Here is a 288,358-nt window from a genome sequence, read left to right on the forward strand (position 1 = left end):
CATATCCATACCCGGCCCGATCTCTTCTCCTCACATCTTCTCTTGACCTAATTTTCCTTGATGGCGGTTGCGGTGATTTTTTCACCCTTCTCTTTACTAGAAAGCCACCTCTGGTTCTAGCTCTTTTTTTTTTCTCGATCTCGCGGCGTCGCCTGGCCGCTCGCGGTGTCGCGTGGCCGGTCACGGTCGCGCCCTCGCCTGGCCGCGAGCGGCCGTGCCCTCGCCTGGCCGCGAGTGGCCACGCTTGGACACGAGCGGCTGCGCCTGGCCGCGACCGGCCGTGCCCGGTCGCGACCGGCTGCGGCCGGCATCGACCGACCGCGCCCGGCCGCGACCGGCCGCGCCCGGCCGCGACCGGCCGCGCCCGGCCGCGACCGGCCGCGCCCGGCCGCGACCGGCCGCGCGCCTGGCCTTAGCGTCGCTGCCTGGCCGCTCTCGCAGCTTCCTGGCTGCTCTCAACGGCGCCGATGTTGGCCACTAGCAGCCTCCCTGTCCACTGTCGGCATAGGATGGCTGATGGTGGCCTCACCTAGCTACTGTTTGGCGTTGGTGATCCCGCTGGCGGCGTAGGCTGGCCACTGGCGACTGATGCTGTCCGCTAGCAGCTGATAGCATTGGGTGACCTCTGTTTGTAAATCGACAGGTCATTGTTTGATGTCAACTAGTTGTTCTCGATCTTTGTTGGTCGTGGGTGTCTGTGCGTTACAGTGGCACAGCTGTCCGGGGGTCAATGTTTCACGCCCCGGGGGGTCCCTGTCCGAAAAAATTTCGACAGCACCTCCCTTGTACGACGGACAATATGAAACATTACTACATACAAAATATACATCAGGCACACTCGGCTGGAATATATATACCATAGAAAATGGAAACAACACAACCACGCAGTTTAATATACTCAGCATACTCGGCTAGACAAAAAAAATAAAATAAGCACAGCGGAAAGAAAACGAAGAGAAAACCCACAAATTGCAAAGTTATCAAAACATCAAAAATACCAAGTCCACACAACAAGTATCAAAACATAGTTCTCACAACACCAAATCCAACGAATACGAAATGCAGGTAAAGAGAAACAGAACCAAAATCAATTTTCGCATATGACGCGGGACCCAGGACTGGCAATCGGCATCTCTCCAAGCATTCATGAATAGTCTACTGCTACCTAGCGAAAGAAAACCAATTTGCGAGGTGGTGAGTATTGAAACTCAACGGGTATAGAAAGATAGTGCATGAATATAACGTACAACTAGAAAGTGAGCCAAGAGTATACAGTCTCATAAAGGAATAGCAGACACTAAAGTAAAGTCATAATAAATGCTCATACTTGAAACCATATCCTATGCTAGGTATAGTAGGTCAAAATTGGTACTAAACTGCTACAGTACTGCTCATACTACAGAGGTAATAAGCAAGGTATATACATATTTCCAATGACTAAACATCTACAATGAGAATATATCTCAACCTATGTCAGCATATCAGCATAAGTGAACAACAGCAAGAAGCAACGACAACATAAATATACCACAGCAGCATAAGTAAACAATAACAACATAAGTAAACAGCAGCAGCCAAAGCAGGCATAATAACAGCGTATGCACAGATGGTCACCCTGTATGGTCGAGAGGCCGGATCAATGACAACTGTACCACCCAAAGGCCGCCACTCCCGCGAGTGACCGGATGGACAGGTGCTGAGTAGCTAACTAGCTACACAGCGAAGGGGGTCCCTGCTGCTCGCAACTCCAACTACCACCAACTGCAAGTGGCCGAGTGCGACACGACAGGACAAGCGGCATCAACCCCAGCTACCACTCTCTCGAGTGGCCGAGGATGCGGCATGCATGCAATGACATGATGCGAACAATGCAACAGTCATCATATATATAAGCAGAAACAGGTATGCTACATGAAGCCAGCATGCTCAATATCGTACATAAATAAGCAACAGTCAAAACATACAAACATGGTATCTAGTATCTGCTACTGATCATGGACACAACAAGAGACTGTATGGATAAAAAAAATGAGTAACTCAAAGATTTTGAGTGGAAGTATCAAGCACAGGAAAATAAGAGTGGAGTCAAGGTAAACAGTCCTTATCCAAAATAATTCATGCACTAAGGTCAAAGTACTAAAAGAATCAAAGTAAGAAATACCCGCCTTATGTGTAGATCGTGCTAATTAATCCCACATCGAGATGCTCATCTCGAATCAAAATCCTGCAAATCACATGATGTACAGTTTAGTTAATCATGCTATATATCAACTAACTAAACCTAGTTCCCAAAACCGATAAGGTAACCCTCCATCACAATGATTATTAGTCAACACTAATCATCGATTTACCTCGATTAATCCAATCAATAAATCTTTAATTAGAAAATCCACACCATTCTAGAACTTCAACGGCACACAACGATCCAAAAAAAAAAAATCACCATGTAACACATCGAAAACCCTTGAATGAACCTCAAAAATCTACAGCTATATTGAAAGTCAGAGCAACATTGAATAGGACCTAGAATTTCCTCAAATTCAAACATGATCGATCACTTCACAGGGCATGGAGGAACAACAACTAGGTTTGCACAATATTACTCTGAATCGAACTAGTAATTTCCATATGACTTAGGAAGCAAAACAACTAATAACAAGGCATAAACAACCATCCAATTTGTCCACAAACCCAGCTGTCATCTTGAAGCAGAAGAGTAACATCACAGAAAATAACTTACTAATATAAATCTTGTCAATGGATCAGAAAATCACCTAGACGTAGAAACATCTCCTTAAAACCAAATGGACAGAACTCCGGGCACAACAAGGAGATCACCAATTGAAGCCTAATATATCAGAAAACCATTTCGAGATTTCGAAAACAAAAAGGAGGATCAACATTTTCATCATCTGCAGCTTACCAGAATCTGTTCGAGAATTCCAGAAACAATAGGGAAAGGAAAAAGCAACTCTAATCAGGACTTAATCCACCAACATCTACTGGTAACATTTGGAAACACTAGAAGCAAGCAAATCAACAACCAAAATCGGAGCTCAGATACTCAAGAAGAAGAACCCAAAGCTGGGGAAAAACTCCATGATGATCAAGGACACATTCGGAATTAGTTGGGACGCCTACATCTAATCCCTCCTTTGCACCCCATACCTACTTAGAAGGTTATACTTGCCTGGCCAGTTAGGGCACGGCTCGAAGTCTCGGGTGCTCGCGTGTGGAGAGGAAGATCCAACGGCTTCGGAGAGGGCTCGGGGAAGACGAGATCGCCGGCTGTGCGGTGCTCGTGCGAGGAGGAGGGAAGAAGGCTCGACTGTGGCTCGTCGCGGCGTCCCGGTGCTGGCGTGAGGAGGAGAGGACGTCGGCTGCTGCAGTGCTCAGGTGAGAGGAAGAATGAAGCCGGCGTCTGCTGTGGCTCAACGGCTGGGGTGCTCGCGTGAAGAGGAGAGCCGGCTGTGGGGCGGCCGGAACCGAGAGAGAAGGGAAAAGTCGGTGGTGTCGCGAGGTAAGAGCTTAGGGGAGTTCGGCGAGGGAAACTAAGGAGGAGAAAGGAGAAGTTAGGTTTATATAATTAAACCTAGGGTTTAATAAACTAACTTTAGGTTAATTTAATTAATCAACTCCCAATTTAATTGGAATTTTCAACGGACCTTTTCCAAAGCCTATAATTTTATCCCCTTAAAATACATCATACGAGCTCCAATTAAATCCCAAAAAATTTCTACAAATTCCTAAAAATTCCGTTAAGGTTTTTCGTCTATTAAATCTTATTAATTAATTATTATTTGTTGCCGTATTTTACACAATGCCTTACCGTTAGGGCCAAGAATATATTTGATAATTTCTAGACTTTTTTATTTTATTGTAAATTTAATATTATTGTTTGTGCAGGTTTGGATTTGACGTGACTGGGAGAGACTTTCGGTTTTATTTACCTTTGTTAGGTATATTTTTTTACACATGATATTTTAATAATGATTGCGTGTTTTTATTTTTCTCTATTATATGTTATTTGCAGTTGTATGTGAGCTAAGTAATATTGACCATTAGTATTTGTGTTCTAGGAGTTTTTATTACTATATTTTATTTGAAACAAGCAATATGCAGAATGAAAGAAGTTGGATGTATAATAAAATTTACCTGACCGTGGGGGTTTAACTGATGAGTTTATCACTGGGTTGAGACAGTTTTTAAATTTTGCATCTAGTAATGTTGAGTTTATGGATGGTAATCAGATACGATGTCCATGCAGAAAGTGTCATAATGGAAAATTTTTACCATCTAATAAAGTTTCAGAGCATCTTTGTAGATTTGGTTTTACTCCGAATTACTATAATTGGACATGTCATGGTGAACTATTCATATCTGATGAGGATTATTATGGACACAACATACAAGTCTCTAGGGATCAAAGTTATTATAATCAATTAAATCCATATCAAAGAATGATATTTGATGCAGCGGCTCCGAATTTAATTCCTGAACCACATGGTGCCAGTTCTAGCTGCCCTCCAACAGTTGAGCAAATGTTTACAACATATGCATCACCATTAGAAGAGGTACAAGTGCCAGGTGTTGATGAAATTGTGAATAATGAAACATATCTTAAATTTCAGGAAGTGTTAAGTGCTGCAGATGAACCTTTATGGACTGGTTGTGACAAGCATACTAAATTATCATTCACTGCAAGACTGTTGAATATCAAGGCAGAGTCTAATTTGTTGGAAGATAATTTCAATAAGTTTGTTCAAGCTATTGAAGAGGCATTGCCCCAAGATAATATACTGCCTAATGATTTTTACAATATGAAAAAACTTACGAAAGAATTAGGTCTTCCAGTGGAAAGAATTGACGTTTGCAAAGACGGTTGTATGCTATATTGGGGAGATGATGTAGATGCAAATGTTTGTAGATTCTATAATCAAGATAGGTACAAGATCTCTAGAAGGAGTCAACAACGACGTAAATCATACAGTCAGTTATTTTATTTGCCATTAACTCCTAGGTTACAAAGACTTTATGCATCAAAGACCACTGCTCAACACATGACTTGGCATGCAAATCATCGAACAGAGGAGGGATTAATGTGTCATCCATCAGATGCAGAGGCATGGAAAAATTTTGATAGAACATATCCTGAATTTGTGAAGGAGACTCGAAACATTTGGTTAGGTCTTTGTGCTGATGGTTTTGCTCCATTTAGTAAATCAGGAAGACAGTATTCTTGTTAGCCAGTTATATTAACTCCATATAATCTTCCACCTGGGATGTGCATGAAAACACCATATATGTTTTTAACATTAGTTGTGCCTGGCCCGTAAAATCCAAAGAAGTTAATAGATGTTTATATGCAACCACTGATTGCAGAGCTAAAACAACTATGGGATGAAGGATTTCCTACATATGACGTCCATACTAATCAGATGTTTGTTATGAAGGCTGCTCTTCTTTGGACCATTAATGACTTTCCAGCTTATGGAATGCTATCTGGTTGGAGTACTACGGGAATCTTAGGTTGTCCAATATGTATGGAGAGATCAAAGTCGATCAGATTGAAATATGGAAGAAAGTCGAGTTATTTTGATTGTCATATACAATTTTTACCATTAAATCATAATTTCAGAAGGAATAAAGATGAGTTCACTAGGAATAGAATTGAAAGAACACCTCCGCCATTAAGATTGCCAGGTCAAGATATTTGGTATAGAGTGTGTCGCTTTCCATCTGTTATTGAAGAACCACATGGTACAACATATGAATATGGAAGCACTCATAAATGGACTAAGCGGAGTATATTTTGGGATTTACCTTATTGGTATAGTAATTTAATTCATCATAATCTGGATGTAATGCATATTGAGAAAAATGTTTTTGATAATCTCATAAATACAGTGATGGATATTGCCGGAAAAACAAAAGATAATTTGAATGCAAGAAAAGATATGCGACTAATTTGTAAACGACCCGCTCTTGATGTGGATGAAAGTAGTAGGGGACCAAAGCCAAAGGTAATTTATACATTGAATAAAGAACAGAGACGTGTTGTTTGTGAATGGTTGAAATCATTGAGATTTCCTGATGGGTATGTCTCTAATCTTGGGAGATGCGTTGATATGAAGGAATTCAAATTGATTGGTTTGAAAAGTCACGATTGTCATATATTTATGGAAAGACATATTCCAATTGATTTTAAGGAACTCTTACCAAATTTTGTATGGGGTACAATTACGGAGTTAAACATTTTCCTTCATGATATTTCCTCAACAGTTTTGAGATATTCACAGATGGAGAAGTTAGAAAGAGACATTCCAATTATTTTGTGTAATTTAGAAAGAATCTTTCCACCTTCATTTTTTGATTCAATGGAACATCTTTTGGTTCACTTGCCATACGAGGCCAAAGTTGGAGGACCAGTCCATTTTCGATGGATGTATCCATTTGAAAGGTATATTTTGTTTTATCTTATATACTTCGTTATTAATGTGTTGTAAATTTATAACTTTTTTATATATATTCATCTAATACAAATTGTTATATTTCATCAGATTTTTATATCATTTGAAGAAAAAAGTAAAAAATAAGGCACATGTTGAAGCCTCTATTGTTAATGCATACATTATGGAGGAAGTAACAACTTTTGCATCGTATTATTTTGAGCCTCACATTCAGACCAAAAGACGAAGACCTGGAAGAAATGATGAAGGTCCTATTGATCCCAATACGAACATATTCTCAATTTTTAATTATCTTGGTCGACCGAATGGACAATGTAAGCAAAGATATTTAACTGATCAAGAATGGCGAGCAACCCAGACATATGTTTTACTTAATTGTCCAGAAGTATCACCATATTTCGAGTTAGTATATCTTTCCTATTTTTTTTATCGTAACTTTTTGTTATTATAATTTAATTTTTTATGATAGGATTTTTCAAAACTTGTATTATGATATGCCAACACTAGAGTTTGATCGTTTCTGCGATCAAGAATTTGCACATTGGTTCAAATCATATGTAAGTAATTTTTACCTTGTATTCTAATTTACCGTATTGGTATAGTATATTTTAACTTTTAAATGAATAACATATTCATTTGAGTTTAGGTTTATGATAATCAAGCTCATCTCGAACATCAAATGTTATTTCATCTATCTTGGGGTCCAAAAGCAATGGTACGCACTTGGCCAACATATTTCATAAATGGATATAATTTTCATACTCAAGAATATGGAAAAGGGAAGACTACAATGAATAGTGGGGTATGTGTTCAGTCATCCAATGATGGAAGTGTAAGCAATGATTTTTATGGTCTACTGGATGAAATTATAGAGATAGAATACCCTGGTCCAGAAATGCGAGTTATCTTATTTATGTGTCGCTGGTTTGATCCTATCAGAGGGATGAAGGTGCATCCATGTTATAATTTGGTTGAAATAAATCATAAAAGATTATATAAGAGATATGAACCTTTTGTTTTGGCACAACAAGCGATTCAAGTGTTCTATGCTTCATACCCTAGCTTGAAACGTGATAAAATGGATTGGTGGGCTGTTTGTAAAACTAAAGCACGGAAAAAAATAGAGGAACATTGGGAAGACATTGCATATCAACAAGAGGAGGTTGTAAATACATTTCAGACCAAGGAATATATTATTCCAACATTACGAGATCCCAGCGGAGTAGTGATAAATGTGGATGCCAGTGAATTTCATGAGGTTGATGATAATGATGATGATGATGAGGAGGAGGAGGAGGAGGACGAGGAAGAGGACGAGGACGAGGACGAGGACGAGGACGAGGAGGACAACGACAACTTTGATTTTTAACATGTACGATAAGTTTTTTTATATTTAATTTTAATTTGTAAATTTATAAAATTCATAGTTTAATTAATTGCCTACATAATATCTCATTGTTAAATTTATATATGTTATATGTGTGCTATTTTTTGTTCTATAGGTCATTAGAGGTGAGACATTATCACTGCAGATTCTCGCTCTCTGACTTTTATATTATGGATATTGTAAGTTTTTCATATTTCTTCAGCAAGCATTAAGTTGTTTATTTCTTTTATTCTAATTTTGATTTTTGGTTGACAGTTTCGACGGGCACGCCATAGACGACACCATTCAAGCATTAGCCAGACTGATTCACCATCTGATAGGATGGTACCTATGCCCTCCCCTCAGGCAGGACCTTCACATGGCCAGTCGCCATCAGGACCTTCTCGTGGGCAGTCGCCAGCAGAACCTTCTCATGGCCAGTCGTCGGCAGGACCCTCACGTGGACCGTCCCCGGCAGGACCTTCACGTGGCCAGTCACCGGTAGGACCTTCATGTGGCCAGTCATCGGCAGGACCTTCACATGGCCATTCACCTTCCCCACTTGAGTTGTCGATACCTGCCAGACACTCAACCATTGATATTGTCGACGCTCGACTGCATATAGTCCCTCTTGGAGACTCGTAAGTATTAAAATTATTATATTTTAACTATCTTAATTATTTAACGTTGTTTATTGTAATTTTATGATAGATTTGAAAATTCAGTAATTGTTGTTCGTGAGATTAATCAAATTGTGAATAACTTTTGGAAAGGAGACTCAATGTCATACTCAAGCACTCCAGCACCCACAAAAGAACTCTGGTGGTGCGAGTTTAAGGTATAGCTAATTTATTTTATATATAAAACAATTACATTCATGTATAATCTATTGTTTTTTTCATTTCAGCGATTCTTTAGTTGGGACCCTTATTTTGAGATGGAAGTTAAAAGAATTTTCAAAAAGAAATGTGGTGATCACATTCGGCATGTATTAAACCATGCCAAAAGTATTGGAAAAAAGCCTCCCTTTATCACGACGAATAATTGAGTTAGGATCTGCAATTTTTGGCAAACTGATGAGTGCAAAGAAAGGAGTTTGCGGAATAAAATAAATCAAGCTTATAATTCTGGAGACTCACGTGCAATATATGCAGGAGGATCTATAAATATTGAGGAGCATTCACGTAGATTGGTAAATTTTCAACTCTACAATTAGATTTTTAATATATTTGATGTTATTATATTATTTCTAACTGTATTATTTTTAGTCTAGGGATTTGGGAAAGAGCCCGATTTTATAGACACTTTTGTCCGCACTTTTCAAAAAAAAGACAAGACTTGGAGTGGAGATAGAGCTAGAATAATTAAGGTTTGATTTAATCTTTAATCTTAATTTTAACTTAGATTTTATTACTTATCTATTTGCTCTAATTAAGGTTTTAATTTTTCATAGGAGAGATATGATGAGCTATCATTATCACAAAGAAGTTCAGGTGATGGTGATAATATTGAGGGATCTGAGCCATCTGTTACTAATAATTTAGATTTATGGTTAGAGGCCAGTGGGGGAGTCAAAGGGGGAAGGATAATAGGTATGAGTTCTATGAGTAGAATCCATAATGTTCCTCAAAGATCTTTATCTTCTTCTACCCCACCCGCAGTAACATCACAGATTCATAGCTTAACTGAAGAGGTTGACAATTTGAAAGGCATAATATCTCAAAGGGATCAGCAAATTTTAGAAATTCAAAAACAAAATTCACAAAGAGATCTAGATATGGTTGAAATGTGCAAACAACAAGCCTTTCTTTTACAACAATTTCAACAATTTAGATCGGGTTCAAGCTATATTCCTCCTTGTATTGGTGATGATGCTAATGACGATGATGATGTCAATGATGATGCCGCCGATGATGTTGATGATGATGCATGAGTGTTTGTAATTAGAATTTTTGACTTCTTTTATTTTATCGATTTTATAAATTCTTAATTTTTGTATTTTGATTAGTATTGTTATTTTTGTTTCAAACAGGGTTGGTAGGTGAAGATGATGGTGGTATTGATGTAAAAATATGTAAGTCTTTACCTATTTACTTTTGTGTTGGTTTATAAGATTTTCTTTTTCTTTGTTTATCTTTTGATGTAGGTAGAAGAAGGATTTGGACTGAGAAGGATCTTCATAAGATTATCTTCAACTCTATCTTTTTCATGTTCTTGTATGATATTGGAATTTGGATACTATGACATGTTTGTTGTAACTTTATTGTAGTGTTTGGTTTAGGGTGTTAGTTGTAGTTGTATATTGTTGTAGTTTGTATTGTTGGATGATGATGTGTTGTATTGTTAGTTTTATTCTCTTAGTTTAGGTTGTATATGGAACAACATGTTTTAATGGTGCATGTGTTTGGGTTTATATTATTGATGTTTGTATTTATTTTGTTGTACACTAATATGTTAGTTGATTTTTGATTTATATTTGTGTTATTGTGTTTAGTGGTGAATATGTTGAATCTGTTAATGTGTTTAGTGCTCTTATATATATGTTGAATCTGTTTGAAAAAATTGTAATAGGAAAAAATATTGAAATTATATAGGGCTGGATTTTTTTTTTTTTGGCACAAATTTTGCAACAAAATTAGATTCGTTGGAAATATCGTATTTTATCATAATACTGCAACAAAAAATATAAATTTGTTGGAAATTTCCAACGAATCCATATTTTCGTTGGAAGTTTCCAACGAAATATAAATTCGTTGGAAATTTCCAACGAAATATAAATTCGTTGGAAATTTCCAACGAAAATATAAATTCGTTGGAAATTTCCAACGAATTCTAAATTCGTTGGAAATTTTCAACGACTATGAATTTTGTTGGAAATTTCCAACAAATTTAGAATTCGTTGGAAACTTCCAACGAAAATTAATTTTGTTGGAAATTGCCAACAAATTTATATTTCGTTGGCAATTTCCAACGAATATGAATTTCGTTGGAAATTTCCAATGAATATGAATTTCGTTGGAAATTTCCAACGAAAATATGAATTCGTTGGAAATTTCCAACGAATATGAATTTCATTGGAAACTTCCAACGAAAATATGAATTCATTGGAAATTTCCAACGAATATGAATTTCGTTGGAAACTTCCAACGAAAATATGAATTCGTTGGAAATTTCCAACGAAAATATGGATTCGTTGGAAATTTCCAACGAAATTGCATTGTCGTTGGCAATTGCCAACGAATGTACATTTTCGTTGGTAATATTGCATTTTGAAACTTTTCCAACAAATAATTATTCGTCGCAAATCTGTTTGCAACGAATACATTTTATAGTTGCTAATTCGCAACAAATTTAGGGTTCGTTGGAGATTTTTTCTACTGACATTTCCAATAAATATTTATTTTCGTTGCAGTTTTCCAACGAATTTTATTTTTGTTGCAAAGTTTCCAACGAATTTTGCAACGAATATGATTTTCGTTGCAAAATTTCCAACGAAATTATAATTTTTCGTCGCAAAGTTTTGGGACGGCAGATTTCCAACGAATTTGTTTTGTCGCAATTTTCGTCCCAAATCCAATTTCCAACGATTTTTTTTCTAAAATTTGTTGCAAATTTTGTCCCTAAGTGACAGTATTTTTGTAGTGGATGGAAACGCCGTAGTATGTGTTTGGTCCGCTGGTGTGAGCGAGGTTCCTTCGCTTGTGCTATAGCTCCATTGTTGTCACAATAGAGCTCAATAGGGTCAGCAATGCTAGGAACCACCCCAAGTTCAATGATGAACTTGCGAATCCAAACTGCCTCCTTTGCTGCCTCTGATGCAGCAATATACTCGACCTCTGTCGTAGAATCAGCTACTGTGTCCTGCTTCGAACTCTTCCAGCTGACAGCACCGCCATTAATGCAAAACACGAACCCCAACTGCGATCTATAGTCATCCTGGTCGGTCTGGAAGCTAGCATCACTGTAACCCTTTACAGCTAGCTCATCATTGCCTCCATATATCAAGAAATATTCTTTAGTCCTTCTTAAGTACTTAAGAATATTCTTGACCGCTATCCAATGACTTTCACCTGGATCTGACTGGTATCTGCTCGTCATGCTCAAAGCATATGAGACATCAGGTCGAGTACATAGCATGACGTACATGATAGATCTTATGCCTGAAGCATAAGGGATCTGATCTATGCGGTCTCTCTCCTCTCTAGAAGAGGGGCCCTGAGTCTTCGAAAGACTCACGCCATGTGACATCGGCAGAAACCCCTTCTTGGAGTTCTGCATGGCAAACCGAAGGAGTACCTTGTCAATGTATGTACTCTGACTTAGGCCAAGCAATCTCTTAGATCTATCTCTATAGATCTGTATCCCTAGAATGCGGGATGCTTCACCTAAGTCTTTCATTGAGAAGCAACTCCCTAGCCAGGTCTTGACAGACTGAAGCATAGGGATGTCCTTCCCAATGAGTAGTATGTCATCCACATACAATATGAGGAAGACAACTATGTCGCCTACAACCTTCTTGTAGACACAAGGTTCATCTTCATTCTTGATGAAACCAAACTGTTTGATTGCATCATCGAATCGAAGATTCCAGCTCCGAGAAGCTTGCTTTAGTCCATAAATGGACCTATGCAGCTTGCATACTCTGCTAGTATGCTTTGGATCTACAAAAGCCTCAGGTTGTGTCATGTACACATCCTCGAGTAGGTTTCCATTCAGAAACGCGGTTTTGACATCCATCTGCCAGATCTCGTAATCGTGGTAAGCTACAATAGCAAGCATGATCCGAATGGACTTAAACATCGCTACTGGAGAAAAGGTTTCATCATAGTCAATACCATGAATCTGCTTGAAACCTTTAGCTACCAAGCGACCCTTATAGATAAGTCCATCCATGTCAGTCTTTCTCTTAAAGACCCACTTACACCCTATGGGTTTACCCCTTCAGGTGAATCAACCAAACTCCATACTTGGTTGGTGTACATGGATTCCATTTCGGATCTCATGACCTCTAGCCATTTCTCAGAATTTGGTCTCATCACAGCTTCCTGATAGGTGATAGGCTCATCCCTATGAGCACAATGTCATCATGGTCAGACAAGAGAAATGAGTATCTCTCAGGCTGACGACGTACCCTATCAGACCTGCGAAGAGGTAGGTCAAATTGAACTGGTTGTTGTTCCTCTACTCTTTGTGGAACAACATCATCCACAACACTTTGTTGTTCCAGTTCAACTTCCATCGAGGCTTCAGTGCTAGGATCCACATCTTGAACTTCTTCAAGATCGAATGTACTCCCACTAGTCTTTCTAGAAACAAAGTCCCTTTCTAGAAAGTCTCCAGTCTTTGCCACAACTATCTTGTGCTGACTGGGAATGTAGAAGTAATATCCCTTAGTTTCCTTGGGATATCTTATAAAGTAGCACTTGTCAGATTTGGGTCCTAATTTATCGGAGACTTGACGTCTAACGTAAGCCTCACAACCCCAAATCCTCATGAAAGACACCTGGGCATCTCTCCTAGTCCATATCCTATATGGTGTCTTTATCACGGCTTTGGATGGAACTCGGTTGAGTATAAAAGCTGCCATGTCTAGAGCATATCCCCAAAGGTATATCGGAAGATCTGTGTGACTCATCATAGATCGTACCATATCTAATAGGGTACGATTCCTCCTTTCGGATACACCATTCCACTGCGGTGTTCCAGGAGGAGTGAGTTGGGATAGAATCTCACACTCAGCTAGATAGTCATGAAACTCATGGCTAAGGTATTCTTCACCTCGATCTGATCGAAGTATCTTAGTACTCTTGCCAAGCTGGTTCTGTACTTCATTCTTGAATTCTTTGAACTTTTCAAAGGATTCAGACTTATGTGTCATCAAGTACACATAACCATATCTACTGAAGTCATCAGTAAATGTAATGAAGTACCTATAACCACCTCTAGCAGCGACTGAGTCCTAACAAATCAGTCGCTCTCTCATTGTGCCCACTAAAGGGAGTCTTGGTCATCTTGCCTAGTAGGCATGACTCGCATGTCTCATATGATTTAAAATCAAATGAGTCCAGCAAACCATCCTTATGGAGCTGGGATAAGCGCTTGTCATTTATATGACCTAAGCGACAGTGACAGAGATAGGTTTGGTTCAGGTCATTTGACTTGAACCTCTTGGTATTTATGTTATAAATAGGGCTTTGAAGATCTAGAATATAGAGTCCGTTTATCAGAGGTGCACTACAATAGAACATATCGTTTAAATAGACGGAACAACATTTGTTCTTTATTGTAAACGAGAAACCTTTCTTGTCCAAACAAGAAACTGATATAATATTCTTAGTTAATGCAGGCACATAACAACAATCGAGTAACTCTAGTACAAGCTCAGAGGGCAGAGATAGAAAGTAAGTCCCTACAGCAACAGCAGCAACCCGTGCTCCAAAGTCCATACTTGGTTCAGCTCAGCAGTTCTCAACATGCTAAGCAGCTTAGGCAGTGGCTTGTCAATCTCATTCATGCTATAGTTTAGAACGAACTAACTATAGCTATCCAGCAAGGATTGCAAGATCAAGTCAGTGGTCAGCTCTTGGCCAAATGGGAACCCCAACCTTTGTTAGCATAACATGCAGAATTCTGATTAGCATAGTATGCAGATTTATTTCTGTTTAAACTGCAGTTTTGGAACTTCTCAAGCACAGCAGTTTCAGTTGTTATAGCATTCAATTTTAGTTTGTTTAATTATTCAATTTTGGTTTGTTAAAGTATTTGAGATCAATCTTGTATAAGACATTCTTTTAGAAGTATTAACAAGTATAAGAAAGATAAAGAAAAGAAAGAAAAAGGCCAAGGCCTTAAGTAGATCCCAAACTCAAGACTTTAGGGATTTTTGGCACACAAGGTGCTTATTAAAATGCCAAGGCATTTAAAGAAGAAGTAATTAAGATAATAAGATATTTTACTTTGAAGAGGCTAGTACTCGACTTTCGAGGTTGTCGTTAAACAAATCCAGGTGTTCAATTATGAGGTCTTGGCCCTGGTAGACCGAGGTCTGCTCTTTTAGGATTGGTGGCTCGCTACCCCAACCTATTAGGGAACGCGCATAAGATGGTACCACGCCTGGGCCCAAGAGAAGTTGATTACTATTTTGAAGTATTATAAGTATAAGTTTTTGAATAAGTAAAATAAGTTTCACATAAGTATAAAATTATTAAAGAATAAGTTTAGAACCAATGAAATAAGTTTCACTTTGTTTTAAAATCAGCAAGTTTAGCTTTCTTTTATGTTAGCATGTTATTTAGATTTGCTTACTTTTATTTGCTATTAGAAGAGCATGAGTAGCTTTACATGTTTAGCATTTCAGTATGTTTGATTCCATTACTATTAGATGAGCATGAGTAGTCTTCAGTAAGCATTCAGTTAGTTCATGTTATAGATATATGTACATGCATATCGACATTTTTGTGAGTTAGATAGCGCTTACTAAGAATTTTGCTTATAGATTGCATTTCCTCTTACTGCAGATACAGGAAAGGAAAATATTTAGCAAAGGAAGGCGACAAGGTGGCGCGGTTGGTGTGTGATGCCATGAGTATGGGAGAGACTTGGGACATTTTTAAGTTTCCGCATTTTAGTAATTAGTAAACATTTGAAGTTGTATTTTAAGTTCATGTCATTTGAGATTATTTTTGTTTTAGATTGCATGGAGATGAGTTCCGCTTTATAAGTAGATATTTTGATGTTTGTCACTTATTTAACTGCGTGAGTGTTTGATATATATTCCAGCCGCCTGTGGCTGATGTATACTATGTTTGTATCTCGGTTTATGGTCAACGGTACAGGGGAGACTCTACCGAAATTTTTCGGTAAGGACTCCTCGTGGTTTCGATCATACCTGTTAAGTAGAGTTAGTAGTTAAATAACGATCACCCTTAGAGTGTAGTATAGTAGTGAGAAGGGTGGTCTTTACAGTTGGTATCAGAGTAGTCCCCATTCTCCAGCATCACACATCAGCACCATCCTTGCCGTCATCAAGTAAGAAAGTATTTAAGTTTTCTTTTATGCTTTCTTTATTATTTGCAGTATGGAATAATTGCTTATATACGCTTTAGTAAGATAGAAGTTTTGTTTCTCTTATATTCATATACATAAGTATGTTTAGAAAGGATAGAGAAGATATCAAGCCTTTTTCTCTGCATAACTAGATGTCAAGAAGAGAACGTCCCTGTACGTTCGTACTGAGGACCGAGCACAGAAGAACAAGAAAGACCCAAGTAGGAAAATGTTCAGGTAGTTTGTGAGTATCCAGAAGTATTTTCAGAAGATTTACCCGAACTACCTCCCAACAGAGAAGTGGAGTTTGAAATTGAATTGGTTCCTAACACCAGCCCAATTTCAAAAGCTCTGTACCGAATTTCTCTAGCAGAGCTAAAAGAGTTACAAGAACAATTTCAGGAGCTACTTGACAAGGGTTTCATCCACCCTAGTCATTCACCCCGGGGAGCTCCAGTGTTGTTTGTTAAGAAGAAAGACGATCTATGCAGATGTGCATAGATTTTAAAGCGCTAAGCGAAGTAACAGTTAAGGACAAGTGCCCTCTTCCCAGAATAGATGATCTATTTGATCAGCTAAAAGGGGGCAACGGTGTTCTCTAAAATAGACCTGTGTTCTGGGAACCATCAGTTGAAAGTGAAAGGAAGTGATACACCCAGAACAGTTCCCAGGGCCAGATATGGATACTACGAATTTGTAGTCATGCCATTTGGTGTGACTAATGCACCTACGGTCTCTAGGGACTTTATAACAAGTCTTCCAAGGACCACTAATGGGTACAATGCGATATAGGTGATGATGGACAGAGAAGTTAAGAGACTAAGAAGCAAAAAAGTACCACTAGTAAAGGACAGTATAAGACAGAGATATCCAGATTTAGTCTAAGTTCGAGGACGAACTTTTTATAAGGTATTGTAACGCCCCACCCCTCCTGCTAAGGCCACGGGGGTTACTTTACCATACTTACTTACTTATTACAGTGGAAGTCTTATTCGTAACATTTTAAAACCTTTTCATGACTTTAAAATTCACCATGACTAATCATCTAATCACATAAACCACATAGCATACTTAATATTGTTTTCGAGTCATGATACTCAACACCAAGAAAAATGTCATGAAGTTATAAAGTAAATGACATAAAACTAGGCATAATTCTTATTTAGTGGAAGCAGGTATTTTCTTTATCCTTAGCCAGATCACTGCCACACATGTCCTTCTAGCCCCTCCTGCTGCTCCCCTAGTTCATCCATCCCTTGCCCTTATCTGTGGTACAAGAAAGTAAGCTGTGAGCACTCATGGCTCGGTAAGTTCCTTTCTTACTCACAAAAACCGTATAGCATATTAAAACACAAGTCATATCACATGTAGATAATTTCTTCATATCATGTAGCATATCATGGCATAATCACAACATAATCATCATACATGTCATAAGCATCATCATAAACATCATGGCATAAACATAAGGTATCATGGCATAGCATAACATAAACATCATACATGTCATAAGCATCATCATAACCATCATGGCATAAACATAAGGTATTATGGCATAATCATAAGGTATATGCAAGGTGTATTCTTAAACATGCATCATGAAAACATATGCAACATGTCTTTTGAAAACTATTAACATACATACTTAAACATAATCTCAACATAAGAGGGGATCCCGGCTTGTACCACGTACATAAATGCGCGCGTCCTAGTAGGTCCAAGGTAGCAAGTCTTGAACCCTACAAGGCATACATATACTAGGCCCGTTTCTTAGTCCATCGACCTAGGGGCACTTAGGAGCCCATCCCTAACGAGGCCCGTTTCTTAGTCCATCGACCCCGGGGCGCTTATGGAGCCCACCCTTGGTACAAGCCTTAAAAGTAAAATAGCATGTCATATCTACATAGTCCATATCACTCATGTCATATTCATGTCATGAAGAGTGCTCTTGATCCCACTTATAGGGAAGCAACTCTTTAGGCATAGCTTAAAGCATGTATATTTGAGCACACAGCATATCATGAACTTGAGCACACAGCATATCATGATCACATGCATAATTAAGCACACAACCTATCATGAATTTGAGCACACAGCATATCATGAATTTGAGCACATAGCATATCATGAGTTTAGGCACATAGCATATCATGAATTTGAGCACATAGCATATCATGAGTTTAAGCACATAGCATATCATGAATTTGAGCACACAACATATCATGAAGTTAAGCACATAGCATATCATGAAATTGAGCACACAGCATATCATGAACTTAAGCACATAGCATATCATGAAATTAAGCACACAGCATATCATGAAATTAAGCTCATAGCATATGATGAATAGGACCTAACATAAACAAATAAACATCACAACATGTCATACTCTTATCATATCATAAAGTATTGCATGTGAAGTTCATGGAAAGAACATAATTATGTCTCTAACCTTAGTAACAAGTGGTGGCCGAAACATGTAGAGATGGTTTAGGTTAGCAAGCAACAAAAGAGCATGTGAACCCTAAACATTTAACATTTCTTAGAACATAAGGAACATCTTAAGCATGTTTGGTATAGGTTCCAAGCTTTCTAGGTTCTTTTTCATATCATGGCCGAAACCCATTAAGCCTCATTTTGGGTTATAAGCAACATACAAGTATGAAAAACCCTAACAATGGTCACATCATATTTCATAAGAACAACTTGAGCATGTTTGATTTTGGTTCCAAGTTCTCTAAGCCTTTAACCCTAACATGGCCAAAACCCTAGCAACATGTTTCTAGGTTACAAGTAACATGAAAATGTTGAACTTCATACCAATATCTCAGTACATATCATGAGAAGCACCATAAGTACTCTTAGTCTAAGTTTCAAGCTTCTCAAGCCCTTTAACCTAATGTGGCCGAACCTTGTTAAGCATGGGGATTAGGTTTCTAGTGGCATAAGAGCATGAAGACCATAAGAACTTTCTTAGTATTCATTACAAGGAATAACATGGACCACTTAGTTTAGAATTTAAGCATCCTAGGTCTTAAAAGCAAGTGTGGCCGAGAGTTATAGAGCAAGAATTCAAGTTTCTATGCAACAAGCAACATAATAACATCAATTTATTTCATATCATTTCATCAAGAAGGTCATGAGTATCTTAGACTTGATTTAAACTTTCCTAGGGCTCAAGCCTCAACATGGCCGAATCATCATATGCATAAAAATATAGTTCAACTTAACATAAGATCATGACATAACATATTAGCTTCATATCTTGTCTTATGAGAATCATAGCATGCTTAGGTTTGGGTTTTAAGCCCTTCTAGGCCCTCAACTCTATCATGGCCGAATGTTCATGAAGATGGAAATCAAGTTCAAATCAACATACAAGTGGAAAGAAAACATTAATAACACCTTTTACCCTAAGGTACATATCATAAGGACAAGAGATCATGCTTGATTTAGGTTTAAAGCTCTCCTAGTTCTTTTGTTCTTGCTTGGCCAAAAATCTAAGTTCATAAACTTATGTTCTAACCAAACATTCTAGCATGAAAGTATTAGTTTAGTCCCATTACTATAAGATACATATCATAACAAACATCATGAACATACCTAGTTGGGTTTTTTTTTCAAAGTTCTTTAAACCTTTCTTTTTTTTTTGTTTTGGCCGAAACCCTCATGAAATAACATAGGTTTTTAAGCAATATATTTACATGACAATCATTTAGCTATTGTACCACAGGTGAGGGGAACTTACATCCTTTCGGTTATGGTTTTTCTTAAGGAGAAAAAAAAATATCCTAGGAGCCAAGGAAGGAGATAGCTTCTTCTTCCTGTACCTCTTCTTGTTTTTCTTGCTTGAAAAGGATAGGTCTTGTAGGTGTCCTCTCTAGATTTACTTTTCTTAAAGAGGAACTGAGCTTAGTGTTCGGATCAAGGAGATGGGGGAGTCCTTGGTCTCGGTGGAGAAAGGAAAAGGAGGAAGGAGGAGGAAGAAGGAGAAAATGAGAGATTTCCTTTCTCATTTTCCATTTATTCACCATGAGGGGAATTTATGCCTTCATTAATTCCCTCTCTTAACTCTCCCATGTCTCCTCTCTTGATTCTCATGAAAATGAGAAGAGGGAAAGGTGAGGAAGGCAACTTGCCTTCTTCTTGTTCCTTCACTTAACCAAGAGGAAGAAGAGGTAAGAAATTTGGTTTTCTCTTGCTCTTTGCTTTATTTTTATTCTCTCCTTTAACTACCATTTTTATTCCTTCCTATCCATATGTTACTCATTATCCTAGTGGTGATTATGTCATTAGTCTTCCTCCATTATTTGTGGGAGGTTCAAGGTTCAATCCTTGGCCTCCACCTCTTACCATTTATTTTTATTTTGTTTCTTAGTCTTCTTTTTCTCTTATTCTTTCTATTTATTTCCATGCTCTAATGAAAATAATACTCATGTACTTATAAAAATTCGTGGGTGTTACAGTACCCCATACCTCATAGAAAGTTCGTACTCGAACTTAGAATAGCGATGTCAAGTGGTGCCGGACTTCCTACTGAGTGCATCGGCTACCTTGTTCGCTTTTCCCGGATGATAAAAGATTTCACAATCGTAGTCCTTGACTAGCTCGAGCCATCTGCATTGTCTCATATTTAGGATTTTCTGCATGAAGAAATACTTCAGGCTCTGATGGTCTGTATAAATTTTGCACTGGGCTCCATATAAATAATGCCTCCATGTTTTTAGTGCGAAGACCACCGCTGCTAGTTCTAAATCATGAATGGGGTAATTCCTTTCATGCTCTTTGAGTTGTCTAGAGACATAGGCGATGACTTTGCCATCTTGCATGAGTACAGCTCCAAGTCCTAGTAAGGAAGCATCGCTATACATATCAAAGCCTCGGTTACTTTCCGGAAGAGTAAGGATCGGAGCACTGGTCAGTCTCAGTTTCAATTCCGTAAAACTCTTCTCGCAGTCATCTGTCCATTCGTATTTTTTGTTTTTCTTGGTAAGACCCGTCATAGGGGCTGCAATTTTTGAAAAACCCTCTACGAATTTCCTGTAGTAGTCTGCTAATCCCAGAAAACTTCTGATTTCGCTGGCATTCTTTGGTCTGTCCCAGTTACTTACGGCTTCAATCTTGCTTGGGTCTACCATGACTCCATCTTTCGAGATGACATGACCCAAGAATACTACTCGATCTAGCCAGAACTCGCACTTGGAAAATTTTGCATACAGTTGTTTTTCTCGAAGAATCTGTAGTACCATGTTCAGATGTTTAACATGTTCCTCCTGGGTTCTTGAGTAGATGAGGATATCGTCAATGAAGACTATCACGCATTTATCAAGATATGCTGCAAATACCTGATTCATCAAATCCATGAATACCGCAGGGGCATTTGTTACTCCGAAGGGCATAACTACGAACTCATAGTGTCCGTATCTTGTTCGGAAGGTTGTCTTGGGTATATCATCTTGTTTCACTTTCACTTGATGATAGCCAGACCTTAGGTCAATCTTTGAGAAGACAGTTGCTCCCTTCAATTGGTCGAACAAATCGTCGATCCGTGGAAGAGGGTATCTGTTCTTAATTGTTGCGTTGTTCAGCGCTCGATAGTCTATACACATTTGCATAGACCCATCCTTCTTTTTCACAAACAGTACCGGAGCCCCCCATGGAGAGTGACTAGGGCGAATAAGTCCCTTGTCGAGTAACTCCTGTAGCTGTTCTTGAAGTTCCTTTAATTCGGTTGGTGCCATCCGGTAAGGTGCTTTAGAGATTGGTTTAGTACCCGAAACTAGTTCAATAGCAAATTCTATTTCTCTATCGGGTGCTAATCCTGGTAGTTCATCAGGAAATACTTCCGGATAGTTGCATACTACTCTGACCTCTTCTAGCTTCTGGCTCCTGGTTTGTCTTACATCAACCACGTGTGCTAGAAATCCAGCACACCCTTCGTCTAACATTCTCTGTGCCTTTATAGCTGATAAGAATCCTTCAATTTCCTTCCCAGATTCCCCAATAAATTCAAACATTGGTTCAGCTTCAGGTCGGAAAACTACTTTCTTCTTACGACACTCGATTGAGGCACCGTACTTGCTCAGGAAATCCTTGCCTAATATAATGTCATAGTCCCGCATATCGAGTATTATCAGATTACTGTAAAGTTCCCTGTCTGCGATACGGAACCCGTTATTCTTTCCTCCTAAGATCTCTTGTTTAATCTTTTGGAGGCTTTGGCCACTGGTTTGCTTCTCTAATATATTATCGAATAGGGTGGGTGCTATGGTCAGGGTGGAGAGTTGTCCGGAGATAATCTCGACTCCATGACATGAAATATTTCTTGGTTTCCCGATAGATTCGTCCACTGGTTTGCCTTCCGTTTTGAATAAAACTTTAGCATATTGACTAGAAATAGGCGGCTGACCTGTGACGATTGTAGAGGCATTCGCCACATCTACTCCGGTGAGCGCGAAAACCCTGGCATTTGTTGTTGGCGGGGCTTCCAATCTTCCTTGGCTGATTGAAGTCCCTTCTATTGCACCTTGCATTTGATGTAGTTGTGAGGGGGCACTCTTGTTCTGGTGATACTACTGGGGTGAGGCTTGAATCCGACTGGTGCAGTCCCTGGCCAGATGTCCTTCCCCTCCGCAATTATAGCACCTCCTTGAACCCTTGTGACATACTCCGGAATGCAGCTTTCCACAAATAGTGCACTGGGGGTATTTCGGTTGCTTATTCGCTGGGCTGCCTTTAGTATTGTCCCATTGCTTCCTTTTTCCGGTAGAGGCCCCCTTCCAGTTTGTTTTGCTACCTGAGGGTCTCTGTCCTTCTGTTCGGGACTGACTCTTATTCTCGTTCATTGCATTCTGATAATGTTCTGTGATTAGGGCACTGCTGACTAGTTCCTCTGTAGTCTGCGGTCTATTAACTCCGCCGGCCACATTTAATGTTATCTCGGGTCGAAGCATTTTCAGCATCAGTCTGACCCTTTCTCTTTCTGTGCGAACCAACTCTGGACATAGGCGTGCCAAACGATTGAAGCGTTTTGCCGCCTCGTTCACTGATAGGTCACCTTGCTGGAACTCGATGAACTCATCATAGTGTCGGTTCGTCACTTGCATATGGAAGAACTCTTCAAAGAACTCTTTCTCGAAGTCCATCCATGTCATCAGATTAATCTGTCTCTTTGCCTTTACTCTTTCCCACCACATCCTTGCATCTCCGGAAAAATAGAACGATACACATTTGATCATTTCCGGCACAGGCCAGTCCAATAGCTCTACTATGCTTTCTATTGTCTTGAACCAGGCCTGGGCGTCCCATGGCTCGCAAGTACCTGAGAAATTCTCCGGCTTCAACCTTAGCCACTGGATCAAGTAAGTCTCCTGTCAGACCACCGGAATAGGGGCTATCGGTGGTACTGGTGCGGCTACTGGAATAATGGGCACTGCGTTCTGATTCACTGGCGGGGTGACAGGATTTTCTTGCTGACCCATTAAAGTCGTGATCAGCTGTTGTTGCTCCGTGATCTGACGTTGGAGGTCGGTAACTATCTGTGTCAGATCCGGTGGAGTTACTGTCTCGTCTGCTCGAGTAGTGCGTCTCCTAGCCATGCTTATCTTCATTAAACGACAATAAATTATCCTTATTTCTATCCAAGTTAACATAAGGTCGTCATCATTCTTATTCTACCATCATGCATACCTATCCTATAGTTGTGACTTATCATAATCAGACAGGATAAGTAAACATACATAATATTAAGGCATCTTAAAAAGAATTTAACTTAAACATATAAATTCTTACTTGGAGCGGCAGGATGGAGGCTTGACATGTGTGTAGTGAGAGGCTAACTTGGCTCTGATACCAAACTGTAACGCCCCGCCCCTCCTGCTAAGGCCACGGGGGTTACTTTACCATACTTACTTACTTATTACAGTGGAAGTTTTATTCGTAACATTTTAAAACCTTTTCATGACTTTAAAATTCACCATGACTAATCATCTAATCACATAAACCACATAGCATACTTAATATTGTTTTCGAGTCATGATACTCAACACCAAGAAAAATGTCATGAAGTTATAAAGTAAATGACATAAAACTAGGCATAATTCTTATTTAGTGGAAGCAGGTATTTTCTTTATCCTTAGCCAGATCACTGCCACACATGTCCTTCTAGCCCCTCCTGCTGCTCCCCTAGTTCATCCATCCCTTGCCCTTATCTGTGGTACAAGAAAGTAAGCTGTGAGTACTCATGGCTCAGTAAGTTCCTTTCCTACTCACAAAAACCGTATAGCATATTAAAACACAAGTCATATCACATGTAGATAATTTCTTCATATCATGTAGCATATCATGGCATAATCACAACATAATCATCATACATGTCGTAAGCATCATCATAAACAGCATGGCATAAACATAAGGTATCATGGCATAGCATAACATAAACATCATACATGTCATAAGCATCATCATAACCATCATGGCATAAACATAAGGTATCATGGCATAATCATAAGGTATATGCAAGGTGTATTCTTAAACATGCATCATGAAAACATATGCAACATGTCTTTTGAAAACTATTAACATACATACTTAAACATAATCTCAACATAAGAGGGGATCCCGGCTTGTACCACGTACATAAATGCGCGCGTCGTAGTAGGTCCAAGATAGCAAGTCTTGAACCCTACAAGGCATACATATACTAGGCCCGTTTCTTAGTTCATCGACCTAGGGCCACTTAGGAGCCCATCCCTAACGAGGCCCGTTTCTTAGTCCATCGACCCCGGGGCGCTTATGGAGCCCACCCTTGGTACAAGCCTTAAAAGTAAAATAGCATGTCATATCTACATAGTCCATATCACTCATGTCATATTCATGTCATGAAGAGTGCTCTTGATCCCACTTATAGGGAAGCAACTCTTTAGGCATAGCTTAAAGCATGTATATTTGAGCACACAGCATATCATGAACTTGAGCACACAGCATATCATGATCACATGCATAATTAAGCACACAACCTATCATGAATTTGAGCACACAATATATCATGAATTTGAGCACATAGCATATCATGAGTTTAGGCACATAGCATATCATGAATTTGAGCACATAGCATATCATGAGTTTAAGCACATAGCATATCATGAATTTGAGCACACAACATATCATGAAGTTAAGCACATAGCATATCATGAAATTGAGCACACAGCATATCATGAACTTAAGCACATAGCATATCATGAAATTAAGCACACAGCATATCATGAAATTAAGCTCATAGCATATGATGAATAGGACCTAACATAAACAAATAAACATCACAACATGTCATACTCTTATCATATCATAAAGTATTGCATGTGAAGTTCATGGAAAGAACATAATTATGTCTCTAACCTTAGTAACAAGTGGTGGCCGAAACATGTAGAGATGGTTTAGGTTAGCAAGCAACAAAAGAGCATGTGAACCCTAAACATTTAACATTTCTTAGAACATAAGGAACATCTTAAGCATGTTTGGTATAGGTTCCAAGCTTTCTAGGTTCTTTTTCATATCATGGCCGAAACCCATTAAGCCTCATTTTGGGTTATAAGCAACATACAAGTATGAAAAACCCTAACAATGGTCACATCATATTTCATAAGAACAACTTGAGCATGTTTGATTTTGGTTCCAAGTTCTCTAAGCCTTTAAACCTAACATGGCCGAAACCCTAGCAACATGTTTCCAGGTTACATGTAACATGAAAATGTTGAACTTCATACCAATATCTCAGTACATATCATGAGAAGCACCATAAGTACGTTTAGTCTAAGTTTCAAGCTTCTCAAGCCCTTTAACCTAATGTGGCCGAACCTTGTTAAGCATGGGGATTAGGTTTCTAGTGGCATAAGAGCATGAAGACCATAAGAACTTTCTTAGTATTCATTACAAGGAATAACATGGACCACTTAGTTTAGAATTTAAGCATCCTAGGTCTTAAAAGCAAGTGTGGCCGAGAGTTATAGAGCAAGAATTCAAGTTTCTATGCAACAAGCAACATAATAACATCAATTTATTTCATATCATTTCATCAAGAAGGTCATGAGTATCTTAGACTTGATTTAAACTTTCCTAGGGCTCAAGCCTCAACATGGCCGAATCATCATATGCATAAAAATATAGTTCAACTTAACATAAGATCATGACATAACATATTAGCTTCATATCTTGTCTTATGAGAATCATAGCATGCTTAGGTTTGGGTTTTAAGCCCTTCTAGGCCCTCAACTCTATCATGGCCGAATGTTCATGAAGATGGAAATCAAGTTCAAATCAACATACAAGTGGAAAGAAAACATTAATAACACCTTTTACCCTAAGGTACATATCATAAGGACAAGAGAGCATGCTTGATTTAGGTTTAAAGCTCTCCTAGTTCTTTTGTTCTTGCTTGGCCAAAAATCTAAGTTCATAAACTTATGTTCTAACCAAACATTCTAGCATGAAAGTATTAGTTTAGTCCCCTTACTATAAGATACATATCATAACAAACATCATGAACATACCTAGTTGGGTTTTTTTTTCAAAGTTCTTTAAACCTTTTTTTTTTTTTTGTTTTGGCCGAAACCCTCATGAAACAACATAGGTTTTTAAGCAAAATATTTACATGACAATCATTTAGCTATTGTACCACAGGTGAGGGGAACTTACATCCTTTCGCTTGTGATTTTTCTTAAGGAGAAAAAAAAAATATCCTAGGAGCCAAGGAAGGAGATAGCTTCTTCTTCCTGTACCTCTTCTTGTTTTTCTTGCATGGAAAGGATAGGTCTTTTAGGTGTCCTCTCTAGATTTACTTTTCTTAAAGAGGAACTGAGCTTAGTGTTCGGATCAAGGAGATGGGGGAGTCCTTGGTCTCGGTGGAGAAAGGAAAAGGAGGAAGGAGGAGGAAGAAGGAGAAAATGAGAGATTTCCTTTCTCATTTTCCATTTATTCACCATGAGGGGAATTTATGCCTTCATTAATTCCCTCTCTTAACTCTCCCATGTCTCCTCTCTTGATTCTCACGAAAATGAGAAGAGGGAAAGGTGAGGAAGGCAACTTGCCTTCTTCTTGTTCCTTCACTTAACCAAGAGGAAGAAGAGGTAAGAAATTTGGTTTTCTCTTGCTCTTTGCTTTATTTTTCTTCTCTCCTTTAACTACCATTTTTATTCCTTCCTATCCATATGTTACTCATTATCCTAGTGGTGATTATGTCATTAGTCTTCCTCCATTATTTGTGGGAGGTTCAAGGTTCAATCCTTGGCCTCCACCTCTTACCATTTATTTTTATTTTGTTTCTTAGTCTTCTTTTTCTCTTATTCTTTCTATTTATTTCCATGCTCTAATGAAAATAATACTCATGTACTTATAAAAATTCGTGGGTGTTACAGGTATGGGGAATTGTAACGACCCAAATTTCCTCATTTGGGGTTCTAATAGTGGTTAAAAATATTTAGAGATAATCTAGAGATTTTTAGAAATTTTTAGAGTATTTTTATACAATTTTTGGAGGTCGTTTGGTATTTTTACTAAACGAAGGAAGTTTTGACAAAAAAATGTCCAAGCCGAGATTCGAACCGGAGACCTCCGGCCTAGCCAATTCTTAAGCGAATCCGACTGACCAAGTGTTCCAGCGAGCATTGCTGATTAAAAAGGGAATGAAATTTATTTAAGTAATAGTTATAGGAAACAGAAAATAAATAGGCATAAAAAGGTTCGGATGAGTAATCGAACCCGCGACCTCTGACCCGGTCAAAGCGCGGCTAACCAGGCGACACAACGAAAGTTTCATAATAAGAGGGAAGCGAAATAATCTTAAGTCATAACCGAAATACCTTAAGTATAAAAAGGTAAGTTAAGAGAGGGGTTAAGTTAATCCCCCGATCAGAATCCTTCTCCTCTCCTTTTTCTGTGCACAGCCGACGGCGACTTCTCGGGCGGAGAACAAAGTCGCGGCTAGGGCATTATTTTCCGGCGGCCGGCCAAGGTTCATCCGAGAGCTCTTCGCCTTCACAAGATCCTCTCACCGAGGAGAAGCTATAGGCGCAAGGAGAGGCCGGAAAACTTGAGTTATCCAAACCCTAGAAGCCCTTTTCTCCTTCAGTAGAGAGTCTAAGAACGCAAGGTAAGTGCTACTCACCTATAGTAATGGTAGTTTCGAGTTTGATCTAGTGTTTCTATGGGTTTTCTTATCGATTGTTCCATGAAGTTCTTGTTCTGTGAATTTTTTTTATACGGCTTGAAGATGTAAGAGGCATAATGATGGAATTATAGTTTGTGGGCTATAGATCAACACATTGAAAGTTCCATCTGTAGGACGCTAACCTGTTGCTAGATAGAGTGATGAGCATATCTTCTTCTACTTTGTTCTTGACTGTTTTGGCTTGGTTCATCATTGCGATTTCATGTCAATTCTAGTTGCTATTCTCACAAGATCTGTATATCCATGTGTTCTAATGTAGAGAAAATGTATTAACTAGAAGTTTCAATTATCTGATTTGGTTTGATAACCTGATAAAATTTGGAATGTAGACATCAAAATGAGCACGTATGTTTCATCTAGTAGTTCTTGAGCTTAGTTGGCAATTTGATCTATGTCAGATACTCCCCTGAGATAACACTAGATATTCTCAAGTTGACTCTTGGGGTTGAGCTCCCCTCTCAATAAGCTATGGATGCCAAGTTCCTAATGCCCTAATGACGAGAACCAATTTCTACTGAGACTAATGAACTTGAAAAGCTCAACACCTTCCAGAGGCTACTAGAAATAAAATTTCCTCTACATCTTTCAACGTTGCCAAACTTTTCCAAAATTTGGGGACAACACTTGATGCTCAAGCCTTAATAAACTTTAGTAGATTTTCATTTTGTTATTAGTTGGGCACAAGCAGATTTTCTTGTTGCTATTAGATGAGTAGTTTTCTATTGCTAATAGAAGTGCAGATTTTATTAAATATTAGGGTAGATTTTATAATATGCATTGCAGATTTTTAATATGCATTATAGTGCAGATTTCTTTAGAACCTATAGTGCAGGTTTCTTTAAAGTTTATAGTACAGATTTCTTTAGAGTTTCAAGTGCAATTTCGTTAAACTTATAGTGCAGTTTTGTTTAGCACAGTATGCAGATTTCTGTTAGCTTAACATGCAGAATTCTGATTAGCATAGTATGCAGATTTATTTCTGTTTAAACTGTAGTTTTGGAACTTCTCAAGCACAGCAGTTTCAGTTGTTATAGCATTCAATTTTAGTTTGTTTAAGTATTCAATTTTGGTTTGTTAAAGTATTTGAGATCAATCTTGTATGAGACATTATTTTAGAAGTATTAACAAGTATAAGAAAGATAAAGAAAAGAAAGAAAAAGGCCAAGACCTTAAGTAGATCCCAAAGTCAAGACTTTAGGGATTTTTGGCACACAAGGTGCTTATTAAAATGCCAAGGCATTTAAAGAAGAAGTAATTAAGATAATAAGATATTTTACTTTGAAGAGGCTAGTACCCGACTTCCGAGGTTGTCGTTAAACAAATCCAGGTGTTCAATTCCGAGGTCTTGGCCCTGGTAGACCGAGGTCTGCTCTTTTAGGATTGGTGGCTCGCTACCCCAACCTATTAGGGAACGTGCATAAGATGGTACTACGCCTGGGCCCAAGAGAAGTTGATTACTATTTTGAAGTATTATAAGTATAAGTTTTCGAATAAGTAAAATAAGTTTCACATAAGTATAAAAGTATTAAAGAATAAGTTTACAACAAATGAAATAAGTTTCACTTTGTTTTAAAATCAGCAAGTTTAGCTTTCTTTTATGCTAGCATGTTATTTAGATTTGCTTACTTTTATTTGCTATTAGAAGAGCATGAGTAGCTTTACATGTTTAGCATTTCAGTATGTTTGATTCCTTTACTATTAGATGAGAATGAGTAGTTTTCAGTAAGCATTCAGTTAGTTCATGTTATAGATATATGTACATGCATATCGAGATTTTTGTGAGTTAGATAGCGCTTACTAAGCATTTTGCTTATAGATTACATTTCCTCTTATTGCAGATACAGGAAAGGAAAAGATTTACAAAGGAAGGCGACAAGGTGACGCGGATGGTGTGTGATGCCAGGACTATGGGAGAGACTTGGGACATTTTTAAGTTTCCGCATTTTAGTAATTAGTAAACATTTGAAGTTGTATTTTAAGTTCATGTCATTTGAGATTATTTTTGTTGTAGATTGAATGGATATGAGTTCTGTTTAATAAGTAGATATTTTGATGTTTGTCACTTATTTAACTTCGTGAATGTTTGATATATATTCCAGCCACCTGTGGCTGATGTATACTATGTTTGTATCTCAGTTTATGGTCACCGGTACAGGGAAGACTCTGTCGAAATTTTTCGGTAAGGACTCGTCGTGGTTTCGATCATACCTGTTAAGTAGAGTTAGTAGTTAAGTAACGGTCACCCTTAGAGAGTAGTATATTAGTGAGAAGGGTGGTCTTTACAGTGCCTCACTTCTATTTAATAGGCACTTCATGTCCTTGCTAAGGGTAAAGATCCAAGGGGCGGAAGGAGACAATCTAGGTCAAATTCTCGCATTTGGAGACATCATCTAGACGATCCAAGGTTGTTTCATTGCTCCATTCTCATCAGCATTCCAAGATCTGCATCCAAGCACTTCACTCGACATCAAAGGATAAGTTTCTACATCCCTTTCTTAGGGGTTTGGGAATTTCTATGTTTTAGAGTGCTTGGGTTGTATTTCTTCCTATTATGGAATATATTTATACTGTTCTAGGATGTAAGAAGTAATTGTGATGTGTGGATGATGCAAACTCTATGGAATTGCCAATTTCTTAGTTTGATGAAGCTTGTATACACTTGTTCTGTTTGATGAAATGCTTGCAAGAAGGCTATCTTCATGAACATGAATTTATATATCTAGATCTCATTTCTATATACGTAGATCTCATTTCTATACTAGATACATTGTTGTGTGTCTAATTCTAAACAAGAATATGAAATTTTATTGATTAGATATATATAGGTTGTTACCTCTTTTGAGTGTATGCTTTGATATAGCTCGGCATGACTTTAGGATGCTTGCTTAACGTTGAGTATCTAACGTAACTATCCTTCTATATGGAACATAACCTTCTAAGGGAGAGCAATTCTATGTATGAATGAGTCTATTACTTGACCTAATGGACTTTTCCTAATCATATGCTATGCAAGTGACCTATGTAATATAGAGATGTAAACCCAGGGGAGATCGATCTTGTGATAAGAGGTACTCTACTAAAAACCCGGACTCTTTAAGTTACTTCTTCACTTGATGGCATACTTGGTAACTAGCATAAAAAGTATTTCGATATAAAGTTGTGGGGTGACATTCGGTAATAAGTTAGACCATCCTACAAACATAGAAGTTGAGAACTAGAATTTAGTAATTCCATAGTACAACATCCACCATTACAATGAAACTGAAACTCTAGAACATCTTCTTGAATTAAGGACTTCCTCATCTATTTCACTTTTATTTTCATATTTTAGTTGAAAATCTCAAAATAAACCATTATCGATTTTGTCTAGTTAAATTCGAAGTGTTGGACTAACTGACATTTAATCTTCAATCCTCGTGGGATCGACTTTTATAAATTTTATTACTTGACGACAACCGTGCACTTGCGGTACACACATCAAGTTTTTGGCGTCATTGCCGAGGATTGAGTGCTTTAAATCTAGTTAGTTTACATTATGGTTTATCTAGACAATTCTTTAATTCCTTTATTCTTTATTCTTTATTCATTACCCTTTATTTTTTTCACTTTCATTCTATACTCCTATTTCCTTTATTCATTATTCTTTATGACTATTTCTCATATTTTGCATTTTATTTCCTTTTCTTTATGTATATCTGCTTCTAATGCATTCCCTTTCAGATAGATATGGACTCCTTGAAGGTGAAGCTGATTGATCTAATTCATAGGTTCAACCAAAATGCTAACTTGAATTCTTATATTATTTTTTGTGATATTTGTTTTACAATAGGTCATGTGTAAAATACTTGTCCATCACTATTTAACCCTTCCTTGTGGGGTTCCCATCCCAAGTACAATCAGTGGCCAGGGCAAGGTTATTGTGAGACTTATAAAGTAACAGGGCATTCCATTGCAACTTGTTCAAGGATAAATAATCTAATGCAATCATTGGAAGAGCTTGAAAGGAAGTTGAATGAAATGACCTATTCAAATTCACATTCTTAAATATCCAACCGGAGATTTTTTCAAAAATAATCAACAAAAAGGAAGGCAAAATTATTTTGGTCCAATAATAGAAGTTCAACCACCATCTCAAGAATAGATTGGAAAAGATGGTGGAAGAAATTTTGGCCAGTCAAACTCAAATGCTTGTGGATATGAAGCAAATGATTAAGACCGACAATGTTGACTCATCTTACACTGAAATGCTAACTCTACTCTCAACTTGGGAGGACCTTCAAATGGGCATTATTCATGAATATGAGCTTGAGGAATAAGATATAAAACCTTCTTCCCACACCTTGGAAGATGGATTATGGGAAATGTGGGAAAACATCAAGGCCTCCTAGGCTCAATCAACTAAGATGAATGATGATAATGTAAATGAGCTTGTGACAAATGAAATAGAGAATCTGAGAGAGGAGTGCACTGCTCTAATTCCAATACCTCCTATTATAAAAAATTAAGAGGAGCCTTCCCTTTGGCCTTCTATTGGTGAAGTTGTGGAAGGAAGTGTAGGAAGTTGTGTTGAGGAAGCAACATCTCAAGAATCACCTCCTTTGATCACACAACTAATTGATACTATGGAATTTTTAAGAATGAAATTGATTGATGATATATATGTAAAGACTTATGCAAAGATGGAAGAGTCTCAAGAATTACCACCTTTAATTACAATACCACTTGAACTAGAGCTAGAATCATCAATTGATTCAGAAGAAGTCACATCCACTTGTTTAGTACTTTCAGGTACTTCTCAACAATGTAAGGTTAATATTTCTAGTGATCTTTTTAAAAACTTCATAGACGTACCTATATTGATTTTATTGGATGTGATTCTATTTTTTATAACTGCTTAATTAAACTTGATATGGTTATAGTTCTTACATTTTTAACATGTATATGATGTAGGATCGAAAATAATTTAGATATCTCCATAATGGCATGATATTACCCACTTTGGACCTAATCTGTTAGTTAGAGCCCTAGAGTCAATCATTTGATGATTGTATGGACTCATGTATATCATATTCATGTATATATATTAAGGCATTTGGTATTTGGTTATTATGCTTATTTGTATTAGTGCCAGATAAAATAAGTATAGTAACATCCTAGAGTAGAAAGGTTCTTACCTATATCAATCGATTGGTTGAATCGATAGTGAGATGATATAGGGAACACTATTCTAAATCATTCCTAGTCGAGTATTAACATTCAGGGACAATGTTAATACAATAAGACTAGCATGTAGGTCAGCTCGATGACTTGATCTCACAAGTCATGGATATAGAGATATCAAGCTGACACATGGGTATGCATTAGAGAATGTATACTGAATGACCCGCCATGAGAAAGTATCATGGATCGTTATATGAGTGTCATATACTTTCTCATGTGGCTATTAGTATGACTATTAGCCCTTTGACCTGAAGTCACCATGGATCCCTACATAAGGAGTTATGTACTTTGGTTTCGTCAAATGTCACCCGTAACAGGGTGGACTATAAAGGCGATTACTGGGTATGTTATAAATTATGCAGAGGGATGTGAGTGATGTAGATGGGATCTATCCCTCCCATATGACGGGAGCGACATCAATATTCTTGATAGAGTTAGACCACGAAGTGCATGGCCATGCCCAAATGAGTCAACATGAGATGTTGAGCTCATTTGTTCGAGTGAGTCTACTTGGAGTTCAAGATTTAGATTGATTAGAGGATGACACGGTCTATGCCTCACATTGATCAATCTAGATGTCTAGGATAGAAGGACAATGTCATATATTTTGTGAGGAGTCACAATTGGTAGTCACAAGGTGATGTCGGATCTCGACATTCTTGTAACTTGGGTAGTAATGATGTGTTGCTAGATACCGCTCATTACTTATGCTCCTAAATGGGTTTAGGGCATTGCCAACGTTACAAGAACCTATAGGGTCACACACTAAGGATAATTAGATGGAGATTTGGTTCATGTGATGAACCAAGAGGATTAGATTCATTTGATGAATCATATTGGATTAAGAGTAATCCAAATTGGGCTAATTGAGTTGGACTCAAGTTGATTCATGTATTTAATGAGTTTAATTTAGATTATGACTCATTAAATCAACTTAATTTAATGAATTAGATTCATTATATTAAGTTGGCTTGAATCATATGGTTGGATTAGATCAACCATGAGAGAGATTTGATCAAGTTTGACTTGATTTGAGAGGAAGAGAAAAAGTCATGTTTGACTTGACTTTTTGCCACATCACTAGTGAGTTGGCAAGATGTGGACCAATAGGATTGCTCCACATCATCAATGTGTGCCACCTCATGGAGGTTACAAGCCTCCATAGCATTTAATGTGGCCGGCCCACATTAAATGAGGAGGTTACACTTGTTGCCATGTCATTTAGTGAGGTGGCAAGATGTGGACCAATAGTGTTGATCCACATCATCCTAGAGTGCCACCTCATGGGGTTACAACTCTTAATGGTCTCCACATTAATTGGAATTAATGTGGGAGTTACCAAGATGTGGCCGGCCACTCTAGTGGGGAATGAAAATATTCATTTTCATTCAAGTGTGATTAAGTCATCTTCTTCCTCTAGAGCTCTCTCTTCTCCCTCTCCTCCTCTCTTGGCCGAACAAGACAAGGTGCTAGCACACCTTTGTTTGGTCTTCTCCATCAAGGATTGTTCGTGTGGATACTTCTAGAGGACCGTACACTTGACGGTCTAGAGATCCGGCACCTTGGACGAGCGGGAACGCGAAGGGCTTCGCTACAAGGGTAATGATCTTAACTTTAGTGTAGATCTAAAGTTTTTACAAACTCGTACAAGAAAAAGGTTTTTCAAAAAGTTTTGTTTACGAATCTTTGCACGAGATCCATGGCTTTGGGTGACTCGGGGTTTCCGCGACGCGAAAAAGCGGTTTTCGCGGCCCGATGAACCCAACATAATCCCTCACGGTTTTGCTCTTGGGCTCTACCCAAAAGGCCTAATGCCAATGGAGATATCTTTTCTCTTATAAACTCATGATCTTTCCCATGTGTTTTCAATGTGGGACTATGTTTGCAATCTTGCAACCCCAACAATCTCCCTTCAAACAAAGGGTCACAGGCTTCTCACGTCCGATCCTCGACCCACCAGGTCTTCCGCCCCCTCAGTCCACCCGACCTACTAGGACTTCCTTAACTAATCGCAACTAGGGCTTCCTGCCTGGTGTATGGTCCTCTTAATCTGAACATAGGAGCCCCCATTTTCTTTGTTCGACTTCAATATTATACCCACATGGATCAATCAGACCATAGCTCTTATGCACAGTCGGTGGTTAAACCTTCTGGTAGTCTAGGCTCTAATATCGATTATAGTATCTCCACAATGACATGATATTACCCACTTTGCGCCTAATCCCTCATGGTTTTGCTCTTGGGCTCTACCCAAAAGGCTTCATGCCAATGGAGATATCTTTTTTCCTATAAACCCATGATCTTTCTCATGTGATTTCAATGTGGGACTATGTTTGCAATCTTGAAACCCCAACATATGAGAGGTATGTTTTTCTTGTGAGTGTGTAGGCTTTCAAGAGGCCAAATATTGGATGCTCACCCTAAACCATCTTTGAATGCCCGAAGGACTCTTATGGAGACGAAGATGAAGAGAGCGATGATACACTACATTGCTCTTATGGTGATAGCTCTCTCTCTTCATAATAATATGGGCCATTAGAAGAAAAATCTGAAAGTTTTTCACTCTAGCAAGATCGTAATTTCGATGAGCCAAATAAAGGCACTTCTTGGGAGGCAACCCAAGCTTAATCTTATTTTCAATTTAGTTTTAATTTCTTTCTAGTAATAACCTAAATCTTCTATTTAATTTTTGTTGTCTATCTTTTTTTATAGGTTTAAAGCTGTGGAGGAATGTGAGCATTAGATAGAAGAGTATCCTAAAGAACTTGAATGTCAACCATTTGGAGCTCATCACTTGGTAACTTCTAAAACCTCCTCAGTAATTTATTTCTAGTTTCCATTAAGGAAAATGAAAAGTTTAAGTCTGGGGGATGCATACTTAGATGCATATATGTTGGGTTATATTTTAGATTTTGATAATGAAATTTAGATTTTAATCTAGTTTGAATTTGTAGCAGTTTGCTTTTGAAATTTGCTTTTAGTTAGATTGTGGCTTGAGTTACAATATCCACACTATTACTGTAGATTTGTCCGAGAGTAAACTTCTAGCACAATCATTATCTAGAGGTCATGAGTTATACTTTTTAGTGTTAGTATATTTAGTGATCTATTTTTCTATCTATAGTGGAACAAAATGAGCATAGAATTTGTTTGATAGCAAAATTTTTTGCACGTTTATTGTTTAGATTTATTTTGTTAGGATATTAGTGCTAGTATGTTTGGTGATCTACTTTTATCAGGATATAAGCATTATTTTTCATTGAAAGGATTTGATTTTGATCTAGCTTGAGGTTCTCTTTACACTTTGCCTTATTTTGATGGTTAAATATGTTGGGTTTTTCGGGCCACAAAAACCGCTTTTTGCGTTGCGGAAACCCCGAAACCCCCGCCACCGGATCCGTGTGAAGAATAAAATTTCGTAAAACTTTGAGTATGAGTTTTCTAACCTAGATCTACACTATATCTACAAAGGAGAAGAGTTTACCCTTGATGCGAAGCCCTTCGCGTAATCCCGCTCGTCCAAGGTTCGCCGGATCTCGAGAGTATCAAAGTAGATACTCCTCTATGTGTATCCACACGAACAAATGATGGAGAAAACAACTAAAAGGTGTGCTAGCACCCTTAGAAGTTTCAGCCAAGGAGGTTGAGGAGAGGGAGAAGAAGAAGAGAACTTGAGAAAGAAGGAGTTACTCACCAAGCACACAAATGCACTAACTACCTCATCTAAAGTGGCCGGCCACTTTAAGAGAGATTGTAACCTCCATGTGATGCCAAGAGTCACAACTCTTGGTAACTCTCATGAGGTGGCATCCCACTTAAGCAACCATGATGATGTGGATCATCATTGGCCCACTCTTTGCCAACCCACCAATGAGGTGACAAATGGTCAAGTCAAACTTGACTCTTCATCTTCCTCTCAAGTCAAGTCAAACTTGACCACTTCTCTCCCTTGGTTGATCTAATCTAACCATTGGTTCAAGTCAATTTTAATTTAATGAATCTCTATTCATTGAATTATATTGATTAAATGAGTCTAAGTCCAAATTAGACTCACTTAACACATGAACCAAATTGAGTCCAACTCAATTAGCCTAATTTGGATTACTCTTAATCCAATTTGGTTCATCATATGGACCTAATCCTTTAGGTTCATCAAATGAACCTAATCTCTATCTAATTGTCCTTTGTATGTGACCCTATAGGTTCTTGTAACGTTGGCAATGGTCCTAAACCCATTTAGAAGCATAAGTAATGAACGGTATCTAGCAACACATCATTACTACCCAAGTTACAAGAATGTTGAGATCCAACATCACCTTGTGACTACTAATTGTGACTCTTCACAATATATAACACGTGCCCTTCTATCCTTGACATCTAGATTGATCAATGCGAGGCATAGACCGTGTCATTCTCTAATAAATCTAAATCTTGAGCTCCAAGTAGACTCACTCAATCAAATGAGCTCAACATCTCATATTGACTCATTTGGGCATGGCCATGCACTTAGTGGTCTCACTCTATATAGAATATCGGTGTCTCTCCCGTCATATAGGAGGGATAGATCCCATCTACATCACTCACATCCCTCCGCATAATTTGTTACATACTCAGTAATCGCCTATATAGTCCACCCAGTTACGGGTGACGTTTGACGAAGCCAAAGTACGTAACTCCTTATGTAGGGAATCATGGTGACTTCAGGTCGAAGGACTAGTAGTCATACTAATAGCCACATGAGAAAGTATATGACACTCATATAACGATCCATGATACTTTCTCATGGCGGGTCATTCAGTATACATTCTCCAATGCATACCCATGTGTCAACTTGATATCTCTATATCCATGACTTGTGAGATCAAGTCATCGAGTTGACCTACATGCTAGTCTCGTCGCATTAACATTGTCCCTGAATGTTAATACTCGACTAGGAATGATTAAGAGTAGTGTTCCCTATATCATCTCACTATCGATTCAACCAATCGATTGATATAGGTAAGAACCTTCTACTCAAGGACGCTATTATACTTAGTTATTTGGCACCAATACAAGTAAATATAATAACCAAAAATAAATGCCTTTATTTATATACAAGAACATGACACAATGAGTCCATACAACAATCATCAAATGATTGACTCTAGGGCTCTAACTAACATTCTCCTATTAGCACTAGTGTCAATCAGTGTAGGCTCTAAGGCCTAATGACCTAGTGTGACCATCATGCTTTCTCTGTGCCAAAGCCTTGGTCAAGGGATATGCGATGTTAGCCTCTGTGGGTACTTTGCAAATCTTCACATCTCCTCTCTCGATAATCTCTCGAATGAGATGGAAGCGCCGTAGTATGTGTTTGGTCCGCTGGTGTGAGCGAGGTTCCTTCGCCTGTGCGATAGCTCCATTGTTGCCACAATAGAGCTCTATCGGGTCAGCGACGCTAGGAACCACCCCAAGTTCAGTGATGAACTTGCGGATCCAAACTGCCTCCTTTGCTGCCTCTGATGCAGCAATATACTCGGTCTCTGTTGTAGAATCATTGACTGTGTCCTGCTTCGAACTCTTCCAGCTCACAACACCACCATTAATGCAAAACATGAACCCTGACTGTGATCAATAATCATCCTGGTCGGTCTGGAAGCTGGCATTACTGTAACCCTTTACAGCTAGCTTGTCATCGCCTCCATATATCAAGAAATATTCTTTAGTCCTTCTTAAGTACTTAAGAATATTCTTGACCGCTATCTAGTAACTTTCACCTGGGTCTGACTGGTATCTGCTCGTCATGCTCAAAGCATACGAGACGTCAGGACGAGTACATAACATGACGTACATGATAGATCCTATGGCTGAGGCATAAGGGATCTGATCCATACGGTCTCTCTCCTCTCTAGAAGAGGGACCTTGAGTCTTCGAAAGACTCACGCCATGTGACATCGGCAGAAATCCCTTCTTGGAGTTCTGCATGGCAAACCGTAGGAGTACCTTGTCAATATATGTACTCTGACTTAGGCCAAGCAACCTCTTAGATCTATCTCTATAGATCTGTATGCCTAGAATGCGGGATGTTTCACCTAAGTCCTTCATTGAGAAACAAGTCCCTAGCCAAGTCTTGACAGACTGTAGCAAAAGGATGTCTTTCCCAATGAGTAGTATGCCATCCATATACAATATGAGGAAGACAATTATGTCACCTACAACCTTCTTGTGGACACAAGGTTCATCTTCATTCTTGATGAAACCAAACTGTTTGATTGCTTCATCAAATCGAAGATTCCAGCTCCGAGAAGCTTGCTTTAGTCCATAAATGGGCCTATGCAGCTTGCATACTCTGCCAGTATGCTGTGAATCTACAAAACCCTCAGGTTGTGTCATGTACATATCCTCGAGTAGGTTTCCATTCAGAAACACGGTTTTGACATCCATCTGCCATATCTCATAGTCATGGTATACTGCAATAGCAAGCATGATCCGAATGGACTTAAAGATCGCTACTGGAGAATAGGTTTCATCATAGTCAATACCATGAATATGCTTGAAACCTTTAGCTACCAAGCGACCAGATAAGTCCATCCATGTCAGTCTTTCTCTTAAAGACCCACTTACACCCTATGGGTTTTACGCCCTCAGGTGGATCAACCAAAGTCCATACTTGGTTAGTGTACATGGATTCCATCTCGGATTTCATGGCCTCTAGCGATTTCTCGGAATCTGGTCTCATCACAGCTTCCTGATACGAGGTGGGCTCATCCTCTATGAGCACAACGTCATCATGGTCAGATAAGAGAAATGAGTATCTCTCAGGCTGACGACGTACCCCATCAGACTTGCGAAGAGGTATATCTACTTGAACTGGTTGTTGTTCCTCAACTCCTTGTGGAATAACATCATCCACAACACTTTGTGGTTCCAGTTCAACTTCCATCGAGGCTTTAGTGCTATTGTTCGCATCTTGAACTTTTTCAAGATCAAACGTACTCCCACTAGTCTTTCTAGAAACAAAATCCCTTTCTAGAAATACCCAGTCTTAGCCACAACTACCTTGTGTTGACTGGGAATGTAGAAGTAATATCCCTTAGTTTCCTTGGGATATCCGATAAAATAACACTTGTCGGATTTGGGTCCCAGTTTGTCTGAGACTTGACGTCTTACATAAGTCTGACAACTCCAAATCCTCATAAAAGACACTTGGGCATCTCTCCCAGTCCATATCCTATATGGTGTCTTTATCACAGCCTTGGATGGAACTCGGTTGAGAATGAAGGCTGCTGTGTCTAGAGCATAGCCCCAAAGGAATGTAGGAAAATCTGTTTGACTCATCATAGACCGTACCATATCTAATAAGGTACGATTCCTCCTTTCAGATACACCATTCCACTGTGGTGTTCCAAGAGGAATGAGTTGGGATAGAATCCCAAACTCAGCTAGATAGTCACGAAACTCATGGCTAAGGTATTCCCCACCTCGATCTGATCGAAGTATCTTAATACTCTTGTCAAGCTGGTTTTGTACTTCATTCTTGAATTCTTTGAACTCTTCAAAGGATTCAGACTTATGTGTCATCAAGTACACATAACCATATCTACTAAAGTCATCAGTAAATGTAATGAAGTACCTATAACCACCTCTAGCAGTGACATTGAAAGGGCCACATACATCACTACGTATAAGACCTAACAAGTCAGTCGCTCTCTCATTGTGTCACTAAAGGGAGTCTTGGTCATCTTGCCTAGTAGGCATGACTCGCATGTCTCATATGATTTAAAATCAAATGAGTCCAGCAAACCATCTTTATGGAGCTGGGATAAGCGCTTGTCATTTATATGACCTAAGCGACAGTGCCAGAGATAGGTTTGGTTCATGTCATTTGACTTGAACCTCTTAGTACTTATGTTATAGATAGGGCTCTCAAGGTCTAGAAAATAGAGTCCGTTCATCAGAGGTGCACTACAATAGAACATATCATTTAAATAAACTGAACAACATTTGTTTTTTATTATAAATGAAGAGATAGGTTTGGTTCATGCCATTTGACTTGAACCTCTTGGTACTTATGTTATAGATAGGGCTCTCAAGGTCTAGAAAATAGAGTCCGTTCATCAGAGGTGCACTATAATAGAACATATCATTTAAATAAACTGAACAACATTTGTACTTTATTATAAATGAAAACCCTTTCTTATCCAAACAAGAAACTGATATAATGTTCTTAGTCAAAGCAGGCACATAACAACAATCATCCAACTCTAATACAAGTCCAGAGGGCAGAGATAGAAAATAAGTCTCTACAGCAACAGCAGTAACCCGTGCTCCATTACCTACGCGTAGGTCCACCTCACCCTTCGTCAATGCCCTGCTATTTCTCAGCACCTGCACATTAGTATAAATGTGAGAAGCACATCAGGTATCTAATACCCATGATTAAGAAATAGATAGATTGACTTCTATAACATATATACCTGAAGTGGAAGTCTCACTTCTCTTCTTCTTAAGATCTTCCAGGTACGCCTTGTAGTTCCTCTTACAATGCCCGGTCTGACCACAGTGGAAGCAGGTAGCATCCTTGGCGACCCCTCCTTTAGGCTTCAGTGCCTTGCCTTTACCCTTGGCTTGGGACTTTCCCTTGCCTTTAGGCTTGCCCTTGCCCTTGTGTTTTTGAACCATCAGAATAGAGTTGGGCTTAACCTTCATAAGGTTGAGCTCAGCAGTTCGTAACATACTAAGTAGTTCGGGCAGTGGCTTGTCAATTTCGTTCATATTGTAGTTCATGACAAACTGACTGTAGCTCTCTTGCAAAGACAACAAGATCAGGTCAGTGGCCAGCTCTTGGCCAAGTGGGAATCCCAACCTCTGTAGATTCTCTATGTACCCAATCATATTGAGTACATATGGACCTACGGGAGCCCCATCTGACATCTTGCACTGAAATAGTGCCCTTGAGATCTCAAATCTCTCGTGCCGCGCTTGTCCTTGATATAGTTGACGAAGATGTTCAACCATATCATAAGCACCCATTAACTCATGTTGCTTCTGACAGAGTTCATGGTCGCGAGCATTAGACATGATACATCTAATGCGTCATTTTGATGCTTCTTGTAAGCATTTTTTCTGCTCGTGTGGCATTGGCAGGAGGAGCCTCTAGAATGGGCTGCTCTAGAACGTACAGTTTACGTTCTTGGGTGAGAACTATTCTCAGATTCCTATACTAGTCAAGGAAATTTGCTCTGTTGAGCTTGTCCTTGTCAAGGACAGAACGCAGAGAGAAGGTGTTCGTGTTTGACATCATGGTAATCTACAACAGAAAAATGTAGAAAAATAAATAAATATCATATTCCAATTAATCATCTAATTAGGCCTTTAAATAAATGATGCTCCCACTAAATTCTATAATTCATGTGGGACAAGATCCACATCATACTATGCCCTGAGTTAGCTTTGGCTAAAACACCCAAGACTTAGTATGATCGGTAGGTAACTAATTGATAGGATCCTTTCGTACGGCTAGAGAGGGGGGTGTGAATAGCCGACCCCAATTCGTTCGATTCTTTCTACAATGTCGAGTTAGCGCAGCGGAAATAAAACAATAGAAGCGACAAAGAAAGAAATCAAACCTCAAACTCGATGGATGTAACGAGGTTCGGAGATTAGGGCTCCTACTCCTCGGCGTGTCCGTAAGGTGGACGAGTCCGGTCAATCCGTCGGTGGATGAGTCCCCGGAGAACCGGCTAATATAAACTCCTTATGGGTGGAGAAACCTCGCCACACTCTTTTGCAACAGCAAACAAAGGAGTACAACAATGGAGAAAACAAACAAGAACAATAGAAATTGTAATACACTTGCTTGCCTCTTGTTGTCGACTGGAACCTTGATGAAGCAGCAGCTTCTCGGATCCAGCAGCTAGAACACCAGCAGGAAACTCACGCAGAGCTTCGACGAGTTCAACAGAACTCAGCACAATGAGAGCTCAACCAAAGCTCAGCAGGAAGCAGAAAAGATTCAGCAGAAGAAGAGCAGAAAAAAAACCTTTGGCTCGCAGCCGTAGCCCTCCTTTTATAACCTGCGAAGAAAGCGAAGAAAACACAGAAGAAATCTGGCTGGCGCTAACGGCTAGTACTGATCGGCCGGGGACCGATCAGACCTATTCGATCGGTCCCGACCGATCGCTTCTTCACGTAAAGCTGCCCACCTTCGCGGGTTCGATCGGTGCGGACCGATCGACACCGGATCGGTCCACGACCGATCCCAACCTCGCGACATCGTCTCGATCGGTCCCCGCATCGATCAGATGGCCCGATCGGCCGTGGACCGATCACCGCTCTCTTTGCCTCTGTTGGCCGATCGGTCACCGATCGACAAGAATCGAACAGAGCTTGTTCAGTATCGATCGGTCACCGACCGATCGAGCAAACAGTATCACCGATCGGTTTGGTGACCGATCCGAGCTTGGTTTGGCCCAAACCAAGTCCCAAGACTTCCAAACCAATATCCGTCAACCTTGACCTATTGGTACTTCATCCCTAACATCTGGTCACTCCCTTGACTGCTAGAACTCCTCGCCAAGTGTCCGGTCAATCCTTTGACCTACTTGGACTTTCCAACACCAGTCCGATCATCCCCGATCCATCTGGATTTTCCTTGCCGGCTTCACTCACCAGGACTTTCACCGGCTTCACTCACCAGATTTCCACATTGCCTAACATCCCGCTTAGGACTTTCCCACCGCCTCGGCTTCACTCACGGTGACTTTCCACACCGCCTGGCTTCACTCACGTGACTTTCCACACCGCCTAACATCCCGTTAGGACTTTCTCATTCACCTAGCTTCACTCACTAGGATTTTCACCGCTTCACTCACCAGATTTTCCACACCGCCTAACATCCCGCTTAGGACTTCCCATTCACCTAGCTTCACTCACTAGGATTTTCACCGGCCTCACCAGGATTTTCCCGAATGCCCGGCTTCACTCACCAGGACTTTCACCTTCACCTAGCTTCACTCACTAGGATTTTCACCGGATTCACTCACCAGATTTCCCATTGCCTCGGCTTCACTCACAGACTTTTCCCGTGCCAAACTCCTGCTTGGACTTTTCCCGCCAAGTCTCCATACTTGGACTTTTCGCGTGCCAAGCTCCCGCTTGGACTTTTCCGTGCCAAGTCCCCATACTTGGACTTTTCCAGCCAAGCTCCCTGCTTGACTTTTCCGTGCCAAGTCTCCATACTTGGACTTTTCCGAATCAGGTCAACCAGTCAACCTTGACCTACGGTTGCACCAATAATCTCCCAAACATCTATTCTTGTCCCACATCAAGAATAGAACTCTCTCACGAGTGTCAAGCATCAACATGCAACACAACTAGGTCAACCTTGACCTAAGGTTGCACCGACAATCTTCCCAAGTCAAACATCAAAATACAACTCGAGTCACGTCAACTCGAGTCGGTCAACCAGTCAACCTTGACCTAAGGTTGCACCAACAATCTCCCCCCTTTTGATGTTTGACAAAACCATAATCAAGTTAGGTTAACCCGATAACCTAACTTAGGTTTTCCAACCATCTTCCAATGTCCAATGTTCTTTCCTTGAACATTCTCTAGACATTCTCCCCTTAGGTTAACCTGATAACCTAACTTGGGTTCTCTAATAATTCTCCCCCTTTTGACACACATCAAAAGTATTCCAATGTTCTTCCTCGAACATTCCTTGACAATCTTCCCCTAGCTTAGGTTAAACCGATAACCTAACTTGGGTTCTCCAATAATTCTCCAATGAACACTCTCCCTTTTTGACACACATCAAAAGAATAAGGAGGGTATCAAGGTCAAGAGTTTCTTCCTAATGAAAGTCCCATACCTTTCATTGAAACTCTTATTTTCCCTTTGATACTAAGCTCAACAATCCACTTAGTGATAATCCCATATCACTAATCCTCAAGGAGTAAAAACTCCCCCTAAAAGTCAACTCCCCTTGACTAATAGTTAAAACTCCCCCTAAAGGCCAACTCCCCCTTGACCATTGCACCAACAATGTCTTGGAGAGTTTCAAACCTTTAGAAATCTAAAAACCAACTTTCAGCCGAAATTTCAGACATGCAGTCGAATTTCAGCACATTGGCACGCTATCAGACCTCACTGGATCGGTCACCAGACCGATCCACAGCACTCTGGATCGGTCCAGTGACCGATCCAGCCCTCCCTGGATCGGTCCAGCGACCGATCCAGACACTGATCACAGGGATTTCTGATTTTTCCTCTCCCGAAATTCAGAAACCCCTAATAAATTCCAGAAAATTCGAAAAATTGTGAAATTTTGAGGATACATTCCTCATAAGATATACTATCATGGAAAAATAGTTTTCTATGAGAATAACTTCCATTTTCAAATCTTGATACAAAATTCAAAAACTTTGAAATAGTTCAAAGTTAAGTCAACTTTGTATCACAATGTTCAATGATGAATGCTATCACTAGGAAAGCTTCATCAAGGTTTTTCAAAACAATTTTGAAATGATTTCAAACCCTTTAATTTGGGACCACAATCTTAGGGCTATATGTACATGACTTGTACACAAGCTTTCCCTATGATCCCCCATATCTTGAATTAGGCTCATCTAGGTACAAGAGCTATGCACCTTGATCCTAATTCATGATCCTAATATCTCACACACATCTAGAGTGTATCAAGCACATCCATGTCAATTTTGATGTGAGATATGGGTTTAGGTATCTTAGGCTAAGGTCTCATGCATTTTCTAAACACAAATTTGATCTCAATATCAAAATGTGTTTTTCATCCTTAAATCAATTCAATTGATTATTAATGCAAGAGATGATGACATGGCATATAATGATATCATAAGTAAAAACATGTGCCAATGTCATGATGTCATGGCATAAAGTTTGAAAACTTAAATAAAGCATGACATATAAACTAGCCTAGCACTATCATGACATTTCAAATGATGATAAAACTAAACATGATGTCATGACATGTCATATGGCAAACAACCATGGTAAGTTAACACAAATAAAATACCTAAATTCCCTATCTAAGTATCCTTAACCACTTGGCTAACTTCAAATTTAATCCTAGATTGCCCCAAAATGCCAAAATCCTAATTTTGACACTTCTTGAACTCTAGATTAATTCATGCCACTTAAAGATCAAATTTATCCTCAAAACTTGGCATGTTTCATTTTTCCTCGAGAGTTCTCTAGATTTTCCCAAATTGTGCCAATTGAGATTAAAAATGAGATTTCCAATCTTTAGGCACATTTAACTCTTCAAAGGAGTAAATGATAATTCATTTCATTTTCAAAAGTTCTCAAAACCTTGAAAATGCTCCTTGAGTGTCAATTTCCTCAAAGTTGGGTTAACTACCCTTCTTATTGGAGTTGACACTCTCTAACCCATTTATGGGGTAGAGAAGATGCTCCTAGGAACCCAATACCTATTTGAGCTCATTGGGTTCACTAAATATTCACTAGGGATAACTTCCCTAGCAACCCTCCTAATGACCCTCTTAGGCTTTAAAGCCTTGGTCATTTGGGTCTCATCAAGGTCAACTATAGGGGTGACTCCCCTTGTGACCTTGGTAATGGTCTTCCTAGCCCTAGATTTTGTTCCATAATCAAATGGAACATTGTGGTAAGTGGGCTTGACCACTTGGGACTTAGGTTTGTGACCCAAACCTTTCTTGTCCTTGGACATTGGTTTTTGACTCTTAGAGCCTAGAGATGACTTCTCCAAATTCTTAAGAGTCTTTTCCAAAGTATCAAGTCTTGACTTCAAGACTTGATTCTCCTTCTCTAATACCTCAATTTTTGATTTATCACTCTTCCTTGAGGTATTCCTAGGCATGTGTCTAATTGATTTAGGATTCCTACCTAGGTTCTCCTTAACCTTAGATGAGGTAATTCTAGGGTTGGCTTTCCTAGTGTTATCCTTATCTAGGCTCACATGTTTTGCACCTAAGCACATGTATTGATTCCTAAGGTTATCATGCTTGTTATTATCGACAAGTGCAATAAAATTCCTAGCATGCATTTTATTAGAGTTGCAAAAATGAACCTTAGAGGTTACCTTAGGGTTTGCCTTAGCTCCCCCTATCGATGTGCCCGGTCTCTTGCCCTTGTGAGGTTGCCTCCCCTGACAATGGCTCCTATAGTGTCCCCTTTGCTTGCATTGGAAGCACACGATGTGCTCCTTGCCCTTGCGTTTCGGGACTCCGGCTTCCTTGACCTTTGGCGCCGGTGGAGTCTTTCTTACCCTCTTTGGACACTTACTCTTGTAATGTCCATGTTTCCTACACTCAAAACACATTATGTGTAATTTGCTTGAAATCACAGTGTTTGAGTTACCTAGGATTGAGGATGAATGGATGTTCTCTTCTTCATCCCTCCCGGAGGTAGAAGCTTCTTCTTCGTGCTCCGATCTTGAAGAAGAACTCACTTCCTCTTCTTCCTTGGATGTTGAGTAGCCCTCAACTCCCAACTCGCTCCCTCCATGATGTGAGCTACTTGGCTCACTAGGCTCCTCTTCATGGCTTGAAGTGGAACTCTCCTCATGGTACTTGGCCAAGTTATCCCACAACTCCTTGGCATTGTTGTATTCACCTATCTTACGCAAAATATTAGTAGGTAATGAAAATTCAATTGTTTTAGTTACCTCATTGTTGATCGTTGATTGATGGACTTGTTCCTTTGTCCACTTATTCTTCTCTAGAGGCTCTCCTTCTTTATCCATTGGAGGAGTAAACCCTTCTTGTACACAAAACCAATTCCACATATTAGTCCTAAGAAAATACATCATCCTTACCTTCCAATATGCGAAGTTGTCGTTGTAGAAGGGTGGAATGGTGATGTCTTCTCCGAATTGATCCATCTCTAGCGCTTGTGCTCCCACGGGTGTGAATCCGATGAAGAGCGACCTTGCTCTGATACCACTTGATAGGATCCTTTCGTACGGCTAGAGAGGGGGGTGTGAATAGCCGACCCCAATTCGTTCGATTCTTTCTACAATGTCGAGTTAGCGCAGCGGAAATAAAACAATAGAAGCGACAAAGAAAGAAATCAAACCTCAAACTCGATGGATGTAACGAGGTTCGGAGATTAGGGCTCCTACTCCTCGGCGTGTCCGTAAGGTGGACGAGTCCGGTCAATCCGTCGGTGGATGAGTCCCCGGAGAACCGGCTAATATAAACTCCTTATGGGTGGAGAAACCTCGCCACACTCTTTTGCAACAGCAAACAAAGGAGTACAACAATGGAGAAAACAAACAAGAACAATAGAAATTGTAATACACTTGCTTGCCTCTTGTTGTCGACTGGAACCTTGATGAAGCAGCAGCTTCTCGGATCCAGCAGCTAGAACACCAGCAGGAAACTCACGCAGAGCTTCGACGAGTTCAACAGAACTCAGCACAATGAGAGCTCAACCAAAGCTCAGCAGGAAGCAGAAAAGATTCAGCAGAAGAAGAGCAGGAACCTTTGGCTCGCAGCCGTAGCCCTCCTTTTATAACCTGCGAAGAAAGCGAAGAAAACACAGAAGAAATCTAGCCGTTGCGACGCAACGGCTAGTGCCTGGATCGGTCAGGGGACCGATCAGGACCTATTCTGATCGGTCCCCAGACCGATCAGCTTTCTTCACAGAAAGCTGCCCACCTTCTGTGCGGGTTCTGATCGGTCTGTGGACCGATCAGGCCACAGCTGGATCGGTCCACAGACCGATCCCAACCTCAGCGACATCGTCTCTGATCGGTCCCCAGACCGATCAGGACATGGCCTGATCGGTCTGTGGACCGATCAGCCTGCCTCTCTTTTGCCTCTGTTCGCTTGCTGATCGGTCACCAGACCGATCAGAGCAAACATCTGTTCGGTATCTGATCGGTCACCAGACCGATCAGAGCAAACAAGTATCACTGGATCGGTTTGGTGACCGATCCAGAGCTTGGGTTTGGCCCAAACCAAGTCCCAAGACTTCCAAACCAATATCCGGTCAACCTTGACCTATTGGTACTTCATCCCTAACATCTGGTCACTCCCTTGACCTGCTAGAACTCCCTGCCAAGTGTCCGGTCAATCCCTTTGACCTACTTGGACTTTCCAACACCAGAAGTCCGATCATCCCTGATCCATCTGGATTTTCCCTTGCCTGGCTTCACTCACCAGGACTTTCACCTGGCTTCACTCACCAGGATTTCCACATTGCCTAACATCCCAGTTAGGACTTTCCCACTGCCTGGCTTCACTCACCAGGACTTTCCACACTGCCTGGCTTCACTCACCAGGACTTTCCACACTGCCTAACATCCCAGTTAGGACTTTCTCATTCACCTAGCTTCACTCACTAGGATTTTCACCTGGCTTCACTCACCAGGATTTTCCACACTGCCTAACATCCCAGTTAGGACTTCCCATTCACCTAGCTTCACTCACTAGGATTTTCACCTGGCTTCACTCACCAGGATTTTCCCGAATGCCTGGCTTCACTCACCAGGACTTTCACCTTCACCTAGCTTCACTCACTAGGATTTTCACCTGGATTCACTCACCAGGATTTCCCGACTGCCTGGCTTCACTCACCAGGACTTTTCCCCGTGCCAAACTCCCTGTTTGGACTTTCCCCGTGCCAAGTCTCCATACTTGGACTTTTCCAGTGCCAAGCTCCCTGCTTGGACTTTTCCGTGCCAAGTCCCCATACTTGGACTTTTCCAGTGCCAAGCTCCCTGCTTGGACTTTTCCGTGCCAAGTCTCCATACTTGGACTTTTCCCGAATCAGGTCAACCAGGTCAACCTTGACCTACGGTTGCACCAATAATCTCCCAAACATCTATTCTTGTCCCACATCAAGAATAGAACTCTCTCACGAGTGTCAAACATCAACATGCAACACAACTAGGTCAACCTTGACCTAAGGTTGCACCGACAATCTTCCCAAGTCAAACATCAAAATACAACTCGAGTCACGTCAACTCGAGTCGGGTCAACCAGGTCAACCTTGACCTAAGGTTGCACCAACACTAATTACCAATTACATCTCTATGCAACTCTTGTTTATAGGATCAAGATCCACATTTATATTAAAACTCGAGTTAGCTTTGGCTAATACGCCCAAGAGTTAATATAAACGTGATTTTGTCCTATCTACCAACAATTGGAAAAATGCCTACAGTTAAACTTGATTTAACTAGTTATACTCAATCTAATTGAGTTTTACTCACCCATGCATTGATAGGCTGTAACGACCCAATTTTCCCTATTTCGAGTTCCAAATGTCCATAAAAATATTTGGAAATGCTTTTAAAATATTCTAGAGATTTTTAGAAATTTTTAGAGTATTTTTACGTAATTTTTGGAGGTCGTTTAATATTTTTACAAAATAAAAAAAATTTTGACAGAAAGAGTTGAAGGCGAGGCTCGAACCCAAGACCTCCGGTCGAGCCCGACTTAACCGAACGCAGCCAACCAACCGAGCTGCAAGTGTTTTGTTAATAAGTATGAAGCGAGAAATATATATGTTATGGTTGACAAATAAAAACCCTAGTTATAAGAAGAGGACTTAAGTTTCTCCCGTGACCTAAAACTCTCGATTCATCTCCTCTTCTCACGCGACGGCGCGGCGTCTTTGCTCGGGCGAAACAAAACCGCGTTAGGGCTTTGTCTCCGGCGCCGGCGAAAGGCTCTTTCCGGCCAGTCTTCATTCGTGCGTGACCACCTCGACGAGGAGAGCTCGGAAACACAAAGAGGTTGCCGAGAAACGATGTTCTCCGAACCCTAGAAGCCTTTTCACAATGGTTTGAATTCAAGAACGCGCTGTAAGTACTACTCACCTGCGGTAGGAGTTGCTCCGAGCTTCGATTTGCTTTCTTTGCTTTCGGATGGTTGTGTACAGCATGCGTTTTTGGTTTTCTTCTTCCTAAGTGCTGTTGTAACAAGATCCTAGATCCTGTTGTGCTGTAAAGTAGAAGTATTGTAGTGTATTTTATCTTGTTTTCTGTGATTCTATGAAGGTATAGTTTGAATAAGTTACATGTGAATTGATTGTGTTATTAGGGATTAATAGAATAGATTCAAGATTGTGTTTTCCTTTCTTGCAAATCTGTGGAAGCAAGTTTAGAGATTTTTGGTTGCCTGCAAGGGTTTTAACTGTGAATCGGTGTATATAGGTCTTGCTTTAAAATTTACAGCAAGTTTAACTTGAGTTAGGTAAAGAAAAGGGGCACGGGTAGTTCTTTAGGGTTGCTGTGCTATTTGGTTATTTAGTTGACCATGAGAAAGCATCTGCTTGTTGATTGGCATGTAGTTCCCTTTATGTTGTTACCTTGTTAGAGGTTTTAAATGGATTCTTGTTAAGAATTTGTTAAGAGTTTATTAGGAGTCTCTCTTTTAATTGCTAGAGAAATTAGAGGTTTCACATGCTATTTGTGATGCTAGATTTGAGTTAGTTGCCTTTTCTTTAAGCAAGTGCAGATTCGTTTATGTTTTAATTTAGTTTTGAATAGAGGAGCATGCTGTAAGAAGTTTTAATTCTGAGCCTACAGTATCAACTTGAGCAGTATCACCCTTCAGCTTCCTTTTCGCTCCCTTGGCTTGGTTAACTTCCTTATTACTGCCGTGAGTTTGATATAGAAGAGGAGAAGGAACTTTAAGGGTTTTAGCATGTGTTTAAGTATTCCATCTTATGTTAACTTTGTAGATTTTAGTTTATGTGCAAATAACTAGACATGTACAGCATGTATTAGTAAGCTTAAAGTAGTTCTCTTTTGCTCCATTTTGTAGCATGATTAGCAAGATCAAATTAGTTTTCTTTTTGCTCTATTTTGTAGCATGATTAGTAAGATTAGTTAGCTTTCTTTTCCTTTGTTTTACAGCATGTTTAGAAAGTTCAGATTTGCTTTTCTGTTGCTTTGTTTTATAACATGCTTAGAGAGAGTTCAGATTTGCTTTCCTTTATGTTATTTTTTTATATAGCATGCTTGGTTAGTTGTAATCCTATACTTGTTAGATATATATCTAAAGGATTCTAATAAGCTCTAATAAAGGATTATGAGAAGTATGAGTAAAGAAAAAGACCAAGGTCTAATTAAAAAGAGATAACAAGTAAATTAAAGTAAGAGGCTAGTGCCCGACATCCAAGAGCTTGTCGTTAAACAAATCCAGGTGACCATTTCCGAGGTCTTGGCCCTGGTAGACCGAGGTCTGCTCTTTTAGGATTGGTGGCTCGCAACCCCAACCTATTAGGGAACGCGCATGAGTTGGTACTAAGCCTGGGCCCAAAGAAGAAAAGAAGAACAAGAAGAAGAAAGTGAAAGAGAAATTAAAAGATTAATTTCTAGTATAAGAAAAGAAAAAGAAAAGAAGAAGAAAGTAAAAGAGAAATTAAAAGATTAATTTCTGGTATAAAGATATAAGAAAATGAAATAAGTTTTATGCTTAGAATCAATAAAAGTTTAGTTCTTTAATTCTCAGCTTACAGTAGTTGTTTCATTACTTTCCTATCAGTTAGTGAGCATGTTTAGTATTCAGTTTTATTTCTGTATACCATGAGTACATGCAGCTTTGCTTTTAGCATTTCAGTTTTAGTATTGTTGCATTCTTTTTATGCACTTCGATGTTTTTGTGAGATAGATTAGTACTTACTAAGCGTTTTCTCTTATAGATCTTTTGTTTTTTTCCTCCTACCGCAGATAAAGGAAAAGCTAAGATATGAAAGGAAGGCGACAGGATGGTGGTGGTGATGAAGGTGTGTGATGTCTGGACTGTGGAGAGATCTAGAAGTAGCTGGCAAAATTGTCGAGACTTTCTTTTAGTTCTCTGTTAATGTTATATTAAACTTGGGATTGTAGTTGAGTTTATTTCCGCATGTCTAGCTAGTCTCTTTTATTATTTGTGGAGTGCTATAGTCATGGCTATTGCTAGAGTAGTTCTTTGTCTTATTGTGATTTCTATTACTGCGTGGTTGTGGAAAATATGTTCCAGCCGTCTGTGGCTGCGTATACTATGTTTGTATTATAGATTTGGTCACCGGTACAGGGGAGACTCTGCCGAAATTTTTTGGTAGGTTTTCCTCTGGGCCGTGATAAATCTAAGTGTCGCTAATAATAGCATAAGTGACACTAGTAAGTAGAGTAGTAGTTAGGTAACGGTCGCCCTTAGAGAGTAGTAGTAAGAAGGGTGGGTTGTTACATAGGCGGGACCAAGATTGTCCCTCCGTACCCTACCAAGATAATATGTGTTGCTCTGCTTTGGCAGATTCAACAACTACATGTGATTGAGGTAGTGATAGGTATCACGGCATGGTAGGCATTACGAGTTATCACGATTAAGATCTAATCTAATTGACGAGGTGTATCATATACTCGATTTAGATCTAATCTAATCGTTAGGGCGCATCATGTACGCGATTTAGATCTAATCTAATCGTCGAGGTGTATCATATACGCGATTGATCGAATCGAATCGTTAAGGCGCTAATTAATTACTTATTCTAGCATGCATCACATATACACACACAAGCAATTAATTAAATGTTTTGTGATTAGTCATGGCCCTACTACGATCTTCTCAAGCCAATGAGAAGATCGGATGGTCAACCTCAAGCTCCTCCCTTTGACCACCTTATGTTGCTCGCGCCCTCCTCGTAACTCTGTCTCGAGTGGACCTTCCACCGCTCCATTTTGTACATTACAACAGTGAAACTCGAGTTACATTCGAGTCTAAACAAATTTACAACAGGAAATATAAAATAGAGGAAGGCACGACGCACAGGTCGTGAATCAAGTACAACACGCACAAACACAAAATGGCACGCAGGCCATATTATGAATTACAACACAAATTTCCAATCTAATTGGGTCTTTTGGGCCATGACCATCACAAAATAATACATAATTCTAAATTATGCAATTTCTAGAAATTTCTGTAATTTTTATTGCAATTTATAAAATTTTTATGAGTAAAAATTTCCGACAGTCCCGTTTAGCGATTTTCGGGCGCAATCGAGGAACGAATCCCCTTGTGGGGTCAGGGGCAGCACCCCTACCCGCGATATAACCATCGCGAGTGTTCCTTAGCGATCCTACAGCACCTTAGCCCGCTGTCTCAAAATGATTTGGGGCGAAACCTTGCCGTTTCGGAAAAATCTTCTCGGTAGTCGTAGCCTACAAGTGTCTAAACACATGTGCTTCGCTTCTACGAGAAAATACCCATAAAAACTATAAAAAACATAAAATCACAGAGAGTTACAGATCTTTAATTTTCATAAAAATACAAAATAAAACTCATACTCGCTTCGCACAAGGCTATGATACCACTGTTGGGTTTTTCGAGCCGCAAAAACCACTTTTTTAGTTGCGGAAACCCCGAAACCCCCGCCACCGGATCCGTGAGAAGAATAAAATTTCGTAAAACTTTGAGTATGAGTTTTCTAACCTAGATCTACACTATATCTAAAAAGGAGAAGAGTTTATCCTTGATGCGAAGCCCTTCGCATAATCCCGCTCGTCCAAGGTTCGCCGGATCTCGAGAGTATCAAAGTAGATACTCCTCTATGTGTATCCACATGAACAAATGATGGAGAAAACAGTTAAAAGGTGTGCTAGAACCCTTAGAAGTTTCGGCCAAGGAGGTGGAGGAGAGGGAGAAGAAGATGAGAGCTTGAGAAAGAAGGAGTTACTCACCAAGCACACAAATGCACTAACTACCTCATCTAAAGTGGCCGACCACTTTAAGAGAGATTGTAACCTCCATGGGATGCCAAGAGTCACAATTCTTGGTAACTCCCATAAGGAGACATCCCACTTAAGCAACCATGATGATGTGGAGCATTATCATTGGCCCACTCTTTGCCAACTCAGCAATGAGGTGACAAATGGTCAAGTCAAACTTGACTCTTCATCTTCCTCTCAAGTCAAGTCAAACTTGACCACTTCTCTCCCTTGGTTGATCTAATCTAACCATTGGTTCAAGTCAATTTTAATTTAATGAATCTCTATTCATTGAATTAAATTGATTAAATGAGTCTAAGTCCAAATTAGACTCACTTAATACATGAACCAAATTGAATCCAACACAATTAGCCTAATTTAGATTACTCTTAATCCAATTTGGTTCATCATATGGACCTAAGCCTTTAGGTTCATCAAATGAATCTAATCTCAATCTAATTATCCTTTGTGTGTGACCCTATAGGTTCTTGTAACATTGGCAATGCTCCTAAACCCATTTAGAAGCATAAGTAATGAGCGGTATCTAGCAACACATCATTACTACCCAAGTTACAAGAATGTTGAGATCCATCATCACCTTATGACTACTAATTGTGACTCTTCACAATATATGATAAGTTCCCTTCTATCCTTGACATCTAGATTGATCAATGCGAGGCATAGACCGTGTGATCCTCTAGTCAATATAAATCTTGAGCTCCAAGTAGACTCACTCAATCAAATGAGCTCAACATCTCATATTGACTCATTTGGGCATGACCATGCACTTAGTGGTCTCACTCTATCAAGAATATCGATGTCTCTCCCGTCATATAGGAGGGATAGATCCCATCTACATCACTCACATCCCTCTGCATAATTTGTTACATACTCAGTAATCGCCTTTATAGTCCACCCAGTTACGGGTGACGTTTGACGAAGCCAAAGTACATAACTCCTTATGTAGGGAACCATGGTGACTTCAGGTCCAAGTACTAGTAGTCATACTAATAACCACATGAGAAAGTATATGACACTCATATAACGATCATTGATACTTTCTCATGGCGGGTCATTCAGTATACATTCTCCAATGCATACCCATGTGTCAACTTGATATCTCTATATCCATGACTTGTGAGATCAAGTCATCGAGTTGACCTACATGCTAATCTCGTCGCATTAACATTGTCCCTGAATGTTAATACTCGACTATGAATGATTAAGAGTAGTGTTCCCTATATCATCTCACTATCGATTCAACCAATCGATTGATATAGGTAAGAACCTTCTACACAAGGACGCTATTATACTTAGTTATTTGGCACCAATACAAGTAAGTATAATAACCAAAAACAAATGCCTTTTTTTATATACAAGAATATGATACAATGAGTCCATACAATAATCATCAAATGAATGGCTCTAGGGCTTTAACTAACAAAATATTCTTAAAATAGTCATGATTTATTAAACTTGATGAGTACTTAAATGCCCATGGTATTTCTTAACTACATCTTGGTCACTAAATTATTGCTCGAATCATTATAGCTCAATTGGAAAAATAGAAATCCCACCAGTTGCATCATTACAAATGTGCAATTGAAGAAAAATATTAAGATGAAAAAAAGAGTTTATGAAATAAGGGATTGAAAAATTTATTGTCGTGAGTGGAAATTAGTTGTTTGACCTGTTGAGACCAAGTTAGGTTACTGGGAAAACAAACACTAGATTTCTCTTGATATCAAGCACATTCTCTAGACCTTGGGTAAATTTAGGAGAGATGAACCATGTAGTGTGTTTTGCTGGGAATAAAAGGAAAAGATTGTTTAATGACACTCAACTAGGATTAGGATTTGATATTTGAGAAAATAAATACCACAATTTGCACTGAGCACGGAGAACTTATTTTTAGGCTAAGTTAAATCCGCTTATGACCATGCTCATTATTGAAATTATTTGATAGAATTAAATTGATTTATCAAACATTATGATGCATTTACTCCTACGCATGCTTCTAGACTGTAAAATTTTGTTTGATAACAATCAAGTGTTTTATTGTAGATCATCTTTAATTATGCTCATTAGTTTCACTAGTTTGATAGAAGTGAATATAATCAATAGGGATACACATTTTTAACTCATGAATCTAGATTGTAGAGTTTGCTATAGGACAAGCAAAGGTTTAAATCTGGGGTGTGATGTGTATAGATTATATATAATATTTTATACTATTTTAATGCACATCCTTCTATATTCGTTGCCTATAATCTATGTTTTTGCACTCTTTATCATGTTAGTTTTAGCATAACTGCTATCTTGCATCCAGAGATCTACTCAGTATTTTTTTCACTTTCAGGAGTAGTTTAGAGTGGAAAAGGATGCTAAAGATGCAAATGAAGATTAATTGAAGTAAGGAACAAAGTGTGCAACTCATTTCATAGGCAAATTGGACCTGACCATGCTTTAAACCATGGCCAAGAGAAGCTCCAGGAGTTGGCCATGCTAAATGGCACAACCAAGGAACAAAAAAGGACACGGGTCATGTCAAATGACACTGCCAGGAAGCAGACTCCGCACAAATGAAGACTCGATTGTACCTCAGAGCACGACTAGAAGCTGTCCGTGCCATCTTCCAGAGCCAAATTAGACTTGGTCATGCCTAGAGGCATGACCACACTTGAAGGTGCAGTTTTGAAGTGCTAGTCATGCCAATTAGCACTGCCCAGAAGAAGCAAAACAGAGTTGCTCTGCTTTGGTCATGCCTAACGGCACAGCCTGGCCGTGTGGAAAGAGCTAAACTGGCTCTGGTCGTGCCTTAAGGCATGACCAAGAAGCCAGAAGTAGGAAAGGGTCGTGCCAAATGGCACGATCAAGTATTTGTGGCCGAGACAAATTGGCTCTAGCCCTGCTATCAGAAAGGGGAATTAAGGTTGATAAAGCAAAGTTAGAAGCCATCGAAAAATTACCTCCCCTAATTAATGTAAAAGGGATCAGGAGCTTTTTAGGGCATGTTGGATTCTATCGATGATTTAAAAAAGATTTCTCAAAAATTTCCAAGTCTTTAACTAATTTGTTATTAAAGGATGCTGAGTTTTGCTTTGATCAGAAGTACTTTGAGGCATTTGAAAAGATAAAGAAAGCATTAATATCAGCTCCCATAATTCAAGCTTCAGATTGGAACCTTCCCTTTGAAGTAATGTGTGATGCAAGTGATTTTGCTATTGGAGCAGTCCTGGGATAAAGGAAAGATTAAAAGTTGCATGCCATCCACTATGTAAGCAAGACTTTAGATGATGTTGAGATCAACTATTCAACTATAGAAAAGGAGTTATTAGCAGTGGTCTTTGCATTTGATAAATTCAGATCATATCCAGTGGGTGCAAATGTAAATAGTATATAATGATCATGTAGCTGTCCAATACTTGTTGAGCAAAATGGATGCTAAACCACACTTAATCAAATGGATTTTGCTTCTCCAAGGATTTGATTTGAAAATTCATGATAAGAAAGGAGTATAAAATGTGGTGGTAGATTACTTGTCAAGAATACATCATAATAGTGAAGAAACGTTTGGAGATGATTTACCCATCAATGATTGTTTCCCGAATGAACAACTCCTGGCCATTTACCATTCTAAGATACCTTGATATGTAGATATAGTAAATTTTCTTGTTAGTGGAATCCTTCCCCTAAATATTACACCACAACAAAAGAAGAGATTTTTCATAGATGTTAAGTATTATATATGGGATGAACCACTACCGATAGGTGTCAAAGAATAGGGAACATCACAAAATGGCATGAAATGCCATTAAATTATATGCTTGAAGTTGTATTCACCGTGCGGGGGATTTATTTTATGGGACCATTTCCATCCTCCTGTGGAATAACTATATTTTAGTTGCAGTTGATTATGTGTCAAAGTAGGTGGAAGTAGTGGCTACACCTAAATGTGATTCCAGAGCAGTTATCAAAATATTCAAGAAAGTTATTTTTCCAAGATTTAGAGTTCCCAGAATTGTTATTAGTGATGGGGGTTCACATTTTATTGAAAAATAGTTTGAAGTATTTCTCAAGAAATATGGAGTAAGTCATAAAATTACAACTCCTTATCACCCGCAAGCTAGTGGGTAAGTGGAAATTTCAAATAGAGAGATCAAAATTATACTAGAAAAGACAGTATCCTCTTCAAGGAAGGATTGGTCTCTCAAGCTAGATGATGCATTTTGGGCGTATCGAACTGCTTATAAAACCCCAATTGGAATGACACCCTTTAGACTGGTTTATGGAAAATACTGTCATCTCCTAGTTGAGCTTGAGCATAAAGCATATTGGGCAATTAAACATATCAATTTTGATTTGGAAAATGCTGGAGAAAGGAGAAAGCTTTAGCTTAATGAACTTGATGAGCTCAGAATGGACGCTTATGAGCATGCTAAGTCCTATAAGGAAAGAACAAAAAGGTGGTATGACTAACACATCTAAGAAAGAGAATTTTAAGAGGGAGACTTAGTCTTGCTTTTTAATTCAAAACTTAAATTGTTTCTAGGGAAACTGAAGTCAAGATTGTTTAGACCTTTTAGAGTTCAAAAGGTTTATCTATATGGGGCTGTAGATATTTGGAAGCAAGAAATTAGAACCTTTAAAGTCAATGGGCAGAGGCTAAAAAGGTATTTCTTAAGAATGCCGGAGGAGGAAATTGAGGGCTTGAATTTTACTGAACCACATCCTCCAGATTGAGTCGTGTCAAAGGTCAAGCTTAGGACCTAGAATAAGTGTTCCTTGGGTGGCACCCCAATTGTTTTATTTTCTTTTGTTTTGTTTTCTTCTATTTTGGGGAGTTCAATACTTTTGTACTTACACTTTGTAGGTTTTGAACTTGCCCATGCCATTTGGCATTGGCCATGAAGAGTTCCCATGCCCTAAGGCACGGGTTAGGAAAACAAAACAAAGTCATTTTGGCTCTACCCGTGGCATTTGGCATGGGCACCAAGCAATAAGGAATGCTTGCTGTGCCATTTGGCACGGGCACAGTTGAGAAATAGAGCAATTTTGGCTCTGCTTGTGTTTGACACGGGGCATGAATTAATAAAAAGGGTTGTCCGTGTTGGGTTTTTCGGGCCGTGAAAACCGCGTTTTCGCGTCGCGGAAACCCCGAATCACCCTAGCCAATGGATCTCGTGCGAAGAAAAGATTTAAAACAAAATTATGAGTATGAGTTTCTCCTTAGATCTACTCCTAGATCTACATGAAAAGAGTTATACCTTTGAAGCGAAGCCCTTCGTGTTCCCGCTCGTCCAAACGGTGCCGGATCTCAAGAGTATCAAGATAGATACTCCTCTAGAAGTTTCCACACGGACAACTTAGGTGGAGAAGACCTAAACAAAGGTGTGCTAGCACCTTGATAGGTCACGGCAAGAAGAGGAGAGGGAGAGGAAGAGAGCTCCAAGAGGAAGAAGAAGGAATAATGCACTTGAATGAGGAAAATCAATTTTGATTCCCATTCAAAAGTGGCCGGCCACTTTCAAGTTGTGTAACTCCCAAAAAATTGCATTAAGTGCAATTAATGTGAAGCTATTAAAGAAAATGGCTTTGTAATCCATGAGGTGGCACCCATGATGATGTGGAGTAACATCATTGGTCCACATCAATGCCAACTCACAATGAGGTGGCATAAAGTCAAGTCAAACTTGACTTTTAATCTTCCTCTCAAGTCAAGTCAAACTTGACCAAATCTCTTCCATGGTTGATCTAATCTAACCATTTGATTCAAGCCAACTTAATATAATGAATCTAATTCATTAAATTAAATTGATTTAATGAGTCATAATCTAAATTAAACTCATTGAATACATGAATCCACTTGAGTCCAAATCAAGTTAGCCCAATTAGGATTACTCTTAATCCAATTTGATTCATCAAATGAATCTAATCCTCTTGGTTCATCATATGAACCTAATCTCCATCTAATTGTCCTTAGTGTGTGACCCTATAGGTTCTTGTAACGTTGGCAATGCCCTAAACCCATTTAGGAGCATAAGTAATGAGCGGTATCTAGCAACACATCATTACTACCCAAGTTACAAGAATGTTGAGATCCAACATCACCTTATGACTACTAATTGTGACTCCTCACAATATATGACAAGTGTCCTTCTATCCTAGACATCTAGATTGGTCAATGTGAGGCATAGATCGTGTCATCCTCTGACCAATCTAAATCTTGAACTCCAAGTAGACTCACTAAATCAAATGAGCTCAATATCCTATATTGACTCATTTGGGCATGGCCATGCACTTCGTGGTCTCACTCTATCAAGAATACCGATGTCTCTCCCGTCATATAGGAGGGAGAGATCGCATCTACATCACTCACATCCCTATGCATAATTTGTTATATACCCAGTAATCGCCTTTATAGTCCACCCAGTTACGGGTGACGTTTGATGAAACCAAAGTACATAACTCCTTATGTAGGGATCTATGGTGACTTCAGGTCTAAGGACTAGTAGTCATAATAATAGCCACATGAGAAAGTATATGACACTCATATAATGATCCATGATACATTCTCATGGCGGGTCATTCAGTATATATTCTCTAATGTATACCCATGTGTCAACTTGATATCTCTATATCCATGACTTGTGAGATCAAGTCATCGAGTTGACCTACATGCTAGTCTTATTGCATTAACATTATCCCTGAATGTTAATACTCGACTAGGAATGATTAAGAGTAGTGTTCCCTATATCATCTCACTATCAGTTCAACTAACCGATTGATATAGGGGAGAACCGTCTACTAAAGGACATTATTATACTTAGTTTATTTGACACCAATACAAGTAAGTATAATAACCAAAATCAAAATGCCTTTATTTATATAGAATATGATACAATAAGTCTAAAATACAATCATCAAATGATTGGCTCTAGGGCTCTAGCTAACAATCTCCCACTAGCACTAGTGCCAATCAGTGTAGGCTCTAAGCCCAAATGACCTAGTGTGACCATCATGCTTCTTGTGTGCCAAAGCCTTGGTCAAGGGATCTGCGATGTTAGCCTCTGTAGGTACTCTACAAATCTTCACATCTCCTCTCTCGATGATCTCTCGAATGAGATGGAAGCGCCGTAGTATGTGTTTGGTCCGTTGGTGTGAGCGAGGTTCCTTCGCCTGTGCTATAGATTTATTGTTGTCACAATAGAGCTCAATGGGGTCAGCAATGCTAGGAACCACCCCAAGTTCAGTGATGAACTTGCGGATCCAAACTGCCTCCTTTGCTGCCTCTGATGCAGCAATGTACTAGGCTTCTATTGTAGAATCAGCTACTGTATCCTGCTTCGAACTCTTCCAGCTGACAGCACCACCATTAATGCAAAATACGAACCCCGACTGCGATCTATAGTCATCCTGGTCGGTCTGGAAGCTAGCATCACTGTAACGATTTATAGCTAGCTCATCATTACCTCCATATATCAAGAAATATTCTTTAGTCCTTCTTAAGTACTTAAGAATATTCTTGACCGCTATCCAGTGACTTTCACCTGGATCTGACTGGTATCTGCTCGTCATGCTCAAAGCATACGAGCATTAGGTCGAGAACATAGCATGGCGTACATGATCGATCCTATGGCTGAAGCATAAGGGATCTGATCCATGCGGTCTCTCTCCTCTCTAGAAGAGGGACCTTGAGTCTTCGAAAGACTCACGCCATGTGACATCGGCAGAAATCCCTTCTTGGAGTTCTGCATGGAAAACCGTAGGAGTACCTTGTCAATGTATGTACTCTGACTTAGGCCAAGCAATCTATTAGATCTATCTCTATAGATCTGAATCCCTAGAATGCGGGATGTCTCACCTAAGTCCTTCATTGAGAAGCAACTCCCAAGCCAGGTCTTGACAGACTGAAGCATAGGGATGTCCTTCCCAATGAGTAATATGTCATCCACATACAATATGAGGAAGACAACTATATCCCCTACAACCTTCTTGTAGACACAAGGCTCATCTTCATTCCTGATGAAACCAAACTATTTGATTGCATCATCGAATCGAAGATTCCTGCTCCGAGAAGCTTGCTTTAGTCCATAAATGGACCTATGCAGCTTGCATACTCTGCTAGTATGCTGTGGATCTACAAAACCCTCAGGTTGTGTCATGTACACATCCTCGAGCGGGTTTCCATTCAGAAACGCAGTTTTGACATCCATCTGTCATATCTCATAGTGATGGTAGGCTGCAATAGCAAGCATGATCTGAATGGACTTAAACATCGCTACTGGAGAAAAAGTTTCATCATAGTCAATACCATGAATATGCTTGAAACCTTTAGCTATCAAGCGACCCTTATAGATAAGTCCATCCATGTCAGTCTTACTCTTAAAGACCCACTTACACCCAATGGGTTTTACCCCTTCAGGTGGATTAACCAAAGTTCATACTTGGTTGGTGTACATGGATTCCATTTCGGATCTCATGGCTTCTAGCCATTTCTCGGAATCTGGTCTCATCACAGCTTCCTGATAGGTGGTAGGCTCATCCTCTATGAGCATAACGTCATCATGGTCAGACAAGAGAAATGAGTATCTCTCAGGCTGACGACGTACCCTATCAGACCTGCGAAGAGGTATGTCTACTTGAACTGGTTGTTGTTCCTCAACTCCTTGTGGAACAACATCATCCACAACACTTTGTGGTTCCAGTTCAATTTCCATCGAGGCATCAGTGCTATTGTTTGCATCTTGAACTTCTTCAAGATCGAACGCGCTCCCACTAGTCTTTCTATAAACAAAGTCCCTTTCTAGAAAGACCCCAGTCTTTGCCACAACTACCTTGTGTTGACTGGGAATGTAGAAGTAATATCTCTTAGTTTCCTTGGGATATCCAATGAAAAAGCACTTGTTAGATTTGGGTCCTAATTTTCTGAGACTTGACGTCGAACGTAAGCCTCACAACTCCAAATTCTCTTGAAAGACACCTGGGTATCTCTCCCAGTCCATATCCTATATGGTGTCTTTATCACGGCCTTGGATGGAACTCGGTTGAGTATGAAAGCTGCCGTGTCTAGAGCATAACCCCAAAGGTATATCGAAAGATCTATGTGACTCATCATAGATCGAACCATATCTAATAGGGTACGATTCCTCCTTTCGGATACACCATTCCACTGTGGTGTTCCAGGAGGAGTGAGTTGGGATTGAATCCCACACTCAGCTAGGTAGTCACGAAACTCATGGCTAAGGTATTCTCCACCTCGATCGGATCGAAGTATCTTAATACTCTTGCCAAGCTGGTTCTGTACTTCATTCTTGAATTCTTTGAACTTTTCAAAGGATTCAGACTTATGTGTCATCAAGTACACATAACCATATCTACTGAAGTCATCAGTAAATGTGATGAAGTACCTATAACCGCCTCTAGCAGCGACATTGAAAGGGCCACATACATCTCTATGTATGAGTCCTAACAAATCAATCGCTCTCTCGCTGTGCCCACTAAAGGGAGTCTTGGTCATCATGCCTCGTAGGCATGACTCACATACCTCATATGATTCAAAATCAAATGAGTCCAGCATACCATCCTTATGGAGCTGGGATAAGCGCTTGTCATTTATATGACCTAAGCGACAATGCCAGAGGTAGGTTTGGTTCATGTCATTTGACTTGAACCTCTTGGTATTTATGTTATAGATAGGGCTCTCAAGGTCTAGAATATAGAGTCCGTTTATCAGAGGTGCACTACAATAGAACATATTGTTTAAATAGACGGAACAACATTTGTTCTTTATAGTAAATCAGAAACCTTTCTTGTCCAAACAAGAAACTGATATAATGTTCTTATTTAATGCAGGCACATAACAACAATCGACTAACTCCAGTACAAGCCCAGAGGGCAGAGATAGAAAGTAAGTCCCTACAGCAACAGCAGCAACCCGTGCTCCATTGCCTACTCGTAGGTCCACCTCGCCCTTTGTCAATGCCTTGCTATTTCTCAGCGTCTGCACATCAGTACAAATGTGAGAAGCACATCCAGTATCTAATACCCATGATGTAGAAATAGATAGATTGACTTCTATAACATATATACCTGAAGTGGAAGTCTCACTTCGCTTCTTCTTAAGATCCTCCAAGTATACCTTGCAGTTCCACTTCCAGTGCCCGGTCTGACCGCAGTGGAAGCAGGTAGCATCCTTGGCGACCCCTCCTTTAGGCTTCAGTGCCTTGCCTTTGCCCTTGGCTTGGGACTTTCCCTTGCCTTTGGGCTTGCCCTTGCCCTTTCCCTTATGTTTCTGAACCATTAGAACAGTGTTGGGCTTAGCCTTCTTAAGGTTTAGCTCAGCAGTTCTTAACATGCTAAGCAGCTCGGGCAGTGGCTTGTCAATCTCGTTCATATTGTAGTTTAGAACGAATTGACTGTAGCTATCCGGCAAGGATTGCAAGATCAGGTCAGTAGCCAGCTCTTGGCCAAAAGGGAACCCCAACCTTTGTAGGTTCTCTATGTACCCAATCATTTTGAGTATATATGGGCCTACTGGAGCCCCGTCTGACATCTTGCACTGAAACAGTGCCCTTGAGATCTCAAATCTCTCATGCCTCGCTTGACCTTGATATAGTTGACGAAGATGTTCAACCATATCGTAAGCACCTATTAACTCGTGTTGCTTCTGAAGCTCAGATTTCATGGTCGCGAGCATTAGACAAGACACATCTAATGCGTCATCTTGATGCTTCTTGAAAGCATCTCGGTCAGCTCGCGGGGCAGTGGCAGGAGGAGCCTCCGGAATGGGCTGCTCCAGAACGTACAGTTTACGTTCTTGGGTGAGAACTATTCTCAGGTTCGTGTACCAGTCCAGGAAGTTTGCTCCGTTGAGCTTGTCCTTCTCGAGGACAGATCGCAGGGAGAAGGTGTTCGTGTTCGACGTCATGGCAATTCTACAACAGAAATAAATGCAGAAATAAGTATCATATTCTTAATCATTTAATTAGGCCTTTAACTAAATGATGCTCCCACTGAATTCTATAATTCATGTGGGACAAGATCCACATCATACTAACCCTTGAGTTAGCTTTGGCTAATACGCCCAAGACTTAGTATGATCGGTAGGTAACGATTACCAATTACATCTCTATGAAACTCTTGTTTATAGGATAAAATCCGCATTTATATTAAAACTCGAGTTAGCTTTGGCTAATACGCCCGAGAGTTAATATATATGTGATTTTGACCTAACTTTCCAACCGTTGGAAGAATGCCTATAGTTATACTCGATCCAACCGAGTTAACTAGGAATACTCAATCTAATTGAGTTTGTATTCACCCATGCATTGATAGGCGGGACCAAGATTGTCCCTCCGTACCCTACCAAGATAGTATGTGTTGCTCTGCTTTGGCAGATTCAACAACAGCATGCGATCGAGGTAGTGGTAGGTATCACGGTATGGTAGGCATTACGAGTTGACGCATTTTAGATCTAATCCAAACGATGATGCGTATCATATACTCGATAGATCTAATCTAATCGAAGGGTGCATCATGTGCACGACTTATATCTAATCTAATCGTTAGGCACTAATTAATTACTTAATTAACTAGCATGCATCACATACACACAAAAGCAATTAATTAAATTAATTTGTGATTTAGTCATGGCCCTACTACGATCTTCTCAAGCCAATGAGAAGACGGATGGTCATGTTAGGATGTATACTAAAAGCCTAGCTTTTGGTATAAACATTTATCTAGAAATAAGAATCACATGTCGACATTTATAATAAATGTAGTTGCTCAATTAATTTATATTGAAGATAACATGGTGTGTGGTGTCATACACAGAAGATCATGTTATCAGTTCCTTATAAATTATAAACAGTAGCTCACGACCAAGATGGAAAGGAACAAACCATTGGAAGGTCGTAGTGTAATTAGGTATTAGTTTATCTTAACTATATAATTACACTAGTACACTTAGAGTGTATTGAGTAGGACCATTTGAGTTCATTCCTTTTATACTGACTTTATAAAGGAACAAAGACCTCAGTTATTATGGAAGTGTGTGCTCTTAATCCTAATATAATAACAAACACATATATTTGATATTTATTTCTTTAATTTATCAATGGGTGAGATTTAGTTCGATGAATCAATAAGCCCGATAAGTTGAGAAATGATATCACTTATAGTGTGTGTTGTTGATTATAGAAGAAACTGTGTCCTAGAGATACTAGGTTGAGAATGTCCCCAAGAGGAGCTCAAAAGGATTGTCATGTTAAACCCTGCAGGTGGACTTAGTCCGACATGACGATGAAGTTGAGTGGTACTACTCTTGGAGCTAGATATTAATTAAGTGAGTTGTCAGTAACTTACTTAATTAGTGGACATTTGTTATCTTAAACACAGGGAGACTAACACACTCATAATAAGAAGGAGCCCAAAAATGTAATTTGGGATTGGTGCGGTAGTTCAATAATAATTCACTAGTGGAATGAATTATTATTGATAAAATTAAGTTGTGTGTTCGGGGCGAACACGGGATGCTTAATTTTATCTGGAGACCAAAACAAATTCCTCCTCTCGGTCCCTATCGTAGCCTCTTAATTATAGAGTACTATACTCACCTATACCCACCTTCTTACCCATCCTATGGGGGCCGGCCAAGCTAGCTTGGAGACCAAGCTAGGGACGGCCATGTTTTGGTTCATGGGTGAATTCATGTGGCCAGCCCTATTAAAATAAAAAGGAATTTTATTTTTAAAATTTTTCTTATGTGGATAACATGATTTAAAAGAGAGTTTAAAAATTTAAATCTTTCCTTTTATAAGATTCTACAAAAGATTAAGAGAAGAGTTAAATCTCTTTCCTTATTTGTAGATTAAAAGGTTGATTTTAATTTTGGTAAAAACTTTCCTTTTAATCATGTTCATGATTTAAAAGAGAGTTTAAAAATTAAATATCTCTTTTATAAAGGTTCTACAAAGATTAAGAAAAGATTAGATATCTTTCCTTATTTGTAGATTGGAAGAGATTTTAATTTTTTAAAGATAACTTTCTTTTTATCCACATGTTTAAAAGATATATTTTAATTTATAAAATTTCCTTTTTATTGACCATCATGAAGGGAAAAATTATTAGAGAATTTTTTTTATAAAATTTCCGGAAATAAATTAGGAAAGTTTTAATTCTTGATTGAATTAAATTTCCTTTGCTTGGTTTAAAGTGGCCGGCCACATTGTTGATGAGAAAAAATTATTTTTAATTAAATAAATTTTCCTTATCAATGGCAAAAGAATTAAGGAAATTTTTATTTCCTTATTTGCCAAGGCCAAGGATTATAAAAGATAGGGTAGAGGTGCCTTCATGGCTAACAACTCTATTATTTTTCCTCTCTCTTTTTCTTCCTTGGTGTGGCCGGCCATCCTCTCCTCCTTTCTTCTCTTTGATGGCCGAACCTCATCCTTCTTGTGGAGACTCATATGGTGGCCGGATCAAGTTTAGAGAAGAAGAAGAAGAAGGAGAGAAAGAAAGCTTTGTTTCTAGCATCCCTTGGAGCATGGTGGTGGTGGCCGAACCTCTTCATCCTAGAAGATGTTTTGATGGCCGAAACTTGCAAGGAAGAAGAAGGTGCTTGGTGGTTCTCATCTCGGAAGATCGTTGCCCACACAACGTCCGAGGTTAGAAGAGGAATATGATAGAAGATCAAGAGGTCTTTCTAAAAGGTATAACTAGTATTTTTCCTTTCCGCATCATACTAGTTATTTTTGGAAATAATACCAAATACAAGAGGCATACGATTTTAGTGTTTCGAATTTGTTTTCGATATAGTGTTTTTTTTTCTTGTGATTTGATTGTTCTTTTCGGTTAACCTAAAGTTATTTTAGGAAATTAAATATTAGCTTTCCATAAAAGGTTTTGTCTAGTCGGTGGTGGTTGCTCCCATATCATAGAAGGTCGTGTGCCTCGCCACGTCAGTACTGGGAACCAATTATGGAAAATAATATTTAATGGAATTAATAACTTAAGGTGATTTGGGTCGAACGTGTTAAGTTCCGTAGGAGACCCAAGTCAAAACCTAAAAGAACGAATAGATTAAGTTTTGGATCAAACGTGTTAAGTTCCGCAGGCGATCCAAAATTTAATTTAAAAGAACACATGGTAGCTAGGAAAAGGTTCAGACCTTTGTACAAAATTTTTGTACAGTGGAACCTCTAGGCTTTCCGAGTAGCAACCAACAATTGGTATCAGACCTAGGGTTTTGCCTCTATGTATTTGGTATTAGTTTAATTATGCACATGTCATACATAATTTAGGCAGTATAATAGTAGGATGTGCTAACTTTGTGGATGCAGGATCCAACTATTATGGCTTATAGTTATTATGTGTGTGATTGGACCCTTGGACATGTCAAGGGCATTTTATTGTGTGTGCATGATTGTATTATAAAATACAGTAGGAGCTGTATTTAGTTTTATTAGGATTTTATTTTTTGATCTAGATACATGTACATTTCTTTTATGGAATATAAGATCGATGGATGTAAATTTTATTTTATGTTTGATCTAGTTTACATGTACATTCCTTCGAGGAATATAGGATCGAAAAATGTAAAATTCTATTTATGTCGCGGATCGAATCTTGCAAGGCGTGGAACCTTTTGAGGACCAGAGGCGCAGCGGAACAAGGAGCAAGATGGATGCGACAACTAGAACCAGTGGCGGTGGCCAAAGATGGCACCAGCTTGGGTTGGCGACACACGGAGGACAGCAATAGAAAAAAAGGCCATAATAGTTGAAAATTAGTTTTTCTATTTATTGCTTTTTATATTGTGCTGTGTGTGCATGTTAGTTTACAAGTTTAGTAGGCTAGCATAATTAAAATTTGTAAAATACGGCACCCAAATAATGTTTAAAAAAAAATAAGGTTATTTGATAAATAATTTTAGTGGAATTTTTAGAAATTTTTAGAAATTTTTCTGGATTTAATCTGAGGCCATAGGGTGTATTTTGAGGGGATGAAATTATAGGCTTTGGAAAAGGTCTGTTTGGAATACCCGGAAGTAGGAGTTGATTAAAGAATCAACTTAGGGTTTAATTGCACTAAACCTAAGTATTTGTTATAAAATCCCTCCAACCCTAATAACCTACTCGACACCTCCTTTTTCCCCCTCCAGCGCCGAGCTTCTTCTCTCGAGCCCTCACCTAACCGGCGATCTCCTCTTCTCTGCCAACCAGCAGCCAGCGAGATCCTTCTCCTCCTCACCGCCGCCCGACGCCGCTCCCTCCTCAATCGCCGGCCCCTCCATCCTTCCTCTTCTCCTCAGCCGACGACGCCCTTGCAATCTTGAAGCCGCAGCGCCGCCGACCTCCTCTCTTGGCGTTGTGCCCCGACTGATCCGGCAGGTACTCTACTATAGGATGGTATGAGATCCGTGAGATAGAGGATAGGAGCCTAGGAGAGAGTTTGATATGCTCACCGTTGATGTTCAACAGATTAAATGAGTTGTGATTTGGTATTTTCGTGCTTACTCGGTTTCATCTCATGATTTTCTTGATTTTTGCATAAGCTGAGAACATCTTTGATGAGATTTGTGTGGTACAGGCTTTCCCTTCATGGATTAAGTTCTGATTTGGGTTCTTTGGGGTTCCGATTGGATTCTATGGTGTTTGTTCTTTACTATGTTTGGCTTGTTTCAATTGGGTTTTTGTGGTTGTCAGTGCTGTAAGCTTTGATTGAAGAAGCCCTGACTTTCTAATGGTATTGGAACAACTGGTCAGATTTGAAGTAGAATGATGATGTGTCTTTTTTTTGTTGTGTACCCAGAAATTGTGGACAGATTGTTGTTTGTGTTGGATTAGGGAAGACTATGTTTTCTTATTCCTTGAGTTGCCGATTTTCTTGATTCCAGACTTCATGGTAATTACTGCTCTAGTTGCTCTTCGGGTTCCTTGACAGATTTAGGATTGTGGTTGGATTTTATAAATATTTATTTTACTCCGTGTGGATTTCGGATTTTAAAATGGAATTTGGTGATCGAGGGAAGATTTCCATTGGTGGTGTTCTAAAGTTAATTTGTGTCCAGGCTTGGTTATGATTTCGGTTTGTTTCCTTTCCGGATGGGATAAATTTAGATAGTGTGGATTTTTTTTAATTAAGGATTTATTCATTGTATTTGGGTGAATCGAGGTTCATAGTTGAATTAGGATTTTTCCCTAATTAAGTTAGGTTTCGGTTTAGCTGGTGTCGTTTATGAAATTAGCTAAATTGTACATCACATGATTTGCAGGACGTTGATTGAAGACGGTTGACACGATCTACATATAAAGGCGGGTACTTCTTGCTTTGTTTTCTTTTAGTACTTTGACCTTAGTGCATGAATTATTTTGGATAAGGACTGTTTACCTTGACTCCACTCTTATTTTTCCTTGCGCTTGATACTTCCACGCAATCTTTGAGAAATTCGTTTCTATATCCATGCAGTCTCTTCTTGTTATCCATGATTCGTAGCAGAAACTAGATATCATATTTGTATGCTTTAACTTTTGTTTGTTTATGTACGATATTGAGCATGCTGGCTCCATGTAGCATACCTATTTCTGCTTATGTATATATGATTACTGTTGCATTGTATGTATCATGTCATTGCATGCATGCCGCATCCTCGGCCACTCGAGAGAGTGGTAGCTGGAGTTGATGCTGCTTGTCCTGTCGTGCCGCACTCGGCCACTTGCAGTTGGTGGTAGCTGGAGTTGCGGGCAGCAGGGACCCCCTTCGCTGTGTAGCTAGTTAGCTACCCAGCATCTGTCCATCCGGTCACTCGTGGGAGTGGCGGCCTTTGGGTGGTACAGTTGTCATTGATCCGGCCTCTCGACCATATAGGGGTCATGGTGCAGAGCGGTGGGCGGGTGACCATCCGTGCATACGCTGTTATTATGCCTGCTTTGGCTGCTGCTGTTTACGTATGTTATTATTGCTTCCTTATGCTGATGTGGTATATATATGTTGACGTTGCTTCTTGCTGTTGTTCACTTATGCTGATATGTTGTCTTATGTTGAGATATGCTCTCGTTGTAGGTGATTAGACATTGGGTTATTTATTGGAATGTTTATGTCTTACACATTACCTCTGTAGTTATGAGCAGTACCGTAGCAGATTAGTACCATTTCTGACTTTCTATATCTAGCCTAGGATACGGTTCCAGGTATGAACCTTTAACAGGGTTTTAGTTTCGTATCTGCTATTCTCTTATGAGATTGTATTCCTGTTGGGTATTCTTTATTGGTTGATTATGTTCATGCACTATCTTTTCTTTACCCGCTGAGTTCCAATACTCACCACCCCGCAAAATGATTTTCTTTCGCCAGGTAACAGGTAGATGAGTCATGGATGCTTGGAGAGATGCCGGCTGCCAGTCCTGGGTCCCGCGTCATATTCGAAAATTGATTTTGGTTCTGTTTCTTTTTACTTGCATTTTGTATTCGTTGGATTTGGTGTTGTGGGAACTATGTTTTGATACTTATTGTGTGGACTTGGTATTTGTGATGTTTTGATGACTTTGCAATTTGTGGGTTTTCTCTTCATTTTCTTTCCGCTGTGCTTATTTTATTTTTTTTGTCCAGCCGAGTAGGCTGAGTATATTAAACTGCGTGGTTGTGTTGTTTCCATTTTCTATGATATATATATCCCAGCCGAGTGTGGCTGATGTATATTTTGTGTGTAGTAATGTTTCAGATTGTCACCCGTACAAGGGAGATGTTGTCGAAATTTTTCGGAGAGGGACCCCTCTGGGAGCGTGACAAAATTTCTCATTAATAAATAACTAAGTGGGAGAGGGATTTTTAAGTAAATCCCATGGTCTCCATTACTGGTTTGTAAGTGATGCAAACAAGTTTGCGCGTTGACTCTGAGTGCCTTCCTCCATAACGGATGAGCTTGTTTGCAGATCACTAGAACAGACTTCCATTTTTGGATGACTATAGGAAGTTAATTAAGAGCGTGTGATCTTCCCCAACGGAAGGGGAATAATCTTATTAATGGACTTAGTGTCAAGTAATGGAATACACTTAGACACATCTAATAGTATCCTCCCCATCGGAGTCACTGCTATTATTTGTGTGACCAAATGAAACCAACTATTAATTTGTCATAAAACTAGGTTGACAAGATAATAAAATTAAAGGGTTAAAACCCCTCTTACAAATGATTGATTTTGTATACGTCCACACTAACGTGGCATACGAATTTAACGGTGTTTGAGATAATTTTATTTGTCATAAAGTTACGTTGACATGATAGTTAATGAGTAAAACCCTCCTCTTACAAATGTTGATTTTGTATACGTCCACACTAACGTCGCATGCAAAATTCACGGTGTTTTGAGGTGTTGGTAAATTTAAATAGTATTGTTAGAGGAATCAATATTATTTTAAATTTAGAGTCTTGACCAAATATTTGATTAATGATAGACCAACTATTAATTTTATTCGTCATAAAGTAAGGTTGACGAGATAATAAAATTAAATGATAAAATTTCCTCTTTGAATTTGTATACGTCCACACTAACGTGACATACAAAATTCATGGGGTTTTTTAAGGAGTTGGTCTTAACCAAATATTTTTGTGATTCTTAGAATGATGGACAATTCCTAGCTGATATACTTTAGGATAGACTTAGTGGTCCCAATTATAATTGATTGGAAATAGGATTTGGACATTAAGGTTGACTGTCTTCTTAGAACTAAGAACAATATAGGTGTATTTAATTTATTAGTTGAAACATATTTAGTGGTGTTATCTACCAGAACCTGGAGTGTAGATACAGATGTCATTAATCATGTCTGCAATTTATTGCAGGGTTCCAGGAAACCCGACAACTAAATGAAAATAAAAACACCGTTCACATGGGCACTACTGCAAAAGTAGCAGCTGTTGTAGTGGGAGAGGTTTATTCTCTAATAGGAATATAATATGGATTATTAGAAATTATCTTTACGTACTAAGTTTAGAAAGAACCTGATTTCAGTTTCCAAACTATTATAGAATATATATTGTGTCTATTTTGATAAGAAAGCTGTTATCAAGAAAAATAGAGAAGTTATCTATTCTGGTATGTTGGTTGACAATTTATAATCCAATAACTCCCACGATGCAACAAATGGAAATTAGTAACACATCTTCTAACTTTAAGAGAAAGCAACCTTCGGAAATGAACCAATTATATCTTTGGCATCTAAGGCTAGGTTATATTAACTTGAGTAGGATTCATTGGTAGCTGATGAACTTTTGGGTTCATTAGTAGTGGAAATCTTTCCAACCTGCGAGTCTTACTTGGAAGGAAAAATAACCAAGAAGCTTTTAAGTCTAAGGGGTATAGAGTCAAAGATATATTGAAATTGGTTCATTCTGATTTGTGTGATCCTATGACTATCCAGACAAGAGGTAGTATTGAATATTTCGTCTATTTTATAGACAACTATTCAAGATACAAATAAATTTACTTAGTGTACCGCAAGACTAAGTACTTTGATTAGTTCAAAAAGTACAAGGCTGATGCGGAGAAATATTAAAGTAAAAGTCACTATGGTAAGATCATAGTGGCAAGTACCTCTTGGGAGAATTTAGGAGTCACTTATCAGAAGTTGGGATTCAATCCCAACTAACAACACCTGCTATACCCCAACAGAATGATGTAGAAAAAGGAAGGTATAAGACTCTTATGGAAATAAGTAGATTAATGATGAGTTATTTAGAAAATTACCAAATTCATTTTAAGGATATACTCTGGAAACGGAAGTGAACATAGTACCTTCCAAAGTCAGAACTCTCTACTCATATAGAATTGCTGAATAGGCGTAAGCCTATTTTGAAGCATATTCGGATTCGGGTAGTCCAGCACATATGCTGAAGAGAGACAATGATAAGTTGGACAGGAATTCACTTGTTTGTGAGTTATCCTAGAGAAATGAAAGTAGGTTTATAGTCTTAAAAATCAGAAGGTCATTGATAGTATCAATGACCGATTTTTAGAAAAGGACTATGTAATAAACCAAGTGCCCATAAGTAAAATTGTTCTTACGGAAATAATAAAAGACATGTCTAATCTAGTACCAACTGTACAAGATGAGATACCACAAGGAAACTGCAACACGTATCACAAATGATACACAATTGCAGAAAGTGTCTCATCGTAGTGGGAGGGTTGTTAGGCAACCTAAAAAGATTCATGTTTTGGGAGAGTTTTTGGACTCGATCCCTGGAGGACATGAACCTGATCTTCGGACATATGACAAAGCACTCCAAGATAAAAATACAGCATCTTGGCAAAGAGTAAATGAATAAAAGAATTAGAATATATGTATTCTAATAAAATATGGAAGCTTGTAGAACCACCAAAAAGGTGTAAAAGCCTTTAGGTGTAAAAAGTTCTATAATAGGAAAAGAGGGATAGACAGGAAGGTAGAAACTTTCAAAGCAAGGCTTGATGAAGAGGAAACTTTTTCACGGGTAGCCATGCATAAGTCTATTTAGATTCTTTTATCTATTTAGCAAGTGGATGTCAAGACAGCATTCCTTAATGGAAGTCTTGAAGAAAGCATCCATATAAAGCAACCAGAAGGGTTCATTGCAAAGGGCTAAGAGCATCTTGTGTGTAAGCTTAATCAGTCTATGGACTGAGGCAAAGCTTCAAGATCTTGGAACATTCGGTTTATCAAAGTAATCCAGACCTATGGATTTATTTAGTAACCGGATAAGTCTTGTGTATACAAAAGGTGTGATGGAAGCATGGTGGTATTTCTTGTACTATACGTAGAAAACATTTTTGGTAGTTGGAAACAATATCAAAATGTTGTCAGAAGTAAGGGTATGGTTGTCCAAACAATTCGATATAAAGGACTTGGGAGAATGTATATATTCTTGAGATCGAAGTAATAAGGGATCGCAAGAAAAGAATATTTTACTTATCCCAAGCTTCATACATCGGAAAAATCCTTGCTTGTTTTAAGCATGCAAAACTCCAAGAAAGGTTTCTTACCTTTATAGGATGGATAACTTTATCTAAAGATATGTCTCTGTAGACATCAAAGGAGATAAAGGAAATAAAGGCAGTTCTTTATGATTCGGCTATCGAAAGCTTAAAGTATGCTATGCACAAGATCAGAAATCTGTTTTGCCAAGGGCATAGTTAGCATATATCAAAGTAACCCTGGACAAGGACAGTAGACTGCAGTAAAGCATATATTGAAGTACCTTAGAGGCACTAGAGATTATATGCTAGCTTACAAGGCAGTTAATTTGGTCCCTGTGGGTTGCATGGATTTTGACTTCCAATCGGATAGGGACAATAATAAGTCAACCTCGGGGTTTTGTGTTTACTTTAGGAGGTAAAGTCATAACTATGGAAGAGTGATAAGCATAGGTATTTTTCTAGATTCCACCATAGAAGCTTAGTATATGGCAAGCCTCTGAGGTAGCCATAAAAGCTAAATGACTCAATAACCTCAAGATAGACTTAGATATGATTTCTGGTTTGTTAAAAAATTATTAAAATTTATTGTAATAATATTGGTGCAATAACAAACTCGAAGAAACCATAAGTCTATAAGGCAAGTAAACACAATAGAGCGCAAGTACCACCCAATACGAGAAATCATATAAACGAGGAGAAGTTGTTGCCGCCTAGATTGCATCAGGTGATGACCTATAGATCTTTTCACTAAGGTCCTTAAGGCAAGAGCTTTTGATGGGCATGTTGAAGGGTTGGGAATCAGATGTATGGCAGTAGATATAGCAGCTTAGTCTTTTAGTATAAGTGGGAGATTGTTAGGATGTATACTAAAAGCCTAGCTTTTGGTATAAACAGTTATCTAGAAATAAGAATCACATGTCTACATTTATGATAAATGTAGTTGCTCAATTAATTTATAATGAAGATAACATGGTGTGTGGTGTCATACACAGAAGATCATGTTATCGGTTCCTTATAAATTATAAACAGTAGCTCACGACAAAGATGGAAAGGAACAAACCATTGGAAAGTCGTAGTGTAATTAGGTATTAGTTTATCTTAACTATATAATTACACTAGTACACTTAGAGTGTATTGAGTAGGACCATTTGAGTTCATTCCTTTTATACTGACTTTATAAAGGAACAAAGACCTCAGTTATTATGGAAGTGTGTGCTCTTAATCCTAATATAATAACAAACACATATATTTGATATTTATTTCTTTAATTTATCAATGGGTGAGATTTAGTTCGATGAATTAATAAGCCCGATAAGTTGAGAAATGATATCACTTATAGTGTGTGTTGTTGATTATAGAAGGAAACTGTGTCCTAGAGATTCTAGGTTGAGAATGTCCCCAAGAGGAGCTCAAAAGGATTGTCATGTTAAACCCTGCAGGTGGACTTAGTCCGACATGACGATGAAGTTGAGTGGTACTACTCTTGGAGCTAGATATTAATTAAGTGAGTTGTCAGTAACTTACTTAATTAGTGGACATTTGTTATCTTAAACACAGGGAGACTAACACACTCATAATAAGAAGGAGCCCAAAAATGTAATTTGGGATTGGTGCAGTAGTTCAATAATAATTCTCTAGTGGAATGAATTATTATTGATAAAATTAAGTTGTGTGTTCGGGGCGAACACGGGATGCTTAATTTTATCGGGAGACCAAAACAAATTCCTCCTCTCGGTCACTATCGTAGCCTCTTAATTATAGAGTACTATACTCACCTATACCCACCTTCTTACCCATCCTATAGGGGGCCGGCCAAGCTAGCTTGGAGACCAAGCTAGGGCCGACCATGTTTTGGTTCATGGGTGAATTCATGTGGCCGGCCCTATTAAAATAAAAAGGAATTTTATTTTTAAAATTTTTCTTATGTGGATAACATGATTTAAAAGAGAGTTTAAAAATTTAAATCTTTCCTTTTATAAGATTCTACAAAAGATTAAGAGAAGAGTTAAATCTCTTTCCTTATTTGTAGATTAAAAGGTTGATTTTAATTTTGGTAAAAACTTTCCTTTTAATCATGTTCATGATTTAAAAGAGAGTTTAAAAATTAAATATATCTTTTATAAAGCTTCTACAAAGATTAAGAAAAGATTAGATATCTTTCCTTATTTGTAGATTGGAAGAGATTTTAATTTTTTAAAGATAACTTTCTTTTTATCCACATGTTTAAAAGAAATATTTTAATTTATAAAATTTCCTTTTTATTGACCATCATGAAGGGAAAAATTATTAGAGAAATTTTTTATAAAATTTCCGGAAACAAATTAGGAAAGTTTTAATTCTTGATTGAATTAAATTTCCTTTGCTTGGTTTAAAGTGACCGGCCACATTGTTGATGAGAAAAAATTATTTTTAATTAAATAAATTTTCCTTATCATTGGAAAAAGAATTAAGGAAATTTTTATTTCCTTTTTTGCCAAGGCCAAGGATTATAAAAGAGAGGGTAGAGGTGCCTTCATGGCTAACAACTCTATTATTTTTCCTCTCTCTTTTTCTTCCTTGGTGTGGCCAGCCATCCTCTCCTCCTTTCTTCTCTTTGATGGCCGAACCTCATCCTTCTTGTGGAGACTCATATGGTGGCCAGATCAAGTTTAGAGAAGAAGAAGAAGAAGGAGAGAAAGAAAGCTTTGTTTCTAGCATCCCTTGGAGCATGGTGGTGGTGGCCGAACCTCTTCATCCTAGAAGATGTTTTGATGGACGAAACTTGCAAGGAAGAAGAAGGTGCTTGGTGGTTCTCATCTCGGAAGATCGTTGCCCACACAACGTCCGAGGTTAGAAGAGGAATACGATAGAAGATCAAGAGGTCTTTCTAAAAGGTATAACTAGTATTTTTTCCTTTCCGCATCATACTAGTTATTTTTGGAAATAATACCAAATACAATAGGCATACGATTTTAGTGTTTCGAATTTGTTTTCGATATAGTATTTTTTTTTCCTTCTGATTTGATTGTTCTTTTCGGTTAACCTAAAGTTATTTTAGGAAATTAAATATTAGCTTTCCATAAAAGGTTTTGTCTAGTCGGTGGTGGTTGCTCCCATATCCAAGAAGGTCGTGTGCCTCGCCACGTCAGTACTGGGAACCAATTATGGAAAATAATATTTAATGGAATTAATAACTTAAGGCGATTTGGGTCGAACGTGTTAAGTTCCGCAGGAGACCCAAGTCAAAACCTAAAAGAACGAATAGATTAAGTTTTGGATCAAACGTGTTAAGTTCCGCAGGCGATCCAAAATTTAATTTAAAAGAACACATGGTAGCTAGGAAAAGGTTCAGACCTTTGTACAAAATTTTTGTACAATGGAACCTCTAGGCTTTCCGAGTAGCAACCAACAGGTCAACCTAAGGTCAACAGCTTCTCAAGCTTCTTCCATTGACCACCTTGTGTTGCTCGCGCCCTCCTCGTAACTCCGTCTCATGTGGACCTTCCACCGCTTCAAAATTACATTACAATTTTGAAACTCGAGTTACATTCGAGTCTAAATCTAATTTACAACCAGAATATAAGAGAAAGGCACGACGGGCAGGTCGCGAAAATAAAATAAAATAAAAATAAAATACAAGCACGCTTCGCACGTGGCTCTGATACCACTGTTGGGTTTTTCGGGCCGCGAAAACCGCATTTTCGTCTCGTGGAAACCCCGAATCACCCAAGCCAACGGATCTCGTGCGAAGAAAAGATTTAAAACAAAATTACGAGTACGAGTTTCTCCTTAGATCTACTCCTAGATCTACATGAAAAGAGTTATACCTTTGAAGCGAAGCCCTTCGCGTTCCCGCTCGTCCAAACGGTGCCGGATCTCAAGAGTATCAAGATAGATACTCCTCTAGAAGTATCCACACGGACAACTTAGGTGGAGAAGACCTAAACAAAGGTGTGCTAGCACCTTGATAGGTCACGGCAAGAAGAGGAGAGGGAGAGGAAGAGAGCTCCAAGAGGAAGAAGAAGGAATAATGCACTTGAATAAGGAAAATCAATTTTGATTCCCATTCAAAAGTGGCCGGCCACTTTCAAGTTGTGTAACTCCCAAAAAATTGCATTAAGTGCAATTAATGTGAAGTTATTAAAGAAAATGACTTTGTAACTTCCATGAGGTGGCACCCATGATGATGTGGAGTAACATCATTGGTCCACATCAATGCCAACTCACAATGAGGTGGCATAAAGTCAAGTCAAACTTGACTTTTAATCTTCCTCTCAAGTCAAGTCAAACTTGACCAAATCTCTTCCATGGTTGATCTAATCTAACCATTTGATTCAAGCCAACTTAATATAATGAATCTAATTCATTAAATTAAATTGATTTAATGAGTCATAATCTAAATTAAACTCATTGAATACATGAATCCACTTGAGTCCAATTTAAGTTAGCCCAATTAGGATTACTCTTAATCCAATTTGATTCATCAAATGAATCTAATCCTCTTGGTTCATCATATGAACCTAATCTCCATCTAATTGTCCTTAGTGTGTGACCCTATAGGTTCTTGTAACGTTGGCAATGCCCTAAACCCATTTAGGAGCATAAGTAATGAGCGGTATCTAGCAACACATCATTACTACCCAAGTTACAAGAATATTGAGATCCAACATCACCTTGTGACTACTAATTGTGACTCCTCACAATATATGACAAGTGTCCTTCTATCCTAGACATCTAGATTGGTCAATGTGAGGCAAAGACCGGGTCATCCTCTGACCAATCTAAATCTTAAACTCCAAGTAGACTCACTAAATCAAATGAGCTCAATATCCTATATTGACTCATTTGGGCATGGCCATACACTTCGTGGTCTCACTCTATCAAGAATACCGATGTCTCTCCCGTCATATAGGAGGGATAGATCTCATTTACATCACTCACATCCCTCTGCATAATTTGTTATATACCCAGTAATCATCTTTATAGTCCACCCAGTTACGGGTGACGTTTGACGAAACCAAAGTGCATAATTCCTTATGTAGGGATCTATGGTGACTTCAGGTCTAAGGACTAGTAGTCATATTAATAGCCACATGAGAAAGTATATGACACTCATATAACGATCCATGATACTTTCTCATGGCGGGTCATTCAGTATACATTCTCTAATGTATACCCATGTGTCAACTTGATATCTCTATATCCATGACTTGTGAGATCAAGTCATCGAGTTGACCTACATGTGTAATGCCCGAAATTTCTCAAAACTATTTTAGAAATATAGTATGATTTTTCTGGAATTTTTAGATATTTTTCCGGAATTTTTAGAGTAGCGGAAGTAGCAAAAATAAATATAAGCGAAAAACGGCCTAAGCGGGAATTGAACCCGAGACCTACAGTTTACGGATAATGTTAGTAACCAGTTGAACCCAGCAGGGCCGTGCTGAAAGGAATGGGGACCAATAATATTTATACTTAAGTTGGCCGAAATTACCACTTAATATAAATAGGAATTTAAGAGAGAAATTGCTATTTTTCTTTAACGAGAAAACTTTTCTCTCCTCACCCTAGCCACACGCCGAACCCCCTCTTCTCCTTCCTTCTCTCGGCGCCAACACCCAAGCAAGCCTAGGGTTTCATCCCTAGGGCCATAGGAGTGCCTTCCGGTGACATCTCGGACACGAGGACGCTCCCCTCCGCATGAGGAACACGTAGACGCGAGAAGATCTATGACGGGACCTTCTCCACCGGAAACTAGCGCTTAGATTTGTAAGAAATATAGCACACGAGGTAACAAACCCCTCACCTGCAGTATAAGTAGCTCTCGTATGAATTCCATTCTTGTAGATTAGTTGTACGCAGTTTTTCGGCACGTAAGGTGTGTTTATCCTCCTTCGCGACTTAGGGATTTATTTGAGCACCTCTAGATGGGCCAGATACGTCCTTCCCCTACAGTTGGAGGATGTAGATGCTGTCGGGTGCCTAGAGGTGGTCTCCCTAGTAGAGGAGAGGGTTGGAGCACACCAAGTGTTTGATAAAATGCTCAGCCCAGAAAAGAAATGCAATTTAGGCATTTTAATAGCTTAGTTAAATGCAATAGAAGCATTCATTTAGCACATTCAGCTTTATTACAGCTTATATGGGACTAGATTTCCAATGGGTGGGCTCCCGCAGTCGCCTCTAGGTTCAGACAACCTAGCTTTAGGTTCAGATAACCTAGAAATAGCAAGAACAGCCAAGAATACAGCTATAATCAGTATTTTACTTTTCAGTGGCACTGTACAGGATTAGATATCCATTGGGCTGGACTCCCACAGTCGGTCCCTAGGTTCAGATAACCTAGTAACCTTTCTAAATTCGGGACTTGCAAACCCAGGTCTTGTTAGGGATGCGCGCACAACAGGTACAGTTGCCGGGCCCAACCAGCAGCATGATTATGTATTTTCACATATTATGTATATAGTTTTCAAAAGTTCATAAAATAGTTCTATGAATTCAGTACAGTTTTAGTATCAGATCAGTAATAGCTTAGCTCAGTATCATGCTCCAGCTTAGTTTTTCCTGTGATTATGCATGATAACTCTATGTTCAGTTCGATATACATGTTTGGATGATTGTATGTCATGCCATCTTTTACATGTTCAGCATATGTTTTAAATAACACGTTTTAAAAACATTATTAGCACCGTATGCATGTTTTTGTGATGTAGATGGTTTCGTACTAAGCTTTAAGCTTACAGATTCTATTTTCCTTATACTACAGATAAGGGTAAAGGAAAGATGGACTAGCGGAGGCTGGAGGTCAAAGCAATGATGAGGATGTGTGTGGATGGAACATGGAATAAAGATCCTAGGGATCCAGAAATTTCAATTAAGCATATGAACTTTAGTATTTCTATTACTCTTTGTTTTAGCATGTTAAACGCCATGAGCTAACGAACCATGCTTTAGATTATGCTTAGAATGTTAAATATATGATGTTAGAATGTTAGTTGTCATTGTTAGAGTGTTTCCTAGCCATCTTAGAACATGTAATGTGATTGAGGCACGAAATAGTGCTGAAATCAGGAGTTTCAGTGTGAAATCAGAACCCAGATCGGTCCACAGACCGATCAGAGTCGAGTTGTGCCATTGGATCGGTCAGCTGACCGATCCATGCGCGAACAGAGAGTTGGCGTCTGTTATGGATCGGTCAGCCGACCGATCAATGTGCGAACTGAGAGCACAGACGCTCACTGATCGGTCAGCCGACCGATCAGTGAGCCACTGGATCGGTCTACCGACCGATCAGTGTGTTCCTGGATCGGTCGGTAGACCGATCCAGCCGCATACAGAAGCGACAACTTATGGATCGGTCAGCCGACCGTTCCAGAGGGTTTTTCCGTGCCAGTATCAAGCTGGATCGATCACTGGATCGATCCGACAGGCCAATCGATCCATGGATTGATTGAAATGCCTGATTACAGCTAGCAGGTCATCCGAGAGGCATAGATTCTCTTCCGTAGCATGTGTACAACTCCTAGGTACACTTAGAATGTTAAGTTCAGATTTTACAGTAATTAGTTTAGCAAAATTTTAATCAATCCAGATTTCCGCAATAGTAATTTAGCACAGCATTACGTAACGATCGGCCTTACAGCCTGGTTAGTAGAAGGCGGGTCGTTACAGAGTGGTATCAGAGCAGTGTACCATACTTCCTACACACACATCAGCATTGAACCTGCAGCTTCCAAGTAAGAATGCCTCTACTTTGTTTATGTTTCTTGCTTTCTTGTTATAGCTTATGTTTAAAGATAACTGATGCATGTTAGTATGTGATAGTATATAACATGATAGCAATAATTATACAATTATGATTGTATTAGTTATGCATGTCCTGTCCTCTATGTCTTTAGAAATGGCACGAGGACGCCCAGCTAGAAGGGCACCAGCTACTGAGCCCCAGCATGAGGCAAGCAGTTCAGTGCCTCCCCCAGACCTGACAGCATTAGTGGCTCAGTTACAGCAGCAGCTAGCTGAGCAGCAACAGGAAATAGCCACCTTAAAGGCTAGTCAGCAGAACACTCCCACTGTCACCCCGGATCCTAACTTAGCGACACCAGTGGTCTTAGAGGTTCCACCAGTCCAGCCTACAGCACCAGCACCAGTAGCCCCAGCAGCAGAGGCAAGAAGAGAAGCTTATCTGATCCAGTGGCAGAGAGTCAAGCCAGAGAACTTCTCAGGCACTAGTGAACCATGGGATGCAGAAGCCTGGTTCAAAACACTGGAGAGTACGATGGAGCTTCTGGACTGGCCAGAACACGAGAAGGTGAAGTGCGCCTCCTTCTGCTTGACAGGAGATGCACGCATGTGGTGGGAGAGAATCAGAGCGAAGCGCCCAGTAAACCAGATGACATGGGCAGACTTCGAGAAGGAGTTCTTAGAAGAATTCTTTCACGTGCGGGTCACGAACCGTCACTACGACGAGTTCACTGAATTTCGCCAGGGCAACCTATCAGTTGAGGAAGCCGTGAAGAAATTCAATAGACTGGCTCGTCTATGTCCTGAACTAGTCAGCACAGAAAAAGAACGAGTCCGGTTGATGCTCAAGATACTGAGGCCGGAAATAGCAATGAACGTGGCTGGCAGCGTTCATAGGCCGCAGACCACCGAAGAACTAGTCAGTAGTGCTCTGACCACCGAGCACTACCAGAACAGTATCAAGCAGCAGAAGCAAGTCCTCTCAGAAGCTAAAGGTCAAGGAGGCTCAGGTACTCAGAAGCAGCAGGGCCACAGCTCCCATGGCTCTAACTGGAAAGGGAACTCCAGCAACAAACGCAAACCAGGGAGTTACCCAAAGGGAGGACCAGCCAGCAAACAGCCTAGAAATCCAAAGTGTGCTACTTGTGGGAAATTCCATCCTGGAGTTTGTCGTAAGGGCACACGAGGATGCTTTGAATACAGACAGGAAGGGCATATGGCCAAGCAGTGTCCGAACAAGGCCAGCTTTCCTCCACCACAGCCGATTCAGTACGGAGGCCAGCCAGCATAGTTGCATCAGATGTAGGCCGCTCTAGATGGTCCACACATCAGCCAGGGCAGATTAGAAGCCCCTCCAGCTATGACCAATGCGAGGATCTACTCACTCACCAGAGAGGACGTAGCAAATGCCTCGACAGTTGTTACAGGTCAGATTAGTATTTTTCAGCAAATAGCAACTATCTTATTCGATACTAGGGCAACCCATTCTTATATAGCCAGGGCATTCGCAAACAAGTTAGCAATACCTCCAGAGGTACTCAGTAGTCAGTTTCTGACGACACTACCTTCAGGAGAAATTATGGCATCCACGCACTGGCTCAGAGCAGTGCCAGTCATTATAGCAGACAGAGAACTCTTTTGTGATCTGATAGTGCTAAATATGACTGACTACGATGTCATCCTTGGAATGGACTTCTTGATCAGATACGGTGCTTCCATCGAGTGCCGTAAGCAGAAAGTCATATTCCAACCTGAAGCAGAAGCACAGTTCGAATTCGTCGGAGAACCCAAAAGAAAGGCCAAGAAGCTTCTCTCAGCTCTGAAGGCACAGAAATTGATGGACTCAGGATGTACGGGATTTCTAGCACATGTAGTCAGCATCAATCAGAACAGGGACCAACAGCTAGAAGGGGTCCGAATTGTATGTGACTATCCAGCAGTCTTCCCTGAAGAGTTACCAGGCCTAGCACCAGACAGGGAGATTGAATTTGAGATAGAGCTCATTCCCGGTACAAATCCTATCTCCAAAGCGTCGTACCGCATGGCTCCAGTAGAACTGAAGGAACTTCATGAGCAATTACAGGAACTGCTTGACAAAGGCTTCATACGCCCTAGTCACTCACCATGGGGAGCACCTGTATTGTTCGTGAAGAAGAAAGACGGGAGCATGCGCCTGTGTATAGACTACCGGGCACTGAACCAAGTCACAATCAAGAACAGGTATCCTCTTCCCAGAATAGATGACCTGTTCGATCAGCTAAAGGGAGCAGCAGTGTTCTCTAAAATAGACCTCAGATCAGGTTATCATCAGGTGAAGGTCAAAGAAGGGGACATATCGAAGACAGCATTCAGGACCAGATACGGACACTACGAGTTCGTAGTCATGCCCTTCGGCATGACAAATGCTCCAGCTACTTTCATGGACCTCATGAACAGAGTATTCAGGGAATATTTAGATAAGTTTGTCATCGTGTTCATCGATGATATTCTTATCTATTCAGGAACTCAAGAAGAACACGTAGAGCACCTGAGAACAGTATTACAGACCCTTCAGCAGAACCAGTTATATGCCAAGTTCACAAAATGTGAATTTTGGTTAGATCAGGTGTCCTTCCTGGGTCATATCATCTCAAAGGATGGTATCATGGTAGACCCCAGTAAGATAGAAGCTCTGAGCAACTGGAAAAGACCCAAGAACGCCAGTGAGATCAGAAGCTTTCTGGGATTAGCAGGTTACTACAGGAAATTCGTAGAGGACTTCTCCAGGATAGCCTCCCCACTGACAGCTCTTACCAGAAAGAACAGAAAATTTCAGTGGACAGAGGACTGCGAGAACAGCTTCAGCGAGCTGAAAAGGAGATTGACCAGTGCACCTATTCTGACTCTGCCAGAGAACGCAGATAGCTTTGACATATATAGTGATGCCTCGAAGTTGGGACTAGGAGCAGTGCTGATGCAAGATGGCAAGGTGATCGCCTATGCCTCCAGACAACTCAAGGATTATGAGAGGAATTATCCTACCCATGACCTTGAGCTTGCAGAAGTAGTGTTCACTCTCAAGATTTGGAGACATTACTTGTATGGAGCTCAGTGCAGAGTGTATACAGATCATCAGAGTCTGAAGTATTTCTTCACTCAGAAGGATCTAAATATGCGACAACGCAGATGGCTAGAACTGGTCAAAGACTATGACATAGATATCCTCTACCATCCAGGAAAAGCAAATAGGGTAGCAGACACCCTCAGTAGAAAGTCCTACATTACCCTATTATCTTTAGCAGCCATGTCACCGCCCCTACAGAAGGAGATCTCAGATTTCGTTATCGAACTCATAGTCGGACAGCTCTCTACTATGACATTAGAGTCTACATTGCTTGGGGACATCCAGACAGCTTAGGAGCAGGATCCTGAAATTCAGAGAATCAAGCAAGGTATAGCAGAATCAGAAGGTGGAGAGTTCAGAATATCAGATAGCGGGGTGTTGTATTTCGGTGACAGGCTATGTGTTCCAGATCAGGAGGAACTATAGAGGAAAATCCTAGATGAGGCTCACAAGACTCCCTATGCGATGCATCCTGGCTCCACCAAAATATACCAGGACTTGAAGAAACGTTTTTGGTGACCTGGGATGAAGAGGGACATCGCTCGATGTGTCAGCACCTGCCTAACCTGTCAGAGGGTTAAGATAGAACATCAGAGACCAGGAGGAGTTTTGCAGCCCATCCAGATCCCAGAGTGGAAGTGGGAGGATATTTCCATGGACTTCATAGTGGGATTACCCAGGACCACAAATGGTTTTGATACCATCTGGGTAATAGTCGACAGGTTGACTAAATCAGCCCACTTCCTAGCTATCAGAATATCCTATTCCATGGAGCAACTAGCTCTGTTGTATCTCAAGGAGATCATTAGATTACATGGAGTTCCACGAACCATTATTTCAGACAGAGACAGTAGATTCACATCACACTTCTGGGAGTGTGTACAGTCAGCTTTGGGCACGAAGTTAAAGTTCAGCACAGCCTTCCATCCTCAGACAGATGGTCAGACGGAGCGAGTAAATCAGGTACTCGAAGATATGCTCCGAGCATGTGCCCTAGATTTCAAGGGAAGTTGGTGCAAATATCTGAGCCTAGCAGAATTTGCATACAACAACAGCTATCAGGCCACTATCGGCATAGCACCTTACGAGGCTCTCTATGGGCGGAGGTCTAGATCTCCAATCTGCTGGTATGAGAGTGGTGAACAGAAAGAACTAGAGCTTCAGACAGATCTAGTGGCAGATACCACAACAGCTATACAGCAGATCCGCCAGAGGATAGAGACAGCTCAGAGCCGCCAGAAAAGCTATGCTGATACACGGCGCAGACCTTTAGAGTTCTCAGTGTTCCTCAGTGTAGCTCCCATGAAGGGAGTAATGCGTTTTGGGAAGAAGGGCAAGCTAAGTCCCAGATATGTGGGACCATACCTTATCAGCAGAAGAGTGGGCAAGATAGCATATGAGCTAGAGCTACCCCAGGAAATGTCAGCTGTCCACAATGTATTTCATGTCTCTATGCTGAAGAAGCATACCCCAGATGCCACCTAGGTGATTGAGCCCCAGTCGGTACAGATCCGCGAAGACCTCAGCTATGACAGTCAGCCTATTCAGATAATAGACCGAGTAGTTAAGAAATTACGGAACAAGGAAGTACCATTAGTCAAAGTTATTTGGCACAGTCACCCTGCAGAAGAGGCAACTTGGGAGACAGAAGTACCCAGAATTATTCTAAGTTCGAGGACGAACTTTTTATAAGGTATGGGGGATTGTAACACCCGAAAATTCTCAAAACTATTTTAGAAATATAGTATGATTTTTCTGGAATTTTTAGATATTTTTCCGGAATTTTTAGAGTAGCGGAAGTAGCAAAAATAAATATAAGCGAAAAACGGCCTAAGCGGGAATTGAACCCGAGACCTACAGTTTACGGATAATGTTAGTAACCAGTTGAACCCAGCAGGGTCGTGCTGAAAGGAATGGGGACCAATAATATTTATACTTAAGTTGGCCGAAATTACCACTTAATATAAATAGGAATTTAAGAGAGAAATTGCTATTTTTCTTTAACGAGAAAACTTTTCTCTCCTCACCCTAGCCACACGCCGAACCCCCTCTTCTCCTTCCTTCTCTCGGCGCCAACACCCAAGAAAGCCTAGGGTTTCATCCCTAGGGCCATAGGAGTGCCTTCCGGTGACATCTCGGACACGAGGACGCTCCCCTCCGCGAGAGGAACACGTAGACGCGAGAAGATCGACGAAGGGACCTTCTCCACCGGAAACTAGCGCTTAGATTTGTAAGAAATCTAGCACACGAGGTAAGAAACCCCTCACCTGCAGTATAAGTAGCTCTCGTATGAATTCCATGCTTGTAGATTAGTTGTACGCAGTTTTTCGGCACGTAAGGTGTGTTTAACCTCCTTTGCGACTTAGGGATTTAGTTGAGCACCTCTAGATGGGCCAGATACATCCTTCCCCTACAGTTGGAGGATGTAGACGCTGTCGGGTGCCTAGAGGTTGTGTCCCTAGTAGAGGAGAGGGTTGGAGCACACCAAGTGTTTGATAAAATGCTCAGCCCAGAAAAGAAATGCAATTTAGGCATTTTAATAGCTTAGTTAAATGCAATAGAAGCATTCATTTAGCACATTCAACTTTATTACAGCTTATATGGGACTAGATGTCCAATGGGTGGGCTCCCGCAGTCGCCTCTAGGTTCAGACAACCTAGCTTTAGGTTCAGATAACCTAGAAATAGCAAGAACAGCCAAGAATACAGCTATAATCAGTATTTTACTTTTCAGTGGCACTGTACAGGATTAGATATCCATTGGGCTAGACTCCCACAGTTGGTCCCTAGGTTCAGATAACCTAGTAACCTTTCTAAATTCGGGACTTGCAAACCCGGGTCTAGTTAAGGATGCGCCACAGCAGGTACAGTTGCCGGGCCCAACCAGCAGCATGATTATGTATTTTCACATATTATGTATATAGTTTTCAAAAGTTCATAAAATAGTTATATGAAATCAGTACAGTTTTAGTATCAGATCAGTAATAGCTTAGCTCAGTATCATGCTCCAGCTTAGTTTTTCCTGTGATTATGCATGATAACTCTATGTTCAGTTCGATATACATGTTTGGATGATTGTATGCCATGCCATCTTTTACATGTTCAGCATATGTTTTAAATAGCATGTTTTAAAAACATTATTAGCACCGTATGCATGTTTTTGTGAGGTAGATGGTTTCGTACTAAGCTTTAAGCTTACAGATTCTATTTTCCTTATACTGCAGATAAGGGTAAAGGAAAGATGGACTAGCGGAGGCTGGAGGTCAATGCAATGATGAGGATGTGTGTGGATGGAACATGGAATAAAGATCCTAGGGATCCAACAATTTCAATTAAGCATATGAACTTTAGTATTTCTATTACTCTTTGTTTTAGCATGTTAAACGCCATGAGCTAACGAACCATGCTTTAGATTATGCTTAGAATGTTAAATATATGATGTTAGAATGTTAGTTGTCATTGTTAGAGTGTTTCCTAGCCATCTTAGAGCATGTAATGTGATTGAGGCACGAAATAGTGCTGAAATCAGGCGTTTCAGTGCGAAATCAGAACCCAGATCGGTCCACAGACCGATCAGAGTCGAGTTGTGCCATTGGATCGGTCAGCTGATCGATCCATGCGCGAACAGAGAGTTGGCGTCTGTTATGGATCGATCAGCCGACCAATCCATGTGCGAACAGAGAGCACAGACGCTCACTGATCGGTCAACCGACCGATCAGTGAGCCACTGGATCGGTCTACCGACCGATCAGTGTGCTCCTAGATCGGTCGGTAGACCGATCCAGCTGCATACAGAAGCGACAGCTTATGGATCGGTCAGCCGACCGATTCATAGGGTTTTTCTGTGCCAGTATCAAGCTGGATCGATCACTGGATCGATCCGACAGGCCAATCGATCCATGGATTTATTGAAATGCCTGATTACAGCTAGCAGGTCATCCGAGAGGCATAGATTCTCTTCCCTAGCATGTGTACAACTCCTAGGTACACTTAGAATGTTAAGTTCAGATTTTACAGTAATTAGTTTAGCAAAATTTTAATCAATCCATATTTCCGCTATAGTAATTTAGCGCAACATTACGTAACGATCGGCCTTACAACCTAGTTAGTAGAAGGCGGGTCGTTACAACATGCTAGTCTTATTGCATTAACATTGTCCCTGAATTATAATACTCGACTATGAATGATTAAGAGTAGTGTTCCCTATATCATCTCACTATCGGTTCAACTAACCGATTGATATAGGCGAGAACCGTCTACTCAAGGACATTATTATACTTAGTTTATTTGGCACCAATACAAGTAAGTATAATAACCAAAATCAAAATGCCTTTATTTATATAGAATATGATACAATAAGTCTAAAATACAATCATCAAATGATTGATTCTAGGGCTCTAGCTAACAATCCGTGCCAAAAGACATGACTATGTTGGAGATTTGCAAAATGGGCAGCATTGATTTGGCACCGCCCATATCAATTGACATGGCCCGTTTCAAAGCGCATGGCTAGGATATAAATCCCAGCCACGATCGTGCCCTAGGGCACAGTGCCACAGGTTTTCCTCTCTTTATCATCTTTCTCTCTTCCCTAACAACTATTCTTTTTTCCTCCTTCCCTATTTTTCCTCAACTAGGACTAAATCTTTTCAAAATGATATATTATCTACACAACAAAGAGCTCGGAGCTTCTTCAAGGGTAAGGGACTGATTGTTACTATAGAAGAACCTAATGCACACTCTAAAGGTATATCAAATAACTTTGGTATTATTTTCATAAATTCCCTGCAAAAATTGCATTTTAATGCTTTAATGAAACATTATATTATCAGTACAAGTTATTTAGATTGCAAAACTCTAGAAACCCTTGGTTTTGACAAAGATATGAACCGACTTTTCAATAACATTGGTTGGAGTGAACTCATGACTATGAATTACCCTACTTACCCTAGAGTAGTTCTTGAGATTCTAAGTTCAATTAGTATTCAAGATGTTTATGGGGAAGGAAAAATCTCATTTTGATTATTTAATGTTTCTTGCAAATGGACTTTGAAAGATTTTAATACTTGTTTTGATCTTCCTTATGGAGGGACATGCTTAATACCAAAAACTTTTTGGTCTAGAGATTTTAGGATCTTAGTGGTAATAAATCTAGATTTGGTATGTTCTCTCCTAAGGAGATTGACATAGTTAATCCCATTTTTAAATATATTCAATTAGTAATGAGAAATATCATTTTTGGACGGAGCGACATGAGGGTAATATTAGACATAATGAATTATTTTTCTTATGGGCTATGATCGAAAAACTTCCAATTGATTTGGGATTTTACTTCATAAAACATCTCACCAAGGTTGGAAGATCTTTTACCAACCCACTTGTATTCAAAGGATTACTTACACGTATAGTGGTAGTTTTAGGGTGCGATTTAAAAGGTTTAGAAATGGTGGAAAATACATCCAAAATTGACTTGGATTGTTGTGTTGCCAAACGTATTATTAGACATTCTGGAAATAGCTTTTGTCTACTTCTAATGAATAACTCATCAGTATGTTTGCCAAACATTGGATTAACCACCATTACAATCAAAGAAAATTAGCTATTAACAAATGCTTATAATAAACCAATTCCTCCTATCATTATACCTTCTAGAATAGGTCATGCAAAGAAACCAACAAAAACCATGTTTGATCTTTCTGAATTTAATCCAATGTTGGACAATCTCATTCATGATAAGGAAAAATATGTTGAAGTCCTTGTTCAACAAAATTATAAGTCTGACGAAAAGTTTAAATAGTTGCATGATTGTTTTGAGAATGAGTCTGATTCGATTGATATGATTGATAGCATTATGGATGAACATAGAATGTTTTGGAAGAAAGAAGAGGAATTTTGTGGCATTATGAGAATAGTCCAAGTTCGAGTAAATGCTATGTGTCATTATTATCAAAATTTGATACGGCATATGCCCCCTTTCCCTCATCCTCCCCCATAGGTATAATTTCATTGAGGACAATGAAGTGTCCAAGTCCGGGAGGATTTTTGTAGTTTGTTTTGTAGTTTGCTTTCATAATCTAGTTGCACTTGTTTTCTTTCAATTTTGAGGCATTGGAGTGACACTATCCACACTATCACTGCTAATTTATCCATGAGTAAACTACTAGCACGTTTATTATCTAAATTTCATGAGTTACACTTCTCAGTGCTAGAATATTTAGAGATCTATTTTTCTATCTATAGTGGAACAAAATGAGCAAGACATTTGTTTCATAACAAAAATTTTTTTCGCACGTTTATGGTTTAGATTCATGTTGTTAGGATATGAGTGCTAGTATATTTGGTGATCTACTTTTCTCTATCATTAATAGTAGGACATGAGCATTGCTTTTCATTGAAAGGATTTAGTTATAGCCTAGCTTGAGGATCTCTATACACCTTGCCTTAATTTGATAGTTTAAAGTTCTAAAAATAATCATGATTCATTGAATTTGAAGAGTACTTAATTTCCCATGGTGATTTCTTAACTATACCTTGGCTATTAGATTGATGCTCGAAACATTAAAACTCATTTTGAAAAATGGAAATTCCACTAATTGCATCATTACAAATGTGCAATTGAAAAAAAACATATAAAATATGGGATTGAAAAATTTATTGTCATAAGTGGAAACTAGATATTGCCCCCTTTGAGACCGAGTTAGGTTACTAGGGAAACGAACACTAGATTTCTCTTGTCATTGAGCACATTCTTTAGACCTTGGGTAGATTTAAGATAGATGAACGAAGTAGTGTTACTACCAAGAATAAAAGGAAAAAATGGTTCAATAATGACTTGACTAAGATTAGGAATTGAAACTTGAGAAATTTAGGTCAGTATTTACATTGAGCATGGAGAACTCATTCTTAGGCTAGTTAAATCTATTCATGATCATGCTCACTATTGAAATTATTTGATAGAGTCAAATTGATTTGCCAGGGATTATGATGCACTTATTCCTACATATGTTTCTAGACTATAAAATTTTATTTGATAACAATCGAATGCTTACTTGTAGATCATTCTTAATTATGCTCATCAGTTTCACTAGTTTGGTAGAACTGATTAGAATCACTAGGGATACTCATTATTAGCTCATGAATCTAGATTTAAGGGTTTTCTTGAGGGCAAGCAAAGGTTTAAGTCTGCGGTGTGATGTGAGTAGACTATATACGTTATTTTATATCATTTAACGCATATCTTTCTGTATTCATTTGGCTATGATCTATACTTTTACTCCCTTTTCTATCATATTTCAGCATAATTACAATTTTGCATCAAAAGATTTGCTCAATGTTTTTTTTCACTTTCATGAACAAGTTGGAGTGGAAAGGGATTCTAAAGTTACAAACGAAAACATTTAAGGAAGACCATGACCTAGCCTTACCAAACTCGTGGAGTGAAGTGCATGAAACAACTATTCCAAAGACAAATTGGGTCTAGTCATGCCCTGAGACATGACCATGGAAGCATCAAGGAGTAGGCCATGCCAAATGGCACGACCAAGGGAAGAAACCAGAGCAGAACTTGCTCTGGCCCTATCAAATGGCATGGCTAGGAGGCAGCCCGTGCCCATTTCCAAAGGGGAATTGAGATTGGCTGTGCCTAGAGGCACAACCATGCCTCTAAATCCTAGTTTTGAAGATCAGGACGTGCTAAATGTCACGACTCAAAAGGCGAAAATAGAGCAGTCTCTGCTCTGGTTGTGCCAAAAGGCATGGCCAAGAAGCCAGAGACAACTTTGGTCGTGTCAATTGTCATGACCAAGCTATCTTTCCAGAGCCAATTTGGCCATGCTAAAAGGCACGACCAGATGCCTAGGAAGTGTATTGGCTATGCCCAGAGGCATGGCCACCCCTTACCTCACCTCTATAAAAATGGCATCTCATCTCCTTCAAAAGGGGGGGAGGGCAGAAAAGAGGAAGCTTGGTGGACGGGAGGAGACCATCAAGGTCAAATCCTTACATCCTGAGGCATCATCTAGGTGATCTGAGGCCATTCTGTTACTCCATCCTCATTGGCACACCAAGATCTATATCTAAAGGCTTCACTCGATATCAAAGGATAAGATTTCCTCCTCTTGGATTTCTATTATTATGAGTCATTGGATTACATTTCTAGCTATTATGGAGTAGACTAAAATTATTTTAGGACGTAGGAAGTAATTGTAATGTGTGGATGTTATAAACTCTATTGAATTGCCAATTCTCTTATTTGATGAAGCTTGTACACATATGTTCTATTCAATGAAATGTTTGTAAGAAGACTTTCTTTATAGACATGAATTTATTCATCTAGATTGTATTCTATATAAGTAGATCTTATTTCTATAATAGATGCATTACTGTGTATCTAAATCTGAGCATGAACCTGAATTTTCATTGCGTGGATGCATGAATTGTTGCCTCTTTTGAGTGTACATTCTATATAGCTCGGTATAGCTTTAGGTACTTGTTTAACATTGAGTATCTAAGATAACTATCCTTCTATATGGAATGTAACCTCCTAAGGGAGAATAATTCTATGTATGGATAAATTTATCACTAGACCTCATGGGCTTTCCCTAATCATATGCTATATAAGTGACCTACGTAATCTAGAGACGTAAACTCATAGGAGACCTTGTGATAGGAGATACTCTGCTGAAAATCTGGACTCTCTAGATTACTTCTTCACTTGATAGCATACTTGGTTACTGGCGGTGGAAGTACTCCGATACACCGTCACAGGATGGTATTCGGTAGCAATTTAGATTGTCCTGCAATCATATAAGTAGAGAACCAGGGAAGGGCAAATTCATAACACAACATTCACCATTACAATGAAATCAATAGCCTAGAACATTCACTGAACTAAGGACTTCCTCAATTTACTTTCTTTACTTTTACATTTTAGTTGAAAATCTCAAAACAAACACTTATTGCTTTTGTCTACACAAATTTGAAGTGTAAAACCAATTAGAATTTAATCTTCAGTTCTCGTGGGATCGACTTGTAAATTTTATTACTTGATTACGACCGTGCGCTTGTGGTTATCTTCACATCAGCCAAATGGCACGACCAAGCATTTATGGCCCAGACAAATTGGCTCTGGTCATGCCAAATGGCACGACCAGATGCTCGAGCCGTGTTCAAGCCGTGCCTAGAGGCATGACCACCCCATGCCTCACTACTATTTAATGGGAACTTCTTCTCCTTGCAAAGGGGGAAGATCCAAGGGGCGAAATGAGATGATCTAGGTTAAATTCTCACATTCGGAGACGTCATCTGGATGATCCAAGGCTGTTTCATTGCTCCATTCTCATTGGCATTCCATGATCTACATCCAAGCACTTCACTTGACATCAAAGGATAAGTTTCTACATCCCTTTCATAGGATTTTAGGAATTTCTATGTTTTTAAGTGCTTGGGTTGTATTTCTTCCTATTATGGAATAGATTTATACTATTCTAGGACGTAAGAAGTAATTGTAATGTGTGGATGATGTAAACTCTATGGAATTGCCAATTTCCTAATATGATGAAGCTTGTATATACTTGTTCTGTTTGATGAAATGCTTGCAAGAAGTCTATCTTCATGAACATGAATTTATATATCTAGATCGCATTTCTGTATGAGTAGATCTAATTTCTATATTGGATACATTACTGTGTGTCTAATTCTAAACATGAATCTAAAATTTCATTAAATAGATATATAGGTTGTTACCTCTTTTGAGTGTATGCTCTGATATAGCTTAGCATGGCCTTAGGATGCTTGTGTAGCATTGAGTATTTAAGGTAACTATCCTTCTAAATGGAACATAACCTTCTAAGAGAGAGCAATTCTATGTATGAATGAGTCTATCACTTGATTTAATGGTCTTTTCCTAATCATATGTTACGCAAGTGACCTACGTAATCTAGAGACGTAAACCTAAGGGAGACCTTGTGATGGGAGGTACTCTATTGAAAACCTAGACTCTCTTAATTACTTCTTTACTTGATGGAATACTTGGTTACTGACAGGATAAGTACTTCGATACATCATCACGGAGTGGAATTCGGTAATAAGTTAGACCATCCTACAAACATAGAAGTTGAGAACTAGAATTTAGCAATTCTATAGTACAACATCCACTATTACAATGAAATCGAAACACTAGAATATTTTCTTGAATTAAGGACTTCCTCAACTATTTCTCCTTTATTTTCATATCTTAGTTGAAAATCTCAAAACAAACCATTATAGATTTTGTCTAGTTAAATTTGAAGTGTAGGATTAACTAGCATTGAATCTTCAATCCTTGTGGGATCGTTTTTTATAAATATTATTACTTGACGACAATCGTTCGTGTGCTTGCAGTACACACATCACTGTGTAATCTCAGAAAGTATAACCATGGGGGTCCTAGTGACAGAGATTCTCTCTTAACAGGACTTCCTAGGTTACCTCCGATCCCTACTTAATGGTATAGAACTTGGGTAGACTCTCCGCTACAATCTACGCAGGGGTTGTGCAAGGCTTTAGTTAGAATCCCTGCATGAGTGTAAGCATGGAGTTAAATAAATTAACAATGTATAGGGATATTAACTAGCATCGTAACGAAACTAAAATCCTAGCATCTATAAACCATCCCCTTCCATGATCATCTCTTATTCCTTCTCTCTCTCATTCTCCTTAATCTTTCTCTTACTCTCTCTTTTCCAACCAACATTTCATTTGTCTAGTGAATTCGCTGTGCGAAATCAACTAGTGCACCTTGCGGCTTCATAACATAGTCGTGCACTTGCGGCTTCATAATAAGTTTTTGGAGTCGTTGCCAGGGACTATTTTTTATTAACATTAATTGATTAGCACATGAGTTATGCTAGATATGTTAATAGTTTTTTTTCTTGTTCGTTTTTATTTCTGCACCTTTCTTTCATGCAATTTAAATTCTACAATTACTTTTTATTATTAGTTTAAGTTTAAGTTTTTCCTTTTCTTAACTTCTGTATTTTCTTTATTGCTCTTAATTTTGTGTTTTTGTTTTTTCTCATAATTTTTTTTAGATATCCATGAGCACTAATGTGTTAAGCAGGGCTTTGAGAAAATTTTTTTCACCCATTTCAGTAAGATTTATGCCTCCCATTGCGCAATCTCATATCGAAGTAAAAAGTTTCCAACTAGACCCAGAATTAATCACCATGATACAATATCACAAATTTAGAAGAGAAGCATCAGAGAAACCTATACTTCCACCTTGAAAATTTTCTTGAATATTGCAACATGGTAAGCTGTGAAGGAGAATCAATGGATACAGTTTGATTGATGGAATTTCTTTTTAGTTTCAAGGATAAAGCAAAGACTTAGTTATAATCCCTCTATCCTCAAAGCATTACCAGTTGGGAACAATTGGAGCAACAATTTCTGAATCACTTTTCCCTCCAAGTAGAATGTTTACATGAAGAATTACATCATAAATTTTGCTCAGGTAGATGGAGAATCATTATTTGAAGCATGGGATAGATTCAAGAGTCTACAAAGATAGTGCCCTCATCATGGCTTGAAAAAATGACTGACTCTGCACATGTTTTATAGAGAAATTTCTTTCTCAAATAAGTGTTTATTAGATTCATCAGCTAGAGGTTATTTTTTGAACAAAAGTGTGGATGAACCATATACATTAATTGATCAAGTGATATTGAATCTCCAAGAATGGTTAGATAGAAGTTGGATGAAATTTTCCCAAGAACTTCAGAAGTGTAAGCCATGAAGACAAAAGAGCTTGTCAAACAAAATGCAATTTAACCTTCCAAGATTTTGGAAAATCACAAGTCACAGAATGAGGGTTTCAAACAGTTGGAGGTAAAGATTGATAGAATAGTTTTAAAATGGTTCAAGCATGACCTCTCTCCTACATAGACAAGGTTTAGTAAATAGTGTAATTATATTAAGTTGAGAAGTAGAAAGAATCATGAAGAACTTCTGGAGAAGAATTTGTATAGAATTGAGAAGAAGAACAATAGAAAACCACAAAAACTCAGTTCCATTACTCTAAAAAATGTCCAAAGGCCACAAGTACCTTTCCCTTAATGATTGATCACACCATGACTAGACAAGCAAGTTGAATCTCAACCACAAGCTCAACCATTCCCAGGATCTCCGCTTAGGATTCCTCTTCCACAAAGGCTAGTGGGGGACAATAAAGATAAAGATTTTGGCAGATTCTGTGATTCCAATATCGTTGAGTGCAAATTTCTTGATATGTATAAAGATGAGGACTATTTAGATGAGGAGTGTAATGTTAATACAGCAGTTAGCATGTTTTTAAATCTGCCTCCTGGTTTTACAGGGCATTGTAATGATATTAAATTTTTAGTTGATGAATGTAATAAGGTAGATCCACTTATAATTGTAAGTGAAGTTATTGATGCTCCTATAATTAATTCTCCTGCTGAAGATTTAGATATTGATATGTTCTTCACAATATGTGATGTTGTTATTGGTATGGAAGGAAGTGTAGGGAGATGTGTTGTGGAAACAACATCTCAAGAATCACCTCTTTTGTCCACACAACCCTTTGAGACTATGAGAGACAAGAATTGAATATGTTGTGGATCAATGTGTAGGGACTTATGCAGATATGGCAGAGCCCCAAGACTCACCACCTTTAGTTGCACTTCCACCTGAGCTAGAGCTAGAATCAGTACTTAATTTTGAAAAAGACGCATCTGCTTGTTTGGAGCTTTCATATACCTCTCTGAAATGCAAAGTAAGTATCACTAGTGATCTTTTAGATAACTTCATAGAGGTACATGTCTTTGATTCTATTGGATGTGATTCATCTTTTGATACATGCTCTATAAATACTAATATTTTTATAGTTCTTTCTTATCTTTCTCTTGTATGGGAGGTGTGGTCTTTCTTTGTGTGTGCATATTTCACTTGGGCCAAATATTGGAAGCTCAATCTGAACTTTCTTCAACCACCTGAAAGAACTTTCAAGAAGATGAAGATGGAAAGAGTGGTACTTCACTTTATAGCTCCTAAGATAAAAGCTCTCTCCATAATAAGAGTCCTTGATAAGAGGGTGTTGAAATATCTTACCCCTCTAAGAGCGAGATTTTGATGAATCTAATGAGGTGGTATAGCCACTTCTTGGGAGGCAACCCAAGTTTTCTCTTGTCTACATTTATATTTTTAGTCCTTTCTATTTTCATTTCTTTCTTCATAATAAACCCAAATCCTCTACTTAATTTTTCTTATCTATCTTCTTTTATAGGATTCAAAGATTAAGAGGAATGCAACTACCGAATGGAGAAGTTAATGATGTGGCTTTGGCACGCATCATTTGGTAACTTCTCTTACTTTAAATCTCCTCCACTTTATTTGTAATTTTTATTGGGATAATGAAAAGTTTAAATCTAGGGGGATGCATTAGATACATTGGGTTTAGTTTAGTTGATATATTCATTTTTTTTCTAGTTACATCACTCATCATGTCATTGTTGTTTGTTCCTTATAGTAAAATACTAACACGATTTATCTAGATATTTATGTTGTGTGATTTGGCATGCTAGGATATCTATTGATCTATGTTTTCCTATTCATAGTAGCATGATGTGAGCATTGTTATTATTAGAAGAATTTAAATGTTGGCCTAGTTTTACGATCTCTTCACATTATTCTTGACTTTGATGGTAGATATTTTTTTAAAAATAGTCACGTTTCATAAAATTAGACAAGTACACTTACTTCTATGATGATCTCTCAACTACATTTTGGTTACTAGATAAACTCAGATCATGCAAGTTCATTTGGAAAAATCAATCCTTAAAAAAATGAAGGTTTATTTATGTTTGATACTTTATAAACATTAAAATAAATAAAAAAATAAGGGATAAAAAAATAATTATCGTGAGTAGAAACTAGTAATTTACCCCTTTAAGACTAATTTAGTTTACTGGGGAAATGAATACTATGTTTCTCTTGATACTGAGTATTTCTTTGAGACCTTGTGTAGACGACGCATAGTATTTTTGTGGGGGATGAACCTTGTGTGTGGCAAGTAGGTGTCTATCGTCAGAAGTATGAGAAACACGATTAAATGAAAATTTGACTAGGCTTAGAGATTGACACTTGAAAAAGTTAAGTCACTCAGCACACTAAGCATGGAGAACTTCTACTTAGGCCACGCTCAAATAATTTTTGTATCATGCTCATCAATAAAACTATATGATAGCTTTATATTGATTCATTAGGGATTATTTCATCCCATCAACACACAAAATCTAAATTATGGGTTTTGCTTGAGGACAAACAAAGGTTTAAGTCTGAAGATGTGATATGCATAGATTATATATACTTTTATGCATATTTTGATGTACATCTACTTGTATTTCATGAGCATAATCAATGTTTATTGTACCATATTTTATTATACTAACATATTTTCACTCCTTTTGTAAGAAGATCTACTCTTTGCTTGTTCTGATTGATAGAATGTGATTTGGAGCAAAAATGGAGCTAAAACAGAGTCTAGAGCCTCCAAAGTATCCAGAACGTGTGGAACACACACGACCATGTAAAAACCCAAATTTTTCCATGCTTCGGTGGGTGGATTTTGTAGGATAGAAAGCGTTAGAGGGGGGTGAATAGCGCTCATGCCTTTCACGTTCGTTTCGGAAAACTTTCGAGTAATATGCAGCGGAATAATAACACAAACACAAACGCAAAGAGTTTTACTTGGTTCGGAGCCTGTGATGACTCCAACTCCAAGGCCCATGTTCATTGAGCATTTACTTCAGCAATCACTATCAATTCAGAGGTTACAATTTAAAATACAATATAAATAAGAAACTTATATCGAGAAACAAGGAATTAATAAACTTGAGGCCTTTGGTCATCGGAGTCGAGTTGCTTCTTTATCGGATCATCCTTAGAGTAGCACATGGAAGAAAGATTGCGTTTTCAGTTATTTTATTTGCTACTGGTCAAACCAAGCATATATAGCCTGTTAAGGGTACCCTCAACCTTATTGAGGGCGCCTCCAATCCCTGGGTCAGCCGCGCGTGGATAAGCCTTGCTTCGTCGCTGCTTATCCTCCTAAGGGCGCCTCCAAGCTCCATCGAGGGCACCCTCCATTAGCATCCAGGGCACCCTCAACCTCTATAGAGGGTGCCCTCCATCCAGCGTCTAGGGTGCCCCCAAGCTCCATAGAGGGCACCCTCTTGCTTTGCTGAGGAGCTGTCGACCACGTGACCGGAGGCGCCTCCAAGCTCCATGGAGGGCGCCCCAAGACTGTTCATCCGAGGCTTTCTTGTTCACTTTATGTCCTACAAGGTATGTTAGTCTACAAACAAAGTATACCCTGCAAAATAGAGTTAGCACAATAAAATAAGACAAATGAAAATAATTTTGACATTTATTGGAATGTCCGGTTCTGACTTTGGATTTTCATCCGGAAATCCTAGGTCGAACCGACGCCTACTGTTCCCTCACTGGGGGACGCGTCCTCACCTACTCCACTCAGGAGAGTTTACCTGTTGCTAGTTGATCCTCCAGACCAACTGAATTTTTGCTCAACGTCCGAAGCTTCCGGTCTTCATGTTGGACATCCCCTCCATGACCCATCCAGTCTTCCACCTGTTTCGCGACACCAGGATTTCAACCTAGGGTTACCACCCCCTAGGATTTTACCTGAAGCTCTCGACCCGCCAAGACTTTCTGCCTAGTGTTACCACTGTAGGGGATTAGTAGCCGGCTAGAAGGGGGGTTGGATAGATGGCGCCCCCAACCTTAAGGTGGGCGAACCCTTGATCCTTCAGTGGATCAGTCCCCGACAATCTCCAGCTAGATCTTACTCCTTCTCGGTGGAGTACAACCTCTCACAAAGCTCTCTTCCTCTTACAAGATGGAACTTAGGTTTGGGGAGGAAGAGTGGACTTGGAAGCTTTGGACAATGATAAAGGAGTGATTCAACAATAATCAGTAGTATCCTTTATGCCCCAAAGCTCCTCTTTTATATGTGGAGAGAGTTTATCAATAAATAAACTCAACCCGACACCAGTTGACTGATCCATGCATCAGTCGACTGGTGTGACCGTTGGACACAACCAACGACACTTCGCAGAATCCATGATCCTGCCAATGGCTATGTACCAGTCGACTGGTCCCAAGACCAGTCGACTGATCCCCATAGCCGACAAGTATAGAAGCATTCTGTACTCTTCATGAATTTGGACCAGTCGACTGGTTGTAGTACCAGTCGACTGGTACCTTACATTCACTTACACTCATCCTCTCTAGAGTCGCCTTTGAAGCCCTCTTCATCCTTCATCCCTCAGATGCACCCGAGCCCACCGCTCCTCTCCGTGCCATCGTTCACATTGTCTTGAAAGTCTGCTTCCTTTGGTTTCACTCCGTTGCTCCTCGTCCACAGTTCCTCGGATGCACCATCCTTCATCGATCTCATGGACCCGAGCTATAGGATGAGCTTCCTAAGCTTAGCTGCACCAAGCTCCTCATGTGTGTTTCACCAAGTCCTGCAAGACTCAAACACATATCAAATACATATGAAAATGTAACTTAAACTCTTTGGCACACACATCAAAACCATGATCATACTAATCAAACTTGGGTTGATTGCACCAACAATCTCCCCCTTTTTGATGTGTGCCAATATGTTTAAGTTAGACACAAATAATAACTTTGAAGATTACAAGCAATATGCAAACATGAAGCATAAAACCAAGCTCCCCCTAAACATATGCCCTCAACCTTAATTTTCAAGTTTTTCACACAAGTATGGAAATAAAGGTTTCTAACTTAAACCTATCCATTTCTCCCCCTTTGACACCATCAAAAAGAAATGTACCAAACAATCAAACATTCTATGACATCAAGTCTGACCAAATTTTGACCAAAATTTTCAGAAAACAACAGTATGCTGGAAAGTTAGTACTAGTCGACTAGTTGCTGATGTAGTCGATTGGTATATTTGAAACTGAATTTCAGCCTTTTGCAGCCAACTTCAGAAATGCATAAAAAATTTTAAAAAATTTAAAAAATCATGAAATTTGGACAACATATTTCTTGAAATGTCTTTTAACTAGGAAAAATATATTTTCATGAAAAGTCAAAGTATTTTTGAAATTTTGACTAAATCTCAAAAGTTATAAAAAAAATGTAAGTTTGTATCAAATTAAACCCTAGTTTTGAATTCATATGTTTTAAAATAACTTATTCACTGTAAATGAAACATAGAATTATTTCCAAAATATTTGAAATGTCAAACTATGATCTATGGGCAAGATGTTCATTAATTAAACATTTGCTTTCCCATAGTTGGTCTATGATTCTTCAAAAATTTGATACATTTTATAACTCATCAAAATGTCATAAGCATAAGTGAATTATAAGTATCATTCTATCATCTCACATCTATGTTTAGAAAATTATGCAAGTCATTGTGAGATGAAATAAAGGTAACCTCTACTTAGCCCTCTTGATCATGAATTTCTATCAAGGCTAAGTACTTCCCCTTAAGGTCTCAAGTCAACCATAAAAAATTGGGATTTATGACTATCATGGTTGACTTGACCCAAAATCCTCTAACCCTTGAGGATTGATTTTGGTACCCAATAGAGGTTTTTCTTAATTGGGTTTCACAAATACTCCTTAGGAATCCATTTCCTATCTATGGTCTTTATCTTGGGTTGCCCCTAGCAATTAAACAATGATAGGCTTTTTCATTATTGGATTCCTTATAACCTAAGCCCTTTTTGTTGAAACTTGCTCTTTGGCTCCCGATTATCATGTTAGGGTTTTGGATCCAATTTCAAATTTTCTAAGGGCATTGGTAAGGTATTCTACCTTTTCCCTTAAAACCTTATTTTCTTCTTCTAGGCATGAATTATTTGAATTTGTAGAAGAAGCATGCATATCATTATGGCTAATAGACATGGATTCTAATTTTTCCTTAATCATGAAAATGTCATGTTTCAAGGATTTGTTTTTCTTTTTAGCATTAAACAAATCATCATTTGTACTTACAATAATTTTAATTAAAACATGAGGAGAAAGATTATGTACCTCACTTACTGAGACGTCCGAATCCGATGTTTGAGCTACCCGTTTACTTGAGCTCCCTTCTTCATCTTCGCTTGAGCTCCTTCCTTCTTCTAGTTTGGATGAGGTGGAAGCTACATCGTCAATTCCCATTAGTGAAAAATGGGATACGTGGTGTTCTTCTTCCTCTGATGAAGATGGATCATCCCATGTTGATTTTAGGTTTTTGACCTTCTTCCCCTTTTCTTTTGACTTCCTCTTCTCTTCCTTCTTCCTTTCTTCTTTCTTCTTCAAGAGAGGACATTCATCCCTCATGTGCCCTTCTCCTTGGGAATTGTAGCAAATAATCCTCCTTGTTCTACTTTAGCTTCTTGATCTTTTCCTAACATGAGATTTGTTAGTTGAAAATCTTTTAAATGCCCTTCTCATTTTCCTTACCATATACGCCTCTTGATCACTATCCATTGAGGCACTTGATTCTTCGGAGTTAGAGGATGGTGGGGATGAAGACTTATTCTTCTTACCCTTTCCCTTGTTTGCCACAAGGGCTACTCCTCTTGATATATTGGCTTCTCCATCTAATCCTTCAACTCGAGTCTCATGAAACTCCATGGTTGAAAAGAATTCATCTAGAGAGCTCTTCTCTAGATCCTTTGAAATGTAGAATGAATCTACAATGGAGCTCCAAGTTGTGGTTCTTGGAAAAACATTGATGGCTTTAATCAAGATATCTCAGTTTGAGAGTTTCTCACCTACACTTGTTAGTCCATTCAAAATTTCTTTAATCATAACGTGAAGTATTGATACCTTTTCTCCTTTTTCGAGTTTGATATTGTTGAGCTGAGTTTGGAGAAGATCCCTTCTTGCTAGTCTTGCTTTCGATGTCCCCTCATGAAGTTCTACTAGTTTTCCCCATAACTCCTTGGCGCTTGAGTAGTTCCCAACCCTTGTTACTTCTTGTTGGGGAAAGACATTTAGTAGATGATGTAAGACCTTTGAGTTTGCTAGATGCTCTTCCCTTTGCTTCTTGTTCCATCTTATTTTCTCTAATATCTCATTGTTTTGATCCCTAGCCATTTCGAAACCATTTTCCAGGATTAGCATAATGTCAAAATCGGTTTCAAAAAATACCTCCATTCTCTTTTTCCATTAAGAGAATTCTCCTTCGAATTTGGGTGGATGAATGCTTGAGCTGGCCATTTGATGATGTTTCTCTTCTTGAAAATTAGTCCAATGGAGAGTGTCCTCGCTCTGATACCACTTGTAGGGATCGATAGCCGGCTAGAAGGGGGGTTGGATAGATGGCACCCCCAACTTCAATTTCTTCTATGATTCCTTTACGTGGTTCAGAGATTGCTTGCTCCTACTCCACGGCATGTCCTTGAGGAGGACGAACCCTTGATCCTTCGGTTGATCAGTCCCTAGCAATCTCTGACTAGATCTTACTCCTTCTCGGTGGAGTACAATCTCTCACAAAGCACTCTTCCACTTACAAGATGGAACTTAGGTTTGGAGAGGAAGAGTGGACTTGGAAGCTTTGGAAAATGACAAAGGAGTGATTCAACAATAATCAATAGTATCCTTTATGCCCAAAGCTCCTCTTTTATAAGTGGAGAGAGTTGATCAATAAATCAACTCAACCCGACACCAGTCGACTGATCCATGCATCAGTCGACTGGTGTGACCATTGGACACAACCAACGACACTCTGCAGAATCCGCGATCTTGCCAACGGTTATGTACTAGTCGACTGGACCCGAGACCAGTCGACTGATTCCCGTAGACGATAAGCAGAGAAGCATTCTGTGCCCTTCATGAATTTTTGACCAGTCGACTAGTCGTAGTACCAGTCGATTGGTACCTTACATTCACTCACACTCATCCTCTCCGGAGTCGCCTTTGAAGCCCTCTTCCTCGACCTTCATCCCTCAGATGCACCCGAGCCCACGGCTCCTCTCCGTGTCATCCTTCACGTTGCCTTGAAGTTCGCTTCCTTTGGTTTTGCTCTATTGCTCCTTGTCCGTGGTCCCTCGGATGCACCATCTTTCACCGATCTCATGGACCCAAGCCCTAGGATGAGCTTCCCAAGCTTAGCCACACCAAGCTCCTCATGTGTGCTTCACCAATTCCTGCAAGACTCAAACACATATTAAATACATATGAAAGTCTAACTTAAACTCTTTGACACACACATCAAAACCATGATCATACCGATCAAACTTGGGTTGATTGCACCAACAACCACCCCTAGGACCTACGGTTACTGCCCCCTAGGGTTTTCCACCTAGCTAACCAAAGCTAGGATTTTTGCCTAAGTACAATTAGGACTTTCCTGCAAACTCATTCAAATATGTTAGACCACAAATAACCTTAACTTTGAACCCTTTGCCATTATCAAAACTTAGGTTCGATCGTCGGATGCTTCCCACACCAACAATCTTCCCCTTTTTGATTATGGTAATAAAATTCAAAGTTAAGTAAAATTTAAGTAAAATATGAAAGTAGTATAAATGCTTACATGCATAAAATCAGGATTTAAGTGCAATCAAGTGAAAAAACATGTAGGTGCAAGAAATATAAATGCAACTTGTTTGTATTAAGAAATATAAATGTAACTTGTTTGTATCTCCCCCTTAATCACTTATTTACTTAACTTTCACTTTCCTCTCCTCCTTTGCCATATATCAAAAATATTACTTAAAATGGAAAAAAAATGGAAAGACAGCAAATATTTAACTCCCCAAGGTTGTTGCTACTTAAATATAGTTTTATAGGAAATGGCAAAAATTTGAAAGAGACTAAATATTGAAAATAACTTAGCTTTAAAGGATTTTAAACATAGGTAAGTACAAGCTTTAAAAGAAGTTGATTAAACATTTAGCTTTAAAAGTACTCAACTTAAATAAAGATTCTGATAAAAGTTTTAGATTAGTCAAGTACTTAGTGAAAACTTTTGATAAAAATACTTTTGAGAAACACTAAGCTTAAAAACTAATTTTAATTCAACATTAAACTTAAAAACTAATTTTAATTCAACATTAAGCTTAATAATAATTTTAATTCAAAAATTTGATTCACCATTAAAAAATAATTTTAATTTTGAATAAACACTAAGTTGAATAATTTGTTTAAACATGAAAAATAACATCAAGTTTAAAAATGACCAAGTTTAAAAAGTAATTTTAAGAAAGTTTAAAGACTTTTTATTTGAAAAATAATTTTAAAAACATGAACTTGGCTTAATTTGCAAAATCTTTCTTTTACTCCCCATTGATTAATGCTAGACAGTTTTAAAAAAAGAAATTTTAACGTCCTAGAGTCCAAGCATGAGTAACAAAATATTTACTTTCAAACAAATGTCTAACCCTTAGTTACTAGGGCTACGTTTGGTTGGGTGTAATGTAATCTAGTTTGTAATCTAATCAAATTTATAATGTAATGTAATGTAATCTTGATTACATTACTACGTTTGGTAATGTAATGTATGTAATCTTTGATTACAAGGGTGATTACATTCTTTTGTTTGGTGTCCATTATTTTTTTTATAAAGAATGTAATTCGTATTATTATAAAATGATAAAAATATCCTACAACCTCTACCGACGACCGGCGCACCTCTGACGGAGCTTGTGGCAACCAGTGGTCGCCGTTGTTGGCCTCCTCTGCTGGTCGCTGCCACCGGCAATTGTCGACCGTCCCAGACCGCCGGTAACTGGCAACGACGATGATTGCCTGCGGCCGGTGGCGGTCGACGGCCGACAGTCGGTGGTGGCCGTCGGAGGGCGGCGACCGACGACCGGCGGTCCCCGGCCGATGGTGGCCTCTGGCGGAGGGCGGCAGCAGGCGACGGCGATGGGCGGCGGCGGCCGAAGGCGGTGGGCGGCGACGACTGATGGTGGTGGGTGGTGACAACCGACGGTGGTGGGTAGTGGCGGCCGATGGTGGATGGCGGCGGCGGACGGCGGATGGCGGCGACGGTCAACGGCGATGAGTGGCAGCCGCGGTGGACTAGGGGTATATTCGACATTTAAATTTTGGTTAAACGGTGACCTCGTAATGTAATCGAATTACATAGTATTTGTTTTGTAATCCAGATTACATTACATTACAAGTTTAACATTAAACCCAAAAAAAGAATCAGCTTTGTAATGTAATCTTAATTACATTACAAGGCAGATTACACCCTACCAAACGTAGCCCTAGCTGTTTTACCATGAGGTAGCAGCTTTCACTTGGTTAGTCAAATTTAGTAAGAATTCCAGTTAGTTTGACTAAGCATGGATAATTTAATTTGATTAATATGAACCATATTTATGTTGATGCACAAACATAAGCATTCTGAATTTGGTACCCTATGCACCTCACACTATTTTAAGTATCTTTCATACACAAGCAAGGTAATCCTAGTGTGCTTGTGAGATGCTCTGGCTGAAACCTAGGAGTACATGATTTCTAGGGGTATATATCTAGGTTAAGTCTAAATTTTGAAATACTAACAAAAATGGAATTTTGAAAAATATTTTTCCTAGAATTTTAAAACCAAGATTATAACTTTGAAATAGCAATTAAAGAAGAACTAATTTTGAAAGTAGACTCTATTATACTAAACACATCCCTATTTGTCTTCTAAGTGCACTAAACTCAAGTTCAAGTAAGGGTTTTATGAAAATGTCAGTCATGTTTGACTTGGACTTAACATAGTTGAGTACAATGTCACCCTTAGCTATATGATCTCTTAGCTTACAAAGTGATGTTTCACTTCTATGTGTTTAGTCCTTGAGTGGTGAATTGGATTCTTGGTTAAGTTAATTGAACTTATATTATCAATTAAAATTTTTATATTTTTATATTCTAGTTGATAGTCCTTTAAGGTATGCATCATCCATAATAGTTGAGATGCACATTCCCTTAGGGCTATGTACTCAACTTCAGTAGTGGATAAAGTAACACAGTGTTGCTTTCTGCTTGACCAACTTACTAGGCACTGACCTAGAAATTGACAACTACCACTTGTGATTTTTCTATCTAGTTTGCACCCGACATAGTCTGAGTCAGAATAGCCAATTAGGTCAAAGGTGCAAGACCTAGGGTACCATAGTCCTATATTTAGGGTTCCCTTAAAATATCTAAGTATTCTTTTAACATTTGTTAGGTGTGATTTCTTAGCACAAGATTGGTATCTTACACATATACTTACTGTAAAGAAAAAGTCAGGTCAACTTGCAGTTAGATAAACTAGACTACCTATCACACTTTGATAGTATTTTAAGTCTAATGGTTTTCCTTCTAGATCAGAATCAATTTTAACATTGATTGCTATTGGAGTATTTATATTTTTAGAATTTTCCATTCCAAATTCTTTAACTAATTCCTTGGCATATTTTGTTTGAAAAATATAAATTCTATCTTTGGTGTGTTTAATTTGTAAGCCTAAAAAGAAGTTGAGTTTCCCAACTAAGCTCATTTCAAATTTAGTTTCCATTAATTTGGTAAATTCTTTTAAAAATTTAGTATTAGTTGAACCAAAAATTATATCATCTACATAAATTTGGGCTATAAATATGTCTTTTTCTAGGGTTTTTATAAATAGAGTTTGATCTATTTTACCTTATTTAAACCCTTTAGATATTGGATAAGTTGACAAGCATTCATACCATGCCCTAGGTGCTTGTTTTAGTCCATATAGGGCTTTCGTTAATCTAAAGACATGGTTTGGGTGGTCCAAGTCCTCAAATCCTGGGGGTTGACTTACATACACTTCTTCTTTGATGAAACCATTTTAAAATGTGGATTTTACATCCATTTGGTATAACTTGAATCCTTTATGTGCTACATAGGCCAACAACATCCTAATAGATTCAAATCTGGCTACGGGAGCATAGGTCTCATCATAGTCCAACCCTTCTATTTGGCTGAATCCTTTTGCTACAAGTCTAGATTTATTTCTTACTATTTCACCCTTATCATCCAATTTATTTCTAAATACCCATTTACTGCCAACTATGGTTTTGTTTATGAGTTTAGGTACTAATTCCCAGATCTGGTTTCTTTCAAATTCGGCTAACTCTTCTTGCAATGCTAATATCTAGTCTCGGTCTAGTAAGGCTTCGTCTATAGTTTTGGGTTCAATTTTAGAGATAAGGGTTATCTGACATAGGTTTCTATAAGTTGATCTAGTTCGAACTCCTAAGGTTGGGTCACCCAAAATTTGGTTAGATGGGCAATTGGTACTTGTTCTTGATGGTCTTCTATTAGAGTCACTAATTGGTTCTTGTGATTCACTAGGATTAATTTGAACATCATCATCATCTTGTATGTTTCTTGAATTAATATTTTCTATGTTTTGATTAACATTTTCATTTATTGAGTTATTATCATCATCAAAAATTACATTAGTGGTTTCTTCAACTTTTAAGGTTTCTTTGTTATAGACTCTATAGGCCCTACTAATTGTGGAATACCCTAAAAAGATCCCAGGGGTTGATTTTGATGTGAATTTTCCTAAGTAGTCTTTAGTGTTTAGAATGTAGACTTTACATCCAAACACCTTGAGATAATTTAGGTTGGGTATTTTATTATAATATATCACATAAGGAGCTTTATTATGAAATTTATTAATTAAAATTCTATTTTGAATATAACAGACTGTGTTAATTACCTCAGCCCAGAATTAATTATTTAAGTTTTATTCATTTAACATGGTTCTAGCAGCTTCTTGTAGGGTTCTATTTTTGCGTTCTACTAGATCATTTTATTGGGGGGGGGGGGGGGGTTCTTGTGCAAGAGTACTCGTGTTTGTATCCATTAATTTCACAAAATTTAGTAAATTTATGATTTTTAAATTCTCCTCCATGATCACTTCTAATTTTTTTTAATTTTAGTATCTTTTTCATTTTCTACTAACTTGCAAAAGGTTTTAAAGATTTCGTAGGTTTCATCTTTAGTTTTTAAAAATTTTACCCAAGTAAATCTTGAGTAATCATCAATTATGATTAAACAATATTGGTTCTTGCTTAGTGACTTGGCTCCATGTGAGTCAAATAGGTCTAAATGTAGGAGCTTAAGTATTGAATTAGTTTTATTTAAGTTGGTTAACTTGTGGGTTGATTTGGTTTGTTTACCCTATTGACAAGCATTACAGATTGTATTTTCTATAAATTTTAATTTGGGCAGACCTCTAACTAAGTCATTTTGACTCATCTTTGAAATGAGTCTAGTGTGAGTGTGACCCAGTCTTCTATGTCATAATGTAGTTTCCTCTTGTTGTGTCAATAGACACTTTAGTGAGGAGGTTGGTAAGTCAATTGTATAGATGTTCTTTTTCCTAATTCCCTTAAGTGTAATTTCAGAGTTTTCAACATTTTAAATTAAGCAATCAGTTTTTGAAAATGTGATTGAGTACCCTAAGTCGCATAATTGACTAATACTAAGTAAGTTAAAATTTAGTTGATCAACCAATAAAACTTTTCAAATATAGAAATCGGAACTTAGTTGAATATTACATGTTCCGATTACCTTAAGTGTTCCATCTTTGCCATATTCAACTGACCCTAGGTTCTTGGATTTCAGCTTAGTAAATTTTAATCTGTCTCCAATCATGTGTCTGGTGCATCCACTATCTAATATCCATTGATCCAAATTTTTATACTCCTACACATAAAGTATTTTATTTGATTTAATTTGACGAATCAAAAGACAGTTTGATTGAAACTAATCCCTTAATATTTCATCTCACCTAGTCTAGATTATCAAACATGGTATTCCTATGGGTGATTGAGAAATGGTTTTGTGTTTGAATTAGGTTAAATTTGGAATTAAATTAGTTAAGTTAAATTTAAAGTTTTAAGGTTAATTTTAGATTTAATTGCATTGAGTGTTGATTTGATTAAGTTAAATTAATTTGGAATTAAACCAGTTAATGATTGGATAGATTAATTTGGGTTAATTAAGAATTTATTAAATTGAATTAATTAGATTTATTTGGTTAATTAAATAGGTAGATTTATAAATTGATTAGTTTAATTAATTGATTTAGTTATTAATTAGATAAGTATATAGGTTAATTAATTGATTAGGTTAAATATTAATTAGGTAGATTTATAAATTAATTTGGTTATTAATTAGATAAATTAATTAGGTTAATTAAATGATTAGGTTAAATATTAATTAGGTAGATTTATAAATTGATTAGATTAATTAATTGATTAGTTTATTAATTAGGTAAGTTAATTAGGTTGGTTAGATCTAAATTTTACCTAAGTCCATCTCACCCTTTTCTAAGTTATCAATCAGGGAACCTTATAGGTTTTTGTGAGATAGTTAATTTCATCTTTGATTTAGGTTATCATCTAAGGATTAATTTATATTTAAGTTAGACTCAGGTTTTTCAATTAGTCAATTAAATATTTATTTCAAAGATTAACATCTAGGTTATGACGAAGCACTAGCCCTTTTTGGGTATTTCAAAGATTGACTTCTTTATTTCACTTTACTTTCTGCATTTTTATTAAAAAAACAAATATATATATATATATATATATATATATATATACACTCTTTCTTTTATTCTGCACTTAGATTATTTAATATATTATTTTTTTTTTCATGTGAAGAGCTAATATTTCAGGAAAACTTTTGCCGTTCGATTAAGAAATTGATAGAACTTTCCCAAGGAGAAGAAACTTACAAAAACTCCAAGCAAAACAAGAAACTTCAGAAATGGCTGACAAGCTTTTAAAGGACTACGCTGCAACGCCCGCCCTTACTCATACCCTTAAGCTAGAAGACAAACGTTACTCTTTCCTCGTAAATCTAATCTTTTTAGCATTCTTACCTGTTACATGCTGCATAGTCCATAAATCTATTCTAACCTATTATGACTGATAGGACATGACTTGCAACCACATAGGGTCGAAGGGAGTCTGAAGCTTCTGGTAAGTCTGGACCGTGTGGCCCTGACAGCTATTGCACTCCCAACTGACACAGGGTAGGACTGTACGAGGGTCGTATGACCGTGACCCTTGGTAGAGGATGAAAGGGACACGACCGTGTGAACCCAAACGACCATGTAACTTCGGCCGAGAGAAGGAGAGACACGGCCGTGTGGAATCACACGACCGTGTACCATTAGCCGAAGGGAGGAGGTGTCCGGCCGTGTAATTCCACACGGCCGTGTCAACTCGGCCGAGAAGAAGAAGGGCACGGCAGTGTGGAATCACACAACCGTGTCACCTTGGCCATAGGAGGAAGGGCACGACCGTGTAGAATCACATGGCTGTGCCACCTTGACCGAGAGGCGGAAGGGCAAGGTCGTGCGAACCCGCACGGTCGTGCCACGGTCCGTGCGGAGGATCCCCCTCGCTATCGGGAAAGGTTGTTCTCCTCTTTTTTACTTTCACTTGCCATTCAAATTCTGTCAAGTCGTCAATTTTATTCTAAACCGATTAGTGCTAGTATCTTATATAAAATGGAGAAAAGAAAACAAACTAAAGTTCTACACGTTCCCCATAGTAACAAACTCTCTGATCTCTTTCCATTGTTCCGCCACACACACATACACCCCCAAGCACTGCTCCTGCTGCCTCCTCCTACTCGAGCTTTCCTTTACCTTTATCTGCAGTACAAGGAAATGCAAATCTATAAGCGGATGCTTAGTAAGTACCATCTACTCACAAAAGGAGACATTAAAAGAAGACATGCTTTTTAAACTGCTTGAAGAAAAATGCAACATTGTAACCATGCTTTTGCCAGTAGTTCATACCCAAAACCGTACCTCGGAAATATGCACATGACATGTATTTTCAAACTAGTTTATCGTGCAGACTATCAACACAAAACCATGCTAGTAATGAAATAAAACAGTCATCTTGGCATCTTATTGAGTTTGCCACTACTGCACTACATAACTCAATTCTAAACTTAGGAAACTTCCACTAAGACAAACCATGAAGTTTAAAAAACTTTATATTACGTAATAGTGAAAATAATACTCACTTGCTTGGGTCCGGCATTGTACCATTTTGCGCGCATCCTTAATAAGATCCTAGGTAGCTAATCCCGAACCCATTAAGGTACTACTAAGTGGTCTAGGAGCCTAGGGGCGATCTAGGAGCTCACCCAAGGACCTTGTGTCCAGTACATGCCTTTCTAAAGTAAAATACTTCCTTTTAACTATTAATTTCTTGTACTTGCACTTGCTTAACATTTAACCAAATACCTTATGTGCGCTTAATTGCCCCGCACTTATAGGGAAGCACATTAGGCACTTGATTATACTTCTTAGTCCCAAAACTTAATGGGAAGCAAACCAAGATGATTTAAGCATGCTCTTAATCTCAAAACTTTATAGGGTATCTTACATCTCATAGCATCTATCTCCTTTAACATGCAACACGTTTAAAATATATCGTAACATGTATTAACGAAGCTACTCATACTGCAGGTGAGAGGTACTTACATCCTTTCGCTACGACCCCAAAATGCTCCCTCGTGTGTCTTAATATCTGAGTCGCCCTCCTTTTGCGTCCTACCTTCTTGGGAGAAACTCTCCCTTAGATTCCCTCCTTTGAAAGCTTTAAGACGTGGAGCCCTAGGTTTCCTTGGCCGAAACGTGACGGGAGGGAGAAGAGGATTCGGCTAGACAGGAAAAAGGAGGCGGAAGATTAGGTTTTTGATCTCATCCAACTCCTTTTATACTAAGTGGAAATTGGAGCATCTCTTCGCACATAATCCACATATAAGGAATTGTTTCATATTGCTCATGTGATGCTTTACCACCACCTAATGGCTACTTAAAAAAATTCAAGCAAGAGGTCTCGGGCTCAAATCCTAGCCCAGGGCATTTATGCATATATTTTTATTTCTTTTCTCTTCTTCTATTTCTTTTTTCGCATTGTAAAAATAAAAGAAATTTACGGGTGTTACTGATGTGCGTAGATTATATACTCTTTTATGCATGTTTTTACGCACATTTACATACTTTGAGCATGCTTGATCTATGCATTTTTATACTTCCAGCTTTCCTTTTAGCATATTTACTCTTTTGGTTTGGAGATCTGCTTGTTGTGCATTTTCTGTACACAGGAGTCGATTTGGTGAAGAATCTACATCCTTGGGCAAGCATTGGAGGAAACAAAGGGAGAAAGCACCGGGCCGTGTACCTCACACGGCCCTGCACTGTATGGAGCTCGGGCTGTGTGGAGTTTGGCACCAACAGAAGTGGAGAATGACATGGCCGTGTGAACTTCACACGGCCGTGTCAAGATTTGAAGCCAACCAGAGCAGAAGCCTTACATGGCCGTGTGGATCTACACGGCCGTGTGAGGTTTCCAGAGACTAAGCAGGCTGTGGCCGTGTGCACCACACGGCCGTGTAGCATTTCCAGAGACTAAGCAGGCTGTGGCCGTGTTCACCACACGGCCGTGTAGCATTTCCAGAGACTAAACAGGCTGTGGCCGTGTGAACCACACGGCCGTGCAGTTTTGGCAGAGAAGGAACTGGACATGGCCGTGTGAATCTCACACGGCCGTGTCACGGGGCCGTGTGGCGCCCGATTCCCTCCTCTATTTAAACTCTCCTTCATGAATTGAAAGAGGGATCCCTCCCCCTTTGGGAGAAGACAAGATTTGGTGGTTTTCTCCCATTCTTGGGAGGATTTCTGGGCGATTCAAGGGGAGTTCTTGGTGATTTCGGCTCCGGAGCGAGGATTGGATCCGAAGAGGAAGCTTCTTCGTAGATAAGTTTTCTCTTTTCCCCCTTTCTTGGTTTCTTGGATTGGGGATTTAAGGAATACTTATATTCTCTATTTCTTCGGGTTTTCTTCCTCGATTCATGGAGTAGATCTTGTATTCTAGGATGAAGGGAGTATTTGTATGATGGATTGATGTAATCTCTTATGGATTTGCCATTCTCTTGTTTCAATGACATTATCTTGCTTGTATCAATTGGATCTTGAACGATTAAAGATGATTTGTGCTTAATTCTCATTCTTGATTAATTGTTTGAATTTCTTATGGACTTTGTAAAGATAAACTCTCACTCGATCATCCGAGGGATCCACGTGACAGGTGCAAGCCCGTGTAAGGACGTTTGAGAGACAATCTTGAAGAGGAAATAGGAATATTCAAGAGAGTAGGATGGATTTTGTGATTAGTTTCTTGTATCTTGATAGATTGATAAGTCGTGGGCTTCTACGTTGATATCCGAGGAAGGCATAGTAATAGGTGCACTTCTGTGTAAGGACAACATAGGTTCATGTCTAATTAATCCTATTTAGATACATTTCTCAGTCCTTAGCCGGTTGTCTATTGCAAGAGAGAACCGGCAACATTCTACATGTTTGGCAATTGAGGGATAAGAATTGGTGAACCTCTTACATTCGAGAAATCATACAAAGAAACCGAAACTCCTAGAATCTCCCTTTATCATACCCCAAAACACTAAACTCTTGTTAGTTGATCTTTAAGATTAGATTTGTTTACCTTACTTTGCTTTTGAAACGATTGGATAGTTGTTTGGCTAATTCGCATTGAGACATTTCTAGTGCTTATTCCAGTCCCTGTGGATACGATAATCTTTTATATTACTTGCGACATTTCCATACACTTGCGGAGAGCGAACAAGTTTTTGGCGCCGTTGCCGGGGACTGCGCTATAACATTAGGAATTATCAATTGAGTTAGACTAAACATAACATTTGTTTTCCTTTCATATTGCATAGTTGTAACTAATCATTAGATTTCTGTTTTTACTTTCTTGTATAACTTTCACTTCTTGTTAGTTCTTTTTGTACAAATTCAATTCTGCATTTTTGATTCTTTTATTTTTCTTTTTCTGTTGAATTGTTATTTGCTATCTTGTTCTTGTGTATGCGAAAATCTAACTTTGCAGGGGAATTCTTTCCTTTTGACCCTGAGATTGATAGAACCTTCCATAAAAGAAGAATTCTGCAAAGGCAAATTGAAGAACAGGAACATTTGAACATGGCAAATAGACCACTTAAGGATTATGCAGCACCCTATGCAAGAGGTTTTCGATCTAGTATTTCAAGACCTTCAGTGGAAGCTAACAACTTTGAGATCAAACCCGCAATCATATCTATGGTGCAGCAGAACCAATTTGGTGGAGGACCTCATGAAGACCCCAATCAACACTTAGAGGTCTTTTATGAAATATGTGGGACCATGAAAATGAATGGAGTTCCTTCAGATGCAGTTAGATTATTATTATTTGGGTTTTCTCTAAGAGATAGGGCAAAGTAATGGCTGAATTCTTTAGCCCCTAATAGCATCACCACTTGGGAGTAGTGTGAGCAACAGTTTCTTGATAAGTTCTATCCACCAAGCAAAACAGCTCATATGAGGAATTTAATTGCGAGCTTCAAGCAAACTGACTCAGAATATCTTTTTGAAGCATGGGATAGATATAATAGTATGCTCAGACAATGCCCACATCATGGGTTGGAAAGATGGTTAGTGTTGCACACTTTTTACAATGGTATCAATTATCATACCAAAGTGTCCCTTGATTCAGCTGCTGGAGGGGCACTTATGAACAAAAGCTTAGATGAAGCCGAAGAAATCATTGAAAGTGTAGCACAAAATCATCATCAATGGGAAAATGAAAGAAGTGGTGGCTATTCCTCTGTAAACCCAACAATTAAAGCATCAGGGATGTTTGATGTAGATGCAGTCACTCTTTTGTCTGCAAAATTGGACGCTCTTACAAAGAAATTTGAAAATATGGGGACTAGTGCTAATATGGTCAATGCTATTAGTACATCTTGTGAAGTATGTGGGAGTTCAGAGCATTCAAATGACTCATGTCCATTGGGAGCTATCACTGCACAAATCAATCAACTTGAACAATGTGATGCAATCATGAGCTACAATCAAAGGCAGAACAACCCATACTCAAATACTTATAACCCTGGATGGAAGAGTCATCCAAATTTTTCTTACAGGAATAATCAAGATCAAGGACCATCTATGGGGGCAAGACCAAATTTTCAAGCTGGGCAACAAAATTTTCAACATCTATCTTCTCAAGGCTTACCAAAGTCAAATGTTGAAAAGATGCTTGAAGAAATTGTCTTAAGTCAGAATGAAATGAAGCAAGATATAGCAAAGTTCATTCAAAGAATGGATAATTCTGATAAGCATCAAAGGATCCAGGATAGTCAAATTGCCCAACTAGCTTCCTCATCATCCAGAGCACCAGGACAGCTTCCAGGAAAACCTGATGTGAATCCTAGAACATTGCAATAGGATTGAGCTTAGGAGCGGACAGACCTTGGGAGACTCCCAAGTGACTGCTTCAAAAGGGATACAAAAAGAAGAAGAGCTCTCTCCTCCTATACCAAATCAGATTCAAGCTAAAGAGGAGAGTACCATTGAGGTTGAAGAGACTCTTCCACTGAACCATCAGAGCAAAGCTGTCCCTTTTCCTCAGAGACTTACAATGCTCAAGAAGGATGAAGAATTTGGTAAGTTCTAGAAAAGGTTAAGGAAATTTGTGTAGAGGTACCTCTTATTGATGTTATTCTACAAATGCTTAAATTTGCCAAATTCCTGAAGGATCTCATGTCAAATAAGAGAAGAAGAGGAGAGGTCGAGACCATTGCGCTTAGTGAGGAATGTAGTGCTATTTTTGAGAAGAACACTTCTCCAAAACTGAAGGACCCAGGGAGCTTTTATATTCCTTGCAACATAGGAAAAGAATTTTTTGAAAAAGCTTTTTGTGATTTGGGGGCGAGTGTTAGCCTCATTCCCTATTCAATTTGTAATAAATTAGGTCTCAAAAACATTAAACTTACTACTATGGCACTTCAACTTGCCGATCATTCCTGCAGGTACCCTTTGGGTATTATAGAAGATGTGCCAGTAGAGGTGGATGGGAATGTCATTCCCATAGACTTTGTCGTGTTGGACATGGAAGAGGACCCTAGGATTCCTATCATATTAGGAAGACCTTTCCTTGCTACAGCTGGAGCTATAATTGATGTCAAAAATCATAAGCTTTCTTTGGTAATTGGTAAGGAAAAGTTGGAATATGATTTATCTAATATCTCTAACCATGTCTCGTCTCTTTTAAATGCTTGTAGCAGGACAAGCATTTATAAACTTGAGGAATGGAATTTCCATCCTCATGGAAGGCCACCAAATGAAGGAGACAATGTGGTGGAAGATGTTGGGAGAAGATCCCCCAACAAAAACGAAAAGTATATCTGTCCTCCAAGGGCGAGGAAAAGAAGTGAATGATAACGTTTGGTCGAGCTAAAGACCTTAAACAAGCGCTTCTTGGGAGGCAACCCAAGGGTTCTTTTAGTTAGTTTTGATTTGTATTGTAATTTCTTTTAGTTTGATGCATTCTTTTGATTTTGTTTTCAGGTTAGGTGAAAAACAGAGTCAGGCCGTGTGCTATACACGGCCAGGCAAAGGTTGCAGAGAAGGGAAGTGCTTGGGCCGTGCCATCCAGACACGGCCGTGTGGGATCTCCCGAGGAGAAAAAGGTATAGGCCGTGTCCTAGACACGGCCGTGTAAAGAATCCAGAGAGGAAAGATGAAGAGGTCGTGTCCCAGACAGGGCCGTGCGAAGAAACCGGTGAAAGAAGAGGTTTAGGCCGTGTCACAGACACGGCCGTGTCAGGAATCCAGAGAAGGAAGAGGGGGAGGCCGTGTAGATCTACACGGCCCGTGTAGATCTACACGGCCCGTGTAGGAGAACTATTAAAGTCTTCCTCCTACCTCGCACGGCCAGATCTTGGCCATGTTCCGCACACCCCCAGCTCTCCAAAACATATCTTTCTCTCCCAATCTCTTAAAAACTCCTCTCTAATCTCTCAAGATCTCTTAGATCCGATTCTCCTCCTCTCTAAGACTTGAACTTTTTGTTCTCTTAACCTAAGATCTTTTGTTCTTTGAAGTTTTGTTCTTTGAGTTCCACAACTCTAGATAATTCTTCCCCTATCTAAACTCATCAAGATGTCCAATATTTTGAAGAGACTTCGCAAAGGAGGTGGTGGATCTAGTGGAGACAAAGAGAGGGAGCCATCAAGGGACAAAGGAAAGCAACCAGTGAAGGGCAAAGGCAAAAGGACTTCACGCAACGAAGGTAATGACAATGAATTCAATATTGTGTTTAGAAATGATGATCAAGAAACTAGATTTGCAATTCTTGTCAATAGAAAGATAGTGTGTACTAGATATATGGACCCAACTGTTCTTGATATGCTTGGAATTAGGGAAGATGTAGATTTGATGATTGGGTTTTTGGATTGGAGTGATATTATGTACACCCATTTGCCTACATATCCTCGTCTTGTTTTGGAATTTTTGAGTTCATTGGATGTCCATTTTACTAATGAAGATGATTATTTTGGAAAAATCTCTTTTAGACTAATGAATCAAGAATTTCTATGGGCATTTAGTGACTTTAATTCTTGTTTTGGATTAACCACCGGTAGCCCTCGTATGTTTGATCCAAGGTTTAATTGGAATCATTTTTGGAATGCAATAACTGGGTTAGATCAACCTTATGAGCCTTCACGAGCTAAGGCCTCCCATATGCAAAACCCTATTTTTAGGTACCTACATAGAGTCATGGGTAAAACTATTTTTGGTAGGGGAGAGAGTGATGGGGTGGTTAAGAAGATAGAGCTTTATGCTTTATGGGCTATGCTTTATAAGGTTGAATTTGATTCTGGTTTTCATTTTGTTCAAACCTTATTAAGATCTGCTAGGGCGTCATCGGGATCAATTGTTTTTGGTGGTTTGATTACCCGAATAGCTTGTAATTTAAATCTTGATGTTGATGGGTTGGAAATAATTCATGGTAATGACATGATTGACATTGATGCATGTCTTGCTATGAAAATGATCGTTCGGGATGAGAATGGTTTTACGTTTCCTAGGAGGAGTGGTTCTCCTCTACCCCTTCCTTTTCCTAAACGAACTACTAATCGTAACCCGGCTAATTGGGTAATTTTCGAGTTAGATTCTGAGGATAACCCTTCTATACCTGGAGACACTGAGCCACATCATGAGCCCTCGTCATATGGACACCCGCAGCCTTCTAGTTTTATGGAGCCCTCTAGGCATTCTTTTGCATATGGCACGGGATCTTCTAGGTTTGATTTTTCAGATTTTCGTACGTCTCTAGAATCACTTCATGAGAAGCAAGATTCCCAACGAAATATGTTGGAGGGGCGCTTCTCTTTATCTGATGATCAGTTTAGGGAGGTACAAAATCATTTTCAGTTTACGAGGAATTTCCAAGGTCAAGTGGCTGAGTTTGTGCAGGATTATGATACTGATCAGGCAAGGATGAGAGATTTTATGCAGAGCATGATGCTTACTAGCCAACAAGTAGATGCTTTATATGAGTATCATAGATCTTTGGGTGAGATTCCAGGTTTTCCTAGTTTTCCTATTGGCCAACCACGTCGTAGACCTCCTTTCCCTCATCCACCTCCACCTCCTCCACCATATTGATTTCATCGGGACGATGAAAAGTTTAAGTCTGGGGGGTGTTATGTACTGTTTAGTTTGGTTTTCAGTTTCTTTTTGTTTTTGTTAGTTTTTCATGTTGGTTCTTATTTTCATTGCTTGTTGCTTTATTTTGCTTGTTTTTGAAATAATCATGGAAAAAAAAAAAAAAATTTTTTTGAGAATATCAAATCTTCACTTATATGCTTTCTTGGATTCAAGTGAAATGTTAGCACGAGTATTGTCTTGATTCATGATGTTCGAATGATGCTAGTAGTAAACTTTATGTACTTCTTTTCTCTATCTTGGGTAGCATGAAACAAGCTAAGAATCTTATGGTGATGAGTTTTAGTTTTGGTTCAACCTTAAGGATTTTATCTTCACTACACTTGTGCTTGATGCTTGAATAGTTGATGTCATTGAAATAGTCATGATTCATCTTGTTTGCTTAGTACTTGGTTTCCATGGTGATTTCTCAACTTTCATTTTGGTTACTAGATGAGGCTCAAATCATTAAAGCTCATTTTGAAAAATCAAAATATCCCAACATGTGTGCTAAAAATTACATTTGTGAATAAGTTTTGCACAATGCAAACACTTATAAAAAAAATAAAATAAGGGATATAAAAAACAGTTGTCATGAGTGGAATCTAGCAAGTCACCCCTTTGAGACCGAGTTAGGTTACTGGGGAAATGACTGTTTAGCTTCTCTTGAGATTGAGCACACCTTTGAGACCTTGGGTTAGTTGAGAAATATGAACCAAGTGAATGGTGAGTAAGTGCCTATCACTAGTTACTTGTCTTTCACTGGAAACACTAGGAATTCAAATTTGATGACGACTTGACTAGGACATGGATTGAAACTTGAAGAGTGTTGAGTTACTTTTACACTGTGCACAGGATTCTTATGCTTGAACCATACTTTACTTGTTTCTATGATCATGCTTTCTAATGAAACTTTTTGATAGAGTTAGGAAAGTGCACTAGGTTTTATGAATGTGTTGTAGAACATATGAATTTAGACTGCGGCATTTTGCTTGAGGACAAGCAAAGGTTTAAGTCTGGGGGTGTGATGTGCGTAGATTATATACTCTTTTATGCATGTTTTTACGCACATTTACATACTTTGAGCATGCTTGATCTATGCATTTTTATACTTCCAGCTTTCCTTTTAGCATATTTACTCTTTTGGTTCGGAGATCTGCTTGTTGTGCATTTTCTGTACACAGGAGTCGATTTGGTGAAGAATCTACATCCTTGGGCAAGTATTGGAGGAAACAAAGGGAGAAAGCACCGGCCCATGTACCTCACACGGCCCTGCACTGGTATGGAGCTCGGGCCGTGTGGAGTTTGGCACCAACAGAAGTGGAGAATGACATGGGCGTGTGAACTTCACACAACCGTGTCAAGATTTGAAGCCAACCAGAGCAGAAGCCTTACATGGCCGTGTGGATCTACACGGCCGTGTGAGGTTTCCAGAGACTAAGCAGGCTGTGGCCGTGTGCACCACACGGCCGTGTAGCATTTCCAGAGACTAAGCAGGCTGTGGCCGTGTGCACCACACGACCGTGTAGCATTTCCAGAGACTAAGCAGGCTGTGGCCGTGTGAACCACACGGCCGTGCAGTTTTGGCAGAGAAGGAACTGGACATGGCCGTGTGAATCTCACACGGCTGTGTCACGGGGCCGTGGGGCGCCCGATTCCCTCCTCTATTTAAAACCTCCTTATGAATTGAAAGAGGGATCTCTCCCCCTTTGGGAGAAGACAAGATTTGGTGGTTTCCTCCCATTCTTGGGAGGATTTCTGGGCGATTCAAGGGGATTTCTTGGCGATTTCGGCTTCGGAGCGAGGATTGGATCCGAAGAGGAAGCTTCTTCGTAGATAAGTTTTCTCTTTTCCCCCTTTTCTTGGTTTCTTGGATTGGGGATTTAAGGAATGCTTATATTCTCTATTTCTTCGGGTTTTCTTCCTCGGTTCATGGAGTAGATCTTGTATTCTAGGATGAAGGGAGTATTTGTATGATGGATTGATGTAATCTCTTATGGATTTGCCATTCTCTTGTTTCAATGACATTATCTTGCTTGTATCAATTGGATCTTGAACGATTAAAGATGATTTGTGCTTAATTCTCATTCTTGATTAATTGTTTGAATTTCTTATGGACTTTGTAAAGATAAACTCTCACTCGATCATCCGAGGGATCCACGTGATAGGTGCAAGCCCGTGTAAGGACGTTTGAGAGACAATCTTGAAGAGGAAATAGGAATATTCAAGAGAGTAGGATGGATTTTGTGATTAGTTTCTTGTATCTTGATAGATTGATAAGTCGTGGGCTTCTACGTTGATATCCGAGGAAGGCATAGTAATAGGTGCACTTATGTGTAAGGACAACATAGGTTAATGTCTAATTAATCCTATTTAGATACATTTCTCAGTCCTTAGCCGGTTGTCTATTGCAAGAGGGAACCGGCAACTTTCTACATATTTGGCAATTGAGGGATAAGAATTGGTGAACCACTTACATTCGAGAAATCATACAAAGAAACCGAAACTCCTAGAATCTCCTTTATCATACCCCAAAACACTAAACTCTTGTTAGTTGATCTTTAAGATTAGATTTGTTTACCTTACTTTGCTTTTGAAACGATTGGATAGTTGTTTGGCTAATTCGCATTGAGACATTTCTAGTGCTTATTCCAGTCCCTGTGGATACGATAATCTTTTATATTACTTGCGACATTTCCGTACACTTGCGGAGAGCGAACAGTTACAATTCCCCATACCTTATAAAATGTTTGTCCTCGAACTTAGAACAAGTGTGGATACTTCCGTCTCATATCATCCTCGCATTCCCAAGTTGCGTCTTCATACTGTTGTCCTTGCCACAGCACTTTCACTAACGGTATCTCTTTGTTCCTCAGCTTCTTAACTTCTCTATCTATTATCTGAATAGGTCGACTTTCATAACTAAGGTTCTCTCGAACTTGGACCATCTGTGGCTCAATCATTTGATTCACATCGGGAACATGCTTCTTCAGCATTGAGACATGAAATACATTATAAATGACTGACATTTCTTGAGATAGTTCTAGCTCATACGCTACCTTGCCAACCCTTTTGGTGATCCGGTATGGCCCCACATAACATGGACTCAACTTTCCCTTCTTTCCAAACCTCATTACTCATTTTATAGGAGCTACTTTGAGGAACACTAAATCCCCCACATCAAATTCTTAGTGGTCTATGGCGCACATCTGCATAGCTCTTCTGCCGTCTCTGAGCAGTTTCTATCCTCTGGTGAATGTTTTCAATAGCTTTGGTGGTGTCCTCGATAAGATCCGTCTGGAGTCCCTTTTCTCTCTTTTCACCACCTTCGTACCAGCATATAGGTGATCTACATCTCCTCCCATATAGGGCCTCATAGGGTGTCATTCCGATAGTAGCTTGATAGCTGTTATTATATGCAAATTATGCTAAGAATAGGTATCGACACCAGCTCCCTTTGAAATATGAGGCATAAGCCCGTAGCATATCCTCCAGGACTTGATTTACTCATTCTGTTTGCCCATCTGTTTAAGGATGAAATGTTGTGCTAAACCGCAGCTTAGTGCCAAGGGCTCTCTGAACACACTCCCAGAAGTGTGAAGTGAAGCGACCATCTCTATCAGAAATTATAGTTTTGGGGACACCATGCAATCTGATAACCTCTTTAACATGCAGTTGCGCTAATTGTTCTATGGAGTAGGATGTTCTAAAAGCTAGAAAATGAGTGGACTTGGTCAATCTGTCCACTATTACCCAGATAGCATCGAATCCATTCGTAGTCCTGGGTAGTCCTACTATGAAGTCCATAGATATATATCCTCCCACTTCCATTCTGGAATCTGGATAGGTTGCAGAACTCCGCCCGGTCTCTGATGTTCTGCTTTATCCCATTGGCATGTCAGGCAGGTACTGATATATCTTGCAATATCTCTTTTCATTCTAGACCACCAGAAGCGTTCCTTTAAATCTTGAAAACAAAAGGAAGAACAAGAAGGGGGAAGCTTTCTTCTTCCTCTTCACAAGGGTACCATCTTCCTTAGGAAAAACAAGCAAGAGGATGTAAGTATCCCCTCACCTGTGGTACAAGTTGTTTATGTGTTTTCCATGAGGTTAGAATGCTTAAAAACTTAGGGTCACTTCTTGAACTTTCGGCCAAGACATGAATAAATGATTTAGAGAAGTTTAAGACCTAACTAAGCATGCTCACTATGTTATTATGACATGTATCCTAGGATAGAAGGTTAGTTAATGATCTTATGCTTGTATGCTTACTTAAAACTTAGATCCATGCTCTTAAACTTTTGGCCAAGGTGTAAATAAAAGACCTAGGAAGGCTTAAGACCTAAACTAAACATGCTCACTATGTCCTTATGACTATGATAAGAGATTAGTTTAGTGTTCTTATGCTTGTAGGTTGCTTAAAACTTAAATACATGCTCATAAAATTTTCGGCCATGATAGAAATAATTGGCTAGGAGAGGTTAAAAAAATTTAGTCTACCATGCTCATAACTTGCTTTATGATATGTTATGAAGAGTACCTAATGTTGCACACTTGTATGTTGATTGGAACCTAAATGCATGCCACCTTAGGGAATTAGGGTTTGGGCCATGATAGGAATGAAGGCCTAGAAGTGTAAAAAAAAAAATTTAAGCTATCATACTCATAACTTTCCTTATGAAATGGTATGAAAGTTTCTTAGTGTTTCATGCTTGTATGTTGCTTGGAATCTAGATGTATTGCACCTTAGGGTTTCGTCCATGATGGGATTTAAGACCTAGGAGAGCTTAAAAACTTAGTCTAACATGCTCATGACTCTCCTTATGACATGATATAAAGCTAACTTAGGGTTATCATGTTGCTTGAAATCTAGATACATGTCTCTCTATGGTTTCGGCCATGATGAGTTTTAGGGTCTAAGGAAGCTTAAAATTAAATCTAGCATGCTCATGATTTCCCTTATGATATGATATGAAGTTAGCTTGATATTCTTACGCTTGTATGTTGTTTGGAACTTAGTTTCATGCCCCAAAGTTTCGGCCACAACCAAGTTAAAAGGCCTAGGAAGCTTAGAACCTAAACTAAATGTGCTCATAATGTTCTTTATGATTTATGGTATGAAATTGGTTTAGGGTTCACATGTTGTTATGTGGTTTATAACCTAGAACTAGGCATGATAACTTTCGGCCATAACAAGACCAAGGACCTAGGAAGCTTAGAACCTAAACTAAATATGCTCATGAGGTTCTTAATGATTTATGATATGAAATTGGTTTAGGGTTCACATGCTTTTATGTTGCTTGTAACCTAGATCTAGGCTTGGAACTTTTGTCCACTACATGGAATTAGGCTTAGAGACCCAATTATGATTTTACTATGTGTCTCACATGCTATGATATTAAGTAGGAGATGCTAGTTAATATTTTCCATGAATGATTAAGTTCCTATGATGTATTATATGCTCATTTATGTGTTCTTATGAACCATGCATGATAATGACTCTTATGATGTGTTTTAGGCTCAAGTATGCATGCTTTATGATATGACAAGTAATATGCTCATTCATGTATGCTTATGAACCATGTATTATGATGACTCTTATGATGTGCTATATGCTCAAGTATGCATGCTTTATGACATGATAAGTAAGGACCTAAGAGTTGCTTCCCTATTAAGTGGGACTAAGAGCACTCTTTATGATATGATAAGTAAAGGCCTAAGAGTTGATTCCCTATGAAGTGGGACTAAGAGCACTCTTTATGATATGACAAGTAAAAACCTAAGAGTTGCTTCCCTATTAGTTGGGACTAAGAGCACCCTTCATGATATGATAAGTAACTATGACATGTTATTTTACTTTGTATGGCTTGTACCAAGGGTGAGCTCCATAAGCGCCCCTAGGCCGACAGACTATAAACGGGTCTAGTAAAAAGGGATGAGCTCCTTAGTACGCCCCTAGGTCGACGGTCGTAGTACGGACCTAGTTCCCTAGTAGGTTCGGGGCTAGCTATCCTGTCCTAGGGATTGCGCGCATTTATGTATGTATGTGGTACAAGCTGGGCCCTCATGTTGATATTATGTTTAAGTATTATATGATATGTTTTAAGACATCTTGCACATGACATGACACATATTTTAAAAGACATCTTGCATGATATAATAAGTTATGATGTGATATGCTTTTATGATTTATATGACATGATGCTCTTTTATTTATGATATGATATATCATGATGTTTCTTTATGATATGATATGCTCTTATGATTTATATGACATGATGCTCTTTTATTTATGATATGATATAGCATGATGTTTCTTAATGATATGATATGTTATGATGCTCTGTTTACATGATACGATGTTTAGATGATTATGTCTCCATTATTATTTGCTTATGTGATTATGATATGAAATACATTTTTTTGTGAGTAGGAAAGGATCTTACTAAGCTTGTGTGCTTATAGCTTACTTTCCTTGTACCGCAGATAAAGACAAAGAATGGATAAACTAGGGGAGCCGCAGGAGAGGCAAGAGATGTGTGTGGTGGTGGCTCGGCTAAGAAAAAGAAAAAGACCTGCTTATGTTATTTTATGTTGACATGAACTAAGTTTATTTATGTTAATGTTTCGCATGATTTCATGATACTTATTCAGGTTTATGATAGAATTTTACATCGTGACCTCGTTCATTAAAAGAATATAAAAAAATAAGTACTTCCGTTGTTTTATATTAAAAAGAAGTTTTAATATGCATGTATGTTTTCCCCTTGCAAGTAACCCCGCCCTACTAGCAGGAGGGGCGGGCGTTACAATTAGATGGAGATTAGGTTCATTTGATGAAGCTAAAGGATTAGGTTCATGTGATGAACCAAATTGGATTAAGAGTAATCCAAATTGAGCTAATTGAGTTGGACTCAATTTGGTTCATGTGTTAAGTGAGTCTAATTTGGACTTAGACTCATTTAATTAATTTAATTCAATGAATAGAGATTCATTAAATTAAAATTGACTTGAACCAATGGTTAGATTAGATCAACCAAGGGAGAGAAGTGGTCAAGTTTGACTTGACTTGAGAGGAAGATGAAGAGTCAAGTTTGACTTGACCATTTGCCACCTCATTGGTGAGTTGGCAAAGAGTGGACCAATGATGATGCTCCACATCATCATGGTTGCTTAAGTGGGATGCCACCTCATGGGAGTTACCAAGAGTTGTGACTCTTGGTATCCCATGGAGTTAAAACTCCTCCATGAAGTCGCCGGCCACATTCATTCTTGTGTGGGAGTTTTCATTTTGTGGAGTAACTCTCATCTTCTTCCTCATTGCTCTCTTCTCTTCTCTCCCTCTCCTCCTCTTTGGTCGAGACTTCTTGGAGTGCTAGCACACTCAAGATTTCTTCTCCATCTCTTGCTTGTGTGGATACACATAGAGGAGTATCTACTTTGAAACTCTCGAGATCCGGCGAACCTTGGACGAGCGGGATTAAGCGAAGGGCTTCGCATCAAAGGTAAATTCTTATCTTGTAGATCTAAAGTAGATCTAGGTTAGAAAACTCGTACGTGAAAGTTTTTACGAAATTTTATTTCTTGGCACGGATCCGTGGCATGGGAATTTTGGGGTTTCCATAACTCAAAAAGCGGTTTTTGCGGCCCGAAAAATCCAACAGTGGTATCAGAGCCACTTGCGAAGCACGTACGAGTTTTATTTTGAATTTTATGAAATTCTACAGATCTATAAGTTTCTGTGTTTTTATGATTTTTATAGATTTTATGGGTAATTTTCTCATAGAAGCGAAGCACAAGTGTTTAGACACTTGTAGGCTTCAACTACCGAGAAAATATTTCTGAAACGGCAAGGTTTTGCCCCAAATCATTTTGGGACAGCGGGCTAAGGTGCTGTAGGATCGCTTAGGAACACTCGCGATGGTTATATCGCTGGTAGGGGTACTGCCCCTAACCCCGCAAGGGGCTTCGTTCAGCGATTCCGCCCGAAAATCGCTAAACGGGACCGCCGGGAATTTTTACTCATAAAAATTGTAAAAATTGTAAGAAAAATTACACAAATTTATAGAAATTACATAATTTATAATTATGTATTATTTTGTAATGGTCATTACCCAAAAGACCCAATTTGATTGGATATTGTGTGTTGTAATTTATATTACGGCCTACGTGTCGTCATGTGATTGTGTGTGTTGTATATTTGATACGCGACCTGCGCATCATGCCTTTCTATTTATTTATTCTTGTTGTAAATAGTTTAGACTCGAATGTAACTCAAGTTTCACTCTTTGTAATGTACAAAATCAAGGCGGTGGAAGGTCCACTCGAGACGGAGTTCCGAGGAGGGCGCGAGCAACACAAGGCGGTCAAAGGAAAGAGCTTGAGAAGCTGTTGACCTTAGGTTGACCATCCGATCTTCTCATTGGCTTGAGAAGATCGTAGTAGGGTCATGACTAATCATAAATTATTTAATTAATTGCTTGTGTGTGTATATGTGATGCATGCTAGAATAGTAATTAATTAGCGCCTTAACAATTAGATTAGATCTAAATCGCGTACATGATGCGCCCTCACGATTAGATTAGATCTAAATCGAGTATATGATACGCATCGTCGATTAGATTAGATCTCAATCGCGTCAACTCGAAATGTCTACCATGCCGTGATACCCATCACAACCTCGATCGCATGTTGTTGTTGAATCTGCCAAAGCAGAGCAACACATACTATCTTGGTAGGGTGCGGAGGGACAATCTTGGTCCCGCCTATCAATGCATAGGTGAGTACAACTCAATTAGATTGAGAAACTAGTTAACTCAATTGGATCGAGTTTAACTATAGGTATTTTCCAATGGTTGGTAGATAGATCAAGATCACGTTTATATTAACTCTTGGGCGTATTAGCCAAAGCTAACTCGAGTTTTAATATAAATGTTGATCTTGATCCTATAAACAAGAGTTGCATAGAGATGTAATTGGTAATTAGTTACCTACCGATCATACTAACTCTTGGGCGATTTAGCCAAAGCTAACTCAGGGTATAGTATGATGTGGATCTTGTCCCACATGAATTCTATAATTCAGTGGGAGCATCATTTAATTAAAGGCCTAATTAGATGATTAATAGAATATGATATTTATTTTTCTTTATTTTTCTGTTGTAGATAACCATGACGTCAAATACGAACTCTTTCTCCCTGTGTTCCGTCCTTGAGAAGGACAAGCTCAACGGAGCTAATTTCCTGAACTGGTACAGAAATCTGAGAATAATTCTCACTCAAGAAAGAAAACTGTGAGTCCTGGAGCAGCCCATTCCCGAGGCACCTCCTGCCACTGCCATGCGAGCAGATCGTGATGCTTACAAGAAGCATCAAGATGACGCATTAGATGTGCCCTATCTCATGCTCGCGACCATGAACTCTGAGCTTCAGAAGCAACATGAGTTGATGGGCGCTTATGATATGGTTGAGCATCTTCGTCAACTATATCAAGGACAAGCGAGGCACGAGAGATTCGAGATCTCTAAGGCACTGTTTCAGTGCAAGATGCAAGATGGGACTCCCGTAGGCCCATATGTACTCAAAATGATTGGGTATATAGAAAACCTATAGAGGTTGGGATTCCCGCTTGGCCAAGAGCTGGCCACTGACCTGATCTTGCAATCCTTGCCGGATAGCTATAGTCAATTCATTCTAAATTATAATATGAACAAAATTGACAAGCCACTACCCGAGCTGCTTAGCATGTTAAGAACTGCTGAGCTCAACCTTAAGAAGGTTAAGCCCAACTCTATTCTGATGGTTCAGAAACATAAGGGCAAGGGCAAGCCCAAAGGTAAGGGAAAGTCCCAAGACAAGGGCAAAGGCAAGGCACTGAAACCCAAAGGAGGGGTCGCCAAGGATGCTACCAGCTTCCACTGCGGTCAGACCGGGCACTAGAAGAGGAACTTTAAAATCTACCTGGAATATCTTAAGAAGAAGAGAAGTGAGACTTCCACTTCAGGTATATATGTTATAGAAGTCAATCGATCTATTTCTTCATCATGAGTATTAGATACCGGATGTGCTTCTTACATTTGTACTAATGTGTAGGCGCTGAGAAATAGTAGGGCATTAACAAAGGGCGAGGTGGACCTACACGTAGGCAATGGAGCACGGGTTCCTGCTGTTGCTATAGGAACTTATTCTCTATCTCTGCCCTCTGGGCTTGTACTTGAATTGGATGATTGTTGTTATGTGCCTGCTTTGACTAAGAACATTATATCAGTTTCTTGTTTAGACAAGAAAGGCTTTTCATTTATAATAAAGAACAAATGTTGTTCAGTTTACTTTAATGATATGTTCTATTGTAGTGCACCTCTGATGAACGGACTCTATATTCTTGACCTTGAAAACCCTATCTATAACATAAGTACCAAGAGGTTCAAGTTAAATGACATGAACCAAACCTATCTCTAGCCCTGTCGCTTAGGTCATATATATGGCAAACGCTTATCCCAGCTCCATAAAGATGGTTTGCTGGACTCATTTGATTTTGAATCATATGAGACATGCGAGTCATGCCTTCTAGGCAAGATGACCAAGACTCCCTTTAGTGGACACAGCGAGAGAGCGACTGACTTGTTAGGACTTATACATAGTGATGTATGTGGCCCTTTCAATGTCGCTGCCAGAGGTGGTTATAGGTACTTCATTACATTTACTGATGACTTCAGTAGATATGACTATGTGTATTTGATGAAACATAAGTCAGAATCCTTTGAAAAGTTCAATAAATTCAAGAATGAAGTACAAAACCAGCTTGGCAAGAGTATTAAGATACTTCGATCAGATCGAGGTGGTGAATACCTTAGCCATGAGTTTTGTGACTATCTAGCTGAGTGTGGGATTCTATCTCAACTCACTCCTCCTGGAACATCACAGTGGAATGGTGTATCCGAAAGGAGGAATCGTACCTTATTAGATATGGTACGGTCTATGATGAGTCACACAGATCTTCCCATATATCTTTGGGGCTATGCTCTAGACACAGCAGCCTTTATTCTCAACCGAGTTCCATCTAAGGCTATAATAAAGACATCATATAGGATATGGACTGGGAGAGATGCCCAGGTGTCTTTTATGAGAATTTGGGGTTGTGAGGCTTACGTTCGACGTCAAGTCTTGGATAAACTGGGACCCAAATCTGACAAGTGCTATTTCATTGGATATTCCAAGGAAACTAAGGGATATTACTTCTACATTCCTAGTCAACACAAGGTAGTTGTGGCTAAGACTGTGGTATTTCTAGAAAGGGATTTTGTTTCTAGAAAGACTAGTGGGAGTATGTTCGATCTTGAAGAAGTTCAAGATATGGACCATAGCACTAAAGCCTCGATGGAAGTTGAACTGGAACCACAAAGTGTTGTGGATGATGTTGTTCCACAAGGAGTTGAGGAACCACAACTAGTTCAAGTAGACCTACTTCTTCACAGATATGATAGAGTACGTCGTCAGCCTGAGAGATACTCATTTCTCTTGTCTGACCATGATGATGTTGTGCTCATTGAGGATGAGCCTACCTCCTATCAGGAAGCTGTGATGAGACTAGATTCTGAGAAATAGCTAGAGGCCATGAGATCCGAGATGGAATCCATGTACACTAACTAAGTATGGACTTTGGTTGATCCACTGAAGGGGTCAAACCCATTGGGTGTAAGTGGGTCTTTAAGAGAAAGACTAACATGGATGGACTTATTTATAAGGGTCGCTTGGTAGCTAAAGATTTCATGCAAATTCATGGTATTGACTATGATGAAACCTTTTCTCCAGTAGCGATGTTTAAGTCCATTTGGATCATACTTTCTATTGCAGTGTACCACGATTATGAGATTTGGAAGATGGATGTCAAAACCACGTTTCAGAATGGAAACCTGCTCGAGTATGTGTACATGACACAACTGAGGGTTTTGTAGATCCACAGCATACTGGCAGAGTATGGAAGCTGCATAGGTCCATTTATGGACTAAATCAAGCTTCTCAGAGCTGGAATCTTCGATTCGATGATGCAATCAAACAGTTTGGGTTCATCAAGAATGAAGATGAACCTTGTGTCTACAAGAAGGTTGTTGGAAGCACAGTTATCTTCCTTATATTGTATGTGGATGACATACTACTCATTGGGAAAGACATCCCTTTACTGCAGTCTGTCAAGACTTGTCTAGGGACTTGTTTCTCAATGAAGGACTTAGGTGAAGCATCCCGCATTCTAGGCATACAGATATATAGAGATAGATCTAAGAGATTGCTTAGCCTAAGTCAGAGTACATACATTGACAAGGTATTACTTCGGTTTGCCATGCAGAACTCCAAGAAGAGATTTCTGCCGATGTCACATGGTGTGAGTCTTTCGAAAACTCAAAGTCCCTATTCTAGAGAGGAGAGAGACCGCATGGATCAGATCCCTTATGCTTCAGCCATAGGATCTATCATGTACGCCATGCTATGTACTCGTCCTGATGTCTCATATACTTTGAGCATGACGAGCAGATACTAGTCAGATCCAGGTGAAAGTCACTAGATAGTAGTCAAGAATATTCTTAAGTACTTAAGAAGAATTAAAGAATATTTCTTGATATATGGAGGCGATGACGAGCTAGATGTAAAGGGTTATAGTGATGCCAGCTTCCAGACCGACATGGATGATTATCGATAACAGTCAGGGTTCGTGTTTTGCATAAATGGTGGTGCTGTGAGCTGTAAGAGTTCAAAGCTGGACACTGTTATTGATTCTACAACAAAAGCCGAGTATATTGCTGCATCAGAAGCAGCAAAGGAGGCAGTTTGGATCCGCAAGTTCATTACTGAGATTGGGGTGGTGCCTAGCATAGCTGATCCCATAGAGTTCTATTGTGATAATAATGGAGCAATAGCACAGGCTAAGGAATCTCGCTCACACCAGCGGACAAATCACATACTACGACGTTTCCATCTTGTTCGAGAGATTATCGAGAGAGGAGATGTGAAGATTTGCAGAGTACCCACAGAAGCTAACATCGCAGATCCCTTGACCAAGGCTTTGGCACAGAGAAAGCATGGTGGTCACACTAGGTAATTAGACCTTAGAGCCTACACTGATTGACACTAGTGCTAGTAGGAGATTATTGGTTAGAGCCCTAGAGCCAATCATATGATGATTGTTGTATGGACTCATTGTATCATATTCTTGTATATAAATAAAGGCATTTGTTTATGGTTATTATGATTACTTGTATTGGTACCAAATAACTAAGTATAATAGCGTTCTTGAGTAGAAGGTTCTTACCTATATCAATTGGTTAGTTGAATCGATAGTGAGATGATATAGGGAACACTACTCTTAATCATTCCTAGTCAAGTATTAACATTCAGGGATAATGTTAATGCTACGAGACTAGCATGTAGGTCAACTCGATGACTTGATCTCACAAGTCATGGATATGGAGATATCAAGTTGACACATGGGTATGCATTGGAGAATGTATACTGAATGACCCACCATGAGAAAGTATCATGAATCGTTATATGAGTGTCATATACTTTCTCATGTGGCTATTAGTATGACTACTAGTCCTTGGACCTGAAGTCACCATGATTCCTTACATAAGGAGTTACGTACTTTGGCTTCGTCAAATATCACCCGTAACTGGGTGGACTATAAAGGTGATTACTGGGTATGTAATAAATTATGCAGAGGGATGTGAGTGATGTAGATTGGATCTATCCCTCCTATATGACGGGAGTGACATCGATATTATTGATAGAGTGAGACCATGAAGTGCATGGTCATGCCCAAATGAGTCAATATGAGATATTGAGCTCATTTGATTGAGTGAGTCTACTTGGGATTCAAGATTTAAATTGATTAGAGGATGGCACGGTCTATGCCTCACATTGATCAATCTAGATGTCAAGGATAGAAGGACACTTGTCATATATTGTGAAGAGTCACAATTAGAAGTCACAAGGTGATGTTGGATCTCAACACTCTTATAACTTGGGTAGTAATGATGTATTGCTAGATACCGCTCATTACTTATGCTTCTAAATGGGTTTAGGAGCATTGCCAACGTTATAAGAACCTATAGGGTCATTTGATGAACCTAAAGGATTAGGTTCATGTGATGAACCAAATTATATTAAGAGTAATCCAAATTGAGCTAATTGAGTTGGACTCAATTTGGTTCATGTGTTAAGTGAGTCTAATTTGGACTTAGACTCATTTAATTAATTTAATTCAATGAATAGAAATTCATTAAAATAAAATTGACTTGAACCAATGGTTAGATTAGATCAACCAAGGGAGAGAAGAATTAACCAAACTTTTTTTCCCTTCTCTTCTCTCATTCCTATTTATTCCCAATGAGGATAAAAAGTGTCCCAATTCATCCCCTTGCCTTCTCTATCTTCTCACTCTCTTCATTCCCACGAAAATAGCAAGAGAAGGAAGAAAAAGGCAACTTGTCCTTTGCTTGCTTCTTTTCTTAACCAAGCGAAAGAGGAGGAAAGCCACTTGTTTTTCTCTTGTTCCCTTACTTAATCATACTCTTTACCTTTATCTATAATTTCCATTCTTTGCTATTCATATGTCATTCATGATTCTAGTGGTTATTATACACCAATTTAACTTTATCATTTTTGGGAGGTTCAAGGTTCAAACCTTAACTTCTCTTTCTTTTTATTTCTTTTTGGTTCTATTTCCATTTCCCTTTTATTCTAAAATAAAAATACCCATAGGTATAGCTTATTATTTCGTGGGTGTTACAGTACCCCATACCTCATAGAAAGTTCGTCCTCAAACTTAGAATAGCGACATCAGGTGGCACAAGTCTTCCTGCTGAGTGCATCGACCACTTTGTTCGCTTTTCCGGGATGATAAAAGATCTCGCAGTCATAGTCCTTAACTAACTCGAGCCATCTGCGTTGTCTCATATTCAGGTCTTTCTGGGTGATGAAATATTTCAGACTCTGGTGGTCGGTATAAATCTTACACCGGACTCCATATAAATAATGTCCATATTTTGAGAGCAAAGTGTTAGTTAGAGCCCTAGAGCCAATCATTTGATGATTGTATGGACTCATATATATCATATTCTTGTATATTAATAAAGGCATTTGTTTGGTTATTATACTTATTTATATTAGTGCCAAATAGACTAAGTATAATAGCGTCCTTGAGTAGAAGGTTCATACCTATATCAATCGATTAGTTGAATCGATAGTGAGATGATATAGGGAACACTACTCTAAATCATTCTTAGTCGAGTATTAGCATTCAGGGACAATGTTAATACAATAAGACAAGCATATAGGTCAGCTCGATGACTTGATCTCACAAGTTATGGATATAGAGATATCAAGCTGACACATGGGTATGCATTAGGGAATGTATACTGAATGACCCGCCATGAGAAAGTATCATGGATCGTTATATGAGTGTCATATAATTTCTCATGTGGCTATTAGTATGACTATTAGTCCTTAGACCTAAAGTCACCATGGATCCCTACATAAGGAGTTATGTACTTTAGTTTCGTCAAACGTCACCCGTAACTGGGTGGACTATAAAGGCGATTACTAGGTATGTAACGAATTATGCAGAGGGATGTGAGTGATGTAGATGGGATCTATCCCTCCCATATGACGGGAGCGACATCGCTATTCTTGATAGAGTGAGACCACTAAGCGCATGGTCATGCCCAAATGAGTCAACATTAGATGTTGAGCTCATTTGATCGAGTGAGTCTACTTGGAGTTCAAGATTTAGATTGATTAGAGGATGACACGGTCTATGCCTCACATTGATCAATCTAGATGTCTAGGATAGAAGGACAATGTCACATATTGTGAGGAGTCACAATTAGTAGTCACAAGGTGATGTTGGATCTTAACATTTCTTGTAACTTGGGTAGCAATGATGTATTGCTAGATGCCGCTCATTGCTTATGTTTCTAAAAGAGTTTAGAAACATTGCCAACGTTACAAGAACCTATTGGGTCACACACAAAGAACATGTGGATGGAGATTAGGTTCATATGATGAACCAATTTGATTAGGTTCATATGATGCACCAAAGATTGGATTCAAAATTAGACTTATTGAGTTAGACTCAATTAGATTCAAATGTTGAATGAGTCTAATTTAAATTTGATTCATTGAGTCAATTTATATTAATGAATTAGATTCATTAAATTAAAATTGACTTGAATCAAAGGTTGGATTTAACTCAACAAGGAAGAGAATTGGTCAAGTTTGACTTGACCAAATGGAAGTTGAAACATCAAGTTTGACTTGATGTCTTGCCACATCATCATGAAGGTTGACTCATCCTACTTGGCATGACCAACCTAGCCACATCATTAGCCACATCACCACCTCATAATGGTATGCCACCTCATTGGAGGTTACACATCCAATTGGTTTTAATGTGGCCGGCCACATTAATGAGGGGCTTTATGGTGTGGCCGGCCACACATTAGATGGTGTGGAGGTTTTTGTTTTGTGATTGGATGTGGTGTCATTATTCCTTCTTCTTCCTTGGGTTCCCCTCTCCTCTTGAGTTGCTGTGGTCATGGCTATCATGGTGAGGAGAAGATGTTGAGTTGTTTCCAAGAGCACAAGGGAAAGTGAAGGTCACAAAGGAGGGTACTAAAAGAGTGTATGTGATTCTCTCTTCTATTTCTCTCTTTTCTCCTTTTTGTTCCCATCCGAGAGCTCTAGAAAAGTGCTAGCACACTTGGGGCTCTCTTCTCCATCTTTGAGTGGTAGAAGACCACTCCTTGTTCGTGTGGATATCACTAGAGGAGTGTCTACATTGACACTCTCGAGATCCAACGCTTCCTTGGACGAGCGGGACTAAACGAAGGGCACGCATTGAAGGTAAAATGGTTTTTCCTTTGTAGATCTACTGTAGATCGTAGTATAAAACTCATATTTGTGTTTTCGAAATTTTTCCTTGCACGGATCTACGGCTTTGGGTGATTCGGGGTTTCCGCGACGCGAAAAGCGGTTTTCGCGGCCCGAAAAACCCAACACAAAGACCATGGCTGCTAGTTCTAGGTCATGAGTGGGGTAATTCTTTTCATGCTCTTTGAGTTGTCTAGAGGCGTAGGCAATGACCTTGCCATCTTGCATGAGTACAGCTCCAAGTCCTAATTTGGAAGCGTCGATGTACATATCGTAGCCTTTGTTACTTTCCAGAAGAGTAGGGATTGGAGCACTGGTCAGTCTCCTTTTTAATTCCGTGAAACTCTTCTCACAATCATCCGTCCATTCATACTTTTTGTTCTTCTTGGTGAGAACTGTCATAGGGGCTGCAATTTTAGAGAAGTCCTCTACAAACTTCCGGTAGTAGCCTGCTAGCCCGAGAAAACTTCTGATTTCACTGACATTCTTTGGCCTGTTCCAGTTACTTATAGCTTCGATCTTGTTTGGATCTACCATTACTCCGTCCTTGGAGATGACATGACCCAAGAATGATACTCGATCGAGCCAGAACTCGCATTTGGAGAACTTTGCATATAGTTATTTCTCTCGAAGAATATGTAGTACGGTATTCAGGTGTTCAGCATGCTCTTCTTGGGTTCTCGAATAGATGAGAATATCGTCAATGAAGACGATGACAAATTTGTCGAGATATGCCGTAAATACCCGATTCATCAGATCCATAAATACAGCAGGAGCATTTGTTACTCCGAAGGGTATAACTATGAACTCATAATGTCCGTACCTTGTTCGAAATGTCATCTTTTGTATATCATCCTATTTTACCTTTACTTGATGATAGTCGGACCTTAGGTCAATCTTTGAGAAAATGGTTGCACCCTTTAGTTGGTCGAACAGGTCGTCGATCCGTGGAAGAAGGTATCTGTTCTTGATTGTCACATTATTCAGCGCTCGGTAGTCTATACACATTCGCATAGACTCATCCTTCTTTTTCACGAACAGTACCGGAGCTCCCCAAGGAGAGTGACTCGGGCGAATAAGTCCCTTGTCAAGTAACTCTAGTAGCTGTCCCTGAAGTTCCTTCAACTTAGCCGGTGCCATACGATAAGGTGCTTTAGAGATCGGCTTAGTACCGGAAATCAATTCGATCTTGAATTTTATTTCTCTATCGGGGGCTAACCCTGGTAGTTCATCGGGAAACACTTTCGGATAGTTGCATACCACTCTGACATTTTCTAGTTTTTGGTCCTCAGCTTGACTTGTGTCGACCACGTGTGCTAGAAACCCAGTACATCCCTTATTTAACATCTTTTGTACCTTTATGGCTGATAAAAATCTCCTAGTTTCTTTCCTTGGTTCTCCAACAAATTCGAACATTGGTTTTGCTTCAGGTCGGAAGACCACTTTTCTTTGACGGCACTCGATCGAAGCGCCGTACTTACTCTGGAAATCCATGCCCAATATACTGTCATAATCTTGTACGTCAAGCACTATCAGATCACAGTAGAGTTCTCTGCCTGCGATTCTGATGGGTGCGGCTCGCAGCATATGAGTAGATGACATTACTTCTCCCGAAGGCAGGGTCGTTAAGAATTTGCCATTTAAAACTTGTGGTGATATCTCTAACTTCTGCATGAAGGGGGTAGAGACAAACGAATGTGTCACCCCAGTATCAAATAACACATTAGCATACTGACTGAAAATAGGCAGCTGACCTGTGACAACTGTAGAAGCACTCTCCACATCATATCTAGTAAGAGAGAAAACCCTGGCGTTCGTCATAGCTGGCGGGGCTTCCAATCTCCCTTGCCTAATCGGAGTTCCTTCAATGGCAGCTTGCATCTGGTGTAGCTGTGAAGGGGCACTCCTGTTTTGGTTATACTACTGGGATGGTGTCTGGGATTGGATAGGCAGTCCCTGGCCATATGTCCTTCCCGTGCGCAACTGTAACACTTTCTTGTACCCATGTGGCATACTCCAGAATGCTGCTTCCCACAAATGGTACATTGAGGGTACTTAGGTTACTTATTTGCTGAACCTCCTTTAGTGTTGTTCCATTGCTTTCTCTTTCCATTGGGGTTTCCTTTCCAGCTTGCTCTGGTACCTTGAGGTTTCTGTCCTTCTGTCTGTGTTTGATTCTAATTCTCGTTTACTGCCTTCTGATAGTGTTCGGTGATCAAAGCACTGTTGACTAGCTCTTCTGTAGTCTGCGGTCTATTAATTCCACCATCCACATTCGAAGCTGTCTCGGGTCGGAGCATCATCAGCATCAGTCTGACCCTTTCCCTTTCCGTGCTGACCAACTCTAGGCAAAGGTGTGCGAGACGGTTAAAGCGCTTCACTGCTTCGTTAACTGATAAGTCACCTTGCAGGAACTCGGTGAACTCGTCGTAATGCCGGTTTGTTACTCGCATATGGAATAATTCCTCGAAGAACTCTGCTTCAAAGTCCATCCAGTTCATCTGATTAACTTGTTTCTTGACGTTAACTCTTTCCCACCACATTCTTGCGTCTCCAGAGAAGAAAAATGATACGCACTTGATCTTTTATGGTACATGCCAGTCCAGCAGTTCCACTATACTTTCCACTGTCTTGAACCATGCTTGGGCGTCCCATGGCTCACAAGTACCTGAGAAGTTCTTCGGCTTCAACCTTAGCCACTGTATCAAGTAGGTCTCCTGTCGGACCACTGGGGCAGGGGCTACCGGTGGTACTGGTGCAGCTATAGGTATGACGGGCACTGCATTCTGATTTGCTGGTGGGGTGACAGGATTTCCTTGCTGACCCATCAAAGCAGTGATCACTTGTTGTTGTTCCGTGATCTGACGCTGGAGGTCTGTGACAACTTGGGTCAGATCTGGTGGAGTCACTGTCTCCTCGGTCCTGTTACCGCGTCTTCTAGCCATATCTATTTCCATAAATAACAATAAGGCTAGCATAAGTCTAGGGGCATCCCTACTTATATTCGTGCACATTAAACATCGCTTATCATACATAAAGGCAATCCATATCAGTCATACTTAGGTTCATGCATACTAAAAACATTTCTTATCATACATAAATAGAATAGAGTAAGTACAGAAATTCTTACTTGGAGCGGAAGGATGGAGGCTTGATGTGTGTGTAGCGGGAAGGCTAACCTGGCTCTAATACCAACTTGTAACGCCCGCCCCTCCTGCTAGTAGGGCGGGGTTACTTGCAAGGGGAAAACATACATGCATATTAAAACTTCTTTTTGATATAAAACAGCGGAAGTACTCATTTTTTTATATTCTTTTAATGAACGAGGTCACGATGTCAAATTCTATCATAAACCTGAATAAGTATCATGAAATCATGCGAAACATTAACATAAATAAACATAGTTCATGTCAACAGAAAATAAAATAAGCAGGTCTTTTTCTTTTTCTTAGCCGAGCCACCACCACACACATCTCTTGCCTCTCCTGCGGCTCCCCTAGTTTATCCATTCTTTGCCTTTATCTGTGATACAAGGAAAGTAAGCTATAAGCACACAGGCTTAGTAAGATCCTTTCCTACTCACAAAAAAACGTATTTCATGTAACACCCATGAAATTATAAGATAAGTATATGGGTGTTATTTTCTTTAGAGCATAAAAAAATAAAAAGAATAAGAGAAAAGGAAAAAAATAGAAACCAAAATAGAATAAGAAGAGGTGAGGTCAAGGATTGAACCTTGAACCTCCCACAAGTAATAGAGTTAAATTAGTGGATTGTAACCACTAGAATAATGAATGATAAGTGAATAAAAGAGAATAGAAATGGTAGTTAAAGGAGAGAAGATGGTTAAGTAAAAGAGCAAGAGAAAACCAAGTTGCTTACCTTCCCTTCCTCTTGGTTAAGAGAAGAAGCAAGCAAAAGATAAATTGCCTACTTCCCTCCCTCTCTCTATTTTCGTGGGATTAAAGGAATGAGGGAAAAGAGGAGTTGAGGGAATGAATGAAGACATGCTTCATTTACATAGGAATAAATAGGATTGGGAGAAGAAAAACAAGAGATTTAATTCTTTTTCTTCCTCCTTCCTTCTCCTTCTTCATTCTCCATCGAAACCAAGAGCCCCTCCCTCACTTTCTTCATTCTCCATGATTTTTATGATATGTATTTTTTATAAGAGATTTGTTTAGTATTCTCATACTTGTATGTTGTTTAGGATTAAGATTTCTCTCCTTAAAACTCTCGGCCAAGACAAAATTAAGGACCTAGGAGAACTTAAAACCTAAACCAAGCATGCCATGATTTTCCTTATGACAAGATATGAAGTTAACATGATATTTCTCATGCTTGTATGTTGATTTGAAACTGTATTTCATGCTCATGAGGTTTCGGCCATAACAAGTTTAAGGGCCTAGGAAACTTAGAACCTAACCTAATTATGCTCATGATGTTCCTTGTAATAATTGCTATGAAATTGATTTAGGGTTCCCATGCTTTTATGACACTTGAAACCTAGTTCCAAGCTTTACAAGTTTCGGCCATAACAAGTTTAAGGGCCTAGGAAACTTAGAACCTAACCTAACTATGTTCATGATGTTCCTTGTGATAATTGCTATGAAATTGGCTTAGGGTTCTCATGCTTTTATGACACTTGAAACCTAGTTCCAAGCTTTACAAGTTTCGGCCATAACAAGTTTAAGGACCTAGGAAACTTAGAACCTAACCTAACTATGCTCATGATGTTCCTTGTGATAATTGCTATGAAATTGGTTTAGGGTTCCCATGGTTTTATGCCACTTGAAAACCTAGTTGCATACTTAACAAGTTTCGGCCACATTAGGTTTAAAGACTTAGGAAGCTTAGAACCCAAACTAAACTTGCTCTAGATGTTCCTTGTGATAAATGTTATGATATTGGTTTAGGGTTCATATGCTTTCATGCCACTTGTAACCTAGAATTTTTCTTATTAGGGTTTCGGCCATGACAAGTTTACAAGCTTAGGAATCCTAGAACCTAAACTAACCATGCTCATGATGTTCCTTATGGTATATGATATGATATTAGTTTAGGGTTCACATGCTTGTATGTTGATTGTAACCAAATGTGATGCTTGATAAGTTTCTGCCATGACATGTTTAAAGACTTAGGAAGCTTGGAACCCAAACTAAACATGCTCAAGATGTTCCTTATGATATATGTTATGATATTCATTTAGGGTCCCCATGCTTTCATGCTACTTATAACCTAGAAACATGTTTGCTAGGTTTCGGCCATGACAAGAATAAAGGCTTAACTTAGAACCCATGTTAAACATGCTCATGATGTTCCTTATGATATATGATATGATAATGATTTAGGGTTCATATGTTTTATGGTGCTTGTTAACCTAGTCAACAACTACATGTTTTGGCCACTTCATGATATTTGGGTTAGAGACCCAATTATGAAATTCTATGTGTCTCACATGCAATGCTTCATGATATGATAAGAATATGCTATGCTTCTATGCTCATTTATGTATGCTTATGACCTATGCATGATGATGACCCTCATGATGTGTTATGTACCCAAATTCATGATGTGCTGTGTGCCCAATTATGCATGCGTTTATGATGTGCTATGTGCCCAATTTCATGATGTGCTGTGTGCCCAATTATGCATGCGATCATGATGTGGTGTGTGCCCAAATTCATGATGTGTTGTGTGCCCAATTATGCATGCTTTATGTTATGCCTAAGAGTTGCTTCCCTATTAGTTGGGACTAAGAGCACTCTTCATGATATGAAAGGAAATATAATATGCATGATATGATAAGAATTGTGATATGTATAACATGCTACTTTACTTTTTATGGCTTGTACCAAGGGTGGGCTCCATAATGTTAGAGCGTATACTGAAAGCCTAAGCTTTTGTAAACATTTATTTTGAATAAAGAATCACATTTGGTCAAATCATCTACATTTGTTGTAGTTGTTCAATTAATTTATATTGTAGATAACATAGTATGTGGTGTCACATGCAGAAGATGATGTTATCAGTACCTTATAAATTATAAACAGTAGCTCACGACCAAAATGGAAAGGAACAAACCATTGGAAGGTCGTAGTGTAATTAGGAATTAGTTTATCTTAACTATATAATTACACTAGTACACTTAGAGTGTATTGAGTAGGACCATTTGAGGTCGTTTCTTTTATACTATCTTTATAAAGGAACAAAGACCTCAGTTATTATGGAAGTATGTGCTCTTAATCCTAATATAATAACAAGCACATATATTTGATATTTATTTCTTTAATTTATAAATGGGTGAGATTTAGTTCGCTGAATCAATAAGCCCGATAAGTTGGGAAATGATATCACTTATAGTGTGTGTTGTTGATTATAGAAGGAAACTGTGTCCTTGTAATCTAGGTTGATAATGTCCCCAAGATGAGCTCATAAAGATTGTCATGTTAAACCCTGCAGGTGGACTTAGTCCGACATGACGATAAGGTTGAGTGGTATTATTCTTGGATTAAGATATTAATTAAATGAGTTGTCAGTAACTCACTTAATTAGTGGACATTTGACATCTTAAACACAGGGAGACTAACACACTCATAATAAGAAGGAGCCCAAAAATGTAATTTGGGATTGGTGCGGTAGTTTAATAATAGTTCTCTAGTGGAATGAATTATTATTGATAAAATTAAGTTGTGTGTTCGAGGTGAACACGGGATGCTTAATTTTATCGGGAGACCAAAACTAATTCCTCCTCTCGGTCCCTATCGTAGCCTCTTATTTATAGAGTACTATACCCACCTATACCCACCTTCATACCCATGAGAAGGGGGCCGGCCAAGCTAGCTTGTGGTTCAAGCTAGGCTCGACCAAGCCTTGGTTCATGGGTGGCCGGTCCTAGCTTGAACCAAAGCTTAGGTGGCCGGCCCCCATTAAATTAAAAGGAATTTTAATTTTAAATATTTCTTATGTGAAAGATATAATTTATTGGAGAGATTAAAAATTAAAATATCTCTTTTAAAAGGATCTACAAAAGATTAAAGAAAGAGATTAGATCTCTTTCCTTATTTGTAGATTGGAAAGATATTTTATTTTTCTTCTTTATAAATTATTCACATGTAGAATAATTAAAATTATAGAAATTTCTTTTTATCAACCATGAAGGGATTTTAAAGGGAAATTTTATTTTTTAAATTTTCCAAAGACAAATAAGGAAGTTTTAATTGTTGATTAAAAATTATCTTATTTGCTCTACATGAGGTGGTCGGCCACATACAATTAATTAGGAAAATTTATTTAATTTTTCTTAATTAATTGTTGTCAAGGAAAGTTAAGAAAATTTTATTATAAATAAATTTCCTTATTTGCTAAAGCCAAGGAATATAAAAGAAGGGGTGGGGGTGCCTTCATGGGACACAACTTCTATTATTTTCTCCCTCTTTTCCTTAGTATTGTGGCCGGCCATCTTCCCTCCCTCTCTTCCTCTTTGTGGTGGCCGAAATCTATCTCTTGCTTGGAGCTCTTGTGGTGGCCGGATACTACTTGGAGAAGAAGAAGAAGAAGAAGGAGAGAAAGCTTGCATCCCTTGGAGCTTGGTTGGTGGTTTTCTTTATCCTTAGTGAAGCTTTTGTTTTGGCCGAACCTAGCAAGGAGGAGAAGAAGGTGTGTTGGTGATTTCTCATCTCGGATGATCGTTACCCACACAACGTCCGAGGTTAGAAGAGGAATATGGTAGAAGATCAAGAGGTCTTTCTAAAAGGTATAACTAGTAATTTTTCCATTCCGCATCATAATAGTTATTTTTGGAAATAAATACCAAATACAAGAGACTTATGATTCTAGTATTTCAAATATGTTTTTCGATGTTATGTTCTTTTGTTTTTTTTCCTTGTGATTTGATTGTTCTTTTCGGTTAACCTAAAGTTATTTTAGGAAATTAAATATTAGCTTTCCTTAAAAGGTTTTGTCTAGTCGGTGGTGGTTGTTCCCATATCCAAGAAGGCCATGTGCCTCGCCACGTCAGTACTGGGAACCAATTATGGAAATTAATATTTAATAAAATTAATAACTTAGGTGATTTGGATCAAACGTGTAAAGTTCCACTGGAGATCCACGTCAAAACCTAAAAGAACAAATAGATTAAGTTTTGGATCAAACGTGTTAAGTTCCGCAGGCGATCCAAAATTTAATTTAAAAGAACACATGGTAGCTAGGAAAAGGTTCAGACCTTTGTACAAAATTTTTGTACAGTGGAACGTCTAGGTTTTCCGAGTAGCAACCAACAATTAGTATCAGAGCTAGGGTTTTGCCTCTGTGTATTTGGTATTAGTTTAATTATGCACATGTCATACATAATTTAGGCAGGATAATAGTAGGATGTGCTAACTTTGTGGATGCAGGATCCAACTATTATGGCTTATAGTTTTATGTGTGTTATTGGACCTTGGACATGTCAAGGGCATTTATATGTGTGTGCATGATTGTATTATAAAATACAGCAGGAGCTGTATTTAGTTTTTATTAGGATTTTATTTTTGATCTAGTTACATGTACATTCCTTTTATGGAATATAGGATCGATGGATGTAAAATTTTATATTATGTTCGATCTAGTTTACATGTACATTCCTTCGAGGAATATAGGATCGAAAAATGTAAAATTCAATTTATGTCGCGGATCGAATCTTGCAAGGCGTGGAATCTTTTGAGGACCAGAGGCGCAGCGGAACAAGGAGCAAGATGGATGCGACAACTAGACCCGGTGGCGGTGGCCAAAGATGGCAACAGCTTGGGATGACAACATACGGAGGACAACTATAAATAAAAGCCATAATAGTTGAAATTAGATTTTCTATTTATTGCTTTTATATTGTGCTGTGTGTGCATGTTAGTTTACATGTCCAGTAGGCTAGCATAGTTAAAATTCCTCATTTAATAATAACTAAGTGAGAGAGGAATTTTAAAATAAATTCCACGGTCTCCATTACTGGTTTGTAAGTGATGCAAACAAGCTTGCGCGTTGGCTCTGAGTGCCTTCCTCCATATCAGATGAGCTTGTTTGTGGATCACTAGAACAAACTTTCATTTAGGATAACTATAGGAAATTAATTAAGAGCGTGTGATCTTCCCCATTGGAAGGGGCACAATCTTATTAATGGACTCAGTATCAAGTAATGGTATACACTTAGACACATCTAATAGTATCCTCCCCATCGGAGTCACTGCTATTATTTGTGTGACCAAAGGATGCCAACTATTAATTTTATTTATCAAAAAGTTAGGTTGACAAGATAATAAAATTAATGGGTTAAAACCCTCCTTTTACAAATGCCGAATTTGTATACATTCACACTATCGTGGCATACAATATTCACGGTGTTTTGATGTGTTGGTTAATTTAAAATAGTATTGTTTGAGGAATCAATATTATTCTAAATTTAGAGTTCTGACCAAAAGTTATTTGTGATTCTTAGGATGACTTTCAACCCACTGTCCATCATACTACAACAGAATAGACTTACTGGTCCTAACTACATAGATTGGAAAAGGAACCTAGACATTGTTCTTACTGCTGAAAGCTATAAGTTTGTACTGACTGAACCTTGTCCTGATGCACTCACTGGTGAATCTACCCAAGAGGAGATTTAATATCATAGGAAATGGGTAAAAGCAGATGAGATGGCGCGGTGTTACATTTTGGCTTCAATGTCAAATGTATTTCAACATCAGCATCAAGATTTACCAACAGCCTATGATATTATGAACAATCTCAAGGAACTCTTTGGTCATCAGGATCGGGCTTCTAGGCAAGAAGCCATGAGAAAGATAATGACAGCCACCATGCAAGAGGGTACTCCTGTGAGGGATCATATCCTAAAGATGATGGCTTATCTGAAAGAAATACAGATCCTTGGAGGAGAAATTGATGGGGAAACCCAGATCGATATGATCCTTCAAACACTACCTAGAAGTTTTGAGCAATTCCGCCTGAATTACAATATGAACAAAAGGGTATATTCATTGGTGGAACTACTGACAGAACTTCAGGCAGCAGAAGGTTTGTTTCGTCACAATTCTCATATTCACTATGCTGAAAATGGTTCTACTTCTAAACCGAAAGGAAAGAAGAAGAAGAAACAAGTTGTTTCAGCAAAGAAAGTGAATAAATCTCAGAGTACAGGACCTAAAGCTGGAATGAAGAAGCCGAAGGGCAAGTGCTTCATCTGCAAGCAGTCAGGGCATTGGAAGGCGGACTGTCCTCGTAGGAATCAGACCAACAAAGGTATATCTCATGCTCTAGTTGTTGAAACATGTTTAGCGGTGTTATCTACCAGCACCTGGTGTGTAGATACGGGAGCCACTAATCATGTCTGCAATTCCTTGCAGGGGTTCCAGGAAACCCGACGACTAACTGAAGGAGAGATTACCGTCTACATGGGCAATGTTACTAAGGTGGCGACTGTTGCAGTGGGAGACGTCTACTTATCTTTTAATAGAAATAGAAATTTGGTTTTAAGAAATTATCTTTATGTACCCAGTTTTAGAAAGAATTTAATTTCAGTTTCTAAACTGTTTTTGGATGGATATTCAGTTTCTTTTAGTAATGATGTAATTATTAAGAGAAATAAAGTGATTATCTGTTCTGGTGCATTAGTTGGCAATTTGAATACTTTAAATCCAATTTCTCCCACAAAGCAAAACATGGAAATTTATAACTCATCTTCTAACTCTAATAAGAGAAAAGAACCTTCGGAAATGAACCAAGCATATCTTTGGCATCTCAGGCTTGGTCATATTAACTTAAGTAGGATTCAGAGGCTTATAGCCGATGGATTTTTGAGTTCATTAGAGTTGGAAAAATTTTCAACTTGTGAATCTTGCTTGGAAGGTAAAATGACCAAAAGGTCTTTCAAGGCCAAGGGGTATAGAGCCAAAGAAGCGTTAGAATTGGTTCATTCTGATTTGTGTAGTCCTATGTCTGTCCAGGCAAGAGGTGGTTTTGAATATTTTGTCTCTTTCATAGATGATTATTCAAGATACGGATACATTTACCTAATGCGCCGCAAGTCTGAGTGCTTTGATAAGTTCAAAGAATACAAGGCTGATGTGGAGAAACGACTAGGTAAAAGTATCAAGACACTACGGTCTGATCGTGGTGGCGAATACCTCTTAGGAGAGTTTAGGAATTACTTATCAGACGTCGGGATTCAATCCCAACTGTCTGCACCTAGTACACCCTAACAGAATGGTGTGGTAGAACGAAGGAATAGGACTCTTATGGAGATGGTTAGATCGATGATGAGTTACTCACAAATTACCAAATTCGTTTTGGGGATACGCTCTGGAAACAGCAGTGTACATTCTGAACTTAGTACCTTCTAAATCAGTTTCTTCTACTCCCACAGAATTGTGGAATGGGTAAAAGCCCAGTCTAAGACATATTCGGATTTGGGGTAGTCCAGCACATGTGCTGAAACCAGATGCTGATAAGTTAGAATCTTGTACAGAAGTTCGCGTGTTTGTGGGGTATCCCAAAGGAACGAAAGGTGGTTTATTTTATAGTCCTAAAGACCAGAAGGTCATTGTTAGCATCAATGCCCAGTTTTTAGAAGAAGACTATATAATGGATCACAAGCCCAGTAGCAAAGTTGTTTTAGAAGAACTTAGAGAGGATACGTCTACTTCAGTACCAACAGTACAAGATGAAGTACCACAAGAGACTGCAACACGTGTCACACATGACACACAACCACAGACAGTGCCTCGTCGTAGTGGGAGGGTTGTAAGGCAGCCTGAAAGATTCATGTTTTTGGGAGAGTCTTCCGACTTGATCCCGGGTAAACATGAACCTGATCCCCGAACATATGACGAAGCACTCCAAGATATAGATGCAGCATCTTGGCAAAAGGCAATGAATTCTGAAATAGAGTCTATGTACTCTAATAAGGTCTGGGAGCTTGTAGAACCACCTGATGGTGTAAAAGCCATTGGATGCAAGTGGATCTACAAAAGGAAAAGAGGGACAGACGGGAAGGTAGAAACCTTCAAAGCTAGGCTTGTTGCGAAAGGGTACACTCAGAAAGAGGGAATCGATTATGAGGAGACCTTTTCACCGGTAGCCATGCTTAAGTCTATCCGGATACTCTTATCCATTCCTGCTCATATGGATTATGAGATTTGGTAAATGGATGTCAAGACAACTTTCCTTAATGGAAGTCTTGAAGGGAACATCCATATGAAGCAACCAGAAGGGTTTATTGAAAAAGGCAAAGAGCATCTAGTGTGCAAGCTCAATCAGTCCATTTATGGACTGAAGCAAGCTTCAAGATCTTGGAACATCCGGTTTAATGAAGTAATCCAGTCATATGGATTTATTCAGTGTCCGGATGAGTCTTGTGTATACAAGAAGTGTAACGGCAACGTGGTGGTATTTCTTGTATTACACGTAGATGATATTTTGTTAATTGGCAACAATGTCAAGGTATTATCGGACGTAAGGGTATGGTTGTCCAAACAATTTGATATGAAGGACTTTGGAGATTGTGCACACATTCTTGGGATCAAAGTTATAAGGGATCGTAAGAAAAGAATGTTGTGGCTGTCCCAAGCTTCATATATAGATACTATCCTTGCTCGTTTTAGCATGCAAGATTCCAAGAAAGGTTTCTTACCTTTTAGGCATGGAGTAGCTCTATCTAAAGAGATGTCTCCGAAGACATCAAAGGAGATAGAGAACATGAAAGCAGTTCCTTATGCTTCGGCTGTAGAAAGCCTAATGTATGCAATGCTATGTACGAGACCTGATATCTGTTTTGTTAGTTAGAGCCCTAGAGCCAATCATTTGATGATTGTATGGACTCATGTATATCATATTCATGTATATATATTAAGGCATTTGGTTTTTGGTTATTATGCTTATTTGTATTAGTGCCAGATAAAATAAGTATAGTAACGTCCTAGAGTAGAAGGTTCATACCTATATCAATCGATTAGTTGAATCGATAGTGAGATGATATATGGAACACTACTCTAAATCATTCCTAGTCGAGTATTAACATTCAGGGACAATGTTAATGCAACAAGACTAGCATGTAGGTCAGCTCGATGACTTGATATCACAAGTCATGGATATAGAGATATCATGCTGACACATGGGTATACATTGGAGAATGTATACTGAATGACCCGCCATGAGAAAGTATCATGGATCGTTATATGAGTGTCATATACTTTCTCATGTGGCTATTAGTATGACTATTAGTCCTTTGACCTGAAGTCACCATGGATCCCTACATAAGGAGTTATGTACTTTGGTTTCGTCAAACGTCACCCGTAACAGGGTGGACTATAAAGGCGATTACTGGGTATAAAACTAATTATGTAGAGGGATGTGAGTGATGTAGATGAGATCTATCCCTCCCATATGACGGGAGCGACATCGGTAGTCTTGATAGAGTGAGACCACTAAGTGCATGGCAATGCCCAAATGAGTCAACATGAGATGTTGAGCTCATTTGATCGAGTGAGTCTACTTGGAGTTCAAGATTTAGATTGATTAGAGGATGACATGGTCTATGCCTCATATTGATCAATCTAGATGTCTAGGATAGAACGACAATGTCACATATTTTGTGAGGAGTCACAATTGGTAGTCACAAGGTGATGTCGGATCTCGACATTCTTGTAACTTGGGTAGTAATGATGTGTTGCTAGATACCGCTCATTACTTATGCTCCTAAATGGGTTTAGGGCATTGCCAACGTTACAAGAACCTATAGGGTCACACACTAAGGACAATTAGATGGAGATTTGGTTCATATGATGAACCAAGAGAATTAGATTCATTTGATGAATCATATTGGATTAAGAGTAATCCAAATTGGGCTAATTGAGTTGGACTCAAGTTGATTCATGTATTTAATGAGTCTAATTTAGATTATGACTCATTAAATCAACTTAATTTAATGAATTAGATTCATTATATTAAGTTGGCTTGAATCATATGGTTGGATTAGATCAACCATGAGAGAGATTTGATCAAGTTTGACTTGATTTGAGAGGAAGAGAAAAAGTCATGTTTGACTTGACTTTTTGCCACATCACTAGTGAGTTGGCAAGATGTGGACCAATAGGATTGCTCCACATCATCAATGTGTGCCACCTCATGGAGGTTACAAGCCTCCATAGCATTTAATGTGGCCGGCCCACATTAAATGAGGAGGTTACACTTGTTGTTATGTCATTTAGTGAGGTGGCAAGATGTGGACCAATAGTGTTGATCCACATCATCCTAGAGTGCCACCTCATGGGGGTTACAACTCTTAATGGTCTCCACATTAATTGGAATTAATGTGGGGGTTTTACACCTCCTAGAGTGGCCGGCCACTTGATGGCTAAGATGTTTTTTGATTTTCCTCTCATTGATTGATTCACTCTTCTTCTCCCTTGGGTGCTCTCTCTTATCCTTCTCCCATTCCTTGGCCGAACACTCCATTGGTGCTAGCACACCTTGTGTTTTGGTCATCTCCTTCTACTTGTGTCCATGTGGATACATATAGAGGTTGTCTACTTGACAACTAGAGATCCGGCGGCATCTTGGACAAGCGGGAACGCGAAGGGCTTCGCTACAAGGGTAATGATCTTAACTTTAGTGTAGATCTAAAGTTTTTACAAACTCGTACAAGAAAAAGGTTTTTCGAAAATTTTGTTTACGAATCTTTGCACGAGATCCATGGCTTTGGGTGACTCGGGGTTTCCGCGACGCGAAAAAGCGGTTTTCGCGGTCCGACGAACCCAATAGTGGTATCAGAGCCACGTGCAAAGACTTGTACGAGTTCGTTTGTATTTTTATGAAAAATATACCTTCTGTGATTTTCTCTAAAAATTGAGTTTTTAGAGTTTTTATGAGTAATTTTTCCATAGAAGCGAAGCACAAGTGTCTCGGCACTTGTAGGCTTCGGCTACCGGAAAGTTTTCTTTTAAATGGCTTCGTTTTGCCCCAAATCCATTTGGGACAGTGGGGTCGGGTGCCATTAGATCGCAAAGGAGCAACTCACGATGGTTAGATCGTGGGTAGGGGCATTGCCCCAAACCTCGCAAGGGAATTTGCTTCGCGATTGCACCCGAAATCGCTAAAAACGAACCCGCCGGGAAGATTTTTCCGAAACGGCAATGTCTCGACCGAAATCATTTTGGGACAGCGGGTTTAGGCGCTGTTGGATCGCAAAGGAACGCTCGCAATGGTTAGATCGCGGGTAGGGGCGCTGCCCCTGGGCCCCGCAAGGGGATCCCGAAACCGCTAAACGGGACCGCCGGGAAATTTTACTCATAAAAATTGTAAAAATTATTTTTAAAATTACAGAAAAATTATGAAAAATATATAATTTTGAATTATATATTAATTTGTGATAGTCATGGCCCAAAATACCCAATAAGATTGGATTTGTGTTGTAATTCATAATACGGCCTGCGTGCCGTCATATGATTGTGTGTGTTGTATTTTTATTTTTTCCCATGGCCTGCGCGTCGTGCCTTTCTCTTATTCTGGTTGTAAATTAGATTTAGACTCGAATGTAACTCGAGTTTCAAATTGTAATGTACAAATTGGAGCGGTGGAGGGTCCACACGAGACGGAGTTCCGAGGCGGGCACGAGCAACACAAGGTGGTCAAAGGGAGGAGCTTGGAGAAGTTGTTGACCCTAGGTTGACCATTCGATCTTCTCATTGGCTTGAGAAGATCGTAGTAGGGCCATGACTAAATCACAAATAGATTAATTAATTAATTGTTATGTATCTGATGCATGTTTAATAATTAATTAATTAATTAGTGCCTTAACGATTAGATTAGATCTAAGTCGTGCACATGATGCACCCTTGCGATTAGATTAGATCTAAGTCGTGCACAAGATGCATCCTTCTCGATTAGATTAGATCTAGATCGAACCAACTCTAAATGCCTAACCGTGCCGTGATACCTATCACTACCTCGATCACATGTATTGTTGAATCTGCCAAAGCAGAGCAATACATATTATCTTGGTAGGGTACGGAGGGACAATCTTGGTCCGCCTATCAACGCATGGGTGAATACAAACTCAATTAGATTGAGTATTCCTAGTTACTCGGTTGGATCGAGTCAACTATAGGCATTCTTCCAATAGTTGGAAAGGTAGGACAAAATCACGTTTATATTAACTCTTGGGCGTATTAGCCAAAGCTAACTCGAGTTTTAATATAAATGCGGATATTGATTCTATAAACAAGAGTTGCATAGAGATGTAATTGGTAATCGTTACCTACCGATCATACTAAGCCTTGGGCGTATTAGCCAAAGCTAACTCAAGGGTTAGTATGATGTGGATCTTGTCCCACAAGAATTATAGAATTCAGTGGGAGCATCATTTAATTAAAGGCCTAATTAAATGATTTTAAAGAATATGATATTTATTTCTGCAAATTTTCTGTTGTAGATAACCATGACGTCGAACACGAATTCCTTCTCTCTGCGATCTATCCTTAAGAAGGACAAGCTCAACGGAGCAAATTTCCTGGACTGGTATAGGAACCTGAGAATAGTTCTCACTCAGGAACGTAAACTGTACGTTCGAGGCTCCTCCTGCCACTGCCACGCGAGCTGACCGGGATGCTTACAAGAAGCATCAAGATGACGCATTAGATGTGTCCTATCTAATGCTCACAACCATGAACTCTGAGCTTCAGAAGCAACATAAGTTGATGGGTGCTTACGATATGGTTGCACATCTTCGTCAACTATATTAAGGACAAGCAGGGCACTGGAAGAGGAACTTCACAGGACACCTGGAAGATCTTAACAAGAAGAGAAATAAGATTTCTACTTCAGGTATAAATGTTATAGAAGTCAACCTCTCTATTTCTTCATCGTGGGTATTAGATACCGGATGTGCTTCGCACATTTGTACTAATGTACAAGCACTGAGAAATAGCAGAGTAGGCAATGGAGCACGGGTTGCTGCTGTTGCTATAGGGACTTATTTTCTATCTCTGTACTCTGGGCTTATACTAGAGTTAGATGATTGTTGTTATGTGCCTGCATTGACTAAGAACATTATATCAGTTTCTTGTTTGGACAAGAAAGGATTCTCCTTTATAATAAAGAACAATTGTTGTTCTGTCTATTTAAACGATATGTTCTATTGTAGTGCACCTCTGATGAACGGACTCTATATTCTAGACCTTGAGAGCTCTATCTATAACGTTAGTACTAAGAGGTTCAAATTGAACGATATGAACCACACCTATCTCTGGCACTGTCGCTTAGGTCATATAAATGACAAGCGCTTATCCCAGCTCCATAAGGATGGTTTGCTGGACTCATTTGATTTAGAATCATATGAGATATGCGAGTCATGCCTACGAGGCAAGATGACCAAGACTCCCTTTAGTGGGCACAGTGAGAGAGCGACTGATCTGTTAGGACTCATACATAGTGATGTATGTGGCCCTTTCAATGTCGCTGCTAGAGGCGGTTATAGGTACTTCATCACATTTACTGATGATTTCAGTAGATACGGTTATGTGTACTTGATGACACATAAGTCGGAATCCTTTGAAAAGTTCAAAGAATTCAAGAATGAAGTACAGAACCAGCTTGGCAAGAGTATTAAGATACTTCGATCAGGTCGAGGTGGTGAATACTTAAGCCATGAGTTTCGTGACTATTTAGCTGAGTGTGGGATTCTATCCCAACTCACTCCTCCTGGAATACCACAGTGGAATGGTGTATCCGAAAGGAGGAATCGTACCTTATTAGATATGGTACGATCTATGATGAGTCACACAGATCTTCCGACATACCTTTGGGGCTATGCTCTAGACACGGCAGCTTTCATTCTCAACCGAGTTCCATCCAAGGTCGTGATAAAGACACCATATAGGATATGGACTGGGAGAGATGCCCAGGTATCTTTCATGAGGATTTGGGGCTGTGAGGCTTACGTACGACGTCAAGTCTCAGACAAATTCGGACCCAAATCCGACAAGTGCTATTTCATCGGATATCCCAAGGAAACTAAGGGATATTTCTTCTACACTCCCAGTTAGCACAAGGTTGTTATGGCAAAGACTGGAGTCTTTCTAGAAAGGGACTTTGTTTCTAGAAAGACTAGTGGGAGCACATTCGATCTTGAAGAAGTTCAAGATGTGAACAATAGCACTGATGCCTCGATGGAAATTGAACTGGAACCACAAAGTGTTGTGGATGATGTTCCACAAGGAGTTGAGGAACAACAACCAGTTCAAGTAGACATACCTCTTCGCAGGTCTGATAGGGTACGTCGTCAGCCTGAGAGATACTCTTTTCTCTTGTCTGACCATGATGACATTGTGCTCATAGAGGATGAGCCTACCACCTATCAAGAACCTGTGATGAGACCAGATTCCGAGAAATGGCTAGAAGCCATGAGATCCGAGATGGAATCCATGTACACCAACCAAGTATGGACTTTGGTTGATCCACCTGAAGGGGTAAAACTCATTGGGTGCAAGTGGGTCTTTAAGAGAAAGACTGAAATGGATGGACTTATCTATAAGGGTCGCTTGGTAGCTAAAGGTTTCAAGCATATTCATGGTATTGACTATGATGAAACCTTTTCTCCAGTGGCGATGTTTAAGTCCATTCGGATCATGCTTGCTATTGCAGCCTACCATGACTATGAGATATGGCAGATGGATGTCAAAACCGCGTTTCTAAATGGAAACCTACTCGAGGATGTGTACATGACACAACCTGAGGGTTTTGTAGATCCACAGCATACTAGTAGAGTATGCAAGCTGCATAGGTCCATTTATGGACTAAAACAAGCTTCTCGGAGCTGGAATCTTCGATTCGATGATGTGATCAAATAGTTTGGTTTTATCAAGAATGAAGATGAGCCTTGTGTCTATAAGAAGGTAGTAGGGGACATAGTTGTCTTCCTCATATTGTATGTGGATGACATACTACTCATTGGGAAGGACATCCCTATGCTTCAGTCTGTCAAGACCTGGCTAGGGAGTTGCTTCTCAATGAAGGACTTAGGTGAGGCATCCCGCATTCTAGGGATACAGATCTATAGAGATAGATCTAAGAGATTGCTTGGCCTAAGTCAGAGTATATACATTGACAAGGTACTCCTTCGGTTTGCCATGCAGAATTCCAAGAAGGGATTTCTGCCGATGTCACATGGCGTGAGTCTTTCGAAGACTCAAGGTCCCTCTTCTAGAGAGAGAGATCGCATGGATCGGATCCCTTATGCCTCAGCCATAGGATCGATCATGTACGTCATGCTATGTACTCGACCCGATGTCTCGTATGCTTTGAGCATGACGGGCAGATACGGTGAAAGTCATCGATAGCGGTCAAGAATATTCTTAAGTACTTACGAAGGACTAAAGAATATTTCTTGATATATGGAGGCAATGATGAGCTAACCGTAAAGGGTTACAGTGATGCGAGCTCAGACCGATCGGGATGATTACCGATCGCAATCGTGGTTCGTGTTTTGCTTAAATGGTGGCACCGTGAGTGGAAGAGTTCGAGGACGATGGTGATTCTACAATGAGGCCGAGTATATTGCGCATCGAGGCAGGAAGGCGGTTGGATCCGTAAGTTCATCATTGAACTTGGGGTGGTTCCTAGCATCGCCGATCCGGTTCAACTCTATTGTGACAACAATGGAACTATAGCACAGGAAGGAACCTCGCTCACACCAGCGGACCACATACTACTACGCTTCCATCTCATTCGAGAGATTATCGATAGAGGAGATGTGAAGATTTGTAGAGTACCTACAGAGGCTAACATCGCAGATCCCTTGACCAAGGCTTTGGCACAGAGGAAGCATGATGGTCACACTAGGTCATTAGGCCTTAGAGCCTATACTGATTGGCACTAGTGCTAGTGGGAGATTGTTAGTTAGAGCCCTAGAGCCAATCATTTGATGATTGTATGGACTCATGTATATCATATTCATGTATATATATTAAGGCATTTGGTTTTTGGTTATTATGCTTATTTGTATTAGTGCCAGATAAAATAAGTATAGTAACATCCTAGAGTAGAAGGTTCATACCTATATCAATCGATTAGTTGAATCGATAGTGAGATGATATAGGGAACACTACTCTAAATCATTCCTTGTCGAGTATTAACATTCAGGGACAATGTTAATGCAACAAGACTAGCATGTAGGTCAGCTCGATGACTTGATCTCACAAGTCATGGATATAGAGATATCATGCTGACACATGGGTATACATTGGAGAATGTATACTGAATGACCCGCCATGAGAAAGTATCATGGATCGTTATATGAGTGTCATATACTTTCTCATGTGGCTATTAGTATGACTATTAGTCCTTTGACCTGAAGTCACCATGGATCCCTACATAAGGAGTTATGTACTTTGGTTTCGTCAAACGTCACCCGTAACAGGGTGGACTATAAAGGCGATTACTGGGTATATAACTAATTATGTAGAGGGATGTGAGTGATGTAGATGGGATCTATCCCTCCCATATGACGGGAGCGACATCGGTATTCTTGATAGAGTGAGACCACTAAGTGCATGGCCATGCCCAAATGAGTCAACATGAGATGTTGAGCTCATTTGATCGAGTGAGTCTACTTGGAGTTCAAGATTTAGATTGATTAGAGGATGACACGGTCTATGCCTCATATTGATCAATCTAGATGTCTAGGATAGTAGGAGAATGTCACATAATTTGTGAGGAGTCACAATTGGTAGTCACAAGGTGATGTCGGATCTCGACATTCTTGTAACTTGGGTAGTAATGATGTGTTGCTAGATACCGCTCATTACTTATGCTCCTAAATGGGTTTAGGGCATTGCCAACGTTACAAGAACCTATAGGGTCACACACTAAGGACAATTAGATGGAGATTTGGTTCATATGATGAACCAAGAGAATTAGATTCATTTGATGAATCATATTGGATTAAGAGTAATCCAAATTGGGCTAATTGAGTTGGACTCAAGTTGATTCATGTATTTAATGAGTCTAATTTAGATTATGACTCATTAAATCAACTTAATTTAATGAATTAGATTCATTATATTAAGTTGGCTTGAATCATATGGTTGGATTAGATCAACCATGAGAGAGATTTGATCAAGTTTGACTTGATTTGAGAGGAAGAGAAAAAGTCATGTTTGACTTGACTTTTTGCCACATCACTAGTGAGTTGGCAAGATGTGGACCAATAGGATTGCTCCACATCATCAATGTGTGCCACCTCATGGAGGTTACAAGCCTCCATAGCATTTAATGTGGCCGGCCCACATTAAATGAGGAGGTTACACTTGTTGTCAAGTCATTTAGTGAGGTGGCAAGATGTGGACCAATAGTATTGATCCACATCATCCTAGAGTGCCACCTCATGGGGGTTACAACTCTTAATGGTCTCCACATTAATTGGAATTAATGTGTGGGTTTTACACCTCCTAGAGTGGCTGGCCACTTGATGGCTAAGATGTTTTTTGATTTTCCTCTCATTGATTGATTCACTCTTCTTCTCCCTTGGGTGCTCTCTCTTATCCTTCTCCCATTCCTTGGCCGAACACTCCATTGGTGCTAGCACACCTTGTGTTTTGGTCATCTCCTTATACTTGTGTCCGTGTGGATACATATAGAGGTTGTCTACTTTGTCAACTAGAGATCCGGCGACATCTTGGACAAGCGGGAACGCGAAGGGCTTCGCTACAAGGGTAATGATCTTAACTTTAGTGTAGATCTAAAGTTTTTACAAACTCGTACAAGAAAAAGGTGTTTCAAAAATTTTGTTTACGAATCTTTGCACGAGATCCATGGCTTTGGGTGACTCGGGGTTTCCGCGACGCGAAAAAGCGGTTTTCGCGGCCCGACGAACCCAACATGTTTTGTCGTGGGCATGGTTAGCAGATATCAGAGTAATCCTGGACAAGGACATTGGACTGCGGTAAAGCATTTATTAAAGTACCTGAGAAGGACTAGAGATTATATGCTAGTTTACCAAGCAGACAATTTACTCCCTGTGGGTTACACAGATTCAGATTTTCAATCAGACAGGGACAACAGTAAGTCTACATCAGACTATGTGTTTACTTTAGGAGGTGGAGCCATTGCATGGAGGAGTGTTAAGCAGAAATGTGTTTCAGACTCAACCATGGAAGCAGAGTATGTAGCAGCCTCTGCGGCAGCTAAAGAAGCAGTATGTCTCGGGAACATTCTAATGGACTTAGATGTGATTCATGGTTTGCCCAAAATCATCACAATTTATTGTGATAATAGCGGTGCAGTTGCAAACTCGAAGGAACCACGAGCCCATAAGGCAAGTAAACATATAGAGTGCAAGTACCACCTGATACGAGATATCGTGAAGCGAGGAGAAGTTATCATCGCCAAAATTGCATCAGCAGATAACCTGGCAGATACTTTCACTAAGGCCCTTCCAGCAAAAGCTTTCGATCGGCATGTGGAGGGAATGAGAATCAGATGTATGGCAGAAGATATGGCAGCTTAGTCATTAGTATAAGTGGGAGATTGTTAGAGTGTATACTGAAAGCCTAAGCTTTTTAAACATTTATTTTGAATAAAGAATTACATTTGGTCAAATCATTTACATTTGTTGTAGTTGTTCAATTAATTTATATTGTAGATAACATAGTATGTGGTGTCACATGCAGAAGATGATGTTATCAGTACCTTATAAATTATAAACAGTAGCTCACGACCAAAATGGAAAGGAACAAACCATTGGAAGGTCGTAGTGTAATTAGGAATTAGTTTATCTTAACTATATAATTACACTAGTACACTTAGAGTGTATTGAGTTGGACCATTTGAGGTCGTTTCTTTTATACTATCTTTATAAAGGAACAAAGACCTCAGTTATTATGGAAGTGTGTGCTCTTAATCCTAATATAATAACAAGCACATATATTTGATATTTATTTCTTTAATTTATCAATGGGTGAGATTTTGTTTGATGAATCAATAAGCCCGATAAGTTGGGAAATGATATCACTTATAGTGTGTGTTGTTGATTATAGAAAGAAACTGTGTCCTAGTAATCTAGGTTGATAATGTCCCCAAGATGAGCTCATAAAGATTGTCATGTTAAACCCTGCAGGTGGACTTAGTCCGACATGACGATAAGGTTGAGTGGTACTATTCTTGGATTAAGATATTAATTAAATGAGTTGTCAGTAACTCACTTAATTAGTGGACATTTGACATCTTAAACACAGGGAGACTAACCCACTCATAATAAGAAGGAGCCCAAAAATGTAATTTGGGATTGGTGCGGTAGTTCAATAATAGTTCTCAAGTGGAATGAATTATTATTGATAAAATTAAGTTATGTGTTCGGGACGAACACGGGATGCTTAATTTTATCGGGAGACCAAAATCAATTCCTCCTCTCGGTCCCTATCGTAGCCTCTTATTTATAGAGTGCTATACCCACCTATACCCACCTTCATACCCATGAGAAGGGGGCCGACCAGCTAGCTTGTGGTTCAAGCAAGGGCCGGCCAAGCCTTGGTTCATGGGTGGCCGGCCCTAGCTTGAACCCAAGCTTAGGTGGCCGGCCCCCATTAAATTAAAAGGAATTTTAATTTTAAATATTTCTTATGTGAAAGATATAATTTATTGGAGAGATTAAAAATTAAAAATCTCTTTTAAAAGGATCTACAAAAGATTAAAGAAAGAGATTAGATCTCTTTCCTTATTTGTAGATTAGAAAGATATTTTATTTTTCTTCTTTATAAATTATTCACATGTAGAATAATTAAAATTATAGAAATTTCTTTTTATCAACCATGAAGGGATTTTAAAGGGAAATTTTATTTTTTAAAATTTCCAAAGACAAATAAGGAAGTTTTAATTGTTGATTAAAAATTATCTTATTTGCTCTACATGAGGTGGCCGACCGCATACAATTAATTAGGAAAATTTATTTAATTTTTCTTAATTAATTGATGTCAAGGAAAGTTAAGGAAATTTTATTATAAATAAATTTCCTTATTTGCCAAAGCCAAGGAATATAAAAGAAGGGGTGGGGGTGCCTTCATGGGACACAACTTCTATTATTTTCTCCCTCTTTTCCTTGGTGTTGTGGCCGGCCATCTTCCCTCCCTCTCTTCCTCTTTGTGGTGGCCGAAATCTATCTCTTGCTTGGAGCTCTTGTGGTGGCCAGATACTACTTGGAGAAGAAGAAGAAGAAGGAGAGAAAGCTTGCATCCCTTGGAGCTTGGTTGGTGGTTTTCTTCATCCTTGGTGAAGCTTTTGTTTTGGCCGAACCTAGCAAGGAGGAGAAGAAGGTGTGTTGGTGATTTCTCATCTCGGAAGATCGTTGCCCACACAACGTCCGAGGTTAGAAGAGAAATACAGTAGAAGATCAAGAGGTCTTTCTAAAAGGTATAACTAGTAATTTTTCCTTTCCGCATCATACTAGTTATTTTTGGAAATAAATACCAAATACAAGAGGCTTACGATTCTAGTATTTTGAATATGTTTTTCGATGTTGTGTTCTTTTTTTTTTCTTTTCCTTGTGATTTGATTGTTCTTTTCGGTTAACCTAAAGTTATTTTAGGAAATTAAATATTAGCTTTCCTTAAAAGGTTTTGTCTAGTCGGTGGTGGTTGTTCCCATATCCAAGAAGGTCATGTGCCTCGCCACGTCAGTACTAGGAACCAATTATGGAAATTAATATTTAATGGAATTAATAACTTAGGTGATTTGGATAAACGTGTAAAGTTTCGCAGGAGATCCAAGTCAAAACCTAAAAGAACAAATAGATTAAGTTTTTGATCAAACGTGTTAAGTTCCGCAGGCGATCCAAAATTTAATTTAAAAGAACACATGGTAGCTAGGAAAAGGTTCAGACCTTTGTACAAATTTTTTGTACAGTGGAACCTCTAGGTTTTTCGAGTAGCAACCAACACATAAGCACCTCGGGGTCGATGGACTAAGAAACGGGCCTCGTTAGGGATGAGCTCCTAAGTGCCCGTAGGTCGATGGACTAAGAAACGGGCCTAGTATATATGCCTTGTAGGGTTCGAGACTTGCTACATTGGACCTACATAGAGCGGCGCATTTATGTATGTGGTACAAGCCGGGGCCCTAATCATGTTGAGATTATGTTTAAGTATGTATGTAATAAGTTTTCAAAAGACATGTTGCATATATTTTTCATGATACATGTTTTGAAAGTCATCTCGCATAATACTTATGACTATGTTATGTTATGCTAGGATGCACTTTACGATTATGTTATGATATGCCATGATACTTTTGATTATGTTATGTTATGCTAGGATGCTGTAACGACCCGCCTTCTACTAACTAAGCTGTAAGGCCGATTGTCACATTAAGCTGTGCTAACTACTCCCCGACCATCATTAAATCTAGATGCGGAAGCTGTACTAATTTAAATTTTTGCTAAACTGTTACTTTTCTTGATTCTATAGATGCTAAAGGGTGTAATCTAAAGTATACCTAGCATATACTACATCCCCTATGGTCAAGGAATTGAAATAAATGTTTTCCAGCTGTTATCAGACCTCCCAATCGATCCCCAGATCGATTGGAATAGTTGATCGATCCAGTGATCGATTCAGCTGGTTACTGTATGCGGGACATAGGTTGGATCGATCCAGTGATCGATCCAGCACGCTACTATGCTCAGGGTGATATTCTAGATCGATCGGCTGATCGATCCAGGCTGGTCAATCGATCCAGTGTTCGATCCCAGAGCTCTCTGTTCGCGATAGAAATTGCTGGATCGATCGGCTGATCGATCTAGAAACCTACTGTTCGCGGAGCAATTTGCCCAATCGATCAGCTGATCGATTGGGACGCCCCAATCGATCCACCGATCGATTGGGGTTTCTGATTTTGCAGTTAAGCTCTGATTTCAGCACTGTTTCGTGCCTCAATCCTATTACAAGTTCTAAAATGACTAGGAATCACTCTACCACTAACAAATAACATTCTAACATCATAAAAAAAGTGTTCTAAGCATAATAAAGTGCATGGTTAACTAATTCATGGCAATTAACATACTGAAGTGCAAAATACTAAAACACTGAAAAGTTCTAATGTTTAAACAACTTGCTAGAGTTTCCTAAGATCTTCTTTCCAAGTTCCTGCCCACACACATCTTCGTAGCATTGCCCTCCAGCTTCCGCTAGTCCATCTTTCCTTTACCTTTATCTGCAGTATAAGGAAAAAGTATCTGTAAGCTTTCGCTTAGTAAGAAACCATCTACCTCACAAAACATGCAATCGATGCAAATCATGCTTTGAAAACATGGTATTTAAAACATGTACTGATTAGGCTGAAACATGGCATGCTATCATACATAGAAATCAAAGCTAGTCATGGCATACTATCATCTAACATGTGTAACAAAATTGAACATGAACACCAAAGCATGGCATACAAAGCTAACCATAAACTATCATATGTATCAAAAAAACTGAACTGAACATAAATTGAGCGAGACTGGAGCTGAATTCAAACTCAACTAACATAACTAATCTTTGTGAGTTTTGAAAAACTAATAATGTAATAGATTAAAGTACATAATCATACTGCTAATGGGCCCGACAACTGTACATGCTATGCGCGCATCCTTAACTAAACCCGGGGTTGCAAGTCCCGAATTTAGTAAGGTTTACTAGGTTATCTAAACCTAGGGACCGACTATGGGAGCCCAGCCCAATGGATATCTAATCCAGTACAGTGCCCCTACTGAAAGTAAAATATTGGATCATAACTAGTTAATTTATCTTGCTTTTACTAGGTTATCTGAACCTAGAGGCGACTGTGGGTGCCCACCCATTGGACCGTAGTCCCATATAAGCTGTAGCAAGACTAACTAAACTATTTAAATGCTTCTATTGCATTTACTGGCTATTAAAATACTTAAGTTGCATTTTTTTGTAATAAATCATTTAATCGAACACTTAGTATGCAATAATTTACATCCTTGTGCCGAAAGTCTACATATTACTAAACTAAAACATGGAATTCACACGGAAGCTACTTATACTGCAGGTGAGGGGTTTCTTACCTCCTGTTCGGATTTTATTACGATTCTAGTCGCTAGATTTCCGAAGGAGACAATCCTTTCGACGATCTTCTCGCGTCTATGCGTTCTTCTCGCGGAGAGGAACATCCTCGTGTCGGAGATGTCGCTGGAAGGTGTCCTTGAAGCCCTAGGAAAGGAAACCTAGGTTTCTTCTTGTGGTTGGCGCCGAGAGAAGGAGAAGAGAAGGTGAGTCGGCGGTGAGGGTTTGAGGAGAGAAAAGCTACGATCCAAAATAACTCTTCACTTAATTCCTCCCTATTTATATTAAAGGATTAATTCGCCCAACTCTAATATAAATTTAATTGCCTCCCTTTACTTTCAGCACGGCCCTGCTGGGTTCAACTGGTTACTAAAATTATCCGTAAACTATAGGTCTCGGGTTCAATTCCCGCTTAGGCCGTTTTCGTTTCCTATTTGTTTTTGCTACCTCCGCTACTCTAAAAATTCTGTAAAAATATCTTAAAATTCAAGAAAAATCATAGAATATTTATAAAATAATTTTGAGAAATTTCGGCCGTTACAATCCCCCATACCTTATAAAAAGTTCATCCTCGAACTTAGAATAATTCTGGGTACTTCTGTCTCCCAAGTTGCCTCTTCTGCTGTGTGACTGTGCCAAATAACTTTGACTAATGGTACTTCCTTGTTCCACAATTTCTTAACTGCTCGGTCTATTATCTGAATAGGCCGACTGTCATAGCTGAGGTCTTCGCAGATCTGTGCCAACTGGGCTCAATCACCTGAGTGGCATCTGGGGTATGCTTCTTTAGCATAGACACATGAAATACATTGTGGACAGCTGACATTTCCTGAGGTAGCTCTAGCTCATAGGCTACCTTGCCCACTCTTTTGCTGATAAGGTATGTGTTGGTTGCTAATCGGAAAACCTAGAGGTTCCACTGTACAAAAATTTTGTACAAAGGTTTGAACCTTTTCCTAGCTACCATGTGTTCTTTTAAATTAAATTTTGGATCGCCTGCGGAACTTAACACGTTTGATCCAAAACTTAATCTATTTGTTCTTTTAGGTTTTGACTCGGATTTCCTGCGAAACATAATACGTTCGACCCAAATCACCTTAAGTTATTAATTCCATTAAATATTAATTTCCATAATTGGTTCCCAGTACTGACGTGGCGAGGCACATGGCCTTCTTGGATATAGGAGCAACCACCACCGACTTGACAAAACCTTTTATAGAAATCTAATATTTAATTTCCTAAAATAACTTTAGGTTAACCAAAAAGAACAATCAAATCACAAGGAAAAATAAAACAAAAGAACACAACTTTAAAAAACATATTCGAAATACTAGAATCGTAAGCCTCTTGTATTTGGTATTATTTCCAAAAATAACTAGTATGATGCGGAAAGGAAAAATACTAGTTATACCTTTTAGAAAGACCTCTTGATCTTCTATCGTATTCCTCTTCTAACCTCGGACGTTGTGTGGGCAACGATCTTCCGAGATGAGAACCAACAAGCACCTTCTTCTTCCTTGCAAGTTTCGGCCATCAAAACATCTTATAGGATGAAAAGGTTCGGCCACCACCACCATGCTCCAAGGTATGCTAGAAACAAAGCTTTCTTTCTCTCCTTCTTCTTCTTCTTCTTCTCTAAACTTGATCTGGCCACCATATGAGTCTCCACAAGAAAGATGAGGTTCGGCCATCAAAGAGAAGAAAGGAGGAGAGGATGGCCGGCCACACCAAGGAAGAAAAAGAGAGAGGAAAAATAATAGAGTTGTTCACAATGAAGGCACCTCTACCCTCTCTTTTATAATCCTTGGCCTTGGCAAATAAGGAAATTTAAATAAAAATTTCCTTAATTCTTTTGCCATTGATAAGGAAAATTTATTTAATGAAAAACAATTTTATCTCATCAACAATGTGGCCGGCCACTTTAAACCAAGCAAAGGAAATTTAATTCAATCAAGAATTAAAACTTTCCTAATTTGTTTCTGGAAATTTTATAAAAAATTTCTCTAATAATTTTTCCCTTCATGATGATTAATAAAAAGGAAATTTTATAAATTAAAATATTTCTTTTAAACATGTGGATAAAAAGAAAGTTATCTTTAAAAATTAAAATCTCATCCAATCTACAAATAAGGAAAGATATCTAATCTTTTCTTAATCTTTGTAGAAGCTTTAAAAAAGAGATATTTAATTTTTAAAATCTCTTTTAAATCATGAACATGATTAAAAGGAAAGTTTTTATCAAAATTAAAATCAACCTTTTAATCTACAAATAAGGAAAGAGATTTAACTCTTCTCTTAATCTTTTGTAGAATCTTATAAAAGGAAAGATTAAAATTTTTAAACTCTCTATTAAATCATGTTATCCACATAAGAAAAATTTTAAAAATTAAATTCCTTTTTATTTTAATAGGGCCGGCCACCTAAGCTTGAGTTCAAGCTAGGGCCAGCCATATGAATTCACCCATGAACCAAAACATGGCCGGCCCTAGCTTGGTCTCCAAGCTAGCTTGGCTGGCCCCCTATAGGATGGGTAAGAAGGTGGGTATAGGTGGATATAGTACTCTATAATCAAGAGGCTACGATAGGGACCGAGAGGAGGAATTGGTTTTGGTCTCCCGATAAAATTAAGCATCCCGTGTTCGCCCCGAACACACAACTTAATTTTATCAATAATAATTCATTCCACTAGAGAATTATTATTGAACTACCGCACCAATCCCAAATTACATTTTTGGGCTCCTTCTTATTATGAGTGTGTTAATCTCCCTGTGTTTAAGATAACAAATGTCCACTGATTAAGTAAGTTACTGACAACTCACTTAATTAATATCTAGCTCCAAGAGTAGTACCACTCAACTTCATCGTCATGTCGGACTAAGTCCACCTGCAGGGTTTAACATGACAATCCTTATGAGCTCCTCTTGGGGACATTCTCAACCTAGATCACTAGGACACAGTTTCCTTCTATAATCAACAACACACACTATAAGTGATATCATTTCCCAACTTATCGGGCTTATTGATTCATCGAACTAAATCTCACCCATTGATAAATTAAAGAAATAAATATCAAATATATGTGCTTGTTATTATATTAGGATTAAGAGCACACACTTCCATAATAACTGAGGTCTTTGTTTCTTTATAAAGTCAGTATAAAAGAAACGACCTCTAATGGTCCTACTCAATACACTCTAAGTGTACTAGTGTAATTATATAGTTAAGATAAACTAATACCTAATTACACTACGACCTTCCAATGGTTTGTTCCATTCCATTATGGTCGTGAGCTACTGTTTATAATTTATAAGGTACTGATAACATGATTCTCTGTGTGTGACACCACACACCATGTTATCTACAATATAAATTAATTGAACAACTACATTTATCATAAATGTAAACATTTGACCAATGTGATTCTTATTTCTAGATAAATGTTTATACCAGAAGCTAGGCTTTTAGTATACACTCTAACAATCTCCCACTTATACTGAAAGACTAAGCTGCCATATCTGCTGCCATACATCTGATTCCCATGCCTTTCAAAAAGCTCTTGCCTTAAGGACCTTAGGTTATCATCTGATGTAATCTAGGCGGCAACAACTTCTCCTCGTTTATACGATTTCTCGTATTGGGTGGTACTTGCGCTCTATTGTGTTTTCTTACCTTATGGACTTATGGTTTCTTCAAGTTTGCTACTGCACCAATGTTATTACAATAAATTGTAATAATCTTTGGACAAACCAGAAATCATATCTAAGTCTATCTTGAGGTTATTGAGTCATTCAGCTTTTATGGCTATCTCAGAGGCTTGCCATATACTCAGCTTCTATGGTGGAGTCCAAAAAAACACCTATGCTTATCACTCTTCCATAGTTATGACTTTACCTCCTAAAGTAAACACAAAACCCCGAGGTTGACATATTATTGTCCCTATCCGATTGGAAGTCAAAATCCATGCAACCCGCAGGGACTAAATTAACTGCCTTGTAAGATAGCATATAATCTCTAGTTCCTCTAAGGTACTTTAATATATGCTTTACTGCAGTCCAATGTCCTTGTCTAGGGTTACTTTGATATATGCTAACTATGCCCTTGGCAAAACAGATTTCTGATCTCGTGCATAGCATACATTAGGTTGTCTAACTGCCGAAGCATAAAGAACTGCATACATGTCCTCAATCTCCTTTGATGTCATCGAAGACATCTCTTTAGATAAAGACACTCCATGCTTAAAAGGTAAGAAACCTTTCTAGGAGTTTTGCATGCTTAAAACGAGCAAGGATTTTTCTGATGTATCAAGCTTAGGATAAGTATATTTTTCTTACGATCCTTTGATCTCAAAAATATATACATTCTCCCAAGTCCTTTATATCGAATTATTTGGACTACCATACCCTTACTTCTGACAACATTTTGATATTGTTTCCAACTACCAAAAATGTTATCTGTGTATAGTACAAGAAATACCACCACGTTTCCATCACACCTTTTGTATACACAAGACTTATCCGTTTACTCAATAAATCCATAGGTCTGGATTACTTTGATAAACTGGATGTTCCAAGACCATGAAACTTTGCATCAGTCCATAGACTGATTGAGCTTGCACACAAGATACTCTTAGCCCTTTGCAATGAACCCTTCTGGTTGCTTTATATGGATGCTTTCTTCAAGACTTCCATTAAGGAATATTGTCTTGACATCCACTTACCAAATAGATAAAAGTATCCGGATAGACTTAAGCATGGCTACTAGTGAAAAAGTTTCCTTTTTCATCTAGCCTTGCTTTGAAAGTTTCTACCTTCCTGTCTATCCCTCTTTTCCTATTATAGACCTTTTTATACCCAAAGGCTTTTACACTATTTGGTGGTTCTACAAGGTTCCAGATTTTATTAGAATACATATATTCTAATTCTGTTATTCATTACTCTTTGCCAAGATATTGCATCTTTATCTTGGAGTGCTTCGTCATATGTCCGGAGATCAGGTTCATGTCCTCCAGGGATCGAGTCCAAAAACTCTCCCAAAACATGAATCTTTTTAGGTTGCCTAACAACCCTCCCACTACGACAAGGCACTTTCTGCAATTGTGTATCATTTGTGATACGTGTTGCAGTTTCCTTGTGGTATCTCATCTTGTACAATTGGTACTAGATTAGACATGTCTTTTATTATTTCCTTAAGAACAAATTTTCTTATGGGCACGTGGTTTATTACATAGTCCTTTTCTAAAAATCGGTCATTGATGCTAACAATGACCTTCTGATTTTTAAGACTATAAACATACTTTCATTTCTCTAGGATAACCCACAAACAAGTGAATTCCTGTCCAACTTATCATTGTCTCTCTTCAGCATATGTGCTGGACTACCCGAATCCGAATATGCTTCGAAATAGGCTTACGCCTATTCAGCAATTCTATATGAGTAGAGAGTTCTGACTTTGGAAGGTACTATATTCACTTCCGTTTCTAGAGTATATCCTAAAAATGATTTTGGTAATATTCTAAATAACTCATCAGTCTACTTATTTCCATAAGAGTCATATACCTTCCTTTTTCTACACCATTCTGTTGGGGTGTACCAGGTGCAGTTAGTTGGAATTGAATCTCTACTTCTGATAAGTGACTCCTAAATTCTCCCAAGAGGTACTTGCCACTATGTTCTAACCATAGTGACTTTTACTTTAACATTTCTCCGCATCAGCCTTGTACTATTTGAACTAATCAAAGTACTTAGTCTTGTGGTACATTAAGTAAATTTATTTGTATCTTCAATAGATGTCTATAAAATAGACGAAATATTCAATACTACCTCTTGTCTGGATAGTCATAGGATCACACAAATCAGAATGAACCAATTTCAATATATCTTTGACTCCATACCCCTTAGACTTAAAAGCTTCTTGGTTATTTTTTCTTCCAAGTAAGACTCACAGGTTGGAAAGATTTCCACTACCAATGAACCCAAAAGTTCATCAGCTACCAATGAATCCTACTCAAGTTAATATAACCTAGCCTTAGATGCCAAAGATATTAATGGTTCATTTCCGAAGGTTCCTTTCTCTTAAAATTAGAAGATGTGTTACTAATTTCCATTTGTTGCATCGTGGGAGTTATTGGATTTATAAATTGCCAACCAACGTACCAGAACAGATAACTTCCCTCTTTTTCTTAATAACAACTTTGTTATTAAAAGAGGCAGAATATCAAGTTCTTTGAATAGTTTAGAAACTGAAAACTAGTTCTTTCTAAACTTGGTGCGTAAAGACAATTACTCAAAAATCCATGTTTTATTCTTATCAAAAGATAAACATCTCCCACTGCAACAGCTACCATTTTTACAGTAGTGCCCATGTGGACGGTGTTTTAATTTTCATTTAGTTGCCGAATTTCCTGGAACCCTGCAATGAATTGCGGACATGATTGATGGCATCTGTATCTACACTCCAGGTTCTGGTAGATAACACCACTAAACATGTTTCAACTAATGAATTAAATACACCTATATTGTTCTTAGTTCTAAGAAGACAGTCTACCTTAATGTCCAAGTCCTATTTCCAATCATTACAATTGGGACTACTAAGTCTTTTCTATATTATAATAACTAGGGGATTGACAAACATTTTAAATCCTAAGAATCACAAAAATATTTGGTCAAGATCAATTCTTTAAAATCCCCATGAATTTTGTATGCCACGATAGTGTGGACATATACAAAATCAAAGAGGAGATTTTATCCATTAATTTTATTATCTCGTCAACTTTACTTTATGACGAATAAAAATAATAGTTGATCTGTCTTTGATCAAATATTTGGTCAAAACTTTTTGAATTTAAAATAACATTGATTCCTCAAACAATATTATTTAAATTCACCAACACCTCAAACACCGTGAATTTTGCATGCCACGTTAGTGTGGACGTATACAAATTCAACATTTGTAAAAGGAGGGTTTTAACCCATTAATTTTATTATCTTGTCAACCTAACTTTTTGACAGATAAAATTAATAGTTGGTATCATTTGGTCACACAAATAATAGCAGTGACTCCGATGGGGAGGATACTGTTAGATGTGTCTAAGTGTATACCATTACTTGACACTAAGTCCATTAATAAGATTATGCCCCTTCCGTTGGGGAAGATCACACGCTCTTAATTAACTTCCTATAGTCATCCAAAAATGGAAGTCTGTTCTAGTGATCCACAAACAAGCTCATCCGTTATGGAGGAAGGCACTCAGAGCCAACGCGCAAGCTTGTTTGCATCACTTACAAACCAGTAATGGAGACCATGGGATTTACTTAAAAATCCTTCTCCCACTTAGTTATTTATAAATGAGTAATTTTAACTATGCTAGTCTACCTAACATGCATACTAACAAGTACACACAACACAGCATAAAAAGCAATAAATAGAAAAAAAAAAATTCAACTAATATGGCTTTTATCTATTGCTGTCCTCCGTGTGTCGCCAACCCTAGCTGCTGCCATCTTTGGCCACCACCACCGGGTCTAGTTGTCGCATCCATCTTGCTCCTTGTTCCGCTGCACCTCTGGTCCTCAAAAGGTTCCACGCCTTGCAAGATTCGATCCGCGACATAAATAGAATTTTATATTTTCCGATCCTATATTCCTTGAAGGAATGTACATGTAAACTAGATCGAACATAAAATAAAATTTACATCCATCGATCCTATATTCCATAAAAGGAATGTACATGTAACTAGATCAAAAATAAAATCCTAATAAAACTAAATACAGCTCCTGCTGTATTTTATAATACAATCATGCACACACAATAAAATGCCCTTGACATGTCCAAGGGTCCAATCACACACATAATAACTATAAGCCATAATAGTTGGATCCTACATCCACAAAGTTAGCACATCCTACTATTAACCTGCCTAAATTATGTATGACATGTGCATAGTTAAACTAATACCAAATACACAGAGGCAAAACCCTAGCTCTGATACCAATTGTTGATTGCTACTCGGAAAACCTAGAGGTTCCACTGTACAAAAATTTTGTACAAAGGTTTGAACCTTTTCCTAGCTACCATGTGTTCTTTTAAATTAAATTTTGGATCGCCTGCGGAACTTAACACGTTTGATCCAAAACTTAATCTATTTGTTCTTTTATGTTTTGACTTGGATTTCCTGCGAAACTTAACACGTTCGACCCAAATCACCTTAAGTTATTAATTCCATTAAATATTAATTTCCATAATTGGTTCCCAGTACTGAAGTGGCGAGGCACATGGCCTTCTTGGATATGGGAGCAACCACCACCGACTAGACAAAACCTTTTATAGAAATCTAATATTTAATTTCCTAAAATAACTTTAGGTTAACCAAAAAGAACAATCAAATCACAAGGAAAAATAAAACAAAAGAACACAACTTTGAAAAACATATTCGAAATACTAGAATCGTAAGCCTCTTGTATTTGGTATTATTTCCAAAAATAACTAGTATGATGCGGAAAGGAAAAATACTAGTTATACCTTTTAGAAAGACCTCTTGATCTTCTATCGTATTCCTCTTCTAACCTCGGACGTTGTGTGGGCAACGATCTTCCGAGATGAGAACCACCAAGCACCTTCTTCTTCCTTGCAAGTTTCGGCCATCAAAACATCTTCTAGGATGAAGAGGTTCGGCCACCACCACCATGCTCCAAGGTATGCTAGAAACAAAGCTTTCTTTCTCTCCTTCTTCTTCTTCTTCTCTAAACTTGATCTGGCCACCATATGAGTCTCCACAAGAAAGATGAGGTTTGGCCATCAAAGAGAAGAAAGGAGTAGAGGATGGCCGGCCACACCAAGGAAGAAAAAGAGAGAGGAAAAATAATAGAGTTGTTCACAATGAAGGCACCTCTACCCTCTCTTTTATAATCCTTGGCCTTGGCAAATAAGGAAATTTAAATAAAAATTTCCTTAATTCTTTTGCCATTGATAAAGAAAATTTATTTAATGAAAAACAATTTTATCTCATCAACAATGTGGCCGGCCACTTTAAACCAAGCAAAGGAAATTTAATTCAATCAAGAATTAAAACTTTCCTAATTTGTTTCCGGAAATTTTATAAAAAATTTCTCTAATAATTTTTCCCTTCATGATGATTAATAAAAAGGAAATTTTATAAATTAAAATATTTCTTTTAAACATGTGGATAAAAAGAAAGTTATCTTTAAAAATTAAAATATCTTCCAATCTACAAATAAGGAAAGATATCTAATCTTTTCTTAATCTTTGTAGAAGCTTTATAAAAGAGATATTTAATTTTTAAACTCTCTTTTAAATCATGAATATGATTAAAAGGAAAGTTTTTATCAAAATTAAAATCAACCTTTTAATCTACAAATAAGGAAAGAGATTTAACTCTTCTCTTAATCTTTTGTAGAATCTTATAAAAGGAAAGATTAAAATTTTTAAACTCTCTATTAAATCATGTTATCCACATAAGAAAAATTTTAAAAATAAAATTCCTTTTTATTTTAATAGGGCCGGCCTCCTAAGCTTGAGTTCAAGCTAGGGCCGGCCACATGAATTCACCCATGAACCAAAACATGGCCGGCCCTAGCTTGGTCTCCAAGCTAGCTTGGCTGGCCCCCTATAGGATGGGTAAGAAGGTGGGTATAGGTGGATATAGTACTCTATAATCAAGAGGCTACGATAGGGACCGAGAGGAGGAATTGGTTTTGGTCTCCCGATAAAATTAAGCATCCCGTGTTCGCCCCGAACACACAACTTAATTTTATCAATAATAATTCATTCCACTAGAGAATTATTATTGAACTACCGCACCAATCCCAAATTACATTTTTGGGCTCCTTCTTATTATGAGTGTGTTAATCTCCCTGTGTTTAAGATAACAAATGTCCACTGATTAAGTAAGTTACTGACAACTCACTTAATTAATATCTAGCTCCAAGAGTAGTACCACTCAACTTCATCGTCATGTCGGACTAAGTCCACCTGCAGGGTTTAACATGACAATCCTTATGAGCTCCTCTTGGGGACATTCTCAACCTAGATCACTAGGACACAGTTTCCTTCTATAATCAACAACACACACTATAAGTGATATCATTTCCCAACTTATCAGGCTTATTGATTCATCGAACTAAATCTCACCCATTGATAAATTAAAGAAATAAATATCAAATATATGTGCTTGTTATTATATTAGGATTAAGAGCACGCACTTCCATAATAACTGAGGTCTTTGTTTCTTTATAAAGTCAGTATAAAAGAAACGACCTCTAATGGTCCTACTCAATACACTCTAAGTGTACTAGTGTAATTATATAGTTAAGATAAACTAATACCTAATTACACTACGACCTTCCAATGGTTTGTTCCATTCCATTATGGTCGTGAGCTACTGTTTATAATTTATAAGGTACTGATAACATGATCCTCTGTGTGTGACACCACACACCATGTTATCTACAATATAAATTAATTGAACAACTACATTTATCATAAATGTAAACATTTGACCAATGTGATTCTCATTTCTAGATAAATGTTTATACCAGAAGCTAGACTTTTAGTATACACTCTAACAGTATGGTCCCACATATCTGGGACTTAGCTTGCCCTTCTTTCCAAAACGCATTACTCCCTTCATGGGAGCTACTCTGAGGAACACTGAATCCCCAACTGAAAACTCTAAGGGTCTGCGCCGTGTATCAGCATAGCTTTTCTGGCGGCTCTGAGCTGTCTCTATCCTCTGGCGGATCTACTGTATTGCTGCTGTGGTATCTGCCACTAGATCTGTCTGAAGTTCTAGTTCTTTCTGCTCACCACTCTCATACCAGCAGACTGGAGATCTACACCTCCGCCCATAGAGAGCCTCGTAAGGTGTCATGCCGATAGTGGCCTGATAGCTGTTGTTGTATGCAAATTCTGCTAGGCTCAGATATTTGCACCAACTTCCCTTGAAATCTAGGGCACATGCTCGGAGCATATCTTCGAGTACCTGATTTACCCGCTCCGTCTGTCCATCTGTCTGAGGATGGAAAGTTGTGCTAAACTTTAACTTCGTGCCCAAAGCTGACTGTACACACTCCCAGAAGTGTGATGTGAATCTGTTATCTCTGTCTGAAATAATGGTTCGTGGGACTCCATATAGTCTAACGATCTCCTTGAGATACAACTGAGCTAACTGTTCCATGGAGTAGGATATTCTGATAGCTAAGAAGTGGGATGATTTAGTTAACCTGTCAACTACTACCCAGATGGTCTCAAAACCGTTCGTAGTCCGGGGTAGTCCCACTATGAAATCCATAGAAATGTCTTCCCACTTCCATTCTGGGATCTGAATGGGCTGCAAAACTCCCCCTGGTCTCTGATGTTCTGCCTTGACCCTCTGACAGGTGAGGCAGGTGCAGACATATCGAGCGATGTCTCTCTTCATCCCAGGCCACCAAAAACGTTTCTTCATGTCCTGGTACATTTTGGTTGAGCCAGGATGCATCGCATAAGGAGTCTTGTGAGCCTCATCTAACATCTTCCTTCTGAGTTCCTCCTGATCTGGAACACATAATCTGTCACCAAAGTATAATATCCCGCTATCTGATGTTCTGAACTCTCCACCTTCTGATCCTGCTATCCCTTGCTTGATTTTCTGAATTTCAGGATCCTGTTCCTGAGCTGTCTGAATGTCACCAAGCAAGGTAGACTCTAATGTCATAGTAGAGAGCTGTCCCACTATGAGTTCGAGACTGAAATCTGTGATCTCTTTCTGTAGGGGCGGTGACATGGCTGCTAGAGATAATAAGGTAGCACTGGACTTTCTGCTAAGTGCATCTGCTACCCTATTGGCTTTCCCTGGGTGGTAGAGGATGTCTATATCGTAGTCCTTGACCAGCTCTAGCCATCTGTGCTGTCGCATATTCAGATCCTTCTGAGTGAAGAAATACTTCAGACTTTGATGATCTGTATACACTCTGCACTGAGCTCCATACAAGTAATGTCTCCAAATTTTGAGAGCGAACACTACTGCTGCAAGCTCAAGGTCATGAGTGGGGTAATTCCTCTCATAATCCTTAAGTTGTCTGGAGGCATAGGTGATTACCTTGCCATTTTGCATCAGCACTGCTCCTAGTCCCAACTTCGAGGCATCACTATATATATCGAAGCTGTCTGTATTTTCTGGTAGAGTCAGAATAGGTGCGCTGGTCAATCTTCTCTTTAGCTCGCTAAAACTGTTCTCGCAGTTCTTGGTCCACTGAAATTTTATGTTCTTCCTGGTAACAGCTGTTAGTGAGGAGGCTATCCTAGAGAAGTCCTCTACAAATTTTCTGTAATAGCCTGCTAATCCTAGAAAGCTTCTGATCTCACTGGCATTCTTCGGTCTCTTCTAGTTACTCACAGCTTCAATTTTACTGGGGTCTATCATGATACCATCCTTTGAGATGATGTGACCCAGGAAGGACACCTGATCTAACGAAAATTCACATTTTGTGAACTTGGCGTACAATTGGTTCTGCTGAAGGGTCCGCAGTACTATTCTCAGGTGCTCTGCGTGTTCTTCCTGAGTTCCTGAATAGATAAGAATGCCATCGATGAACATGATAACGAACTTATCTAAGTATTCTCTGAATACCCTGTTCATGAGGTCCATGAAGGTAGCTGGAGCATTTGTCACGCCGAAGGGCATGACTACGAACTCGTAATGTCCGTATCTAGTCCTGAAGGTTGTCTTGGGTATATCCCCTTCCTTGACTTTCACCTGATGATAACCTGATCTGAGGTCTATTTTAGAGAACATTGCTGCTCCCTTTAGCTGGTCAAACAGGTCATCAATTCTGGGAAGAGGATACCTGTTCTTGATGGTGACTTGATTTAGCGCTCGGTAGTCTATACACAGGCGCATGCTCCCATCCTTCTTCTTCACAAACAATACAGACGCTCCCCATGGTGAGTGACTTGGACGTATGAAGCCTTTGTCAAGCAGCTCCTGTAGTTGTTCATGAAGTTCCTTCAGTTCTGCTGGAGCCATGCGGTATGACGCTTTGGAGATAGGATTTGTACCGGGAATGAGCTCTATCTCAAATTCGATCTCCCTGTCTGGTGCTAAGCCTGATAACTCTTCAGGGAAAATAGCTGGGTAGTCACATACGACTCGGACCTCTGCTAGCTGTTGGTCCTTGTCCTGACTGGTATTGACTACATGTGCTAAAAATCCCGTACATCCTGAATCCATTAACCTCTGTACCTTCATAGCTGAGAGAAACTTCTTGGCCTTTCTCTTGGGTTCTCCGATGAACTCAAACTGTGCTTCTGCTTCGGGTTGGAATGTGACTTTCTGCTTACGGCACTCAATGGAGGCACCATATTTGATCAAGAAATCCATCCCGAAGATGACATCGTAGTTAGTCATATTTAGCACTATCAGATCACAAAAGAGTTCTCTGTCGGCTATAATGACTGGCACTGCTCTGAGCCAGTGCGTGGATGCCATAATTTCTCCTGAAGGTAGCGTCGTCAGAAACTGACTACTGAGTACCTCTGGAGGTACTGCTAACTTCTCAGTTAATGCCCTAGATATATATGAATGGGTTGCCCCAGTATCGAATAAGACAGTTGAACTTTGCTGTAAAATACTAATCTGACCTGTAACAACTGTTGAGACATTTGCTACGTCCTCTCTGGTCAGTGAGTAGATCCTCGCATTGGTCGTAGATGGAGGGGCTTCTAATCTGCCCTGGCTGATGTGGGGACCATCTAAAACGGCCTGCATCTGATGCAACTGTGCTGGCTTGGCCTCATACTGGATCGGCTGTGGTGGAGGAAAGCTGGCCTTGTTCGGACACTGCTTGGTCATATGCCCTTCCGGTCCACATTCAAAGAATCCTCGTGTGCCCTTACGACAAGCTCCAGGATGGAATTTCCCACAAGTAGCACACTTTGGATAACTGGGCTGCTTGCTGGCTGGTCCTCCTTTTGGATAACTCCCTGGTTTGCGCTTGTTGCTGGAGTTCCCTTTCCAATTAGAGTCGTGGGAGCTGTGGCCCTGCTGTTTCTGAGTACCTGAGCCTCCTTGACCTTTCGACTCTGAGAGAACTTGCTTCTGCTGCTTGATACTGTTCTGGTAGTGCTCAGTGGTCAGAGCACTGCTGACTAGTTCTTCAGTGGTTTGCGGCCTATGAACGCCGCCAGCCATGTTCATTGCTATTTTCGGCCTCAGCATCTTGAGCATCAACCGGACTCTTTCTTTCTCTGTGCTGACTAGTTCAGGGCATAAACGAGCCAACCTGTTGAATTTCTTCACGGCTTCCTCAATTGATAGGTTGCCCTGACGAAACTCAGTGAATTCGTCGTAGTGGCGGTTTGTGACCCGCATGTGAATGAATTCTTCAAAGAACTCCTTCTCGAAGGCTGCCCATGTCATCTGGTTTACTGGGCGCTTCGCTCTGATTCTCTCCCACCACATGCGTGCATCTCCTGTCAAGCAGAAGGAGGCGCACTTCACCTTCTCATGTTCTGGCCAGTCCAGAAGCTCCATCGTACTCTCCAGTGTTTTGAACCAGGCCTGAGCATCCCATGGTTCACTGGTGCCTGAGAAACTCTCTGGGTTGACTCTTTGCCACTGGATCAGATAGGCTTCTCTTTTTTGCCTCTGCTGCTGGAGCTACTGGTGCTGTAGGCTGGACTGGTGGAACCTCTAAGACTACTGGTGTTGCTAAGTTTGGTTCTGGAGTGACTGTGGGGGTATTCTGCTGACTAGCCTTTAGGGTGGCTATCTCCTGTTGCTGTTCAGCTAGCTACTGCTATAACTGGGCCACTAATGCTGTCAGGTCTGGGGGAGGCACTGAACTACCTGCCTCATGCTGGGGCTCAGTAGCTGATGTCCTTCTAGCTGGGTGTCCTCGTGCCATTTCTAAAGACATGGAGGATATACATGACTAACGCAATCATAAGGGAGTAACTATTGTTATCATGTTAACTACTATCATAAACAAGCATGCTTTAGTTATCTACAAACAAGAAAGCAATAAACATAACAAAGTGAGAGGTATTCTTACTTGGAAACTGCAGGTTCAATGCTGATGTGTGTGAACGAAGTATGGAAACTGCTCTGATACCACTCTGTAATGACCCGCCTTCTACTAACTAGGCTGTAAGGCCGATCGTCACATTAAGCTGTGCTAACTACTCCCTGACAATCATTAAATCTAGATACAGAAGCTGTACTAATTTAAATTTTTGCTAAACTGTTACTTTTCTTGATTCTATACATGCTAAAGGATGTAATCTAAAGTATACCTAGCATATACTACATCCCCTATGGTCAAGGAACTGAAATAAATGTTTTCCAGCTGTTATCAGACCTCCCAATCGATCCCCAAATCGATTGGAATAGTTGATCGATCCAGTGATCGATTCAGCTGGCTACTGTATGCGGGACATAGGTTGGATCGATCCAGTGATCGCTCCAGCACGCTACTGTGCTCGGGGCGATATTCTGGATCGATCGGCTGATCGATCCAGGCTGGTCAATCGATCCAGTGATCGATCCCAGAGCTCTCTGTTCGTGACAAAAATTGCAGGATCGATCGGCTGATCGATCCAGAAACCTACTATTCACGGAGCAATTTGCCCAATCGATCAGCTGATCGATTGGGACCCCCCAATCGATCCACCGATCGATTGGGGTTTCTGATTTTGCAGTTAAGCTCTGATTTCAGCACTATTTCGTGCCTCAATCCAATTACAAGTTCTAAAACGACTAGGAATCACTCTACCACTAACAAATAACATTCTAACATCATAAAAGAAGTGTTCTAAGCATAATAAAGTTCATGGTTAACTAATTCATGGCAATTAACATACTGAAGTGCAAAATACTAAAACACTGAAAAGTTCTAATATTTAAACAACTTGCTAGAGTTTCCTAAGATCTTCTTTCCAAGTTCCTGCCCACACACATCTTCGTAGCATTGCCCTCCAGCCTCCGCTAGTCCATCTTTCCTTTACCTTTATCTGCAGTATAAGGAAAAAGTATCTGTAAGCTTTCGCTTAGTAAGAAACCATCTACCTCATAAAACATGCAATCGATGCAAATCATGCTTTAAAAACATGGTATTTAAAACATGTACTGATTAGGCTGAAACATGGCATGCTGTCATACATAGAAATCAAAGCTAGTCATGACATACTATCATCTAACATGTGTAACAAAACTGAACATGAACACCAAAGCATGGCATACAAAGCTAACCATAAACTATCATATGTATCAAAAAAACTAAACTGAACATAAACTAAGCTAGACTGGAGCAGAATTCAAACTCAACTAACATAACTAATCTTTGTGAGTTTTGAAAAACTAATAATGTAATAGATTAAAGTACATAATCATACTGCTAATGGGCCCGGCAACTGTACATGCTATGCGCGCATCCTTAACTAAACCCGGGGTTGCAAGTCCCGAATTTAGTAAGGTTTACTAGGTTATCTAAACCTAGGGACCGACTATGGGAGCCCAGCCCAATGGATATCTAATCTTGTACAGTGCCCCTACTGAAAGTAAAATATTGGATCATAACTAGTTAATTTATCTTGCTTTTACTAGGTTATCTGAACCTAGAGGCGACTGTGGGTGCCCACCCATTGGACCGTAGTCCCATATAAGCTGTAGCAAGACTAACTAAACTATTTAAATCCTTCTATTGCATTTACTGGCTATTAAAATGCTTAAGTTGCATTTTTCTGTACTAAATCATTTAATCGAACACTTAGTATGCACTAATTTACATCCTTGTGCCGAAAGTCTAAATATTACTAAACTAAAACATGGAATTCACACGGAAGCTACTTATACTGCAGGTGAGAGGTTTCTTACCTCCTGTTCGGATTTTCTTATGATTCTAGTCGATAGATTTCCGAAGGAGACGATCCTTTCGACGATCTTCTCGCGTCTATGCATTCTTCTCGCGGAGAGGAACGTCCTCGTGTCGGAGATGTCGCCGGAAGGTGTCCTTGAAGCCCTAGGAAAGGAAACCTAGGTTTCTTCTTGTGGTTGGCGCCGAGAGAAGGAGAAGAGAAGGGGAGTCGGCGGTGAGGGTTTGAGGAGAGAAAAGCTACGATCCAAAATAACTCTTCACTTAATTCCTCCCTATTTATATTAAAGGATTAATTCGCCCAACTCTAATATAAATTTAATTGCCTCCCTTTTCTTTCAGCATGGCCCTGCTGGGTTCAACTGGTTACTAAAATTATCCGTAAACCATAGGTCTCGAGTTCAATTCCCGCTTAGGCCATTTTCGTTTCCTATTTGTTTTTGCTACCTCCGCTACTCTAAAAATTCTGTAAAAATATCCTAAAATTCCAGAAAAATCATAGAATATTTCTAAAATAGTTTTGAGAATTTTCAGGCGTTACAGATGCACTTTATGATTATGTTATGATATGCCATGATACTTATGATTATGTTATGTTATGCTAGGATGCACTTTATGATTATGTTATGATATGTCATGATACTTATGATTATGTTATGTTATGCTAGGATGCACTTTATGATATGCCATGATACCTTACGATTATGTTACACTATGATGCTTCTATACATGATATGATGAGTTATCTTTATGCTTTATGTCTATGAATATGCTATGCTTTATGTCTTTATGTTATGCTTTACGATTTTTGTGAGTAGGAAGGATCTTACTGAGCCTTGTGTGCTCATAACTTACTTTCCTTGTACCACAGATAAAGGCAAGGAATGGATGTACTAAGGGAGCAACAGGAGGGGCAAGATGAATGTCTGTAGTAGTGGCTCGGCTAAAAGAGAAAGACCTGCTTTTATCTAATAAGAATTATGCTTATGTCATTCTTTCATGACTTTATGACATTTCATCATGCTTATTAGTATTATGGCTTAAATTTATGTTAAGCATGCTATGTGACTTTATGCGATAGGTAGTTAGTGATGATGATTGAGAAGTAAAAGAAAAGTTTTAAAAAAATATATACTATAAACAAGACTTCCGCTGTTTTAAGTAGAGAGGATTATTAACAAGCAAATAAGTAAGATAAGATAAGAATAAAGGAGATAAGTAACCCCCGTCAGCTTTAGTAGGAAGGGACGGGGCGTTACAGTTTGGTATCAGAGCCAAGTTTAACCTTTTCACTACACACATGTCAAGCCTCCATCCTGCCGCTCCAAATAAGAATCTATATGCTTAATTTAATTCTTCTATGATGCTTTAATATTATGCATGTTTACTTATTCTTGATGATGATAAGTCACAGTTCTAGTTTAGGTATGCATGATGGTAGAATAAGAATGATAATGATCTTATGTTAGCCTGGATAGAAATAACGATAATTCATTGTCATTTAATGAAGATAAACATGGCTAGAAGACGTACTACCCGAGCAGACGAGACAGCAACTCCACCAGATCTGACCCAGGTAATTACTGACCTCCAGCGTCAGATCACGGAGCAACAAAAGCTGATCACGACTTTAATGGGTCAGTAAGAAAATCCTGCCACCCCGCCCGTAAATCAGAATGCAGTGCCCGTCATCCCAGTAGTTGCACCATTACCACCGATAGCCCCTGTCTCAGTGGTCCGACAAGAGACCTACGTGATACAGTGGCTAAGGCTGAAGCCGGAAAACTTCTCAGGTACTTGCGAGCCATGGGACGCTCAGGCCTGGTTCAAGACAGTGGAAAGCATAGTGGAATTACTGGATTGGCCCGTATCGAAAAATATCAAATGTGTATCATTCTTCTTTTCCGGAGACGCAAGAATGTGGTGGGAAAGAGTGAAGGCAACGAGACAGATCAATTTGATGAACTGGACAGACTTCGAGTCAGAGTTCTTCGAAGAATTCTTCCATATGCAAGTGACGAACCGACATTATGATGAGTTCACCGAGTTTCGACAAGGTGACCTATCAGTGAATGAAGCAGTAAAGCACTTCAATGGTCTGGCACGCCTATGTCCAGAGTTGGTTTGCACAGAAAGAGAAAGGGTCAAACTAATGCTGAAGATGCTTCGACCTGAGATAGCAATGAACGTGGCCGGCGGAATTAATAGACCGCAGACTACAGAGGAATTGGTTAGCAGTGCCCTAATCACAGAACATTATTAGAAAGCGATGAACGAGAATAAGAATCAGGCCTGAACAAAAGGACAGAGACCCTCAGGTACCAGAACAAGCAGGAAAGGGACCTCTACCGGAAAAAGGAAACAATGGGACAATGCTAAAGGTGGCTCAGTGAATAAGCAATCGAAATACCCTCAGTGCACTATTTGCAAAAAGCTGCATTCCGGAGTATGCCACAAGGGTACAAGAAGGTGCTATAATTGCAGAGGGGAAGGACATCTGGCCAGAGACTGCACTAACCGGTTTCAGGCACCACCCCAGTAGAATAACCAGAACAAGAGTGCCCCCTCACAATTATATCAGATGCAAGCTGCTATTGAAGGGACACCGATTAGCCAAGGGAGATTGGAAGCCACGCCTACTACAACGAACGCCAGGGTTTTCTCGCTTACCAAAGAAGATGTGGCCAGTGCCTCTACTGTCGTCACAGGTCAGTTACCTACTTTTAATCAATATGCTAAAAATTTATCTGATATGGAAGGCAAACCAGTGTTTGAATTTATCGGGAAGCCGAGAGACATTCCGTGTCATTGGATCGAAAATATGTCCGGGCAACTCTCTACCATGACCATAACAACCACATTATTCGACAACCTATTGGAGAAAAAACCAGTGACCAAAGCCTCCAAAGGATTAAATAAGAAATCCTAGAAGGGAAGAATGATAGATTCCGGATCGCGGACAATGGGATATTATACCTCAGGGATCGATTATGTATTCCCGGGGATCCAGAGTTGCGAAGAAGGATACTAGAGGAAGCTCATTCAATGCTCTATGCAATGCATCCAGGATCCACCAAAATGTACCAGGATTTGAAAAAGAAATTCTGGTGGTCCGGTATGAAAAGAGATGTGGCACAGTATGTCAGTACCTGCCTGACCTGTCAGAGGGTTAAAGCAGAACACCAGAGGCCTGGAGGATTACTGCAGCCTGTCCAAATTCCAGAATGGAAATGGGAAGATATCTCTATGGACTTTATATCAGGATTACCCAAGACAACAAATGGCTATGACGCCATATGGGTAATCGTGGATAGATTAACCAAATCCGCCCATTTTCTAGCAATCAAGATGACTTATTCAATTGAGCAATTGGCTCAATTATATGTCAAGGAAATCATTAGACTACATGGAATTCCTAAGACCATCATTTCAGACAGAGATGGTCGTTTTGTTTCACATTTTTGGGAATGTGTCCAGAAGGCTCTTGGTACGAAGCTATTATTCAGTACTGCCTTTCACCCTCAGACTGACGGACAAACAGAAAGGGTTAACCAAGTATTAGAAGATATATTACGAGCATGCGCATTAGACTTCAAAGGGAGCTGGAGCCGATATTTATGCCTAGCAGAATTCGCCTACAATTATAGCTACCAAGCTACTATTGGGATGGCGCCATACGAAGCTCTGTACGGGAAGAAATGTAGATCCCCTATATGTTGGTACGAAGGCGGTGAAAAGAAAGAGATGGGATTTCAAACCGAGTTCATCGATAACACCACCCGTGCTATACAGAACATCCACCAACGAATAGAAACCACTCAAAGTCGACAGAAGAATTATACGGACAAGCGACGAAGGCCATTGGAGTTCAGTGTCGGAGACTCAGTATTTCTCAAAGTAGCTCCTATGAAAGGAGTAATGAGGTTTGGTAAGAAGGGAAAGCTAAGCCCACGTTATGTGGGACCATACCGAGTTCTGAAAAGAATCGGCAAAGTAGCTTACAAAATAGAGCTGCCTCAAGAGATGTCAGCCATTCACAATGTGTTCCACGTTTCAATGCTAAAGAAATGCATTCCGAGCACGGACCAAGTGATCGAACCACGGGCAGTACAGGTGCAAGAGGACCTAACCTACAAGAGCCGACCAATTCAGATATTGGATCGAGACGTCAAAATACTAAGGAACAAGGAAGTACCCTTAGTAAAGGTCCTGTTGTAAAATCAACGGTACGAAGAAGCCACGTGGGAACGGGAAGATGATATGAAACGGAAGTAGCCGTCGCTATTCTAAGTTCGAGGATGAACTTTCTATGAGGTATGGGGTACTGTAACTCCCACAAAATTATAAGATAAGTATATGGGTGTTATTTTCTTTAGAATATAAAAAAATAAAAAGAATAAGAGAAAAGGAAAAAAATAGAAACCAAAATAGAATAAGAAGAGGTGATGTCAAGGATTGAACCTTGAACCTCCCATAAGTAATAGAGTTAAATTAGTGGATTGTAACCACTAGAATAATGAATGATAAGTGAATAAAAGAGAATAGAAATCGTAGTTAAAGGAGAGAAGATGGTTAAGTAAAAGAGCAAGAGAAAACCAAGTTGCTTACCTTCCCTTCCTCTTGGTTAAGAGAAGAAGCAAGCAAAAGATAAATTGCCTACTTCCCTCCCGCTCTTTATTTTCGTGGGATTAAAGGAATGAGGGAAAAGAGGAGTTGAGGGAATGAATGAAGACATGCTTCATTTACATAGGAATAAATAGGATTGGGAGAAGAAAAACAAGAGATTTAATTCTTTTTCTTCCTCCTTCCTTCTCCTTCTTCATTCTCCACCGAAACCAAGAGCCCCTCCCTAACCTTATTCCAAAAGCTAGGCTAAGTTTCCTCTCCAAGAAAACTAATTTACAAGAACAAGCCTTCAAGATCTACCCCTTCCAAGCAAGAGACACAAAAGGAGGTGCAAGAAGAAGAAGCTCTCTCCTTCCTTTGCACCTAGGGTACCTTTTCCTTAAGAAAAACCACAAGCGAAAGGATGTAAGTATCCCCTCACCTATGGTACAGGTAGTTCATAGGTGCTTTCCTTTATGAAAATAGATTTCTAAAAACTTAAGGTGTGATCCATGGTAAATTCGGCCAACAACAATAAGACCCTTAGGAAAAATTAAGTCCTAAATATGCTCACCATGATTTTTATGATATGTATTTTTTATAAGAGATTTGTTTAGTAATCTCATACTTTTATGTTGCTTAGGATTAAGATTTCTCTCCTTAAAACTCTCGGCCAAGACAAAATTAAGGACCTAGGAGAACTTAAAACCTAAACCAAGCATGCCATGATTTTTCTTATGACAAGATATGAAGTTAACATGATATTTCTCATGCTTGTATGTTGATTTGAAACTGTATTTCATGCTCATGAGGTTTCGGCCATAACAAGTTTAAGGGCCTAGGAAACCTAGAACCTAACATAATCATGCTCATGATGTTCCTTGTAATAATTGCTATGAAATTGATTTAGGGTTCCCATGCTTTTATGACACTTGAAACCTAGTTCCAAGCTTTACAAGTTTCGGCCATAACAAGTTTAAGGGCCTAGGAAACTTAGAACCTAACCTAACTATGCTCATGATGTTCCTTGTGATAATTGCTATGAAATTGGCTTAGGGTTCCCATGCTTTATGACACTTGAAACCTAGTTCCAAGAATTACAAGTTTCGGCCATAACAAGTTTAAGGGCCTAGGAAACTTAGAACCTAACCTAACTATGCTCATGATGTTCCTTGTGATAATTGCTATGAAATTGGTTTAGGGTTCCCATGGTTTTATGCCACTTGAAAACCTAGTTGCATACTTAACAAGTTTCGGCCACATTAGGTTTAAAGACTTAGGAAGCTTAGAACCCAAACTAAACTTGCTCAAGATGTTCCTTGTGATAAATGTTATGATATTGGTTTAGGGTTCATATGCTTTCATGCCACTTGTAACCTAGAATTGTGCTTACTAGGGTTTCGGCCATGACAAGTTTACAAGCTTACACTACAAGAAAAAAGCTAAACAACAACGCTTTTTTGGCGTTGTCGTATGTACTTAAAAAGTGATGTTGTAGATGGTGTTGTAGAAAGTCATATCAAAGACAACGCTTTAAAAGCGTTGTGGTTGGTCACAAAGACAACGCTTTTTAAGCGTTGTCTTTTCGTTCTTAAAAAGCGTTGTTATAGATGCTGTTGTAAAAATGCACATATCAAAGACAACGCTTTAAAAGCGTTGTGGTTGGTCACAAAGACAACGCTTTTTAAGCGTTGTCTATTCGTTCTTAAAAAGCGTTGTTAAAGATGCTGTTGTAAAAATGCACATATCAAAGACAACGCTTTAAAAGCGTTGTGGTTGGTCTCAAAGACATTGTTTTTTAAGCGTTGTCTTTTATTACTTAAAAACGTTGTCTTTTTAAATTTATAAAAAATAGTGTTTTTCTTAATTAAATAGCAAAAATTATAAAAAATACTCAAAATTTACATATAATTGAATATCCACAACCACAATCATTTTTATAATAAGACTATTTAACAAATAAATAAAACTTTATATTATACAAACAAAATGTATACATATTGATCCACAAATTAAATTTGTATCATACAAGTTATCCTTAACTTCATGACAATAATTTTTCAAACACACAAGTTTTACAAAACCTCATCATTGACTAACCTGTTGTTGGTGTCCATCGCATGGAATTGCTTCTTTAAGTCCAAGAATCTCTTCTTCCGAAAGGCTTTCAGCTATCACTCTTAGAGCCATCTTCTTCAACTTGTCATCAAGACACCTGGGGTTGTAGGCAATCAAGAAATTTTGTATGAAAACTTTCATACATGTAAATCTCGTACTAAATAATATGTCAATGTTATATATACATGTAATTCATACCGTAAGTGTGTTTATATCGTAACTGACAAGTTTTCTTTATATATTGAACAAAATCAATAGGACAAAAAATCCAATTCCTTGAACAAAAGACCCTTCAACCTACAGAAACACTCAGATATAAGTATATGAACATACGGCTGATTGTGATTTAGGATTATAAAATCAATAGGACAGATGAAAAAAAAAACCTGTCCTAGATCCACGGCAGGACTCAAGCTCTGTCCGCAGTCATATGTAAGGTCTGCTCTCAATATCGTAGTAGTTCCAGTGAGAACATCAATTTCTACCTAGAATGCACACAATTTTCAAAATCAAGAAAACAGACTAGCAATGTGATTACAAGCCAATCATATGAATGATCTACAAAGGAGGTTACCTCGCTTATAGCAGCCCCATAATTTAGATATGATGAAGTATCGTCAGCAACCCAAAATGTACTCGCTGATAAGTTCACATATTGCAAATTTGCCTGTATATTGTAAGGTAACTAGTTCATAATGGATGAAAGGAAGTAACTGCTTTGATTTCCAAAATATAAAAAAGCCCAGGAAATCCCTAAAAGTGAATGCATATAAGCTATCCTGTCCTTCACTTGCATAAGCTAGCTAACACATACAGACTACAGAAATAAGCTTAGCTTCTTGCCAATAAATAAACAGTAGTACATTTGATTAATGACGTAATTACACACCTGGGTAATAAGGGTGTCCCATGAAATTGATCCCATTTGCTCTTCCAAACTTTGCTTAAGAGGCTTTAATCTGCTGACTAGAATAGAGCATGCTAGACGAACTGCTTCGCAGCTTGCTTCAGATTTGGTGCTTCCAGCAGTTAAACCTCCCTGAACCAAACTCAGAGTATCTGCTTGAATGATTCTAACCCTATCCAAAAGATATTTTTTCTCTTCATCCCATAGCTGTTCAAGACCGAATGCAGCCATTTGCTTCACCTTTGTCCACAGTCCCTGGCCTATTTCAATTCCTCCGACTTCAACAACAATTGAACCATCATTTAGAATGGATACTTTCCCTGGTGTTGGCATTGGTTCCACTTCATATACAATTGGTACCCAAGAAATCCCTCGTTTTTTCCATTTGTTGCAACTATTGAAATGCAATACCATTTCAAGACGATTGAAGTAGCTTGCAGATGTAAACAACTCATCAACTATAGCAGGTAAAGTATATTCCGGAGCTTCTCCACTGCTACTTCCATAAAAAAACTTCAGGCTTTCATATGTATGCAAATTTCTTTTTCTCACAACATCGACATCCAAGGACAGGAAAGATGCTACACGCTCAATAATAGCTTCAGCAATGTAAGATCCCTGTACCTGCCCTGGTGCTCGCATCGATGATTTACTTGTAAGATTCGTCTTGCATAGTTTAATATCAAAAGCGAGAGCACCCCAGTTGTATTTTTTTAGACAAGTTATAATGGCATGTGAAATAAGTGGACTATAATCCTCTGATATGCCTGCATTTACCAACAAATTCAAGTACAAGGCCGTAATCTTTCCATCGGATTTAAAACCCACAGAATAGGTTATTTTCATTGGATGCCTTCCTCCTACCATTACCATATCCGTGCTACGATCAAGGTACATCTTTATTGGATGACGCAACTTAAAGGCTGTGAGAGCACATGCTGTTGCAATCTGTGAGCATCAGGGAAAAACCATAGTCTAACGGTTTATTAGCTAAATCATAAACATTCCAAAGCCAGAGAGGGAGAGATAGAGAATGACATCACACATTATTATTTTGTCTAAAATGTAGCAAAATGATATGATTGAACGATTTTGAGATTTTGAGACATTTTGACTGGATGTACAATGGGCTAAAAATATAAATTACATCTATCAACAAGAAAAATCACAAGTAACTGCATTAAGGGATGACTTCTTTAAAAATTTTAACATGATTTACCAAACCAATATAAACTAATTCTTTTATTGAGCATAACTTCATTACATACTGCCAAGTTTGATATTTTTTATTTCATGTAAGAATTCCATAACTCAACTTTGTTTCAATAATAGAGAAAGTTAACTAAGGAACTGGTTAAGAAATCCAAACATTGGTAGCAAAAATAAATATTAAGAACATCATGAAACAAGTTCCTACCATTAATATTTTTCTAAGGGATCCCCTATAATGATGCTAGTTTATGTGCTATGCAAAGAGTTCTGTAATCTGTATTCTACACTTATTATGCACTTCATACCGTAAGTGTGTTTATATATTGATGTTTGACCTGTCTTTATTGGATTTTGCGGCCCCGGTCTTCTTGTAGCCAGGCACAATGTAATACTTGATGTTGACTCTACCTTTGCAGTTGTTTCGGCTTGAGGAGTGGCAAAGAATGGTGGAGTAGAGGATGGATTTCAGGTATTCATCCGTGCCATCGAGGAAATGACTCCAGTAGGTGACTAGCATGTTGACCAGGGCATGCTTGGAGAAGATGACTTGTTTCAGAAGCTTTTTAGATCAAAGATACGAAGTGCATTGTTATAAAACTAGATGCACGAACACTTGCTTATACGGTTCTTGAAATAAAATACATTCGTAACCGTCACTAGCCCAAGCTCAATAAGGAAAATTCACGGTAAATGTGCATAGTATACCTCAGATACTGCAGATGATAGGGAAGGCCAGAAGACAGTTTGACGCAAATATTGAGATTGCCCAAGCCAATCCATGGTACTAATCCTGACAGCTCCTCCAAATCGCACTGACTTGATTGTGTCCACCCATCCTTGTTCATCAGCTTGGAACCTTTGAAATGAAAGCTGCATTGGGTACATGGAAAAAACAACAAAAAGGGAGGATAAATGATAGCCACCAACCTAATTGTTCACAAATATCTGTATAAGTTATTAAGGGTGTTCATAGAAGTTGATCCTTTAGCCGTGTCTGTTAGATGGTCAAATCTAGGCGCCAACTCAAAAATGTTGGCGTCCAAGTGTTAGTGTTCAACTACTTCTGATTTTCTTCATCTTTGAATTGTTAAATACATAGGGTATTTATAGGAATACTCAAGATGTATCTAAATAAATACATGAACCAATATTAAATGACATACATTCATCATCCGAAGAGTCATTCATGAATCCTCCAATATTCATGCTCCAGATGACCATACATTAGATTATAAGTCCAATTAATTTGATTGCAAGGTTGTAAACAGTCCTTGAGGGCTATTGATAGTGATTCCAGTACGTACTGGAAAATAATGGAACAAACCTATGAAACAGCTATCAAGGGATTCACTTCAACTTTCCTAAACCAAAGAAGAAACAGATGGATTACAAAAGAAAACAATTTGCACCATCAAACTGAAACTTATAATAAGCCTTAATAAATTAATGAAAAAAGAATTGTTTAGAAGTTCACTGAGAAACATATGAAAATACAACAAATGCAATTGCAAAAAAAAAATAAAAAACTAGTATCCAATTAACTTTTTTTATACTTTCAGATCAAAAGGTCAAATTTATATACTTTGGTTCATGTTCAAGCAAGAGGATAACAATCTCATCGACAGTTAGTATCTCCTTTTAATATAGAACACTAAAAAGAAGGAATATCAATGATGAAACAAACCTGAAAATGCGAGCTACTAAGGCAGCGAGCAATCTGCTTGAACAAGGTAATCATGCAGCGTTGGAACTCTGTCGTGAGCATCAAAGACCAAATATTACCAAATATTAAGATCACTGACAAACCAAATAATACCTTATTTTTAACAGCTATCTAGAGGATCTGGCTTTTTGACTTGAAGCTGGTTCAAAGAAGACAAATCAAATATACAAATACTAAGATGAAAGCATAATGAAGTAGTTAACTTTTTCTACTTTACCTGATTATAAGATCTACAACTTCTTGCTCAGTATTTTGCTGCATGAGTAATTATTAGAAAAACAAACCCAATAGTGGAACAAAAGCTAGATAAAGAAACTAGATAATTTACACTGACAGAACTTTACAGAATAACATATAATACAGTGCTTTGTGCTTGCATATTAATCCAGAAAACATCCTTTCACCTAAGTGACAATTTTTCCAAAACATCATCATTCACAAAACATCATCATTCACTAAAAATTTTCACAAGTTTTTAAACTTCAGTGACAACTTTTCTTTGGGGTCAACTGCTCAAGGTCGATCTGGTAACTATGCACTGCATCAAAAAAATTGGCATTAACTATGATTCCATTACCAAAAAAAACCACCATTCCATGAACTTAAATCTAAATAGAATTATGGCAACTATCATTCCATACCTATTCATAAATATGATCTTGTATGCACTCCGCCAACTCGGACCGAACCTCATCAATTTGTTCACGAGAGTACCCTATTTTTGTGAACTGTGAGCATACACAATTTATGTTAATGGAAAAAATAATCAACACTGATCACTTTGCAATTTTAAATAGTTTATGTCAAATAATTTGAGATAAGCTAAATAATGTTACTATTGATTGCAGCGAATCTCTCTCAATAGTCTCAACTTCTTCAATAATTTCTCTCATAAATCGCATCACAAAAAAACCACATTGTTTCGCAGGAGAGGAGATTGAGGAGCCTATATATAGTAATTAGAGTCAAATTGTTAATGAAAATTATACACATTACAATATATGTTAAACAAAAGTACACATACCTTAACTACTTCCCACTTAACATTTTTCCTACCTTTCCTTCCCTTGGTTGAATTAAACAATTTTAAGGCCCTTCATACGTTAAGAATATTTGTTAAATAAGATTTTTATTATAATAAATATTTACTAAAAGAAATCTGAACTCACATTTCCATTACGTATTTTGAATCATCATCGCGAATGCGGCAACTTAGGGAATCCAGCAAGTAAATAGCATCCTTGTAAGGTTCAATAACACTAAGATTCCAATGGAAATTAACTAGGCAAATACATAGGATTATACCGATTACGATCCAATGTATGAAGGGCCAAAATTGCATTGATTCCAATGCAGCAACCAAAATTGCATTGATATAGATTAATTAACCTTAATTGCAATTTTAATTTGCTACAAAAATTTGATTCAACAATCATCAGATCTTCACCTGGCTAGGCTACCAATATCTAATCCCATCGGATTTCATCCTAAAAAAATAGAACCATTACTTATCAACCGATATCGATTAAATCGGCTCATCTAATCTGCATCTACCTTAAAAGATATTCTAATTAATGAAAATATTTATGTATTAATTGCTAGTGATATCAGAACACCTGAGATTCTCAAGGACTTGATGAACAGGCCAGAGGTATAAATAATCATAGAATTATATCGTGGATTAAAAATGCCTTTTCTCTAATATCATACAGCTAACCAACTTCAATACATACTACCAAAGAAGCATAGGACTTTCATTCAATTATGTATAATCAAACAAATTTCCTTTAAAATTTTATAAGTTAAAAATGGATGTTATGCATTTGCAATAGCAATCAGAGAAATCCGTGTTAAAATTTCACTCTCAATATTAATTGATAAAAAAAATGCTGCATTTAACATCACTAAGTATATTTAACCGCATATTAACTATGGAAACAAAATCCATAATTATTTTACCGGTATCAAGTAGTCCATTAGCTCTTATGGTACTAGAGTGTAGACCCTTGATACAAATATTTAGAAAAATCTCCACTAATTCAATTCTGGATGGTCCTATATGATGTACTTTTATAAGTAAACTAAGTTTCAAATAAAGAACAAACATCATAGGAACATAAATCACTAAACTAACAAGCATTACATGGAATTAAACTAAAGAAAATGTATCAACTAAAATCTATATAATGGAAGAGACATTTAATCAAACACTTGATGGGCATGAGTCAATGAAATCATAATGTGTACAAATTGAAACATAGGATGTGTACACTTGATGGGCTGAACGAGAATATTAAGATCCAAAGAAGCCGATTACGATGAGATCTTCATAATTAAACTTAAAAATTGATTTGCAGCTTGAATCATCAAGGCCACGATGCTTAATGTTCTTTGGAAATGGTGGTAGAAAGTAGTGTTCAGCAGCCCCTGCTTTCGAGATAAGATACAGACAATTCTCAGAAAGTAACAAAAACACTCACCGTTCAGCTTGTATCTGGCATCTAAGCTAAAGTTTTCAGTGGACCTTTTGCAAGTGAGTAAGAGTAATAAAATTAACTCGGACGAACTTTTGATCTGCTTTAATGCATCACCCGGGCTCTCCTTCCAGGGGGAAAAAAATGGCTTGAACTAATTCCCCCTCTTGCTCCAGCTACATATATATAACTGCAAAACCAGTGAAGTGTCATGCACAGGTTTCAAAATCAAGTCTAGGACTGTGCCTTCATTCATGTGATGCTGCTTCACCTTTTTACCAGGTAAACATAAAAATGCTCTGCTAAAAAAGATCAACACATGCTCTGATAAGCAAGCACTTCGCATACTGTTAGCAAACCTGAAGAATATCACGGACAGAAAAGTTAATGCATATAACTTTCTGAATACAGACCAACAACGTTACAATCTGTGATCTTACTGAAAGCTCAATGACACTCTAGTTTTATATATATATATATATATATATATATATATATATATATATATCCCATGCAGAGGTGGGTACTGAATTAGAAATTAAAGCATCAGTCAATGGAGAAACAGATCATAGGAATCAGGGGAGGGGGAAAATTGATGCAGTATGAATCCGGCAAAATGGCTAGTTCGGAAAATAATCAAAAATAAACAAAATCTTATTCTAGAGGGATGGAAGAAATTTTACCTTTCTTTCTTCCGTTCCTCCTACTCTCGAATCTGCTCTGCGAGGAAGGAACTAAGATCGAAGGGTTCAGAGGAGTTGAGGAGCCGTGAGAAGATTAGGAAGGGTAAGCTGACTTTGATTGAGGAGATGGGGAAATGCGAGATTAGGGATCTCGACTTGGAGGAGTTGGGCCGGCGTGAGGAGTTTTGCGTGAGGAGTTTGGGTCGAGATTAGGGTTCAGAGGAGATCACGCGGCAAGGAGAGGAGAAGGCGCTCGTGGAGAGGAGAAGGCGCTCGTGGAGAGGAGTGGAGAGGAGAAGGCGCTCGTGGAGAGGAGAAGGAGAGAAGAAGGCACTCGTGGAGAGGAGAAGGAGAGGAGAAGGCACTCGTGGAGAGGAGTGGAGAGGAGAACTCGTGGAGAGGAGTGGTGAGGAGAAGGTGCGCGCGCGTTGAGGGTTTAGAGTTTAGCAAAGCGAGGGCTGCGAATTTATTTTAAGTGAGTTTAGGGGAAACATACACAACACTTTAAAAAACGTTTTTTAAAAAAATGTTGTCTTTGACCATAAACAACAACACTAAAGACAACACTTCATTAAAAACCGTTGTCTTTAGTAAAAAGTAAATACCATAGACAACGCTTTTCACTAAAAGCGTTGTAAAACAAAGAACGACAACGTTTTTATTAAAAAGCGTTGTCTATTGGGTGTTGTTGAATGCAAAAATTCTTGTAGTGTTAGGAAACCTAGAACCTAAACTAACCATGCTCATGATGTTCCTTATGGTATATGATATGATATTAGTTTAGGGTTCACATGCTTGTTTGTTGATTTTAACCAAATGTGATGCTTGATAAGTTTCGGCCATGACATGTTTATAGACTTAGGAAGCTTGGAACCCAAACTAAACATGCTCAAGATGTTCCTTATGATATATGTTATGATATTTATTTAGGGTCCCCATGCTTTCATGCTACTTGTAACCTAGAAACATGTTTGCTAGGTTTCGACCATGACAAGAATAAAAGCTTAACTTAGAACCCATGTTAAACATGCTCATGATGTTCCTTATGATATATGATATGATAATGATTTAGGGTTCATATGTTTTATGGTGCTTGTTAACCTAGTCAACAACTACATGTTTCGGCCACTTCATGATATTTGGGTTAGAGACCCAATTATGAAATTCTATGTGTCTCACATGCAATGCTTCATGATATGATAAGAATATGCTATCCTTCTATGCTCATTTATGTATGCTTATGACCTATGCATGATGATGACTCTCATGATGTGTTATGTGCCTAAATTCATGATGTGCTGTGTCCCCAATTATGCATGCGTTTATGATGTGCTTTGTGCCCAATTTCATGATGTGCTGTTTTCCCAATTATACATGCGATCATGATGTGCTGGTGCCCAAATTCATGATGTGTTGTGTGCCCAATTATGTATGCTTTATGTTATGCCTAAGAGTTTCTTCCCTATTAGTTGGGACTAAGAGCACTCTTCATGATATGAAAGGAAATAAATATGCATGATATGATAAGAATTGTGATATGTATGACATGCTACTTTACTTTTTATGGCTTGTACCAAGGGTGGGCTCCATAAGCGCCCCGGGGTCGATGGACTAAGAAACGGGCCTCGTTAGGGATGAGCTCCTAAGTGCCCGTAGGTCGATGGACTAAGAAACGGGCCTAGTATGTATGCCTTGTAGGGTTCGAGACTTGCTACCTTGGACCTACATAGGACGCGCGCATTTATGTATGTGGTACAAGCCGGGGCCCTAATCATGTTGAGATTATGTTTAAGTATGTATGTAATAAGTTTTCAAAAGACATGTTGCATATATTTTTCATGATACATGTTTTGAAAGTCATCTCGCATAATACTTATGACTATGTTATGTTATGCTAGGATGCACTTTACGATTATGTTATGATATGCCATGATACTTATGATTATGTTATGTTATGCTAGGATGCACTTTATGATTATGTTATGATATGCCATGATACTTATGATTATGTTATGTTATGCTAGGATGCACTTTATGATATGTCATGATACCTTACGATTATGTTACGCTATGATGCTTCTATACATGATATGATGAGTTATCTTTATGCTTTATGTCTATGAATATGCTATGCTTTATGTCTTTATGTTATGCTTTACGGTTTTTGTGAGTAGGAAGGATCTTACTGAGCCTTGTGTGCTCATAACTTACTTTCCTTGTACCACAGATAAAGGCAAGGAATGGATGTACTAAGGGAGCAGCAGGAGGGGCAAGATGGACGTGTAGTAGTGGCTCGGCTAAAAGAGAAAGACCTGCTTTTATCTAATAAGAATTATGCTTATGTCATTCTTTCATAACTTCATGACATTTCATCATGCTTATTAGTATTATGGCTTAAATTTATGTTAAGCATACTATGTGACTTTATGTGACAGGTAGTTAGTGATGATGATTGAGAAGTAAAAGAAAAGTTTAAAAAAAATATATACTATAAACAAGACTTCCGCTGTTTTAAGTAGAGAGGATTATTAACAAGCAAATAAGTAAGATAAGATAAGAATAAAGGAGATAAGTAACCCCCGTCAGCTTGAGCAGGAAGGGGCGGGGCGTTACATTTCATATCATAATCACATAAGCATATAACAATGGAGACATAATCATCTAAACATCATATCATGAAAACAGAGCATCGTAACATATCATATCATTAAGAAACATCATGCTATATCATATCATAAATAAAAAGAGCATCATGTCATATAAATCATAAGAGCATATCATATCATAAAGAAACATCATGGTATATCATATCATAAATAAAAGAGCATCATGTCATATAAATCATAAGAGCATATCATATCATAAAGAAACATCATGATATATCATATCATAAATAAAACAGCATCATGTCATATAAATCATAAGAGCATATCACATCATAACTTATTATATCATGCAAGATGTCTTTTAAAACATGTGTCATGTCATGTGCAAGATATCTTAAAACATATCATAAAATACTTAAACATAATATCAACATGAGGTCCCAGCTTGTACCACATATATACATAAATGCGCACAATCCCTAGGACAGGGTAGCTAGCCCCGAACCTACTAGGGAACTAGGTCCGTACTACGACCGTCGACCTAAGGGCGTACTAGGAGCTCATCTCTTTTAACTAGACCCGTTCATAGTCCGTCGGCCTAGGGGCGCTTATGGAGTCCACCCTTGGTACAAGCCATACAAAGTAAAATAACATGTCATAGTTACTTATCATATCATGAAGGGTGCTCTTAGTCCCAACTAATAGGGAAGCAACTCTTAGGTCTTTACTTGTCATATCATAAAGAGTGCTCTTAGTCCCACTTCATAGGGAAGCAACTCTTAGTCATTTACTTATCATATCATAAAGAGTGCTCTTAGTCCCACTTAATAGGGAAGCAACTCTTAGGTCCTTACTTATCATGTCATAAAGCATGCATACTTGAGCATATAACACATCATAAGAGTCATCATAATACATGGTTCATAAGCATACATGAATGAGCATATTACTTGTCATATCATAAAGCATGCATACTTGAGCCTAAAACACATCATAAGAGTTATTATCATGCAAGGTTCATAAACACACATAAATGAGCATATAATACATCATAGGAACATAATCATGCATGGAAAATATTAACTAGCATCTCCTACTTCATATCATAGCATGTGAGACACATAGTAAAATCATAATTGGGTCTCTAACCCTAATTCCATGTAGTGGCCGAAAGTTCCAAGCCTAGATCTAGGTTACAAGCAACATAAAAGCATGTGAACCCTAAACCAATTTCATATCATAAATCATTAAGAACCTCATGAGCATATTTAGTTTAGGTTCTAAGCTTCCTAGGTCCTTGGTCTTGTTATGGCCGAAAGTTATCATGCCTAGTTCTAGGTTATAAACCACATAACAACATGTGAACCCTAAACCAATTTCATACCATAAATCATAAAGAACATTATGAGCACATTTAGTTTAGGTTCTAAGCTTCCTAGGCCTTTTAACTTGGTTGTGGCCGAAACTTTGGGGCATGAAACTAAGTTCCAAACAACATACAAGAGTAAGAATATCAAGCTAACTTCATATCATATCATAAGGAAAATCATGAGCATGCTATATTTAATTTTAAGGTTCCTTAGACCCTAAAACTCATCATGGCCGAAACCATAGAGAGACATGTATCTAGATTTCAAGCAACATTCAAACATGATAACCCTAAGTTAGCTTTATATCATGCCATAAGGAGAGTCATGAGCATGTTAGATTAAGTTTTTAAGCTCTCCTAGGTCTTAAATCCCATCATGGCCGAAACCCTAAGGTGCAATACATCTAGATTCCAAGCAACATACAAGCATAAAACACTAAGAAACTTTCATACCATTTCATAAGGAAAGTCATGAGCATGATAGCTTAAATTTTTTTTTTTTACACTTCTAGGCCTTCATTCCTATCATGGCCGAAACCCTAATTCCCTAAGGTGGCATGCATTTAGGTTCCAATCAACATACAAGTGTGCAACATTAGGTACTCTTCATAACATATCATAAAGCAAGTTATGAGCATGGTAGACTAAATTTTTTTAACCTCTCCTAGCCAATTATTTCTATCATGGCCGAAAATTTTATGAGCATGAATTTAAGTTTTAAGCAACCTACAAGCATAAGAACACTAAACTAATCTCTTATCATAGTCATAAGGACATAGTGAGCATGTTTAGTTTAGGTCTTAAGCCTTCCTAGGTCTTTTATTTACACCTTGGCCGAAAGTTTAAGAACATGGATCTAAGTTTTAAGTAAGCATACAAGCATAAGATCATTAACTAACCTTCTATCCTAGGATACATGTCATAATAACATAGTGAGCATGCTTAGTTAGGTCTTAAACTTCTCTAAATCTTGTATTCATGTCTTGGCCGAAAGTTCAAGAAGTGACCCTAAGTTTTTAAGCATTCTAACCTCATGGAAAACACATAAACAACTTGAACCACAGGTGAGGGGATACTTACATCCTCTTGCTTGTTTTTCCTAAGGAAGATGGTACCCTTGTGAAGAGGAAGAAGAAAGCATCCCCCTTCTTGTTCTTCCTTTTGTTTTCTCTTGTTTGTAAGGAGTAGGTCTTGAGGACTCCTTCTTGTGAGCTAGTTTCCTTAGGAAGGAAACCTTAGCTTGGATTTCGGAGATGAGAGATAGAGCTTTAGATCTCGGTGGAGGAGGAAGAAGGAGAAGAAAAGGAGGAGGAAGAAGAAGGAGGAAGAATTAACCAAACTTTCTTTCCCTTCTCTTCTCTCATTCCTATTTATTCCCAATGAGGATGAAAAGTGTCCCAATTCATTGATGTGCGTAGATTATATACTCTTTTATGCATGTTTTTACGCACATTTATATACTTTGAGCAAGGTTGATCTATGCATTTTTATACTTCCAGCTTTCCTTTTAGCATATTTACTCTTTTGGTTCGGAGATCTGCTTTTTGTGCATTTTCTGTACACAGGAGTCGAAATTAGTGAAGACTATGCGTCCTCAGACAAGCTTGGAAGGAATTGAAGGGAGAGAGCATCAGGCCGTGTACCACACACGGCCGTGTAGTTTTAATAGGAAGGGAAGAGGACATGGCCGTGTGAAACTCACACGACCGTGTCTTGATTTGAAGAAATTAGAGCAGATGCCTTAATATGGCCGTGTAGATCTACACGGCCGTGTGAGGTTTCCAGAGGCCAAGCAGGTGGTGGTCGTGTGCACCACACGGCCGTGTAGCATTTCCAGAGAACAGAAGGGTCCTGGCCGTGTGAGTCACACGGCCGTGCAGCTTTGGCAGAGAAGGAACTGGACATGGCCGTGTGAATCTCACACGGCCGTGTCACGGGGCCGTGTGGCGCCCGATTTCCTCCTCTATTTAAACCCTCCTTCATGAATTGAAAGGGGATCTCTCCCCCTTTGGGAGAAGGCAAGATTTGGTGGTATCCTCCCATTCTTGGGAGGATTTCTGGGCGATTCGAGGGGAGTTCTTGACGATTTCGACTCCGGAGCGAGGATTGGATCCGAAGACGAGGCTTCTTCGTAGATAAGTTTTCTCTTTCCCCCTTTTCTTGGTTTCTTGGATTGGGGATTTAAGAAATGCTTGTAATCTTTATTTCTTCGGGTATTCTTCCTCGATTCATGGAGTAGATCTTGTATTCTAGGATTAAGGGAGTATTTGTATGATGGATTGATGTAATCTCTTATGGATTTGCCAATTTCTTGTTTCAATGACATTGTCTTGCTTGTATCAATTAGATCTTGAATGATTAATGGTGATTTGTGCTTAATTCTCATTCTTGATTGATTGTTTGGATTTCTTGTGGACTTAGTAAAGATAAACTCTCACTCGATCATCCGAGGGATCCACGTGACAGGTGCAAGCCCGTGTAAGAACGTTTGAGAGATAATCTTAAAGAGGAAATAGGAATATTCAAGAGAGTATGATGGATCTTCTGATTAGTTTCTTGTATCTTGATAGATTAATAAGTTGTGGGCTTCTATGTTGATATCCGAGGAAGGCATAGTAATAGGTGCGCTTCTGTGTAAGGACAACGTAGGTTCACGTCTAATTGATCATATTCAGATACATTTCTCAGTCCTTAGCTGGTTATCTATTGCAAGAGAGAACCGGCAACTTTCTACAAGTGTTTGGCAATTGAGGGATAAGAATTGGTGAACCATTTACATTCAAGAAATCTTACAAAGAAATCGAAACTCCTAGAATCTCCCCTTATCATAACCCAAAATACTAAACTCTTGTTTGTTGATCTTTAATATTTGATTTGTTTACCTTCACTTTGCATTTGAAACAATTGGATAGTTGTTTAGCTAATTCGCATTGAGACATTTCTAGTGCTTATTCCAGTCCCTGTGGATACGATAATCTTTTATATTACTTGCGACATTTCCGTACACTTGCGGAGCGTTACAAGGGACTGCGCTATAACATTAGGAATTATCAATTGAGTTAGACTAAACATAACATTTGTTTTCCTTTCATATTGCATAGTTGTAACTAATCATTAGATTTCTATTTTTACTTTCTTGTATAACTTTTACTTCTTGTTAATTCTTTTTGTACAAATTAAATTCTGCATTTTTGATTCTTTTATTTTTCTTTTTCTGTTGAATTGTCATTTGCTATCTTGTTCTTGTGTATGCGAAGATCTAACTTTGCAAGGGAATTCTTTCCTTTTGACCCTGAGATTGACAGAACTTTCCATAAAAGAAGAATTCTGCAAAGGCAAATTGAAGAACAAGAACATTTGAACATGGCGAATAGACCACTCAAGGATTATGCAGCACCTTATGCAAGAGGTTTTCGATCTAGTATTTCAAGACCTTCAGTGGAAGCTAATAACTTTGAGATCAAACCCGCAATTATATCTATGGTGCAGCAGAACCAATTTGGTGGAGGACCTCATGAAGACCCCAATCAACACTTAGAGGTCTTTTATGAAATATGTGGTACCATGAAAATGAATGGAGTTCCTTTAGAAGCAGTTAGATTATTATTATTTGGGTTTTCTTTAAGAGATAGGGCAAAGCAATGGCTGAATTCTTTGGCCCCTAATAGCATCACCACTTGGGAGCAGTGTGAGCAACAGTTTCTTGATAAATTCTATCCACCAAGCAAAACAGCTCATATGAGGAATTTAATTGCAAGATTCAAGTAAACTGACTCAGAATCTCTTTTTGAAGCATGGGATAGATATAATAGTATGCTCAGACAATTCCCACATCATGGGTTGGAAAGATGGTTAGTGTTGCACACTTTTTATAATGGTATCAACTATCATACCAAAGTGTCCCTTGATTCAGCTGCTGGAGGGGCACTTATGAATAAAAGTTTAGATGAAGCTGAAGAAATTATTGACAGTGTAGCACAAAATCATCATCAATGGGCAAATGAAAGAAGTGGTGGCTATTCTTCTGTAAACCCAACAATTAAAGCATCAGGGAAGTTTGATGTAGATGCAGCCACTCTTTTGTCTGCAAAATTAGATGCTCTTACAAAGAAATTTGAGAATATGGGGACTAGTGCTAATATAGTCAATGCTATTAGTACATCTTGTGAAGTATGTGGGAGTTCAGAGCACTCAAATGACTCATGTCCATTGGGAGCTTTCACTGCACAAATCAATCAACTGGAACAATGTGATGCAATCATGAGTTACAATCAAAGGCAGAACAACCCATACTCAAATACTTATAACCCTGGATGGAAGAGTCATCCCAATTTTTCTTATAGAAATAATCAAGATCAAGGACCATCTATGGGGGCAAGACTAAATTTTCAAGCTGGGCAACAAAATTTTCAACATCTATCTTCTCAAGGCTTACCAAAGTCAAATATTGAAAAGATGCTTGAAGAAATTATCTCAAGTCAGAATGAAATGAAGCAAGATTTAGCAAAGCTCATTCAGAGAATGGATAATTCTGAAAAGCATCAAAAGATCCAGGATAGTCAAATTGCCCAACTAGCTTCCTCATCATCCAGAGTACCAGGACAACTTCCAGGAAAACTTGATGTGAATCCTATGGAGCATTGCAATAGAATTGAGCTTAGGAGCGGACGAACCTTGGGAGACTCCCAAGTGACTGCTCCAAAAGGGATACAAAAAGAAGAAGAGCTCTCTCCTCTTATACCAAATCAGATTCAAGCTAATGAGGAGAGTACCATTAAGGTTGAAGAGACTCTTCCACTGAACCATCAGAGCAAAGCTGTCCCTTTTCCTCAGAGACTTACAATGCTCAAGAAAGATGAAGAATTTGGCAAGTTTTTAGAAAAAGTTAAGGAAATTTGTGTAGAGGTACCTCTTATTGATGCTATTCTTCAAATGCCTAGATTTGCCAAATTCCTGAAGGATCTCATGTCAAACAAGAGAAGAAGAGGAGAGGTTGAGACAATTGCGCTTAGTGAGGAATGTAGTGCTATTTTGGAGAAGAACACTTCCCCAAAACTAAAGGACCCAGGGAGCTTTTATATTCCTTGCAACATAGGAAAAGATTTTTTTGAAAAAGCTTTTTGTGATTTGGGGGCAAGTGTTAGCCTCATTCCCTATTCAATTTGTAATAAATTAGGTCTCAAAAACATTAAACTTACTACTATGACACTTCAACTTGCCGATCATTCCTGCAAGTACCCTTTGGGTATTATAGAAGATGTGCTAGTAGAGGTGGATGGGAATGTTATTCCCACAGATTTTGTCGTGTTGGACATGGAAGAGGACCCCAGGATTCCTATCATATTAGGAAGATCTTTCCTTGCTACAGCTGGAGCTATAATTGATGACAAAAATCATAAGCTTTCTTTGGTAATTGGTAAGGAAAGGTTGGAATATGATTTATCTAATATCTCTAACCATGTCTCGTCTCTTTTAAATGCTTGTAGCAGGACAAGAATTTATAAACTTGAGGAATGGAATTTCCATCCTCATGGAAGGCCACCAAACGAAGGAGACAATGTGGTGGAAGATGTTGGGAGAAGATCTCCCAACAAAAATGAAAAGTATATCTGTCCTCCAAGGGCGAGGAAAAGAAGTGAATGATCAAGTTTGGTCTAGCTAAAGACCTTAAACAAGCGCTTCTTGGGAGGCAACCCAAGGGTTCTTTTAGTTAGTTTTGATTTGTATTTTAATTTCTTTTAGTTTGATGCATTCTTTTGATTTTGTTTTCAGGTTAGGTGCAAAACAGAGCCCGACCGTGTGCTATACACGGCCAGGCAAAGGTTGCAGAGAAGGGAAGTGCTTGGGCCGTGTCATCCAGACACGACCGTGTAGGATCTCCCGAGGAGAAAAAGGACTAGGCCGTGTCCCAAACACGGCCGTGCAAAGAATTCAGAGAAGGAAGATGGAGAGGTCGTGTCCCAGACACGGCCGTGCGAAGAATCCAGAGAAGGAAGAGGGGGAGGCCATGTGGATCTGCACGGCCCGTGTAGGAGAGTTATTAAAGTCTTCTTTCTACCTTACACGGCCAGATCTTGGCCGTGTTCCGCACACCCCCAACTCTCCAAAACATCTCTTTCTCTCCCAATCTCTTAAAAACTCCTCTCTAATCTCTCAAGATCTCTTAGATCCGGATTCTCCTCCTCTCTAAGACTTGGACTTTTTGTTCTCCTAACCTAAGATCTTTGCTCTTTGAAGTTTTGTTCTTTGAGTTCCATTTTTCCAACCCTAGATAATTCTTCCCCTATCTAAACTCATCAAGATGTCCAACATTTTGAAGAAACTTCGCAAAGGAGGTGGTGGATCCAGTGGAGACAAAGAGAAGGAGCCATCAAGGGACAAAGGAAAACAACCAGTGAAGGGCAAAGGCAAAAGGACTTCACGCAACGAAGGTAATGACAATGAATTCAATATTGTGTTTAGAAATGATGATCAAGTAACTAGATTTGTAATTCTTGTCAATAGAAAGATAGTGTGTACTAGATATATGGACCCAACTGTTCTTGATATGCTTGGAATTAGGGAAGATGTAGATTTGATGATTGGGTTTTTGGATTGGAGTGATATTATGTACACACATTTGCCTACATATCCTCGTCTTGTTTTGGAATTTTTAAGTTCATTGGATGTCGATTTTACTAATGAAGATGATTATTTTGGAAAAATCTCATTTAGACTAATGAATCAAGAATTTCTATGGGCATTTAGTGACTTTAATTCTTGTTTTGGATTAACCACCGGTAGCCCTCGTAGGTTTGATCCAAGGTTTAATTGGAATCATTTTTGGAATGTAATAACTGGGTTAGATCAACCTTATGAGCCTTCAAGATCTAAGGCCTCCCATATGCAAAACTCCATCTTTAGGTATCTACATAGAGTCATGAGTAAAACTATTTTTGGTAGGGGAGAGAGTGATGGGGTGGTTAAAAAGATAGAGCTTTATGCTTTATGGGATATGCTTTATAAGGTTGAATTTGATTCTGGTTTTCATTTTGTTCAAACCTTATTAAGATCTGCTAGGGCATCATCGGGATCAATTATTTTTGGTGGTTTGATTACCCGAATAGCTTATAATTTAAATCTTGATGTTGATGGGTTGGAAATAATTCATGGTAATGACATGATTGACATTGATGCATGTCTTGCTATGAAAATGATCGTTCGGGATGAGAACGGTTTCGCGTTTCCTAGGAGGAGTGGTTCTCCTTTACCCCTTCCTTTTCCTGAACGAACTACTATTCGTAACCCGGCTAATTGGGTAATTTCTGAGTTAGATTTTGAAGATAACCCTTCTATACCTGGAGACACTAAGCCACATCATGAGCCCTCGTCATCTGGACATCCGCAGCCTTCTAGTTTTATGGAGCCTGCTAGGCATTCTTTTGCATATGGCACGGGATCTTCTAGGTTTGATTTTTCAAATTTTCGTACGTCTCTAGAATCACTTCATGAGAAGCAAGATGCCCAACGAAAAATGTTGGAGGGGCGCTTCTCTTTATCTGACGATCAGTTTAGGGAGGTACAAAATCATTTTCAGTTTACGAGGAATTTTCAAGGTCAAGTGGCTGAGTTTGTGCAGGATTATGATACTGATCAGGCTAGGATGAGAGATTTTATGCAGAGCATGATGCTTACTAGCCAACAAGTAGATGCTTTATATGAGTATCATAGATCCTTGGGTGAGATTCCAGGTTTTCCTAGTTTTCCTATTGGCCAACCACGTCGTAGACCTCCTTTCCCTCGTCCACCTCCTCCACCATATTGATTTCATCGGGACGATGAAAAGTTTAAGTCTGGGGGGGTGTCATGTACTGTTTAGTTTGGTTTTCAGTTTTTAGTTTTTGTTAGTTTTTCATGTTGGTTCATATTTTCATTGCTTGTTGCTTTATTTTTCTTGTTTTTGAAATAATCATGGCAAAAAAAAAAAATTGAGAACATCAAATCTTCACTTATATGCTTTCTTGGATTCAAGTGAAATGTTAGCACGATTATTGTCTTGATTCATGATGTTCGAATAATGCTAGTAGTAAACTTTGTGTAGTTCTTTTTTCTAACTTGGGAAGCATTAATAAGCTAAGAATCTTATGGTGATGAGTTTTAGTTTTGGTTCAACCTTAAGGATTTTATCTTCACTACACTTGTGCTTGATGCTTGAATAGTTGATGTCATTGAAATAGTCATGATTCATCTTGTTTGCTTAGTACTTGGTTTCCATGGTGATTTCTCAACTTTCATTTTGGTTACTGGATGAGGATCAAATCATTAAAGCTCATTTGGAAAAATCAAAATATCCCAACATGTGTGCTAAAAGTACATTTGTGAATAAGTTTTGCACAATGCAAACACTTATAAAAAAAAAAAAATAAGGGATATAAAAAACAGTTGTCATGAGTAGAATCTAGCAAGTCACCCCTTTGAGACCGAGTTAGGTTACTGGGGAAATGACTGCCTAGCTTCCCTTGAGATTGAGCACACCTTTGAGACCTTGGGTTAGTTGAGAAATATGAACCAAGTGAATGGTGAGTAAGTGCCTATCACTGGTTACTTGTCTTTCACTGGAAACATTAGGAATTCAAATTTGATGACGACTTGACTAGGACATGGATTGAAACTTGAAGGGTGTTGAGTTACTTTTACACTGTGCACAAGATTCTTATGCTTGAACCATACTTTACTTGTTTCCATGATCACGCTTGTTAATGAAACTTTTTGATAGAGTTAGGAAAGTGCACTAGGTTTTATGAATGTGTTATAGAACATATGAATTTAGACTGCAGCATTTTGCTTGAGGACAAGCAAAGGTTTAAGTCTGGGGGTGTGATGTACGTAGATTATATACTCTTTTATGCATGTTTTTACGCACATTTACATACTTTGAGCATGCTTGATCTATGTATTTTTATACTTCCAGCTTTCCTTTTAGCATATTTACTCTTTTGGTTCGGAAATCTGCTTTTTGTGCATTTTCTGTACACAGGAGTCGAAATTGGTGAAGATTATGCGTCCTCGGACAAGCTTGGAAGGAATTGAAGGGAGGGAGCATCAGGACGTGTACCACACACGGTCGTGTAGTTTTAACAGGAAGGGAAGAGGACATGGCCGTGTGAATCTCACACGACCGTGTCTTGATTTGAAGAAATTAGAGCAGATGCCTTACATGGCCGTGTAGATCTACACGGCCGTGTGAGGTTTCCAGAGGCCAAGCAGGTGGTTGCCGTGTGCACCACACGGCCGTGTAGCATTTCCAGAGAACAGAAGGGTCCTGGCCATGTGAGTCACACGGCCGTGCAGCTTTGGCAGAGAAGGAACTGGACATGGCCGTGTGAATCTCACACGGCCGTGTCATGGGGCCGTGTGGCGCCTGATTTCCTCCTCTATTTAAACCCTCCTTCATGAATTGAAAGGGGATCTCTCCCCCTTTGGGAGAAGGCAAGATTTGGTGGTATCCTCCCATTCTTGGGAGGATTTCTGGGCGATTCGAGGGGAGTTCTTGACGATTTCGACTCCGGAGCGAGGATTGGATCCGAAGACGAGGCTTCTTCGTAGATAAGTTTTCTCTTTCCCCCTTTTCTTGGTTTCTTGGATTGGGGATTTAAGAAATGCTTGTAATCTTTATTTCTTCGGGTATTCTTCCTCGATTCATGGAGTAGATCTTGTATTCTAGGATTAAGGGAGTATTTGTATGATGGATTGATGTAATCTCTTATGGATTTGCCAATTTCTTGTTTTAATGACATTGTCTTGCTTGTATCAATTAGATCTTGAATGATTAATGGTGATTTGTGCTTAATTCTCATTCTTGATTGATTGTTTGGATTTCTTGTCGACTTAGTAAAGATAAACTCTCACTCGATCATCCGAGGGATCCACATGACAGGTGCAAGCCCGTGTAAGGACGTTTGAGAGATAATCTTGAAGAGGAAATAGGAATATTCAAGAGAGTAGGATGGATCTTGTGATTAGTTTCTTGTATCTTGATAGATTAATAAGTTGTGTGCTTCTATGTTGATATCCGAGGAAGGCATAGTAATAGGTGCGCTTCTGTGTAAGGACAACGTAGGTTCACGTCTAATTGATCATATTAGATACATTTCTCAGTCCTTAGCCGGTTATCTATTGCAAGAGAGAACCGGCAACTTTCTACAAGTGTTTGGCAATTGAGGGATAAGAATTGGTGAACCATTTACATTCAAGAAATATTACAAAGAAACCGAAACTCCTATAATCTCCCCTTATCATAACCCAAAACACTAAACTCTTGTTTGTTGATCTTTAATATTAGATTTGTTTACCTTCACTTTGCATTTGAAACAATTGGATAGTTGTTTAGCTAATTCGCATTGAGACATTTCTAGTGCTTATTCCAGTCCCTGTGGATGCGATAATCTTTTATATTACTTGCGACATTTCCGTACACTTGCGGAGCGTAACATTCATCCCCTTGCCTTCTCTATATTCTCACTCTCTTCATTCCCATGAAAATAGCAAGAGAAGGAAGAAAAAGGCAACTTGTCCTTTGCTTGCTTCTTTTCTTAACCAAGAGAAAGAGGAGGAAAGCCACTTGTTTTTCTCTTGTTCCCTTACTTAATCATACTCTTTATCTTATCTATAATTTTCATTGTTTTCTATTCATAAGTCATTCATGATTCTAGTGGTTATTATACACCAATTTAACTTTATCATTTGTGGGAGGTTCAAGGTTCAAACCTTAACTTCTCTTTCTTTTTATTTCTTTTTGGTTCTATTTCCATTTCCCTTTTATTCTAAAAGAAAAATACCCATAGGTATAGCTTATTATTTCGTGGGTGTTACACTAATTGCCCTTTGTGTGTAACCCTATAGGTTCTTATAACGTTGGCAATGCTCCTAAACCCATTTAGAAGCATAAGTAATGAGCGGTATCTAGCAACACATCATTACTACCCAAGTTATAAGAATGTTGAGATCCAACATCACCTTGTAACTACTAATTGTGACTCTTCACAATATATGACAAGTGTCCTTCTATCCTTGACATCTATATTGATCAATGTGAGGTATAGACCGTGTCATCCTCTAATCAATCTAAATCTTGAACCCCAAGTAGACTCACTCAATCAAATGAGCTCAATATCTCATATTGACTCATTTGGGCATGGCCATGCACTTCGTAGTCTTACTTTATCAAGAATATCGATGTCACTCCCGTCATATAGGAGGGATAGATCCAATCTACATCACTCACATCCCTCCGCATAATTTATTACATACCCAGTAATCGCCTTTATAGTCCACCCAGTTACGGGTGATATTTGACGAAGCCAAAGTACGTAACTCCTTATGTAGGGAATCATGGTGACTTCAAGTCCAAGGACTAGTAGTCATACTAATAGCCACATGAGAAAGTATATGACAAGCATATAACAATCCATGATACTTTCTCTTGGCGGGTCATTCATTATACATTCTCCAATGCATACCCATGTGTCAATTTGATATCTCCATATCCATAACTTGCGAGATCAAGTCATCGAGTTGAACTACATGCTAGTCTCGTCGCATTAACATTGTCCCTGAATGTTAATACTTACTAGGAATGATTAAGAGTAGTGTTCCCTATATCATCTCACTATCGATTCAACTAACCGATTGATATAGGTAAGAACCTTTTACTCAAGGACGCTTTTATACTTAGTTATTTGGCACCAATACAAGTAAGCATAATAACGATTAACAAATGCCTTTCTTTATATACAAGAATATGATACAATGAGTCCATACAACAATCATCATATGATTGGCTCTAGGGCTCTAACTAACATGAAGACGATCACAAATTTGTCAAGAAACACCGAGAATACCCGATTCATCAGATCCATAAACAGAGCAGGAGCATTCGTCACTCTGAAGGGCATAACTACGAACTCATAGTGTCCATATCTTGTTCGGAAAGCTGTCTTCGGTATATCATCTTGTTTGACTTTGACTTGATGATAGCCAGACCTCAGGTCAATCTTAGAGAAGACAGTGGCACCCGTCAACTGGTCAAATAGGTCATCAATCGGTGGTATTGGGTTCCTGTTCTTGATCGTCACCTTATTTAGTGCTCGGTAGTCTATGCACATTCGCATAGATCCATCTTTCTTCTTCACAAATAGTACCAGAGCTCCCCATGGAGAGTGACTAGGGTGGATAAGTCCCTTGTCGAGTAACTCCTGTAGATGTTCCTGAAGTTCCTTTAATTCAGCTGGCGCCATATGGTAAGGTGCTTTAGAGATCGGTTTAGTACCAGGAATCAATTCGATCTCAAATTTGATTTCTCTATCGGGGGCTAACCCTGGTAGATCATCGGGGAATACCTCTGGATAGTTGCATACCACTCTGACATCTTCCAGCTTCGAGTCCTCTGCTTGACTTGTATCGACCACGTGTGCTAGAAACCCAGTGCATCCACTGCCTAACATCTTCTGTGCCTTTAAGGCTGATAAGAATTTCTTAGTTTCTTTCCTTGGCTCTCCGATAAATTCAAATGTCGGTTCTGCTTCTGGACAGAAAACCACTTTTCTCCTATGGCACTCTATCGAAGCACCGTACTTGCTCAGGAAATCCATGCCCAATATAATATCATAATCCTGCATGTCGAGCACTATCAGATCACAATAAAGTTCTCTGTCTGCAATTCTGATGGGTGCGGCTCGCAACATATGAGTAGATGACATCACTTCTCCCGAAGGTAGGGTCGTTAAGAACTTGCAATCTAAGGCTTGGGGTGGCATGTCTATCTTCCTTGTGAAAGGTGTGGAGACGAACGAGTGCGTTGCCCCAGTATAAAATAATACAGTAGCATGCTGACTGAAAATAAATATCTGACCTGTGATAACCGTAGAGTCATTTGCCACATCTTCCTTGGTGAGGGAGAAGATCCTGGCATTCGTCTTAACAGCCGGAGCTTCCAATCTCCCTTGGCTTATCGAAGTTCCTTCTATAGCAGTCTGTATCTGATGTAACTGTGGGGGAGCACCTCTGTTCTAGACATACTGCTGAGGAGGCGTCCGAAACTGGGTAGGGCAGTCTTTGGCTCTATGTCCTTCCAATCCATAATTGTAGCATCTATTTGTGCCCATACAACATATTCTAGGGTGCTTCTTTCCACATGTGGCACACTGAGGGTACATGGGTTGCTTGTTCGCTGGACCACTCTTAGTGTCGTTCCATTGCTTTCTCTTGCCACTGTGGTTTCCTTTCCAGCTGGCTCTGGTATTTTGAGGTTTCTGGCCTCCTGACTGGGCTTGACTATTGCCCTCGTTCAGAGCCTTCAAGTAGTGTTCAGTGATCAGGGCACTACTAATTAGATCTTCTGCAGTCTGCGGTCTATTAACTCCGCCGGCCACATTCAGAGCTATCTCGGGTCTGAGCATCTTCAGCATGAGTTTGACCGTTTCTCTTTCTGTACTGACCAGCTCTGGGCATAGGCGCGCTAGTCGGTTGAATCTCTTCACTGTTTCATTAACTGATAGGTCACCTTGCCAGAACTCGGTGAACTTATCATAGTGCTTGTTTGTTACTCGCATGTGGAAGAATTCTTCGAAAAATTCCGTTTCGAAGTCCGTCCATCTCATTTGATTTACTTGTCTCTTCGCTTTAACTCTGTCCCACCACATTCTAGCATCTCCCGTAAGACAGAATGATGCACACTTGACTTTCTCATGTTCAGGCCAGTCCAATAGCTCTACAATGCTCTCCACCGTCTTGAACCAGGCTTGAGCGTCCCATGGTTCGCAGTTACTAGAGAAATTCTCTGACTTCAGCCTCTGCCACTGAATTAGATACACCTCTTGTCGAACCACTGGGGCTGGGCCTATCGGTGGTACAGGTGCAGCTGTAGGTACGACTAGCATCGCATTCTGGTTCCCTGGTGGGGTGGCAGGGTTCCCCTGCTGATTCATTAGAGTATTAATCACTTGCTGTTGTTCTGTGACCTGACGCTGAAGTTCAGTGACTACATGCATCAGATCAGGTGGGGGTACCATCTCATCGGCTCTGGTATTATGTCTTCTAGCCATGCTTATCTTCATAAATGACAACAAGGCTAGCATAAGTTATCATTATTTCTAACCAGGTTAGCATAAGGTTATTATCATTCCTAACAAGGCTTAGCATAGGTTATCATCATTCCTACCTTACCATCATGCATACTTAGAGTAAAACTATGACTTATCATAATTAAAGGAATAGAGTAGGCATGCGTACTTAGATTAAAGATTAAAGCATTCCTTATCCTATATAAAAGAAACAGAGTAGGCATAGAAATTCTTATTTGGAGCGGCAGGATGGAGGCTTGATGTGTGTGTGTAGTGGAAAGGCAGACTTGCTCTGATACTAAACTGTAACGCCCGCCCGTCTACTACCCTAAGGGAGGGACGGGGTTACTTGCTTGAATCATACAAACACACATATATATACATATGAAATCATGGCAGCAGAAGTGAGGTTTAAAATTTTGATTTAATCATAAACATATTAACTAAACATGACATGTGAACAATATAATCATATCACATATTAAACATGCTAACAAGCTAATCCTTTAACATAACATGTGAACATCCTAGTATTCATGCATGTAACTTGATTTACTATCAACCATTTGAGACATGATTCATGATATCATAAGCATATTAACATGAAACAAGAAGAACATAAGTGCATAAACTGTCCATACTAGCTCAAGTTATTATCAAAAGCATAAAGTCAAAACATGTTTCTCATGCACAACTTAGATACATATAAGTTTGAAACCCAAATGGATCTATTCCACCATGCCACTGCCACACACATCTTTGCCCTTCCTGCTGCTCCTCTTAGTGTAGCCATTCCTTACCCTTTTCTGCAGTACAAGGAAAACATAAAACTATAAGCACATAGGCTTAGTAAGTTCCTTTCCTACTCACAAAATCATAAATCATAAACTAGCCATAGATTAGTGACATGTTCATTTAAGTATCATAGGCATATCTCAAAAGAGCATAAGCATAACATATGAGAGAATAATCAAAAGGTAGTAGCATATTCATCTAGGCATCATAAACATATCTCAAGGGAGCATTTTTTTTCTAAAGCATAAAGATCACATAACATGAAATATCTCCATAGAGCATTCTTCTAAAGCATAAGAAATCATATATCATGAGACATGTAGATGCAAGATGTTCTTTTGAAAACATGTAACGTATAGCATGAATGAGTAGATGCGAGATGTTCTTTTGAAAACATATATCATATAGGTACTTAAACATAATCTCAACATGAGGGCCTGACTTTGTACCACATACATGAATTTGCGCACATCCTAAATAGATCCAAGGTAGCTAATCTTGAACCTACTAGGAACTAGGCCCGTTTCCTTGACCATCGACCTAGGGGCAACTTAGGAGCCCATCCCTTTTTACTAGGCCCGTTTCTTTGACCATCGACCTAGAGGCAACTTAGGAGCCCATCCCCGGTACAAGCCATACAAAAGTAAAATAGCATATCATGATTCTTGTCGCATCATAGCATATCATGTTCTTGTCATATCATAGCATATCATGTTCTTGTCATATCATGAAGAGTGCTCTTAATCCCAACTTAAGGGAAGCATCTCTTAGGCTTTTCATCATACATAAGCCTTACATAAGCATAACATGATGGCATAAAGTGCACATAACATATGGCATGTCATAAGGAAAACATAACATGATATCATAAGTACACATACATATAACATATCATAGGTAAGCATAACATGATGTCATAAGTGCACATATCAATTAACATGGTGACATGAAATTCATTTCATATTATATGGAACATATAAGCATGAATCATGGGTTTTCAAGCAACATAACAACATGGAATCAATATCCTAATATCTCATAGTATTTAGCATGACATGTGAGGCCCTTTGGAACCCTAGGTAGCTCCTTAACATAGTTTCCTTGTCTTGGCCGAAACATGTAAGCATGACTCTATTCTTTTTTTTTCCAATTTAAAGCATGAAACCTTTACACCATACATAGCATAGCAAGTGAAACTCTTGGTAAGCATATAGAAGTTTCTAACCCTAATGCACAAGCCTTGGCCGAAACCTATAAGCATGTGTCTAGGTTTCTTTTAACAACCTAAAGCATGAAACCTTTAAACTAACATCATATGGTGGGTTACTTATCATGAGGAATTATAACAAGCATAATTAGGTTTCTACATTTCCTCTAACCCCTTTTATTTTTACTTGGCCGAAACCCTAAGGCATCATAATAACTTCTTGTGCAACCTAAAGCATGAAAACATTTAACTAGCATCATATAGTAGGTTACATATCATGAGAAGTCATAAACAAGCATAGTTAGATCCTAAATTTCATCTAACCCTTTTTATTCTTCCTTGGCCGAGACCCTAAAGCATTATTCTAACTTCTTGTGCAACCTAAAGCATGAAAACATTTAACTAGCATCATATAGTAGGTTACATATCATGGGAGGTCATAAACAAGCATAGTTAGATCCTAAATTTCATCTAACCCTTTTTATTCTTCCTTGGTTGAAACACTAAAGCATCATTCTAACTTCTTGCGCAACCTAAAGCATGAAAACATTTAACTAGCATCATATAGTAGGTTACATATTATGAGAAGTCATAAACAAGCATAGTTAGATCCTAAATTTCATCTAACCCTTTTTATTCTTCCTTGGTCAAAACCCTAAAGCATCATTCTAACTTCTTGTGCAACCTAAAGCATGAAAACATTTAACTTGCATCATATAGTAGGTTACATATCATGAGAGGTCATAAACAAGCATAGTTAGATCATAAATTTCATCTAACCCTTTATATTCTTCCTTGGCCGAAACCCTAAAGCATCATTCTAACTTCTTGTGCAACCTAATGCATGAAAACATTTAACTAGCATCATATAGTAAGTTACATATCATGAGAAGTCATAAACAAGCATAGTTAGATCCTAAATTTCATCTAACCCTTTTTATTCTTCCTTGGCCGAAACCCTAAAGCATCATTCTAACTTCTTGTGCAACCTAATGCATGAAAACATTTAACTAGCATCATATAGTAGGTTACATATCATGAGAAGTCATAAACAAGCATAGTTAGATCCTAAATTTCATCTACCTTCTTTTATTCTAACTTGGCCAAAACCTTAGGAGCATGGATCTAACTTTTCATTCAACCTAAAGCATGAGATCATTAAACTAGGCATCACATAGTAGGTTACATATCATGGAGAGTCATAACCAAGCATAGTTAGGACCTAAATTTCATCTACCTTCTTTTATTCTTACTTGGCCGAAACATGTAAGGCAAGACCCTAGTTTTCAAGCAAACTTTTAGCATAAAAACATACGAAGCTACTTGTACTGCAGGTGAGGGGAATACTTACATCCTCTCGCTTGATTCACTAAGAGAATACCCTTGCTTCGTGAAACTTCCCTAGGAAGGGGACCTTAGCTTGGTTCGGCAATGGTGAGGAAGGATGGCTTGATTTTGGTGGAGAGGAGGAGGAATAAGGAAGAGGGAAGCAAAAATGAAGTTTTCCTTTCCTATTTTCCTATTTATTCTCAATGAAGGAAGAAGGCAAAACTAACTTCTCATTGAAAGAAGAAGAAGAAAACTTAAATTTTTCCTTCTTAGTGAAAGGGAGTCTTCTCTTTCCCTACCTTTAACTACAATTTCCCTCTCTTTTATAACAGCACACCCCTGCTGGTGCTACTGGTTATTACCTAGAACCACTTGCTAAGAGGTCTAAGGTTTGAACCTTGGTCATTCCTCTTTTTGGTTCTAATTTTTTCTTTTATTTTGGAAAAATCCACATAAGGCCTATTCTAATCATGCAACAATTCATATGAAATCATTAGGAATCCTATGGGTGTTACAGCCTAGGGGTGATCTAAGAGCCCACCCAAGGACCTTGTGTCCAGTACATGCCTTTCTAAAGTAAAATACTTCCTTTTAACTATTAATTTCTTATACTTGCACTTGCTTAGCATTTAACCAAACACCTTATGTGCGCTTAATTGCCCCGTACTTATAGGGAAGCACTTTAGGCACTTGATTATACTTCTTAGTCCCATAACTTAATGGGAAGCAAACCAAGATGATCTAAGCATGCTCTTAATCCCAACTTTATAGGGCATCTTACATCTCATAGAATCTATCTCCTTTAACATGCAATACATTTAAAACATATCGTAACATGTATTAACGAAGCTACTCATACTACAGGTGAGAGGTACTTACATCTTTTCTCTAGATCTTGCAATTATAAGGTGCAAGGACGACCCCAAAATCCTCCCTCGTGTGCCTTAATCTCCGAGTCGCCCTCCTTTTGCGTCCTACCTCCTTGGGAGAATCTCTCCCTTAGATTCCCTCCTTTGAAAGCTTTAAGACTTTGAGCTCTAGGTTTCCTTGGCCGAAACTTGAAGGGAGGGAGAAGAGGATTCAGCTAGAGAGGAAAAAGGAGGCGGAAGATTAGGTTTTTGATCTCATTCAACTCCTTTTATACTAAGTGGAAATTGGAGCGTCTCTTCGCACATAATCCACATATAAGGAATTGTTTCATATTACTCATGTGATGCTTTACCACCACGTAATGGCTACTTAATCAAATTTCAAGCAAGAGGTCTCGGGCTCAAATCCTAGCCTGGGCCATTTATGTATATATTTTTATTTCTTTTCTCTTCTTCTATTTCTTTTTGTGCTTTGTAAAAATAAAGGAAATTTATGGGTGTTACATACGCAGCATGGGGAACAACACATCCAATGCAATCAATTATGCACACATGAGCGATCAATTATTTACATGAGGAATTTTTTAGCATAAATTTCTGAACAAATTTTACCTGCCAAGTAAAAATGCACACATGAGGAATTTAATTGAATGCTTCAAACAGGCAGACTCAGAATCGTTATTTGAAGCATGGGACAGATTCAAGAGTATGCTGAGACAGTGCCCCCATCATGGACTCGAGAAGTGGTTGGTGCTACACACGTTTTACAATGGAATCAATTATCACACGAAGGTGTCCCTAGATTCCAAGCAGGTGGGGCATTGATGAACAAGAGTCTTGATGAAGTTGAAGACATAATAGAGAATGTGGCCCAGAAACATCATCAGTGGGCAACCAAAAGATCTGGAGGTTCCTTTTCTAGGAATCCAATAAAGGCATCAGGAAAATTTGACGTAGATGCAGTCACACTCATGTCCGCAAGGCTGGATGCTCTGACCAAGAAGCTTGAGACCATGCGATACAACACAGCCAATGCAATAGTGTGTGTGCGCGAAACTTATGAAATTTCAGATCATGCTCAAGATACTTGCGCCCAGGGCCAATACAAGCATAAATACATCAACTTGAACAATGCGATGCAATAGTCGGTTATAACCAAAGGAAAAACAATTCTTACTCCAACACATACAATCCTGGGTGGAGGAACCACCCAAAATTTTCTTACCGGGGAAATCAAGATCAAGAACCAACAAAGCCAAGCTACCAACCTGGGCAACAAAACCACCAATCTGGACCACAGACTTATCAATAATAGCAACCTTCACAACTGTCGAGAATTGAAAAGATTCTTGAAGAAGCTCTCTTGGAGCAAAAAGAGATGAAGAATGAAATCAAGCAATTGAATCAAAGAATGGAGAATTCTGAAAAGCATCAAAAGGTGCAAGATAGCCAAATCGCTCAGATAGCCCAGTCCTTTTCAAGAGCACCGGGAGTATTTCTGGGAAAGCCCGACATAAACCCGGTGGAACATTGCAACCGTATTGAGTTGAGGAGGGGATGGACTTTGGGAGATCCCCAAATGGGTGCTCAGAAAGGAATTGATTCAGAAGAAGAGCTCTCTCCTCTCATGCCTAATTTGGTCTAGAACAAGGATAGGGAAGAGATTACCAAGAAGGTTGAAGGGACTCTTCCACTTCCCCCACAAAGTTAGATGATTCCTTTCCCTCAAAAGCTAATAACATCCCAAAAAGATGAAGAGTTCCATCGATTTCTTAAGAAGATTAAAGAAACCTGCATTGAAGTACCTCTAACAGACGCACTGCATCAAATGCCGAAGTTCGCCAAATTTTTAAAAGGTATTCTTTCTAACAGAAGATAGAAGGGCGACTTCGAGATTATAGCATTGACGGAGAAGTGCAGTGCTCTTCTCACGCTAGACACTCCCCCGAAGCTCCAGAATCCAGGAAGTTTTTCTATACCGTGTATGATTGGCTCTTAGCTCATACACAAGGCTTTCTGTGGCTTGGGAGCGAGTGTCAACCTACTTCCATACTCATTATGCAAGAAACTAGGACTCCAGAACATCAAACTTACTATTATGGCACTACAATTGGTAGACCATTCATGTAGATACCCAATGGGTATAATGGAGGACGTGCCAGTAGAGATAGGTGGATGCATCGTTCCCACAGATTTTGTTATCCTGGATATGGAGGAGGATCCTAAGATTCCAATCATCCTAGGAAGACCATTCATTGCCACCGCTGGAGCCCTTATCGATGTGAAACGTCATAAGTTATCCCTGCAGATCGGTAAAGAAAGGTTAGAATTCGATTTATCTGATTCTCCTAATTACATCTCTTCATTTCAAGGAAATGCCAGCAAGTCGAATATACACAATGCTGAGGAATGCAATTTTCATAAGAGGCCACTGGACATGATACATGATTCGACAAAACTTGATAGGTCTCCCCCAACATGCAATAAAAAGTATATTTGTCCTACATGAGTGAAACTAAAGGCGCAGATTGTAGCATTAACCCTTGGAGGAGAGTCATGCTTCCATGGATTTAGTCCAAATTAACTGATACAGGGTCGAGCTAAAGACCTAAAGCAAGCGCTTCTTGGGAGGCAACCCAAGGGTTTCGTTTTAATGTTGGGTTTTTCGGGCCGCGAAAATCACTTTTTCGCGTGGTGGAAACCCCGAAACCCCCGCCATCGGATCCGTGGGAAGAAAAATTAAAACAAAATATGAGTACGAGTTTCTAATCTAGATCTACACTAGATTTACAAAGAGGAAACCTTTTATACCTTTGATGCGTGCCCTTTTTAAATCCCGCTGTCCAAAATTCGCCGGATCTCGAGAGTATCAAAATAGATACTCCTCTATACGTATCCACACGAACACACTAGGTGGAGAAGACCAAACAAAGGTGTGCTAGAACCTAGGTTGTTCGGCCAAGAGAGGAGGAGAGGGAGAGCATTAGGAGAGATCTTGAAGAAGAAGAAGATGTAAATGACACTTGAATGAAAAATGAATTCATTCCCTTCACAAAAGTGGCCGGCCACTTTCACAAAAGTGTAACCCCCATTTTGCATTAAGTGTGGCCATTAAAGAGATTTGAAACCTCCATGAGGTGGCACACACATGTGCTAAACATGATGATGTGGCACCTCATCATTGGCCACTTAATGCCAAGTCACAAATGATATGACATAAAGTCAAGTCAAACTTGACTCTTCCTCTTCCTCTCAAGTCAAGTCAAACTTGACTTAATCTCTCTCATGGTTGATCTAATCCAACCATTTAATTCAAGCCAATTTAATATAATGAATCTAATTCATTTAATTAAATTAATTCAATGAGTCATAATCTAAATTAGACTCATTGAACACATGAATCAACTTGAGTCCAACTCAATTAGTCCAATTAAGATTACTCTTAATCCAATTTGATTCATCATATGAATCTAATCCTCTTGGTTCATCATATGAACCTAATCTCCATCTAATTGTCCTTAGTGTGTGACCCTATAGGTTCTTGTAACGTTGGCAATGCCCCTAAACTCATTTAGGAGCATAAGTAACGAGCGGTATCTAGCAACACATCATTACTACCCAAGTTACAAGAATGTTGAGATCCAACATCACCTTGTGACTACTAATTATTGTTGGTGCAACCTTAGGTCAAGGTTGACTTGGTTGACCCGACTCGAGTTGACCTGACTCGAGTTGAATTTTGATGTTTGACGAAAACAGAAGAGTTGTATTTTGATGGGAGATTATTGGTGCAACCTTAGGTCAAGGTTGACCTGGTTGACCTGACTCAAGTTGTATCTTGATGTTTGACAAGAACAGAAACTTGGGCGGTTGTGGGTGCAACCCTTGGTCAAGGTTGACCTGGTTGACCCGAGGTGAGTTGACTTGACTTGGAAATGTCCAAGCAAGGAGCTTGGCATGGGAAAAGTCCAAGCAGGGAGTTTGGCATGGTGAAACGTCCAAGCAGGGAGCTTGACATGGGAAAAGTCCAAGTATGGAGACTTGGCACGGAGAAGTCCAAGTATGGAAGCTTGGCACATGGGAAGTCGGAGAGGGCCCGGTAGCTCGTTCTCCGGACTGTGGTCAGAGAGGGCTCGGGAGCTCGTTCTATGGACCGGATGGAAGTCGGAGAGGGCTTGGTAGCTCGTTTTTCGAACTGTGGTCAGAGAGGGCTCGGTAGCTCGTTCTCTGGACCGGATGTGGAAAGTCCTGGTGAGTGAAGCCAGGCAGACGGATAAGTCCTGGTGAGTGAAGCCAGGCAGTGTGAAAGTCCTGGTGAGTGAAGCCAGGCAGTGGGAAAGTCCTGGTGAGTGAAGCCAGGCAGTTGTGAAAACCCTAGTGAGTGAAGCTAGGTGAAAGTCCTGTTGAGTGAAGCCAGGCAGTGGGAAAGTCTTGGTGAGTGAAGCCAGGCAGTGGGAAAGTCCTGGTGAGTGATGCCAGGCAGTTGGAAAGTGCTGTCGAGTGAAGCCGGGCAGATTGGAAATCCTGGTGAGTGAAGCCAGGTGAAAACCCTAGTGAGTGAAGCTAGGTGAAAGTCCTGGTGAGTGAAGCCGGGCAAGGAAAAAATCCAGATGGATCAAGGGTGATCGGACATCTGGTGTTGGAAAGACCAAGTGGGTCAAAGGGATTGATCGGACACTTGTTGGGGGAGTCTTAGCAGGTTAAGGGAGTGACCGGATGCTAAGCATGATGTACTAACAGGTCAAGGTTGACCGGATGTTGGTTTGGAAGGTTTGGGACTTGGTTTGGGCAAAAACCAAGCTCTGGATCGATCAGTGGATCGATCCAGTGATGCACTGGGTATCTGGATCGGTCTGATGACCGATCAGTAACCACACAGTGAGCTTCTGTATGTTATCTGATCGGACTGAAGACCGATCAGGAAACAACGATCAGAAGGCAAGAAGTTCGGGAGAAAAGCATGCTGATCGGTCCTTGGATCGATCAGAGGAAGCTCTGATCGGTCCCCAGGACCGATCAGGGTCTTGCTGGACCGATCAGGAGATGTTCTGATCGGTCCAACCCTAGCCGTTGGCTCACAACGGCTAGTCTTCTGTCTTCTCTTCTTCGCAGGTGGATGCAGGTATAAAAGAGGGCTGAGGGCTTCTACAGTGCTTCTTCACCGAAGCTTCTGCTTCTTCTTCTTCTTCACTGCCGTGATTTGAGCTTTGCTGAGCTCGCTTCTGCTTGAATCTTCGTGTGAGCTTCATCGGCTGGTTCCTGCTGTTGTAGGCGTCTTGTGAAGTTGCTGCTTCATCCAGTCGACAACAAGGCAAGCTAGGGTTATTACTTTTGTATTGTACTTAGTTTCTTGCTGTATTCTTGTACTCCTGTTTATCTTGCTGTAGCAAGACATTGTGGGGAGGTTTCTCCACCCAGAAGGAGTGACTATTAGCCGGGTTTCCGGGGTCTCATCCACCGACGGATTGGTAGGATTCGTCCACCTTACAGACACGCCGAGGAGTAGGAGTTTCATCTCCGAACCTCGTTACATCATCGCGTTGAGGTTTGCTCTTCCTTATTTCCGTTTCTATTGGTTTATTTCCCGCTGCGCTAACCTGATTTGTAGAAAGAAATGAATGATTTGGGGCGGCTATTCACACCCCCTCTCTCTAGCCGCGATCATCGAGCCTAACAAGTGGTATCAGAGCGAGGTCACTCTTCGCCGGATTAACACCCGAGGGAGCACAAGCTAGAGATGGATCAACTCGGAGAAGACATCACCATTCCACCCTTCTACGATCGCGACGACTTCGCGTATTGGAAGGTAAGGATGAAGTATTTCCTTATGACTAACATTGAAAATTGTAGTTGTGTACAATTAGGTTTCACTCCTCCGATGGATAAAGAAGGAAAACCTCTTGAGAAGAAGAAGTGGACGAAGGAGCAAATCCACCAATCCACAATCAACGACGAGGTAATGAAAATATTTGAATTCTCATTACCTAACGATATATTGTGTATGATAGGTGGTTACAACAATGCCAAGGAATTGTGGAACAACTTGGCTAAGTTCCATGAGGGGAACTCCACTTCAAGCCATGAAGAGGAGTCAAGTGAGCCAAGTAGCTCACATCATGGAGAAGAGGAATTAGAAGTTGAGGGCTACTCAACATCTAAGGAAGAAGAGGAGGAGAGTTCTTCTTCAAGATTGGAGCAAGAAGAAGAAGCCTCTACTTCCGGAAGGGATGAAGAAGAAAGCATTCATCCATCCTCAACCCTAGGTAACTCAAGCATTTCAATTACAAATAAATTACACATAATGTGCTTTGAGTGTAGGGAGTATGGACATTACAAGAGTAAGTGTCCAAAGAGGATTAGGAAGACTCCACCGGCGCCAAAGGTCAAGAAAGCCGAAGTCCCGATACGCAAGGGCAAGGAGCACGTGGTGTGCTTCCAATGCAAACGAAGGGGACACTATAGGAGTCAATGTCCAAGGGGGAGGCAACCTCACAAGGACAAGAGACCAAGTACATCGATAGGGGGAGCTAAGGCAAACCCTAAGGTAATTTCTAAGGCACATTATTGCAATACTAGTAAGATGCATGCTAGTAGTTTGATTGCAATTGACAATAATGATAAGCATGATAATTATAGAAATCGATACACATGCTTAGGTGCCAAACATGTGAGCTTGAATAAGGACAACTCTAGAAATGTCAACCCTAGGATTAACTCATCTAAGGTTAAGGGAAACCTAGATCGGAATCCCAAAACAACTAGACACATGCCTAGGAATACCTCAAAGAAAAATGAAAAATTAAAAATCGAGGTATTAGAGAAGGAGAATCAAGTCTTGAGGTCAAGACTTGATACTTTGGAAAAGACTCTTAAGAACTTGGAGAAGTCATCTCTAGGGTTTAAGGGTCAAAAACCAATGTCCAAGGACAAGAAAGGTTTGGGTCACAAACCTAAGTCCCAAGTGGTCAAGCCCACTTATCACAATGTTCCATTCGATTATGGAACAAAATCTAGGGCTAGAAAGACCATCACCAAGGTCACAAGGGGAGTCACCCCTAGAGTTGATCTTGATGAGTCCCAAATGGCCAAGGCTTTAAAGCCTAAGAGGGTCATTAGGAGGGTTGCTAGGGAAGTCATCCCTAGTGAATATTTAGTGAACCCAATGTGCTCAAATAGGTATTGGGTTCCTAGGAGCGTGATTCCATCACGCTAGATGGTTTAGGGTGTGCCAACCTTACTTGAATAGGTAGTTAACCTAATCATGGCAAAAGGTGGCACTTTAGGAATTTCAAGGTGTAATCAAGCCTTGAAAATGAAATTGAAAATTATTCCTAAGGTGATTAGGATGTGCCAACCACACCTGAGGAATTTTCTAGAGTCAATTTAATTGGCACACGGTGATCTAAAAATCTTTGGTATATGATTTTAGGTCTATTACACTTAGGAATATAGAACCTATGGCAAAATGATCGAAATTATCAAAAATGGCAACTAAGGCTAGAATTAGGTATTTTATATACCTTTACATGTTATATGTCATATATTGTTTGCCATATGCCATGTCATGACATCATATTTATTTTATGATCATTTGAAATGTCATGATAATGCTTAGGTTAGTTAAATGTCATACTTTATTTAAGTTTCATACTTTATGCCATGACATCATGACATTGGCACATGTTTTCATTTATGATACAATTATATGCCATGTCATCATCTTGTGCATTAATGATCAATTAACTTGATTTAAGGATAAGAAACACAATTTGATATGGAGATCAAATTGTTATTTAGAAAAATGCATGAGAACTTAGATTAAGCTAACCTAAACCCATATCTCACATCAAAAGTGACTTGGATGTGTTTGATACACCTTAGATGTGTGTGAGATATTAGGATGATGAGTTAGGATCAAGGTGCAAAGTTCTTGTACCTAGATGACCCTAATTCGAAGTTGGGGATCATAGGGAAAGCTTATGTACAAGTCATGTACATTTAGCCCAAAGATTGTGGTCCTAAATTAAATGGTTTAAAATCATTTCAAAATTGATTTGAAAAACCTTGATGAAGTTTTTCTAGTGATAGCATTCATCATTGAACAAGGTGATACAAAGATGAGTTAACTTTGAACTATTTCAAAGTTTTTCGAACTTTGTATCAAGATTTGAAAATGGAAGTTATTTTCATAGAAAACTATTTTTCTATGATAGTATATGTTATGAGGAATGTATCCTCAAAATTTCACAATTTTTGAAATTTTCTGTAATTTTCTAGAGGTTTCTGAATTTCGTGGAGAGAAATCAGACCTTTATCAGTTTGTGGACCGATCAGAAGGGTTTCTGATCGGTCCAGGGGAGCCTGGATCGGTCACTATGACCGATCAGGGCGTGCCAAATTGCTGAATTTCGACTATTTGTCTGAAATTACAGCTATGGAAGTGGTGTTTTAGAGTTCTAAAGGTTTGAAACTCTCCAAGACATTGTTGGTGCAATGGTCAAGGGGGAGTTGATCTTTAGGGGGAATTTTACCTATTAGTCAAGGGGAGTTGACTTTTAGGGGGAGTTTTTACTCCTAAAGACTTGAGTGATATGGGATTATCACTAAGTTAATTGTTGACCTTAGTATCAAGGGGGAAATTAAGAGTTTCAATGAAAGGTATGGGACTTTCATTAGGAAGAAACTCTTGACCTTGATTCACTCTTTTTTATGTGTGTCAAAAAGGGGGAGAGTGTAGGTTTGGGGAGAATGTTCAAGGAAGAACATTAGGTTATGGTTTTGTCAAACATCAAAAAGGGGGAGATTGTTGGTGCAACCTTAGGTCAAGGTTGACCTGGTTGACCCGACTCGAGTTGACCTGACTCGAGTTATATTTTGATGTTTGACGAAAACAGAAGAGTTGTATTTTGATGGGAGATTGTTGGTGCAACCTTAGGTCAAGGTTGACCTGGTTGACCTGACTCAAGTTGTATCTTGATGTTTGACAAGAACAGAAACTTGGGAGGTTGTGGGTGCAACCCTTGGTCAAGGATGACCTGGTTGGACCGAGGTGAGTTGACTTGACTCGGAAAAGTCCAAGCAGGGAGCTTGCCATGGGAAAAGTCCAAGCAGGGAGTTTGGCATGGTGAAAAGTCCAAGCAGGAAGCTTGGCACGGGAAAAGTCCAAGTATGGAGACTTGGCACGGAGAAGTCCAAGTATGGAAGCTTGGCACATGGGAAGTCGGAGAGGGCCCGGTAGCTCGTTCTCCGGACTGTGGTCAGAGAGGGCTCGGGAGCTCGTTCTCTGGACCGGATGGATGTCGGAGAGGGCTCGGTAGCTCGTTCTCTGGACCGGATGTGGAAAGTCCTGGTGAGTGAAGCCAGGTAGACGGATAAGTCCTGGTGAGTGAAGCCAGGCAGTGTGAAAGTCCTGGTGAGTGAAGCCAGGCAGTGGGAAAGTCCTGGTGAGTGAAGCCAGGCAGTGGGAAAGTCCAGGTGAGTGATGCCAAGCAGTTGGAAAGTCCTGGTGAGTGAAGCCGGGCAGATTGGAAATCCTGGTGAGTGAAGCCAGGTGAAAACCCTAGTGAGTGAAGGTAGGTGAAAGTCCTGGTGAGTGAAGCCGGGCTAGGGAAAAATCCAGATGGATCTAGGGTGATCGGACATCTGGTATTGGAATGACCAAGTGGGTCAAAGGGATTGATCGGACACTTGTTGGGGGAGTCTTAGCAGGTCAAGGGAGTGACCGGATGCTAAGCATGATGTACCAATAGGTCAAGGTTGACCGGATGTTGGTTTGTAAGGTTTGGTACTTGGTTTGGGCAAAAACCAAGCTCTGGATCGATCAGTGGATCGATCCAGTGATACACTGGGTATCTGGATCGGTCTGATGACTGATCAGTAACCACACAGTGAGCTTCTATGTGTTATCTGATCGGACTGAAGACCGATCAGGAAACAACGATCAGAAGGCAAGAAGTTCGGGAGAAAAGCATGCTGATCGATCCCTGGACCGATCAGAGGAAGCTCTGATCGGTCCCCAGGACCGATCAGGGTCTTGCTGGACCGATTAGGAGATGTTCTGATCGGTCCAGCCCTAACCGTTGGCTCACAACGGCTAGTCTTCTGTCTTCTCTTCTTCGTAGGTGGATGCAGGTATAAAAGAGGGCTGAGGGCTTCTACAGTGCTTCTTCACCGAAGCTTCTGCTTCTTCTTCTTCTTCACTGCTGTGATTTGAGCTTTGCTGAGCTCGCTTCTGCTTGAAGCTTCGTGTGAGCTTCATCGGCTGGTTCCTGCTGTTGTAGGCGTCTTGTGAAGTTGCTGCTTCATCCAGTCGACAAGAATGCAAGCTAGGGTTATTACTTTTGTATTGTACTTAGTTTCTTGCTGTATTCTTGTACTCCTGTTTATCTTGCTGTTGCAAGACATTGTGCCGAGATTTCTCCACCCAGAAGGAGTGACTATTAGCCGAGTTTCCGGGGTCTCATCCACTGACGGATTGGTAGGCTTCGTCCACCTTACGGACACGCCGAGGAGTAGGAGTTTCATCTCCGAACCTCGTTACATCATCGCGTTGAGGTTTGCTCTTCCTTATTTCCGTTTCTATTGGTTTATTTTCCGCTGCGCTAACCTGATTTGTAGAAAGAAACGAACGATTTGGGGCGGCTATTCACACCCCCCTCTATAACCGCGATCATCGAGCCTAACAATTGTGACTCCTCACAATATATGACAAGTGTCCTTCTATCCTAGACATCTAGATTGATCAATGTGAGGCATAGACCGTGTCATCCTCTAATCAATCTAAATCTTGAACTCCAAGTAGACTCACTCGATCAAATGAGCTCAATATCTCATATTGACTCATTTGGGCATGGCCATGCACTTCGTGGTCTCACAATATCAAGAATATCGATGTCGCTCTCGTCATATCGGAGGGATAGATCCCATCTACATCACTCACATCCCTCTGCATAATTCGTTACATACCCAGTAATCGCCTTTATAGTCCACCCAGTTACGGGTGACATTTGACGAAACCAAAGTACATAACTCCTTATGTAGGAAACCATGGTGACTTCAGGTCCAAGGACTAATAGTCATACTAATTGCCACATGAGAAAGTATATGACACTCATATAACGATCCATGATACTTTCTCATGGCGGGTCATTCAGTATACATTCTCCAATGCAAACTCATGTGTCAACTTGATATCTCTATATCCATGACTTGTGAGATCAAGTCATCGAGTTGACCTACATGCTAGTCTTGTTGCATTAACATTGTCCCTGAATGTTAATACTCGACTAGGAATGATTAAGAGTAGTGTTCCCTATATCATCTCACTATCGGTTCAACTAACCGATTGATATAGGTGAGAACCTTCTACTCAAGGACGTTATTATACTTAGTTTATTTGGCACACTATAATTTGGGACCAATACAAGTAAGTATAATAACCAAAAACCAAATGCCTTTATTTATATAAAAATATGATACAATAAGTCCATAATACAATCATCAAATGATTGGCTCTAGGGCTCTAACTAACCTTTAATTCGTTATCCACCTGTCGTTCTATTTTAGTTCAATCAAGTATTTTTATTCTTGGATCTTTATTTTCAGGATGTGCATTAGCCTCCACGAGCTGGCCGTGATCGCTTCATGGGCGTGGCAGCGTCAGAGGGGTCAAAAAGGAGGAGAGCGAGACACTACGTGCGTAAGGGAGTCGGTCGTGTGAATGTACACGACCGGGCGAAGCTGACAAGAGGAGGAAATGACACAGGCGGTGTGAACCCACACGGCCGTGTGGCCTTTGCAGAGAAGGAACAATACACGACCGTGTGGATCTGGCACGGCCATGCATGGCTACCCGAGGAGAAGAGCGCACGGGCCGTGTCAGTTGACACAGCCGTGTGATCTCGTCCAAGAGGAGGAAAGAAGGGGTCATGCCAACAAGCACGGTCGTGCGGCGACCCCATCAACCAGGTCGTGTCTTTAAGACATGGTCGTGTCTTTAAGACATGGTCGTGTCTTACCTGTGTGCCACACCAACCACCCTAAATAACCCTACTTCCCATCTCTTTCTCTCAAAAATTACCTTTTCTTTCCCACTACACCTCATTAACCTTCATACCTACATCTAAGACTCATCTTTACTGAGATCAAGATCGAGATCTAAGTTTTCTTCAAGCCCCAAATCCAAAAGGGGAGGAACAATTCCCCTATCCTTCTTCTCTCTCCTCCTCTATCTTCAAGATCCACATCCACCCACAAGAAAGTCCTCAAATTCGCCTTGCATCTAGTCCTGAAAATTTTAAGTTCAATTGATGTTAAATTTTCTTCTGAGGATGACTACATTGGGGTCATAACTTTTAGGTTGATGAACAAAGAAATTTGGTGGACGTTTAGTGATTTTAATATTTGTTTTAGTTTACCTAATAGAGGTGCCCGTGGATTTGATGGTACTATAGAATGGAATGGATTTTGGGATTCAATCACGGGATCAAAGAACCCTTATGAACCCTCTAGAGCAAAGGCATTACGCATGCAAAACCCTACTTTTAGATACCTTCACCATGTGATGAGCAAAACAATCTTTGGTCGAGGTGAGAGTGATGGGGTGGTTAGAAAGGTGGAGCTTTATTCTCTTTGGGCGTTGCTAAATAAAGTCGACTTTGATTCTGGGTTTCATTTCTTACAAAACTTGTTGAGAGCAGGTAAAGCATTTTCGAGGATGATAGTGTTTGGCTGTTTAATCACCCAAATAGCAATAAATCTGGGTTGTGAGCTTGATGGGCTGGAGATCGTTCATGGTTATGATAAGATCGACATCGATTCTTGTCTTGCAATGAAGATGATCTGTCGGGACGAAAATGGGTTTGTTTTTCCTAGGAACAATGGTTTCCCATTACCCCTTCCTTGTCCCAAGCACACTTCAGTTCGCAACCCCGCGAACTAGGTGATCATTGATTCAGAACCCGAGTTTGTTCCCTCCCTTGTAGGAGATACCGAGCACCACCAAGAGCCCTAGTCATCAGGACTCCCGCAACCCTCTGAACATTCGGAACCTGCTAGACACTCTTTTACCTATGGTACGGGACCTCCAAGATTTGATTTTTCTGATTTCGGTACCTCCTTAGACTCGCTTCATGAGAAGCACGCTACCCAACAATAATTGTTGGAGGGTCGCTTCGAGTTGTCTGACGACCAGTATAGGGAGGTACAAGACCATTTTCAGTTTACTAGAGACTTTCATAGCCAGGTGACAGGATTTGTTCTAGATTATGAGGTTGACTAAGAAAGAGTGAGGAATTTCATGGATGATATTAATATTACTAGACAACAAGTAGACACTCTTTACCAATATCACCAGCATATTAGCCATCTCCCTAGTATGCCTAGATTTCTCTCCGGCACACGACGGGGACCCCCTTTTCCCCCTCCCTCGCCATCGTTTTGATTTCATTGGGACGTTGAAAAGTCTATGTCTGGGGGTGTTGTGTTTGCACAACCTGAGTCGAGTCGAGTCTTTTTCCTTGTCCTTCTGGATATTTATTTATTTTGCTTTATCTACTTGCATTTCATTTTATTTTTCAATTTCATATTGCACTTTCTTTTCCTACTTGTAGTTTTTCATTGTGTTTATTTTGAATAGTTTTGAGGCATATTTGAGAGCATCAAACCTTCTACTTCTTCTGCTGACTTGTCAAATAACAAAATGACTAGCACATGTATTTTCTTAGTTCATGTGTCGTAGAGATAGTGTTAGTATGTTTGGTGTACCTCCTTTCTCTATCTTTAGTAGCATGAAATAAGATAAGTATTGTACGGAGTTTAGATAAGTTTTGGCCTAACCTTAGGGATCATACTTTCACTTCACTTAAGCTTGAATAGTAGAAATATTTTGAAATAGTAATGATTTATCCAATTTATTTAGTACTTGTGTTCCCATGGGGATTCCTTAGTTACATTTTGGTTACTGAATGACCTCGGATCATGGAAGCTCATTCGGAAAAATCTAAACCCCAACATTTGTATCTTGTATTTGTGATTAGTGTTACACTTCTATAGCACCCAAAAAAAAGTTGAATAAGGGATAAAAAAATAGTTGTCGTGAATGGAAACTAATAATTTACCCCTTTGAGATCGAGTTAGGTTACTAGGGAAATAAATGTTATGTTTCTCTTGATTCCGAGTAGTATCCTTTGAGACCTTGTGTAATTTAAGGGAAACGAACCAAGCGTATGGCAGGTAAGTGCCTATCACTGGAACATTAGGAACTCAATTGTATGACGACTTGACTAGGATAGAAAATTGAAATTTGAAAAGTTTGAGTCACTTATTATACCGAGCACAAAGAACTTATGCTTAGGCCATACTTAGGTTACTCCACAAACATACTTATCAATGAAACTAGTTGATAGAGTTTGGCGAATGCACTAGGGATTATGATACACTATAGAAACTCATGAACATAGATTGCAACATTTTGCTTGAGGACAAGCAAACGTTCAAGTCTGGAGGTGTGATGTGCATAGATATTATGATCATTTATGCATGTTTTAATGCACACTTGCTTTATTTATATATATTCTTCACATGATCATCTCTCTTATTGTTTATTCAGTATTAATTACTCTTTTGTCAGAGATCTACTCTTTATTTGATTTTGTGTTGACAAGAATAACTTTTGGAATGAAAACGGTGATTGTCGACGCATCGGAGCAAAAGCAGAAAACCACTTGACACCGACCGTGCAACCCTGCACAGTCATATGGCCATTCCCGAGAGAGAGCAGCACACGGTCGTGCGACCTTGCACGACCGTGCCTCACGACCAGAGTCAAAGGAAGATATGGTCGTGCGGATCTCACATGGCCGTGCCACTCTACCCGAAGAAGGAGAGGAGCTGGTCGTGCTAATCTTGCACCGTTGTGGCACAAGCCATGTGGTGCCCGTGCCCTAGCCTATAAAATGTCTCTTAACCCTTCCCCTTGAGGGGGGGGGGGAGTCAAAAAAGAGAGATACACCTTGGTGTCGTTCCATGTCATCCCGGACCTCTGTTCGACGATCCGAGATCACCTCCATCATCGCATCAACTCCAGAAGCAAAGGATTGAATCTGAAGATCACTTGACGTCATGGAATAAGCATCTCTATTCCCTCTCTCTTCTTATCCGGGGATTGAATGTTTAGTTATACTATGTCTTTAGATTTTTCCCCTGCGTCTATGGAGTAGATTGTTTGTTCTATGATCAGGGAGTAGTTTTGGATAGGTTATGATGTTTGCCATGTCATATTAGTTGGTTGTGTTGGGATTGCTAATTTCGTAAAGAGAGGATCTTAGATCATATACCCGAGGGGCCCTAGTGATAGGGGTAATCCATTCACAGACATCTAGGATACTCCCTCGAAAGAAGATGTAATTCCTCCACAAGGAAGTAAGAAACCAAACCAAACCCCTATCTCTATCCTTAATGATACCGATCAGGTTTGCATTCTTGTGATCTACCGAGGCACCCTAATGATAGGGGTTAACCATAAAGGGATTTCACAGGGAACTTCTCTGTTTAGTGCTATAAAGGATAGAACATGTTGTGTTAGCTCGTCAGGGTAGTAGCTATAACTTCTGACGAGTACATGTTGATTGACAATGAGGAAAAGATAGAACATGATGTGTTAGTTCCCAAACCAAGTAAAACTCTCTCTTTCTCTCTCTCGCCAGTTCTCACATCTACTTCCCAAGTTCTTTTCTTCTCAAGAAACAGTTCACTTACAACCATCGGTAGTTTAGCTAATTCTACGTGAACAATCACTATTGCTGATGACGTATTCGTGCACTTGCGGAAGCGTAACAGGTTATGCTTGTACCTACAACTAAAGCAATACCTTTCTCCACTGGACGTGCATTAATTTGTTCATGTAACTCAAATTTAGAAAATAACTCATCTAGTCTAATTAAAGAAAGGTCCTTGGATACTTTGTAAGTATCTACCATGGATGCCCATAAAGTATTCCTCGGAAAGGCGTTGAGTGTATACCTGATTATGTCTCGATTCTCCACCTTCTGTCCGATCGCGTGGAGTCTGTTCAGTAGATCTTGAATCCGCGCGTGAAGTTGGCTAGCCGTCTCACCTTCCTACATTTTTATGTTATATAATTTTTTCAAAATTAAATCGTGCTTACTTACTTTTGTATCAGAGGTGCCTTCGTGCAGCTCGATCAATTTTTCCTATAGTTCTTTCGCACTTGAGAAAGGGTCAACTCTATTCAGTTCTTCTTTTGTCAGTCTACAGTATAGCATGCAAGTTGCCTTGGCATTGACTTCAATCTTCTTCATTAAGTTAGTGTCCCAGTTCACAAATGAGACTGGTTTTCTGGTGCTTTCTCTGTTAGAGTGTATACTAAAAGCCTAGTTTTTGTAAACATTTATTTTTGAAATAAAAGAATCACATTTGGTCAATATCTACATTTATTTGTTAAATGTAATTGTTCAATTAATTTATATAGTAGATAACATGGAGTGTGGTGTCACACTCAGAAGATCATGTTGTCGGTTCTTTATACATTATAAATAGTTGCTCGCGACTAAGATGGAAAGGAACAAACCATTAGAATTGTAACAACCCAAATTTCCTCAATTCGAGTCCTAAAAGTAATTTAAAAATATTTTAAAATGCTATAGAAATATTCTAGGGATTTTTATAAATTTTTAGAGTATTTTTATGCAATTTTTGGAGGTCGTTTGGTATTTTTACTAGGCGAAAGAAGTTTCGATAAAAAAATGTCCAAGCCGAGGTTTGAACTAGCAACCTCGGACCAAACCAAACCTTGATCGAATCCAGCTAGCCAACTGTTCCGCAAGCGTTTTGTGAACAAATATGGAAATAGATATATATAAGTTATAATTGAAACCCTAGTTATAAGAAAAGAACTTAGGTTTTCTTTTTCCCGAATTCTTTCTCACCTTCCTCTCGCGTCTGCGCTTCTGGTCTCGGGCGAAACCGCAGCAGCAAGCAAGGACACCCCCGGCGACCGGCCAAGGCTCGATCCGAAGGGTTTCTTCGCCGGGGTGGTGATCCTCTCGTCGAGGAGAGGCTGTGGGCACAAGGAGAGGTCAAGAGCTCGAGTTTTCCCGAAGCCCTAGCTGCTTCTTTTCGGCTGTGAGTCCAAGAAACCGCGGTAAGTCGCTACTCACCTGCAGTAGGATAGTTCCGGATTCCTATTCCTTTTGTTTTCAAATTTTTCTGTGAAGATGGCTGGTTAAAGGATTCTGCTGTGAGGTTGAAAGGAAGAACATGGAGGAAAAGAACACGAAAGAGGATAGGTGTGAGGAGCATTTAGCTCCTTTTGGTCACCTGCCATGCCACAGTTCCAGGAGGAATTGCTCCCTTAGTTTTCGGATTTTGATTTGTAGGGATTTTGGTTGCCTCGCAAAAGTTTAAGCTGTGAATTTGTTTACATAGGTTGTGTTTTAAATTTTACAGCAAGTTTAACTTGATCTCTCTACAGTAGCAAGGAGTCGAAGGCATGTTCCTTACTTTCTTGATGCTTTAATTCTTCCTATGACATGTAGAACTATGGGTTAAGTATAGGTAACATCCTAGGCGATCTACTCAGTAATTTAAAGGGCACACAAATGGGATTGAATGAAATAAGTTTTATTTAAGTTTTCATGTAGAACAAATTTAGGTTTCTATATCTCATGTGCATGTTCTCTACTTGAGAATTTTCTTTAGTTAGTTCTATGGTTTGGTGTAGATGTCAAATACTATGGGGTTAAATTCCAGATTTTTGCTTGTGAGCACTCGTTTTAGTTTTAATGTAGTTTTCACGTGCAGTCATGTATGTTTTAATGTAGATTTGTAAGCAATTGTTTTAGTTTTTAATGCAAGTTTTGAGAGCAATCATCTTGGTTTATAATGTAGTTTTCATGTGCAGTTATCTTAGTTAACGCAGATGTGTAAGCACTCATTTGTTTTAATGCAGATTTTGTGAGCAATCGTTTTGGTTTTAATGCAGATTTTTCTTATAAGCTGTCGATGAACAAATTTTCAGTTCCATTTAGTTCCTAGATTTCTTTGTATAGCAGTAGGCGTGCACAACAAAATGAAGCAATGCAAATCTTAAATTTCGTTTAGCTCCTAGATTTTGTTGTGTAGTTTAGCTTTGTATACAGATTTTTATTAAGCTAGTATGCAGAATTCTGTAGCGTAGTATGTAGAACTTTAGTGCAGTTTAGATCTCTTGGTTGTGCAGTTTAGTACTTCAATGTTAGAAATTGTTTTAAACATTTCAGTTTCTTTTTAAGAAGCATTCTTCTATTAGAAGTATTAGCAAGTATAAGAAAGATAAGGAAAAGAAAGAAAAAGGCCAAGGCCTTAAATAGATCCCAAAGTCAAGACTTTAGGGATTTTGGCACACAAGGTGCTAAAGAAAATGCCGAGGCATTATATATTAGAAGTAATAAAAGATAACAAGTATTTTACTTTATTTAAGAGGCTAGTACCCGACTTCTGAGGTTGTCATTAAACAAATCCAGGTGTCCAATTCCGAGGTGTTGGCCCATGTAGACCGAGGTCTGCTCTTTTAGGATTGGTGGCTCGCTACCCCAACCTATTAGGGAACGCGCATAAGATGGTACTACGCCTGGGCCCAAGAGAAGTTGATTATTATTTTGAAATATTAAAGTATAAGTTTTAAACAAGTGAAATAAAAGAATAAGTTTTTAAGGATGTGAAATAAGATTTAGAAAGTGTTTAAAACTCAGCAAGTTTTAGTTTTCCTTATGCTAGCATGTTATTCTGATTAGCTTTACATGTTTAGCATTCCAATATGCATTATCCTTTTACTATTAGAAGAGCATGAGTAGCTTTACATGTTTAGCAATTCAGTTTGTTATGATTCTTTTACTATTAGAAGAGCATGAGTAGCTTTACATGTTTAGCATTTCAGTTTGTTATGATTCTTTTACTATTAGAAGAGCATGAGTAGCTTTACATGTTTAGTATTTCAGTTTGTTATGATTCCTTTACTATTAGATGAGCATGAGTAGTTTTCAGTAAGCATTCAGTTAGTTTATGTTATAGATATATGTACATGCATATCGAGATTTTGTGAGTTAGATAGCGCTTACTAAGTAATTTTGCTTATAGATTGCATTTCCTCTTACTGCAGATAAAGGAAAGGAAAGGATATAGCAAAGGAAGGCGACAAGGAGGTGTTCGATGATGTGTGATGCTAGGACTATGGGAGAGATCTAGGGATTTGCCAAGAATTTATTAAGACTATTTTCGTCAAATTGTTAAAAGAATTTAGAACTTGTACATGCTATTCTATGGATCATTTTATCGTGCTTTGCGAGAGTTGATTATTTTGGTTATATATGAACTACGTGGTTGCTTGATATATGTTCCAGCGGCCTGTGGCTGAAGTATACTATGTATGTATCTCATTTTATAGTCATCGGTTCAGGGGAGATGCTGCCGAAATTTTTCGGTAGAGACTCCTCGTGGTTTCGATCATACCGATTAAGTAGAGTTAGTAGTTAAGTAACGGTCACCTTTAGAAAGTAGTATAGTAAGAAGGGTGGTCGTTACAAGAATAGTTGTAGTGTAATTAAGTATTAGTTTATCTTGACTAATAAATTACACTAGTACACTCTAAGTGCATTGAGTAGGATCATTTTAGGTAAGTTCTTTTTGTAATGACTTAATAAAAGAACTAGACCTTAGTTATTATGGAAGTGTGTGCTCTTAATCCTAATATAATAACAAGTACATATATTTAATATATTTATTTCTTTGACTTATCAAAGGGTGAGGTTTAGCTCGATAAATCAATATGCCCGATAAGTTGGGAAATGATATTACTTATAGTGAGTGTTGTTGATTATAGAAGGAATATGTGTCCTAGTTATCTAGGTTGAGAATGTCCCCAAGAGGAGATCATAAGGATTGTCATGTTAAACCCTGCAGGTCGACTTAGTCCAACATGACAATGAAGTTGAGTGGTACTACTCTTGGAGCTAGATATTAATTAAGTGAGTTGTCAGTAACTTAATTAGTGGACATTCGTAATCTTAATCACAGGGAGACTAACACACTCATGATAAGGAGCCCATAATGTAATTTGGGATTGGTGCGGTAGTGCGATAATAACTCTCTAGTGGAATGAGTTATTATCGATGAACTTGAGTTGTGTGTTCGGGGCGAACACGGGATACTCAAGCTCATCGGAAGGCCATAACCAATTTCTCCTCTAGGTCCCTGTCGTAGCCTCATTATAGCCTCAAGTCCATCCAAATATAAGCCCATCTTGGTGTCCAAGAAGGAGGCCGGTCCATTGCTTGGTGACCAAGCAAGGGCTGGCCACATCCTCTTCTATAGGGGTCGGCCCTTTGCTTGGTGTCCAAGCATGTAGGGGTCGGCCATAATAATTCAAACAAGGAGGGTTATTTTGAATTTTTAAAATTTTCTCTTTATAGAAAACTATAAGTTTTAAAAGAGAGATTTTAATTTTTAAAACTATCCTTATTTGAATTAGGTCACATGTTTTAATAGAGAGTTTTAAAAGTTTTAAAACTTTCCTTTTTAACCATCCTCATGGTTTTAGAAAAAAAGGAAGAGAAGTTTTAAAAAATTAAAATTTTCTATTCATGTTAAAAATGGAAATTTTTGAAGAGAAGTTTTAAATTTTAAAACATGGTTTTAATTTTTAAAAGCTTTCCTTTTTAACATCCACTTTAGGAAAGAGAGCTTGTAAAATTTTATAAGAGAATTTCTTCTTGTAAAATTTTATAAAAAAAAAAATTTCCTTCCTCTTTAAGGGGGTCGGCAACCCTTGCTTGGTGCCCAAGCAAGGTGGCCAGCCAAATTGTAAAAAAAATAAAATCATCAATTTATTTTTGGTGATTGATTCAATCAAGAGGAAAGAAAAAGAAAAAAAAAAAGGGAAAAGGAGAAACTAGAGGAAGATTTTAATTTTTGTAAAAATTCTTCCCTTATTTGCCTTGGGCAAGTATTATAAAAGAAGGGGTGAGGATGCTTCATGAGACACAATTCTTATTCTCTTGGTGGAGTCTCTATAGGTGGTCGGCCCTCCCTCTCCCCTTCTCTTTTCCCTTTTGCTCTCTTCTCCTTCATGGTGGTGGTGGCCGGATCTTAGAGGAAGAGGAAGAAAGCTTTTGGGTGGTGTTCATCTTGGAGGATCGTCGCCCACACGATGTCCAAGGCAAGGCGAGGAATACGGCAGAAGATCTTGAGGCCATTAGCATACAAAGAGAAGGTATAATTAGCAATTGTTTTCCGTATCATGCTAGTTATTTTTCTTTGTAAGAATTCCAAACACAAGAGAGATCTAGTTTTTCGAATTAGTTTTATTTTTCGAGTTTGTGTTTTCTTCTTTTTCGAATTTGTGATTCGATTGTTCTTTTTGGTTAACCTAGAGTTATTTAAGGAAAATAAATATTAGCTTTCCTTAAAAAGCTTTGTCTAGGTGGTGGTGGTTGCTCCCATATCCAAGAAGGCCATGTGCCTCGCCATGCAGTCCTGGAAGCCAATTTTGGAAATTAATATTTAATAGAATTAATAACATAGGTGGATTTGAATCAATAGTGTTAAGTTCCGCTTGCAATTCAAATCTAAACCTTTAAGAACAGATAAGTTAAATTTGGAATCAATGATTTGGAATCAATGATGTTAAGTTCCGTCTGTGATTCCTAATTTAACTTCTAAAGAGCACAATAGGTTATTTATGGAAAGGTTCGACACTTGTACAAAATTTTTGAACAGTGGAACCGGTATATTTTCCTAAGACTAACCAACAGTCTCGTGGAAGCTCGAGTCCGATTTAGATAATTATCCACATCTCGACTTGCGTCTTGAGGTGGTATTCCATCCAACTCTTCTAGTAGCCAAAGTCCTCGCCGGAGAAAAGAGGCGAGTGGGCTGTGTTGTAGCCTTCTTAGTGGGCTATTAAGGAAGAAAATCTCACACAAACAAAACCAAGAAATTTTGTTACAAGACTTGGTCTTGGATTAGTAGTGCAGGATTAAAAATAATACGCAAACTCGAGTGGTGTTGCACGAGCTTCGAGCAAAAATTTTGATTGCAATGAAAACAAATCGGAAGGTGGTAATTATACTGATTCCGATCGACTCCGAAAAATAAAAAATTAACACGAAAAACTGTTTGAATGGTGGGTTCACCAATTCAAAGCGACCCCACTCTAATACCAATTGTAGGATCGAAAGCGCTAGTGGGGGGGGGGGGGGGGGGAATAGCGCTCGTGGCTTTCACGTTCATTTCAGAAAACTTTCGAGTAATACGCAGCAGAATAATAAAACACATAAACACAAATGGCAAGGGTTTTACTTGGTTCGGAGCCTGTGGCGACTCCTATTCCAAAGCCCACGCTTGTTGAGCGTTTACTTCGGGCAATCACTATGAATTCAGAGGGTACAATTTGAAGTACAATATAAATAAGAAACTTATACCAAGAAACAAGGAATTAATAAACTTGAAGCCTCTGGTGGTCAGAGTCAAGTTGTTGCTTTATCGGACCGTCCTTGGAGCAGCACATGGAAGAAAGATTGCGTTTTCAGTTGTTTTATTTGCTATTGGTCGAACCAAGCATATATAGCCTGTTAAGGGCGCCCTCACCTTCATTGAGGGTGCCTCTAATCCCCGGGTCAGCCGCATGTGGATAAGCCCTGCTTCGTCGCTGCTTATCCTCCTGAGGGTGCGTCCAAGCTCCATGGAGAGCACCCTCCATTAGCATCTAGGGCGCCCTCAACCTCCATGGAGGGCGCCCTCCATCCAGCGTCTAGGGTGCCCCCAAGCTCCATGGAGGGAGCCCTCGTGCTTTGTTGAGGGGCTGTCAACCATGTGACCGGAGGTGCCTCTAAGCTCCATGGAGAGCGCCCCAAGACTGTTCATCCAAGACTTTCTTGTTCAGTTTACGTCCTACAGCGTATGTTAGTCTACAAACAATGAATACCCTGCAAAACATAGTTAGCACAATAAAATAAGACAAATGAAAGTAATTTTGACATTCACCAGACTGTCTGGTTCTGACTTCGGATTTTCATCCAGAAACCCTAGGTCGAACCGACGCCTACTGTTCCCTCACCGGGGAACACATCCTTACATACTCCACTCAGGAGAGTTTGCCTGTTGACAGTTGATCCTCCAAACCAACTGGACTTTTGCTCAGCGTCCGAAGCTTCCGGTCTTCATGCTGGAAGTACGCTCCATGACCCGTCCAGTCTTCCACCTAGTTCGTGACACCAGGATTTCAACCTATGGTTACCACCCCTTAGGATTTTACCCGAATCTCTCGACCCGCCATGACTTTCTGCCTAGGGTTATCAATCCCTATGACCTACAGTTACTGCCCCTAGGGTTTTCCACCTGTCTAACTGTAACGCCCGCCCTCCCTGCTAACCCTAAGGGACGGGGCTACGATACTCTACGTACATACTACAGCGGAAGACTTAAAATCATTTTCTTGGTTTAATAAAAACTGAACTACACTAATATGGTTTCCATAACATAATAACAAGATAAATAAAAACATAACATCAAGTCATCCATTTAGTACTACAATTTATGAAACCAAAGCGTAATTCTTAAAGGTTCTTAAAGCAGGTTCTTATTTGATTGCCTAGCCACCGCCACGCACATCTCCTTGCCTATCCTGCTGCTCCTTTAGCTCATCCAGCTTTTTCCTTTATTTGTGGTACAAGGAAAGTAAGCTATGAGCACTCATGGCTCAGTAAGTTCCTTTCCTACTCACTAAAATCAAAAATCAACATATAATCAAACAATGTCTCAACTTAACATAATCTCAACTAGTCATGGTATAACATATCCAATTCTTTAGCATATCATGCAGCATAACAAACATCATAACTAACCATGGCATATCATCTCCTAAAGCATAGCATGAAACATAACATAATCATATCATGGTATATCATCTCTTAAAACATAGCATGAAACATAGCATAATCATATCATGGCATATCATCTCTTAAAGCATAGCATGAAACATAACATAATCATATCATGGCATATCATAAATCATAGCATCATCACAACATGATAATAAAGTATATGCAATATGATTTTTGAAAACATGTATCCGAAAAACATGTGTATGTCTCATGATCTTTAAACCATTTCTTCTTACATATATACTTGAACATAATCTAAACTTAAAGGGGATCCCGGCTATGTACCACTTACATATTGCGCACAACCTATGTAGGTCCAAGGTAGCAAGTCTTGAACCCTACAAGGCAAACATACTAGGCCCGAGTCTTACTCCATCGACCTAGGGGCACTTAGGAGCCCATCCCTAACGAGGCCCGAGTCTAATTCCATCGACCCCGGGGCGCTTATGGAGCCCACCCTTGGTACAAGCCACATAAAGTAAGTATATGTCATACTTATACATATCATACATCATAAAAGCATGCATCACTTAGGCACACATCATATCATAAAAGTATGCATCACTTAGGCATACATCATGTCATAAAAGTATGCATCACTTAGGCATACATCATCTCATAAAAAGTATGCATCACTTAGGCATACATCATGTCATAAAAACATGCATATTTTCACCACATAGCATATCATGAGAGCATGCATATTTTAGGCACATAGCATATCATCAAAGCATGCATATTTCTATCCACATAGCATATCATAAAAGCATGCATATTCTAAGCACATAGCATATCATTAAAGCATGCATATTTCTACCCACATAGCATATCATAAAAGCATGCATATTCTAAGCACATAGCATATCATCAAAGCATGCATATTTCTATCCACATAGCATATCATAAAAGCATGCATATTCTAACCACATAGCATATCATTAAAGCATGCATATTTCTACCCACATAGCATATCATATCATGGAAAGTATAAATCACAAGCATACATGTTTAAGCATAAGGGTGTATCATGTGATTATACTAACATAAGAAATATGGTAACATAGTTAACTTGTGTTCTACGCTTCCTAATCCCTTGGGTTCTTATCATGGCCGAACCCCCTTAGATCTCAATTTAGGTGAAAACAGCCTCCAAGCATGTGGAACCTAAATTATCATCACATCAATTTCATAGGAAGCATTATAAGCATGATTAACTTGGTTTCTAAGTTCTCCAAGTCCCTAAACTCATGTGGCTGAACCCTATAAGGTGTGAAACAAGGTCTCAAATGTCATGAAATCATGGAAACCTTAAACCATATTTATAGCATTTTTTTCCAAGTAACATAGTAAGCACATTTGAGCTAGTTACTAAGTTCTTCAAGCCCTTAACATATGTCATGGCCAAACTTTTAACAAGTATTCCTTAGGGCTAAAAACAAGTATACAAGCATGTGAACTTGAACGAACATCATGTATAAATTCATAATAAGACATCATACAATAGGTATGGCCGAAACTTACCCTAGCCTCATTTAGGTCACTAAATAACATATAGCATGAGAACTTTGGTTTTCTACTTATCATATTTCATGTAGAGTGACATAAGCATATTTAATTTTTGTTCTAGGGTTTCTAGGGCATCTATTCCTTCATGGCCGAAACATACAATGGTCCATTTAGGTCATGGAAAAATTATACAAGCATGTGACACAATCAACATATTATCATATTTCCATAAGAAGCATTTTTAACACCATTGGTTTCAATTCTAAGGCTTCTAGGTCTTTTAAACCCCACTTGGCCGAGACTCATCAGTGAATAAACTTGCTTCAAATAGCCTAAAAGCATAAGAAGTCATATAAGTTTCATAGCATATATAAAGACAAGCATAATAAACATACATGTGAATTGTGTCTTAGGCTTCCTAGGTTTCTTTCCCTTTTTCTTTTATTTTTCATCATGGCCGAAACCTACCAATCCCTAAACTAGGTTTTAAGTGGCCTAAAGCATGGAAAACCTAAGTAAGTTTCATGGTAAAAATTACTAAGAACATCATATACAAAGTTGGTTCATAAACAAGCTAGGACCCTTGTGATCTTACATGTCATATATCATGTAACTAAATTTTCTATACTCTAATTAAGCATAAGAGCATCAAACAACTTCCATATCATAATATTACAGAGGTCTTGATCATGTTAAAATTTTGTTTAAGCTTTTCTAAGCTATCCATCTTATCATGGCCGAAAATCTAAAATAAGAGTTCATGAATTTCTAGCAATATTCAACATGCAATTCTTTAAGAGAACTCTATATTCTATCATACAAGCATGATTACTTAAATTTAAAGGTCTTCCTAACCCTAATCCCTTTTCTTGGCCGAAACATATGAGTGGATTTCTTTTGGTTCCAAGTAACTTTCAAGCAAGAAAACCAATAAAAGACCCTTAGTAGTTCATGGGGGAAATCTTGTACTAGTTTGGTTAAACAATGATTTCTCTAACCTTTTGAAAATATTATTGGCCGAAATTCTAGGGTTAGGTACTCCTCTGATCAAGCATCATATAGGTATAAAAACATGAAGGAAAAACCTTCCTACATAGCATAGAAAAATATCATGAAATGAGGACTTGTTTAAACCTTCCTAGATTTGAAAACTTTTCTTTGGCCGAATTTTCTTAAATTCTTTTCTAGGTTTTCTAATCCTCATAAAATCTGAAAATCATATAAAAAGACTTGTACCACAGGTGAGGGGAAGCTTACATCCTTTTCGCTTGTGGATCTAAGGTGTGGTGATGGAAGAAGTAGCCTCTTCTTCTAGTTCCTTTCCCTTGATTCCCTTGCTATGTTCTCCTTGTATCTTAGGCTTTCTTAGGAGAAAACCTTGGCTTGGGGCCGAAGATGGAGGAGAGGGAAGTGGTGTTCGGTGAGGGAGAGGGAGGATGAGGAAATGAGAGAAAAATAACCTTCTCTTTTCTTGCTCCCTTTTATGTTAAGGGGGAAGAGGTAGCAAAATTGATTTTTGCTTTCCTTCTCCCTTAACCCATTTTCTATTTTTCTTTTATTTATTTTATTTTCTAATTTATTCTCACCATTCATGATGAAATAAGGGGGAAGGAATCCCTTTAATTCCCTCTTAAATTTTCGGCAAAATGAAGAAAGAAAGAGGGAGAGAAAGAAGGAAGGCAAGTTGCCTTTCTCTTGCTCTTTTCTTATTTTCTTTTGGCTAACTTTTACTCTCACCCTTATCATGAGTTTCCCTCCTTTGCTATCAATATCTCCTCTCTATCCCAATTGGTTTCTACTAATTAATCCTATGAATTATAATATAAGAGGTTCAAGGTTCAATCCTTGACCTCCTCTTCTTTTTGTTTCATTTTATTTCTTTTTGCTTTAACCCACTTCTTATTATTTTTCTAAGGCAAAAATCCTACATTCATATGCTTATCTTAAAAGCTTAGTGGGTGTTACAAAGATAGACTCAAAAAGTCGATCCTCGAACTTTAATATAGTTATATTGGTGTGGCTGAACTTCCTTGACGCCTACTTTGTTCGCCTTTCCTGGGTGATAAAGAATCTCGCAGTCGTAATCCTTAACTAGCTCGAGCCATCGGCGTTGCCTCATATTCAGGTCTTTTTGCGTGAAGAAATATTTCAGACTTTGATGGTCGGTATAAATCTTACACTGAGCTCCATATAAATAATGTCTCCATATTTTGAGAGCGAAGACCACGGCTGCTAGTTCTAAGTCGTGAATGGGGTAATTCTTCTCATGCTCTTTAAGTTGTCTAGAAGCGTAGGCAATGACTTTGCCATCTTGCATGAGTACAGCTCCAAGTCCTGTGATGGAAGCATCGCTGTACATATCGAAGCCTCTGTGGGTTTCCGGAAGAGTAAGAATCGGAGCACTGGTTAGTCTCCTTTTTAATTCCGCGAAACTCTTCTCGTAAGCTTCTGCCCATTCATACTTTATATTTTTCTTGGTGAGGGCTGTCATAGGGGCTGCAATTTTGGAGAAATTCTCTACGAATTTCCTGTAATAGCCTGCTAGTCCGAGAAAACTCCTGACTTCACTGGCATTCCTTGGTCGGTTCCAGTTATTTACAGCTTCGATTTTACTTGGATCCACCATAACTCCATCTTTGGAGATGGCATGTCCTAGGAATATTACCCGGTCAAGCCAAAACTCACATTTGGAGAATTTGGCATATAGTTGTTTCTCTTGAAGGATTTGTAGCACAGTATTCAGGTGTTCAGCATGTTCTTCTGGGGTTCTCGAGTAGATAAGTATATCGTCAATAAAGACGATTACAAATTTATCAAGATATGCCGTAAATACTCGATTCATCAGGTCCATAAATACTGCAGGAGCGTTGGTTACTCCGAAAGGCATAACTATGAACTCATAGTGTCCATATCGGGTTCGAAATGCTGTTTTTGGGTATATCATCTGGTTTCACCTTCACTTGATGAAAACCGGACCGTAGATCTATCTTTGAGAAAACGGTCGCACCCTTCAGTTGATCGAATAGGTCATCGATTCGTGGGAGTGGGTATCGGTTCTTGATCATCACATTATTCAGCGCTCGGTAGTCTATACACATTCGCATAGACCCATCCTTCTTCTTCACGAACAGCACTGGAGTTCCCCATGGAGAGTGACTAGGGCGAATAAGTCCCTTTGTCAAGTAATTCGGATAACTGTTCCTGAAGCTCCTTTAATTCAGCCGGAGCCATATGATAAGGTGCTTTTGAAATCGGCTGAGTACCAGGAATCAATTCGATTCTGAATTCTATCTCTCTGTCAGGGGCCAACCCTGGTAGTTCATCAGGAAATACTTTTGGATAGTTGCATACTACTCTGACATCTTCTAACTTCGGGTCTTTGACTTGATTGGTATCAACCACGTGCGCTAGAAACCCCATACATCTTTTATCTAACATCCTTTGTGCTTTAATAGATGACAATAACTTCTCCGTTCCTTTTGATTCCCCGTAAAATTCAAACTCTGGTTCGTTTTCGGGTCGGAAAATCACTTTTCTTTTGCGGCACTCGATTGAAGCACCGTACTTGCTAAGGAAATCCATGCCCAAAATTATGTCATAATCCTGCATATCAAGTACTATCAGTTTGCAGTAGAGTTCTCTGTTTGCGATCCGAATAAGTACTGCTTGCAGCATATGGTCCGATGGCATAATCTCCTCGGATGGTAAGGTTGTTAAGAAGGTGTCCTCTAGAGTTCAGAGTGGTATGTCTAGCTTCTTCATAAAAGGTGTTGAGACGAACGAATACTACAGCATACTGATTGTAAATAAGTAGCTGACCTGTGACGACAGTAGAGGCATTCGCCACGTCTTCCTTGGTAAGAGAGTAGACTCTGGCATTCGTCATAGTGGGAGGGGCCTCCAATCTTCCTTGGCTGATTGAAGTCCCTTCTATGGCAGCTTGCATTTGGTGAAGCTGAGCAGGAGTGCTCATATTCTGATTGTTCTGCGGAGGTAGTGCCTGAGACTGAGTAGGGCAATTTCTTGCCAAATGACCTTCCTTTCCGCAGTTGTAGCACTTTCTGGTGCTTCGGACACATACTCCAGAATGCATCTTTCCACATGTGGCACACTGAGGGTACTTGGTTTGCTTATTGGCCGGACCATCTTTTGTGTTGTTCCACTGTTTCCTCTTTCCACTTGAGTTTCCTTTCCAGCCAGTTCTGGTATTGTGCGATTTTTGTCCTCCGGTCAGTGCTTGGTTCTTACCCTCGTTCATTGCTTTCTGATTTGCCGGTGGGGTAACTAGGTTGCCTTGCTGACCCATTAAGGTAGTGATCAGCTGCTGTTTCTCTGTGTTCTGATGATGGAGGTCTGCGACTACCTGTGTCATGTCTGGTGGAGTCACTGTCCCCTCGGTTCGGGCATTGTGTGTCCTAACCATATTTATCTAAATAATGACAAATAGACTAGTATAAGTGGTTATCCTTTTTAGCTAACCTAACGTACTGTTTTGTTTCTATCTATTTGTTCTGGTATTATTCCTAACCTACCAATATGTAATCCTAATCTAAATTATAATTAAAAGCATAGAATAAAGCATCAAACATAATCAAGCAAAACATGAAACTAAAGCATAAGCAGCATGAGGAAAAATAAGGAATAGAGTGACAAACAATATAACATAAGGAAATAAAGCATAAGCAATGCAGCAAGAAAATAAAGCATAGGCAATATAACAATGAAGAGAAAAGATAAAGCATATATATATAACAAGAATTTAAGCATAAGCAGTATAAGAAATTCAAAGAATAAATCAGGCAAATAATGTAACACAAGAAAATAAGCATGAGCATATAAAATTAAGCATAAATATTCTTCCTTGGAGTGGCAGGTCGGAGGCTTGATGTGTGTGTAGTGAGCTGGCAAAAACTTTGGCTCTGATACCAACCTGTAACGCCCGCCCTCCCTGTTAACCCTAAGGGACGGGGCTACGATACTCTACGTACATACTACAGCGGAAGACTTAAAATCATTTTCTTGGTTTAATAAAAATCGAACTACACTAATATGGTTTCCATAACATAATAACAAGATAAATAAAAACATAACATCAAGTCATCCATTTAGTACTACAATTTATGAAACCAAATCGTAATTCTTAAAGGTTCTTAAAGCAGGTTCTTATTTGATTGTCTAGCCACCGCCACACACATCTCCTTGCCTCTCCTGCTGCTCCTTTAGCTCATCCAACTTTTTCCTTTATCTGTGGTACAAGGAAAGTAAGCTATGAGCACTCATGGCTCAGTAAGTTCCTTTCCTACTCACTAAAACCAAAAATCAACATATAATCAAACAATGTCTCAACTTAACATAATCTCAACTAGTCATGGTATAACATATCCTATTCTTTAGCATATCATGCAGCATAACAAACATCATAACTAGCCATGGCATATCATCTCCTAAAGCATAGCATGAAACATAACATAATCATATCATGGTATATCATATCTTAAAACATAGTGTCACGCCCCAGAGGAGTCTCTGTCCGAAGAAATTTTGGCAGCATCTCCCCTGTACGGCGGACAATATGCAACTTTCTACATATCACATATACATCAGCCACAGGCGGCTGGAATGATAACAAAAAAATAAAAACAAACACCACGCAGTTAATAAAGATATTCAGCCTCTGGCTGTCACAACCACGAGTTATAATAGTAATCAATAACGACTCTGACTCAAAAATCCACCCTACTCCACTACACTCGTAAAGCTCAAATCCAACGAACTCACCTCTTCTGTCGTCCAGGCAGGCACGTAGTAGAATGAAATCTAATATCATATCAAAAATCCATCAAAAGGTGTCAATCCATACAATATCTATAGGAAAAATCCAAAGACAATACTAAAACAAAGTCTGATATAGATAAAGGCCAAAATAAAACCAATAACGAACTAATAGAGAACTAGCTCTACGTGCAGATGAGGGGCCAGCGACTGGAACTGCTCCGGACAGCTTCAACCTGAAAATATCAACAATGGAGGCGGGGTGAGTCCAACACTCAGCAGGTACAACTGATATGCATAATAAAACAAATAACAGACAACACTAATCATGCGTACAGTCTCCTGAATACGAGAATGAATAAATGCAACTGAAACGAAATCAGGAGATAACTGTACTAACCGGAATCAAGGTACAAAGGTAACAGGTCGTCAGACCGAAGAAGTCATAATCCTGTATGCATGTCAATCAAATGCATCCATACAAATGCAGCATATAAGTGCAGCAATCACAACAATAAAATGCAATAAATGCATATGGTGACCGTGCACTCGGACATCACTGCTCCTGACAGTGACTGAGTGGACGGAATGCTGTCGGAGTACTCCTGTCCTCTGGCCCCAAATCATAAATGGGGAGCTCAATGCTCTCATCTCCCGGTACACAATGCGGGAGGATATCTCTGCCGGCTACCACGCTGAGTCTCCTGACCAACGGAGCCAAACAGAGTCCACCATCTGCCGGCTACCACGCTGCTACACTAAATGCCAACGGAGCCAAACAGAGCGGAACTGACTGCCGGCTACCACGCTGAGTCCTCAGACCAACGGAGCCAAACAGCAGAACCGCCACACTCCAGCCAGATATACAACTAATCCATGGGTGGTGTGTGCAGTACATGTAACTGGCGATGTGCTCAACCAAAGTGGAGCCGACAATCGCACAGCATGCAATCATGATGCATGTCACTAAAAACATGGCATAGTCCATATAACTAGATACAAGTGTGTACCACTGGAAAAAGTATCAAATAGAAGGTACACCAATAAAATAGGGTATCAAATAAACCCTAGATCTAGAACATATCATAGCATGTGGTTGGTTCACTACCTAAAGCATATGTGATCAGGTAGATATCATGCAGTGCAGCATAAATAAACAAACAAACATGTAACTAATCATGTAGCGACCAACCGAAACAAACAGATAACACAATTATTGTTATATGTTAAACATATTATCATGCATATCAAAAGGCATAAGTCAAAGTACCCGCCTCCGAAAATGGAAAGGTCCGATCTGACTCCGAGATACTCGTCTCGCGTCAAAGTCCTGTGTCACATATAAATAAATATTATTTTATTTAGCTACAATTTACATAAATAGCTAAACAAAATTCCTAAAACTATTTAGGGCAAAACCCAAAACCAAAAACACATAAACAAAATCAATATACACATGATCGTCTAACTAAACCCTCCAAATTCAGAACAAGATCTACAACAGAACTCAAATACACCTAATCCTCACCCTAATTCACAATCCAAAAGATTACGGTGAAGGTTGCTTGCTGCTAAAACATTGAACAAGCAATTGTTTGTTGATCCACAGCACACAGAAACTCACGGTAATTCTTCCTTCAACTCACAACCCTCATTTCTGTGTACTAAGTCTCCTGTTGCTGATCAACAAACACCACAGCCCCACTTCCTCTCCAATTCCGTGACCTAAATTGGTAGCAAAGAGAAATTCGAACTAGCTTACCTCCTTTGATCAATTAGGGCACGTGAATTGAACACACAGTGCTGGCTCGATCAAACTGACAGAGAGATCAGTGAAGGAGGTGCTCTGCCGAGGTGCGTCCGTGCAGAGATGGCCGAAGAAGTGAGGAGACACGAGCGGTCAGCAATCGGGCGGCGCCGGCAGTGAAGTCGGCAGTGTACAACAGATGTGAGACTCGGCGATGTGGCGGAGATACTAGGGCACACTGAAGATGAAATCAGGAGTCGGGGCAGAGGCTAGGGCACCGGCGATTGGGGTCGGCGTCGGCTTCTGTGGTCGACGTCGGGTGGCTAGGGCAGGCGGTTGGGCGGCGGTGACTTGCGGCGACGGCGCTGGGAACTCCACGGCAAGGCTAGGGCTGAGGATGGATCGCCGGCAATGGCTTCCGCTCGCCGGCACTTGGGCAGAGCCGGAGGAGAAGAGAAAGGGCTTGGGAGAGGAGGAAGAAGGACTCGTGCGGCGCCGGTTAGGGCACAGAATCGCACAGAGGAGAATGGCACACGGCTTCGGCGTGAGTGAAGAAGGGAAGAGGGCGCGGGCGGTTTTCGGGGAGGAGAAGCAGAATAAGAAAAGAAAATCAGAAAAAAGAATAAAAAGAAAAAGAATTAGAAAAGGAAAAGAAAATAAACTTTTCCTCACATAAATGTGTAGCCTAAACAGGCTTTTTTTCCCGGCCCCGTTCTTGTCCTCGTTACTCGCCCATACGAGCTCCGAAAAATTTCTAAAAATTCCGGAAAAATCCCTTATTAATATTCGTATATTTTCGGTATTTTAAATTCTCCCCCACTAATAAAAATTTGGTCCCCAAATTTCATTATTTACCATCAGCAAATACTAACAACAAGTAAAGCATATAAATGCTGAACGGTAAACTAAATAACATACCTCAAGTGAAAAGATGGGGATATCGAGCTCAGATCGTATCCTCGAGCTCCCAAGTAGCCTCCTCGTCCGAATGATACTGCCATCCGACTTTAACCAGCCGGATAGTCTTGTTCCGCAACTGACGCTCTTTCCGGTCCAGAATCCGTACCGGAATCTCCTCATAAGTAATGTCAGGCTGAACTGGAACTGGAATATCTACCAGTACATGCGTCGGATCGGGTACATATCTCCTCAGCATGGATACATGAAATACATCGTGGACGACTGACAGGGACGGTGGTAGTGCCAGTCGGTAAGCTATTGCTTCGATCCTCTCCAAGATCTCGAAAGGACCAATGTATCGCGTAGCTAGCTTACCTCTGATGCCAAATCTCTTCACCCCTTTCGTGGGTGAAACTCGCAGAAATACATGGTCACCAACAGAGAACTCTAGTGGTCTGCGTCTCCGATCAGCGTAACTCTTCTGGCGATCCTGCGCCTAACATCCTCCGTCTCGATAGTACGGACCAACTCGATCTCGCTGAACTCTCCGAGGTCCCAACAATCGGGCCTCTCCAACCTCCTCCTGAGGACGGGTGTCCGATAAGGTCTACCATACAACGCCTCAAACGGTGCCATCCGAATAGCCGAATGAAAGTCGTTGTTGTAGGCAAACTCTACTAACGGCAGATGGTCCAACTGCCTCCAAAATCCATAACACATGACCTCAGCAGGTCCTCTAAAGTCTGAATGGTCCGCTCTGACTGTCCATCTGTCTGCGGATGGAAAACTGTACTAAATCGGAGCTGCGTGCCCAAGGCCTGCTGCAAACTCTGCCAGAAACGAGACGTAAACCGTGGATCTCTATTCGAAATGATACTCAACGGAACACCATGTAGTCTGATGATCTCTCGGCAATATAGATCTGCCAATCGATCCAGGGAATCAGTCCTCCGGATCGCTAAGAAATGCGCGGATTTGGTTAATCGATCAACGATTACCCAAATCGCGTCATGGCCTCGTCATGTCCTCGGCAATCCTACCACAAAGTCCATGGTAATGTGATCCCACTTCCACTCAGGAATAGGAATCTGCTGAAGTAATCATGCAGGTCTCTGATGCTCAGCCTTCACCTGCTGACAGACAAGACATCTAGCTACGAAATCCGCGATGTCTTTCTTCATACCGTTCCACCAGTAGGAACGTCTCAAGTCTCGATACATACGGGTTCCGCCTGGATGGATCACAAATCGAGATCGGTGAGCCTCCTGAAGTAGCTCCTGTAAGACCGGATGAGACTGAGGTACGCATAATCTGCCTCGGAAATATATAACACCCTCCTCGTCTCGTGTAAACTTGGTCTGCTGCCCGGAAGCTATCTGACTACTAATGAACTGACAATGCTGATCACCAGCCTGAGCCTCTCGGATCTTCGTCCTGATTGACGACTGAGCAATCATAGTAACAAGAATACCCTGCTCTGTAGATCCCTGCTCCTCAAGGTCTAACTCAGAAAAACTCTGAATCAAGTCTGTGACTGAAATCCGGTGGCAAGCCAAAGTCCCTCTGGACTTCCTGCTGAGTGCATCGGCAACCACATTAGCTTTCCCTGGGTGGTAGCTAATGGTACAATCGTAGTCCTTCAAGAACTCCATCCATCTCCTCTGTCGGAGATTAAGCTCCTTCTGAGTGAAAATATATTTGAGACTCTTATGATCAGTGAGAATCTCAAACGTGATACCATATAAATGATGTCGCCAAAGCTTCAGAGCAAAAATGATGGCAGCTAACTCCAAGTCATGAACTGGGTAGGTCTTCTCATGCTCCTTCAACTGACGAGAAGCATAAGAGACTACTCTGCCGTGCTGCATCAGAACAGCACCCAAACCCTGTAGAGAAGCGTCGGTGTAGAGTACAAATCCGTCCTCTCCAGAAGGTAAAACCAAAACTGGAGCCGACACTAATCTCCGCTTCAGCTCCTGAAAGCTGGTCTCGCAATCCTCGGTCCACGTAAACTTCACGCCTTTCCTGGTAAGGCGTGTCAGCGGCATAGCAATACGCGAGAAACCCTCGACAAAACGTCGGTAATATCCGGCCAATCCCAGAAAACTGCGGATCTCCTGAACTGACTTCGGCTGCTCCCAACTGGTAACAGCCTCGATCTTCTGAGGATCAACTGAAATACCTCTACTAGAAACCACGTGTCCCAGAAAACCGACTGAGGATAGCCAGAACGCACACTTGCTGAACTTCGCGTACAGCTGATGTCGTCGAAGAATCTCCAAGACTATGCGAAGATGCTGTACGTGCTCCTCCTCGGAATGAGAGTAGACCAATACGTCATCAATGAAAACGATAACAAACTGATCCAAATACTCCAGAAATATGCAGTTCATCAAGTCCATAAACACCGCTGGAGCATTGGTAAGCCCAAATGGCATTACCAAAAACTCATAATGACCATATCGAGTACGGAAAGCTGTCTTCTGAATATCTGAGTCTCTGACTCTCATCTGATGATATCCGGATCGCAGATCAATCTTAGAATACACTGATGTACCTCTGAGCTGATCAAACAAATCCTCGATCCGTGGTAAGGGATATTTATTTCTAACGGTCACTGCATTCAGCTGTCTGTAGTCAATACATAACCTCATGGTGCCGTCCTTTTTCTTAACAAATAACACAGGAGAACCCCATGGAGAAACACTAGGGCGAATGAATCCCCTATCCAAAAGCTCCTGGAGTTGAACCTTCAGCTCGTTCAACTCCTTTCGATGTCGGTGCGGTTCCCGGAATCAACTCAATAGCGAACTCCACTGGCCTTCTGGGAGGCAAACCTGGCAGCTCCTCTGGAAATACATCTGGGTACTCCCAGACTACAGGAACGTCGGAGAGCTGCGAACTGCTGCTGTCCTCAGTACTGATCAAAGATAACAGAAAACCCTGACAGCCATGTGACAGCAACCTCTGAGCCTGTATCGCCGAAATGATCGATAAGCCGTCGTCTCTGATGCCAGTGAAATCCCACGAGGGTTGGTTCGGAGGCCGAAATGTGACCACCCTCGTCTGGCAATCAACTGTGGCATGATATGCTGACAAACAGTCCATGCCAAGAATAATATCAAAATCGACCATTTCTAATACTAAAAGATCCACTGTAAGTATTAGGTTGCCAAAATCTAACGGGCAACCTCTGACCTCCTGGGTGACGTCCAATGAATCACCGGATGGTAGGGAGACGGTCAATCGCTGGGGTCTGAAAGTGGGTAATCTACCAACCTCCCGCATAAAAGTGCGAGATATAAATGAATGCGAGCTACCAGTATCTATCAGTATATCAGCAGATAAGGCATAAATAGAAATGATACCGCGGAAAATGGATCTGTCGGCTCGCTGTGCATCCTCTCTGGTCATCGCATGAATACGCCCAGTCTCTGGCGGAGCAAGAGGTGGTAACGCTGCCTGTGACTGCTGCGTCTGGGCAGGAGCCTGCCACTGTAGTGGTACTGGATACTGCGCCAGAGAAGTCTGCAAGGGTGACGATTGATACTGTACCTGCATCTGATACTGCCCCTGCGTCGGATAATAAAGTCCCGGAACAGAACTCTGGGGTGCTATGGAAGCACTGGAGTACTCCTGTCCAAGCATGCCAAATGTCGCTGGTGCAGGTGAAGCACTCGGCTGCTGGCCAGGCAAAGGTTGGGCTCTACGCCCTCCTCGATAAGTACCGGACTGACTGGACTGTCCTCCATGATCCGTCCCTCCGGAAGTCATATGCTGAATCTTCTGCGGACAATCTCGGCTCTGGTGTCCAGGCTTGCAATGAAAGCAAACCGATCCCCAGAGCAAGCCGAGATGATATGATCTTGGACCCACATCTCGAAACAACGAATGTGGCGGGTTGTTTCCTGCTCATTGAAGACCGGAACGCCCGTAAGAAGATCGTCTCGATTGGGTTTACGAGATCCCCGGATATACCCCGATCTGACCGACTACGCCGCTCGCTGTGGTGTAGCTCGAGGTCTTGGATCCGCCCGGATGTCTCGACTGGCCGCCTTTTCCTATCCGGAAAACTCTCGAGGTGACTCAATAATGAGGGCTCGCCCAACATCTCCGCATAAGATGTGATACCAAGACCGACAAGTCTTAGTTGCAAATGTCCATCCAGCCCCTGAATGAACTGCTGCATACGTGAACTGTCCTCAACAACTAGCTCGGACAAAATCGCCAATCTGTCAAACTCGCATTATACTCGGTCACTGTTCGATTATTCTGCCGCAAACTCAGGAAATCCTGGCGGCGAGCCATCTGATAAGCTCGTGGAAAGAAACGGCTCTCAAAAGCCTCTCTGAATCTGGCCCATGTGATATTCTGCTCCCCGATGATAGTACGCTGGGTGAGCCACCAGGTGTCAGCAGCGTCTCGTAAGTGGAAAGCAGCCAGCTCTGCTTTCTCCCACTCGGAGCAAGCCATATAGAAAAAGGTACGCTCCATAGTCTCAATCCAAGACAAGGCCACACTCGGATCTCGGTCTCCTCGGAAGAGTGTGAATCGACTCTTCATCGTGCCGCAACAGGATCTATGAAGTGTGTCGGAACGGCTGTCGGAACTGGCGGAAACCCTGGAGCTGATACTACAGGTGGCACCGCTGTATAAACTGGAGGAGGTACTCCCGGTGCTGCTGGATAAACGGGAGCATAAGCAGTCTGTGGCACGGTAGGGTGAGGGTAGGTAGCCGCAGCTGGAGGTACAGTAGGCACTGGTACCGGATGTGAAGCAACCGGTATCCCTAATGCAGGAGCGGCTGGGTACACAGTATGTGCTGGGGGCACAGGCGCCGCTGATGCCGGGTACACTGTAGGCCCAGGTGGCGGTGGTGCCGAGTACGCAATAGACTGAGCTGGAGCTGGTGTCGGATATGCTAATGGTATCCCTGGTGGTACCGGAAATACAGGAGCAGTGGATACTGTCGGTGCAGCTGAGGTAGGCACCTCTAAGGGAGCCATCGGAGTCTGAAGGCCCGCCACACTCGTAGTATGCTGAGTCTGTCCCTGACCGACAGGCTCAGCCTCGGTAGGCATCTCTGGTATATCCAAAGATCCTGCAGTCCTCGCACGTGCTCGTCCAGCACCACGTCTCGCAGCAATACGCGTAGATCGCCTCATATCTGTTAAATTATATTACAGATATTACTACAGGTATAAACAATTACCAAAATGACACCATACCTAATTGCTGTCTGGAGATGTTCCGTCGCTGTCTAGCCCCCAAATTGACCTCGGAATTCCGTACGAGAAAAACAACACTGGAAATCCATATAAATCAATAACGGAAATCCATAACAAAATCGAAACGGAAAAATCCGTGCAACCCAACATAACTGCCCAGACTAATCTGTCTCGCAACTAGGGCTAGTATAAAAATGTCCAAAATACTAAAAGCAGGTTTCACACCCTGCTCTGATACCAATAAATTGGTATCAGATAAATCTCAAAAATCCAACACACGGAAATCAAATAAATATCGCCAAACTTTGGCGCGCTGATACCCAATAAACTGATATCAGATTATTCAAAGTATCCATAATACGAAAACAAAGATCGTATAAATCCAGAACACACAACAAGTATCGTATACCGGCTCTGATACCACTAAATTGTCACGCCCCAGAGGAGTCTCTGTCCGAAGAAATTTCGGCAGCATCTCCCCTGTACGGCGGACAATATGCAACTTTCTACATATCACATATACATCAGCCACAGGCGGCTGGAATGATAACAAAAAAATAAAAACAAACACCACGCAGTTAATAAAGATATTCAGCCTCTGGCTGTCACAACCACGCAGTTATAATAGTAATCAATAACGACTCTGACTCAAAAATCCACCCTACTCCACTACACTCGTAAAGCTCAAATCCAACGAACTCACCTCTTCTGTCGTCCAGGCAGGCACGTAGTAGAATGAAATCTAATATCATATCAAAAATCCATCAAAAGGTGTCAATCCATACAATATCTATAGGAAAAATCCAAAGACAATACTAAAACAAAGTCTGATATAGATAAAGGCCAAAATAAAACCAATAACGAACTAATAGAGAACTAGCTCTACGTGCAGATGAGGGGCCAGCGACTGGAACTGCTCCGGACAGCTTCAACCAGAAAATATCAATAATGGAGGCGGGGTGAGTCCAACACTCAGCAGGTACAACTGATATGCATAATAAAACAAATAACAGACAACACTAATCATGCGTACAGTCTCCTGAATACGAGAATGAATAAATGCAACTGAAACGAAATCAGGAGATAACTGTACTAATCGGAATCAAGGTACAAAGGTAACAGGTCGTCAGACCGAAGAAGTCATAATCCTGTATGCATGTCAATCAAATGCATCCATACAAATGCAGCATATAAGTGCAGCAATCACAACAATAAAATGCAATAAATGCATATGGTGACCGTGCACTCGGACATCACTGCTCCTGACAGTGACTGAGTGGACGGAATGCTGTCGGAGTACTCCTGTCCTCTGTCCCCAAATCATAAATGGGGGAGCTCAATGCTCTCATCTCCCGGTACACAATGACGGGGAGGATATCTCTGCCGGCTACCACGCTGAGTCTCCTGACCAACGGAGCCAAACAGAGTCCACCATCTGCCGGCTACCACGCTGCTACACTAAATGCCAACGGAGCCAAACAGAGCGGAACTGACTGCCGGCTACCACGCTGAGTCACCTGACCAACGGAGCCAAACAGCAGAACCGCCACACTCCAGCCAGATATACAACTAATCCATGGGTGGTGTGTGCAGTACATGTAACTGGCGATGTGCTCAACCAAAGTGGAGCCGACAATCGCACAGCATGCAATCATGATGCATGTCACTAAAAACATGACATAGTCCATATAACTAGATACAAGTGTGTACCACTGGAAAAAGTATCAAATAGAAGGTACACCAATAAAATAGGGTATCAAATAAACCCTAGATCCAGAACATATCATAGCATGTGGTTGGTTCACTACCTAAAGCATATGTGATCAGGTAGATATCATGCAGTGCAGCATAAATAAACAAACAAACATGTAACTAATCATGTAGCGACCAACCAAAACAAACAGATAACACAATTATTGTTATATGTTAAACATATTATCATGCATATCAAAAGGCATAAGTCAAAGTACCCGCCTCCGAAAATGGAAAGGTCCGATCTGACTCCGAGATACTCGTCTCGCGTCAAAGTCCTGTGTCACATATAAATAAATATTATTTTATTTAGCTACAATTTACATAAATAGCTAAACAAAATTCCTAAAACTATTTAGGGCAAAACCCTAAACCAAAAACACATAAACAAAATCAATATACACATGATCGTCTAACTAAACCCTCCAAATTCAGAACAAGATCTACAACAGAACTCAAATACACCTAATCCTCACCCTAATTCACAATCCAAAAGATTACGGTGAAGGTTGCTTGCTGCTAAAACATTGAACAAGCAATTGTTTGTTGATCCACAGCACACAGAAACTCACGGTAATTCTTCCTTCAACTCACAACCCTCATTTCTGTGTACTAAGTCTCCTGTTGCTGATCAACAAACACCACAGCCCCACTTCCTCTCCAATTCCGTGACCTAAATTGGTAGCAAAGAGAAATTCGAACTAGCTTACCTCCTTTGATCAATTAGGGCACGTGAATTGAACACACAGTGCTGGCTCGATCAAACTGACAGAGAGATCAGTGAAGGAGGTGCTCTGCCGAGGTGCGTCCGTGCAGAGATGGCCGAAGAAGTGAGGAGACACGAGCGGTCAGCAATCGGGCGGCGCCGGCAGTGAAGTCGGCAGTGTACAACAGATGTGAGACTCGGCGATGTGGCGGAGATACTAGGGCACACTGAAGAGGAAATCAGGAGTCGGGGCAGAGGCTAGGGCACCGGCGATTGGGGTCGGCGTCGGCTTCTATGGTCGACGTCGGGTGGCTAGGGCAGGCGGTCGGGCGGCGGTGACTTGCGGCGACGGCGCTGGGAACTCCACGGCAAGGCTAGGGCTGAGGATGGATCGCCGGCAATGGCTTGCGCTCGCCGGCGCTTGGGCAGAGCCGGAGGAGAAGAGAAAGGGCTCGGGAGAGGAGGAAGAAGGACTCGTGCGGCGCCAGTTAGGGCACAGAATCGCACAGAGGAGAATGGAACACGGCTTCGGCGTGAGTGAAGAAGGGAAGAGGGCGCCGGCGGTTTACGGGGAGGAGAAGCAGAATAAGAAAAGAAAATCAGAAAAAAGAATAAAAAGAAAAAGAATTAGAAAAGGAAAAGAAAATAAACTTTTCCTCACATAAATGGGTAGCCTAAACAGGCTTTTTTTCCCGGCCCCGTTCTTGTCCCCGTTACTCGCCCATACGAGCTCCGAAAAATTCCCGAAAAATTTCTAAAAATTCCGGAAAAATCCCTTATTAATATTCGTATATTTTCGGTATTTTACACATAGCATGAAACATGGCATAATCATATCATGGCATATCATCTCTTAAAGCATAGCATGAAACATAACATAATCATATCATGGCATATCATAAATCATAGCATCATCACAACATGATAATAAAGTATATGCAATATGATTTTTGAAAACATGTATCCGAAAAATATGTGTATGTCTCATGATCTTTAAAACCATTTCTTCTTACATATATACTTGAACATAATCTCAACTTAAAGGGGATCCCGGCTATGTACCACTTACATATTGCGCACAACCTATGTAGGTCCAAGGTAGCAAGTCTTGAACCCTACAAGGTAAACATACAAGGCCCGAGTCTTACTCCATCGACCTAGGGGCACTTAGGAGCCCATCCCTAACGAGGTCCGAGTCTTATTCCATCGACCCCGGGGCGCTTATGGAGCCCACCCTTGGTACAAGCCACATAAAGTAAAGTATATGTCATACTTATACATATCATACATCATAAAAGCATGCATCACTTAGGCACACATCATATCATAAAAGTATGCATCACTTAGGTATACATCATATCATAAAAGTATGCATCACTTAGGCATACATCATCTCATAAAAGTATGCATCACTTAGGCATACATCATGTCATAAAAACATGCATATTTTCACCACATAGCATATCATGAGAGCATGCATATTTTAGGCACATAGCATATCATCAAAGCATGCATATTTCTATCCACATAGCATATCATAAAAGCATGCATATTCTAAGCACATAGCATATCATTAAAGCATGCATATTTCTACCCACATAGCATATCATAAAAGCTTGCATATTCTAAGCACATAGCATATCATCAAAGCATGCATATTTCAATCCACATAGCATATCATAAAAGCATGCATATTCTAAGCACATAGCATATCATTAAAGCATGCATATTTCTACCCACATAGCATATCATATCATGGAAAGTATAAATCACAAGCATACATGTTTAAGCATAAGGGTGTATCATGTGATAATACTAACATAAGAAACATGGTAACATAGTTAACTTGGGTTCTAAGCTTCCTAATCCCTTGGGTTCTTATCATGGCCGAACCCCCTTAGATCTCAATTTAGGTAAAAACAACCTCCAAGCATGTGGAACCTAAATTATCATCACATCAATTTCATAGGAAGCATTATAAGCATGATTAACTTGGTTTCTAAGTTCTCCAAGTCCCTAAACTCATGTGGCCGAACCCTATCAGGTGTGAAACAAGGTCTCAAATGTCATGAAATCATGGAAACCTTAAACCATATTTATAGCATTTTTTTCCAAGTAACATAGTAAGCACATTTGAGCTAGTTACTAAGTTCTTCAAGCCCTTAACATATGTCATGGCCAAACTTTTAACAAGTATTCCTTAGGGCTAAACACAAGTATACAAGCATGTGAACTTGAACTAACATCATGTATAAATTCATAATAAGACATCATACAATAGGTATGGCCGAAACTTACCCAAGCCTCATTTAGGTCACTAAATAACATATAGCATGAGAACTTTGGTTTTCTACTTATCATATTTCATGTAGAGTGACATAAACATATTTAATTTTTGTTCTAGGGTTTCTAGGGCATCTATTCCTTCATGGCCGAAACATACAATGGTCCATTTAGGTCATGGAAAAATTATACAAGCATGTGACACAATTAACATATTATCATATTTCCATAAGAAGCATTTTTAACACCATTGGTTTCAATTCTAAGGCTTCTAGGTCTTTTAAACCCCACTTGGCCGAGACTCATCAGTGAATAACCTTGCTTCAAATAGCCTAAAAGCATAAGAAGTCATACAAGTTTCATAGCATATATAAAGACAAGCATAATAAACATACATGTGAATTGTGTCTTAGGCTTCCTAGGTTTCTTTCCCTTGTTCTTTTATTTTTCCTCATGGCCGAAACCTACCAATCCCTAAACTAGGTTTAAAGTGGCCTAAAGCATGGAAAACCTAAGTAAGTTTCATGGTAAAAATTACTAAGAACATCATATACAAAGTTGGTTCATAAACAAGCTAGGACCCTTGTGATCTTACATGTCATATATCATGTAACTAAATTTTCTATACTCTAATTAAGCATAAGAGCATCAAACAACTTCCATATCATAATATTATAGAGGTCTTGAGCATGTTAAAATTTTGTTTAAGATTTTCTAAGCTATCCATCTTATCATGGCCGAAAATCTAAAATAAGAGTTCATGAATTTCTAGCAATATTCAACATGCAATTCTTTAAGAGAACTCTATATTCTATCATACAAACATGATTACTTAAATTTAAAGGTCTTCCTAACCCTAAGCCCTTTTCTTGGCCGAAACATATGAGTGGATTTCTTTTGGTTCCAAGTAAATTTCAAGCAAGAAAACCAATAAAAGACCCTTAGTAGTTCATGGGGGAAATCTTGTACTAGTTTGGTTAAACAATGATTTCTCTAACCTTTTGAAAATATTATTGGCCGAAATTCTAGGGTTAGGTACTCCTCTGATCAAGCATCATATAGGTATAAAAACATGAAGGAAAAACCTTCCTACATAGCATAGAAAAATATCATGAAATGAGGACTTGTTTAAACCTTCCTAGATTTGAAAACTCTTCTTTGGCCGAATTTTCTTAAATTCTTTTCTAGGTTTTCTAATCCTCATAAAATCCGAAAATCACATAAAAAGCCTTGTACCACAGGTGAGGGGAAGCTTACATCCTTTTCGCTTGTGGATCTAAGGTGTGGTGATGGAAGAAGTAGCCTCTTCTTCTAGTTCCTTTCCCTTGATTCCCTTGCTAAGTCCTCCTTGTATCTTAGGCTTTCTTAGGAGAAAACCTTGGCTTGGGGCCGAAGATGGAGGAGAGGGAAGTGGTGTTCGGTGAGGGAGAGGGAGGATGAGGAAATGAGAGAAAAATAACCTTCTCTTTTCTTGCTCCCTTTTATGTTAAGGGGGAAGAGGTACCAAAATTGATATTTGCTTTCCTTCTCCCTTAACCCATTTTCTATTTTTCTTTTATTTATTTTATTTTCTAATTTATTCTCACCATTCATGATGAAATAAGGGGGAATGAATCCCTTTAATTCCCTCTTAAATTTTCGGCAAAATGAAGAAAGAAAGAGGGAGAGAAAGAAGGAAGGCAAGTTGCCTTTCTCTTGCTCTTTTCTTGTTTTCTTTTGGCTAACTTTTACTCTCACCCTTATCATGAGTTTCCCTCCTTTGCTATCAATATCTCCTCTCTATCCCAATTGGTTTCTACTAATTAATCCTATGAATTATAATATAAGAGGTTCAAGGTTCAATTCTTGACCTCCTCTTCTTTTTGTTTCATTTTATTTCTTTTTGCTTTAACCCACTTCTTATTATTTTTCCAAGGCAAAAATCCTACATTCATATGCTTATCTTAAAAGCTTAGTGGGTGTTACACTAACCGCAACTAGGACTTTTGCCTAAGTACACTTATGACTTTCCTGTAAACTCATTCAAACATGTTAGACCATAAATAACCTTAACTTTGAACCCTTTACCGTTATCAGAACTCAGGTTCGATCGTCGAATGCTTCCCCCACCAATAGATTTCACACGGCTATGTCTAAAAAATGGCACGGCTATTTGGAATTTGTTTACACTACAAACTAAAAGTAAAATGGCCATAACTTTTTACTCGTTCAAAGTTATGGGCTATTCTTTATATCAAAATGTAGATAACTTCAAGACCTAAAACTTTGATGAAGACTTCAACTAGAGTAAGCCAAATCTTGATGGCCTAAAAGATATTTCCATGAGACATAGCCATGCAACGGTCAAGTCATGGTCGTGTGTAATCCACACGGCCTTGCCACATTTCTAGAGAAGAAGAAGACTTAGGTCTGTGGATCCACACGGGAGTGCCACTAGACTACAGGACAAGTAAACCTTGGTCGTGTGAATTCACACGGTCGTGTGAATTCACACGGTTGTGTCACGGCCCAAGCAAGAGCCATGTCTAGAGCTATAAAAGGGTGTTTCTCCCCATTTTCGTGAATCTTGGATCTTGGGGAAGGGTTCTCCCCCTTGGGGAGCCCTAGGCTTTATCCTCACTGATCTTCATCGATCCATCCACCTCCAGATCAAAAGAACACCTTCAAGGATACCACGCTTCAAGGATAAGCATTCTCTTATCTCTCTATCTCCATGTATTGAGTTATAGATATATTTATCGTCACTTGGTTGTTTCTCCTTTGCTATGGAGTAGATTCTCTAGATCTAGGATGTAGGAAGTAGTTGTGATGTGTTGTGATATATGAACTATGTAATTAGGCATTTTCCCTATGTTATGAAGTGTTTATATCATGTTTTATGTGTATTCTGTCTTGTATGTGTTTGACAAAATGTGTGTGAGGTCAATTCATGTAGATGTGAGAATTTGTTTTTATATTAAGGTTGTTACTAAACTGGATAACTAGAGGATCCTTAATGACAGAGTATATCCATTTAATCTGACATATTATGCTCTTAGTGACAGAGGGCATAGATACATACCTACTTTCAAGAGTCAAAAGATCTTAACATAGGGATTAATTCTTGATAGGGCATTCTAATTGAAGTGGATACTCCAATGCTACCGTTAAGAAGTGACTACGTGTTATGGATCACAAGTGCATGGTTACGTCATCAGTAATTCAAAAGATATCTAATCCATAGGGACTGTTGATTAAGCACTAATTAACTTCACACGGTGAGAGAGTAAGAGAAGAAGGAGAAAGAGAGAGAGAAGGAGTAAGGGATGATCTTAGAATGGGATGGATGATAGATTCTATGATTTTGGTTTCATCATGATGCTAGTTATTATCTCTATGCATTGTTCATCTTCTTAACTCCATACTTATACTTATGTAGAGATTCTAACTAGAGACTAGTAGAAGCCTGTGAAAGTCGCACCGGAGAGTCTACCCAAGTTCTACCGCCATTAAGTAAACAAGTAGCTCTAGAAAGTCTGTTAACAGGATAGTCCCATCACTAGGGTCCCTCAGTCATACAATGCTAGAGTTAACCGATTTACTTTCTAATGGTAGATTAATGCAATTAAATAAAAGGGGTAACGTAGAAAGTCTAGTTAAAGGGTTACCCTCTTGCACAAGTCACTTCCTAACATTAATTTAGGAGAGCCATCCAAACTATAATTAACCTACCTGGTAGAGAATCGATCCCCATTTCAAGAAAATATCGTAGAAAGTAAGGGATACCTTCTATCACAAGATCCTATGGTCTTACAATACAAGGCTCTTCCTCTACACGGTGATCAAAACCCTACATCTACATGAATTAACCTCACACACATTTTGTCAAACACATATAAGGTACAACACACATAGAACATGATATAGACACTTCATAGCATAAGAAAATGTTCAAATATATAGTTCATACATCCACAATCATATCATAGTTACTTCCTATATCCTAGATCTAAAGATCTACTCCATAGCAAAGGATTTATAAATAAGAGACAAGAATTTAAGCATCCTACAACCCAAAACATAAGATAGAGAAGAAAGGAATGCTTATCTATGTGTCGCCGATCTTCTTTCTTGCAATCCTCACTCCAGAGGTGAACGGATTGGTGAAGATGGAAGATCGAGGATTTCACCAAGGGGGAGAACCCTTCTCCAAGGAATGGGGGCAAGCCCCAAGCCAAGGATTCCCCCAAAAGGGGAGAACCCCCCCTTTAAATAGGGTAGGGCATGGGTCTGGCATGCCCCATGCCATGGTCGTGTGGCATCCACACGATTGGAGCCTTCTTGGTCTCGATCTAGGTGACACGGTTGTGTGGTTTTACACGGCCGTATCCTGCTTGCTCTTGGAAGAGTTGCACAACCATGTGAGATCACACGGTCGTGCTCTGCATGCTTGCTGGATGGGTTACATGGCCATATGGGATCACATGGCTATGCCTTGCTTCTTCTTTGGTGAGGCCACACGGCCGTGTGGCTTCACACGACCATGGTTTGCTTTTGCTCTGGAAAGTCCACATGACCATGTGAATTCACACGCCCATGGTCTTCTTCTCTTCAAGAGTTCACACGACCATGTGGATTCACATGACCATGTGGAGTCACACGGCCAGAGCTTGCTTTGCTATAGGATAGGACACACAACCATGTGGTTTCATAGAGCTAGAGCAGATCTTCTCTATGTTCGCTCCAATGTGCATCTTTTGCTCCATTTTCACACCAAATCACGTCCTATCAATCAAAATAAGTAAAGAGTAGATCTATGAACCGAATATAATAGAAGTACGACATTATAATAAAATAGGGTGCAATAAACATAGATTATACACATAAAATATAAGTAGATGCGCGTTAAGATATGCATAAAAGTGTATATAATCTATGCACTATTGGGTTTTTCGAGCCACGAAAACCACTTTTCGCGTCGCGGAAACCCCGAAACCCCCGCCACCGGATCCGTGCGAAGATAAAACTTTCAAAAAACTTACGAGTACGAGTTTCTAAACCTTGATCTACAGTAGATCTACAAAGGAGAAGGAATATACCCTTGATATGAAGCCCTTCGCAATCCCGCTTGTCCTCGGTTCGCCGGATCTCGAAAGTGTCAAAGTAGACACTTCTCTATGTGTATCCACACAAGCAAGAGATGGAGAAAAACCTCTAAGGATGTGCTAGCAACCTTAGAGATCAGTAAGTGAGGAGAGGAAGAGCAAGAAGAAAACTCTAGAAGAAGAAGAAGATGGAGTTACTAAAGAAAAATAAAACTCCCTTGATGAAGAAAAGTGGCCGGCCACTTTAGGTGGAGTTGTAACCTCCATGGAAGGCCAAGAGTCACAACTCTTGGTAACTCCCATGAGGTGGCATCCCACTTAAGCAACCATGATGATGTGGAGCATCATCATTGGCCCACTCAATGCCAACTCACCAATGAGGTGGCAAATGGTCAAGTCAAACTTGACCTTTCATCTTCATCTCAAGTCAAGTCAAACTTGACCACTTCTCTCTCTTGGTTGATCTAATCTAACCATTGCTTCAAGTCAATTTTAATTTAATGAATCTCTATTCATTGAATTAAATTAATTCAATGAGTCTAAGTCCAAATTAGAATCATCTAATACATGAACCCAATTGAGTCCAACTCAATTAGCCTACTTTGGATTACTCTTAATCCAATTTGGTTCATCACATGAACCTAATCCTTTAGGTTCATCAAATGAACCTAATCTCCATCTAATTGCCCTTTGTGTGTGACCCTATAGGTTCTTATAACGTTGGCAATGCTCCTAAACCCTTTTAGAAGCATAAGTAATGAGCGGTATCTATCAACACATCATTACTACCCAAGTTATAAGAATGTTGAGATCCAACATCACCTTGTGACTACTAATTGTGACTCCTCACAATATATGACAAGTGTCCTTCTATCCTAGACATCTAGATTGATCAATGTGAGGCATAGACCGTGTCATCCTCTGACCAATCTAAATCTTGAACTCCAAGTAGACTCACTAAATCAAATGAGCTCAATATCTCATATTGACTCATTTGGGCATAGTCATGCACTTCGTCGTCTCACTCTATCTAGAATATCGATGTCACTCCCGTCATATAGGAGGGATAGATCTCATCTACATCACTCACATCCCTCTGCATAATTCGTTACATACCCAGTAATCGCCTTTATAGTCCACCCAGTTACGGGTGACGTTTGACGAAACCAAAGTACATAACTCCTTATGTAGGGAACCATGGTGACTTCAGGTCTAAGGACTAGTAGTCATACTAATAGTCACATGAGAAAGTATATGACACTCATATAACGATCCATGATACTTTCTCATGGCGGGTCATTCAGTATACATTCTCCAATGCATACCCATGTGTCAACTTGATATCTCTATATCCATGACTTGTGAGATCAAGTCATCGAGTTGACATACATGCTAGTCTTATTATATTAATATTGTCCCTGAATGTTAATACTCGACTAGGAATGATTAAGAGTAGTGTTCCCTATATCATCTCACTATCGGTTCAACTAACCGATTGATATAGGTGAGAACCTTCTACTCAAGGACGTTATTATACTTAGTTTATTTGGCACCAATACATGTAAGTATAATAACCAAAACAAATGCCTTTATTTATATAAGAATATGATACAATAAGTCCATAATGCAATCATCAAATGATTGGCTCTAGGGCTCTAACTAATAATCTCCCACTAGCACTAGTGCCAATCAGTGTAGGCTCTAAGCCCCAATGACCTAGTGTGACCATCATACTTCCTCTTTGCCAAAGCCTTGGTCAAGGGATCTGCGATTTTAGCTTCTGTGGGTACTCTGCAAATCTTCACATCTCCTCTCTCGATAATCTCTATAATGAGATGGAAGAGCCGTAGTATGTGTTTGGTCCGCTGGTGTGAGCGAGGTTCCTTCGCCTATGCTATAGCTCCATTGTTGTCACAATAGAGCTCAATAGGGTCGGCGATACTGGGAACCACCCCAAGTTCAGTGATGAACTTGTGGATCCAAACTGCCTCCTTTGCTACCTCTGATGCAGTAATGTACTCGGCCTCTGTCATAGAATCAGCTACTGTGCCCTGCTTCGAACTCTTCCAGCTCACAGCACTACCATTTATGCTAAATACGAACCCTGACTACGATCGATAATCATCCTGATCGGTCTGGAAGCTGGCATCACTGTAACCCTTTACAGCTAGCTCATCATTGCCTCCATATATCAAGAAATATTCTTTAGTCCTTCTCAAGTACTTAATAATATTCTTAACCGCAATCCAGTGACTTTCGCCTGGATCTGACTGGTATCTGCTCGTCATGCTCAAAGCATACGAGACATCAGGTCGAGTACATAGCATGGCGTACATGATAGATCCTATAGCTGAGGCATAAGGGATCTGATCCATGCGGTCTCTTTCCTCTCTAGAAGAGGGACCTTGAGTCTTCGAAAGACTCACGCCATGTGACATCGGCAGAAATCCCTTCTTGGAGTTCTGCATTGGCAAACCAAAGGAGTACCTTGTCAATATATGTACTCTAACTTAGGCCAAACAATCTCTTAGATCTATCTCTATATATCTGTATCCCTAGAATGTGGGATGCCTAACCTAAGTCCTTCATTGAGAAGCACCTCCCTAGCCAGGTCTTGACAGACTGAAGCAAAGGGATGTCCTTCCCAATGAGTAGTATGTCATCCACATACAATATGAGGAAGACAACTATGTCCCCTACAACCTTCTTGTAGACACAAGGCTCATCTTCGTTCTTGATGAAACTAAACTGTTTGATTGCATCATCGAATCGAAGATTCCAGCTCCGAGAAGCTTGCTTTAGTCCATAAATGGACCTATGCAGCTTGCATACTCTGCTAGTATGCTGTGGATCTACAAAACCCTCAGGTTGTGTCATGTACACATCCTCGAGTAGGTTTCCATTCAGAAACATGGTTTTGACATCCATCTGCCATATCTCATAGTCATGGTAAGCTACAATAGCAAGAATGATCCGAATGGACTTAAACATCGCTACTGGAGAAAAGGTTTCATCATAGTCAATACCATGAATCTGCTTGAAACCTTTAGCTACCAAGCGACCCTTATAGATAAGTCCATCCATGTCAGTCTTTCTCTTAAAGACCCACCTACACCCAATGGGTTTTACCCCTTCAGGTGGATCAACCAAAGTCCATACTTGGTTGGTGTACATGGATTCTATCTCGGATCTCATGGCCTCTAGCCATTTCTCGGAATCTGGTCTCATCACAGCTTCCTGATAGGTGGTAGGCTCATCCTCTATGAGCACAACGTCATCATGGTCTGACAAGAGAAATGAGTATCTCTTAGGCTGACGACGTACCCTATCAGACCTGCGAAGAGGTATGTCTACTTGAACTGATTGTTGTTCCTCAACTCCTTGAGGAACAACATCATCCACAACACTTTCTGGTTCCAGTTCAACTTCCATCGAGGCTTCCATGCTATTGTTCGCATCTTGAACTTCTTCAAGAACGAACGTACTCCCACTAGTCTTTCTAGAAGCAAAGTCCCTTTCTAGAAAGACCCCAGTCTTTGCCACAACTACCTTGTGCTGACTGAGAATGTAGCAATAATATCCCTTAGTTTCCTTGGGATATCCAATAATGTAGCACTTGTCAGATTTGGGTCTTAACTTGTCTGAGACTTGACGTCGAACGTAAGCCTCACAACCCCAAATCCTCATGAAAGACACCTGGGCATCTCTCCCAGTCCATATCCTATATGGTGTCTTTATCACGGCCTTGGATGGAAATCGGTTGAGTATAAAAGCTGTCGTGTCTAGAGCATAGCCCTAAAGGTATGTCGGAAGATCTGTGTGACTCATCATAGATCGTACTATATCTAATAGGGTACGATTCCTCCTTTCGGATACACCATTTCACTGTGGTGTTCAAGGAGGAGTGAGTTGGGATAGAATCCCACACTCAGCTAGGTAGTCACGAAACTCATGGCTAAGGTATTCTCCACCTTGATCTGATCGAAGTATCTTAATACTCTTGCCAAGCTGGTTCTGTACTTCATTCTTGAATTCTTTGAACCTTTCAAAGGATTCTGACTTATGTGTTATCAAGTACACATAACCATATCTACTAAAGTCATCAGTAAATGTGATGAAGTACCTATAACCACCTCTAGCAGCGACATTGAAAGGGCCACATACATCACTATGTATAAGACCTAACAAGTCAGTCGCTCTCTCACTGTGCCCACTAAAGGGAGTCTTGGTCATCTTTCCTAGTAGGCATGACTCGCATGTCTCATAAGATTCAAAATCAAATGAGTCCAGCAAACCATCCTTATGGAGCTGGGATAAGCGCTTGTCATTTATATGACATAAGCGACAGTGCCAGAGATAGGTTTGATTCAAGTCATTTGACTTGAACCTCTTGGTATTTATGTTATAGATAGGGCTTTCAAGGTCTAGAATGTAGAGTCCGTTCATCAGAGGTGCACTACAATAGAACATATCTTTTAAATAAACAGAACAACATTTGTCCTTTATAATAAAAGAGAAACCTTTCTTATTCAACCAAGAAACTGAAATTATGTTCTTAGTTAATGCAGGCACATAACAATAATCATCCAACTCTAATACAACCCAGAGGGCAGAGATAGAAAATAAGTCCCTACAGCAACAGCAACAGCAGCAACCCGTGCTCCATTGCCTACGCGTAGGTGCACCTCGCCCTTCACCAATGCCCTGCTATTTCTCAGCGCCTGCACATTAGTACAAATGTGAGATGCACATCCGGTATCTAATACCCATGATGAAGAAATAGATAGATTGACTTCTATAACATATATACCTGAAGTAGAAGTCTCACTTCGCTTCTTCTTAAAATCTTCTAGGTACACCTTGCAGTTCCTCTTCCAGTGCCCGGTCTGACCGTAGTGGAAGCAGGTAGCATCCTTGGCGACCCCCCTTTAGGCTTCAGTTCCTTGCCTTTGCCCTTGGCTTGGGACGTTCCCTTGCCTTTGGGCTTGCCCTTGCCCTTGTGTTTCTGAACCATCAGAACAATGTAGGGCTTTGCCTTCTTAAGGTTTAGCTCAGCAGTTCTTAACATACTGAGCAGCTCGGGCAGTGGCTTGTCAATTTCGTTCATATTGTAGTTTAGAACGAACTGACTATAGCTATCCGGCAAGGATTGCAAGATCAGGTCAGTGGTCAACTCTTGGCCAAGCGGGAATCCCAACCTCTGTAGGTTTTCTATGTACCCAATCATTTTGAGTACATATGGGCCTACGGGAGGCCCATCTGACATCTTGCACTGAAATAGTGCCCTTGAGATCTCAAATCTCTCATGCCTCGCTTGTCCTTGATATAGTTGACGAAGATTTTCAACCATATCGTAAGCGCCCATTAACTCGTGTTGCTTCTGAAGCTCAGAGTTCATGGTCACGAGCATTAGACGGGACACATCTAATGCGTCATCTTGATGCTTCTTGTAAGCATCTTTGTCTACTCGCGTGGCATTGGCAGGAGGAGCCTCCGGAATGGGCGGCTCCAGAACGTACAGTTTACGTTCCTGGGTGAGAACTATTCTCAAGTTCCTGTACCAGTCCAGGAAATTTGCTCCGTTGAGCTTGTCCTTCTCAAGGACAGAACGTAGAGAGAAGGTGTTCGTATTCGACGTCATGGTTTATCTACAACAGAAAAATGCAAAAAAATAAATATCATATTCTTTAAATCATTTAATTAGGCCTTTAACTAAATGATGCCCCCACTGAATTCTATAATTCATGCGGCACAAGATCCACATCATACTAACCCTTGAGTTAGCTTTGGCTAATACGCCCAAGAATTAGTATGATCGGTAGGTAACGATTTACCAATTACATTTCTATGCAACTCTTGTTTATAGGATCATTATCCGCAGTTATATTAAAACTTGAGTTAGCTTTGGCTACGCCCAAGAATTAATATAAATGTGATTTATGTCCTATCTTTCCAACCATTGGAAGAATGCCTATAGTTGTACTTGATCCAACCGAGTTAACTAGGAATACTCAATCTAATTGAGTTTGTATTCGCCCATGCGTTGATAAGCAGGACCAAGATTGTCCCTCCGTACCGTACCAAGATAATATGTGTTGCTCTGCTTTGGCAGATTCAACAACACATGTGATCGAGGTAGTGATAGGTATCACGGCACAGTAGGCATTAGAGTTGATGTGATTTAGATCTAATCTAAACGATGATGCATATCATATACACGATAGATCTAATCTAATCGAAAGGGTGCATCATGTGCACGACTTAGATCTAATCTAATCGTTAGACACTAATTAATTACTTAATCATGCATCACATATACACAAGCAATTAATTAAATTAATTCATGATTAGTCATGGCCCTACTACGATCTTCTCAAGCCAATGAGAAGATCAGATGGTTAACCTAGGGTCAACAGCTTCTCAAGCTCCTCCCTTTGACCACCTTGTGTTGCTCGAGCCTTCCTCGTAACTCCGTCTCGAGTGGACCTTCCATGGCTTCAATTTTATACATTACAATTTTGAAACTCGAGTTACATTCGAGTCTAAACAAATTTACAACAAGAATATAAAATAGAGAAAGGCACGACACGCAGGTCGCGAATAAAAATACAACACGCACATCACATCACGGAACGCAGGACGTATTATGAATTACAACACATTTATTCCAATCCAATTGGGTCTTTTGGGCCATAACTATCACAAATTATACATAATTATAAATTATGTATTTTCTATAATTTGTTTCAATTTTAATACCAATTTTTTACAATTTTTACGAGTAAAAATTCCCGGCAGTCCCGTTTAGCGATTTTCGGGCGCAATCGCGGAACGAATCCCCTTGCGGGGCCAGGGGCAGCGCCCCTACCCGCGATCTAACCATCGCAAGGGTTCCTTAGCGATCCTACAGCGCCTTAGCCCGCTGTCCCAAAAAGTTTTGGGGCGAAACCAAGCCGTTTTGGAAAAATCTTCCCGGTAGCCGAAGCCTACAAGTGCAGAAACACTTGTGCTTCGCTTCTACGAAAAAATTACCCATAAAAACCATAAAAAACCTAAATTTACAGAAAATCACAGAAGCTATATTTTTCATAAAAATCAAAAATAAACTCGTACAAGTCGTTGCACGTGGCTCTGATACCACTGTTGGGTTTTTCGGGCCGCGAAAACTGCGTTTTCGCGTCGCAGAAACCCTGAAAGCCCCAGCCACCGGATCCGTGCAAAGAAAAATAAATTAAAATACGAGTACGAGTTTACAAACTCTAGATCTACAGTAGATAAGAGTATTACGCTAGATGCGATGCCCTTCGCTATCCCGCTTGTCCAACGGCTTGCCGGATCTCAACATTGTCAACGTAGACAATCCTCTATACGTTTCCACACGAACACACTAGATGGAGAAGGACCAAACAAGGTGTGCTAGCACCTAGGGTGTTCGTCCAAGATAGGAGAGGGAGACCAAGAAGAGAGAGCTCAAGGAGGAAGAAGAAGTGAATGGCCTTGAATGAGAAAAAATGAATTTTTCTTCACTATGTGTGGTCGGCCACAATTGTAAATCCTTTACAATTAATGTGGCGGGCCACATTAAAAGGAAAGGAGGCTTGTAACCTCCAAAATGTGGCACACACTTAAGTAACCATGATGATGTGGAGCATCATCATTGGTCCACATCTTGCCAACTCACCAATGAGGTGGTATAAAGTCAAGTCAAACTTGACTCTTCATCTTCCTCTCAAGTCAAGTCAAACTTGACTTAATCTCTCTCATGGTTGATCTAATCCAACCATTTAATTCAAGCCAATTTAATATAATCAATCTAATTCATTTAATTAAATTGATTCAATGAGTCATAATCTAAATTAGACTCATTGAACAGATGAATCAACTTAAGTCCAACTCAATTAGCCCAATTAGGATTACTCTTAATCCAATTTGATTCATCAAATGAATCTAATCCTCTTGGTTCATCATATGAACCTAATCTCCATCTAATTGTCCTTAGTGTGTGACCCTATAAGTTCTTGTAACGTTGGCAATGCCCCTAAACCCATTTAGGAGCATAAGTAATGAGCGGTATCAGGCAACACATCATTACTACCCAAGTTACAAGAATGTTGAGATCCAACATCACCTTGTGACTACTAATTGTGACTCCTCACAATATATGACAAGTGTCCTTCTATCCTAGACATCTAGATTGATCAATATGAGGCATAGACCGTATCATCCTCTGACCAATATAGATCTTGATCTCCAAGTAGACTCACTAAATCAAATGAGCTCAATATCTCATATAGACTCATTTGGGCATGGTCATGCACTTCGTGGTCTCACTCTATCAAGAATATCGATGTCGCTCCCGTCATATAGGAGGGATAGATCCCATCTACATCACTCACATCGCTCTGCAAAATTCGTTACATACCCAGTGATAGCCTTTATAGTCCACCCAGTTACGGGTGACGTTTGACGAAACCAAAGTACATAACTCCTTATGTAGGGAACCATGGTGACTTCAGGTCTAAGGACTAGTAGTCATACTAATAGCCACATGAGAAAGTATATGACACTCATATAACGATCCATGATACTTTCTCATGGCGGGTCATTCAGTATACATTCTCCAATGCATACCCATGTGTCAACTTGATATCTCTATATCCATGACTTGTGAGATCAAGTCATCGAGTTGACCTACATGCTAGTCTTATTGCATTAACATTGTCCCTAAATGTTAATACTCGACTAGGAATGATTAAGAGTAGTGTTCCCTATATCATCTCACTATCGTTTCAACTAACCGATTGATATAGGTGAGAACCTTCTACTCAAGGACGCTATTATACTTAGTTTATTTGGCACCAATACAAGTAAGTATAATAACAAAAAACAAATACCTTTATTTATATAAGAATATGATACAACAAGTCCATAATACAATCATCAAATGATTGGCTCTAGGGCTCTAACTAACAATATTAGAGCCCTAGAGCCAATCATTTGATGATTGCATTATGGACTTATTGTATCATATTCTTATATAAATAAAGGCATTTATTTTGGTTATTATACTTACTTGTATTGATGCCAAATAAACTATGTATAATAGCGTCCTTGAGTAGAAGGTTCTCACCTATATCAATGGTTAGTTGAACCGATAATGAGATGATATAGAGAACACTACTCTTAATCATTCCTAGTCGAGTATTAACATTCAAGGACAATGTTAATGCAATAAGACTAGCATGTAGGTCAACTCGATGACTTGATCTCACAAGTCATGGATATAGAGATATCAAGTTGACACATGGGTATGCATTAGAGAATGTATACTGAATGACTCGCCATGAGAAAGTATCATGGATCGTTATATGAGTGTCATATACTTTCTCATGTGACTATTAGTATGACTACTAGTCCTTAGACCTGAAGTAATCATGGTTCCCTATATAAGGAATTATGTACTTTGGTTTCGTCAAACGTCACCCGTAACTGGGTGGACTATAAAGGCTATTACTAGGTATGTAACGAATTATGCATAGGGATGTGAGTGATGTAGATGGGATCTATCCCTCCTATATGACGGGAGAGACATCGATATTCTTGATAGAGTGAGACCACGAAGTGCATGGCCATGCCCAAATGGGTCAATATGAGATATTGAGCTCATTTGATTTAGTGAGTCTACTTGGAGTTCAAGATTTAGATTGATTAGAGTATGACACGGTCTATGCCTCACATTGATCAATCTAGATGTCTAGGATAGAGAAGGACACTTGTCATATATTGTGAGGAGTCACAATTAGTAGTCACAAGGTGTTGTTGGATCTCAACATTCTTGTAACTTGGGTAGTAATGATGTGTTGCAAGACACCGCTCATTACTTATGCTCCTAAATGGGTTTAGGGGCATTGCTAACGTTACAAGAACCTATAGGGTCACCCACTAAGGACAATTAGATGGAGATTAGGTTCATATGATAATCCAAGAGGATTAGATTCATTTGATGAATCAAATTGGATTAAGAGTAATCCTAATTAGGCTAATTGAGTTGGACTCAAGTTGATTCATGTGTTCAATGAGTCTAATTTAGATTATGACTCATTGAATCAATTTAATTAAATGAATTAGATTCATTATATTAAATTGGCTTGAATTAAATGGTTGGATTAGATCAACCATGAGAGAGATTAAGTCAAGTTTGACTTTTCTTGAGAGGAAGATGAAGAGTCAAGTTTGACTTGACTTTATGCCACCTCATTGGTGAGTTGGCAAGATGTGGACTAATGATGATGCTCCACATCATCATGGTTACTTAAATGTGTGCCACATTATGGAGGTTACAAGCCTTCTTTCCTTTTAATGTGGCCGGCCACATTAATTGTAAAGGAGTTACAATTGTGGCCGGCCACACATAGTGAAGAAAAAAAATTCATTTTTCTCATTCAAGGCTATTCACTTCTTCTTCCTCCTTGAGCTCTCTCTTCTTGCTCTCCCTCTCCTATCTTGGCCGAACACCCTAGGAGCTAGCACACCTTGATTGATCCTTCTCCATCTAGTGTGTTCGTGTGGATACTTATAGAGGATTGTCTACGTTGACAATCTTGAGATTCGGCAAGCCGTTGGACTAACGGGATAGCGAAGGGCATTGCATCGAGGGTAATACTCTTATCTACTGTAGATCTAGATTTTGTAAACTCGTACTCGTATTTTATTTTATTTTTCTTTGCACGGATCCAGTGGCTGGGGCTTTCGGGGTTTTCGCGACATGAAAACGCGGTTTTCGCGGCCCGAAAAATCAAACAGTGGTATCAGAGCCACGTGCAAAGACTTGTACGAGTGTCATCAAATGCCTTTATTTATATAAGAATATGATACAACAAGTCCATAATACAATCATCGAATGATTGGCTCTAGGGCTCTAACTAACACTATCATGATATTTAAATCCAAAAATTTTCATTGCTACATAATGATTATCATTATTTTTCTTAGCATGCATGGGAACATAAGAATTTGAATTACGATTCAAGTTAGGGTATACCTCCCTTACCTTTGAAGCTCCCCCTTGACTTGAGCTCCTCTTCTTCTCTTTCTCCCATTTCTTCAATTGTGCCAACTTCTTGAGCTCTCCCTTCCTTAGGCATTTTGTATGGCAGTGTCCCATTTCTCCACACGTGAAGCACCTAATGTGCTTCTTCTCCTTCTTCTTCCTACAACTCAAATTAGATTCTAAAGAAATTGAATTGAGTTTAGGAGATACCTCTTTATAATCCATAGGACATCTACTCTTGTAGTGTCCCTTCTCATTGCACTCGAAGCACACAATGTGGTCCTTTGACTTGACTTCGGTGGAGACGCTCACTAAGTTGACCACTTCCAAGACCTCTTCTTCATCCTATTCACTTGTCTTGGATTCTTCTTCAATTCTTGAGGATGTGGATGATGCCTCATCTTCCTTATCCACATTTGTGGATGACCTTTCTTCATCCTTTTCCCCCTCGGAAGTTGAGGACTCGTCACCTTCCTGTTACTCCTCCTCTACTTGAGCTCCTTCATCCGTTTCTTCGGATTTTTCTTTTTCATATGTAGGCATAGGTTCTACCCATTGAACCTTCTTTGTCTTGCTCCACAAATCGTGAGCATTCTCATACTCACCTACACACCTCATCACATTAGAAGGCAACATATCAATTAAATTGATATTACCTTATTGTTTGCCTCCGATCTTGAGGTTTGCTCCTCCGTCCAATATCGTGGTCGGAGCTTCTTCCTTGTCTTGTCTTTCGGGACTTTGAACGGCTCCTTGATCACCATCATTTTGTCCCAATCCATATCGAAGAAGACCTCCATCTTCATCATCCAATACGTGATGTTCCATAAGCCTCCGCCTTCAAACTTCGACGGTTCAATCAAGCCGGTCATCTTCTTGTATTTGCTCTTCTCGGCGGTTAGTCAGGTGAAGTGCGACCTCGACTCTAATACCACTTGTAGGGGATCAGTGGCCGGCTTGAAGGGGGGTTAGATAGACGGCACCCCCAAATACTCTCTTCCTACACTTGTTAGTTTGCACAGCGGAAATACAAACTAATATGAATACAAAGAAAGCTAAAGATAAGAAAGAAATCAAACCAAGCTACACGATCATTTAACGTGGTTCGAAGATTGCTTGCTCCTACTCCACGACATGTCCTTGAGGTGGACGATCCCTATCCGTCGGTGGATTAGCCCCTACAAACTCCGGCTATCTCAAGTCGCTTCTTGTGGGTGGAGAAACCTCACCACAACAACAACTAAGACTCTTGAGACTAGTAGACTACTAATTAGGGTTTACCACCACTAATTTCGTCAACTATAACCAAGCTCCCAAGGCTTGGTTATATAGGCCAAGGGTTGGAAACATTGCCTACCAGTCGACTGCCCTCTTGTGGAAATCTGACCGTTACATCCCAATGGCTCGATACCAGACGACTGGTAAAAGTACCAGTCGACTACTCCACACTGGTCAAGTGAACAGAAGCATTTAATTCGCTCCCAGTCGACTGTCCAGTCGACTACACCAGTCGACTGATGAAACCACCAGTCGACTAGTACCCGAGTACAATCTCCCAGCACTCGGACCCTCACCCTTACGACTCATTTTACTCTTCCTTCGTAACCTTGACCTCTTGCCTTCAAGTCTACTTCCTTTGGCTCTCGTCCCTCAGATTCATTCAAGCCCGCAGCTTGTCCCCAATGTCATCCTTCACATATACCTCGAAGTTGCTTCCCTCTGCCCTTGTCCTTGCTACCTTGTCCATGGTCCCTCGAATGCTCTATCCTTCACCAGACCCGAAGCCGTCAACCTGAGTCACATGTGTATCCTGCAAACCTGCACACTCACATACACATATCAAATATAAGGGTGGACTTAACTTAAACCCTTTGCCCAAACACCAAAACACATGGTCGCACGAACCATTGGGATTGCACCAACAATCTCCTCCTTTTTGATGTTTGACAATACGTTTAAGTTAGGGAAAAATATAATAGCAAATAAACATGCTAAAACAAATGGACTTACGATGCCAAGGCTATACACTTGGACTTACACCGCCGAATGGACTTACGTTGCCAAGGCTACACACTTAGGCTTACACCGCTGAATCAATGCAACATGCCAAGGCTCCCCCACACCTATGCTCCCTAATGAGATAGGATTTTTACCACAGGACTTTTTAAGAACCTATCGCAAGGCTCCCCCTACACCTAAGCTCCTCAATGAGGTAGGATTTTCCACAGGGTTATTTAAGAACCTATCCCAAGGTTCCCCCACACCTAAGCTCCCAAGCTAGGATTTCCATGCAAAGGCATTTTCAGGTTTTCCCAACTAAACATTTACCTAACATCATATAAGTTCTCCAACAATATCCCAATTGTTGAAAACTTGTCACCAAATTGACCCAAAACTTGTATATTTATCCCGCATGGATCTCATACATCTACACGAGCTGACCCGGTCCCAAACCAATGTTGAAAACAAATTCAGAATGGCATCAGTCAACTGCACCAGTCGACTGCCCTTATCGAAACAACACACAGAATCATTCTGTGTTCGATATTCACTGTTACCAGTCGATTGGTAACTGTACCAGTCGACTGGCACACTGTTTCATACCTTTTCAACATTTTGAACTTAATTTCAGAAAAGCGCCAATAATTCCACAGATATCCAAAAATTTCTAAATTTTGTGGAGAGGTCTGCTTTACCCATGTCTACTTGGAAAAAATATATTCAAAAATGTATCTATCACCTATCCCAAGATTGACATAAAACCCAAAACTAGCTAAATGGTTCAATTGAATCTTGACCTAAAGTCCTAGTTTTGCCTTCCTCTTGATGTATTTACTCATACCAACCCAAAATGCATCCTTAACATTGGTTTATTTGATATCTATACTTCCAAAACGAATTATCATGCTATATGACCCTGATGTCATATTTCTAAGCATGAAACACAACTCAATTGTGCCAATTCCCTAGGTTTGAGACTCAAGTCTGTCTCCAAACCACATGGCACATTCCATGACCCAACCTAGACTCCCAAGTAAAACGCACTTGAGATCCATTGGACATAGGTCCCAACATGACTCTTTGAGCTCCCCCTAGAGCTCTTAACCTTAACCACCTCCCTAGGTGACTCATCCACAATGGCTAGGCCACATCGGTGCACCTCCGATGACACTTGCCTTACAAACCTAACCTTTTTAACCTTGGATACCTTGCCCTTGGTTAATTTAACCTTACCATTAAATGGCTTTCCCTTGCCATTTATTGGTTTCTCCTTGCTATAGTCATATGCAACCCTAGCATAAGACTTTCCCTTAGCATTGGAGACACTAGATCGGTAACCTAAACCAGATCTATCATTGTTGGGTCTTTGACTACCCAACATCATACCTAAACTCTTAGACCCAACATTGAATCTTACTAGGGTTTTCTCCAACTTATCAAGCTTTGCCTTCAAAGCTTAATTTTCCCTTTCTAGGTTCCTAAACCTAGAGTCAACATATCCACCATGGGCATTCCTAGACCTACCTATTTTAGGCATGTGTCTCCCCTTCTTGGGATTAATGCCTTGGTTCTCCTTAAGTCTATCATTTCTAGATTTATTATGAATGGATACCTTAGTATTTTGATCTACATTAACCCTACTTCTATCATGATATCTAAATCCAAAAATTTTCATTGCTACATAATGATTATCATTATTTTTCCTAGCATGCATGGGAACATAAGAATTTGAATTACGATTCAAGTTAGGGTATACCTCCCTTACCTTTGAAGCTCCCCCTTGATTTGAGCTCCTCTTCTTCTCTTTCTCCCATTTCTTCAATTGTGCCAACTTCTTAAGCTCTCCCTTCCTTCGGCATTTTGTATGGTAGTGTCCCATTTCTCCACATGTGAAGCACCTAATGTGCTTCTTCTCCTTCTTCTTCATACAGCTCAAATTAGATTCTAAAGAAATTGAATTGAGTTTAGGAGATACCTCTTTCTTATCCATAGGACATCTACTCTTGTAGTGCCCCTTCTCATTGCACTCGAAGCACACAATGTGGTCCTTTGACTTGACTTTGGTCGAGACGCTCACTAAGTTGACCACTTCCAAGACCTCTTCTTCATCCTCTTCACTTGTCTTGGATTCTTCTTCAATTCTTGAGGATGTGGATAATGCCTCATCTTCCTTATCCACATTTGTGGATGGCCTTTCTTCATCCTTTTCCTCCTCGGAAGTTGAGGACTCGTCACCTTCCTGTTGCTCCTCCTCTACTTGAGCTCCTTCATCCGTTTCTTCGAATTTTTCTTCTTCTTGTGTAGGCATAGGTTCTTCCCATTGAACCTTCTTTGTCTTGCTCCACAAATCATGAGCATTCTCATACTCACCTACACACCTCATCACATTAGAAGGCAACATCTCAATTAAATTGATATTAGCTTATTGTTTGCCTCCGATCTTGAGGTTTGCTCTTCCGTCCAATACCGTGGTCGGAGCTTCTTCCTTTTCTTGTCTTTCGGGACTTCGAATGGCTCCTTGATCACCATCATGGTGTCCCAATCCATATCGAAGAAGACCTCCATCTTCATCATCCAATATGTGATGTTCCATAAGCCTCCGCCTTCAAACTTCGACTGTTCAATCAAGCCAGTCATCTTCTTGTATTTGCTCTTCTCGGCGATTACTCAGGTGAAGTGCGACCTCGACTCTAATACCACTTGTAGGGGATCGGTGGCCAGCTTGAAGGGGGGTTAGATAGACGACACCCCCAAATACTCGCTTCCTACACTTGTTAGTTTGCACAGCGGAAATACAAACTAATATGAATACAAAGAAAGCTAAAGATAAGAAAGAAATCAAACCAAGCTACACGATCATTTAATGTGGTTCAAAGATTGCTTGCTCCTACTCCACGACATGTCCTTGAGGTGGACGATCCCTATCCGTTGGTGGATTAGCCCCTAACAAACTCCAGCTATCTCAAGTCCCTCTTGTGGGTGGAGAAACCTCACCACAACAACAACCAAGACTCTTGAGACTAGTAGACTACTAATTAGGGTTTACCACCACTAATTTCGTCAACTATAACCAAGCTCCCAAGGCTTGGTTATATAGGCCATGGGTTGGAAACCTCGCCTACCAGTCGACTGCCCTCTTGTGGAAATCCGACCGTTACATCCCAATGGCTCGATACCATATGACTGGTAAAAGTACCAGTCGACTGCTCCACACTAGTCAAGTGAACAGAAGCATTCTATTCGCTCCCAGTCGACTGCCCAGTCGACTACACCAGTCGACTGATGAAACCACTAGTCGACTGGTACTCGAGTACAATCTCTCAGCACTTGGACCCTCACCCTTACGACTCATTTGACGCTTCCTTCGTAACCTCGACCTCTTGCCTTCAAGTCTACTTCCTTTAGCTCTCGTCCCTCATATTCATTCAAGCCCGCAGCTTGTCCCCAATGCCATCCTTCACATATGCCTCGAAGTTGCTTCCCTCGACCCTTGTCTTTTCTACCTTGTCCACGATCCCTTGAATGCTCCATCCTTCACTGGTCCCGAAGCCGTCAACTTGAGTCATATGTGTTTCCTGCAAACCTGCACACTCATATACACATATCAAATACAAGGGTGAACCTAACTTAAATCCTTTGCCCAAACTCCAAAACACATGGTCGCACAGACCATTGGGATTGCTCCAACACTATCAACCATCCCCTTCCAAGATCATCTCTTATTCCTTCTCTCTCTCATTCTCCTTAATCTTTTTCTTACTCTTTCTTTTCCAACCAACCTTTCGTTTGTCTAGGGAATTTGCTATAGGAAATCAACTAGTACTTGATCAACAGTCCCTGTGTGATAGATATTTTTATTATTAACGATGTAGTCGTACACTTGTAGCTTCGTAATAGTCAACTGATCCTCTCAGATTCTGCAAAACAAAGTTAGTCTTCATAGTAGTATACCAGATCTCTGCAACACAAAATTAGCACAATAGTAATACATGAATAGGAAAAAATAGTAAGACCTATTTTGATCTCAACTTGGAACCCTGTCAGTTTCTTCAGTTTGATCTGTGGCCTAGGGTTTATTCCTCCTCGAAACATGACCTCCCCATCACTCCATTCAAGTTGCTTACCTCATCCTACCTGCCAAACATTGGGTCCTCTAGATCTGTTTAGACTTCGACTTAGCATCGGATCAGCTCACCATGGCTTCATCACGATATCAAGTCCTCTAGTCCTATCGACTCCAACTGTCAGGTGTCAGGTCCTCGACCCACCTTAGACTTCTTGTTTAGCTTTAACGATCTACTAAGACTTTCCTACCTAGCCGTGACTAGGGCTTTCTTGGTTGAGTAAATAGTCTGCATACTTAGTCACTTTGTTAAATCACAATAAGATTTAATTTAAACCTTTGACAACAACAAAACTTAGGCCAGGAAAGGGTAGAATATATAACAGACCAATTATAAAGGGTAGAATGCACATGTATCCGCCCAATCTTAAAGTCGTACGAACATATACGCTCTGATCGTATAAATATCCGACATACAAATATTCAGCCAGGAAATTACACGGTGTGGCTGCAACACGCATGTGTATCCGCCCAGTCTTAAAGTCGGGCGAACATATATGCTCTGATCGTACAAATATCTGGCCATACAAATATGCGGCTGGGAAATGACACAGTGTGGCTACATCTCTCTTATTAACCCCTTATAAGCCTGGGTGTATAAAGTGATGACCGAGTTTGCAACACTTATCCTCGTATTATACCTAGGGGATTTTAGCAAAACATATAATATCAGAAGGACTTCTAGGAAGCATGAGGCACTATATTATTCCTTGAGTAGATTTCCAACATGACTATGACATTAAATCATCCTTAAGTGAATGTATCGAGGCTGCACAAAATATAACAGAGCAGCTTTAGGAATGACCGAGATATATTTCGTAGGTATTCTAATCATGCTGCCAGCTTAAGGACCGACCAAGATATATTCAGCGAGTATTCTAATCAAATGGTCGGCTTAAGAGCTGGCCGAGATATATTCAGTAGGTACTCCAATCAAGCAATCGACTTAAGGATCAACCTAGAGATATTCAACAGATATTCTAATCAAGCGGCCAGCTTAAGGACTGGCAGGGTATCTGGCTTAATGACTGGCTAAGACTTATTCAGCCAACAATATCATCCTAATAGGGTGGCCAATTTAAGAACTGGTAGGGTTATATTTAATCAATAATAGCATCTCAATAAGGTGGTCAGTTTAAGGACAGACTGAATCATGTTTAGTAGATAATATCCCGACAACTTGTTACAATAACAACTCTGTGTCAAATAATATTCTTCTAAAATCTTCTTCATGGGTCATCATGTTTCCTATCAATAGACTAATAATAACAGCATATTTCTTCATCAACCTCAGTAATAATAGAAGCTATAAAAGACAAAAGAAGTATACATGTAGGTAAGAAAAATATTTCTCAAATAATTATGATGCATTACCTAACAACCTATGACACACTTTGCCACCTCATGATTGTGGAGGTTATGTGAGGTGGGATACAAAAGGGGAGTCCACTCCATGATGAAGATACACTCACTTACATCTGTAACTATACTCTCACACATTTGTTCTAACCGTTCTTCCATTCGCTTGGACTGGGACTAACTTGAGCATTGGAGGACCTTCGCTAAGGTCTCCTCTTGGTTGCAAGGCACTGACATTTTGTTGGATCGTCTCTGTATGAGCAAGATCAGAGGAGAATCTCCTTTTGGAGAGAATGATTTTTTGACAGTCAATCTTTCATCCACCATGCCCAGCATGTCATCTCCATAGGTCTCAAACAGGATCAAATTTGGCGTCATATGTGGAAAGCTTCACCTGAATATGAGAATTGGAGATGGAGGAGGCTGGAAAATTTACCACCATCACTCTAACGCAAGAGGACCTAGATCTACTCATCATCGCAAAAGCATAAAAATTAATGCAACAACAACAACACGGAGCTCCCAGTGGTGTTTTGCTGCCATCTAATCATGTCACTTCAATGATGGATCATCATCAAAGGGAGTGAGGAGTATAGGAGGAGGGCCCGACCCATTTGGCTAGGGCATCTCGTTCACCAGCTCCATGCCCTCGAGCTCTTTTTCGCATGCCACCTAAATATATGGATGAGAAAGAGCCTCACTAGAAGTCCACACCCTGTTCTCTTAGAGGGTGTTAGAGGATAAGCTGCTGAAGCATTATCAAAACTTCGCCATAGGGGAATACTCAGGGTTGGCTAATCCTGAGGATCATCTTGTTAAGTTTGAGCACGATGCCCTCCTTCACCAATTTACTGATGGGGTGAAGTGTCGGGTGTTCCTCTCCATGTTTGACGGTTTTACATAAAGATGGTTTAAATGGTTACCCACTAGATCTATTCATTGTTTCAAGGATTTTCTTAAGGTTTTCCTTCACCATTTTGCAAGTAGTCGACGCTACTAAATGATTTCCCTAAGTCTTTTCTCATTAAAATAGGGGCCCAAGGAGTCACTGAGGTCCTATATTAAAAATTTCAACTAGGCGGCTATCGATGTTCCTTCCACCACTATCGAGATCCTGATGAGCACCTTCTTCCAAGAGCTCATTAATAATGATTTCTTCAACTCCTTGGTTAGGATACCCCCGAGGAATTTTGATCATCTGTTGGAGCGGGTGACTGAGTTCATCAATGTTGAAGAGGTGTAAGCCGCTCGAAGAAAAGGCACCCCTGCACCAACACTGACTCCGATGCCCGATCACCAAGCATTACCCACTCCATCTAGAGGACCTCGAGTGGCTCCTATGCCTCATCATCAAGAGCCACAACCCCAAGCCATGCAGCATGTGGGGGTCGAGCAAGAGAGGTATCTTGAGCCTTCTCAAGAAACTCTAAGACGATGGTGCACTCTTTATCGATCGAACACCCATGACATGTGAGATTGTTACACGTTGGCTAATTGCCAGGGTGGCAATTAGGGATTTCATCAGCACACTTTGTCACCCAACCGTCGACCCTACTGAAGACCCAATGGCTCACCCAGAAGAAATCAGCTCGAGGTCGAGCAACAACAAAGGACGCCGCCACCACTAG

General features: G+C 39.5%; 1 protein-coding gene, 2 long non-coding RNA genes, 2 other non-coding genes and 1 pseudogene across 5 annotated transcripts; 2 read left to right on the forward strand and 4 right to left on the reverse strand.

Moving 5' to 3' along the window:
- The first annotated feature begins 3,898 nt into the window (after positions 1-3,898).
- On the forward strand, positions 3,899-8,155 carry LOC122034929. The gene is made up of 3 exons (XR_006126829.1): positions 3,899-3,959; positions 7,973-8,036; positions 8,113-8,155. It is a non-coding gene; the product is annotated as an uncharacterized LOC122034929 (long non-coding RNA).
- A 419-nt stretch (positions 8,156-8,574) lies between these two features.
- LOC122034928 lies at positions 8,575-10,008 on the forward strand. Its single transcript, XR_006126828.1, has 3 exons — positions 8,575-8,674; positions 9,869-9,910; positions 9,983-10,008. It is a non-coding gene; the product is annotated as an uncharacterized LOC122034928 (long non-coding RNA).
- Positions 10,009-98,271: 88,263 nt separating this feature from the next.
- LOC122035535 lies at positions 98,272-98,377 on the reverse strand. Its single transcript, XR_006127084.1, has one exon. It is a non-coding gene; the product is annotated as a small nucleolar RNA R71 (small nucleolar RNA).
- A 10,100-nt stretch (positions 98,378-108,477) lies between these two features.
- Positions 108,478-215,032, reverse strand: LOC122033878 (indole-3-acetaldehyde oxidase-like). The gene is made up of 6 exons (XM_042593033.1): positions 214,835-215,032; positions 190,900-191,865; positions 190,585-190,677; positions 190,397-190,495; positions 190,258-190,307; positions 108,478-108,889 (listed from the first exon to the last, which is right to left on the reverse strand). The coding sequence occupies exons 1-6, from the start codon at positions 215,030-215,032 to the stop codon at positions 108,478-108,480; spliced, it is 1,818 nt and encodes a 605-aa protein (XP_042448967.1).
- LOC122035589 lies at positions 118,234-118,339 on the reverse strand. The gene has a single exon (XR_006127126.1). It is a non-coding gene; the product is annotated as a small nucleolar RNA R71 (small nucleolar RNA).
- Positions 215,033-219,948: 4,916 nt separating the features above from the next.
- On the reverse strand, positions 219,949-220,020 carry LOC122035542 (annotated as a pseudogene).
- Between the last annotated feature and the right edge of the window lie 68,338 nt (positions 220,021-288,358).

This window comes from Zingiber officinale, chromosome 11B, assembly GCF_018446385.1.
Source record: "Zingiber officinale cultivar Zhangliang chromosome 11B, Zo_v1.1, whole genome shotgun sequence".
NCBI classification, from domain to species: Eukaryota; Viridiplantae; Streptophyta; class Magnoliopsida; order Zingiberales; family Zingiberaceae; genus Zingiber; species Zingiber officinale.

Excerpts from the sequence above, each read along its gene's own strand:
- LOC122033878 (XM_042593033.1), bottom strand. The coding sequence starts at position 215,032 with ATGGTACCCCCACCTGATCTGATGCATGTAGTCACTGAACTTCAGCGT. Across the intron at positions 190,678-190,899 it reads GGGACACCCTTATTACCCAG|GCAAATTTGCAATATGTGAA; the intron begins GTGTGTAATTAC and ends TACAATATACAG. Across the intron at positions 108,890-190,257 it reads TTTTTTGTCCTATTGATTTT|TCCACCGCGGCTGCCACTCA; the intron begins GTTCAATATATA and ends ATATACCCCTAG.